At 44.2% G+C, this 272,748-nt stretch overlaps 10 protein-coding genes, 2 non-coding genes and 1 pseudogene across 29 annotated transcripts in view; 5 read left to right on the top strand and 8 right to left on the bottom strand.

The window, feature by feature from the left end:
• Window positions 1-7,030: 7,030 nt before the first annotated feature.
• Window positions 7,031-31,540, bottom strand: Arcn1 (archain 1 coat protein complex I subunit delta). Its single transcript, XM_075966132.1, has 10 exons — window positions 31,377-31,540; window positions 22,384-22,647; window positions 20,842-21,021; window positions 20,508-20,713; window positions 19,803-19,967; window positions 13,450-13,615; window positions 12,651-12,798; window positions 12,125-12,233; window positions 9,909-10,113; window positions 7,031-8,864 (listed from the first exon to the last, which is right to left on the bottom strand). Exons 1-10 carry the CDS (start codon window positions 31,377-31,379, stop codon window positions 8,775-8,777), a joined length of 1,536 nt encoding a protein of 511 aa, XP_075822247.1. The 5' UTR covers window positions 31,380-31,540; the 3' UTR covers window positions 7,031-8,774.
• Window positions 31,541-38,409: 6,869 nt separating this feature from the next.
• Ift46 (intraflagellar transport 46) lies at window positions 38,410-57,288 on the top strand. The gene is made up of 12 exons (XM_075966131.1): window positions 38,410-38,655; window positions 39,290-39,386; window positions 41,849-41,928; window positions 44,955-45,088; window positions 48,377-48,451; window positions 48,557-48,650; window positions 49,232-49,360; window positions 51,129-51,250; window positions 51,818-51,884; window positions 55,939-55,999; window positions 56,266-56,351; window positions 56,850-57,288. Exons 3-12 carry the CDS (start codon window positions 41,884-41,886, stop codon window positions 56,943-56,945), a joined length of 909 nt encoding a protein of 302 aa, XP_075822246.1. The 5' UTR covers window positions 38,410-38,655; window positions 39,290-39,386; window positions 41,849-41,883; the 3' UTR covers window positions 56,946-57,288.
• Window positions 57,289-59,544: 2,256 nt separating this feature from the next.
• Window positions 59,545-59,647, top strand: LOC142847420 (U6 spliceosomal RNA). The gene has a single exon (XR_012910177.1). It is a non-coding gene; the product is annotated as a U6 spliceosomal RNA (small nuclear RNA).
• Window positions 59,648-60,046: 399 nt separating this feature from the next.
• On the bottom strand, window positions 60,047-65,107 carry Tmem25 (transmembrane protein 25). 12 transcript variants are annotated; one of them, XR_012910039.1, is made up of 9 exons: window positions 65,031-65,107; window positions 64,495-64,588; window positions 63,931-64,242; window positions 62,776-63,066; window positions 62,447-62,578; window positions 62,094-62,124; window positions 61,825-61,925; window positions 61,432-61,714; window positions 60,047-61,286 (listed from the first exon to the last, which is right to left on the bottom strand). XR_012910039.1 is itself a non-coding variant. In XM_075966125.1 (9 exons), exons 2-9 carry the CDS (start codon window positions 64,562-64,564, stop codon window positions 61,229-61,231), a joined length of 1,119 nt encoding a protein of 372 aa, XP_075822240.1. In that variant the 5' UTR covers window positions 64,565-64,588; window positions 65,031-65,107; the 3' UTR covers window positions 60,047-61,228. The 12 variants fall into 12 exon arrangements, 7 of the variants coding, with proteins under 7 accessions (XP_075822240.1, XP_075822242.1, XP_075822239.1 ...); XR_012910036.1 differs by having other exon boundaries at window positions 64,934-65,093; XR_012910038.1 differs by having other exon boundaries at window positions 64,495-64,640; window positions 65,031-65,093.
• Window positions 65,108-65,228: 121 nt separating this feature from the next.
• Window positions 65,229-68,981, bottom strand: Ttc36 (tetratricopeptide repeat domain 36). Its single transcript, XM_075966130.1, has 3 exons — window positions 68,708-68,981; window positions 67,554-67,742; window positions 65,229-65,561 (listed from the first exon to the last, which is right to left on the bottom strand). The coding sequence occupies exons 1-3, from the start codon at window positions 68,817-68,819 to the stop codon at window positions 65,299-65,301; spliced, it is 564 nt and encodes a 187-aa protein (XP_075822245.1). The 5' UTR covers window positions 68,820-68,981; the 3' UTR covers window positions 65,229-65,298.
• A 1,655-nt stretch (window positions 68,982-70,636) lies between these two features.
• Kmt2a (lysine methyltransferase 2A) lies at window positions 70,637-156,528 on the bottom strand. 6 transcript variants are annotated; one of them, XM_075966117.1, is made up of 37 exons: window positions 156,048-156,509; window positions 124,390-124,459; window positions 118,926-121,573; window positions 118,378-118,555; window positions 116,745-116,979; window positions 113,761-113,825; window positions 112,925-113,311; window positions 112,542-112,615; window positions 111,816-111,947; window positions 111,268-111,381; window positions 109,105-109,251; window positions 108,693-108,788; window positions 108,151-108,271; window positions 106,304-106,426; window positions 105,208-105,392; window positions 103,417-103,590; window positions 102,599-102,709; window positions 102,059-102,132; window positions 99,945-100,138; window positions 99,618-99,724; window positions 97,803-97,940; window positions 95,854-96,012; window positions 94,868-94,985; window positions 94,681-94,759; window positions 93,417-93,577; window positions 92,884-93,066; window positions 90,122-92,715; window positions 88,467-89,323; window positions 87,891-87,971; window positions 84,972-85,033; window positions 81,325-81,495; window positions 79,293-79,367; window positions 77,231-77,409; window positions 76,757-76,860; window positions 75,663-75,746; window positions 74,922-75,051; window positions 70,637-74,175 (listed from the first exon to the last, which is right to left on the bottom strand). In XM_075966117.1, exons 1-37 carry the CDS (start codon window positions 156,468-156,470, stop codon window positions 73,900-73,902), a joined length of 11,109 nt encoding a protein of 3,702 aa, XP_075822232.1. In that variant the 5' UTR covers window positions 156,471-156,509; the 3' UTR covers window positions 70,637-73,899. The 6 variants fall into 6 exon arrangements, with proteins under 6 accessions (XP_075822232.1, XP_075822230.1, XP_075822228.1 ...); XM_075966115.1 differs by having other exon boundaries at window positions 88,467-92,715; window positions 156,048-156,528; XM_075966113.1 differs by having other exon boundaries at window positions 88,467-92,715; window positions 106,313-106,426; window positions 156,048-156,508.
• Window positions 156,529-173,487: 16,959 nt separating this feature from the next.
• LOC142847457 (U6atac minor spliceosomal RNA) lies at window positions 173,488-173,613 on the top strand. The gene has a single exon (XR_012910209.1). It is a non-coding gene; the product is annotated as a U6atac minor spliceosomal RNA (small nuclear RNA).
• A 16,162-nt stretch (window positions 173,614-189,775) lies between these two features.
• Window positions 189,776-196,058, bottom strand: Atp5mg (ATP synthase membrane subunit g). The gene is made up of 3 exons (XM_075966129.1): window positions 195,900-196,058; window positions 191,199-191,359; window positions 189,776-189,972 (listed from the first exon to the last, which is right to left on the bottom strand). The coding sequence occupies exons 1-3, from the start codon at window positions 195,949-195,951 to the stop codon at window positions 189,874-189,876; spliced, it is 312 nt and encodes a 103-aa protein (XP_075822244.1). The 5' UTR covers window positions 195,952-196,058; the 3' UTR covers window positions 189,776-189,873.
• Window positions 195,387-231,971, top strand: LOC142846147 (phosphatidylinositol N-acetylglucosaminyltransferase subunit A pseudogene; annotated as a pseudogene).
• Ube4a (ubiquitination factor E4A) lies at window positions 198,385-240,505 on the bottom strand. 2 transcript variants are annotated; one of them, XM_075966119.1, is made up of 20 exons: window positions 240,406-240,505; window positions 233,764-233,925; window positions 226,458-226,631; window positions 225,524-225,636; window positions 223,776-223,928; window positions 222,673-222,832; window positions 221,920-222,122; window positions 220,832-221,023; window positions 219,041-219,374; window positions 217,878-217,998; window positions 215,570-215,874; window positions 214,234-214,366; window positions 212,964-213,151; window positions 212,043-212,143; window positions 211,832-211,945; window positions 209,430-209,604; window positions 207,186-207,366; window positions 206,133-206,280; window positions 204,242-204,399; window positions 198,385-201,236 (listed from the first exon to the last, which is right to left on the bottom strand). In XM_075966119.1, the coding sequence occupies exons 2-20, from the start codon at window positions 233,882-233,884 to the stop codon at window positions 201,110-201,112; spliced, it is 3,201 nt and encodes a 1,066-aa protein (XP_075822234.1). In that variant the 5' UTR covers window positions 233,885-233,925; window positions 240,406-240,505; the 3' UTR covers window positions 198,385-201,109. The 2 variants fall into 2 exon arrangements, with proteins under 2 accessions (XP_075822234.1, XP_075822235.1); XM_075966120.1 differs by having other exon boundaries at window positions 240,394-240,496.
• An 8,440-nt stretch (window positions 240,506-248,945) lies between these two features.
• On the bottom strand, window positions 248,946-259,178 carry Cd3g (CD3 gamma subunit of T-cell receptor complex). The gene is made up of 7 exons (XM_075966111.1): window positions 259,074-259,178; window positions 254,478-254,501; window positions 253,587-253,814; window positions 252,908-253,039; window positions 250,621-250,664; window positions 250,163-250,245; window positions 248,946-249,302 (listed from the first exon to the last, which is right to left on the bottom strand). The coding sequence occupies exons 1-6, from the start codon at window positions 259,126-259,128 to the stop codon at window positions 250,180-250,182; spliced, it is 549 nt and encodes a 182-aa protein (XP_075822226.1). The 5' UTR covers window positions 259,129-259,178; the 3' UTR covers window positions 248,946-249,302; window positions 250,163-250,179.
• Window positions 259,179-260,529: 1,351 nt separating this feature from the next.
• Cd3d (CD3 delta subunit of T-cell receptor complex) lies at window positions 260,530-265,517 on the top strand. The gene is given in 6 exon segments (XM_075966110.1): window positions 260,530-260,698; window positions 263,931-264,131; window positions 264,543-264,674; window positions 265,132-265,175; window positions 265,360-265,375; window positions 265,378-265,517. Coding segments are annotated over 6 exon segments (495 nt in total). The 5' UTR covers window positions 260,530-260,643; the 3' UTR covers window positions 265,425-265,517.
• Window positions 265,518-268,908: 3,391 nt separating this feature from the next.
• The window catches only part of Cd3e (CD3 epsilon subunit of T-cell receptor complex), a 13,546-nt gene continuing 9,706 nt past the window's right edge, over window positions 268,909-272,748 (bottom strand). The window contains exons 6-9 of the mRNA XM_075966109.1: window positions 272,147-272,359; window positions 271,005-271,172; window positions 270,424-270,470; window positions 268,909-269,543 (exon numbers count right to left, since the gene is read on the bottom strand). Of these exons, the coding sequence (XP_075822224.1) occupies window positions 269,487-269,543; window positions 270,424-270,470; window positions 271,005-271,172; window positions 272,147-272,359 (485 nt within the window). The 3' untranslated portion in view covers window positions 268,909-269,486. The remainder of the gene's footprint in view (window positions 269,544-270,423; window positions 270,471-271,004; window positions 271,173-272,146; window positions 272,360-272,748) is intronic.

Here is a 272,748-nt window from a genome sequence, read left to right as displayed (position 1 = left end):
GCTTGAATCTTCCACTGACTCCCAGTGAGCCCTATCATGCATAGTCCTGCCACATTCTCAACGTTTCTCTCGGAACATCTACCGAGGGCACCAGGTCTTTCCCCTGTCAGTCCCTCCCTCTCCTTTCCTATTCCAAGCCCCATCATATAGAGCTGTAGACAGAATAATTGCACAGCAGGCCTCAGAAATTATCAGGAAGGCACGTTAAAGTGTGGTGCCAACTACAGGACCCCGGAAAGCGGAATGGAGTCGTCCTCTTTGTCCGCTTAGAGTCACCTCCATAACAGACCTGTTGGGTTACAGACCGACAGAGCTGGAGGCAGGGTAGAAAGTCACTAGATTGGCTGAGGAGTGAGAGTTAGTGAGGAAGAAAAGAGGGGAGCAGTCTATAAACCGCTGGTGAAGTCATTCGCCAATTCAACCCCCACCCCGAAATCCAAGCTGACAGTGGAGCCTACCTTGCAAAGCCTGCTCTCGCCTCAGGAGACCGCTGGGAGGCCCTGCGGGAGCTGAATTCAACTAGACTGGGCCTCTTTAACCCGCACTGAAGGATTGGCACTCTTCCTCAGTGAAGGAAGAAGCAGGAAGCCCCCAAGGCTGGCCTAAATTCCAGACGGGATGGGTTAGAGAACAGTTTTGGAAATGGACAAGCCCTGCTCTGATCCAGTGGCTTTCATCTTCTGCCCTCTCTCCCTTACTCAGGAATGGCAGGAGGCTGAACCACAGGAATCTGGTCACTCATTGACAGGATTAGCATTAGTGTGTGTGTATGTTTGGGGAGCGGGGAATCAGCCAAGCAGTGGACAAGAGAGAGGACAGAATCCCACCTGCTACCTACTTCAGCTAACGAGGTGAGACATACATGCTGGGGACCAGGAAGCCCCAAGATTTGTGCAGTAAGCTTCTTTCTACCTCTCTGTGTTATGTGAAGCTCATGGAACAAAATTTCAACCATAGCCAACCTTCCGGTTGATTTTAGTGTTTTTGAGCAAAAGGAGAAAATAAAATTCTCTTGTTCCATATGTGAAGACCTAGCATTTGGAGAAGGGGCTCAGACTGGGGTATCTTGAACTCTTCATTCTTCTTCTTAATCTCCGGTTGCTGTTTATTGGCATGATGAGGACTGTCAAACAATGATTAAACCTGCTGGAGGCAGATGGTGCTGAGGCAGGGGTTTTAAAAAAAACCTCCCTTTTCTCAGTGTCCTTGCAGTGCAAGCACCAGCTGATCCCATGATCAAGGCTCTGTGAAATTCGTCCTATCTCCTGCTATGTCCGGCCTCTATGTTCCCACACTTCCAGCACTCAAGGGACTCAAGACCTCCCTCCCCCACCCCTCCACGCTCATCCCACTTCACATCTGGAGCCCATCAGCAAGCTCAGTGCTCTCTCTCTCTCAGTTATGCAAGAGGTCGAGCAGCTGGGAGTGCAGAAAAGGGGGAGGAAGAGAAGAAAGTAGAAAGCAGCTTTCCAAGCGTGCTTCAGACTTTCCGAAATGGAAGCAGGGGGAGAGGGCAAAGGCTGGGCGTGGAAGGAAGGGTGAGTTCTTCAAAGCCTTCTGTACTTGCCTGTGACTGTCCGGAGTGGATTTCCACACCCCTCCTGTCTCTCCCTTGGCACATTTCCCATTTTGTCCTTCTCAATTTGTGCACCCTCTGGCTCCATAAAAGGGTGACTGTCACCCATTTGGCCAATGGCCTTCCTAGTCCACTCCCTTTTCCGAAAAGCTTTCCCTCTTGTTTAACAGTTTCCTCAAGACTGAAACATTCTTCCCTGCAGGGAAGTTTTTTAAGCAGGAAGGTAAACAACTCAAGATAGTTTCAGGAAGTACCTGAAACTGACCAGATTCTGTAGGCCCCTCCCTGCCAGAGTAAGCAATAGAAGCCAAGAGTCCCTCTCTAGCAAGCTGAGCTGCAGAAGACTCTGGGGACCAGAACAGCTGCCGTGGCAGAGGCAGAGACCAACTGAATCACCTGAAAAGAACTCCGACTCTTTCCAACCTGTCAAGTGGCTTGCACGCTGTGTAGTGTGCTCCAGGTTCCCAGCTTTTGTGAACTGTCACTGTGCTGGGATGGCCTTGTGACGCAGCTGCTTTGAATCATTTTTGCTCCTGTAAGTAACCCCAGTAAAACTCATTAGTTCACCAAGTTGGACTTTGGTGGTATTTGTACTGTGGTCTGTCATGGGCTCCTTACCTGGGGTGGGTAGACACATGTTGTGTCTTCCCAGGAAAAGCTTTGTCATACAACATCTTGGTGACAACCCCTTTGGGTCCTGAACATTATCAATATAGGTGTGGCAGCACTAATGACACCAGATACTTCCTCACTGCATCCGACTTGGTGGAAAGCATGCCCAAACTTTACCCTAACGTGGCAAAGCAGCTCTTTTATCAGTTGGTTTTAGAAAATGTTCACAATCCACACTTGCACACAAATGCAGTCAAACTGTGTGAGAAATGTGGCCAGGACTGAGCTGGTCTTGTCTTCCTCTGTGGCTCAAGACCTGCCTGTGAGCGGAAGAGGACAAACACTCAGGACTGGCGGTGCGGCACTGGCGCAGAGTGCATGCTGTTTGGTATGCGAGTCTTGAATGCAATCCCCAGCACCCAATGCACATTTATTTGGGAAGTCAAATCAGTTCTGTTTCTCTCGTTGCCTGGAATTTGCAGGACCACTCATTCAAACAGTTCCTGTTCTGGTTTGTTGATCAACCTTATCAAATGGAGGACACCCAAGTGTTTCCCAAAATTGGATTAGGACATTTTGGGGCTGTGAGGTGTTTCAACTATAATCACATTGTAACCAATTTGTCATCTATAAAGGTCACACTCAAGATCCGTGTAATTGAGTTAAAGGGAGTATATGGGGGCCCTGGAGAGATGTCTCAGCTGTAGAGAGCACTGGCTGCTCTTCTAAAAGACCTGGGTTTGATTCCCAGCACCCAAATCAAGTGACTTACAAACCCCTGTAACCGACACGAGGAAAATCTGCCACCTCTGGCCTCTGCCAGCACCTACACTCATGTGCACTTACCCACACACAGGCACACACATACACATTATTGAAACTATTGAAATAAAAATTAAATTCCCCAAAAAACAGCAAAACCATTCATACTTTGAATAAGTTTATGGTTTTGTTGGGTCAAATAGCTATCCTCAGTCATAATCAGTCCCTGCCCAGTGAGTAGCAAAGTAAAAAACTTTCACTTTTGGCCTGGGGACAGACAAAAGAAGTTGCAGAAGACACACAGACAGAATATTGTATATATAATAAATAAATATTTTTTAAAAAAAAGGTTTATTATATATACAACATTCTGCCTGCATGTATGCCCACATGCCAGAAGAGGGCGCCAGATCTCATTACAGATAGTTGTGAGCCACCATGTGGTTGCTGGGAATTGAACTCAGGACCTTTGGAAGAGCAGGCAATGCTCTTAACCACTGAGCCTTCTCTCCAGCCCCTCTCTGGCTTCTTTAAAGGCCTGCTTTGTGTCAACCACAAACTCTGCGGTACAAAATGAGACATATGTTAGAGATGCTCCCCATCCTTAGACATCAACAATGCACCCATGTGGATTTTTACACATTGTCTTGAAGAGGCCCTAGAGATGCAAGTGTTTACAAAAAGGTGCAGGGAAAGGGATGGAGGGCATAGTTGGGAGGAAACACATGTGTGGCGAGGGAGTTACTCCTGAGGCTTTGCTTCTGAGAAGCCAAGGCAAGAAACTCCACTGTAGTGAGCATGGAAACAGAGTTTTCATTACACTCCACCCACCTTTCCCTTCCTTCCTTCATCCTTTTCTCTCTTTCCTTCTGGCCTGGAACTCACAGAAATCTACCTGCCTCTGCCTCCCAAGTACTGAGATAAAAGGTGTATATTGTGAATGTTCCTGGTGCTCACTGTGGCCAGAAGAGGGCACTAGATCCCCTAGAACTGGAATTGTGGTTGTGAGCTGTTGTGGAATATTATTTTAGCTGTGTAAAGATGTTACATTTGTTTATACTATATTTGTTTAAGTATGTAAAGATATGTTGCATTTGTTTCTCCTTGCCTGCCTAAGGCACTTGATTGGTCTAATAAAAAGCTGAATGGCCAATAGCTAGGCAGGAGAGGGATAGGTAGGGCTGGAGGGCAGAGAGAATAAATAGAAATCCTAGGAATGAGAGAGAAGGAAAGGGACATGCCTGGGTCCACCAACCAGACACAAGAAGCAGTGAAGGTTAAGATATACAGGAAGAAAAATAAAAAACCCCAAGGCGAAAGATAAAAATAGGTTAAGTTAAAAGAGCCAGTGTGTGTGTGTGGGGGGGGGGGGAGCTGGAGAGATGGCTCAGCGGTTAAGAGCATTGCCTGCTCTTCCAAAGGTCCTGAGTTCAATTCCCAGCAACCACATGGTGGCTAACAACCATTCTGGCCTGCAGGCATACATGCAGACAGAATATTGTATACATAATAAATATTAAAAAAAAAAAGAGCCAGTCAGTAACATGCCTAAGCTAGACTGAACATTTAAAACTACTACTAAGTCTCTGTACCATGCTTTGGGAGCTGGTTGATGGCCCAAAAGAAAGTGCTAGGTACAATGATCCACAATATGGGTTTTGGGAGCCAAACCTGGATCCTCTGTCCGGCAGTGCTCTCAACCATCAAGCTGTCATTCCAGCCCCTATATGTAAAATTTAATAAGCAACTATTTAGCTGGACTTAGTGGTGCACACCTAATTCCAGCACTCAGAAAGCAGAAGGCAGGCGGATCTCCGTGAGTTCTAGGCCAGCCTGGTCTTGGTCTATAAAACAATTGCCAGGACAGTGCTCAGGGCTCTGGTATACAGAGAAACCCTTTCTTGGCACCACCCCCTGCCCCCCACAAAGCTATTTAGGGCTGGGCAAGTTGGTACACTGGGAGGTACAGGCAGAAGGATCAGGAGCTCCAGGTTAGCCTTGGCTACAGTGTGAGAGATAGCTCAGTGGACAAAGGTGTCTGCCACTAAGGTTGGGGACCTGAGTTTAACCCCTGAAACTGACTTTTGAAGTTGTCTTCTGGCCTCCACACATGTACTGTGGTATAAATGTCCCTCATTCCCCCCTAAGTAAAATACAATAAAGATTTTAAACTGAAATTAAAAAGGAGTGGTGACTGCAGAGATAGCTCAGTTGGCAAAGTGCTTGCCACCGGGCTACAGCAGCCTACATTTGTAATCCCAGCCCCAGGGTAGTGGAAGGTTAGGCAGATTCTTACAAGGGGCTTACAAGATGGACGGCTCATGAACAGCACTCTGGCTTCTACATGCGTACACACTGCATCTACCCACGCATGTTACCTATTTTATATTAATCCTAAGAATCTCTCAGTTCCTACCAATTGCATATTAATTGGAGGGTAGTTTCCTCTGCTAAAGCTGCCTGGATTGATAGAGTTGAGCTTTCAGCTACTGTTCCAGAGGTATAGTCTGTGCTTCCTCTATTTGGGATTAACTAATCTACAGTAGGAGCTATAGGTCTCCTACATTTTTTTTAATATTTATTATGTATACAGTATTTTGTCTACATGTATTCCTGCAGGCCAGAAGAGGGCACCAGACCTTATTATAAATGGTTGTAAGCCACCATGTGGTTGCTGGGAATTGAACTCAGGACCTTTGGAAGAGCAGGCAATGCTCTTAACCGCTGAGCCATCTCTCCAGCCCCTACATTTTTTATGTGCATTGGTGTTTTACCATAGGAGTTAGAACTGGGGCTACAGTTGTGAGCTGCCATGTGGGTGCTGGGAATTAAACCAGCGTCCTCTGGAAGAACACTTAAACACTGAGCCATCTCTTCAGCCCCAGGTCACTGTACATTAACCAGAATGTTTGGACAGATCTAGTTATTGTTGCTAACCTCCCTCAGAAGAGGCCAACAAAATCCACTTGATGCCACAGGTTTACTGGCCAGTCAGGGCATGTGACAGGAATTGGGTGTTCATTTCACCAGGGAGGTAAGCAAAATTTTAGCACTATTAGATCCGGTACAATTTCATTAAAGAAAAAAATACAACACAAAAATCTTGTCATCCCTGTCACTTAACTATTTATTAGGGAGAAAAATCTGCCTTCCAAATGATTTTTTTCACACTCAATAGATTTTTGCAAATAAAAGAGTAAAGAAGCCTTATTTATTTGAGGAAAGGTCTCACTATGTTGTCTTGGCTGGCCTCAAACTCATATAGAGTTCCTCCTGCCTGTCTCCCAAGTACTAAGATTAAAGGGGTGTGCCACCATGTCTAGTTATTCCCTTTTGAGGAAATAACCAATTTCTAAAGCATCCCCCATATCGTTCTGGTTCATTTACTCACCACTGTTTGACAAGGAGAAGACTCTGGGGTACTGCAGAATGTTTAAGAACTCTTTGACTAGCTAGGTGTGGTGGTCCACACCGTTAATCCCAGAACTTGGGAGGCAGAGGTAAGCACAGAGATCTCTGAGTTCGAGGCCAACCTGGTCTATAGAGCAAGTTCCAGGAGAACCAGGACTACATAGAGACGCTGTGGAGAAAAGCTAATGAACAAAAAAAGCTGGGCACGCCTTTAGTCCCATCACTCAGGAAGCAGAGAGGCAAGTGGATCTCTGTGAGTTCAAGGCCAGCCTGGTCTACAGAACTAGTTCTAGATACACCACAGGCTACATAGAGAAATCCTGTCTTAAAAAAAAAAAACAGAGAGAGAGAGAGAGAGAGAATGTGTGTCATTTCTCTGACTCTAAACTGCTCTTGACAAAGTGAAGACTCTGGACCCAGTGAAAGCTCTAAGAAGCTTTATTTAATCCTACTCAGCTTTATTTAATCCTACTCTGTCAAGAGTGAGTGTGTGTGCTCAAATACACACAATTAGAGAGGCACACTACCTGGAAAGAGACAAGGAAATGAATACACTTGGATAGGTTATTTTCTTTTAAAAAAAAGTATCATTAATCTTTAATCTTAGATCCTATTACAGTATCATGAATCAGCAAGCAGACATCAAAGTTAAAGAGTCCAGTAAACATCTCATTTTATAATACTCTTTTATTTGATTAAAGAATTTGCCTTCGTTGTGTACATTGGAATGTTATATTCCCTACGTATTTTACAGGGTTACAAAATGTCTCTCATTTTAAATATTACCCCAAAAGTAATTTCAGAAAAAAGTCTTTGTGAAATTAAACTTGCCTTTAAAAATCATAGGGTCAAACAACTCTGAAATACAACTGGATTAATAAGATTTCTTGTCTACTTAACTACATGACAGACTTCTTATCCCAGTCCCCTTCCTCAGAAAACCTTACATGGAAACCAAGCTGGAGATAAGGATTCTTCCCTGATGCAGTTTAGGGGGAAGGGAAGGCCAGAACTTTCTTTGGCAAGCCTCCACAGCCATCTTGCTTCATGGATAGTAAACTCCTGCCGTGGAGGGCCAGCTGTCCAGAATGAGAGCCCTGCTCTCCAGCACCTCAGAATGTGCAGTCATCTACTGTCATTTTCTGCTTCCCATTGCTAGTGCCTGCAGCCTGCAGCCACTGATCATCCAACCTGCCCAGTGCAGTGCTTGAGGACCGGGTGATTCAGCCTCCATTAAAAAGGCAATGGATCAAGTGCAGCTGAGAAACAATTACTACATGATGACATAAAAGAGGCTGAGAAGAGAAAAGGATTTTAGGAACAGGGACAAACAGGCAGGTGGAACATGTCTGGTCAGATGGAAGTTGAAATGGGAGATATCTGAGCAACTCCTCTCTCCTCATCAGGATAATCACTTGCCTCACTCAAATGGTGAAGATGGGGGTCTCCTTGATAGTTTAGGGCTAAAGGGAAACGGCACAGACTCACTAACCTCATTTCTGCTGGGAAGACTGACAAGGGAACAACTGAAGAGGGAGGACGTGAGAAATCAAAGTGGACTGACACTGAGTGACTGCAGTAACTTAGTACTGCCCCACATGTGGTGAACCGGAAGCTGGGGAGCACCAGCAGCAGACATGATTCCATGTGGCAATGGATGTAGTCATCTTGAAAAGGTGTATACACCTGAAAGCTGTTTTTCAGCTACCTTTAATATTGACACGAGTGGGACTCACAGTACTGCTTACCACTGGAAAGGCAGGTCCTACAAGGGAACAACCTGGCAAGAAAATAGAACAATGGATGGACGCAGGAGAGGAAATAAGACAACCATGTATTTCAAACTTCTAGACTCTACATCCCTTAAGCAGCTCACTGGTATTGTCTGAAGTCAAGAATGGGTTAGATAACCTTGTTCTAGGAGTGCCGAACACAATACCTACAAAGAGATGATCTCAGTGCATGACTGAGTGTACTGGAGAAAAAAAAAATCAAATCTATAGAGAAAACTGAGTGTACTGAAAAATCAAATCTATAGAGAAAAACTTTTTAAAACGAAGTATGAAATATAACTCTATTTAGGGATTAAAATAAATGGGAAACTTATATGAAGGCAGAAGAGGTGTTTACGGGATTCCCTGGAGAGCTTGCTTTCCTGCTGGCCAGTAAAATCTGTCAAAGAAATCAGCAGCCTTTCCCTTTATGTTAGTGTCTTTTCTTTGTTAAAGAATGTCTCTGTGACACCAGAACGCTGGGGTGAGTTGAGGGTCCTTGCGCGCAGAGGATGTACACTGTATCAGGAAAAAAAGGGGGTCTCCAATGGCTTGTAAATTTGGAAAAACTCTTCAGCCACTTTTGGCTTCTTCTTTATTAATCTGAAATCCTTCCTTTTCGGTTTTCCTCCTTCTTGGTATTACAGGATTTCATATTTGTCCACTAAGAAAGTGGTCTCTGTGGAAAATCTGACAGGGCTGTTTCCATCTACCTGGGTCACTTTGGTAACCTACGAAAGCAAAAAGTGTGGTAAGGAAAAAGGATGGTGAGTCTACAAAATATTGATTACATTTTCATTATAGATTACATCAAATTCTCTAAGAGCAGCACTAAAAGTAGCCTAGTAATACTAAAAACCACTCACTCACACTTGCAGCTTTTGGCATTATCCAATCTGCTCTTGGCTGCAGTAAAACAGAACAGCTGCCACAAGTAAAAGCTCAGAATAAGCAGAGTGGTGGCGCAGGCCTTTAATCCCAGCACTTGCGAGGCAGAGGCAGGCGGATCTCTGTGAGTTCGAGGCCAGCCTGGTCTACAAGAGCGAGTTCCAGAACAGGCTCTAAAGCTACAGAGAAACAATGTCTTGAAAAACCAAAAAACCCAACCATGTTTGTGCTGGGAGCCAAGCCAGATCTTCTACAGCATATCTTTAACTGCTGAGCTATCTTTCTGCCCCCTCCCTATAAAAATGTAAATGCTAAAACAAACAAACAAAAAACCACATAGGCCAGGAGTGGTAGTACGTGCCCACAATTCAATTCCAGCACTCAGAAAACAGACCTTGCCGGGTGGTGGTGGCACACACCTTTAATCCCAGTACTCAAGAGGCAGAGGCATGTGGATCTTTGTGAGTTTGAGGCCAACCTGGTCTACAAGAGCTAGTTCCAGGACAGACTCCAAAGCTACAGAGAAACCCAGTCTTGAAAAACAAACAAACAACAACAACAAAAAAACTGGAGGGACACCTGGTCTACACAGCAAGTCATCCAAGGCTACATAATCAGACCCTGCTGTAAAAGGAAAAGGAAAGAGAAAGAAAGAAAGAAAGAAAGAAAGAAAGAAAGAAAGAAAGAAAGAAAGAGAAAGAAAGAAAGAAAGAAAGAAAGAAAGAAAGAAAGAAAGAAAGAAAGAAAGAAAGAAGGAAGAAAGAAAGAAATGTGACGAGCAAGTCAGAAATGGAGTCTGCAGAACACCTCAGCTTTGACCTTTCCCTTGACATGGAACTGTACCACCTATCAGACACTTGTTTCTGCCGTCTGTCAGAACAGATTACCTGTATGTTGCAGTAATTTTTTTTGGAGATGAAGGAAACTTGAACAGGGAAGAAGTCATTGGGCTGCCCAGGAATGCTGAACTCCAAGCTGCCACTCTTATTTTTGGCATCAATCACTGGCAGGCACCACTCCAAGGTATTTCGCCGACTGTCATGTCGATATTCACCGTCAATCTCACCAATCACTGGCGCACCAACACCCGATCTGTCAGGAGAAACATCTGGTCATTGTAGTTATCTAGAACTCAGAGAACTCCAACAAGGAAAGGAAAGCCAACCCCAATTTGACCACAGCTGGGTAGTGGGGCACATGTCTTTAATCCCTGCACTTGGGAGGCAGAGGAAGGTAGATCTCTGTGACTTCAAGGCCAGCTTCGTCTACAAAGTCAGTTCCAGGACAGCTAAAGCCAGACACCCCCCCCCCCAAAAAAAAACAAAAAACTACACATCTCAAATTTTGCCTCAATTTTTTTAAAGACTGTGCTACTCACTAACTTTGAGGATCAAATCCTAGCACCATTGCTAAGGATATCACTTGACTTCCTTTGTAGAAAAAGACATTAGAACAATAGGCATTTAAGACAGCTCTGGGTGCTAACTAGGCCTCGGAGCTAACAGGGAACTGAGATTGCAACTGTCTAAAACTGTTTCTACTGTAAAAATCACTTTATGGATTGTTAGCCTGCTAAGGAATTTTTTTAAACAATGTATGTCTTTAATAAATAACAATAAAAAAACAAAACAGGTTGGTAGTAGGGAGAAACTTTACATACCAAAAAATAGAGGTGAAAATTGGATCTTTGAGATTTGTTCTCAAAAGAGTTCAGAATATTTAAAACTTTACTGAAGCCAATGCTAGTAAATTTATCTGATTTATAATCTAGTGAATTTATTTGGTAAGTGAACAGTGAAAGCATGACAACAAAGTCTGGCCAAAATAGAAATAGACTGGAAAAAGAGACACCCAGCTGTTTTTGGTCACAGAAGAATCAGGGCTAGTTAGGATGTACTCTGCACTCCCACAAATGGCTGACAGGCAATGTCACCTACTCCTACACATTCTAAATTTACCCTCTTTTAATTTACCAGTGACACTCAGTGCTTACATTAGGGGCAGGGTATGTAAGAAAAACAAAGACTACTTTAAGGGTTGCAAAAGACTTTAACTCTTTCCCATCAATTCTACAGTGCTTGGTCCTTCTCTGCTCCAATTCCAATTATGACTTCTAATCTGATCAGCTCTAGACACTGGGGTAAAACGTTCTCGAAAGATCTCTTCTCCAGGCCATTGCAAAACTGAACAAAGACACAGGAAACCACCACAGCCACAATTACAGAGCAGAGAGAGGCCTCAAAACTATGGCATCCTAAAATAGTCTAGTAAAATAAATCTCAACAAACAGAGACAACCTGTCAGTAGTGCCCAATCCTACCACTCTCCAAGGTTCTAGATGATCCTAGAGAATATAGCTATTGAAATATACAAGACATACTGGAACCAGAAATTTGAGTTTTATGTGTGTGTGACAGGAATTGTTTGCAACAGCATCTCATTCTGTAGCCCAGGTCGACTTGAAAGTCAAACTAGAAAGGATCCTCCTGCTCTGGGCTCCCTAGTGCTAGGATTAGTGTTTAAGCCACCACAACCAGCTAGACATACACGTCTATCTTCCCTGTGCTGACAGTTTTCCATGTGTATACGTGTCAAACTTAACTGCACTGCTTATCACGCCCCTGCTGCCCTGCCCCCACCACACACACAGGGTTTCTCTATGTAACCCTGGCTGTCCTGGAACTCACTCTGTAGACCATGCTGCCATCTAACTCAGAGATCCATCTGTCTCTGCCTCCTGAGTGTTGGATTAAAGGCTTGCACCACCACTGCCTGGCCAAACACAACTATTTTTTTTTAAAGAAGCAAGTATCAGCCATGTCTAGTGCCTTATGCCTGTAATCCTACCTACTCATGAGACTAAGGCAGGAGAATCACAAATTCAACGCCAGTCTGGGCAATTTAGTGAAGCCCTGTCTCAAAACAGGTAAAAAGGACTGAGAATGTAGCCCAGTAGTAGAGCTCTTGCTATGTTTAAGCCTCTACATTTAATCGGTATTACCACAACAGGGAAGAAAATAAACATTTCAAAGTGGTTATTCGGTGAAGTACTGCCTCTATAAACCCACGAAGGGAAGAGGATTATTAGGAGAATTTCACTTACGGGAGTGGGATGGTGATGACCACATCATTGAGCTCTAAATTATCTTCCTGCAGTTCATATTCTATGTTCACATCACAACCATTTCCACTTTCAGAGGGCCAGCAATTAACTGAGAAAAAAAAAAACAAGGCCATAATACCTCAGCTTTAGAAAAAGAGAACTGTTTCTTGGCCTTGGGGCCAAGATCAAGAGTATGGAGGAGTGGGAAATGTTAAGATGGCAAATACATCCCGACTGCCAACTGCAGGTCTGTAGCACTTTAATGTAAAACATACATTGATGGCTCAAAACTGGCTGTAAGTCCAGCTCCAGGTGATCTGATGACCTTTTCTGGCCATCACAGGCACCTATTCACAGGTGCATATATTTCACAGAGACACAAGATAAATAAAACCTTTAAAAAATTAAAATGATTAATTAAAATATACCAATTACAGCAGCGATTGCATTTTGAAGACAGTCATTTTGCCAAAAAGAACTTGCTATGTCAATGAAGATAAGCACATACCCATGAAGAGGCACCTACTTGTCAAGGGAATAAAAGATTCCTCTGTTGTCTGTAGTCTCCACTTAAGTACCCCTACATCACTGTTGACTGGAAATGACTTCTCTGGGTTTTTCAAGCCAATGAGAGACTCTGCAGTGAAAAGCTTTTTATCCACATTTGGATGGGTCTGGAATGAGAAGAGAAGGACATCTGAAGTTCAGAGTGACAAGTGAACCGGGCCAGCAAGATGGCTCAGCGGGTACTTGCTGCTAAGTCCAATGACCTGAGTTGAGTCCCTGGCAGCCACAGAGAAGGAGAAAACCAACACTTTTGGAAGTTATCCTCTGACCTCTAGACACAGAGACATATATACAAGCATAAATAAATAAGAGGAGCTTGAAAATGTAGCCCAGTTGGCAAAGTACTTGCCTAACATGCATGGGACTCCGGGTTCAATTGCCTGTAATCCTAGCACTCTGCAGTTGGAGGCAGGATTACAAGATTAGAAATTCAAGATCTCACTCTGTTACATAGACCCCTCTAGGCTTATATGGCCCCTAAATAGGATTCCTAATAAATTACAATTCTTTTTAATTTTGTGGAAAGATGTGCCTTCTATAAAGGCTTAATATTTTAGACCAAAGCTATATAAAAATACCCCATTTCTAACAAACAAATAAAACTGAAAGAAGGCTAAGGTTATATAGTTGAGTATAAAGTCAGCTCAAGCAAGAGTCTGTATTCCATTTCTAAGTCCTGCAAAACCAAATAAACCCAGAAAAAAAGACTGTGCTAGGTAAATAATGTCTAAATACTCAATATAAAAGCCTTTACACACCTGGAGCTGCACCCCTTTTTTATCTTCATTTTCTACATGGAGACGAATCCGGCCAAATTTTTCATCTGAGATTCTAAGCATGATCATGCCATGCAACTCCATATTCTGTAATCCCCCATCTCTCCCACAGGTCAGTGTGATCTTTTCTTCAATCTTCATATGCACACTATAAAGCAAAAGGTTTGTCAGAGAAATAAAAACCAGACTGGAGATGTGATTAAGTTGGTAGTGTTTGTCTAGCATACAAGAAGCACTGGGTTTGATCCCCAGCTCCATATAAAACCAGGTGTGATGGTACTGCTTTGGTACACTTGGAAGGTAAGATTAGGAGAATGTTCAGGCCACCCTTGGCTCATAATGAGTTCAAGGCCAATATGAACTACAAGAGACTGGGGTCTTAAAAAGAAAGAGAAGGGGGTTACAAAGATGGCTTAATTGTTAAAAACACACACAGAAAACCCAAGTTTGGTTCCCAGCACCCCAAATAAGGCAGCTTACAATCACCTGTAACTCCACCTTCAGGAGATCCAATGCCCTCTTCTGGAGTCCTTATGTATCTGCACTCATGTGCATCCTCCCCAAATACAAATTTATACGTAATTTTAAAAGATTAATAAAGCCAGGTGGTGATGGTACACACCTTTGATCCCAGCACTTGTGAGGCAGAGTCAGATAGATCTCTGTGAGTTAGAGGCCAGCCTAGTCTATAAAGTGAGTTTGAGGCCAGCCTGGTTTATAGAGTGAGTTCCAAAAAGAAGACTTACAGAGAAACCCTGTCTCAAAAACAACAACAACAACAAAAAAACCAAACAAATAATTTATAGAAATTCATTACTTTGCAAGCAAATTTTTAAAAAGTAAAGCTAGGTGTGGTAGTATACCCTTTTAATATCAGCATGTGGGAGATATAGGTGGATCTCTGTGAGTTCGAGGCCAGCCTGGTCTACATGGCAGGTTCCTGGCTGGCCCTGCCCCAAAAATGAACAACAAAAACCATCTTTTTTAAAAAAATAAATTTGAACATTGGTATTCTGTAAAGGTGAATGATGCTTTCCCTAGAACATATAGGCTATTTAGTAAAAATCCTAGTGCCAGGCATGGAATACAAAGCCTCCAAAACATCAGAGCCTATTCCTCCCATTGCTCTTGTTTCTTCAACTAGAATAGACAACTCACTTCAGATGCAGGACATAGAGAAATTGGTGGAACTGAGTTGAAAACTTCCTCCCTGGTAGCTAGCTTTCAGTGCTGGAGGTATTATGCAGACCACTGGAGAGAAAAGATAAATGGCCTTACTCAGTACTGAACCCTGAGCACTCTAATACTGTTCTGCCAAGCAAGCTATGCCCAGTGGTGCAACAGTGGCATGTAGGTTATGGGGATACCAACTGCTTCCTGGATTGATCCGAGGCCTTCTCTTCACAAGAAGGAATTCAAGCCTGATACTGTAAACCTGGTCAAAGTCCATGGTTTGGTAGGTCACAGGCCCTAGTGGAAAACCTACTACTGCTGTTTTGCTAAATGGATACTGCTTCCTAAATATTGATGTTTATCTACAGATTGATAATGTTCCTAATCTTGGCCACAGAAGCCTCTTTCTTCGGTTAGCAATAAGGCAGAGATTTCTAACTCTTCAAGGTGTTAAAAATAATTCTTGAGCGCTCAGTCCTAAATAGGACCTCTTTATTTTACTATCTTCCTCCCCAGGATTAGGGAACATCAAAAGAAGAGCCAAGAGATGGGAAAGAGTACCACGAAGTGCTGTCTTCTGGACATGACGTGACTGCCACACTCATGAGCTCACTGTAGCCACAGTTATATGTGGAGGAGATCAAGCCAACAGGATTAGTAAACATTTTAGTAAGCACAAGTAATTGGATCCAGCAATTTACAAAAGAAAAAAATAAATAAAAAGGACAGGTCATGAATGTGGAAGGAGGACCTAGTAAAGAATGTCCAAGGGAAGGAAGTGAGGAGAACCTAGTGGTGGGCATAATCAAGATTCTGTATATACATTATATATCAAATTGTCAAAGAATAAATAAAAGATATTCTAAAACATAATAAAACTTAAACAAAAGTTATCTTTTTTTTTAAACAAAAAAAAATCTTCGCCAAGATTTACCTATTGTTAATATATTCCATTTGGTTCATCATCTGTATACTAATACTCTTTATACTAGTACTCTTTTGGGGGGAATTTTTTTGTAATTTTTTTTTTGAGACAGGGTTTCTCTGTAGTTTTGGAGCCTGTCCTGGATCTATCTTTTATAGACCAGGCTGGCCTCGAACTCACAAAGACCTTCCTACCTCTGCCTCCTGAGTGCTGGGATTAAAGGTGTGTGCCACCACCGCCCAGCCACTCATACTCTCTTTAAATAAATCTTACACACACATCCCCCATAAACTATTAAGACGCTGGTTATGAACACTGTGGTAGTTTGAATGTTAACTGGCCCCCATATCCTCATAAGGAGTGGCACTATTAGGAGATGTGTCTTTGTTGGAGTGCATATGGCCTTGCTGGAGGAAATATGTTACTGCAGGGGTGGGCTTTGAGGTTTCCTATGCTCAGGATACCACCCAGTGTCTCAGTTCATTTCCTGTTGCCTGCAAGATATAGTATTCTCCGCTATTACTACAGCACTATGTCTGCCTGCCCACTGCCATACTCCATGCCATGATGATAATGGACTGAACCTCTGAAATTGTAAGTCACCCCAATTAAATGTTTTACTTTATAAGCGTTGTTGAGGTCACGGCGTCTCTTCACAGCAACAAAAACCCTAAGACAAATGCTATAGTCCTTTTCCCTTTAAACATTATATTCTTACTTTACAAGAACAAGGACATTCTTGTACTAGGTATAATCTAATATCAAAGTGCTTGCCTAGCATGCACAAGGATATTCTCTTATATAACTGTATTAATGCTATCATTAACTCCATATATTTATACTGAATTAATACTTCCATTCAACCTACTAACAACATGTCAATTATCTTATTATCACAAAATACAGTACAGGATCCTATCCAGGGTAAAGCACTGCATTTAGATGTCATTTAACTATGACTTCATGTAAGTAAATTGTTATGTCTTCTTCTTTTATACCCTAGGAACTGAACCCAGGGCCTTGCAAATGAACCAGGGCAAGAATTACTGAACCCAGGGCAAGAACTATTGAACAATATCCCTAGTCCTTAAATACGTAATTCATTATCTGTAATTTAACAGGGGAAATGCAACTAGAAACTCTATCTTGTGGTGGCTTGAATGAAATAGACAGACAGAAAGAGGAAAATGCTTAAATTCTCTTTACTATGTGATGGTAGGTAGGTGGGTAGGTAGGTAGGTAGGTAGGTAGGTAGGTAGGTAGACAGACAGACAAACAGACATCTAGATGGATGCTCAAATTCTCTTTACTATGTTAAGTGTGAAACCTTAAAAGTGGTTAAAAACATATTCTGTTCTCTCAAACCTAAGATCTGCTCCTAGCATCCGCTCACAGCAGCTTTTATTTAACTGCAGTTCAAGGGGAAATCCATTGCCCTCTTCTGGTTTCAGTGGGCACCTGCACCCCCAAATGCACAGGCCATACTCACATAACTTAAGTGTTCTTTTTGTTTTGTTTCTTTTTGAGACAGGGTTTCTCTGTGTAGCCCTGGCTATCCTGGAACTTGATCTGTTGACCAGGTTGGCCTTGAACTCACAGAGATCCGCCTGCCTCTGCCTCTTGAGTGCTGGGATTAAAGGCATATGCTACCACCTTTTAGCCACATTATTTTTAAAAAAACAAAAACATACAAAAATAAGGGACTAAAGAGATGGCTCAATGATTAAGATCACTCACTGATCTTCCAGAGGACCCAGGTTCAATTCCCAAGACCCACATGGCAGCTCACAACTGTCTGTAACTTCAGTTCCAGGGAATCTGACACCTTCACACCAATGCTCATAAAATAAGTTAAAAATAAATAAATAAAAATAAATTAAAAAAAAATAAAGGCATAAAGCCTCAGCCTTTCCCTAAACAACCAGAATAGCACCAGTACACCAGTAAGTGAAGAGATCAGTCTAGAGGTAACAGTTCATTTCTAACAGAAGAGAACACAAAAGAGCAAACAGTCCCTTTTATGCACGCACACCTGATAGAGGTATCCTCCCAGAATCATCTTTCAGTTGACCTCAAAACTATCAGTTAACAGTAAGTCTGGGATAAGGACAAAAAAATTGTGTCGTGGTCAAATGAACTCGATTAACCTATCACTTAAAAATGTCACCAACCTCAAGTCCAAATGGATCAAAGACCTCATAAAGCCAGCCACACTGAACCTTACAGAAGAGAAAGTAGGAAGTACACTTGAACGCATTGGCACAGGGAACCACTTCCTAAAAAGAACCCCAGCAGCACAGATACTGAGAGAAACAATTAATATATGGGACCTCCTGAAACTGAAAAGCTTCTGTAAAGCAAAGGACACAGTCAACAAGACAAAATGACAGCCTAAAGGATGGGAAAAGATCTTCACTAACCCCACATCAGACAGAGGTCTGATCTCTAAAATATACAAAGAACTCAAGAAATTGGACACCAAAAGATCACATAATCCAATAAAAAAATGGAGTACAGACCTAAACAGAGAACTCTCAACAGAGGAGTCTAAAATGGCTGAAAGACACTTAAGGAAATGTTTAACATCCTTAGTCTTCAGAGAAATGCAAATTGAAACAACTCTGAGACTCCATCTTACGTCTGTAAGAATGGCCAAGATCAAAAACACTGATGACAACTTATGCCGGAGAGGTTGTGGGGAAAGGGAACACTTCTGCATTGCTGGTGGGAATGCAAGCTGGTACAACTCCTTTGGATGTCAGTGTGGCAATTTCTCTGAAAATTAGGAAACAACCTTCCTCAAGACCCAGGAATACCACTTTTGGTTATATATCCAAAGGATGCTCAATCATGCCACAAGTACATGTGCTCAACTATGTTCATAGCAGCTTTGTTTGTCATAGCCATAACCTGGAAACAACCTAAATGCCTCTCGACCGAAGAATGGATAAGGAAAATGTGGTATTTTTACACAATCGAGTACTACACAGCAGAAAAAAAATGACATCTTGAATTTTGCAGGAAAACAGATGGAGCTAGAAAACATTGTTTTGAGTGAGGTAACCCAGACACAGAAAGACAATTATCACAAGTACTCACTCATAGGTAGTTTTTAAACATAAAGCAAAGAAAGCCAGCCTACAAACCACAATCCCAGAGAACTTAGACAACAATGCGGACACTAAGAGAGACTTACATAGATCTAATCTACATGGGAAGTATAAAGTATAAAAAGACAAGATCTCCTGAGTAAATTGAGAGCATGGGGACCTTAGGGGAAGACTGAAGGGGGGAGGGGAGTAGCAAGGAGGGGAGGAGAGAAAAATAAAGAGCTCAATAAATATCAGTAAAAAAAAAGTCACCAACCATTGTTTCAGCACTAAGAGAAAAATCCAATTATACTGCATTCAAATACTTAAAATACAGCACATTCACATTAATTTCCTTTAAAGACTTAAAGACGTACTCTCCTTTATAGTTTTAATTAGAAAAAAATATAGGGTTAATGTAGCTCTCTCTGTAATTCAAGTTCTTTTTTTCTTTTTGACCTAGGATCTCACGTAGCTGAGGCTGGCCTTGAACTCCAGGTTTTCCAACCTCCACCTCCCCAACAGTGGGATTACAGGCCTGTACCGTCATGCCATGCTCAAGACAAGTTACAGAGTAGGCATAAAGTTACCTTTCCTAAATTATCCAATTCAAGTTCTAAACTTCATAGAAAACAAATAGCTGAGAGTTTTCATGTTTAAAGTGGGGGGAAAAATATACCTTAAGTTAATACCTGGAACATATACTCTATCTAAATAAAATTTTAAATTGAGGGACGGAGAGATGGCTCAACGGTTAAGAGCACTGGCTGCTCTTCCAGAGGACCCGGGTTCAATTCCCAGCCCCACATGGCTGCTCACAACTGTCTGTAACTTTATTTCCTTTGGGTCTGACACCTTCACACCAATGCACATAGAATAAAGTTAATAAATTATTTTTTTTTTAAAAAGTTCTAAATTTTTTTTAAATCAATAAGTTAAAAGGCACAAAAATATGCAACTAGCACATATGTAGCCCAGTGGCAAAACAAATCACATACACATACACACACACACACACACACACACACACACACACACGCCTGCCTCTGACTCCTGGGTGCTGGGATTAAAGGCATGCACCACCACCACCTGCTAAAAAGACAATTTTTAAAAATTATATTGTTTATTCTTGAAGAAGTCATTATTACCTTTCCATATTAATGGGCAGAGCATGCACTTTGGTTGCTTCCGAGGTACGTTTCCCCATATTAGAAGACATAATAGTTTCACCTTCAGACTTCAATTTGTCCACAAAGTTATCTACTTCCTTTCCTTTGGCTCCAAGTTTCAAAGCCTTGCTAGGACCTGAAGGTCTAAGAGGAAGAATAAAAAACAAGTAAATAGATGATAAAAAATACAAAAAGCCCCAAACATTAGTTAATGGCCTTCTACCAACAAGATTCCTCTGAAGGAATATGAAGATCACAAGGAGAAAGCCTGCTTCCTAGTGTTGGTGGACAACTAGACCACTGATGGTATAATACGAACCTGCACAAATGGACAACCATTATTAATATGTAAGCATTAAGTACCTAAATACCAAAGGTATAATTTTATAATCATGAGTGATCTGGTGAAAACTTAACATCTTCCAATCAGATAAATGTGACTATGCATAAGTCTTTGCATGTAATTTCAGAACTCTCTTTTAAACAAAAGGAAAAATAACACAGATGTTTGCTTTATAACTATTGTTTATATATCTAAATTTAGTATCAAAGCTTACTTCATTAAGTCTCTTATTATTTACAGTCAGCTTAGGAACCAAGTATTAGTCCCATGAGACACACACACACACACACATACAGCCTTCCTCTGTATCCTAGGGTTGTTGGTAATACGCTAGACTATACCTGGCTGGTGCAGGTGCCACTTTTGGTTTATCAGTTTCAATGATAGTTTCTGTGATCATGGCTGCTGTGCTGCCTCCAGACACCGCAGAACTACCAAATCCACCAAATCCTGGTGCTTTTTTGCCCTGTCTCTCTGCATCTCTTCGGGCCTGTTGTAATTCCTTTGCTTTCCGCCGCATCTCAGCCTTAGCTTCACGTTCCTGAGTCTATGGAAAGAGACATACTTGTATGTAGTTTTCAGTACATCTACATTAGCAAGTAAAACCAGGAAGATCAGATTAGTGAAGGCTAAGAAAAAGACACTCAAACTGGCAGTCTCAGAGGCCTCACTTACCTCTCTGACTGCTCTGAACACTTTCTCCTCATGAGAATCCATTTCTGTGAAGGTTCTGATCTGGGCCAAGTTAACATTCTCCCGGTATCCCAGAGCAACAATTTCATCAAAAGCAAAAATCAAATCAAAACAGTGTTCAGATATTTCATTTTCTTCTAAGGCGCGACAATATTCAGGAATCTAATCATGGATAGTAACAGAAAACAAAGATTACGAATTTCATAGCAGTTATGTTTCTAAGTTTCAAAATTTCAAAAACAATCTTAGCACTTGGGAGGTGGAAGGAGGATCCTGAGTTCAAGGTTATCTTCAGTAATGTAGCAAGTTAAGGCCATCCTAAGACTACATGAAAACTGTCTCAAAAATCAATCCATCAATACAATAAAATAAAAAACAAAACAAACAAAAAAAACCAACTAACAAAATAAAACAATGAGTTGAAGAGATGGCTCAACAGTTAAGAGCTGGCTTCGAACTCACAGAGATCTACCTGCCTCTTGAGTGCTGTCAACACTGCCTGGGTGTATCAGTAGTCTTTTTTTGGTTTCTCTGTAGCTTTGGAGCCAGTCCTGGAACTCGCCCTGTAGACCAGGCTGGCCTTGGAACTCACAGAGATCCACCTGCCTCTGCCCAAGACTGACACCACCACAGCTGGCTGTATCAACACTCTTAATCTAAAAACATTTCCAAATCTGAGCATAGTGGCGCATGCCTTTAATCCCTGCACACAGGAGGCAGGCAGATCTCTATAACCTGGTCTACCACAGAGAGTTTCAGGCCAGCCAGAGCTACATAGTGGACCCTACACACCTATAAACAGACATACACACTCACAGACAGACACATGGGTGGGGGTTCAAGCAAGTTTCAGAAACATGGACATATTAGTTAAGAACTGGAATATGAGGGGCTGGAGAGATGGCCCAGCAATTAAAAGCACTGGCTGCTCTTCCAGAGGACCACAGTTCAATTCCCAGCACCCACATGGCAACTCCACTGTCTGTGGCTCCAGTTCTAGGGGATCTGATACCTTCACACCAATGCACATAAAAGAATGATTTTGCATTCTCTATTAGACAGCCTAGGAAGGTACCCAACAAGTGGCTGCTGAATGAATAAAGAGCTATATGGGAATGGGGTATAGCTCAACGACAAGAGCCCTTGCCTAGAATGCATAAGGCTTTAGCACTGCAAAATAAATAAATAAATAAAGCTTTTGCTTGTTTGTTTGTTTTTCAAGATAGGATTTCTTTATAGCTTTGGAGCCTGTCCTGGAAACTTGCTCTATAGACCAGGCTGGCATCGAACTCACAGAGATCTGCCTGTCTGTGCCTCCCGAGTGCTGGGATTAAAGGCGTGCGCCACCACTGTACAGCCAATTTTTTTTTTTTTTTTTAAGGAATTGCATTGGTAAGTTGTTGAGAGGTGGTTAGGGGTACAGAGTTCACAAAATGTTAACATCAGCTATTTTAAAGTCAAAACTCCTTTCAACAAAAAAAGTAAAACACCACAAAGTAGAATCCAGTATTATAGGCCTCTTACCACTCTTGAGAAGAGCCTTAAAGTCTCCAAATCTTCTAAAATATTGCTGTTTTTGGTAGTGATCAATACCATGTACAGTTTCTCCATAGGTTGGTAGACATATCTTACACTCTCTGTTTCAACAAAAGTGTGTTGTTTTCCAGTGTTCATGAGTTTTGGAAAAGCTGCTAATAAACCTTCAATCCGAGTGCGGGTCATCTCCACAAACTGTCGAGAAACAATGGCCTTTCCAGCTTTCGTGCAGACTGCTGCTGCCAACAGCACCTGCCGAGAACACACACAGAAATAAGCACCCTTCACGTATTTTCACATTTCTTTTCTCAGCACCTCAGGGGAGCTTCCATACAATAAGTGACATGACTACTGACAGCTGTCTTCAAACTGTACTCCGTTGTTTCTTCATTACAGCATGAGATTTATAAGGCAAAGTTAAGGTAGAAGAAAATGAAGCAATTGTTCCATAATATACATAAATTTTAAAGACAAAATAGTTAAAAAATAACTTTTGGGGCTGGAGAAATGGCTCAGGTTAAGAGCACTGGCCGCTCTTCCAGAGGTCCTGAGTTCAATTCCCAGCAACTACAAGATGGCTCATGACCATATATATGTAATGAGGTTTGGTGCCCTTTTCTGGCTTGCAGGCATACATGCAGGCAGAACACTGTATACATAATAAACAAATAAATATAAATAAAAAAAGCAAAAAGACCCAACAACCTTCTGATATCATCCATTTAACAAAACAAATGCAAAAGAAATCAAATGCCAATGAGGAGAGGAGAAAAGATACACTGTGTTCTAATGGCCTCTTTGGTATAGGAATCCAGGAGTTCATACAAGCAACAACAAAAGATTGACACATCTGGAAAGACTCGCTGTTAGAATATAATCTCTTAAACAACAAACCCTGGTTTAATGCCCATTACAGATGAGCAATTTGAAAAACAAACATCAGTCAGTTTAAGTAAATATTCTTTTTTAAAAAATATTTATTTATTCATTATGTATACAATATTCTGTCTGTGTGTATGATTACAGGCCAGAAGAGAACACCAGACCCCATTACAGATGGTTGTGAGCCACCATGTGGTTGCTGGGAATTGAATTCAGGACCTTTGGAAGAGCAAGCAATGCTCTTAACCTCTGAGCCATCTCTCCAGCCCTTAAATAAATATTCTTACAGTGGCAATGCTCACGGCTTTCAGAACTGGGCCTTCTAGCATAATAGGCAAGCATGTTATTATCCACAGCATTTTGTCTATTTTAAAGTTTTGTTTTATTTTATTACAGGGTCTTTCTAAATTTCCTGGCTGCCTTCAAACTTATGCTCTTTTTGCCTCAGTCTCCAAAGCAGCTGGGATTATGGATGTGCATCCATCCATTCAGTTTCAATGTATTAATAATTGCTATGTACTCAGTATATAAGGACACAGTATCCAGAGAGGATACGCGACCCCAGCACCAGGGAGGTAGAGGCAGGAGAATTAGAAGCTCAAGGTCATGAGGAGGAGGAGACAGAGAGATAGGGAGACAGGAAGGAAGAGGTAAAAGTCAGCTAGTTAAGGCATCTCGTATCGTGCTTGTTTTTAAGCTGCAGAATAAAATAATTCATACTGACCCAGGTATGATTGTGCACACTTTTAGTTCCAGCACTTAGGAGACAGAGGCAAGTAGATAGATCTCTCTGAGATCAAGACCAATCTAGTCTATATATCAGGACAGCCAGGGATACATAGAGATCCTGTTTCAAACAAAACAAAATAACCCCCTCTAAATCCAAAAGACAATCTGTTGTGATATTTTCATCTCATTCTAACAATAAAGTTTGCTTAGAGTTAGAGGGCGGAGCTAGCCACTAGCTGACCAAGATTAATCATAGAGGTTTTGGAGGATTGAGGACAGATAGGAGACAGGAAGTAGCAATGAAGGAACAGAATAGGTCATTGGTGGCTTCTCTGCCGCTTCTCTGATCATTCAGGTTCTTACCCTGAATATCTGACTCCTAATTTTTATTTATAAATAATAATTAGATAAACGTATCAATAATTCATATTTTAAAGTATTTCATCTATATCCTGCACAAATAAGATCCCCCAGCAAACAGATCTGTATTTTTACTGATTTATTCTAACACTGCATTTTTCTCATGTGCAATCTCAAGAGCTGATACTATCATCTGCTCCACTTCCCAAATAAGAAACAACGTTTAGAAAAAGCTAGATTTAAGGAATTAACACATTAATTCTCCTGCATCTCTGATTCTATCAACTCTATACTGAATTTACCTTATCTTGGCTTGGTGGCATACTGGGCTGTGTACATGCTAAGTAAGTGTTTTACCACTACATCTCCAGCCTTTTGTTTTGTTGTTCTGCTTTGCTTTGTTTGAAAGAAGATCTTGTATAGCTGAGACTGGCCTGTAACTTTCCATCCTCCTGCCTCTGTTCCCTGAATGCTGAGATAACCTGTACATGCCACAATGTCAAAGCTACATGATTTATTGAATACCTGTTATTACATTAGATATCTCAGCGGTTAAGAGCGGTAACTATTCTTTCAGAGGACCCATGTTCAATTCCCAGCTCTCTGTAACTCTATTTCTAAGGTATCTGATAACTCTCTTCTGGCCTTCACAGGGACCAGCCATGCACATGGTGCAGACATACAAGCAGCCAAAACACCCATACACATAAAATAGTATAAAAGGAAGGCCCTGTCCCAAAACAAACAACAAAAATCAGTAGGGAGCACATCTTTAATCCTAGCAGTAGGGAGGCAGAGGTAGGTGGATCTCTGTGAGTTTGAGGCTATCCTGGTCTACAGATCAAGTTCCAGGGCTACACAGAGAAACCCTGTCTCAAAAGCAAACAAATAATCAGTAGGGTAAAAATAATATCTCAAGCAGGAAAACCTTGAGATTATTTGAGACATTTCATTAACCAGATATAAGCAAATAAGATTCCTGAAGAAGGATCAAAGTCCCCTATACTAAATGTAGATAAACCTCAAAACATCTAGAACACAAAACACAGGGTCTATGCAGGTGACATGGTCTCCAATCACTAATATAGCTAGAAAGGTCATCTCTGAACAAGATAAATTTATTCTCTGCAACATTAACACATCTTCTTAAATTCCTCAACATAGTAGTGCTTCTCTTCACATACATATTTACTGAAGTTTAGCAACTACTGAACTAGAACATTTATTAAAAGGTAAATTCTCCTACCACGATTTTCATTAGGGTCTCACTATGGCTGGCCTGAAACTCACTATGTAGATCAGAGGAACACATAGAGATCTGCCGACTGGATTTTTTTTTTTTTTCGAGACAGGGTTTCTCTGTGGCTTTGGAGCCTGTCCTGGAACTAGCTCTTGTAGACCAGGCTGGTCTCGAACTCACAGAGATCCGCCTGCCTCTGCCTCCCGAGTGCTGGGATTAAAGGCGTGCACCTCCACTGCCCGGCTTGCCAACTGGAATTAAAGGCATGCTACCATGCCTTTCAGCAGTTAGGGGAACTTACTGTTCTTGCAGAGAACCTGGGTTCTATTCCTAGCACTCACACAGCAATGCACAACCATCTCTAACTGCAGTTTCAGGGGACCAGATATCCTTTTCTGCCATCCTCCAGACACCAGGCATGAATGTGAGACAAACAAAACACCTTGGTGGTGGTGGTGGTGCACGCCTTTAATCCCAGTACTCTGGGAGGCAGAGACAAGTGGATTTCTATGAGTTCAGGTCAGCCTGGTCTACAAAGCAAGTTCCAGAACTGGCTCCATAGCTACTGGGAGGCCCTGGCTCAACCCCCCGCCAAAAAAAAAAAAGTTATTTAAAAAAATGAATAATTATGATTCTCAAAAGCTTTTTGAGTTGAGTGGTGGTGGCACAGCCCTTTAATTCCAATCCTCAGGAGGCAGAGGCAGGGGGATCTCTGTGATTTTGAGGACAGCCAAGGCTACCAAAGAAACTGCCTCAACAAAATAAAACAAAAACAAAAGCCAAGAGTTCAAGACCAGCCTTATCTACTTTAGAGTTTGAGGTCAGCCTGACCTACATGAGAAGTTGTCTCAATCAAAAGAAAGAGCAAGATCCTCTGCTCTCACATTTACACACCCATCCCAAAAAGAAAATAACTGTTTGGCAAACCAAACCATTTATTTTAAGGGTTTTATTGTGTAGCACTAGCTGGCCTGGAATTCACCATTTAGGTCTGCCTCTGCAAAGTTAGAATTAAAGGTGTGCATCACCATACACGGCTCAAACAACTTAGATGTTTACATGGTTTCACTATACTGTTTGTATAAGTTTAATATATGGATCAGGGTGCTAGAGAGGTGGCTCAGTGATTAAAAGTGCCAACTGCTCTCTCAGAGGACTTGAGTTTAGTTCCCGAGTACCTACATTAGGAAGCTCAAAACCACCTTAAGTTCCAGGGGATCCAATGCCCTGGATTCTAGCTTATAAAGATGGTACTTGTACACATATGGTATACATATACACACATTTAATGTATTTTAAATATATGTTTACGTACGGATCAGAAATGGCGTTAGCTGTGTGGTAGTGACATGCCTTTAATCCCAGCACTCGGGAGGCAGAGACAGGTGGATCTTCATGAGTTTGAGGCCAGTCTGATCTACCAAGTGAGTTCCAGGACAAGCTCCAAAACTACAGAGAAACTCTGCCTCAAAACCACACACACACACACACACACACACAAAGAAAAAGAAATGTCTTGAATTAGGAAATTTGAAGAATTAGGCTTTTGTTCTACCTTCCACTAACTGTGCAATCCAAGATCGGTCACTTGATTGCTTACAGAAATAACCCTAAAATATTAACTTATATGAAATCAAAGTGTTATTGTGGTTTTGTTTAATTTGGTTTTGTTTTTTTGGTACCAGGAATTGAATCAATGACCTATCACAGCCATACATTCTATCCAAACACTCACTCTACCTAGTACTGAGCTATTCTCCCATCCTTACCTGTTTTTTTCTTTTTTTTTTTATTGTGTGAATGTATGTATGAGTTATGTAGATATCAGCTGACAACTTTCCTGAATTGAAATGGTTCTTTTATCCTACCATGTGGGATTTGGTGATGAAACTCAGGTTTTCTACAAGTGCTTAAAAAAAAAAAAAAGCTAGGGGGCTGAAGAGATGGTTCGGCAATTAAGAACACTTAATGCTCTTGTACAAGACAGGGGTTCATACCCTAACACACACATGGCAGCTCACAACAATTTGCAACTACAGTTCAAAGGATCCAATACTCTCTTCTGGCTTCTGCAAGCACCAGGCACACATGTGGTACATATATAAGCATGCAGGCTAAACACTCACACACAAATAAAATAAATCTTGGGGGCTGGAGTGATGGCTCAGAGGTTAAGAGCACTGACTGCTCTTCCAGAGGTCCTGAGTTCAATTCCCAGCAACCACATGGTGGCTCATAGCCATCTATAATGAGACCTGGCACCCCCTTCTGCCTTGCGGGCACACATGGAAGGAATGCTGTACACATAATAAATAAATAAATAAATAAATAAATAAAATCTTTAAAAAAAAAAGGCCTGGGAAGTGGGAAAATGCTAAAGAGAGTTTGCTTTATTCTACTAAACAAACAAATGAGGCAGGCTGGGAAGATGACTCAGTATCTAAGAGTGCTTCAAAGCTCTGTAACCATGAGAACCTGAATCTGAATCCCATCACCTACATAAAAAGCCAGCTATGGCTGCAAGCCTGTAACCCCAGCATTGCAGGTCAGAGACAGGCAGATCCTGAGAGCTGACTGGTCCACCAATATAGCTGAAAAAGCAAACTTCTGGTTCAATAAGGCAGAGAGCAATAGAGGATGCTCAGCATCCTGCATCTCACAAACACACAATCTCTAAGTTTAACTAAGTGTCCTGTAAGTCTATAGACTCTATAAATTTAAGCTTTTGGAAACTTCACAGTAAGGCTCAATAAGTAAAGGTACTTGCCATTATAGTAAGTCTATTTACTATCTTCTTAATAATTAAGAACTCTAATTCTTAATTATATTAATTTATATATTTAATTATAATTAAACAATGGTCTATTCTAGAAATGGGTGCTATCAGAGAACTTACTATCAAGTTTATTCAAATGTAAGTTTAAACAAATTATTATAATGATATTTGGCAAATCCTAAGAAAACTAAGAAAAAAAGACAAATCAGAAGATGCATTTCAGCTAATGTAACCAAGTATGTCAGGAAACTGAAAGAAGAAGAGGGTGAGTTTCAGGCCAGGCTGAACTCCATCTGATTAAAGAAAAAAAAATTACAAAGTATTTCCTTTTGTAATTCATGTTATGAGCCACTTTTGCACTTTGCATATCTACAGTGACTGCAGTCTACAACAGTTTGCATTGATACTCAGTAACTAAAGTCTATGAAAATTTATTTTTCAAAAACAATGTTTATGTACATATTAACTTAATCTGAAATGTTTTAATATTAACTTAATCTAAAATACATTTTAATGATGCATGATTAGGTGTGTGATAAAATAATTACAGTGAAATGCTAAAAGAAACTAGTTGGGGGCTGGAGAGATGGCTCAGTGGTTAAGAGCATTGCCTGCTTTTCCAAAGGTCCTGAGTTCAATTCCCAGCAACCACATGGTGGCTCACAGCCATCTGTAATGAGGTCTGGTGCCCTCTTCTGGCCTGCAGACATACACACAGACAGAATATTGTATACATAATAAATAAAGAAATGTTTAAAAAAAAAAAAAAAGAAAGAAACTAGTTGGTAGTTACATGACTGGTCCGTGTAAGATTCCTTCAAAATTTCCAAATGTTTGGAAGTCTTATAAAAAATGTTAAGGAAAGACTACTTCTAGAAATTTTGGTGCAACTTTGAGATCAAAATTTCACCCCACTTGGGCAATTCTATGATATAAGGATCTTTTTGTAATTAAGTAGGGCCCAGAAACATTAACAGAATACCAAGTCTTTGACTTGACAGAGCAGATTGTACTGAGATAAACTACTCTCCACAACACACAAGTCTGGATATCTGGATCATGCTAAGTCTCTAATTCAGAAAGACAGGACACAGCTATATTATGTATACACATCAAAAGGACAAGCAAAAAAATACATATATACACATATAAATACACACACATATATGTATCTAAGCACACACATATCACTTAACACCTAGAGCTCTACTGTTCCTCAATTATCTTTGTTTGTCTGTCTGCTTTTTGGTTTTTGAGACAGAGTCTCAATATGTAGCCTTGGCTGCCCTGGAACTCTCTGTTAACCAGGCTGGCATCGAATTCAGAGATTCACCTGCCTCTATCTCCGAGTGCTGGTATTAAAGGTGTGAGCCACTATCGTCTGGTCTGTTCCTTCAATTATCAGTGAATTTAAAATCTTAAAGTTCTAAGAACATTTTAATAAACAAGATTTGATAAAGATCTGTATTTGGTTTCCTAAGGCTCTAGTTTCAACACTGAAACAACATACTCTAACATACACTATGATATTCCCCAAAACGTAAAAGAAATCACTATCCATGCCAGTAGTGGTGGTGCACACCTTAATTCCAGTGCTGGGAAGGCAGAGAGGTCAGTCTGGTTAGCATAGTGAGTTTCAGAACAGCCAGAGGACATAGTGAGAAACACTCTCTCTAAAGAACGGAGGCTGGAGAGGTGGCTCAGCAGTTAAGAGCACTTGTTCTTGAAGAGGACTTGGGTTAGCTCCCCTGCACCCACAGGGAGATTGGCAAGTGTCCATCCAGTTCCAAGGAATCCACCACCCCCTTCAGGTGGTGCACAAGACATACATACAAATGAGCAAATCACTTCATACACATAAAATAAAAACATCTTAAAAATAGAAGAAAAACCATATGAACAAACAAAAACAAAGAAAGTAACCTTGTGGAATTGGGACTTGGGGTGGGTATATGAGATTTTGGAAATATATGTCTAAAACCAAAATTGGGGAGGCAAACCTACTTAATGTAATTCATACACCTGAGGCTGGAAAAGGAACTTCCAACGGTTTAAAGACCAAACACGAATCTCTCCTCTAACCAAGTTCTTATTGAAAGAGTTGTCAGTAGAACTCAGTACGTATGACAAGTACCAAAATACTCTGTTGGATCTTAGGTATGCTTTCAAGTAACTCAAAAAAAAAATTCAAAAGATAAAAATTACTAGCTCCTTGGAAGCCATAGAATCCTTCTAGTTCCCGAATATCCAGATTTAGCTGATACAGCGGGGTCTGGCGGAGTCAATTCTGCTTTCCCCCATCCTCACCCACAGTCATTCTCCGATCTCCGTAACAGATGAGGACGGAAAGACCAAGCCTGCGGAGGTCCCCAAGTACAGCCCACCCCTTCTCCTCCAGCCGAGAACCCCGATTACAACATGCCACACGCATGTCACTCCACCCGAACACTAGTAGGTTCCCCGAAGACAGAAACCCCGTGTCTGTCACCCCATTTCTCAATGTTCTATACACTGTCCACTCGGCCTCGCTGCCAAAGTCACACGTACGCGCTACCCCGGGACAGACGCTCCGGGGACACCTGGGTCCTACACACGAGCGTCCGAACTTACTCCTTCCCGTGCTACCTCCACTTCCCCCTTTCGAGTAAAACTAAACAAAAAGAAGCTGAAATGGACGAGGTGGTGACAGGGGGACGAGGAGCTGCCGACAGGCCCGGCCTCGCCGAGCCGGAGCTCGCAGGGAACCGGCGGGAAGGACGGGAGGGCGGAAGGCCCAGGCGACAGCCACCCGCCCGGCTGGGTCGCGGTGTCGGGCGGGCGGGCGGGCGGACGCGGCGGTGTGGCCGGCGGAGGCCCGGTGGGCGCGGCAGCTCGCTCCAGTTTCCCCCGGAGGCCGCGCCAAGCCCGGGCCACCAGCGGGGCTGCGGGCGCGGCTCCTGCCATCCGGGCCCGGCCGGCGGGGACAGGGCGAGAGGACCCGGCCTCGGCGCTTACCATGGTGAGGCCGCAGGTGGGGCGCACCACGCTCTGGCTCCGCTGCGGCTCGGGCTGCAGCCCAGGGAAGCGGAGCTCGGGCCGCTCCGGACCTGCTGCCCCTGACAGGAGCCTCCGCCGCTTCGCCTCTGGCCAAGATGGCGGACCCAAGCCACGTCTCCAACCGGAAACGGCGTGGGTCAAAGGGCGAGGGGCGGGGCCGACTGGCAACTCCTGGGTACCAGGGTGCCTAATCCTCCCTTAGCCCAGGGCTTGCAGGGGGTTTGTTTAGAGTGTGGAGTATCAATCTTGTGTCCTTTGTTTGTGTTCACCTGCGTTTCCTTGATCTCTCTTCTTACAGTCCATAAACCGATCCCATGGAATATGTAAAATAATCCGTGTGCCTGAGGAACTAGTATCCAGAATACATAAAGAGTGATTAGGGCTCTATTATAATGGGCCCCTCACCTGTAATCCCAGGACTCAGGAGTCTGAGGAGGAAGATCAAAAGTTAGAGTCCAACCTAAGCGCCAGTATCAAGTTAAAGATCAATCTGGTGTCCATTGAAGACACCCCCCCCCCAAAAAAAAAGATCAAAATAAAGCCATCTAGGTGCAGCAAGAGAACTCAATCGTTAGTCCTAACAACCTGAGGTTTATCTCTGAGACCTACGCGCAGATGTGTACGGGTGTGCCTGCACTTGCATCCTCTCTCACACACATCGTGCACGCACATATAAACAATAATAGTAAAAGTTGGGCTGGAGAGATGGCTCAGTGGTTAAGAGCATTGCCTGCTCTTCCAAAGGTCCTGAGTACATGGTGGCTCACAACCACCTGTAATGAGGTCTGGTGCCCTCTTCTGGCCTGCAGACATACACACGGACAGAATACTGTATACATAATAAATAAAAATTTAAAAAATATAATAGTAAAAGTTGGTTTTTGTTTTAGTTTTTGTTTTTTGGGGACAGTTTCTCTTTGTGGCCCTGGGTGACCTAGAACTCACTCTGTAGACCAGGCTGGCCTCTAACTCAGAGACTCACCTGCCTCTGCCTTCCCAGTGCTGGGATTAAAGATGTGCACCACCGCCGCCTACCTAGCAGTAACTTATTTTTTTAAATATTTATTTATTATGTGTACATTATTCTGTCTGTATGTAGGCCAGAAGAGGGCACCAGACCTCACCACAGATGGCTGTGAGCCACCATGTGGTTGCTGGGAATTGAACTCAGGACCTTTGGAAGAGCAGGCAATGCTCTTAACCACTGAGCCATCTCTCCAGCCCTAGCAGTAACTTTTTTAAAGGAAAAAAGGAATAAAATACTGACATTTGCTACAACGTTATTAACCTTGAAAACGGGTAGGAAAGCCAGGAGCGAAGGCCACAGCATGTAGTGTCCACCTGCCAATCCATAAACAGAGAAAGCATCTAAGCAGTTTCATGGAGTTCCAGAAGACTAGGAAGTGACTGCTAGTGCATGAGAAGCTTATAGTTGGAGTGTAAGTGTTCTGGAATTAGACAGAAACAAATATCCTAAAGGCCACTGCATACTTTATTTTAAAATTAAGAAAATAAAAAAATTGTATGCTTTCTTTTAAAAATATAATTATTTAACTTATTTATTTGTGTGTGTGTGTGTGTGCGTGTGTGTGCGTGTGTGTGTGTTTAGGACAGGGTTTCTCTGTGTAGCAGACTTTGCTGTCCTGGAACTAGCTTTGTAGACCAGGCTGGCCTTGAGTTTACATAGATAAACCTGCCTCTGCCTCCTAAGTGCTGGGATTAAAGGTGTGCATCACCCAAGAGTTATGGACTAATGTAAGTTATAAGAATTAGTACATAAGAAGCCTAAGCTAATGGGTCAATCCGTTTATAACAACAACAAAAAAAGAAGGTATGTGTCACCACCACCCAACTTCATTTTGATTTTAAATCATGCATATGCGTGTCTCTATACTGGTATGTGCTTATGAATACAGGAGCTGCCTGATGCCGGTGCTGGGAATCCAACCAGGGTCCTCTGGAAGAGCAACATGCTTATAACGGCTGAGCCATCTCTCCAGTTCTGAGCTGTACACTTCAGAAGGGAGAGTTTGTGTTTTGTGTTAGCCTCCTGACAGATGGCTTAGCAGTTAACATCCTGCTTTGCTCTTGCAGAAGATCAATTTCGCAGATTTGGTTGCCCTATCCACCAACCCTCAAAAACGAAAGAAAAGAAAATGTATGAGCCTGGCTTGGTGGCGCACGCCTTTAAGCCCAGCCTCCAGGAGGCAGAGGTGGGTGGATCTCAGTGAGTTCAAACCCAGCCTGGTCTACAAAGCAAGTTCCAGGAAAGCCACCGTTGTTATACAAAGAAACCCTGTCTCGAAAAAAAAAAAAAGAAAGAAAGAAAGAAAGAAAAGAAAAGAAAAGAAAATGTATGTTCACAAGGATCCTTGGCAAGGAGAGCCTTAGAGGCCCTATAACATAATGAGCTAAAGCAGAACAGGAATCAGATTGACCTGTGTTTGACCCCTTTGCAGTACTTACTGAGTGATTATTTTTTTTCTTTTCCTTTCTTTTCTTGCTTTTCCTTCTGAGTGATTAGTTAAGTTACTATACCTCTATAAGTATCAGTTATTACTCTTTAAATTGGTGGTAATACTTATTTCATAAATTCATTAAATTAGGTAATATAAAATAAATTAGTCTTGCATATCTTTAACTAAATCTGGTGCACATCTTTAATCCCAGCACTCGGGAGGCAGAGGCAGGTGAATCTCTGTGAGTACGAGGCCAGCCTGGGCTACAAGAGCTAGTTCCAGGATGGGCTTCAAAGCTACACCGAGAAACCATGTCTCAAGAAACAATAAATAAATAAATAAATAAAATAAAAAATAGCTAAATCTGCCATAGTATTTTTTTAGATTTTTTAATTTATTTATCATGTATACAGTATTTTACCTGCATGTCTGCCTGCAGGCCAGAAGAGGGCACCAGATATCATTATGGATGATTGTGAGCTCCCCCGTTCACAATTCCCATGGTTGCTGGGAATTGAACTCAGGACCTCTGGAAAATCAGCCAGTGCTCTTAACCGCCGAACCATCTCTCCAGCCCAGTAATTTTCAACAATATGCACTTATTGGGCTGGAGAGTTGGCTCGGCGGTTAAGAGCACAGGCTGCTCTCCCAGAGGTCCTCAGTTCAATTCCCAGCAACCATAATAGGGTGGTTCACAACCATTCATAATGAGATCTGGTGCCCTCTTGTGGCCTGCAGGCAGACATACAGGCAGAACACTGTAAACAAAGAAAGAAAGAAAGAAAGAAAGAAAGAAAGAAAGAAAGAAAGAAGTCTAAAAAAAATGGGGCTGGAGGGATGTCTCAGAGGTTGGGAGCACTGCCTGTTCTTCCAGAGGTCCTGAGTTCAATTCCCAGTAACCACACGGTGGCTCACAACCATCTGTGATGAGCTCTGAGGCCAACACTACATACATAATAAAGAAATAAGTAAATCATTAAAAAATATGTACTTATTAATATGGACACTAACATGTCATAAAAACAAAACAAAAACATCACAATTCCACCAAAAACAGTTTTTTGGAGGCAGTTTTACTTCATATACCTGGCTACAACTCATTGTGTAGATGAGGCTGGCCTTGAGCTCACAGAAATCTATTGCCTGCCTTCACATACTAAGTGTTAAGATTACAGGGAATCCCGTGTTTAACTTCAAGCAGCAAAAGAGGTGTGTGCTAGTTAGTAGCTAAAAAATAGAATCAACCTGTGTCCATTAACTGAATGAAAAGAAAAATATATAATATGTACACACACAGACACACAGACACACACACACAAACACACATACAGACACACACACAGACACACACACAGGCACAGACACACACACACACACAGACACAGACACAGAGACACACAGGAGACAAGTCATCTGCCACAAACAAAATGAATGGAGCTAGAGAACATTCTGTGAAAAAAAATTTTTTTTTCTGAGACGGGGTTTCTCTGTGTAGCCTTGGCTGTCCTGGAAACCTTTCTTTAAACCAGGCTGGCCCTGAACTCAGAGATCTGCCTGCCTCTGCCTACTGAGTACTGGGAATAAAGGTGTGCACCACCACTCCCGGAACATTCTGTAAAATTTAAAAAAAAAAATCAAACAAAAAGCCAGACATGATGACACACACTTGTGATCTCAGCGCTTGGGAGGTGGAGGCAGGAGAATAAAGAGTTTAAAGTCCAACTGGAGAGATGGCTCATCAGTTTAAGAGGACCAGTTGCTTTTCCAGAGGTCTGGGATTCAATTCCCAATACCCACAGGGCAGTTCACAGCCATCCATAATTCCAGTTCCAAGAGAACTGATGCCCTTTTCTTGACCCTGAGGGTACCAGACATGCAGGTGGTACATAAACATACATTCATACCCATACACATAAAAGTAAATAAATGCTTTTTTTAAATTAGAAAACCACTTCATAAATAAAAGATAAAAGTAAAAAAAGAAAAGGAAATATGATTCGCTGTTCTGTTGTACAGAAAAGTTGACCATAAAAACACAATAGAGTTTAGTATATATTTATGAAAAGGTTAGCAGAAAGGACCATGATATATATATAGAGAGAGATAGATATAGATAAATAGATATAGATTTTTTTTTAATCACAAAGAAATGAGAACTGGAACTGGTTTGGAGGCACTGGCAGGTAGATCTCTGACTTCCAGACTAGCCTGGTCTACAGAGTCAGTCTCAGGACAATCAGGGCTACAAGGAGAAACCCTGTCTTCAAAAACAAAACAAGGGGGCTGGAGAGATGGCTCAGTGGTTAACAGCGCTGACTGCTCTTCCAGAGGACTTGGGTTCAATTTCCAGCACCCACATGGCAGCTCACACCTGTCTGTAATTCCAGTTCCAGGGAATCTGACACCTTCACACCAATGCACATAAAATTTGAAAGACCCTACAGACCCCCTCCTCAAAACCCGTAGCTAGCATGCTCCCGGGGGAACGTCCTGTTTGCTTTTAAAAAAATTCTCCGAATCAGCAGCCAGCCTGCTCCCGTAAGAACATCCCATGTGCTTGAGAGAGCAGGATATCTATGAGATAGAGATAGGAAGACTGCAAGGCAAGATGTCAATAAGATAGGACATCAACAAAGCAGGTTAGCTATAAGATAGGAACAGGATGATTGTTGCCAGGCATCCATGCTGAGAGAGGAAACCATTCATGCCCCCGGCCGCATTCCGATAACCACGCTTTTGCTTCTGTAAACTTGCTTTTTGCTCTTCCCTATAAAAAGCCCGCCCTCCAGTTGGCAGGTGCGCAAATCTTCCGAGAGATCTTGCTGCCCACAGGTACCTGTGTCTACTCAATAAACCTCTTGCGATTTGCATCCGTGCAGTCTCGGCCTGTTCCTTGGCGTTGGGGAGGTCTCCTCCCGAAAAGAGGTCCTCCTCGTTGAGGGTCTTTCAAATTAAGTTTAAAACAAAACAAAACAAAACAACAAAAATGGGCTGGAAAGATGGCTCAGTGGTTAAGAGTACCAGCAGCTCTTCCAAAGGACCCAGGTTCAATCCCCAGCACCCCCACATGGAAGCTCACAACTGTACCCTCACACAAACTTACATGCAAGCAAAACACCAATGCACATAAAATTATATAAAAACAAACTAAAGGAAAGAAGAAAGGAAGAAATGAGGACTGTTGGTGGCACAAACTGGAGAAGTGGAAGGGGGACTATGGGTCTGAGGCCAGCCTACTCTATATAGTTAGCTCTGAGCCAGCCAGAGTTGCATCGTGAACCCTTGTCTCAAACAGGAAAGACAATGGTGGAAGAACTAGAAATGCTATGAATTAAATATTATTCAGTGTATTTGTGTATGGAAACAACACACAATGTCTCATAAATCTGTGCAATTCTTGGGCTGGAGAGATGGCTCAGTGGTTAAGAGCATTGGCTGCTCTTCCAAAGGTCCTGAGTTCAATTCCCAGCAACCACATGGTGGCTCACAACCATCTGTAATGAGGTCTGGTGCCCTCTTCTGGCCTGCAGACATATACACAGACAGAATATTGTATGTATAATAAATAAATAAATGATTTAAAAAAAAATCTGTGCAATTCTTAAGTAGCGATCTTATTTTAAAGAAGTGTGTCTTTTTTCTCACCCCCACCCCCAGTTTTCTTTTTATTTATTTAGACAAAGTTTCCCTGTGTGGCCCAGGCTAACCCTAACAAGGAGGTCCTCCTGTTTCAATCTCCTGAATTGGGATTACAGGTATGGGCAGTTCTGAAGATAGTTTTTCTTTCTTTCTCCTCCTGATCCCCCCCTTTTTTGTTGTTGTTGTTGGGTTTTTGTTGTTTTGTTTTGCTTTTTGAGACTTCCGAGGGAGGCTTTCTCTGTGTGCAACCGTGGTTATTCTGGAACTCGTTTTGTAGATCAGGCTAGCCTTGAACTCAGAAATTCACCTGCCTCTGCCTCTGCCTTCCCAGTGCTGGGATTACACCACTGCTCAGCAAAATGAAGTGTTTTTATTTTTATTTTTTAATCACAGTATTTTATTGTTTTGAGACAAGACCACAGTATCCCAGACTGGCTTCAAACTCACCAAGTTTGAAGCTGATCTGGAACTTCTACTCCTCCTGCCTCCCCCTCCCAAGTGCTGGGGTTACCAGTACTTTGCCTGGCTCGTAGTTTTGTTCAGCAAATAGAAGCAGAGGAAACAGTTAAATCCTAATCTCAGCTAAAGGAAGAATAAAGAATGCCCATGTGACATAGGACACCGTGAGGGGAAAGGCTAGCATATCATAGAATTGCTATAAAAGGACTTTTAAACATGCTTGGACTTTTCTAACTATATTCTGATTAGGCTTATCTGGGAGAAACTGCATGACAAATGAGCCTTGTCTTTGAGATGACAAATTCTAGTTGGAAGAAAATCCAACAGCCTGTCCTACCACCTTTGGCCACTAGATGTCACAATCGACTCAGTTGTGGAAACCATAGACAAGTCGACTGCTTGGCCCCTAGAGCGGCGGGCCGCTCTATCCCAGTGCCGCGTCCCGTCACCGGCGAAGGGGTGGGGTGGGGTGGGGGTGGATGGGCGGTGCAAAAGGTCTCGCGATTTTTCTTTCTCGGTCTCGCTCTGTGTTATTTTATTTATTTATCTTTTTGCCTAGAGACTGACGATAGGGCTTGCTGCACTTAGGGATCCCTGAAGTGGCCTGGCCGGAGAGTGAGACCCCAGTCCTAGGCTGGGGTTCTTTCCAAATAGAGGAAACGGATCCAGAGGGGCTACAGGTAATTGGTGCTTTCGCCAGGAGACCCCGTTACCACCGTTTTTTCCGCACTCCGCGCCCAACCAACTACCCTGGATCCTTGTCTCTTGGACAAACAAATGAGATCCTGTCTTCAAAACGGATGGAAGTGATAGAGGCGATGCTTTGGGGATTAGTAGATGGGGCCGAGACTGCAGTCCGCCTTTTCTCAGGACCATCCTTCCCTTCTCGGCCCAGAGGTGACCCAAAGTCTGAACCCTGTCTGGACTCTAGCACCCCTATAGTCCAGTCCCGTTTTTATCACCCCCCCCTCCCCGGCCAGGAGCCTTAATAGCTGTGGGAAAACTGACCAAACCTGAGACGATCTCAGTCTACCTATGCATGCTGTGCTTCCCTTGAGTGTATCTTATATGCAGCTTTTGGTTCGCTCCTGGAAAAGATTGGATGTCTTTTTTCTTCCGCAGTTCTCTCGGCTCAAGCCAGTGCTAGCTAAATAAGGGTTGGAGCTGGTTAGCTGCTTGCTCTGGAGTCAGGAAGTTTTCCTTTGGGGAAAGTTTGGGGGTGTGTGTGTGGGGGGTGAACGCATCTCTTCGCGGAGCCCTGAATGTACATCTCAGGGTAGGAGCTATCTATGTAACATACCTCCTTTTGCTTAGACCAAAATTGTTGAGAACCAGACTTACGATGAGCGTCTAGAGATTAACGACTCGGAAGAGGTCGCCAGTAGTAGCACTCCAACACCCGGACATCAAGGTAAGAAAAGAAGAAAAGAGAGACAAGAAGGGAGGTGGTTTTCAAAACGCTAGCACAGATTGCGTTCATGTTTGTATTCGGTAAGCTTCTAGATCGTATCGTAAGCGTTAACTCTGAGAGTCAAGCACTTGCTGCTGATTTCGTTTCCTCACTAGTTGAGGGAAAATACCAGTTCACCGGATTGCAGCATTTTCCAGTGCAAGCTCTATCCTCCATCACTGTCCGCTCCATGTCACCACTCTGTAGATTCTACCCCAGGTTCACTGTGTTTCGTTTTGCTTTAATTATTATTTAAAAAATTCTATGTGTATGAGTGGGTTTTTTTTTCTCTTTGTTTTGTTTTTTTGCCTGCATGCTTGTCTGTGTACCACCTGCGTGCCTGGTGCTCTCAGAGGCTAGAAGAGGGCATTGGATCCCCTTGAACTGGGGTTACAAATGATTCTGAGCTGCCGTGTGGGTGCTGGGAATTGAACTCTGGTCCTTGTGGAAGATCACCCAGTGCTCTTAACTACTGAGTCTTCTCTCCAGCCTGTTCACTGCTGTGTTTTGTTTTTAACTCTTTAAGATGTGCGGTAGCCTTCCCTTAATCTGCCACCCCAGCCGTAATTGCATCAGTTTTATCAGAGGTCTTGACACCATTCATTTATTCACCTACCTCCAACTCAGATCTGCCTGCCTCTGCCTCCCCACTGCTGAGAAAAAAAGGCATGTGCCACCACCACACCCAGCTCGCCTGACATTTTTGAATGCTTGCTATGTGCCATGTTCGCGCTGGGTAATACAATGGCGAACAAAAGACACGTCTCTGCCATCCTGCTGCTTGTAATTTTAGAAGACGGATGACCAGTGAGTTAGCAGTCATTATTACAGATACCGTGTACGCACTGATGTAGGCAGAGTGTTTGCTGCTATGGAATGGTGATGGGTGAGAGTGATTTGTGGCCAGGGAAGGCTCACAAGGAAAGAGCAGGGGAGGGGGTATGTATGGTCTGATCAGGAAGGAGGCGTCACAAGCAGAAAGCAGAGTTTCAGAGGCTGGGTTGCTGTTCCGTGTAGAGTTTATTGGAGCGTTCAGAGACGGAAACAAGGCAGTGAGGGAGGCACCGTGGTAGCGGCTGAGTTGAGGTGCTGACGGTTTGGACTGTGGCGTGAATAGAGACCTGGCGCCACTGCAAGATAGACTGCCATTCAGGAATCACTAGGCTTGCTCAGGTTTGAGTCCAGAGTTGGGGATCACACCCATGTATATTTTACCACAATAAACCAAACCAGTGTGATCCCCAGCTCAGTGCTTATTGTGATAAAGTGTACATGGTATAGAATACTATTTTGGCCACTTTATTTGTAAAGTTACATGGCTTTATGTAATAACTGTCACCACTGTCTTAGTTACTTTTCTGTTGCTGTAATAAGACAACGTGGCAGAAACAACTTATGGAAGAGTTTATTTGAGGCTTACAGTTTCAGGGGACTGGAGTTCATGATAATTGGCAGTAGGAGAAGCTGAGAGCTTATACCCTTTTTTTTGTTGTTGTGTTGTTGTTGTTTTTGGCTTTTTAAGACAGGGTTTCTCTGTGTAACAGCCCTGGCTGTCCTGGAACTCGCTTTGCAGACCAGGCTGGTCTTGACCTCAGACATCTGCTGCCTTTGATTCCTGAGTGCTGGGATTGAAGGCGTGCGCCACCATGCCCGGCTAAATTTTAGTATATGTGCTGCAGAAGTGAGCATGTTGAGTATTACTTAGTCACTAGGTTTTTTTTTTCTCCATCATGTTTGGATTTTATGTGTTTATTTCAAATTAGGGTTTTATTCAGTGGAGCCTAGGCTAACCCCGTACTCATTATGTAGCTCAAGCTGGCCTTGGATTTGAGATACCCTTCTGTCTTAGTCTCCTGAGTACTGTACACTACCATGCCCAGTGACTTGAACAAATGGAGCTCTTGCCAGCTGTGGACTCGTTTTCAGCTGGGTAATTTAATAAGTCAAAAAGTGTTAATCTGCATGTATTTGACTTAGAATTCATCTAATATGTTTTCATGCTGGTTATGTTTAAATCTGATTATACTTTTTTTCCCTTTGTTTAAGATTTATTTATTCTGTATACAGGTTCTACCTGCATGTATTCCTGCAGGCCAGAAGAGGGCACCAGATCTCATTACAGATAGCTGTGAGCCACTACGTGGTTGCTGGAAATTGAATTCAGGACCTCTGGAAGAGCAGATTGTGTTTTTAACCTCTGCGCCACTTCTCCTGCCCCCATGGCTCATGTCTTTAATCCCAGCACTTGGGAGGCAGAGACAGGTGGATCTCTGAGTTTCAGGACAGCCTGATCTACAAAGTGAGTTCTAGGACAGCTAGGGCTACACCGAGAAATCCTCTCTTGAAAAAAGAAACAAAGAAAAAAGCAAAAAGAGAAAGAAGAAACAGTCATTTAAGCACTAATGAAAAACTCTTCCCCTAAGGTCCCCCGGTTTCTGCGGGTCTTCCTAAGGAGACGATGGCTGACAACAGCAGCGATGAGTACGAAGAGGAAAACGACAAGGTGCAGTATAGCCGACAGTGTCTTCAGGGTTTGGGCTCGGTGCAGTTGATGTGAGATGACACCGAGTCAGCAGGAAACGTTCCCCGAGCATTGACCTCATGGCTTCACGTTTACTGCTGAGCCCTTTCCTCACACAGACTACAGCTAGCTGTTTATGTATGTCTCTATGATGATGTCAGAAACCCTGGAACTGGAGTCACAGACAGCCATGAGCTGCCATGTGGGTGCTGGGAATTGAACCCGGGTCCTCTGGAAGAGCAGCCAGTGTTCTTAACTGCTGGCTGAGCCATCTCTCCAGCCCCTACAGCTGGCTCGTAGTGGGCAGCTTCATCTAAAATGGGACCGTGTTTCAGAGCTTATTGATTATAAAAATCAACCAGGATACTTGCTCTTAAAAATACAGATTCCAGCCAGGCGGCAGTAGCGCACACCTTTAATCCCAGCACTGGGGGGCTGATGCAGGCAGATCTCTGAGTTTGAGGCCAGCCTGGTCTAGAGAGAGTTCCAGGACAGCCAGGGCTACATAGAGAAATTCTCTCAAAACAAAACAAGAATGTGTGTGTGTGTGTGTTCATTTCTTGTCTAGAGAAATGTAAATGTCCCAGCAGTTAAGAGCACTGGTTGCTCTTAGAGAAAGAGTCCCAGCCCCCAGATGGCAGCTCATAACCTTCTGTAACTCCAGTTCCAGGGAATCTATGCTCTCTCTGGCCACTCTGGGCAACAGACATGAAGGTTGTACATTGACATACCTACAGGCAAACACCCATACATATGTAATAAAATAGTGAAACATAAAAATACAGATTCCTAATTCACTTCCAGAATCTCAGCGGTACTACCTCAGAACTTGTGTGTTTGTGTGTGTGTGTATGTGTATAATTTTTTTTTATTTGTTTGTTTTTTGGAGACAGGATTTCTCTGTGTAGCCCTGGCTGTTTGGAACTCACTCTATAACCTTAAAAGTTACTTTTACCATTTGTTTATTCATTTTTATTTTATTCATATAGGTGTTTTGCCTTCATATATTGTTTTTTTTTTTGTTTTTTTTTTGTTTGTTTTTTTTTGTTTTTTTTTTTGTTTTTCAAGGCAGGGTTTCTTTGTGTAGCCTTCACTGTTCTGGAACTCACTCTGTAGACCAGGCTTGCCTCGAACTCACAGAGATCTGCCTGGCTGTGTCTCTGGAGTACAGGATTAAAGGCATGCGTCACTGCCCACCTTGCCTGCATATGTTTCTATGCACCATATGTGTACCTTGTGCCCATGGAGGCTAGAAGAAGACATTGCATCCCCTGAAACTGGAATTATAGATGGTTGTGAGCTGCCATGTGGGTGCTAGGAATTGAACCCAGATCCTTATTTGTTTATTATGTATATAGTATTCTACCTGCATGCATACCTGCATGCCAGAAGAGGGCACCAGATCTCATTATAGATGGTTGTGAGCCACTGTGTGGTTGCTGGGAATTGAACTCAGGACCTCTGGAAGAACAGGAAGTTCTCTTAACTTCTGAGCCATCTCTCCAGCCCCTTAACTACACTCTTAATCGCTGAGCCATCTCCCAGACCCTAAGAAGCTACTTTAAAAGGAGGCTAGTCGGTCACCTGTCAGGTCCTAAGGGAGGGCATGCTACAGGCTACAGGCCACAGAGACAAAGATATGAACCTGTCTCAACTGTCTCTGCAAGTGAAGACACCACCAGACCCTTTCTTACAGACCTGAGAGTGTAGGATGGAACATAGCCAGCCAGAAACTCAAAAATGTAGGCTGTTGGCAGGTGGGCCCGTGTCTTTAATCCCAGCAGGTGGATCTCTTGAGTTCAAGGCCAACGTAATCTACAGAGCAAGGTCCAGGACAGCCAGCCAGGGCTACACAGTGAAACCCTGTCTCATAAACCAAAAGCCAAAGCAAAACAAAAAACCCAGCAACAATAATGATAAAAAAAGAAGAAACCACAGAAACTTAGGCTATAATGCCGAGAACACAGGAGCCGCTCATGCTGAACTAGAATGTGTAGTCAGTACACTTGCTCACAGGGGAAGGGTCCTGTGGACAAACTAGATACACCATGAAGGAGGTTTCACTGAACAAAAATGGGAAGCCCCTACTCTCCAGAGCTGCTTATGAGAATCCAGGCTCGGGGTTGAGCATCTATCTACTTTATTCATGTGATATTTTCCAGCCCTTACTCCGAGCATTCTTACAAATTAGATGCTAGGTTTCTCTGTGATCTTTATGAAGACTGTGAGCCTGTAAAGTTTGTCTCCTCCACTTCATCTTTTCCTACTCCCTAACTAATCTGAAGTTGTTACCCTTTTCCTGTATTTTTGTTATCTTTTTAAGTATGTTTGTGTGTTTGTGCACATGAGTACGGGTACCCATGCAGGTCAGAAGAGCTCAGATCCTTGAGCTGCCATGATGGCAGGGGAGGTTGTGAGCTGCCTTTTGTAGGTGTTGGGAGCTAAAGTCTGGCTCACTGCGAGAGCAGTTTGTGCTCTTTGTCACTGAGCTTCCCCCCATGATTTCTTTTACCCTGAATTATGTATAAATATGAGTGTGCGGTGTGTGTGTCTGTGCGAGGGGGAGTGGGTATGTGTGAGTGTGCGGGGGACTGTGGGCATGTGAATGTGAGTGCAGGTGCCCTCAGATTCCAAAAGGATCCCCTGTCATGGATTCTGGGAATGGAATATGGGTTTTCCTTTTCCTGAGCCCTCTCTCCAGCCCCACCCCCTTTTCCTAAATTTGGGGAGTGAGGCTTCTGGGTTATTTTATGTATTGCTTCCAAGATCAAGTAATAGGCTCCTGGCTATAAGCTGAGTAGACTTTGTACCCTGTTTCTAGTAGAGAATTATGGTTGAAGACTGTGGGGCTCTACGTAGCAGAAGGTTCTCGGGCCTCTGGGGATGGTGCCGCCTCTTTTTCTAGTGACCAGGTGGCAGAGGTCTGCGGGCATTATGAGAACAGTGCTGAGTCAGGCACAGGAATTAAATTCCTCTTTACATAAATGTTTCCCACCTGCCCTGCCCAGGAGAAGAAGAAGCCCTCCCAGCTGACCCCTCAGCGGGCCTTCAGTGAAAACGATGATGATGATGAGGACGATTCATCCGAGACCGATTCTGACGATGACGACGATGACGACGAGCATGGAGCACCTCTGGAAGGGTAGGACGGAACCTGTGCCAAGGGGGATTTCGCTCAAGATGGCAGTTGGAAGGACTTATCTGGGAGTAGATTGTAGCATCTTTTGAAATCCTCTACTTAGGGCTTTCTCATATCTCAGGAGCCCGGCACTGTGAGTCTTCATTTCTTTCTGGCTGCACTGCCCCGACTGCTCCTGTGATGTCCTTAAACTACCTGAAACATTGTGGGCTCAGCACGTATGCCGGGTTAACCTAAAGCATGGCCTCTGCTCCCAGGAGCTCCCCCTTGGGAAAGAAGTGCACTGTGCATGTGCCCAAGCATTTCGGTCTAGTGGGGTCCACTACATGCACATAAGCGTTTCCGTCTTAGGCTGAGGTCCTTCCTGGACAGCAGGGAAGAGTATCAGGGGCCTCACACTGAGGCCAGGTCCTTGGGTGACGCTAAGTAAACAGCAACAACAACCATTTTACGCTGAAGCAATCCAGTCACAGTGCATCGTGAGCCACTCCTGTAAGCTGTAATCAACATGCATTCGGAACGCCATCCATTCACGCTGGGGATATAGCTCAGTGGGCATGTGTTTGCCTGTGTATGTGAGGCCCTGGGTTCCGTCCCCATAACTGCAAAACAAACATATAAAATACAGTTACTAACCAAGTGTAATGGCATGAATCCGAAATCTCAGCTACCTGGAAGGCTGAGGCAAGATCTCTTCAATTCAGGAGTTTAAGGCCAACCTGGGCAACATAGCAAAGCTTCATCTTAAAATAAAGTTAAGTTTAACAAAAAATTAATTAAAAACTTAAGTATATAAAATGACCAGTGAACTAAATGATGAAATAACCATTTTTTTTTTAACTTGTTGAAAGTATAGTTGCAGACAAGTGTGGTGGCGCACGCCTTTAATCCTGGCACTCAGGAGGCAGAAGCAGGCTATGAGTCTCTGTGAGTTGAAGGCCAGGCTGGTCTACATAGTGAGTTCCAGGAGAGCCAGGGATTTGTAGAGAGATCTTGTCTGTGTCAAAAATTAAGGGAAGTGTATGATGTGGAGGGGGGCAAGGACAACAGAGATGGCTCAGAGGTTAAGAGCACTTGCTGCTCTTGCAGAGGCCCTGGATTCACTTCTCAGCACCCACATGGTGGCCCACAGTCATCTGTCTCCAGTTCCAGGTGATCCGATGACCTCTTCTGATGCCTGAATGTGATGTATTTGTAGGCAAATCTCTCATATACAGAATTTTTTTTTATTATTTATTATGTATATAACATTCTGCTTCCATGTATACCCACACACCAGAAAAGGGCACCAGATCTCATTACAGATGGTTGTGAGCCATCATGTGGTTGCTGGGAATTGAACTCAAGACCTCTGGAAGAGCAGTCAGTGCTCTTAACCACTGAGCCATCTCTCCAGCCTCGAAAATAATTTTTTTAAGTATATAGTGCTATCTGCATTAGTAAAGGCTAGTTTCTGAACCAGGCAGAGCGGTTTAGGCCTATAATCCCAACATTTAGAAGATGGAGGCAGGATTGATGCAAATTTGAGACTAACATAGTGAGACCCTGACATTTGCAGAGCTTCTGCCATGTAGCATGAAACCTGCCCATTGTCTGAACTCTATCCCAAAAGTGTAGTTTTTCTTTTACTTCCTTCCTGTGTCTCTGGTCTACTGGCTTGCTTGTGCTGGGCTTTCTCACTTTCTCACCTAGTGTCTAAAGACACCTCCATCACTACCCTCACACTCCCCGATCCCTACCCCACACTCCCCTCATCGCTACCCCCACACTCCCCCATCCCTAACCCACACTCCCCCATCCCTACCCCCACACACTCCCATCCCTACCCCACACTCCCACATCCCTACCCCACACTCCCACATCCCTACCCCACACTCCCACATCCTTACCCCACCCTCCCACATCCCTACCCCACACTCCCCCCATCCCTACCCCCACACACCCCCATCCCTACCCCCACACACTCCCATCCCTACCCCACACTCCCACATCCTTACCCCACCCTCCCACATCCCTACCCCACACTCCCCCCATCCCGACCCCACACTCCCACATCCCTAACCCCACACTCCACATCCCTAACCCCACACTCCCACATCCCTAACCCCACACCCTCACATCCCTACCCTCCTACCTCCATACCCTTACCCCCACCCCGCTGCAGCCTCTTGCTGACCTTCATTTTGATTATGTCTGCTTTCTTGGGCCCTAACTCAAAAGGCATGACCTTCTCTTTCCCTCTTCTTTTCCCTCCTTCTGGCAGCTGCCAGGATTTCTCTCTCCAATTCTAAGAAAATGGGCTTTCAAAAAAAAAAAGTCTTTAAGAAAGGCGTTTGTGCTGGGCGGTGGTGGCGCACACCTTTAATCCCAGCACTCGGGAGGCAGAGGCAGGCGGATCTCTGTGAGTTCGAGACCAGCCTGGTCTACAAAGCTAGTTCCAGGACAGGCTCCAAAGCCACAGAGAAACCCTGTCTCGAAAAAACCAAAAAAAAGGCGTTTGTTTTCTTTCTTTGTTTGTTTTGGTTTTTGGAGACAGAATTTCTCTGTAGCCCTGGCTGTCTGCTTTGTAGACCAGGCTGGCCTCGAACTCATAGAGATCCACCTGCCAAGTGCTGGGATTAAAGGCGTGTGCCACCACCGCCCAGCTCATTCAGAGACTTTTAAAAGTCATGTTATGGGCCTAGAGATGGCTCAGTGGTTAAGAGCACTGGCTGCTCTTACAGAGGACCTGGGTTAGATTCCCAGAATTCACATGGCACCTCACAAAAGTCTGTAACGTCAATCCAAGGGGATCTGACGTAATCTGATCTCCTGTATACAAGGTATAAACGTGATGTCCAGACATACTTGACAAAACACCCACACACACTAAAAAAAAATAATAACTAGAGCTAGAGAGATGGCTCAGAGGTTAAGAGCACTGGCTGCTCTCCTAGAGGTCCTGAGTTCAATCCCCAGCAGCCACATGGAGGACAACTATCTATAATGAGATCTGGTATTCTCTTCTGCCATGCAGACATACATGCAGGCAGACAACTTCTACCCATAAAAAGTACATAAATAAATAAAATTAAAAAGAAAAATCACATGGATTTTCTGTGGCTTTTTCCTTTAGTTAGAGGTAATTATAATCAATGTCAAAGTTTCTTTGTAAGCTCCCAGGAAAATAGGCAGGGGCAGAAGGAAGGTTTGGGGTCACATCTCTATGGTGCAAATCACACGGGCTGGCCAGGGCCCTGCCATCTGTGCTCCTCGAGGGCCACTTTGACCTGCCTGTATCTCCTTCCCCAGGGCCTATGATCCTGCAGACTATGAGCATCTGCCAGTGTCAGCTGAGATCAAGGAGCTCTTTGAGTACATCAGCCGGTAAGACCTTACAGAAGGGGTCTGCCTTGCCCGAGCCATTGCACTCTAGCCCAGTCAAGTGACATTTTCTAACTGCTTCCACCTTCCCTCAACCGTCTCTCGTAGGTACACACCTCAGCTGATTGATCTGGACCACAAACTGAAACCTTTCATTCCTGATTTTATCCCAGCTGTTGGGGATATTGATGCATTTTTAAAGGTAGAGATGGTGCATCCTAAAAATGATTCCCCTGGGGTTTCTTCCAGCTCCCTACTTCTAGTTCCTCTCATTTCTCTGGTGAGAGGTGACTGCCATAATAGTCTTCATTGCATTGGAGTTCTTTTTGTTGTTGTTGTTTTAGTTTTTTTTCAAGACAGGGTTTCTTTGCATAGCCTTGGCTGTCCTAGAATTAGGCTGGTTTCAAACTCTCAGAGATCCACCTGTCTCTGCTTCCCAAGAGCTGGGATTAAAGGCGTGCGCCACCAGCGCCTGGCAATACATTAGCAGTCTTAACTGTGGTGTCTCAGATCCCACTCGCTGGGTTATGTGACGCAGTGTTATGTGTCTGACCCTAAATGACCATGAAATTAGCCCCATATTTATGCTCCATACATCATGTGGGCTCATTCTAGATAGGACTCCGTCTGGTTTAATAGAAGGGCATGCTTCTTACTGCTGACACCCGACTGGAAATTCGCTATGGAAGTAGTCATTTCCAGCAGCTTAAGGAAAACAGGAGCCATGGCTCTGCTGTGGGTCTCCCGTTTCCTCTCAGGGCTCCTAACTTCTCTCTGAACCAGGTGCCGCGTCCTGACGGAAAGCCTGACCACCTTGGCCTCTTGGTGTTAGATGAACCATCTACAAAGCAGTCGGACCCTACTGTTCTCTCACTGTGGTTAACAGAGAATTCCAAACAGCACAATATCACGGTGAGCTGCTGGTCTAGAGCTGCTGGCCCAGCACTGACCATTGTCTATTAAAAGGGGGTGTGGCTTCAGGCCAGCCTGGGTTTTTAGTGATGGCTTTATTGAGATAGTTTACATAAGAGTCACACACACTTTTTTTAATTTGAAGGTTATGCATATGGGTTTTGCTTGCATTTATATCTGTGCATCTCATGGATACAGTACCCATGGGGGCCAAAAGAGAGCATTGGATCCCCTGGAGTTGGAGCTAGAAATGGTTGTGAACTGCCATATGGGTGCTGGAAATTGAACCTGGGTCCTCTCTAAGAGCAACTCCTAACCCCTGAATCATCTCCCTAACTCCAAGAGTCACCCTTTCAAATTTGACAGTTCGCTGGCTTTCAGTGCATTCATGGAGTTGTCTGCTTATCATTGCTGTACAATATACAGTGCTTCTCTATGCTAGCCAGGGCACTGAGCCCCTCCTCGCTAAGTTACAAAGTTTCATCCTTCAGAAAGAAGCCCTATAGCTGTTCTCTCTCCCTAAACGCTAGTGATCACTTCATTCCTCTTATGACCGAGTAATATTCTTTTTATGTTTACGCCACATTTTATTAGATTCCTCTGTTGTTACCACTTATGTTAATAATGGAGCTAGAATATTCAAGTATAAGTCTTTGTATGGCATATATGTAATTTCTTGAATGTATGTGGAGGAGGAGGGTTGCATTGCCATTTACTTACACCGGTCAACGTTTTGAAGAACTGCCAGATGTTTTCTGAACCAGTAGCAGTCTTACCAGCAATGAATGAGAATTGAAATTTCTCCGAATCTTAACTTAGGCTTGTGAGGGCCTTTTTAATTCCAGCCATCCTAGCAGTTGTGAAACGGCACTTCACTGTGGTCAGCTCTCCCTTTTACTGTGCATCCTTCCCGTGGTTCCATCGTTCTTTTGTTTGTTTGTTAGTTTGTTTTTCTGTTTGAAACAAGATCTCAGGTAGTCCAGACTAGCCTCAAACTCCTGATCTTCCTGCCTCTACTTCCCAAGTTCTGGGATTGTAGTTGGCAGGAGTACATCACTATGCTCAGCTAACAGTACTTTTTCTTCTCTTTTGGCTTTTTGAGATAGGGTCTGTCTATATAGCCCTGGCTGGCCTGGAACTCACTATAGAGCAGGATGGCCTCAGGTCTACCTATCTCTACTTCCCAAGTGCTGGGATTGAATTTATGTGCTATCAGACCCAGCAAACAGCACTTTTTCAATGAGCTGTTTTAAATTACTGTCCTAATATACTTTCTGCTGCTATGAGAAACACCATGACCAAAAACAACTTGGGGAAAGGTTAATTGGGAAGGGACTAATAATAAGGAAAGGGTTAATTTGACTTACATGTCCCATGTCACAGCCCATTCACTGAGGGAAGGCAAGGCCGGAACCTGGAAGCAGGAACTGAAGCAGAACTATGGAAGAGTGCTGCTTGCTGGCCTGTTCTTCCTGTCTTGCTCAGCCTGCTTTCTTATATACCCAAGCCCACCTGCGTAGGGACTGGTTCCTCCCACATCAGTCATCAACCAAGAAAATTCCCACACACTTCCCTACAGGCCAGATTAGTGGGGGCAGTTCCTCAACTGCGCTCCCTCTTCTCAGATAACTTCTGCTTGTGTCTAGTTGACATAAAACAACACCACACACACACACACACACACACTCAAATAACCAACACAGCTACCATACAAAATAATGGGTTTCATTATAATGTATCTATATCATTGTTCTTCTTATTTTTCTAGCAACATATGAAAGTAAAGAGCCTGGAAGATGCAGAAAAGAATCCCAAGGCCATTGACACCTGGATTGAGAGCATCTCTGAGTTACACCGTTCTAAGCCCCCTGCGACTGTGCACTACACCAGGTAATGATAGCTACAGGTCCCTGTGTGGTCTTAGCTGGCCCTCAACTCAGTCTTCCTGCTTCTGCCTCCTGCACGACAGCACATGGCAGAGATATGACTTCACCACTGTAGTTCAGAGTAACTGTCACTATCTGTGACCCCTTGCTTCTAAGAAAACCTGGGGGTAAACTGGATCAATCTGAGGTCCTTAAAAAAATGTACACTTTCAGGGCTGGAGAGATGGCTCAGCCATTGAAGTCTAGGCTCACAACCAAAAACATAAGAGTTCCCAGCACCCATGGCTGTCTCTCCAGCCACTTAAAAAAACAAAAACAAAAACAAAACAAAGACAAAAAACATACACTTCCGCTGTGCTTTATTTGATTAGAAATAAGAAAGATGGCGGCTGTTGGCACAGATTGCGGATGCAAAGATGAGCGTTCTCAGTGTCGTTACCAACTGGCTGGTACATTTGGTTTTCCAGTCTAGGTTCTCCTGAAACCCCGGTGTGCCCAGTTGAGGACTGGTTTAGAGGTAGCTGATGTCATGGTCAATGATTCGTCTTCATATTTACTTCTCCACTTTTAGGCCCATGCCTGACATTGACACGCTGATGCAGGAGTGGTCCCCAGAGTTTGAAGACCTCTTGGGAAAGGTGAGTGGGAAGGATAGGAGTAAGTGTGGCATCTACCAGGGCCCAGTGTTTTCTCTCCTGTGTTATCACTCTGGCTTCTAAATGGAACCGGAACGCATGATAGAAATATATTTATGAACCTAGGATCTCATGCATGGTAGGCAAGTGCTCTACCACTGAGCTAGGCGTATCATCATCCCTCTAAACATACTGTTATGCCCTCTTCTTCCCTGCATGATGGGAGATTCATGCACGCTGTTCTATATCTTGTTTATCCATTTTTACAAATGAGTTGTATACTGTCCTCTAATTTGTGGTGATGGGCATTTGGAAAGTTTCCAGGTTCCATGTATTGCACTAATGCTACTGGGACATTCTGTCGAGCAGGCAGCTCTGGGAAACACGTGCTACCTGCTTTATTATTTCAGGTCCCTTTCTCTAGTGGTGTTGTTTATGTTAGTGTAAGAAGCCGATATCTCATTTACAATTGCCAAGATGTTTATATCTTATCAGTCCATCCATCCATCCTTCCATCGATTGTCTGCCTGCCTGTCTGTCTACTAATCATCTATTCCTGGGGATTGAACCAAGGGCTTCCTGCATGTTAGCCAGGTGCTTTGTGAAGAAGTGAGCTAAATCTGTGCCCCGTACTCTGTAATTTTTGTAGCAAGAGAAAAAACAATTTAGGAAACTTTTATTTTGTTTGGTTTGTTTTTGATTTTTTTTGTTTGTTTGTTTCAGAGACAGGGTCTCACTGTGAATCCTAAATTGGAACTAACTATGTAGCCAAGGTTGACCTCCAACCCGTGGTACTCCTGCTTCAGCCTCCTGAGTGCTGGGATTACAGGCATAAGCCACCACACCCAAGCAGAACCAAATTTTTCTTCATTTTTCATTTTTCTCACTAGCATACAAACTGGCAGCTTGCACTGTGGCATCTGCATACATCCTTACCTGTAGTTGATCCTTTCCCCACGTCTTCTCTCCCAGTGAACTCCTTTCCACTTGCATAGCGTTTGTGTTCTGTGACCCTTCCACTGTCCCTTAAACCCCTACTTTTCTCTTCTCAACTGCCGTACCTCGTTTCCTAGCCTCTTCCAACGCTTACTCCCACATAAATACATGCATACAAAAATTAAAAGCGAGAGGCCGCGTAGGAGAGAACATGTGTTATTTGTCTTTCCATTTTCCTGTAAATTTCATTTCATCTTTCTTTATGGGTAAATGGAATTCTATTGTGTATAGGTACCACATTTTCATTATCCATTCATCAGTTGATGGATATCTAGACTGAACCATTTCCTTGTTATTATGAATGAGAAAGCAGCAATAAGCATTGATTAGTGAATGTCTCTGAGGTAGGCATCCTTTGGGCATGTGCCCTGGAGTGGTAGAGCTGAGTCTTATATATGGACACTATGTTTTTAGTGTTTCTTTGTTTGTTTTTCGAGACATTGTTTCTCTTTGTAGCCCTGGCTATCCTGGAACTCACTCTGTAGACCAGGCTGGCCTCGAACTCACAGAGATCCACCTGCCTTGGACTCCTGAGTGCTGGGATTAAAGGTGTGGGACACTACCACCCGGCACCATTTTAAGTGTTTTGAGAAACCTCCATACTGATATCTAAAGTGCCTGTGCAAGTGTACATTCCCATAATCAGTGCACCAGGTCCATCTCTCCCCACAGTGTGCATTCCCGTAATCAGTGCACCAGGTCCATCTCTCCCCACAGTATGCATTTCCGTAATCAGTGTATCAGGTCCATCTCTCCCCACAGTGTGCATTCCCATAATCAGTGTATCAGGTCCATCTCTCCCCACAGTGTGCATTCCCATAATCAGTGTATCAGGTCCATCTCTCTCCACAGTGTGCATTCCCATAATCAGTGCACCAGGTCCATCACTCCCCACAGTGTGCATTCCCATAATCAGTGCACCAGGTCCATCTCTCCCCACAGTGTGCATTCCCATAATCAGTGTATCAGGTCCATCTCTCCCCACAGTGTGCATTCCCATAATCAGTGCACCAGGTCCATCTCTCCCCACAGTGTGCATTCCCATAATCAGTGTATCAGGTCCATCTCTCCCCACAGTATGCATTCCCATAATCAGTGTACCAGGTCCATCTCTCCCCACAGTGTACATTCCCGTAATCAGTGCACCAGGTCCATCTCTCCCCACAGTGTGCATTCCCATAATCAGTGTATCAGGTCCATCTCTCCCCACAGTGTGCATTCCCATAATCAGTGCACCAGGTCCATCTCTCCCCACAGTGTGCATTCCCGTAATCAGTGTATCAGGTCCATCTCTCCCCACAGTGTGCATTCCCATAATCAGTGCACCAGGTCCATCTCTCCCCACAGTGTGCATTCCCGTAATCAGTGCACCAGGTCCATCTCTCCCCACAGTGTGCATTCCCATAATCAGTGTATCAGGTCCATCTCTCCCCACAGTGTGCATTCCCGTAATCAGTGTATCAGGTCCATCTCTCCCCACAGTGTGCATTCCCATAATCAGTGCACCAGGTCCATCTCTCCCCACAGTGTGCATTCCCGTAATCAGTGCACCAGGTCCATCTCTCCCCACAGTGTGCATTCCCATAATCAGTGCACCAGGTCCATCTCTCCCCACAGTGTGCATTCCCATAATCAATGTATCAGGTCCATCTCTCCCCACAGTGTGCATTCCCATAATCAGTGCACCAGGTCCATCTCTCCCCACAGTGTGCATTCCCATAATCAATGTATCAGGTCCATCTCTCCCCACAGTGTGCATTCCCATAATCAGTGCACCCACCAGGTCCATCACTCACCACAGTGTGCATTCCCATAATCAATGTATCAGGTCCATCACTCACCACAGTGTGCATTCCCATAATCAGTGTATCAGGTCCATCTCTCCCCACAGTGTGCATTCCCATAATCAGTGCACCAGGTCCATCTCTCCCCACAGTGTGCATTCCCATAATCAGTGCACCAGGTCCATCTCTCCCCACAGTGTGCATTCCCATAATCAGTGCACCAGGTCCATCTCTCCCCACAGTGTGCATTCCCATCAGCAGTCATATCTTGGCTTGTGTTTGTTATCTGATGTGAGTTAGAATCAAATACATTTTACTTCCAAGAAAATGAATTTGGGTTGATTTTTGTGCAGGGTGAGAAATATGGATCTACTCTGTCTCTTGCAGTGTGCATTTCTTACAGCTTTGTCAGAAATTAGGTGTACATAGCTGTGTTTGTAGGTCCTCTCATGCTCCATTGGTCTACACTGTCTTGTTTTATGGCGGTACCGTGCTTCTATGTCACTATGGCCCTGTAGTAGAATTTGAGATAAGGTGATGTGATACCTCTGGCTGTGTTCTTTTTATTTAGGTTACTTTGACTACTTTGACTGTCTGTGGTCTTTGTGTTTCCGTATGAATTTTAGAAATGTCTTCTCTGGGTCTGTGAAGAATGTCACTGGGATTTTGATGGGGATTGCATTGGATCTGTAGACTGCCCACTAGTGTAGCTATTTTCACAGTATTAATTATAATTGTGAGGGGAGTGCAAACATGCTGCTGTACACGTGGAGGTCAAAGGAACCTTTATGGGGTGGTCTCTCTCTTTTTACCTCTGAGGGTGGAACTCAGGGTATGGGGTTTGCAAGGCCAATGTTTTTTACCCACTTGTTGGGTCCTTTGTAAGAGCAATATATGTTCTTAATGGTTAAGCCATCTTTCTAGTCCCTTTTTTATTTTTTGGTTTTCCGAGACGGGGTTTCTCTGTGTAGCCCTGGCTATCCCGGAACTCACTTTGTTGACCAGGCTGGTTTCAGACACACAGAGGTCCATCTGTCTCCCAAGTGCTGGGACTAAAGATGTATGTCACCACTGCCCGGCTTCCAGCCCCTTTTTTGGTTTGTTTGTTTGCTTGCTTTTGACAGTCTCACAATGTAGCTACAGATAGCCTAAAACTTACCATGTAGACCAGGCTATCCTGAAACTCTTAGAGAATTTTCTGTGAGTTGTCTTCCAGGTGTTGGGCTTACAGGCCCTATTGAGCCTTTTGACTGTGGTTCATCCTTTGTTGCTTCCAGGTGAGTCTTCCCACAGTTGAGCTCGATTGCAGCCTGGCCGAGTACATTGACATGATCTGTGGTAAGCTCCTCCCCGTCCTTCCTAGCCCTATCTCTGTGTTGTAGGCCTTTGGAAGGGCTTGCTGATCCCTGCACAGTAGTGCCTTGGTTTACAGTCATCACTGGCAGCCAGATTTGCTGTTGGCAGCCCTCTAGGGTGGTGTTGGAGCTGAATATGGAACCTCAAAGTAACATGTCCCATTTGGGAGGGGAGTGGCATCCTAAACAGAAGGGCTCCCAGTTCCAGAGTGTGTTTCTCCTGTCCCTGTGAGCTCTTCTCTGTTACAGCCATCCTGGACATTCCTTTCTACAAGAGCCGGATTCAGTCCCTGCACCTGCTCTTTTCCCTCTACTCAGAATTCAAGAACTCCCAGGTGAGACAGGCAGCCGGGTCACCAAAGCTGTCCTGTCCAGGGCCCTGCTGTGATTGTATTCTCATTTAGGGTCACAGTGCCTTTCCCATGACTAAGTGAGCAACTGAGAAGACTGGGGGGGAAGTAAAAGAGGATGGGCGTTAGATGGAGCTTCGTGAGGAGCCACGGACAGAAGCCAGCAGCCGCATGAATGCAAGCAGGAAGGAAAGAGAGCAAGGGTTGTTTTGAAGGCAGTGGGTACATTGCTGTCTCTTTCAAAAATAAACCCAATGTATCAGTTTGGAAGTAGACTAAGGACATGTTTTGGGACATTTCTCACTATAGCCAAGGCTGACCTGGAAATCTTAGTATAACTTTGAACTCACAGTGCTCTTCCTGCCTTAGCCTCCCAACCTGTGCCATCTTGATCAATTCAGCCTAAAGGGGTTTTACAGTGGTCATCCTTGTGAAAATATAGCAGCTAGCATATTCCAAACTGTTCTCTCCCCTTTTTTGCAGCATTTTAAAGCTCTCGCTGAAGGCAAGAAAGCATTCACTCCTCCATCCAACTCTGCCTCCCAGGCTGGGGATGCAGAGACACTGACCTTCATCTGAGCCTCCTGGGGCTGTGCTTCAAAGTCAGATGAAGACATGGTCTTTGTTGGCAGCTTAACAGCTGCCTGCTCCACCGCTGGGCCTGGCCAGCACGAGACCTGCCACCTGTCTGCAAGAGCAGGCGCACATTTGCCACTGGGTTTCTTCCACCTGCCTGATTACCTTCCCCAAGGAAGGATGGATCCATACTGCTGTGGGCGTTTGAGTTGGAAAACTGGATTTCTGAGAGCCACGGGACACAGGTTGGGGGTGGAGCTTCCAAAAACACCCTTTAGTTAGCTGGAAGTGATTTTACACCCAAAATATTCTGTTAGGTTGTGATAGAATACATATTTGGTTTTCACCTGTGGCTCCTGACTCCTTACTCCCCCTTACCCTGGTGATTTCCAGCGTGACCAGGATAAGGCCGGCCTCTCTGTTTCTGACTTCTGCCCCCTTTCACCTGCTCGCTTTTCTCCCCAAGCAGTCCACAAAAATGGAATCTCTTCCTCAAGACAAGTCTGGATATTTGCTCTTACAGTCTTACAGTCTTCTGCTTTCCTTATGTTGGGGGTATGAGACAGGGTCTCATGTACCCCAGCCTGGTTTTGAGCTGGCTGGGCAGACTGGTCTTGAAGACCTGATCTTCCCGCTGCTACCTCCACCTCCCAGCCAAGCCCAGCTTATTCTCAAATCCTTTGACCTACTTGGCTGATGATAATAGATCAAGATCCTTATTTAGATGGGGTCTTGCCTTCTTAGCAAGGAAGCAATACTGAGGGATTCCCAGACCCTGCTGGGTACCCCCTGCCCCGCCCCCAAATCCACGGCATTAGACGAGACCATTTTGATCATCCAGCGTAGCAGTGCACGTTTCAGCTGTGCCTTTGTGTGCCGTCTCCATGAAAACTTCAAAGGTCAGGGCCTGGAGAACTTCAGTCAGGCAGAGAGGTTCGGAGGAGGTGGCATGCATCTTACATGTCTTTAAATTTTAAAATAATCTTACTAATGTATTTGAGAGTGGTCTGTAGTGCACCATGTAGCTCAGGCTAGCACGGACTCATTATCCTCTCCCTTTGCCTCCCAGGCATGAGGACTACAGGCCTGGGCCACCATGCCTCCTGTTCACCTCTTCGCCTGTGTCCTTTGAATGTCCTTTATGAGAAACTGGGAAAGGTCTTTCTGAGTTGTGCAAGCTGTTGAAACCTCAGGAGCAGGTTGTGGGGACTCCTAACTTGTTAAGAAGCACAGGCAAGAGCATGTGGCCGCAGGGTGCCTGGCTGTGGCAGTGTTAGGAGACGAGCTGCTTAAGTAGCGGGGAGTAAAGCATTGATTCAGGAACTATTTTCGACTGGTATTGGCCACTGTCCAGTCAGGAAACCTGAAACCATTCTAGTTGTTTTTTTTTTTAATTTATTTTTACTTCTTATTTATTTATTATATATACAGTGTTCTGCAAGCATGTATACCTACATGCCAGAAAAGGGCACCAGATCTCATTATAGATGGTTGTTAGCCACCATGTGATTGCTGGGAATTGGACTCAGAACCTCTGAAAGAGCAGCCAGTGCTCTTAATCTCTAAGCCATCTCTCTACCCCCCCCCCCCCATTCTAGTTGTTTTTAACAAAGGACATTTAACACAACACATTGGTTACAAAAGTATGTGCAAGATGGCACAGCAGGTGAAGGTGCTTGCCTGCAAAGCCTGACAGCCTAGTTCAGGCCTTGCGACTCGCTTGGCAAGGGAGAACTACCAGAACTTGTCTTCTGGCAGCTACACGCACGTCCATGAATACACATGCAATACACTCACACCTAATTTTTTGTTTTTTGTTTTCCAAGACAGGGTTTCTCTGTAGGTTTGGAGCCTGTCCTGGAACTCGCTCTTGTAGACCAGGCTGACCTCAAACTCACAGAGATCCGCCTGCCTCTGCCTCCTGAGTGCTGGGATTAAAGGCGTGCGCCACCAGCGCTTGGCTACACATCTGTTTTTTTAAAGTTTAGTGTGGGAAACAGAAGGGAGGATGGAGACTGACGAAAGTACGTGGAAGCTATTGCTGCCTGGACAGGAGCTGGCTGTGGCTCTGTGCTAGCTGCAAGGAAGCCTGCAGAGCCTCACCCACCACTGTAGGGACTTGGAGCAAAGCTGCTGCTTCCTCTCCCACCTCCCTTTCTCCCAAGACAGACATGAATGCAGGCCAGAAATCAGAATTCAGAAGCATGAGCATGAAGAATTATTCTTTGTCTATTCGGAAGCTCTGAGCCCTGTCTTTTGAAAATTTTATAGGGTCCTCATTGCACAGGTTTGCATGACTCCAGGACAAATATGTGGAAATAAGACTAGCCCCAAAGAGTGTGATCTATCGCTAAGATGCTGGAGAAGGAACCCTAGCAAGGCCCTCTGCTCCTTCAGTACTCCTCTCGAGAGACGTGCCAGTAGAGGCAGAGCCAGCAGAGCCTGGTGATAGACTGGACATGGGGCTGGAGAGAAAGCAGCTTGGGCTTAACAACTCAATGGGTAATGAAGCCAAATACCGATGGGAGGAGAGCCTGACAGACCAACACATGGACAGTTCACGTTTCCACAGACTCACAGCAGCCGTGACCATGGGGGGTACTCAGCTGCCTGCTGTGTGATTGAAAACTCATTTAATACGGAGCACATTGGCCTGGTCCTTGCACAAGGGTGACACGGGAATTTGTGAAGTGCTCCATATTTTTCCTCTGGATCTATTGTGTTTTGTATAAGACATTATCCTCTGTGCTCTTTTGTGGATATAAAACTGTTTGGAATGAGAGAGAGAGAAGGCTGTTTATGTGTTATCAGTGTAGACTTAGTTAGTAGTCAAGCACTTTTGTGGCATGTGCCAAGCCCCAGCTTCCATCACCAGCACAACAAAAAGAAAAAGAGGGTGGGACTCGTTCTAAAACATACTTGGAAAACCAGGGTGGTGGTCCATGTCTAATCTCAGCCCTTGAGAGGTAGAGGAAGGCAGATCTGATGTTCAAGGTCATCCATCTTTCTCTGCCCAATAGTGAATTCAAAGCTAGCCTAGACTACAGGAGTCCCTGTCTCAAAAAACAAACACAAACAAATTGTTGAGGAAATGAACAACGACATACTTATTCAATCACGGTAGTTTACTGTGTGTGCAGCACGAGCCAGTAACATGAGAAAAATTACAAAACGAGATATCAAGGAGGGAAAGTAGACTGTGCTCTACTGCTCTCCAGTCATTTCCATGTTGCTGTTTAAAAGATTCTTAGCTCTTTGGGGTTACGCAGTTCCCGCTTTCTCTGTGTCCCCCTAAATCTTGTGGCACTGTTGGCTTACATGCCCACTGTGACCATCCCCTAAACAGAACGGGGCAGCCAGGGACTGGTCAAGGATATTGCTACAGTGGGGAGAGACATGCAGAGAGGGAAACCGTCAATCCCGAGTGCTCAGAACAGTCACAGTGAATCGCTGAAGGCCAAACATGGGGGACCTAAGAAGGCCCTGGTTCCTCCTTTCCCTAGGGAATGTGCTTAAAGGGGGAACACTTGTACAAAATAATGCATAGCTACATGCCATCCTGGGGATCAGCAGACTTCTTCCGGCTCATCTTGTGCTAATACCAGAGGCTGACACCGGGGGGCCCCAGCCAGTGAGGTCTAATGCCCAGTGGAGAAGGTCTAGTGTATACCCAAGAGGAGGTGGGGACAAAAAGGCAGAGATATGCAGCAAAAGGGACTAATTTGTGCTTGGCCAGGTCCCTGGGCAAGGGGCTGGTTCCTGAGCAAAGGGCAATTTGGTTCTGTTCAGCTAGCAGGGTCCTGTTTTCCCTGGAGGGAGAAAGCTGCATAGCATAGGAAGGACGTCTGAGTTGTGCAGGGACCCTCCTGTCCCCCACATGGGCATCCCTCTGCCTACTGTATGAGATGCAGAGGATACTAGTATTGAACATGTAGTAGGCCCATCTCTTACATGTGGGTGACACCTGAACACACTAGGCCAGAGTTTCATCTGCTTGGGCCCAGTTACCACATGCAAGGCCCCAAACTGAGTGAGTGCAAGGAGCCTATTTCTGACCAATGGTCCTGCCAAGGCTAGACTACGCCTTGCAGGTTAGAGTGCAGTGAAGTACATCATGCATGACCCACAGGGTACCCCTGCCAGGAGGGCCAGGTGGCAGTGACATGGCTTCTTCACGGTCACAACGTGGCCCAGCGGAGGAAGGCTTGAAGGAGACATTGGGGTGGGGTGCTCTGGGGAGCCACCTGGGCCTCATGCCTCACCCTCAAGCTCAGAGCCAGATCTCATCACTGCTTACACTGGACACACGGTAGATGTAGCTCAGCATTGGAAGCCGGATGAAACCTGTGGGTCAGAGATGCCAGGGACTTTGTAATCCTAGTCTTTGGAGCTTGGGGAAGCCCTTTCTGCTTCCAGCACCCAGAAGTATTGGCTTTAAGCACAAGGATGAAGAGAGGAGGTAAGGAGAAGGCAGGACTCTGCCCAGTACCTCGGCTGGTGAGGAGGCCACCAGGCTCGGCTTCCAGAAGCTCTGGACGGCTGCTGTGCTGAGCCATGGGCCGCTCTGTTGCTTTCCCTGTTGGGGGACAAATGGGATGGTGCCCAGGACAGGGCTGTGCTTCAAAACCAGGGCCTCAGCCGGACGGTGGTGGCGCATGCCTTTAATCCCAACACTCGGAGGCAGAAGCAGGCGGATCTTTGTGAGTTTGAGGCCAGCCTAGTCTACAAGAGCAAGTTCCAGGACAGGCTCCAAAGCTACAGAGAAACCTTGTCTAGAAAAACAAAAAAACCAAACCAAACAAACAAACAAAAAACCTCAGGGTCTCTCTTTCTTAGAAGTTCTAAAGATTAAGCACAGGGGGAGAACTGGTCCCAGACATACCTCTGAGATCTGGAGTTAGGTCGTTGAGCTGAAGGTTGGATGGGAGGGACATGTTCTCCCGTGGCAGGCGTACGTTATTCACTTTCAGGTTGTTGGAGTCACTACAGGATAGACAAAGGCTAAGACAGACCCTGGTACCAGCAGGTGCAGTCCGCTTTGAGGCTTGATCCAGACCTCCCAGAAGCCCCCGGTTACCACCCATCCTATAGTTTAAAATCCATGCCTTGCATTTTAGTTTAGCCCATCTGCCCAGCCCCAGGGAGCATTACCTAGATATCAGAGATGGGCGCCGGGAGGGGCCTGAGGACAAAGAAACCATGCCACAGAATCAGTGTGCCCTCCCATGCTGGGCTCTGCCCCCTGCCTATTCTGACTCGACCCTTGAGCCAAGAGTCTCTCAGATGCCCAGGCCTGGCCCTGGGACCAGAGACAGCTCCAGTACCTGTCCCTGCTGCCTACAGTGCAGGCAGTCTCACCCCAGCCCTGCCCTGCCCTGCAAGTAAGTGCCCTGCCACATGTCAGAGATACCCGGCTCTATCTGGCTCTGCCCGGCTCTGCCCGCTGCCCTTGCTGCTGCTCACCCCTCACCACCACCCTCGGCCTCCACTGCCTCTGGCCCTACCTTTAGTTTTCTTCTCTTTCCTGCAGACCAGACAGGCCACCAAGGTACTGAACCCCACTAGAGTGCCCAAGGCAAGCCCTCCAGCCACAACGATGCCCAGCAGTGGTACTTCTACTCGGGTGGCCAGGAGCCCTGCAGATTGTCCACTGGTTAGTTTGCAAGAGGGCAGTACCCCCAACCCTGACATGCCATGGCTCCATCTACTCTGTCCTTGCCCAAGGTGGCTGGGGACAACTCATCCACAAGGCCACCCACAGGGCAACACGTCCTCCCTTTCCATTCCAGGACCTTTGTGCCCGATTGACCAGTTTGGCAGGCACATTGCTTACCTGGTTCTGGAAGCGAGGCACTGGTGACACCCACATCGTTGGTGGCCACCACTGAGAGGTTGTGCGCCAGGCTGCGGAGTTGCAGCTGCACAGTGTGGTTCGTGAGCCAGGGATAGTTCTGAGCATCCAGCACCAGGAAGTCAGAGGCATTGACAGTCACCGGTCCATCCTGGTCAATCCAGGTGACATTGGCAGGTGGGTTGGCCCGTACCAGGGCAAACAGGACTACCAGAAGGCCTGGACCCTGAGCTTCCTGATACTTGGCCCCAACCTGGGCAATCTCTGGTTTAACTAAAGCAGAGCAGAGAATAATAATATGTTTTTATTACAGCCCCTCACTCTGGCCCTGTCTTCTCAAATGTGGATGGGAGCAAGGGCCTAGGAATCTCCTCAGAAAGAACATTAAGGAACAGGTAGCTGGGCCTGCCAGCACAGCATTAATTCACAGTGACTAAGATAGAAAGGCAGGGGCTTGGGGGTGTGGCTCAGTCAGAAGGGTGTTTGCCTACAAAGTCCTGGGTTTGATACCTCGCAAAGCATAAAGCCATGTGGTTGTCATGCCTGCAATCTCAGCGTTCTGGAAACAGAGATGCGGAGAGTACCAGTGAGGCCCCTTTTGGATACATAGCAAGACTCAGGCTTAAAATTTTTAAAATCTGGGCTAAGGTTGCAGCCCAGTCGGTAGAGTGTTTTGCCTACCATGTGCGCAAAGTCCTGGGTTCAGTCTTTATACCAGGCATGGTGGTACCTGCCTAGATCTTAGCACTAGGGAGGAAGAAGCAAGAAGATCAGAAGTTCACAGTCATCCTTGGCTACATACTAGGTTTGAAGAAAGTTTCAAAGTATAAAAATAAAAAAGAATATAAAGCCAGACAAAAGATCCATAGATTTGAATCCTGGCCCTGCTTCTTAAGGTCTGTTTGACCTTGGGCAGACTGTTTAACATGTTTGTGCCTCAATTTCTCATTTGCAAAATAGAGACAAAAAAAAAGAAACCCCCTTTTAAGATCAATGAGGATAAAACAAGCTACATTTGCAAAGTGTTTAATGTTTGTGAATGTCCTGTTAAAGCTGAATGTGTCATGCATACCAGGAATCTCAGCACTAGCTGGGGGTGCAGGAACGTCTCCTCTTGCCCACTTCAGGAATACTTACATTGCACATTGAGAATGACAGAGGCGTTGGCTGGCCGGCCACTCCCTGGGTCCTGCAGGGAGCAGTTAAGCTCATGCTGGGCACGCTGGGCAGTGACAGTGAACGTGCTGGTGCCTCCAGAGAAGGCCTCCCCACCCACGCTCAGTAGTCTTGAGGTGGTGGCCTCCTGTAGCTGACCATCCAAGTACCAGGCTAATCGGGGAGTGGCAGATCCCCCTGCCACCCGACAGGTGAAGGCATGGCGCTCATTCTCCCGAAGTGCTCTCTCAGCCCAGGTCTGACCGTCGATTTGTGGTGCTAGCTCCCCCTGTCCTGAAACACAGCAGGTAGCCTCTGGGAGGGGCTCAGACAGGCCCGGGTGAAGTCCTGTTACCGAGGGGCAGCAGGCCAAGGGACAGGCAAGCTGGTTTCTCTCACCAGGGGCTTATTTTACTTATGGTAGAGAAGTGGGGATAGGAGAACCCAGCTTTAGCCTGGAGTGGGTATCTTGAGAGGAGATACAGGTGAACAGGGCAAAGAGGAGGCTCTGGCCTCTTAAATGTTTGGTCAAAGGATGAACAGTACCTGAACTTAGGAGGGCTGGCAGGAGCAGTAGTGTGTGCCGAAGGGTAGCTTGGCTCAGAGGCAACTCCATGGCGGTCAGGGATAGGCCTCCAGGCTGCCGAGAAAAGGGTATAGCCTCGGTCCCAGCCAGGTAGACCTAGCAATTCCTGCAAGAATTTGCCATGCACTGGTGTAGACTGGCCCACAGTGGCCAACACGCGGGCACAAACAGGAACACAGTCAACAAGACCCAAAGGAAGAGCCACTCTGCGGGCACAGACAGTAGTTGACCACAGACAGTCACACAAAGATACACACAGACAGACAGACAGACACACACACATAAACACACACACAGGGTCGGTCCACATACGCCCTTCCCGTTTGCCCCAGGGGATCGTCCTTCTCCTGACCCGGTCCCCTTCAGGACTGGCTCTCCCTCCCATCTTTCGCCATGCACCCCTTTCCCAATCTCGGCGCTCAGGTGGACTTGGGCCGAGAGCATCTCAGAGCCGGGGGTCGCCGGAGCATCCCTGGCTTCGGAGCGAAGGGCTCACCAAGCTCCCTCCCGGAGCAGCGCCCCAGCAATTGCTTAAGTCTGGGGAGCGCCGCAGTCCGCTGCAAGGGCGGAGCCCACGCCAGGCAGGACCAATCGCTGCCCGAGCACGCGCAGGTGGCCACTCCAGTCCCGCCCACGCCGCGGTCCCCACCCTGAGGCTGGTTGGTGAGTGGGCGGACGCAAAGCAGACGCAGTCGGCAGTCCAGGAAGTTTTATTGGGTCTTGGTTGGGTCTGGGTTCCCTTCTCCATCATCCCGCGGCCACGCTCAGCGCCCATTGCTGGGCGCGCGCAGCTGCCCTATCATGTCGGCCAGCATGCGGTTGCACAGCGCGGCGTACGGGTTGAGCAGTACCAGCTGGCGCCGCGCGAACTGGCTGCCCAATCGCGCGGCCTGCTCGAAGTCCCTGCGGGCGTCGTCGTCCCGGCCCTGCAAACGAGCCAAGAGCCCGCGCTGCACGAAGCTCTGGCGGGCGGCGCGACCCCGACCGCCGCTCAGCGTCACTGCACGCTCCAAATCATCCAGGGCACCTGCGGGTCGACGGGGAGATGGCGCGGGTCAGCGAAGTGCGGCATCCGAGCCCCAGCCAACCCGCCGAACAGCCCAACCCCGCCATTCACAACTCGCCTTCGTGTGGCAGACTTTTGAGCCAAGAGAGATTGTTATTCCTAATACGGAGATGAAAGGTTGATAAAACTGTTTTGGGGGACTACCCAAATGCAAAGCTGAGATTAAAGTCCAAGGCTCGCCCCGGCCTTGTTCCTAGTATGTTCTACCACTGATGGATCCAAACGTGAAAGTTGCTGGGAGGATTTGGTCATTGTATTAGGGAATCTGCCAACTGTCAAATGGCTATAGCTCACACCACAGTGGCTAAGCATCTACTGTGTTTATGGTGACCCACTCTGAATCCTAGAGTTCAAAAATTAGATCATTGCCTATACAACTATTTCCTGCTGTAACGCCAGTCTCTTTTTTTCACCTTTCCCCGTCTTTTCTAGTGCAGACTATGAAAGCAGCCCTCTTCTCATTTCCTCCTGCATGTTCTTCATTGCCCTGTATCTGATTTCACTAGAAGGAGGTCGTGGAGCCAGAGCTGGCTGCCCTGTTTTATTTTTGTGATTCTCAGAGGAACATACTTGGGTTGAGTGTCAGAACTCAGAACCCCAGGCAGCCAGCTTAGGGCTTTTGTAAAGTCCACCAGCTGTTTTCTTTGGACCCTGCTTCAATCCATATTTTCTAGTCTCCTAAAGCGGCTACTAGGACCCTGGTGTTGCTCAGCACCATCATGGAGAAAGGTTGAGCTTCCACCGTCAGGGGCTCTGGTTCCGGTTCTGGTTCCCTACCCCATCCAAACTGCAAACTGAGCAGCTCTGGGCCCAGACATTGCTCAGTTTCCTCTCGGCTGCCAGTATCCAAGTCTCTACAGGTGGGGTCACCTACCTCCCTGCTTTCCACCTGCAGGCTGTCACCAACAACCTATGGCAGACAAGCCTGCAAAAGGAGCTCTGTGGGTATCTCCTACAGCCATTAGAGTGGAGTCCAAATTCTCTAGTTTAAGCTCGGGGAACACCCCCGCCAACTAGTCCTCTATATGAGCTGGTTCTCTACCAGGTCTCTGGCGTACACTTTCACTCCCATCTGGCCCAGTCCCTGGTACTATTCCTCTCTGTCCCATGGTCCCCATTCTAGTCACAGTGACCCGAATACACCGGGTTTCACCCAGTTGCTTTCTCTGTCCACACGTCCACACGACATCCTTGAGCGACAATCACCTTCTCAGTCTGACACTGGTAGCTTGTCACCGTTGGGTCTCTGCACACCTCAGCAATGCTTGGCTTTCCATCCTTCCATGGGGCCCGCTCCAGCCAGTCTGGAGTTCTGAGGCCCTAGGACCTAGGCATGCTTTCTAGGCTCCTAGAGACTGTATCAACTAATTCCTCATCTTTCAGGATTTACCCTTCGAGAAGAGGTCCCATGCTGCTTTCTCTCTGATTTGCCTGCTGGTAACCTAGTTATGAGCTCCCTAGGGAGCAATACCACGGGATTTAGAGCCCCACCACCTCTTTGATATCCAAGGCCAGCCACTCCTCAGCTGGAGGAGGGTGGGGAAGCCATCTATCTATATCTCTGCAAGCTTCCCTTTCTTTGTCTCTGCAGTGGAATAACAACACACACCTTTTAGGGTGGTCATGAGGACGACTACAGGCCAGCTGACTGCATCCTGCCTGGTCCGCAGTAACTGCTAAACAAACGGTTTCTACCTGTGCCCTCCTCTTGCCTACCCACTGCCCACAAGGCTCTTATTAATGTTCCTTAAATCCACGAACAGAATGCAGCCTCTTGGTTTTCATAAGTCTCATGAAGTTAGCCGACTCCATGCCGTCTTGGATTTTATAAGAACATGGGCGTCAGGGAATTTAGCATCTGTGTTACTAAACCCAGCCCACAGCCAACTCATCTCTGGCCTTCACGGAAGGGGTTCTTTCTGTGGAGGATCTCTGGTGTCTTCCCCTCCTCACCTGCTACATCCCCCTGGAGTCGCCGGGCTTGAGCCCGGTTGTTGTAGGCAGAGGCTCTCTCAGGGAGCAGGCAGATAGCTTGGCCAAACTTCTCCAGGGCTGTGTGGAGGTCCCCAGCCTCTGCTGCCCTGACTCCCTGCAACTCCAGGGCCTTGGACTGCTCCAACTGTGCTTGAGGGAAAACAGCATCTGTACCAGGTAAGAAACAAGGTGGGGACGTGCACGGTAGGGAAGAAAATTAAAAAAAAAAAAGCCACTGTGGGCTTCGACATTATGAGACAGACGCCTGAACCAGAGCTGACTGTGTGTGTGTGGATCACAGCAGAGGTGACTTGCAGAGTCAGGGATAGGAGTAGCTGAGGTCACAAAAACTGGGAACTAGCACTGGCTAAGAGACCTGAAAGAAATACTGGATGGCTCATCTTGGTGGAGAGAGGCTCAACAACTCGTTCATTGGTGGCGTGTTCTAGAGTGGACCACAGTCCCAGGTTGTGGAGCTTAGATTTGAACCCTTGTCTTTGGCTCGTCCTCATTTTGCTTTACACACTGCCTCTGACACAGACTACTGTAACAATCCCAGGTTGTGAAAATCACTCCAGATCTGTCCTTCAGGTTTTCAGTCTGAAGCTTCAGTAAGGCTCAGGCTTCACTTGGGCAGAAGCAAAGCTCCAAACATCTTTCTTATTAGGCAATGGATCATGCTGTTCCCTTGGGGGCAGCAGCTACCTAGCGCAGGGCCTGGCTTGTAATAGTGGTTAACAAAGGAAGCTCTGATGTCATGTCAGGGTGTCAACTGAGCCACCATCCCGTCCTGTTTGTCTTCCATCCCTGTTGTGGGGGGAGGGCGTGTAACATCCCCTATGTCAAAGACTTGAGAGCTTGACTTCAGCCAGCACAGTTAAACCTGGATCATGGGAAGATTAGTGGTAGGTTTAGTGGTGAGGCTGAATGATGAGAGATGAACTCTGGCCTTCTCTTGACAGTCATTTCTGCAACCCTACGCACTGAAGTTCAGAGGACCTCCCTGGTTCCAACCCCTACCATAACCTGCGAGGGGGGATTGAAGGGTCCTGCCTCATCACACTCTTAGGGAACTTCAGGGGCCAGCTAGTCAGCCTACAGGGAGGCAGACGATGCCAAGGCCAAAGGTTTACCTTCATCGTCTTCTTTCTTTGCTTCTTCCAGGTCCAAGTCAATGACGTCTCCAAATGGGGTGTCGGGGTTGAAGATGGCCTGCAGCACCGCCTGGTCATTTGGAGTCCCCATGGTGCTCAGCTCCAAGGTCTCCAAAGGTAACTCAGGATACAGGGGAGGATGGTGGGAACAGGGTAGGGCTTGTAGGGGCAGTTGTGAATGGAGGAGGCTCTGCTCTGGCACAGCTACCAAATCAGAAGGGGTGTCTTCCAGCCCTTGGTTCAGCCTCCATGGCTAGGGTTAGTGACCTGGTCTGGTGGTTTTACAGTATTTCCCAACTGAACCTTAACACAGAATAAACAAACCCTGTTTCAGCCTTAAGGTGGAGTGGAGCACAGACCGGACCAAATGCTTTTATTTTATTATAGTTGGGTTTAGAAACCACTAGCCTCCCATTAGAGGATATAGGTAGACAGAAACGAAGCCCTTTCATCCAGAACCTGTGAGGTCACAGATACACATCACCACTCAGTGAAGGACACCCCAGGTAAGGGAACCATCTTAAAGAAGGGAGGTCTGGGCACTCAGTAACCCAGTCACATGCCCCTCTCTTCCCCACCTCCCACCAAGGCCAAAAGGAAGCTAAGCTGAGTGCAGCAATAAACTTGACATGTTTATTAATTAAACTATCACTTAAATAAAAAAAAGTGCATAGAAAATAAACATGTTTAAAAACTCCTTTTTTGTTTTTACAACTATGTACACTTTTTACTTTTACATTCAGTCTTTCGTAGAGAGCTTTCAGCATTATTATTTTTTGAACTATTAAAGTATTTTCCTTCGTCCCTGTCTCAGGGAGTTAACACTGATGGACTTTAGACACATTTTCCTCCCCCACCCCCGCTTTTTCTCTAACCAGAAGCTTGGAAGAACACAAGGAAAAAAAGGAAAAAACAAAACAAAACAACCCCAAAAGATCCATTGTACATGATACAGCTGTTGAGAAATGTCTTAGTCTAGAAACAAAGCTTGTCATTGTTCAGCTCTTGAAACAATTATTCAACCGCCTGTATTTGCTAAGGAGACTGTAAGGTCAAGAAAAGAACACCACAAATCTATTTTCTTGGTTGAAAGACAGAACTAGTGTACCTCAGAACAAGATACCAGAAAGCACAGAACACAATTTTCCCCTAAATGCAGGTGGAAACCCCAACATTCATAACCAAAAGTAGAGAAACGAGGAGTACAGGTACCAACTGGCAACATTCACAGGCAGGAAGAGCCCAGGTGACACCACTCTGCATTGCACTCTGATCTTGGGGACGGGTGCCTGTCATCCTTTGTGGTTCGGGGTTCCTGCATAGGAATCAGAGGCCCCAGGAGCCTGATGTTTTCCTGCCTTGACTAGTAACTGCAACACAATTCTTATCTATAGTGTTAAGAGAAGTAAAAGCCATGGACTGAACTAGGCTGTTACAATGGTGCATTCCTATATTAGTTCCTATATATATATATATATTTATATTTATTTGAAAACCAAAACAAACGAACAAACAAAAAGGTTGCAAGTTTTCAGAGTGAGAGACTTGACTGGTGTTCATGATTTTTCATGATTCGGCACAAAACTATCTGCTCAATAACTTTGTATTGCTTTAAAACGAAGGAAAGGAAACGTAAAATTACACCCAGCCCTTTGCAATGACCCGCTTTTCCTTAAAAACAAACAAACAAAAAAACAACAACTTGGTTTTTATGAAAAGGAATCCCAAATCCAAAAACAGTGAACATCTGATGAGGCTCTGACCTTTAGTATTTTCAGGTATTTGATTGAGCGTCAGTCCTTTAGAAAGATACATTCATTAAAATATTTTTTATATGTGTTTTGTCTTTTTTTAATTTTTAGCTTTTTTTAAGTTTTTTCTTTTTTTTTTCTTTTTTTCTTTTTTTTTAAATGTCAAGGTTGCTGCATGGTGCTCATTGGATTGGCCGGGGGATTGACAGAGGTGAGCTGGGTCCTGGCAAAGGAGTTTGGGTTGAAACCTAAGAGGTACCAGGGCTTCCCCCTTAATTGTGATTGGTCTAAAAACAAGGAAGGGGTTGTGCTGGACATGGTGGTTAACAATGAAGGAGCCCAGGGACCAAGTTCCGGCCAAAGGGTCAGCGCCATGCAGCTATTCTGGTTACACAGTTGTCACTGGCCACCAGGAAATGCAGCCACAACAGGTTCTAGCAGCAAAGCCGTCCGAGAGCTGGCTCTGAGAACCCACGAGGTTTGCAGCTGTCACTCCTAGGGGTGTGGACCGCCCCTTAGGGGATTCTTGGGAATGACCCACCACGCAAGTCCTCAAACTGCACTTTTGTGCGGAGGTTTGCTTGGTCACTTTCAAAATGAAGTCAGACATATTTTGGAGACAGCTGTGCCTTTTGTTTGGTTACCCTCTTTCCCTCTTGTGGGGGCGCTCTGGCTTATCCCCCAAGTTGCTGGCAGGTATGCTGAATTTTGGCAATGGACTCAAGGCTGAGCTGAAAGAGGGATTTCTGTGGTTGACAGTGGGTGGGAAGCAAGGCAAACCATCTGCAGCTGGCAGAGGAGGGAAGGTGGGTTCCTCCCGTCCTCAGGGATTAGGGTTGTAGAAAGAGGATGAGGAGGGGGCTCACAGTACAGCATGGCCTAGCAGGGCAGTAACTAGGTCTGTTAGCTGAGTTTCCCCCACCCTCTGACTGGCCTTTGGGTCTCTCTCAAGGTGAATGCATGACCCATCAGTGCATTAATCGTTTCAGTAACAAATGCAGCTTCAATTTTTCTCATTAAAAAAAATAGGAATACAAGGATTTACAAAAAAACCTCACACAGTGCAATAAGAAAGGAAACCAGACACTAGTGGAACCCCTCGGGCCACTGCATCTTGTTCAAGGGCAAAGGAGGGTGGGAGGTGAGGTCTGGGTAGAGAGCTTTTCCCCAGTCCCCTGCTGGCACTTCTCCACGATGACAAGGAAGTCTCTGCCATCCTGGCCACAGTGCTGGGCTTCCCACATGACAGTGGAAACAGTGACAATGTTCCAGCAAAGCCACCAGACAAAGTTCTTAAGGTCATGGAAGAAAAGGGAGCCCAGGATGGAAGGCACAGCAGAGCCATGAGTCCTGGGCAGAGAGCTGGGCTGCATCATATTGCTTTGCTGACTTCCATAGGAGAAGAGGACGCCCCACCCTCTACTTGGACTACACTACCCTGAAACCTTGTGTCAGGTGCAGAGATCTGCTTGATCGCGAGTGGTCAGACTGTGCTTCAGTTTCAACAGGCTGCCCCCAAAGAGGGCACGAGGTGGTCAGTGGGTTCTTTGTAGGAACAAGGACTTGGCAGACAGACAAGAAGGAAAGGAGATGATCTATGAGGCAGACAGTGATGGCAAAGGTCAGGTTGCCAACTTGATGGCTGCTAACTCTGAAAGAGAAAGGTGCAGGAAGTGGAATGCGCTGCTCGGCCCTCTGGAGCTGATCTAGAGGGAGGGGGCAGTGCAGGAGAGACTGCTGTGCCTCTAGGAGCTTCCTCGGCAACGGAGGGCAGTGCCTAATGGAGCGGTGACTTTCTTTCTCCATTACCGGAAAGAGCAGACCCAGGGAACATTTATGTCAATGGGCACAAACAAGCTATACATGGAACAACAAAAAATACACCTTCCAGGGGGAAGCTGGGCAGGAAAACCAGACTTTGTGTGGACAGCTGAATATTTTCTCTAACTTCATCCTATGAAAATAAAAAAATCATTAAAAACCGATCTTCTTTTAAATTAGGATAATACCACGGTTTAAAAAATAGCCTTGTCATAAGTGCTTCTCCCTATGAAGTGCTTCGCATAGAAAAATATACAAAATATATTTACATTTATAAAACCTTAAATAGTAAACTGTAAACAGAACAGAGTAAAATCCAATGACTTAATTTAACAGGTTCAAGACACTATCTTGGGGGAAGAAAGAAACATTTGTTGCTGTTTGTCCACATCCTAAGAAGTAACCAGGCAGTAGTGTCATTATGTTTGCTCAGCCAGCAGGACTGCAGGCAGCTGGCAGAGGCCCCCCAGCACATGTGGTCTAGCCCCGAGTCTGGGGCCTTGAAATCTGATTAGTGTTCTTTCAGCTGGACACTGACCGTTTAGAAACTCATCTTCCTACGTCTTTTAAGAAAGGGAAAAGAAAGCAAGCATGTCCTAGAAAGGGCTGGGGCTTATCCTGGTTATTATACCCTGGCTGTTGCGGGACTCAAATCCTACTGAAATCATCTTTAGCTTGTTGTAAAAAATCTTGCTACATATATCTCTTTAAAACTCTCAGTGGAGCTTTATGAGATCTCCGAATTCTGTCTGGTTATGGCCAATGGCTCCTGTCCACTTCCCCACCTGGAGTGCTTACAGGCTCAGGGGACTTTCTGTAGGCACTTCCTATACCCAATAGGGAGTGTCCTTGAGCAGGGAGACAAGCCCTGCCACCCAGAAAGAAGAATGGGAAAGCAGCAGATGAAGGATGGAGGAGGGGGAAGGCGTGAAGAGAAGGGATAGAGAGGGAGCCGCTCTATTGTCAAGAAAGGTCACTGGCTGCGGTAAGGCTCACAGGGTAACACTCCCACTTACAGCCACAGGCTCAATGTTTGGTAATTAATTGGCACAACCCCAAGACAGCCTTTTGACACCAGAGGTGCTAGGAAACCTGTCTCCCAACCAAAGCAAACTCTTAAGTAGGGAAAACCACCAGACCTTCTGTTTGTTGAACAGATGGCCACGGGCCAGGCCTGACTGGCACACTGCCAGGCATCCCACCAGCCCTGGATCTGGGTTCTTGTCTGACCCATCGCTTATAGGGCTTGGGAGAGGGCTGAGGTGAAAACGACAAACCGCTCTGACATGCTCAGATCCCATCTCCACTGGGAGTCACCCTCTAGATGCTCCTCCAGGGAAATCTCCCAGGAGCCCGTTACCCATGTTTCCAACAAACAATCAGAAAGGCCCCACGAGAAAGCCAACCATGGTTTTTTTCCTTGAGACCTCTCTTTCCAAGACTATGATCACATGATGTGAATGTGGGACTTTAGGGTGCTCAGCCAGAGGACCCTCAACTGCCCGCTCAATCCTGGAGCTCCTGGCTGCTGAGAAATCCTTCAGCATGGCTTTGGGTGGCCCTGGGTCCTGGTACTCCATCACAGGAAGGTGAGCAGCTTTAGTTCAGGAATTTCCGGCATTTCTTGGCGCCACAGTTGCAAGGTAGCTTGTTGCTGGCATCCTCAATGGGGAACTTATAGTCATAGGTAAGCTCCTCCCCTCGGTAGATCTTGCGCATGGCGAAGATGACAATGTGCTTCTGCCCATCAATATTGATGACCCGGGAGTAGCAGTTAGGCTCACATGAGTGATTGATGAAGCGGGCAGCATTTCCATGCATGGTGGCATCCACTACTTCTGAGTCATCAATTCGGAACATGTAGCAACCAATGCCCTACACATGTAGGAAAAAGAACTATTTATTATTAATTTATTGAACCAAACCGAAAGTCTTGCACATGCTAAGTAGTAAAGCACTCTACTACTTCACATTTCCAGCCCTGAACTTACTCTTTCTTTCAAGCACTATGGGACATGGGTGGCTGTCAGAGGACAACTTTCAGCAGACAGGTCTTCCCTCTACCACAGAATTTAGGGCATCACGTCTGAAACACCTTGATTTTGAGATAGGACTTCTCTATGTAGCCCAGGCTGGCCTTGAACCTGAGGCGAGAGGTTTCCCACGTAGCTCAAGTGCTGGGATGGTAGGTATGGCATGCTCACTCTGGTTGAACTTGCCGCTGCTCAGGCTGAAGATCATTTCCTATTCTGCTCCTGGTGTTTCCACAGAGGAGCCAGTTTCTTTTAAAATTCTACATTTTTCTCCTAGTTTCTATTTTTTTTTAAAATGCTTGGAGGAGGAATTTCTAGATTATAGGCACTAGACTAGAGGAAGACTGTTCCTATCATATAGTAAGATCCTAAAACTTATGTGGCCATGGACTTTAAATCCTGGAATCCACAGAGCACCTTTATCTACTAATCCACAAAGGGGTTTAGAACACTTATGGGTTCATCACAAAGTATGGAGATGTAAGTGAAATCATGTTATTATTTCTATTGGGATCCAAGGATCATGCTAAGAGTTGACAGCCTCTTTCTACAGCAAAGGAGAACCTAGGGAGCGAGCCCGGCACTCACCTTGCTGTCATAGTATTTCTCGCGCTTGTCAGTTTGGATGGAGCGGATGACATTGCCAGCGTACTCAATCACCATCTCACCTGCATCGATGTTTCTCTTACAGAAAAGACCCCGGCCGTGGATGGGAGACCTAGGCCATGGACACAAAAAAACCAGACACAAATTTCCTCTTTCAAGTTTTTTACATTTATTGATTTTATGTGTATGAGTATCTTGCTTGTATGTACATATGTGTACCATGTCATGCCTGCTGCCTATGGTAGTCAGAAGAAGGCACTGGACTTTCTAGAACTGTAGTTACGAATGGTTGTGAATCAGTCTGTGGATGCTGGGAACCAAACATAGGTCCTCTGCAAGAGTAGCTAGTGTTCTTAATGGTTGAGCCATCTCTCCAGACATCAAGATGCAAAATTTCAAATTAATTAATTGTGTGAATAGGTGAAAAAAGCCTGCTAGTTCCCAGTAGAGACAGTCACTTGGGCGGGAGGTCTGGCCCCACTTCATTTGTGTGTATTATACTGCACTGGTAAATTACCAAGCATTAATGATTTCTCCATGCTGTAGCTCACAAGAGGCAGAAGTCTAAAGTTAAATTCCTATCAACACCAACAGCTACAGCTCGCCAGACTCAATAAATCTACTAAAAACTTCAATGACTGAAGGAGAGAGGCCACTCGGTATTTTGGTCCACTGTATTTGGGAAAACACTAGTTTTCTGAAATTCTAAAATCGCAACCCTACCTGTAGACACCAACCGCCTCCTTAGAAGTCTTTTTTAAGTGCCGGAAACGCATGGGCATCGGGAGATCCATGCTTGTTGCCCTCCTAGAAGAGAAGAATGCTGTTAGGAATGCAGTGTTCTGAGGGTGGACTCAACTCCTACAGAGCCAGGCACTTGCTCGGTGTCAGCCAGGAGAGCCTTAGGCTCTTCTGCCTCTGCCTCCCAAAAGTCACCACACCTGAGTTCATTTTGGGTTTTCTTGAGACAAGGTCCTTGTGGCCCAGGCTAGCCTCAAACTTGAGGCAACACTCCTGCCTCAGCCTCCTGAGTACTGGAACCATATGCCTGTGCCCATGATGACTGGCTACAATGTAATATATACATAGCTCTTGGGGGTTAACGGTGACTAGTATCACATGAATAGTTATTGGGATAGATTATTATTAAAAATACATCCTATAATTATTCAAATTTCATATTCACATTTTTTTTAAAAAAATATTTTTATGTGCATTGGTGTTGGCCTGCATGTCTGTATAAGGGAGTCAGAACCACTGGAACTGGAGCTGCAGACAGTTGTGAGCTGCCATGTGGGTGCTGGGAATTAAACCCGAGTCCTCTGGAAGAGCAGTCAGTGCTCCCAACCACTGAGCCATCTCTTCAGCTCCTTCATATTATTTTCGTTACCAGTCAGCTAATGCTACTTCAGTGTAAACTATATATCAGTGTCACCCAAGAAACTGCCATCCCATCAGAAAGTACTCCGGGTGAAAACCAGAAGTTTCTTTTGTGTTTTTTATTTGTTTTGTTTTTTGGAACAGGGTCTGATGTAGGCCAGGCTGGTTTTCAACTCAAGTCTGAATGTAGCTGGGAATGATCTTAAACCTGAGATGCTTTTGCTTAACCCCTGAGTGCTGGGATTACAGGTGTGCAGCACTGTGCCCAGCTGAAGAGAGGAGTTGTAATGACTATTAACACATTTCTAGGCATTAGTGGTCTCTTTCCCTCTAGAGCCACAAGAAGAAGCAGTAGTCTCATGTATAGTACATCAAAAACTCCTATTCAACTAAGAGCGGCAGGAGTCAGGGTGTCAAGTCAGGCCATGATGACTCACCGAGCAGACTTGAGTTGTACCTCCTCCTCTTCCTCGTCGTTAGGGTTGTACTCAGGAGGCTGTCGATGTTTAGAAGCCAGGAAGTTAAACATGTCAAATGCCGACTTCCTGGAGCCAAAAGATTAAGGTTTGTTTTTAGAGAAAGGCTCTAGTAAAGGAGTGAGGACGGCACCACTGATACTGAAGACCTTAACGGCAGTGGGACAGAACTGTCATTAGATAACAAAGCCAAGACTGCAAATGCTCATAAAACAAAATGGGCCCAGTAGTGGTGGACACATGCCTTTAATCCCAGCACTTGAGAGGCAGAGGCAGAGGCAGACCAATCTCTATGAGTTTGAGGTCAGCCTGGTCTACAGAGCAAGTTCCAGGACAGCTAGGACTACACTCAAAAAATCTGTCTCGAAAAACCAAAAAAGAGAAGAAAAAAGAAATAAAGAGAATATCAAAAACCCAAACCAAACAAAATGGAACTTGCCTCAAGTGGACCTCAGCCCTGGCTGAGCCGTGAGGGTTCAAGGGGGGTTCATTGGCCTCTTCTGGTTTGTGGAAACGGAATTTGTAATTCCGACAGTGCTTGGCACCAGACAGCTGCTCAATCAAGAACACAACCGCATCATGGAGAATCCCGAGCATCCTCAAACCGTTCACACCTAAAGAATGAAAGGCACCTGGGTGATGAGTGTGTAGCCACAGGAAGCTGAGTGACATTAACAAAAGGCTGCATTGGAGAGCAACAGCCAAAGGCTAATACTCTGGTAGGTGACATTGTAACTATTTAGAAATTGGCATGAGAATGCTACTGAAATAATGCCTGATAAATTTAGAATGTTTACCATAAATTGTTCTCACCAAACTCTGGCCTGTTTTCTATGTGTTGCATGTATAGAGGGCTATGTGCCATTTTATTTCATGCTCATAATGGCCACCCAATGTAGGAATCACCAGTCATTGTTGGGGCAGGGTAAGCGAAAGGACCAGGATCAGTTCAAGATCCTTAAGACCAAGTTCTCTGCACAAATGAGATTTATTTTCCCCAAAGGGACAAAGAGCAGGGAATAAGACAAGAGATAGCAGACAAGGGAGAAGAGGTAAAAGAACAAGGGGCGGGGAAGGTATTCGTTATGGGGGGCAGCAACAAAGACCTGCGTCTGGAGCTGGAGGAGACAGATGTGGCCCACAGACAAATGGCAGTTTATAAAGGCGAAGGGGAAACCTGTGTTAGGATGAGGTGTTTAATCTTAATTGGGCACGCTAATTAGGGCAGCCAAAATGGGGCTCTGATTGCTGGACTCCAATACTTGGATAACTGAACCTTGATAGTCAGTCTCAGAAGGAGGAAGTGACCAAATAAGGGAAAAAGAGACCTTAGTACTAGCTTTAAGAATATAATTTCATGCTGGGCGGTGGTGGCGCATGCCTTTAATCCCAGCACTCGGGAGGCAGAGGCAGGCAGATCTCTGTGAGTTCGAGACCAGCCTGGTCTGCAAGAGCTAGTTACAGGACAGGCTCCAAAACCACAGAGAAACCCTGTCTCGAAAAAAAAAAAAAAGAATATAATTTCATGGTTTTTACCAAGGCAGAGAGAGAGCAGGGAATAAGACAGGAGATAGCGGACAAGGGAGCAGGGCAAGGCCTACCAGGTCCATGTTTGCCATGCCCGGGTCGGCTAGAGTTCTTTCACTAAGTTTGATATATAACTAGGCAAGCACCCTGTCACTTGAGTGACACCCCAGCCCTTTAAAAGCTTCACGTTAAAGAGAGAAAACTAACTTAGCGTCATAGACTTTAACACAGCCCAGGTCACACAGCTGGTGTGCTGGGATTTGAACTTTGTACTCTATAACTCCAAATCCGATCTCCTTTTTGTTTACAGGTAATAGAGCACCTGGTTCTGAGCTCATATGCACCAAATTCGAAAGGAGCGTCATTATTTTAGACACAGAGCCCTCCTGGGCTTACAGTGACTGTGGGAGCTGTACACTTCACGGCTGCTTTGTTTTCCTCAGATTCATGATGTAGAAGCATTCACATTTTCTCTTTATTTTATGAAAACGTTTCTATAAATCTGCTGGCATGGATGGCTGGAAGTATCTTTACAGAAAAGAAACAAGTCACTTAAACAATGTCATGTTTCTTCCTGACAGTAGCAATCAGCTAATGTTCTACACATTATTATTAGGTATGTTATTTCAACTAAGGGCCTGTGAATATGGCTGTGTGGAGTACTTGCCTACGTATGTGTGATGTCCTAGGTTCAATTCCTAGTACTGTAAAAAACTCTGGTATTACCATTAGATATAGAATAAAGTGTTTATTATGGATAAGAGCTCCATTTCAGGAGTGTGCTTATACTAGGATCACATACAATTCCAAACACAAAGTTAGTATTTACACCCTAAAGCTGGGAATTATTTTATCTTTTATTTAAACACTTTTTATTGATTTTTTTTTTTAAGATTCAACTGTGTGGCTTATACTAACAAGTTGCCAGAACATTTGGAGTCTGTAGCAAAGCAACAGCACCACCCGTTACCTGCAAATGAGAGCTGCTTCAGACGGGCATTGGATCGGGCTTCCTGGACTTTATCTGTCAGTGACTTCCAGGCATCTGAAAGGAAATAAAAGAAAACCATAGGCAGGAAAGAATTTGTGCTGACATGTCTTACTGCCAAACAGTGTGCATGGCCACTGGTCTAGAGAATCACACTGCACCTGACGTCAGCACTGCTGTTTTTCTCCACGTCTCAATTCAGTACCTGAGAAGCAGCCAGGAACACACTGTTCGCAGCAATTCCCTTTACCAGGGGCCTGAGGATACGCATACCTTTTGACTCCCGGTATCCTTATCCCTGATGCATTGCCATACTTGACCTTAAAATTAATTTTAAAAAAAGTAAACAGGGATGGATGTGGTGGCAGCTGGGTGTGGTGGTGTCTGCTTTTAATTTCACCTCTCTGGAGTTGGTGGATCTCTGTGAATCTGAGATCAGCCTGGTCTACAAAGTGAGATCCAGGCTAGTGAATAGTGAGACCTTGCCTCAACAACAAAAGTTAATATACAAAAGAACGGGATTCGTTACGATTCCATTTTCTTTTCTTTTTAATAGAGACAGTTTTGTACTGTAGGCTAGTTTGGAATTCACTGGGTTGCCCAAACTAGCCTTGAATGTGTGCAATCTTCAAGGCTCAGCTTCCAGAGCGCTGGGACTATAGGTATGCCCCACCAGGCCAGCTCACTCTCAGCCTTGTTACATTTTCATACACAGACATGTTCATTACTGTACTTTTAGAACTCATACTTTCAAATTTGTTCTTCTCCCAGCATTGCCTAGGCTGGTTCTGACGGAACTCCTGGGTTCCACTCATCTCCACCCCAGGCTCCACAGCAGGTGTGAGGAGAGTGCACTGCCACATCCGGGTCTGAGGATCTCTGATTCTTCTCTCTACCCTCATATCGAAGGAGTCACCAAGTCTGTCCACCGTTCCGTCCTTTCTTTTCCAATGTGGATTTTATTACCTGGCATTTCTACTACAGCAATACACCTAATAAATAATAATTTCATGCCTCCCAGTGTCTCTAGCTCAATGTTGTTCTCCGCCTTGAGGTGTTGGGGATCAAACCGAAGAAGGCTCTGCACACGCTAGATAAGCATTTAGCATACTGATCTGTACCCCAGCCCTTTCTTATTTGTTCATTTTATTCTGAAAAACTCCCTGGTAAGTTGCACCAGACCCAGTTTAAGCTAGCCTTGTAAAGAGCTGCTACACTGAGCTTTATGAATTTCTGCTTTTATTCTATTAAAAAAATTCAAAGATCTCATGGTTTGTCACTATGGGCTCTCTCTCAAACTTGTGTCCAATTCACCTTCCAATTTTCCTTTCACTGTTCAAAGGCATTTTCCCATTCACAATTACTCAAAACCGCAGTTTTTCTAACGTCATTACATTCTCTCTGGGGAAAGCTCCCTGCATTCCTCTTTGGCTAATCCAAATTCCACTTCCCCTTAACTGCTGCTCTAGTCATCTTTCAGGGTTTTGGCCCTAACTCACCCCAGTGATCTTTCATTTCTTTCAATGTTCCTAGTACTTACAGCCTAGGAGGCCTCACTAGTTCTCTAGCAACTAATGAACACCTAACAAACTAAGAGTGAACAAGACAGTAAAATTCCAGCCTTCACTGAAGAGCTCAGAGCTAAATGAGTGAGACAGGACCATAGCATTTGCATGCAGGGCTTTCTGCTGCAGCGACAGAAAAAGCAGAGCTGGCAGTAACCAGGGGAGATGGGAAGGGACACTGTGGGAGCACACCGGGAAGAGGAGGGGCAGCACTGCAGGGGGGCAAGCTGGAGAGAACAAGGAACACCGTGGGAGCACGTGTGGGAGCGCGCAGCTGGGGAAGGGCAGCAGTGCTGGGGAGAAGCTCTGCTCAGTATGTGAGTGCATGTAACGGCAGCCCTGAACTCTCAAGAGTGACAGCTGCCTCATCAACAAGAGAAATGCCTCTTGCGCAGAGAAGCAACCATAACAAGGGCCTGATTGAAGCAGACTTAACTCAAGCCACTCACCTTCAATGCTTTCCGCACAGATCTGAAAGCCATCGTCACTTGAAATTTCAAAAACAAGTCCTTTCTTGGGCTTTTTTTCAGTGATGTTTTCCTTCCTCTTTTGTTCCTGCTGGAGCCAAAGCATCAGTGGTGAGCTGAAACCGCTCTCTTCTTCTTCCACTGCTTTCGGCTCTAAGAAGGGAAAACAAGGGCCGTAGTATTTGCTTAAGCCAATGGGCATTGAGTGCTATGTGCAGAAAGCTCTACTCCAGTGGTTCTCAACCTGCAGGTCATGACCCCTTTGGGGGTCAAACCACCCTTCCACCGGGGTAGCCTAAGACCATCAGAAAACACAGATATTTATATTATGACTCAATAGTGACAAAATTAGAGTTATGAAGTAGCAACAAAAACATTTTTTTTATGTTGGGGGTCACCACAAGATGAGAACTGTACTAAAGGATTACAGCGTTAGGAAGGTTGAGAACCCTTGCTCTACATGCATCACCCCATTTCTGAGGACATACTGTTTCTCCTCACCAGTAAGAGCACTGAGGTGCAAGGAACTTGCCCTGGGACACAGCTACCAAGTACTAAAATGATGAGGGTGTGTGTGCTATTCAATAGGTGGTTTTTTGTTGTTGTTTTTTTTTTTTTTTTGTAGCAGAGCTTGTGGTATAACAATGTAATCTTTTTTTTTCTTCATACACAACTGCTCTCAATAGGATCAAGGCCAAGTCAAACCAAAGCAAACAAAAGTTCCCTTTACTACATCTCAACCACTGGTTATGTCTCAGATACTCTTCTAGGAACTTCACCCAGATTACCTCCTGCAGTCCTCACAATCACCACTGAGACAGGTGTTATTATTAACCGCCCCCACATTTTTGAGATAAGGTTTTACTGTGTAGCCCTGCCTGATCTGAGCTTGCTATGGAGACCATGATGGCCTCAAACTCACAGAGATCAGTCTGCTTTTGCTTCCCAAGTGCTATGCTTAGAGGTATGCTATCATAAGCCATCTTGATTCCTTTTAAAGGTTAGAAAACTGAGCTGGGTGTGGTGGTGCATGCCCATGACCGTACTGTTGTGGGGAGGAGGAAGGATGACCAATGCTAACCTGCGCTACCTAGAAAGTAAAGAGGCTAGCCAGGACAACACAGTGAGACATCATTCAACATAATGCAATGAAAGAACGAATACATGAATAAATACGGGGAAGATGAGGCAGGCCAAGTAAAAGTCAGATTCATACAGCTAACACAAACATGGGCTCTGAAGCTGCCTGGTTCTGGAGATTGAACTCAGTCACCACGCCTGCCTGGAATCAGTACTCAGGCTTGACTCAGGCTTGGTAACAGTCCAAATCAAGGCTAAGCCGTTCTCTTCTGGAAAGTCACTTTTTTTTTTTTTTTTTTTCGAGACAGGGTTTCTCCGTAGCTTTTGGTTCCTGTCCTGGAACTAGCTCTTGTAGACCAGGCTGGCCTTGAACTCACAGAGATCCACCTGCCTCTACTTCCCGAGTGCTGGGATTAAAGGTGTGCGCCACCACTGCCCAGCTGGAAAGTCACTTTTTTATTATTGTTTAGTTACTTAATCTGTTTTTCTAAGACAAGAACTCACCTCTGAGGTCCAGGCTTAGCCTGGGCCTCAGTATGTAGCCCAGATTGTTTTCAAACTCATGACAACCTTCCTGCCTCTGCTTCTGGTGTCAAGTGCTTGGGTTCTCTGTGCGTATCATGCTAACTGTAAAGTGATCAAATGGCACTAAGCCAGAAGTACTGTGAGGTGCACATGGTTTTAGGATCAAATACCAACTACCTAAGGGAGATGGTTCCAGTTTCTGGAAGGGAGTTTATCCTAAATTACCATCCAGATATGAGAAACAACCGAAGAGATAACCAAAGGTTATTGCAGCTACTAAAAATGTCACTGTCCTTAGAGCCAGTTTAACAAGAGGATCCACCTACGGTAGGTGATGACAGACCACGATCAAGGAAGCTGGGAGAAAGGGCTGAGTTTTACATCACCACTTAACTTCTTGGGACTCGGGTTGGTGTCTCTCCATCTAGAATATCAGGAGATAATGCAAACGATTCTTCCGTTTTTAGGCTGGGACTTATGATGTAGTACAGGCTGCCCTCAAGCCCACTCTGCAGCTCAGGCTTGCCTTGAACTCAATTCTATCTCAGCTTTTCAAGTGTTGGAGTTACAAGTGTGCGCCACCATGTGTGGCTAACACACGTGAACTTTTTTTATTAAGAAAAGGAAAAAAAAGTTTCAGCCTCCTCCCAGCCTCCCATTTCCCTCCCCCTCCTCCCACCCTTCTTCCCCTCCCCCTACTCCTTTCTCCCTCCCTCTCCAGTCCAAAGAGCAGTCAGGGTTCCCTGCCCTGTGGAAAGTCCAAGGTCCTCCCCCCTCCGTCCATGTCTAGGAAGGTGAACATCCAAACTGGCTAGGCTCCCACAAAGCCAGAAGATGAAGTAGGATCAAAACCCCATGCCATTGTCCTTGGCTTCTCATCAGCCCTCATTGCTCGCCATGTTCAGACCCATATCTATCACCATGCACAAAACTCAAGTCCAAATGGACTAAAGATCTCAATATCAGTCCGAACACACCGAACCTGATAGAAGAGAAAGTGGGAAGTACCCTACAACAGATGGGCACAGGAGATCGCTTCCTAGGTATAACCCCAGCAGCACAGACATTAAGGGCAACATTGAATAAATGGGACCTACTAAAACTGAGAAGCTTCTGTAAAGCAAAGGACACTGTCACTAAGACAAAAAGGCAACCTACTGACTGGGAGAAGGTCTTCACCAACCCCGCAACAGACAAAGGTCTGATCTCCAAAATATATAGAGAACTCAAGAAACTAGACTTTAAAATGCTAATTAACCCAATTAAAAAATGGGGCACTGAACTGAACAGAGAATTCTCAACAGAAGAAGTTCAAATGGCCAAAAGACACTTAAGGTCATGCTCAACCTCCTTAGCAATCAGGGAAATGCAAATCAAAACAACTTTGAGATATCATCTTACACCTGTCAGAATGGCTAAAATCAAAAACACCAATGATAGCCTTTGCTGGAGAGGCTGTGGAGGAAGGGGAACCCTCATCCATTGCTGGTGGGAATGCAATCTTGTGCAACCACTTTGGAAATCAGTGTTTTGGTTTCTCAGGAAATTCGGGATCAACCTACCCCAAGACCCAGCAATACCACTCTTGGGAATATACCCAAGAGATGCCCTATCATATGACAAAAACATTTGTTCAACTATGTTCATAGCAGTATTATTTGTAATAGCCAGAACCTGGAAACAACCTAGATGTCCTTCAATGGAAGAATGGATGAAGAAAGTGTGGAATATATACACATTAGAGTACTACGCTGCGGTAAAAAACAATGACTTCTCGAATTTTGCATGCAAATGGATGGAAATAGAAAACACTATCCTGAGTGAGGTAACCCAGACCCAAAAAGATGAACAGGGGATGTACTCACTCATAATTGGTTTCTAGCAATAAATAAGGGTCACGGAGTCTACAATTGGTGAACCTAAAGAAGCTAAATAAGAAGGTTAACCCAAGGAAAAACATATAGTTATCCTCTTGGCTATGGGAAGTAGACAAAACACACGTGAATTTTAACCAACCAACATACCTGCATTTTCTTGCTCACTTGCTGGATTGATTGCCTGAATTTCTGGAAGAGCAGCCACTGGTCTGAAAGAAAAATAAAACCAGACATGAGAGGCGAGGCCAGCTGGTTTTCAACTCAAAGATAAAACTGTTCACGATCTGCCATGTACTCTGTCAGCTATTTAAACAGTGGCTAAGAAAATGAGCATAAAGTGCTGGAAAATTCGTTTATCGGTGCTTGAGGGTGGGGGAAGTATGTATGCCTGGATGTTGAAAAGCTCCTTCCCCTGTGGGATCCAGAGATCAAACTTAGGTCAAATTTTAAAATTTTTCTTTGTGTATAGTGTGTGTGCCATGACTATATGGGTGCCCACAGAAGCTGGAGAGGCACTGGATGCAAACGAGGATGCTCTGTAAGAACAGAAAGTGCTTCGTCATCTCTCCAGCCCTAAAACCATGCTCAGAAGACTTCTTCCCAAATATTGGCAGTAAGCATCTGATTCTGAGATTGTTATAATAATAAAAATGGGAAGACGCTCGTCAGGACAGTGTTACTTACTCAAGTAAGTCAGCTGGCTTAACTAAAACCATGAGTAGGCTGCAGGAGCCAGTACACCACCTATTTTCAGCTTTTCAAATGTAATAACTCCTGAAATAGCCCAAGTGCATACTAATATGCATGAAGTTAGCTAGTTAAGTTAATACTGTAGAGCACACACAGCACTGGACGCGGCAGAGAAACAACTGGAACACAGCATGGATACATGTCAAAAACAATTAAGTGAAAAAACAAGAACAGTAAGTATAGCAGCATCCATTTAATATAAAAGTATGTACACATGCTTACGTAAGAGTAAACACACACACACATATCTGCAGAATAAAACCAAACCATTAGGCTGGAGACATGGCTCATTGGTTAATATATATCACTGGCTGCTTTTCCAAAAGATCCAAGTTCAATTCCCAGCAACCACATGGCAGCTCACAACTGTGTGTAACTCCAATTCCAGGGGATCTAACACCCTCATACAAACATACATATAGTCAAAATACCAATGTACATAAAACAAAAATAAATAAATCATAAAAACCCAAACTCCAAACCATTACCAAATGGACTTCCAGGGAAGAGACTGAGGAATGGGCAGGACATACAGGAGCCATCAGAAATCATTTAAATAACTTTAGCTTAGAGAAAGGCAAAAAAGGGTAGTGGTAGATGGGCCAGCAAGATGGCTCAGAGAGTAAAATGACCTGCTGTGCAAGCCTGATCGCCTGAGTTTGATCTTTAGAGTCTGTGTAAAGGCAGGAGGAGTGAAATGGTTGCGTCAAGTTGTCCTCTGACCTCTACACATGTGCTACACTAGTGCATGTACACCATACAGATAACTACAACTACACTAGTGCATGTAAACACATACAGATAATAACTACAACTACACTAGTGCATGTAAACACATACAGATAATAACTACAACTACACTAGTACATGCACACACATACAGATAATAACTACAACTACACTAGTGCATGTAAACACATACAGATAATAACTACAACTACACTAGTGCATGTACACCATACAGATAACTACAACTACACTAGTGCATGTACACACATACAGATAATAACTACAACTACACTAGTGCATGTACACCATACAGATAATAACTACAACTACACTAGTGCATGTACACACATACAGATAACTACAACTACACTAGTGCATGTAAACACATACAGATAATAACTACAACTACACTAGTGCATGTAAACACATACAGATAATAACTACAACTACACTAGTACATGCACACACATACAGATAATAACTACAACTACACTAGTGCATGTAAACACATACAGATAATAACTACAACTACACTAGTGCATGTACACACATACAGATAATAACTACAACTACACTAGTGCATGTACACACATACAGATAACTACAACTACACTAGTGCATGTACACCATACAGATAATAACTACAACTACACTAGTGCATGTACACACATACAGATAACTACAACTACACTAGTGCATGTACACCATACAGATAATAACTACAACTACACTAGTGCATGTACACACATACAGATAACTACAACTACACTAGTGCATGTACACCATACAGATAATAACTACAACCGCACTAGTGCATGTACACACATACAGATAATAACTACAACCGCACTAGTGCATGTACACACATACAGATAATAACTACAACCGCACTAGTGCATGTACACACATACAGATAATAACTTCAACTACACTAGTACATGCACACACATACAGATAACTACAACTACACTAGTACATGTACACACATACAGATAATAACTACAACTACACTAGTGCATGCACACACATACAGATAACTACAACTACACTAGTGCATGCACACACATACAGATAACTAAAACTACACTAGTACATGTACACACATACAGATAATAACTACAACTACACTAGTGCATGTACACACATACAGATAATAACTACAACTACACTAGTGCATGTACACACATACAGATAATAACTACAACTACACTAGTGCATGTACACCATACAGATAATAACTACAACTACACTAGTGCATGTAAACACATACAGATAATAACTGCAAATCTAAGAAGATAAAAAAATAGTCTACTTCATTTTTGTTTTACAAGCCTGTCTGCATTTAGTTTTATTAAAACAAAATAGGATCCTCTTTTTGGGGAGGGGGGTGGAAGTCTTACTATGAGGCCTTGACTGGCTTCAAACTCATAGAGGTCTGCCTGCCTCAGCCTCCCAGCACTGGGATTACAGACACCCATACCATGTGATGCCTGTCAAGAACTCTTCTGTCAACAAAACCAAACCCAGTGCAAATCAGGAGGAAGCTTGTTTTACACGTAGTGGACACAAGAGAGATCTGCAGCTCACCCCACAGGCTTCCCACACTCCTTCTGTGAAGGCTGTTCCACACCAACTGCATCCTGCTGCTCCCTGTCGGTTCTAGGCGTCCTATAACAGAATCGGTGTATCTTTTCAAGAAACCATCAGCAAATATGCATTGGACAGATAAAGTTCACAAGCCGGCAACAGGAACTAAGGTCACAAAGCTAGGAAGAGGGCACAAGGACCGTCTAGGGACAGGGAAGTCTCCTCCATACTTTATATGTTATACTTCCAACAATGAGTTTTTTAAGAAAGAGAGGGCTTCAGGAGACTGTGCAGCAGGAGTCCTTGCCCATCAGAGAAGACTATCATTCTCCTGCATCCCCAGACCTCAGGGAAACAGAAACAGGAACAAATAGCAGCACTGACTAGGATCAAAGCAAAAAACAATCAAAGCCGTGGCTCTCAGTCAAACCATTCACAGAGGAGCTGGTTTCTGCTCCACCCATCACTACCAAAGGCCCAGATGAAGAAAGGAACTCCCCAGGACCAAGTGAGCAGTGTCACACCCAGAGCACAGAACCCCACAGCTGCAGCAGAATTAGCCTGCCTATCACTCACCGTGTGGCTGAGGGCTGGGGCACCGGCTTGGCTTCTTGGTCTGGAATGTGTGCTTCAGAAGAACTGGACCGCAAATGGGAGACTTTGTGCTTCTTGCCATTCCCTTTGTCTAGGGGCAGCTGAATCCTTTTGACTTTTGGTTTTGGTTTAGTGGGACCTGGCACTGAGGAACTTGCTGACTGCTGTCCAGAGGATGGGGAGCTCCCCGGAGAGGTGGAGCTGGCTTGCTTGGCTGAGGGTAAAGCCTTGTTCTGCTCTAGCTTCACACCATTAGGAGTGTCTGCTGTCTGGGTGAAGTTGGATGGCTGGGTCCCTGAAGCAGAGTCAGGATCCCGCTCCCGCTGTGAAGAGAGGATGCTGGTTTTGCCAGCTAGGAGCTGGTTCACTTGCTGCAGCTTATAGTGTTCTTCGGCCTCCCCAGAAGGGGATGCAGCTGTCATGCCCGTAGTCTGAGGAGAGGGGAGCACACAGATGCTAGATGCTGCTGTCATTGCAACAGCAGAAGGAGTCTGTGATGTTCCCAGTTGTGGGAACATTCCTGAACTTGGTGGTAAAGTCAGAGGTTGGTCCTGAATGCCCAGGCTCTGCTGGCTGGCTTTGATTAGAAGATTGCTTATTGAGCCAATGTCTGGGGTCCCAAGCAACCTCTGGTTGGTTAGGGTGACATGTCCTGGAACTGATGTACTACTTGTAGGGGTTGTTGTAGTTTGCATGGATACCACATTCAAGACGGAGGAACCAGATGCCAAGGCAGACACGGGCCCAGATGTGAGGTGGCTAGTATCCTGGCTTATCGTTGATGTGCCTGCCACTGTGGCAGCGGTTCCGCCCACACTCTGTGGTGGTAACAGGGGTGCCTGTTCAAAATACATGATGCCAGATTTAGATCTTTTTATGATGTTGGGGACAGTTCGGTGAGATGAAGTATTAAGTGACCCCAAATCTAACAGATTGGGGTGGTTTGAAATCTGGGAGGGGGTGAAGTTAATCAGTGTCATGTTAGAAACCACATCAGGAGGGGCAATGTTTGAAGGGGCACTAGAGGGAGCAAGCTTTTTATTCTTTCGAGTGTGTAGACGAGATATGGGTCTTTTCTTGAGTCCAGAGGATGGAGTGGCTACTGTGGTAGTGAGGTCTGTCCTCTGGTTGGCTTCTGAACCCAAGAGTTGGGGATCTGGAGGAGGCTGAACCCCAATAAGCAGGCCTGAAGGAGGACTGCTGATGTTGGGTGGGAAACTACTCTGAGCAGCCGCAGGGAAGGAATGTAAGTGCTGGTGATGAGGCATGGAGAGCAGTCCTTTGCTAGCAGGAGGGAACAGAGACTGAGAAGGTGGCAAGCTTGGATTTAGTCCTGCGGTTAGGGTGAGCCCACTTCCCATGGGCCCCAATACCGAAGTATTTGTCTCCATCACACTGGGTGCAGAACTAACAGGAGAGGTCAATTGGATTTTTTGGGTTACTCCATTTGGAAGAGTTTGGAGAACATAAAGTGGCTGCATGTTCTGGTTAACGACAATGAGTTTCTCAGTGGCTGGTTTCAGGTGGGGTGGAGTGGTCTGGACAGCTGCATTAGAGATCTGAGATGGGCCGGGGCTATCAGTAGAATTGGGCACATACTTCTGGTTCTGAATGGGAACAGTAGGGGAAACAGGTACCTGAAGGCCAGGGGTGCTACTGTTTCTAGTTAAATCCTGATTGTTGCCATGACCTTGTTCCACTGAACCACAGGGAGGGCTGGAGATGTGATCTGCATCCATGTGTCCTTGGATGAAATGATCAGGAGTCATGTGGCCTTCAGGAGCAGGGTCTACTCCTGGACTCAGCAATGCTGGGTCACCCTCGGTGGAGGATACAGACTTTTCTGTCATAGTCACTCGCTTCTCCCCTGAATCTGAGATGACAGCCAATCTACTGGGATTCTGGCTGGGGACGGTAGGACTGCGGGTGGTCAGGACAGAGAGATCAGACGGCAGCTCAAGAGGCAGCTCAAACTGCTCCTCTGCTGAGATGGAAGAGGAGACACTACTGTCCACAGGCTCTGTCGCCGGCAGCTGCTGAGAAAACACTTCAAAAAGACCCATGTCCTTTTCCCGATTACTGTCAAGCCCCAGCCCTTCACCAAGAGTCAAGAGTTCAGAAGACGATGACTCTGGGCTCTCACCCAGAGCCTGCATGGACGGAGTGTTCTTTAGTACAAAGTCCATGATGTCTGAAGGCAGGATGTTCCCACAGTCATCACTGTTGTTATTGTCAGAGTCAGACTTGAGGAGCTCAGTGTTGTAGGTGTCCAGTAAGTTTTTGTCTGAGGGGGTGCTCGTGTGGACTCTGCGGCTTGATTCCAAGGAGGTGAACTGAGCTTCCAGGGAGTCCTGGCCCTGGGCTTTCACTCTGGCTCCGGAGTGGCAGTTATCCAGCTTTGGCTCATTTTTATGGCCAACAGCACTCTTAATGACATGCTCTTTGTCGCCAGCATCTTCAGGTCGATCAATCTTTAAGTTTTCTGTTCCATTTTCTTTACCGTTTCTTTTTGGAATCTGGCTGCTTTTCCTGGCTGTGGCAGTGACACTGGTATCACTCTCTGTCCCATCATCAACACCGTCCAACTGTGAAATTTTTGGCAGATCACATTGTTCCTCCTCTCGAAATAAATTATGGGATGACAGCCGCTCCTCTCCACCAGAAGAAATCACCGTTCTTGTGAAGTTGTAATAGTATAAGTCGTCTTCATCAGAAGTGCTCAAGTCATCGGCCCCATCCACCTGTCCTTCCGCTGACCGCTTTCCTCGCTTTTTCCCAGTAGAAGTGCTGTAGAATGGAATGTCTTCTTCACCGTAAGACCTTACTCCATAGAGTGGGGTGAGCCCAAAGAACATATTAGACCTTGCACGGGCACTGCGGCGGGGGTACCGCCTCTTAAAAGAGCCATCCTCCTGAGGTTTGGGGCCATCTGGAATCATGAGGTTTCTGTCCTGTTCTGGAAGATTCTGATAGTTGTTACTTTGAGGGTCTTGGGATGAGGTATTGTTGGGGCTCGGCTGAACACCTGGGCCAGCTCCTGGACTTCTGGAAGTGGAAACTGGCTCTGCTGGACATGCTGGTTCTATTTGTGCAGGGGAGCCAGGGCCACCTTCTTTTGGGGTATTTTTAGATTGATTCTCACTCTCCATCTTCAGAGGTGTCACTTTGACTGAGCACTTCCGGGGTGCCTGTAACTCCTTGGAAGACCCTTCTACTTGTGTGGATTGACCTTTAGGGACTCCTGAAACAGGAAGAACTTTATCCCCAATCTTATCAGATGAAACATTATTACATGGCCGTTGCCCCAGAAACCCAGGAGTCAAGACCTCATCAACAAACCCTGGCTTCAGGTTTCCTTCCTCACCAGTCGTAATCTGACCAGGTTCCAAAGATGATTTACTGGAATGCTTCTCTTTGCAAGTCTCTTTAGAAGACTTTTTCCCTTTCTGTCTCCTGTCTCTAGAACTGGACCCTACATGTTCATGAAGAATGGATGGCCTGTGGCCCACACCAGAAAGCTTCAAGGTTTTGATTTCACCGTCTTCATTTGGAGAAGGCTTTGCTGACTGGGAAGAATCTGTGTGCTGGTCTCGATCATTCCTTTGTCCCCTCACGTGGAGTTGTGGATAGGAGAGAGTCTCTTTAGAAGAAAACGGCACTGAAGAGGGTTCAGCAAAAGTGCCAATTTTACTAATGCTTAATTCTCCTGCAGTGGTATTATGGACCTGTGGAACCAGTTTAGGAATTCCAGAGTAACCTGTGTTATGTGCAGATCCATCTGAGCTCTTGGAACTCAGAGTTCTGGTTTTTTCTCCCTTTAATGAGGAGCCCTTGGGTGTCAAATCTGAAGTACTAGAACGCTTTACTTCTGAGGATGAAGATCCATCTAAATGACTAGTTTTGGAGCCTCCAGGTACCATTGTCCTTTGTGATCCTGAAGAGGTGGGAGTGCTGTGCCCAAGATTAGAACTTGAATTCAATGGCCCTACGCCGCGATCAGTTGCTTTGGCACTTGACTCGGGATCTGTAGCAGTACCAAGGGTGGAGACTGAGGAAACACTATTCCTGGAGTACACACTCCCAGTTCTCATCGGAGACATTATCCGGAGCTTGGACCGCAGGGGTGACAAGGAAGAAGTACTATGCCGCCTGGAGCCAATGCTCCGAAGACCAGAGGAGAGTAAAGGATCGCCTACTGTGACGATTTCGTGAGTGGTTGGGGTGGGATTTCCTGAACAAGAGAGAAAAAAGTAAGAAAGTGGATCAAGGACAGAACAACTACATCGTCACTAGTTTCAACCATGTGGACACACCTGTTTATAGGCAACCTTTGGTTGGTGAAAGTCCCAAAGGTAAATTACCTAGGAGAATGGTCAATTGGGTCAGGGACATCCTTTACCTGCAGAAGGCAATGGCCGGCAGCCAGGAGACCTCTGTGTAGGGGAGTAGCTGGGTGTTCGAATCCTAGGGACCTTTGAGATGACATGATAATAGCAGGAGCTCGAGGTCTGCGAATGAGGTCGGTCTGGCGACGGAGGACTTAGAATTGCAGCTGTACTTTGACTGTCCTTACATGAAGTTTCTGTGACAGGAAATAAAAACTTGCAACTGAAAGAGGGCAGTTCAAGTTCCCAACAGGTGAACTAATATCAAACCCCTAACTATGAGGGCGGCAAGCTGCAATGGGTGAGTGCTCAAGCTCGATGATCTGAGTCCAGTCCCTGGAACCCACAGCGGAGGGAGGGAGACTTCACAAGCTGTCTTCCAACCCCTCGAACATCCCATGGCACATCCCATACACAGGCACACACAGACTGGCACACACACAGTGCTATTACGTAAGAAAAACAAGTGGTGTTCTGAATTAAATTTTCCCATCACAGTGCATAGTCAAAAAACTTGAATTCAAGTCCCACTTGGACTAAAACCAACCTATAAACGAGGATGGGCTATGGGCAATGGTCCTATTGTCGTCATGTTCCACCGTGCTATTGATGTCTGGCTCTACAACAGGTGGACGGCACTCCACAATCTTGCATGTGTACACACAGCGCTTGCGAGCATCTGTGGTGCTCCAGTACACCCGAGAACACCTGGCAAACACAAGGGGAAAACACAAGTGGAGGACATTCCCAAATTCCTCCCCACCGTGGATTCTCTGGTCACAATGCAGAGAACATAGCTTCATTTCTTAGGTTCTCTTCCTCTTTTTTTTTTTTTTTTTAAAAAAAGATTTATTTATTAGTATACAGTGTTCTGCTGTCTGCATGTATGCCTGCAGGCCAGAAGAGGGCACCAAATCTCATTGCAGATGGTTGTGAGCCACAACATGATTACTGGGAATTGAACAGCCTTCTCTCCAGTCCCATTTCTTAGGTTCTTAATAGAGATTATTATTCCAGTATGGTGGTGTTAAACTTTGAGAAGTCCTTAATGTGTCTTAGGTTCTCAGGAAGTTGTATGACTTTTTTTTTTTTAATTACCAGAAATAGTAAAATATTCTCAGGTACTGAAAAAGAAAAACATTAATGCCTTCCATTGCACATAACTTAAGACCCTAAAAAAATGTTAAACCTGAGGCATCTCCTTTGTCAGTAAGTTCAACAAAACAAAGGAAATACAACTGCTTCGACTCTGGGGACTGCTAATGGAGTCTTGTCTATGCAAACATCTACCAGATAAACACAAGCACAGGCTGTGTTAAGAGAGCTGGAATGCAGAATTAGAAAATGTGTTGTAAAATCAGGTTCTGAAGAGGGAAGTGGACGTAGAAGAGATTCCTTCCTTCCTTTCTTTTTTTTGAGATAGGATCTCCCCATGACCCTAACTGGCCTGGAACTCACAGAGATCCACCTGCCTCAGCTTCTCTTCCAAGTGCCTGTGTTAAAGGTGTACACAACACCGACTGGCTCTAGGAAGGGTATCTTGATCATTTACTGTCAGCTTGTCAAATAATTTAATCAACGCAAAAGATTATAAGTTGCTTGCTTTGAGACAGGGTTTCAGTATGCAGCCTAGGCTAAATTCATGATCTTTCAGCTGAGCAGGGTAATGCATGAAGAAAGATCATGAGTTTTAAGAGAGCCTGTGAGAACTGGTGGGTGGTGGGTTTAGCGAAAGGCAGCTACCAAGTACACCTCCACATTTAATGACCCCACGCTTTCTGGGAGCCATGCTACTGGGCTACTGGACTTACTGGTATCCAATAGGAAAGAGCTTATCTTCACAGTCAGAGAGATCATTCAAAATCCCCAAACAGTCGATCGTCATCGAGCCTAACCAAGGAAAAAAGAAACCACGAAGAGAATTATTTTGTAACCAAGGACCACAAAACGCACAAATGATAAACCAGTCTTCCCCATTAACGAAGGCCTGGGTCATACCAATCATCATGTGAATGTTTTCTGGTTCCAAGCCATTGAGGAACTTCCTCCGCAAGCTGATTCCTTCAAAATCCACAAACACTCTTCTAAAAACTTCAAATCCGTTCTCAGGAACCACCTTAAATGAAACCCAATGTGGTTGTTAATGGACTGTCCCTTTATGTGTTATATTCAGAGTCCCAATTCCTGGAAGCAAAGCAGAGAACCTATCTCCAAATCACCCTTCTTTTTACTACCGCCCTCTGCATTTCTCATAAGAGATGATTTCCTTGGGATAGCCAAGAAAGGCAAAACTGAGTTGATCACCTTGTTGTTTTTCACTATTTCCCTCTTAAATGTATAGAGAATTCAGAAGGTGAGGAAGAATCTTCAACACTTATTGTTGAGCAAAAGTCAGAGCAGAAATGCTACAAACTACACGGTACCAAACATTAGGACTCTGCCAGTGGAAACTACACGGTACCAACCATAAGGACTCTGCCGGTGGAAACTGCACGGTACCAACCATAAGGACTCTGCCGGTGGAAACTACACGGTACCAACCATAAGGACTCTGCCGGTGGAAACTGCCATGGATGGTAAGTTAAAACAACTAGTCAGCAAATTGGATATTAGTAAAAGATCAGTGTTTTTTAGGGGGAAAAGTCAGAAAAACAGGCAGAATATACCGGATTTGTAGGAAAATTAAAATATGCAAACTACAATGGTGAATACACATTATAAGATATTTGTACAAACCCATACGGTGTACAACATCAAGAATGAACCCTAACATAAATGATAACTGTGTGAAATGTGTACTGATATAGACCCATCCAACTGTAACAAATAGACCACTCTGGTGGGAGAGGCTATGGGAGTGTGAGGCGGGGCCAGGAAATCTCTTCCCTTTGCTAATTTTATGTGAATGTTTAAGTCTGCTCTGAGATAATAAAGCCTGTTATTAACAGCTACAACAGAAGCAACCAAACAGCTGAGCTTCTCACCTCGCCTTTGATCAAGTCCCGATGCCGTTGACAATACACTTTTTTATCATCCAGAAAGACACAGTTCTTGGCTCGGGAACACATGAAATGGTAGTTGCTGGTGCAGGATGTGAGACAGCAACCCACGGTGGCTCCTGGCTTTTGGCAGAATTCACATCTCTACAAGTCCAGAAAGAACAGTCCTATTTAGACAGGCAGGCATTTTAAGACGTTTGCCCCTTCTGAGCATCCCATGTACACTTTCTTGTTAGTCTGCTAAGCTACAGGGGAAACAATATGAACCACAAAGTAGTAACAAGGAAATTTAAACACTTAAATTGTATTTACACTTTGAACTGAAATAAGTTATTCCGAGAATACATAGTGGGTTTATTAGACTTGAAACTACAAAGATCAATGTCAAAAAACATACACTTGCAAGAAAGTTGTTACATCTCAAAGCAACTCAGTGTTTACTAAAATTTTACTAGTAAAAAACTAGTTGCCTTAGGCCCTCATGACCAAAAACAGCTTGGGGAAGAAAGGGTTTATTTCAGTCACAGTGCCATGTAACAGTTCATCATCAAAAGCAGTGAGGGAAGGAGCTCAAACAGGGCAGGAACTGATACCAAGGCAATGGAGGGGTACTGCTTACTAGCTTACTCATCCTGCTTTTTCCTCCCTCCCTCCCTCCCTCCCTCCCTTCCTCCTGTTGTTGTTATTATTATTTTTGAGACAGGCTTTCTCTGTGTAACCATTGCTGTCCTGGGAGTTCTCTGTAAATCAGACTGGCCTCAAACTCAAGATATTTATCTGCCTCTACCTCCCAAGTGCTTGGATTAAAGGTGTGTACCACCACTGCCTAGGCCTCAGCTCGGCTTTCTTTTTTTTTTTTTAAATATTTTATTTATTTATTATGTATACAGTGTTCTGTCTGTGTGTATGCCTGCAGGCCAGAAGAGGGCACCAGACCCCATTACGGATGATTGTGAGCCACCATGTGGTTGCTGGGAATTGAACTCAGGACCTTTGGAAGAGCAGGCAATGCTCTTAACCACTGAGCCATCTCTCCAGCCCCCTCGGCTTTCTTACAGAACCCTGGATCACAGTCCAGGGATGACACCATCTGCAATGGGCTGGACCCTCCTCATCAATCACTAATTAGTGATTAACCTCAATAGATTTCCGTTTCTGATAACTCTAGCTGTGTCAAGCCGACATAAAGCTAGCTAGCATAGTTCTGCAGTATTACATGACACTGCTAAACTACCTTATTCTATGATTCAAACACTCCATTCTCTAAGCCCTCATCACTTTTACTCTATTAGACAGTCTGTGTCCTTTTGTCTGTTCTTCCCACAACCCACACATTCTCCTTTCACGTGTTATTTGTCTATTGGCTACGATCCTTCTGGTAACCTTTCATGATCAAACTCTAGCTTCTAAACGTGACTGCTCCCAGCTGCTTTGACAAGTTCCCATCTTCCTTTGTCCTCACGCACATACATGGGTTTATCTTGTGGAACTTCAGAACGCTGACTTAACTGGGCTTCTGAAATTGATGTTCCTCGTATATTTGAAGGATGCTCAAGTCAGATGATGCTTTGTTTTTCTATTTCTTTTTAAAAGCTTTTGTTTTTGATGACTTATTTATTTTTATTTCATGTGCATTTGTGTTCTGCCTGCATATATGTCTGTGCGAGGGTGTCAGATGCCCTGGAACTGAAGCCACAGACAGTTGTGAGCTGCCATGTGGGTGCTGAGAATTGAACCTGGATCCCCTGGAAGAGCAGTCAGTGTATCTCTGGGTCCTGTTTTTGTGTTTCTTTTGTTTCCTTTTTCAAAGGATCAGACCTGCAACACACACCAGCACTTACTGCCAAGCTACTGACAACACTGTCAATGAGGGAGGCTGTATTCGTGCCCAGAACACTGAGTCCACTTTATAAATGTACATACTAAGTTCTTACCAGCTGCTTGCCCCTGATCACAGCCATATGCACATTCTTTAGTGATCCATCATCATCTTCAAACACTTCTGCTGACCACAAAGCACAGTTCACATGTGTCCACTCATTTTGGCCGATGTAGAGCAGGCGGCCAGCATCCTAAAGAACATAATACCAAAGAAGTTCATATTAACTTTATCTCAGACAAGACACCTCAAGAAAGCAACTATAATTCTTTAGAGATTGAATCATAATCCAGTTTTCAATGTTTCTTCTATATTCTAATTCTTTTTTCATAAAATGAAAATATTTTGTAATTCCATTGAAAGCAAAAGATCAGTATATGAAAGCTTTATATAAGTGTGCAAACTACTTAAAAAACATATTTTAAATTCAATTCTCAGCTGGGTAGTTGTAGTGCATGCCTTTAGTCCCAGCACTCAGGAGTCAGAGATAGGTGGATCTCTGTAAGTCCGAGGCCAGCCTACTCTACAGAGTGAGTTCTAGGACAGGCTCCAAAGCTACAGATTAGGAAAAAAAAATCCAGTTCTCTCAGACTGCACAAAAACTTTTCTCCCGAAGTGCTTGTGGACTGAAGATTGAAGTAGGGCTTCACACATGCAGACATTCTACTACTGACCCACATTCCCCCAAATGATGCACTTTAAGTTCTCAATGGAAAGGCATTAAATAAAGATTTTACATGCATTATTCCATTTAATCCTTACAACCATGCTAGGTTAAGAATTATTTTCTTGGGGACTGGAAAGATGGTCCAACAGTTAAGAGCATTTTCTATTCTTACAGAGAATCCTGGTTTGACTCTAGTACCTACATGGCTGCTCACACACATCTGTAACTCTAGTTCCAGATGATCTGATGCCCTTTCTCAGGCACTGCATGCACAGACATGCATGAAGAAAAGACATACATCTGTGTCCATACACATAAAATAAAAGTAAGAATTAAAAAAGACATGATCATCTTCATTTTAAGGATGTAACTGAGGGTCATTGAGGTTAAGCTCTTGCCAAAGTTAGTAGGCAGGAAGGCACAGAATGAATTCAGGCAGTCTGTCAGAATTGGGGCTCTTGACCATTCAGTTATATTACATTAACCCAGGCTATATAATGTTCAACTTTAGTTTGATTAAGACTTCATGAAATATTTTGAGGATTAGTTATCAATAAGTTCATTTAGGGTAAATCACCTTTTGAAGAAACTCAGCAGTTATTTAAAACTCTCTACCGCCAGGACTGAAGTTGGTTGAGAGAAGAGCAGTTGTTGCGTTGCAAAGAACCTAGGTTCAGTTCCCAGCACCCACACAACGACTCTCAAGTATCTATAACTCTAGTTCCAAAGGATCCCACACCCTCTTCTAAACTCCACATGTGGTGTGCATACATACATGCTGGTAAGACTTTCATACACATCTAAAAACTATCTAAAATATAAAGACAAGTTATCTCTAAAGCTAAGCACAGTATTACTTGTCTATAATCCTAGCTACTAAGGAGTCTGAGGCAAGAGGATCAGAAATTCTTAACCAGCCTGGACAACATGGTAAGACCCTGTCTCAAAATGGAAACAGAAACAAAAACAACTCTAGTTGCCATAAACTCACAAGTAAATACAGTTATCAAGTACTAAGGACAAAAGGTTTAGCTAGGAATAGTGGTGCACACCTTTCACCCTAGCACTTGGGAGACAGAGGCAGATGGATCTCTGTGAGATTGAGGTCAGCCTGGTCTACTGTTACACAGAGGAAGCCTGTCTCGAAACACACACACACACGGTTCACGTTAGGTTTTATTAACCAGGATCCCATGTACTTACATTAGCACTGTCATCACCATACATCAGACACAGTGCACACTGCCTGTTGTCATCTATGCCCGGGGGTGGATTCAGCTCTGGACTGTCTTCTCGACTTCTATCAGTACCTTAGAACCCCAAAGATATATCGTTAAAATTAGTAATACTATGTTTTTTTACAGGAGACTTCAGCTTAAGTTGTCTATAAAATAAACGTTTTTATAAGGTGTTTATAGTTGTGTTATCTGAAATTCCTTTCTGATATTCAGTACATTAAATTTAGATTCACGAAGCCAATCACTTGCATCTAGAAAGAGAAGGTAACGTCTACTCATTTTAATGACTTACTCAAGATTGGTGGTGTAGGAGGATGCAGAGGCGTGGGTGAGTCTGGTTCTCCAGGGCCTTTGGGTTTGGGAGCTGGAATGATTTTCTTCATTAGAGGAGGCTGCTCAGTGTGGCTGTTCTCCTCTCGCTCCTGCCACTGAGCATAATTATGGTCAAGTGAAGGTGGAAGCACTGCGTTGGGTAACATCCCACTGCTGGAAACAATCGATCGACAAGTATTTACTAAGGGCCTACGGCATGCCCAGCGCCATACAAAACAATCAACTCTTGGTATCAGCAGGTCTTGGACCATGTATAAGCCCTGCACACAATTTAAGAACAATTCAGAGTTTGAAAACCACCTAACTATACTCAACACTTTAAAAATTTAATTTTGTTTGGAACAGGGTCTCACAATCTAATCCAGGCTGGCCTTGAATTCCTAATCCTCCTGCTTTAGTCTTCCAACTGCAGGGAATGCGAGTAAATATGACCACACCCGTCTTAAATAACTATTTTTCGTGTGACTTGTATGGCTGGGGATTGACCTCAGTGGTAGACTAGTATATATGAGGTTCACTACCTAGTATTGCAGTAGGGGAAAGACTGCATGCATAATTTTTTTTTTCTTTTTTTTCATGCATAACTTTTGGTTAAATATCCAGAAACAATGATAATGCTACATTAAACAAATAAACAAATAAATACATAGGTTGTTGGAATAAAAATTGAAGTTTACATATTAAGAATCAAAAGCAAGGAAAGGCAGTTTGAACTAAGTAAACAGATTTTACACTAAGATCAATAACATGGTTCCAGCACATACTGTCCACATGCAATGTCACACTACGTCTTCTATAAGATAGATGCAAATGTGAGGGAAAAAGCACCAGTCCACAACCAACACAAACATTTGTCATTTCCAAACCAGCACAGAAGACATCTCAGAAACCCCCAGTCTGCAAACATGAGACACCTGGTTCTTGTCAGCCTCAGTCTACACACGCTACGTCTGATCTGTCGTCAGCCTCAGTCTACACGCGCTACGTCTGATCTGTCGTCAGCCTCAGTCTACACGCACGACGTCTGATCTGTCGTCAGCCTCAGTCTACACGCGTGACGTCTCATCTGTCGTCAGCCTCAGTCTACACGCGCGACGTCTGATCTGTCGTCAGCCTCAGTCTACACGCACGACGTCTGATCTGTCGTCAGCCTCAGTCTACACGCACGACGTCTGATCTGTCGTCAGCCTCAGTCTACACGCGCGACGTCTGATCTGTCGTCAGCCTCAGTCTACACGCACGACGTCTGATCTGTCGTCAGTCTCAGTCTACACGCACGACGTCTGATCTGTCATCAGTCTCAGTCTACACGCGTGACGTCTGATCTACAAGCCGTCAGCCTCAGTCTACACGCGTGACGTCTGATCTGTTGTCAGTCTCAGTCTACACGCGCGACGTCTGATCTGTCGTCAGCCTCAGTCTACACGCGCGACGTCTGATCTGTCGTCAGTCTCAGTCTACACGCGAGACGTCTCATCTGTCGTCAGCCTCAGTTTACACGCATGACGTCTGATCTGTCGTCAGCCTCAGTCTACACGCGCGACGTCTGATCTGTCGTCAGCCTCAGTCTACACGCGCAACGTCTGATCTGTCGTCAGCCTCAGTCTACACGCGTGACGTCTCATCTGTCGTCAGCCTCAGTCTACACGCACGACGTCTGATCTGTCGTCAGCCTCAGTCTACACGCGTGACGTCTGATCTGTCGTCAGTCTCAGTCTACACGCGTGACGTGACGTCTGATCTGTCGTCAGTCTCAGTCTACACGCGCGACGTCTGATCTGTCGTCAGTCTCAGTCTACACGCACGACGTCTGATCTGTCGTCAGTCTCAGTCTACACGCGTGACGTCTGATCTACAAGTCGTCAGCCTCAGTCTACACGTGCGGCGTCTGATCTACAAGTCGTCAGCCTCAGTCTACACGCGCGACGTCTGATCTGTCGTCAGCCTCAGTCTACACGTGAGACGACTGATCTGTCGTCAGCCTCAGTCTACACGCGTGACGTCTGATCTACAAGTCGTCAGCCTCAGTCTACACGCGTGACGTCTGATCTGTCGTCAGGTACTGTTACTCACTTGTTTGATACTTTATTTGGCTCCCAAAATCTGGACTTTTTGACACTGAACCATGGAAAAACCCGCTCCATTTGCTAAAAGAAAACAAACAGAATTCAAATGAGAAGATCCATGTAGAAACCAAATAAAAACAAACCCCAGACCAGTGTCTCAGTCTATCTGAGGATAATTTCAGGCCAAGGCAAAGATCATCCATGTTAGTAACCTTACCAGCTTCCCAATCTCCTTCCAAAGAATTAGAGAAAAAAAACTAAACCCACCACATCGTAAAACAAATAACAGAAAAGAAAGAAGTATTCATAGAGCCATTACAGATAGTGACCATTAAAAATATCAACTAATGGTCAGGCGCTGGTGGTGAATGCCTTTAATATCAGTAATCAGGAGGCAGAGGCAGACAGATCTCTGTGAGTTTGAGGCCAGCCTGGTCTATAGAGCTAGTTCTAGGACAGCCAGGGCTACACAGAGAAATCCTGCCAAAGCCAAACCAAACCCAAAACAAACAAAAACAACCCCCCATGAACTATTAATCTCATTCACCCGGATAAAGAAAGACTTGACCATGCTGTTGGCTTTTTTAATTTCTGGCTGTCCTCCATCTGAATTAATGGCTGCTTGAATGATCTTCACAATATCATCACTGAACTCCAACTGCATACAAAAATAAAACATTAATTATTCACGAAACAGTACTGTGCTCTCAAAACCACTTCCTCCTCCCTCCACTGTCACCCAGCTCAGGAGCTCAACAGAAACCCCACAACACATTTTACTACAGTGTAATTACTCTCTGAGGCCTTTAGGATTCAGTTCACAATTAACTTGAGACAATCAAGAGATGTCAGGCTAATAAGGCAGGAATGCAAACAAATTGGCTCTGTCATGTAAGTGACCAAAACAGGCTCCGGTTTTCTATATTTGTATGCAAATGGATAAGCAACTCAATAGCAAGTAAGAATGACACAGTGAATGAGTTTACTCTATAAATTCTTAAAACATTAAGTTTATGGTTCCGCTCTATAAAGAATAAAGAAGGCCCAACATTCAGATCTAAGCTTACAAAGGGAGACACATTAACGTCACATTAGCATTTTCCTTAAGCAGTTTGGTGCTTCCTTGTAACATAAAAATAATTTAACTCAGGAGAGTCAACTCAAATAATGATTTTAGGTACTACCACATCAGCACCCTTCTGAAACACACAGTTGAAATAACTCATATTCTAGAAACCTGAAGCTGCATAAAACCTATATAACAACACAAATTATTCTGAAATTTACTTATACCCAGCTGTACTCCCAAAGAGTCAAGGAGACTGAAAGAAACACTTGAAACTTGGTCACATGCTTGAGACATACCACAGACACATAGTTGCCCTGGTCCATTTTCCTCTTGACTCCTTCCAGGTCTAGGGGCTGCTGCTCGTCCTGCTTGCTGACCTCAGTGAGAACGGGAGGATCCGGCCCTTCTGGGGAGCTTCGGGAAGGTATGCTCTCCTCTGTTTCAGGGTTTAAGTCTGGAGGCTTGGCAGCCTGTGGCAGTAAAGAGGTTTCTGTTATCATCTGTGCACATTCTATTAAAGTTAGGAAGATGGCACTAGAAACACAGAACACGAAAATAACCAGGGATTTCTTAACTAGAGTAATTAAAAGTGGTCCTATTTTCTAATGGTTTGTTTGGAAAACAGTAAGCACTGTGCTCAATAATCTATAAAAAGGCCAAAACTGTCCAGTCCTTGAAGTACACTAGATAACCATTAATTTCCCTTCTCCAAAAATGGGACTTTAGGGGCTAGAGATGCTCAGAGGGTAACGGTGTGCCACCGGCCTGACAACGTAAATTTAATCTCCAAGACCCAAAATGTAGAAAGAGAATTGAAAGCCGGGCGGTGGTGGCACACGCCTTTAATCCCAGCACTCGGGAGGCAGAGGCAGGCGGATCTCTGTGAGTTCGAGGCCAGCCTGGTCTATAAGAGCTAGTTCCAGGACAGGAACCAAAAAGCTACGGAGAAACCCTGTCTCGAAAATCAAAGAGAGAGAGAGAGAGAGAGAGAGAGAGAGAGAGAGAGAGAGAGAGAGAGAGAGAGAGAGAATTGAATTCTGCATACCACAGCATATGATTCAAAAGCTGGGACTTTGCCGGGCGGTGGTGGCGCACGCCTTTAATCCCAGCACTCGGGAGGCAGAGGCAGGCGGATCTCTGTGAGTTCGAGACCAGCCTGGTCTACAAGAGCTAGTTCCAGGACAGGCTCCAAAGCCACAGAGAAACCCCGTCTCGAAAAACCAAAAAAAAAAAAAAAAAAAAGCTGGGACTTTATACTGAAAGATTAAGCAGCACCTAGCTCTGCACTCGGGTGATGCGTTCGCTCTCCCAGGGGGACTGCTTATGTTCTCAAAGACCACTTTGTAAATGAGAAATCCACAATGGGTTCTTCCGCTGCTTGCCAAAACTGCCTTCAGACTCAGGTCTCCTTAGCCCGGACTCTTCAGTCAGAATTAGCTTTTTCCAAGAAGCAGCTCAGATTAGGCTGCTCTCTTGTAGTCCTTTACTGAATCTCCATCAGTAATAGCAGATGAAGCCCAAAGTGCCTTCATTTTTGTCTTTTGAAATGGGGAATTACTTATTCAGTCCTGCCTCTGTCCCCCAAGTGCTGGAGTTACAAACATAACCTACCACACAGGACCAGACAACTTAGAAGCGAGGCCTCTGAAGATGCACCCACTTCCTCTTTCCTCTCCACCAAATGTCCTACTTTGGTTTTTTGTTTTGTTTTTAGATTTATTTATTTTATTTTATGAGTCCTTTGCCTACATGTATTATGTGAACTACATGTGTGTTTGGTGCCCAGGAAGGTTGGGAGAAGACAGTAGATTCCCTGGAACTGTTGTGAGCCACAGTGTGAGCACTGGGAATCAAACCTGGGTCCCCTGCAAGAGCAGGATACATTCTTAACTGCTGAGCCATCCCTCCAACCACAAGGTCCTATTCTTAGTTCTAAAATCCCTAATGTTATGACCAAGAGAAGAAACTCTATAAAAAGTAAATGAAGAATGAAGCACAACTAAGCAGAAAACAGAAACAGCCTTACTTCATTACTAGTTAAACCACCCAAGATCAAGTTCTCAGAACAGAAAGGCCTTCTGACCCACCTGGCGGTAGCGAAGCAAGTGACTGGTAGTCCGAGAATTCAACAAGGCCGTGAGAACCTGCTTCAGGGACGCCTGCAGCTCCTTCTCCAGCGCCAGTCGCCACTCTGCAGGGTGCCGCTCAGTGCAGTTCACACAAGTGTAGGCCACGCTTTCTGGCAGATTAGATAGAATCTCATACATCTCATCTAGGGAAACAAAACCGAACAATGAGGGGCCTTGAAGGGCGGGAGAGGGAGAAAAGCTAACTATTCCTCTGACCCACAGAGCAGCACGTTAGGATCTGAGCTAGGCTGGTTCATCTCTTAGAGCCGTGGTTCTCAACCTTCCTAATGCTGTGACCCTTTAATACAGTTCTCATGGTGTAGTGACCCCCAATTATAAAGTTGTTTCGCTGCTACTTCATAACTGTAGTTTTGCTGCTGTTATGAATCGTAATATAAATATCTGTGGTTTCTGATGATCTAAGGTGAACCCTGTGAAAGGGTCATTTGACTCCCAAAGGGGTTGAGACCCACAGGTTGAGAACCATTTTATCTTATAGTATATCCACATTCTGACCCCAAAAGAGGGTATTATTAATTAACACAAATCAAACCAAGAGGTTTGGGGAACCAATAGGGTTTGGTGCCCAGAAATGTAAGTGCTTAAGAGAAATGCACAAATGAAACAACACTGCTGTGACAGTTCATCTTCACGACCAACGTGATGGGATTCTGTGTGTTTGGGAGAGGTTCCTAAAGAAGTTTAACTGCGGGGGACCCACCCTCAATTAGGTGGCATGTAATTCTATGGGCTAGGGTTTCTAACGGAATATAAGAGGAAAAGGCGAAAGCCAGCTGAGCACTAGCATTGCCCTTTCTCTGCTTTCTGGCTAGTGTCACAGTGCCTTCCCACCACAATGGACTGCAGCCCTCTAAACCATGAGCCAGAACGAAGCCTGCCTCCCGGTAACTAGTCACAGCAACGAGAAGCCAGTATAGCTGCTTATTCTGGAGACTAAACACTAAACTACAAAGAACCCAAATGATACCCCACAGTCTTAGTACTGTACATGCAGCACTAGAGAGAACTGAAAACAACAACAAAAGACTCCAACCTGCTGTACCTGAGAGATTCTCACACTTGGAGTGGACCCATCGATCGCACTTCCCACACTGCATCATCTTGCTCTCGTAGTCGTCGTCATCATAGCACTTGTCACACAGAGGGCAGAAGTTTCCTGAAAGCCAAGGTTACACAAGGCTTTGGCCCACACCAACGTTCTCAAAGCCTTTGGATTACATGTGTTACCCTAGTCTAAACCCCAGTCCTCTGGAGTCACTAATGAATACCAGCAGAGTGCTTAGACTGGACGGCCACACATCTGTGGTATCAAGACAGCCTGAGCTCCTAGAGCATTCACAGAAAGCTTCGAACACACCACTCAGTCTCTTGAGACATCTCTTAAATGCATTGAGGTAGACTGTAATGAGAACATAACAAAAAAACTGTAGGCTGGGTGTGGTGGTGTACAACTGTAACTCGAAGGCAGAGGCAGGAGGATTAAAGGTGAGTGTGTGGGGAGGGAATCAGAAAAGACAGCATCTCCTTTAAACATAATGTTTGGGTTCTTAAAGAGGCAGTAACACAGGAGTAAGAAATAATTTATTTAAATTTTTTCCTTGTCAGGTCTCAAAGAAAGCCAGGACAAGGCTCACTCACTACCTATGCCCCCTCCCAACCTTCTACCTTAAACCTCTCTAGCACAGGGGCTGGGTTTCATTTCTCTTCCCCCAGCTTCTTATTTCTATATAAACCTGCCAATTCACCCATGTGCTCTCTCGGTCCTCAGCTCTTGGCCTCTTTGCCCTCTTGGTTCTTCGTCTCTCTTCTCTCGCCCCACCCCCAGTTCAGTCTGGATTCTTCCAGATGTCTCTGGCTGTACTCTCTCCCTCACATCTACAATGCTCCTTGGCGTGGTCAGGTCCTCATTTTCACTCACTCCTTATTCTTCTGGCGGCTTTTATATTCAGAGTTCAGACCAGCACTTTTAAAGACTCATTTCTAAGTATAACCTTTATAAATCTGACTGACCAATGTATCCCTTGTACTTTTTTTTTTACTATTTAATAAATATCTTTAAGTATATCTGTTTACTTTATCTAAAGTATCCTATGCTGGGGGTGGAGGAAACTTGCAATTCCAACACCAAGAAGGAACAGTGAGACAGTGACTCAAGACAAAGAGAAAAGGAATGATAGTCACTTGTTATCATCTTTATTACAAGTCATAAGACTGTGGGGTGAGTGCATTAGCTGGAGTCTTAGCAGTTATTTTCTGCCAAGCTAAGGACTGTACCCAAGGCCTTGCAATCTCTAGGTAAAAACTCTACTGGCGACCCCCCAGCTCTCCCCTGCCCCTTTACTTTTTATTTCAAGATAGGTTCTTGCTGAGTTCCCAGGGCTGGTCTTGAACTCCTGTGTCATCAGGCCTGACTTCCAGGGTAATTACTGAAATGAACTGCTGAGAGACACCACCTGAACGCCTTTCCGAAGTCAATGTATGTTTACCACAATTTGGCACCACTGTTTCGGAACAGCTGTTTCTAGTGAGCATAATAGAACCCCCCACAGCTCTTCCTATAATGTTAGAAAGAAGCTCCAAGCTGGCTGTCTATGCAAATAAAGAAGCAAGAAGTAGGGGGTGGTGGCCACACCCTTAATCCCCGAAGTAGGGGAGCTGAGGCTCGAGGATCTCTGTGAGTTAAAGGTGACTCTGGTCTACATAGAGAATTCCAGGACAGCCAAAACTACACAGAGACCCTGTCTCAAGACAAAACAACAAAACAAACTAGACATAAAAAGAGCAAGAGCAGAACACCTGTCTAAATCCCATCTGTGACACGGTGAGCAGGGCTTTCCATTTCCTTCCACTTAGTCCCCCACAAACATTATCACAAGGTACCTTTAGCAAAGAGTTTGGCACAATCATGGCACAGTGAAAAATCATGAGACCACTGTGCATCCCACCCTTTGCCTGGAGTTGTGGATCCGCAGCTCTTGCAGCGCACACACTTGGTGCAGATCTGGAAAACAGAAGGCATTCATTCAGTAGGACTTTCTTTTTTTTTTTAATATTTATTTATTATGTTTACAATATTCTTTCTACGCGTATGCGTGCAGGACAGAAGAAGGCACCAGACTTCATTATAGATGGTTGTGAGCCACCATGTGGTTGCCGGGGATTGAACTCAGGACCATTAGAAGAGCAGGCAACGCTCTTAACCACTGAGCCATCTCTCCAGCCCCTCAGTAGGACTTTCTTAGGCTAGTGCTGTTTGTTATTTAGAAAGACTCATGCAGCTATTCCTAGATTAGACTTCTTTGCTGGAATTACTGTTAAACACTCGCTCCACAGGGCACTAAAGCAGGGGATACTGTTGCGAGCCACCAGCCTCACGCGGCCACCACAATACTCGTGGAGTTAGCACAGTGTGTTGTACCCACCCACACTTTCTTTTTCTTCGTGGGTTTGGTGGGGTAGTTTGGTCCCAGGCACTCAGGGTGATAGCTGTTTCGGCACTTGTTACACTCCAGGAGCTGCTGTAGGGAAAGACAACAGCAAGAGAACACAAATCACCTTCATTAGATCCTGTTCAGCTTCCGACTAAGACACTGTAGATTTTGTCATGCATTGCTTACTCCCCAAGAAAGAGGCTTATCCTCTCAAAAGCCACTCCGTAATAAGTAAATTTATCAGATAGATTTTACTTATTTTTGGATTTTATTTCCTAAAGTCATTTTCTGCTATTTCCCAGAAATTAAAAGAAAAATCAACAAGTTATCTTCAGACAGACAGAGAAACTGTCAGCGGAGATAGTAATAACAACACGAAATTCTGGTGCAGAAGGCGGTCTACCTTTGTAGCCTGATGCTGCCTTCCACAAACATGGCAGAATTTGCAGCGGCGACAACACCAATTTTCCAGCTGGTCCTCCAGAGGGCGCTCATTTTCCTCTAAGCAAAACTTGTGGAAGGGTTCACAACACACTTGGCAATACACAAACTGCAGCAAGATCAGAAAAAGGGGTGTAACCAAGGTGCAGAAAGAAATAATAGCTACATACTGTAGGTCCTAGATCCACAGGTGAAAATACCATTTCCCAATGCACCAAAGTGTGAATCCTGCAGTCAACAGGATGTACATGAAGAAACCTGCACACCCAACCTCCCTTGTGCAATGTACACAAATTTTGTCTCATAGCCAAAACTATTAAAAATAAGCTTAAGCCGGGTGTAGTGGCGCATGTCTTTAATACCAGCACTCAAATGTACATACCGCAACACAGACACACATACACATTATTATTAAAAATAATGAAAGCTGCCAAACAGTAGTGGCACACGCCTTTAATCCCAGCACTCAGGAGGCAGAGGCAGGTGAATTTCTGTGAGTTCAAGGATACCCTGGTCTACAACAGCTAGTTCCAGGGCAGGCTACAAAGCTACAAAGAGAAACCCTGTTTCGGAGAAAAAAGAAAGAAAAATAATGAAAATAATATTAAAAAAAATACAACCCCCAAAATAAAAACAAAACTGTTTATTACAGGGACAAGTGGTCAAGCCTGCAATTAGGGGCCAGTGATGCACCAGGAAATACAGTCATAGAAGCACAACGGCTTTTGTTTAAAGCTTGCTCACAGTTTTTAGGAAATGGATTATATGTGTATGGGTGTGTATACATTTCATTCTTTATTTTACACTTGATCTGAGCTGAAAGACTGGGAGTCATTTTGTATTTTGGAAAAATACATACATATAAGCAAAAGCAGAAAAAGGAACTCTATTCACATTTGGAGAATCTAGGCGGAGGAGGTCGTGTGTTGTGCCCCCCCCCCCAACGGCCTGAAATGTGTTACCATGAAAGAATTTAAGTGGAAAAAATTCCTCAAGCAATGATCATAATTTGCAACAGTGCAGGTCACTCTAATTTTTTTTAAAAGACTTATTTCTTTGTTTATGTGTATTGTGTTGGTATGAGTGGATGCCACCTGGGTGTGGGAAGCCAGCAGAGAATTAGACACTGGATCCCCTGAAGCTGGAGTTGTAATGAGCCACCCAATGTGGGGGCTGGAACTGAACCCTGTGTCCTCTGAAGAGCAGTAAGCCTCTTAACCACTGAGCCACCTTTCCAGCCTCTGTTCGTCAGGGTTTTACACCGTGGCTCTGGCTGGTCTGAAATTCACAGGACCCATCTGCCCCTGCCTCCTGAGTGTGGAGTGAAGCTTATGCGCTACACGCTGGCTCTCGAAGTCTTCTTTATTTCATTTTATTTTATCTTATTTTTTGGTTTTTCAAGACAGGGTTTCTTTGTGTAACAGCCCTGGCTATTCTGGAAGTTGCTCTGTAGAGTGGCTTTGTAGGCTGGCTTCAAACTCACAGAGATCCACCTACATCTGCCTCCCGAGTGCTGGGAGTAAAGGTGTCCGCCACCTCCCAATTCTTTTTAAAATAAGGAATTCTAAGATTACTATGCAAAGGTAAACACAATTTAAATTGAACAGTTATGGCCTGCAAAAGAAAAACGGCTTCACTGCAGAAGTCAATGACTGATGTACAAAAGGAAACATTTTCTGTGGGTGGGGCGGGTTTGGACGCAAAGCCCTTGGTTATGAAGGAAGAGGCACGGAGTAGTCACCAGCACCTGCAGACTGAACAGTCTCCATCTCTGCTATGTCTGAAGCAACCCCAGCACTTAAAAAACAATCATATGAACAATGTTTTTGTCATCTTATGAATTATCTTTATCTTTTGTCCATTTTCTGCAGTGTATTTTTCCATTTCTTAATAACTGCTAAGAGCTTTTTATATTCACAGATATTTAATATAAAAACCAAAGTACTATATTAAAGAGATGAAAATATTTACCACTAGATTCTTTCTTAAAATTAAAAAAAATTCAGTAGCTGATTTAAGTAAGGGGACAGTACCTGCTAACTATTAACAAAATGAATAGCCATTTCTCTGTGCACAGCACAGTGACCCACCATCACACAGGAGACAGACAAGCAGGATGCCTTACCTCTACGTGCCCACTACTAGCACAGAGAAAGCAAACTACTCTCGGTGTTATGGGGACAGAAGTCAAGATCCCTAAGCCTCCCATCTCCCACACATTTTCTGCTTCACAATCTTCCTGTGGAAAAAGAGAGAAAGATCACTTAGAAAAGCTTTACAATGGCAAAACAAGGACAAAAAGCATAAAAACAGAATGACACCAGAATGCCAAGAGTATTTATTTCACTTCCGTTAGTCCAAAAAGAATGGCTGTTTGAAAAAACTGTTAACTTGGCCAGACAGTGGTGGCATACACCTTTAATCCCAGAGCTTGGGAGGCAAAGACGGGCAGATCACTGTGAGTCTGAGGCCAGCCTGGTCTATAGGAGTGAGTCCAGGACAGTCAGAGCTACACAGAGAAACTCTTGTCTCAGAAAACCAACTAGGCTCCCGTACTTGAAACCATCTGTTAAATATAGTTCTTATTCATACCTCTAGTGGGTGCTGTTTCTCTTTCAACACACACCCTTTAGGTCATACTGCTGAAAAGGCATGATCACTAAACACTTTTACCTTAAAGTCCACTCTGATCCTGTGAACTCCATCTGCTGGGATTTTCTGCTTAGAACTGATGCCATTCGCAAGAGGGTTGAGGATGCTCAAAGTGCCTGCATTCTCTTGCTTATTTACTGGAGGTGGCTTCTCCTAAGACATAAAATAGATGTAGGAAAAAAGTCACTATCCTCATATTTGCAACAGATGAGAACACAAATGCCAATTCTTAGCTATGGAAAACATGTCTCAGAATAAGCATTCTATAGAAGAAGAGAGGGAGCTAGGTGTGGTGGCTCATTTTAGATGCTGAAACAGGAGATTGCTGAGAGTTCAAGGCCAGTTTAAGAGTTACATAGTGAGTCCCTATCTCAAGACAAAGAAAGGATAATCTTCAGAAAATTCTGAAATTCTCTCCATCCACAATAAAAGAAACAGTGGGCCGAGGTAGGGATTACTTTTATAAACAAATGTTCTTTAAGTACTCAGAGGCTGTTAGAATAAACTGCTGCCCAGACTACAACATGCAAGGCCACCAAGAGGAAGGCAAAAGAGACCAGAGAAACAAAACACCAACCAAACCAAAAGGGCTAAAGCCTACACCTTAATTCTGTGAGATGCCAGAGCCACCTACAAAGAAGCAGAAGACCGTTTCATTCAGTCCGGAGAATGTCACGGTCAAGGCTGTTCCCTACAGAACGGAACAAATATATCCCCAAGGAATCGCAGAATCAGATCTCTTCTTACCTTGTCTTTTGGTTTTTGTTTTACAGGGATACTTGGGCGGGGGGCCACTTTTTTCTGCTTGCTTTGCTCTGGACCTAAAGGATTCAAAAGAGATTCTGGTCTGATGCCAGCAATGACTGCTTTCAGACCAAATGGCCTGTGGAGAGAGGGGCAGGCAAATACTCTCTAGACCTCAAAGAGGAAAACATGGCAACACGGCTAATCTAACTTTCCGCTTTGCATCAGGTTTTACTGTAACATAACAGTAAAGAATCCACTTCCTTTAACAAACAGGTGCAAACAACGACAAGGATACAAGCATTCAGGCCCCGACAGCCTGTGTGAGGCACTGGGCTTCTTGGCTGGCCTGCTACTCCACCACTCTTCCTGCCTTCAGCACTCACCTGGCTCTGGTGGTGAAGGCTGCTTTTTCTTGGGCTCACTTGGAGTGGTCTTGGGAACTTCTTTTCTCTGCGGTGCTGCTGTGCTGGGAGGCTGAGGGGGGATGACTGGCGCTGGCTGGGAGACCTGCTTGCTGGATTTCCGGGAAGCTGGAGTGGTGACCTGTTTGGGTTCAGGTGCAGGCGCAGACACAGGGGCACTCCCTTCCTCACTCTTTTCTTCCACGGGCTTGCGGGGCGGAGGCTCGCTGCTGCTCTTCTTTGGGGCAGGCTCCTCCCGTGCTGGTAGGGTAGTCTTCTGACCAGAGTCCACGGAGCTCTTTACAACAGTGCTTTCTTTGTTTTCTTTCTTTTCAGTGGTCTTAGACTTCTTCTCTTTCTTCTTCACAGCTAGGAGAACAAACAAGATCATCTATCCATAAGTGAGAAAAGTTTCAGGGAAAAGAGAAACACAGAGAGATCTCTAATAGTCTCGTTCTCAGTCTCCTGCAGCCAAAGCTGGCGCCCAAAGTCTCCACAAAGTTGAGGCTATGCTGAGCAGGTGATGCAGAGAGATTTTATTGCTCTAGGAAATGAGCAGAGGTATATTTTTTTACATGAATTTTAAACAAGTTTCTTAATTATGGAAAATTTCAAGCATACCCCCATATAAAAAGAAGAGTCAAATGAACCCCCATGTACCTATCATCCAGCTTCAACAACCACCAACTCCCCGGGAGAGAGCAGTACTTTAAAAGAAAAACAAAAACAAAAACAAACACCTAGTATTCTCTTTACACTGAATGTGCACAGCTGTATGACATTAAAGTACAGATGCGGGAGGCCTTTCTCACCACTACCTTTAGCTTGCTTCTGTAGGTAGGCTTTGGACGGCATCCACTGGAGGTTCTGACATTTTCTCATCCTAGGATAACAAAGGATACCGTATAAAACATATTGCATTTAAAAGAGAAAAAAATGAAATACATGCTCACTTCTCTGCAGAAAACTGTGAGTCGCTATTCAGGGTCACTTGGCAGAACATGGATTACTTATTCCTCAGGTTAATCTGAACCTTTAAAATCTTTGGGTCAGCAGGTTTACCTACCTTTAGGATCTGAAAGGAGCAAATGTCATATTATCTTTGAAACGGGACTAACATTTCTTGTAATTCAATATTTCTTGTAATTCAACTTGTACCCCACACAGGCTATCACTGATTCCCTCCTGCCTGCCTTCTGTCCTTCCTGTTTTGTTCTGAGACAGGGTCCGTATAGCCCACGGTACACTGTATAGCAGAGGATGATCCTGAAGTCTTGGTCCCCCTGCCGTGCTCCTCAGGTGCTGGCATCAGTGTGCACCTGCCATGACGATCAGTATTTCTTAGTCACGTGATTACTGCTCTCTCATGGGACTCACTGTTCATGTTCACAAGCAGCAACTACAAATCGCCGAGTCCTTTGCTACTACAAAACTACAGCTGCATCTCACAGCTTTGATATATTTTACCCTAGTTTAGATCTAATGAAATTTAAACCTAACTTGAATACTCCACCTGCACTGAATTCATCCTCAGCTCAATATCCTCCTGGCCCCAAACAAAGGTTCTATTTTTGGAACTGGGGGGTGACTATCAGGTCTCATATGTGTAAGGCAAGCAGTCTGCCATGAGCTACATGCCTTGCTCACATCAAATCCAGCCACCTGAAAATGGAGTCTGTGCACCTTTTTACATAAGTAAATTACATTACTTCTTGCCTCTAAAGTATCTCAAGACAAGATTCTTGCTAAAGTTCAGAAACCAAAACATGAAATTTTTTTTTGAGATATTCTCACTGTATGATCCAAACTAATCTTGAACTCATTGCAACCTTCCTGCCTCTACCTCCCAAGTGCTGGGATTCGAGGCATGAGCCTCCACAGCCAGCTTAGAATTACTTCTTGTCTCCTAGAAACTATATTCCCAGAGTAAACAACAAAAAATGTCAACTATATTTTATGTTAATAGCTTTAATGTCATTCATTTGGTAAATATCTCTTGTGCCAGGCACTGTGTAGGAGGCCCACTTGCCAGAATTTCTGTTTATACAAGTATCCTAATACATTAAAAAAAAAATCATTCCAGATGGCAGAAAGTATGCCCACAAACTGACTGGAAAATTAGAAAACTTTAAAAGTCTGTATCAAAACCTCTGTGTGTTGGACTGAGAGTATAGCTCCATGCAAGCACTGGACTGGCACATCTGCAGGCAATGTTCAAGCCCCAGACTGACCGCCCTACCCACAAAAACTCCCATATGAATGAAAACATTTTGAAAGAGTAAGAAAGTCAAATGCAGTGTTACAGATCTACAATTGTGGTACTGGGAAGCAGAGGCAGAAAGATAACAAGTTTGAAGCAGGCCTGGAATGCATATGGAGACCTCAAGTCTCAAAAGTCAAAATTAAAATAAAAATTAAATTAAAAAAAAAGTTCAGAGATTTAGGCAAAAAATGTCTCCAGTTTCCTGAATGCTATAAAACTAAAAGTGACTACAAGAGCTGGGAAACAGATCCGTGGGAGGAGAAAAAAAGAAAAGGCTATGCAAACATGAGGACCTGAGTTCAAACCCTTAGCATTTATGTTAAAAATCTAAATGTGAAGCCAGGTGCGGTGGCGCACGCATTTACTCCCAGCACTTGGAAGGCAGAGGCAGGCAGATCTCTGTGAGTTCAAAGCCAGTCTGGTCTACATCAGGACAGTCGGAGCTGTTACACAGAGAAACCCTGTCTCAGAAAATAAAAAAGAATGAATGTGGACCTATAAGGTTGTAGTCCCGGTGTCAGGGTGGCTCTGGAGCTTCTTAGCCATAGGCTAAGTTCAGGACGAAACCAAGAAAATAAAGCAGAAGAGTGCTAGAGTAGGACCCAACCACAGACACACCTCCTCCGCAGCCATATGTGCAGGGAAGGATGTACACACCCCAGTGATAATAATTAATAGTAATTTCAGTCAGTCAAAAATATCCTATGCCTAAATTTGTCACGTTTTTAAAGTATTATTTTATTCTGTTTCATATTTAAAATTTTTATTTTATTATTTTATATGTATGGGTGCTTTGCCTATATGTATGTATGTATGTATGTATGTATGTATGTATGTATGTATGTGTAACAAGTACATGTCTGGTTCCTATAGAGACCAAAAGAGGGTTTCAGATCTCCTGGAACTAGTGTTATAGAATGTTGTAAGCTGTCATATGGGTGCTGGGAACTGAACCCATGTCCTCTGAAAGAGCAGCCCATGCTCTTAACTGCTGACCCATCGCTCTGGTCCCTGATTTGTCAAGTTTTAGAAACTGTTCAAAGCTACCCTGGCTGATACAGTAGACACTAGTTACATGCAGATATTTAAAATAAAATAATTAAAATTAATTTTTTCTTTTGTTTTCTCTCTGTAACAATCCTAGAACTTGCATTGTAGACCAGTCTGTCCTTGAACTCACAGAGATCCACCTGTCTCCAAGAGCTGGGGTTAAAGGTATGCGCCACCACCACCACCAGCTTTTAAAATGTAGCTCTTTAGTCACACTAACCACATGCCAAGTACTCAACGGCCCCATGTAGCGACTGACTGCCATACTAAACTGAGCACAAAAAGACCATTTTCACTGTTGAGAATGCTCTACTAGATGATACTGCCACAAATACTTAGTTTAAACCTCATCACATCACAAAAGTAATCTGGAAACCTGAGCAGATTGGTGCGACCACCAGGTTTTCTGAAGCATCTTTGTGACAAAGCAGGGGTAAAGAGAAATCTCTGTGACCATGAGGTCACTGCCTCCGAGTAAGACTCACTCACTTGCAGCATTGCTTCTTTATATTGCGGCCACCGAATTTGGGCTTGTCCAAGCAGTTAGTGCAAACACCACAGTCCTCAGGTACCTGGCAGCCAGGGCACTGCCCACATCGCCTCGATCGCCGCCCTTTCTTTACTGGAGGCTCCTGGGGAGCCTTGTTTCTGGTGACAGGTTTAATAGGTTTGATGGGTGGAGCAAGTGGTTCTGCATCTTCTGAGCCAGCAATTGATGACTTATCTGTTAAAGAAATGTGTCTTTAGTTTCCAGGGAATGTCTAATTCCTTCTTGAAAACTCCCAAAGTCCCTTTGTATCACTGGATCCACTAAATCTTATTTGAATTGCTAGTCAAAATGGAAAAATTTATAATATACCCATACAAAGAACTCACTTAAAATAATTAGCTAAATGTTTCCAAATGCCTACTCCTTATAGCTTGGTGAAAGCAAAAATCCAAATACTGAAAACAAAACAATCTAACTGGGCTGGAGAAATGGCTCAGAGGTTAAGAGCATTGCCTGTTCTTCCAAAGGTCCTGAGTTCAATTCCCAGCAACCACATGGTGGCTCACAACCATCTGTAATGATATCTGGTGCCCTCTTCTGGCCTGCAGGCATTTACACAGACCAGAATATTGTATACATAATAAATAAATAAATATTTTTTTAAAAACAAAAACAAAGCAATCTAACTGAAAATCAAAAATAAGCTCCATGTGTCTCAGAATTCTATCTAGATGACTAACTCTGTTAAGAGAAAGCACCCAGCATTTTGGAACTGCACAGCAATCATGACAATTTGCCTGTCCTGGTGGTTATTTTTGTTTTTGTCAACTTGACACAAGCTAGACTTCTCTGGAAGAGGAATTGCAATTGAGATTATGCCTCCTCCACCAGACTGCCTATAGTCAAGTCTGGGGCATTTTCTTGATGAGCAGCTGAAGAGTGGGGGCCCAGGCCATTATGGGTGATGCCACCCCTGGGCACAGTCCCGAGCTGTCTAAGAAAACAAGCTAACAAGTCATGAGGGCAAGCCAGGAAACAGCACTCCTCCACAGCCTCCACTTTAGCTCCTGCCTTCCCTCAGCATGGAGTGTGACCTGGGTGTTATAAGAGGAAACAAACCCTTTCCTCCCCAGTTGCTTTGGACCCTGGTATTTATTACAGCAGCAGTTGAAACCCTAATTAATACAGTGCCTCAGAGACCTCTAATTCTAGGAAGTATCCAAGGGATCCAGCTGCTACGTTCTGAAAACCATTGGTACAAAGGACCTGCTCCCTGGCAGGTTCTCAGTGTGGCTGAAGCACTAACATTTTTGGATATGAGATGCCTCTGACAGCCTTGCCAAACCTTTCTTCTACTGCATGGCAGTCTAGGCAGGGTCTTCTTACTTGACTTCTCCCCTTTCAGGAGTTATATTTGCAACACCAGTCTTCTGGAGCACCTCACATTTTCCTTTTGAGGCATTCCCTCTAACAAAATCTTCCAATACTGAATCCCCTCCAACTATCTGGCTTTGTTTGTTTTTCTGTTTTTTAAATCCAGTCTAATGAACTATGAAGAGTTTATTGGCATCTAGGAATGAAAGCAAATAAATAGGTCTGCTCACAATTCCAAGGTTGATTTCCTTGACTTACCATCATTTCCCATGGAAGACAAAATTTTTTCCCGTTCTTCCCATGGTAAGGCACTCAAGGTGGGCATGTCATCAGGAAACACAGCTCGTTTTCGGCCAAGGGCAACAGCAGCTCTTCTGCAGACATGTTTAATCCGGGGTCCTCGCACAGAGGTTTCTGATGAATCACTTTCTTGACCCTGAATATGAGATAAGCAACAAACACTACTGTGCATGTTGTAAATGCAATTAAATGAAGCCAAAGTATATCTAACCAACTTATGATCTGCCATCAACGTATACAGCTCTAGCTAGCTAGTCCTAGCTGGTAAGCCAATATACAGAAACCAACTACTGCTGCACCCTAAGACTAGCCGCCATCTGTACCTACTGTCCCCTCTATGTTACATTAGAACACAATCTTTTACTTCTCGAAAAATGCTACTGGTCCTTGAAAAACCACTGCACACACCACCACCTTATCTCCTAGCAGCTCAAACATTTGCCTAGCTAAGACTTGCTCCAAGAAGGGCTCAGTAAACTTGGTTTTAACAGCAAAGCGAGAAGTACCTGTGCTTTGGGCTGGTCAGTTTGCTTGAGACTCTTACTCTTCTCAATCTTGCAGAGCTGGGCTTTGGCCTTTTTTAGGAGGCTGGCAACCCTCTTGTCAGTCATTGGAAGCTTGTCTGCCTGAGCCAACATGGAGCCTATGGAGGAAGTGGAATGTTTAACAGTGCTAGATGAAGGAGTGGAAAGGCAGAGGGTTTTCTCCTTCTCCAGGGATGGGGCAGGTGGGCCGAGGTCCAAGTTGTTTTTTTCCAGATTTCCTCTCCCTTTCTTTATAAGTATTTTGGTTTTGACAGCTGTTGTATCCCCAAGAGTCACAGAAGCAATATCGGTCCCAGAATCAAGTGATGAAGACTTCTTCCGCCCCGCTGCTTTTTTGGCAGAAGATGAAGTGCCAACATCTTCTCCAGCAACCTTCTCTTTGGAAACCCGACCCACAGGATACAAAGCAGAGCTACTCTGAATTTCTGAGCCCTTTTTCCTTTTCTCTTTCCTTGACTCCCGCTTATTCTCCTTCTCTCTCTCCCGGTCTCGCTCTCTACTCTTATCCTTCTCCATGCTCTTGTCAGCACCGCGGTCTTTGGACAGCTCCTCGGGGGCCTTGTCTCTGTTTCTCCCCTTCTCAGGCTGAGCGCCTGGGGTGAACCACGGGAAGAGAGTAGGACTGTCCGATGAAAACGGCTCTGCTGAAGCACTGCTCTGCTTCCTTGGTCTCTGACTTTTCTCTGTAGATTCCCCGGACTGAGTGAGGGAATGAGAAGGAAAAGTAAAAGTTGGGTTTAAGGCACTAGCGGCAAGAGGGCTAACAGGAATGCTTAGTGAGGAGGAGACAGAAGACGGGGGAGTGAGAGGTGGCAGCTCAGAAGTACTAAGCCTTCCGCTTCTTGTCCTCATGGAGTGAGAGGGTGACCTTGGTTCAGACCGAATCGGACTAAACACTTTCCTTTTCCTTTTCCTATTAGATAATCCCGAAGAGGATGCTCCAACAGAAGTTCGATTACTAGGCAATGTCACAGACTCGTATATTCTAGAGTGTGCCTCACTTGGAGTAAATCTTGGAGCTCTCAGGATTGGGCTCCTTTTGTGGATATCAAACCTTGTTCCAGAATGGAGTGGTGAAAACAATCGGGCTGAAGCGGCAGTACCAGATGCAGAAAAACCAGAGGCGAAGCCAACATCCTCGGGAGTTAGTGGAGGGGGTCGGAAATTATCAAATATTGGTTTGCGAATCAGACCTTCTTTGGCATACTTGGCTGAGGAAAAGTACTGTGGCTCTGACCTTGAATGTTTTAAAGAAGTCCACCTAAATGTTGGCTCTCGCAAAATAGATTTCCGCTTCCCTTGCATGGGAGCAGCAGGAGGCAAAAACGGCGATGCTAAGGGGATAGTTGGAGGCATAAGCCAAGGTGTGTGGTCAGATATACTGGAGGGTGGCTGGAGTGGAGGGGGAGGGGTAAGGAGAGGTGGAGGCGGAGAGGGGGAGGTCTGCTGCTGTGGGGCACTTTGCAGAGTTGGTAATTTTTTAGTTGTTCTTGATCCAAAGCCTCTCTCTGACATTGAATACCGTCTGCTCCTCCTGTCATTGCTCTCATTTTCTGGGGACTGGGAAATGGGCAGTGGAGTATGAACTTCGGGGGTGTTGCTCCGCTCTTCAGGAAGTGCCTGGATCTCCTCAGAGGCCTGAGAATCTGAGGTGGTATCGATGCTGGGACTGCTAGATCGGGAGGAGTCCGAAGACATCTGAGAGGAGTGCTGGGAAGCTGCACTAGACTTCTCAGAAGATCCACAGGAGGTGGCGCTGAACCGACTGTTTGGTGTGGATTCGAGTCGCGCAATTTTAATGGGAGGGTCATAATCCTCATCCTCGATGAACCGTCGGGGAGTTTTGATGATTCTCGAGGAGATGGCGCTGACCACAGGCATGATGAACTGCCGGATATTTTTGACCTGTGTCTTCACCTTCCTCCCTTGCAGCTGTGCTGCTTCTTTCTCGATTTTCTTCTGGGCCCCCTTCTTTGCCCGCTGCAGGAGCTGCTTAGCGATTGTCGCATCAGTCCTTTTAGAGGAAGGAATAATCCTGACCGGTTTAATCCTTCGAGGGCTCTGTCTGACTGCTGCCTTGTCTTCTTTTGTGAGTGGGGGTGTTCCTTCCTTATCTTTCCGGACCTTCTGGGGCTTTTCCAGTTCAGAGTTGATGAGGAGATCTGGAGGGGTCTTTATCCGTTCTGTGGATGGAGGCCTTCCTCGCCGTCTTACAATCTGTACCCCCTTCCTTCCTATCTGGAGCTTCCCTGTCTTAAACTTAGACTTGAGAGGAGAGAGTTTACCTGCTCTTAATTTTTTAATCTTTGTGGCTTGCTGGAACATAGCAGAAGGGGTCCGTTTAATTTTTTTCAGACTATCTTCTTTGCTTCCTTTTGTTAACTCTGAAATGTCCTTTCCATGTGTGATTTTGATTTTCACCCCAGGGAAGGTAGGAGGTCTTCCTCTCTTCTTCTCTATACTCTTAGAATCTTTCTTCTTGACTTTGTCTGCAGACTTGGTCTCTGATTTACTTAGAGGGGAGAACACAGGTGGGTCTGGGAGGCTAGTTGCATTTCGGTCAGAGCCACTTCTAGGTCTCCCGCGAGGTTTTCGAGGACTAGTTTTAACTGTGTATAGAAATTAAACAATGAAGAGCACATATTTAGCTGTGTAGTTCAGGTCTTAACTAGGCTGAATATCATTTAGCACAGGCCATTTTGTACTGAATTCATTGGGACTACCAAGTCAATACTATATCTTAATTATGCTTAATTTTTCATTGAATATTTACCTCAAAGAAATCAAGTCAGTAACATTACACCTGAAAAAAAGTATTCAACTTTTTGGGGTACAAAAATCAAAGTAAGGTTTTTAATTGAACAAGTGACCTAGAAAACAAATTGCCATTCCTCACACAAGCAGGGTTTTTTTCCTTTTCTAAAATTGAAGAAAAACTGTTTTTAAAAAATCTGTCCTATATTATCCAGCTCACCAAAAGTGTCATTTAAGAGCGTGTTTCTTCCCAAAGTTAAGAGCAGCAGCACTCAGGAGGCTGACAAATCAGACATCAGCCTGGGGTATATGTGATTCCAGATCAGTCTTGGACTACACAGAGACCCTGTCTTAAAAAAAATATATCAAAACAAAAACCAACTTCAACCCAACCAAGATGATGACAACAGTAAAAATTCCAACTTTTCAATGTATAATTATGGCCTTGAATAAATTTAAGTAACATTATCAACTTTCATGGGCAAAGCCACCTTTCTGAGGAGCTTGGCATCCTGTATTTTTTTAATCTGTTCTAGCAAAACAGACTAAGAAGTTTTTCTCTGAAGGAAATGCTCCTGAGAGCTCATCGGTGGCCTGTGTTATGAGCTTGCTCTTTTCTAGGGTTTCTTTAACTAGTTAGCCACAAGTTATACAAAGATTTAACCTTAACTGATTCAAGGTTAAATCAACAATTTATTAAGACTGATCTTTGCTATTCTAAATAAGAGGAAATGGGTAGATGGGATGGCGTACACCTGTAACCCCTACACTAGGGAGGCAGGCAGGAAACTACCCATAAGTTAAAGGTCAACCTCATCTGGCTGTGGGGTTCCAGGCAGGGCCACACATTGAGCTCTTGCTGCAAAGAGGAATTTCCCAAGCTATAAAGATGTTCAACTTGCTACTATCAAGACAGTCAAGGAGCAAAACTGTCTCTAACACCTAACAAAATTTGTATTTAAAATGCAGTAAGAACTGACTATGGCAGCCAGGCATGATGGCTCACACTTGTAATGCCAGCACTTGGGAAACTAAGAAAAGATGATCACCTCATGTTCAAGGTTAGCTGGGGCTACACAGTGAGCTTCATCTCAACCTGGGTTACAAAGACAAAGCTAAGACCCTGCCTCAAAAAAGCCTATGGTATTCTCTTATTCTCAGGGCTATATAGTACAACACTCTTCTGAGACCAAAACCTCCCTCACCAAGCACCAAAGGAGACTGCAGTCTCTATGAATATCTGTGCTATGGAGCTGCTTTCCAACACAACAGAAATCAACAAAGTCTTATGGTTGAACTTTGTAACATAAACACAAACACAAATGCATTCCTCACCACGTAACTTAGGAGACTCCCCTTAATAGAATAAGAGTTTACAAATCAATTATCAATATACTAATGATAACAAAAGTAATGGACTGTAAGCAGATAACAATTCACTTAAGTAAAACATATCCAGATGCTTTAAAACAACTTTCATTGTAAACTGAAAGCCAAGAAAAACCTCACGGGGAAACCACTGTGCAAGAGCTGTGAGGTTAAGAGTGGACTTGAGCCCTCAAGCACTGTGGGCCATTGACAGGGCTGCCCAGAGGACTCCAGCAACTCTGGAAACCTCTTCCGTATTACTTTTTAAAAGAAGCTTTATAGACAAGTGGAGAAGAGAAGGGCCCTAACTTAGCTGCTAACTTCTTACACTCAAGGCCGCACACCAGCTCCATCTAACTGCTTATGTCATTTTGTGTCCTCATTTTTATCAACTGTTAATGAAGAGTCAGAGCAGAAGATCCCTAACGTTCCTTTCCTATATAAAAATTTACCATTTCATCACCTCTTAAAGAAACCACTGCCACTGTCTAAGTCACTGGTGCCAGTCACAAGATAGAAATACCATCTTTGGGGAAACAAAAGTGATCAGCTTGGGTATCTAATTAAATGACTATGTAACATATAATGACTCTTAAGTGATACCCAAATGGCAGCAACCATCATAAACAGAGTAAAAACATCTAACAACAGAATATTTAACTAGTCTGTTTATCCACATAAACAAAACCATACAAGTTGGAAGGTGGCAAGACGAGGAACGTGTTTCCCACTGAAAGATTCTCAGCCTCTCCTCCAGAGAACTGAACTATCCAAGCTGGTAAAGTTGAAGTCCACTTACATCTGAGAAAACTGCTTAGAGATCTAGAACTTTGTTGAAAACATCGATAAACAATGCTAATAAATGGAAACACCCACATAATTTCCAGTTTCTTTATTTTAGTACAACCTTTTAAGGGTTAGGTAAAATGATGTTATATATCACCATGTTGTTTTGGGACCTTTTACAACAGTACACTAAATTTCATCTCTACAAAAAAAAAAAATAAGGGCCAATCCCTGCCCCCCCCCATATACACAAGCATAAATACTATCATAGAATAGAAAATGATAAATGATTTCCCAAAACTAGTCTGTGGAAGCCTACCTCCCATGCCCAAGTATGACCCAGAAACACACGGTGAAAGATTAGCAAGCACAGACAGCAGAACCCATCCCATGCAGTCTAGTTTCTGAGTCACTTCCCAGCCCATGAGGGCAGATCATCTGTTACTTGCAAAAAGGCAGAAGAAGCCACATTCTACAAAGAGAATGTAGACTATAGCACATGCTTCATTGGCCATACCTGAAGGAGACCTTGTGGGGCTTCGAACTCTGACTTCTTCATCTGAGCCAAAACCTAAGAACTGCTCATCCTACAACAAAGGAAAGTCATTTTAAAATCAGAAGCAAAAACATAAATGTGAATAAATCCCGAAGAAATGCCCAGATGAAAAAAATGCATTGGAAAATTAGCCTCTACATATGAATCATCATTATCCAAATAGTTTCTGTAAAATAACTAAGATTCAAATCACGGACCCAGTCATATAGTTCCATTACATATAATAGTTGTGCAATGACTGAACAATGCATGATGCAAGTTCACCTTTGGTGAACAGCAGATAAGGGATAGTTTAAGTTTCAAACTACAGACATAACCCCAAACTATTAAAGGATAACTTTAATACAAATAAGCAAATCAGGATACTGCTAAACATGCACAGCCACAAATACAAGTACTTAAATTTACAAACATATAAGGAATAACATAAGCCATATAATGATGTCTTGCCTACTAAATATAGAGACTGTGAGTTCCATAACTGCCAGTTCCTTAACTCAGGAGCTGTTATTTAGATTTCTGCACACTTGTGAATCTGCGGTTTCTGTACACATATCTGAGATCAGGGCCTCCACATGCACTTTATGGCATCACCTTTGAATGCCCTGGGACAAGAGACTTAATGGTGGGCAGCAGTGCTGGCGACAGGGGCCATAAACTGACCACACACAGAGACTCCCTTCATCAGTGACGGAAACATCTTATTTCCTATTCTGCTTGGGAAAGAAAAAAAAAACAAAAACTCTCCTTACCTCTAACTTTTAACCTGTCCTTAAAAATTACTAAGACTCGCTTAGCCTACTTTGGACAAGTTTCCAAGAAAGTCTACTGAAACAAACTGATGAGTGCAAATTTACTGATTCAGAGAACTTCTTTCTAGAAAGATGAGAGAGACGGAGAGGGAGAATTTCAGATTCCAGAAACAGAATCCACACAAACACCACCACTATGGAATGAAGTGCAGACTGGCTAGAGTCTGAAGATCCAGAACCATGCCCCAGCAGTGACAGTCCCCAGACTTTCCTCCTGTGGACAGTGCCCATGGACGACACTGGGACCTCCCACTGAAGAGCTCTTTGCTCAGTTTAAAACTGGAGCCAGGTGTTAATAAGGTTCTTAACCACTTACCACCCAGGAATGATGTGGGAGTGTCATATATCAATCTGTTGATTTCATTGGTTAAGTAATAAACAAACTGCTTGGGCTCATAGCTTAGAACATACGTGAGTGGAGTAAACAGAACAGAATGCTGGGAGGAAGAGGAAGTGAGCTCAGAGACGCCATCCTCTCCTCTCCTGGGCAGACAGACGCAATTCAGCTACAACCCAGGATGGACGTAGGCTAGAATCTTCCCGGTAAGCGCACCTTGGGGTGCTACAACACATGATTGGAAATGGGCTAGTCCAGGTGCGAGAGTTAGCCGAGAAGAGGCTAGATATAATGGGCCAAGCAGTGTTTAAAAGAATACAGTGTCCGTGTAATTATTTCGGGGTATAAGCTAGCCAGGCAGCCAGGGTGCTGGGGACGCAGCCCCTCCGCTCCTATCACTACACAGGAAAATAGCAACAAGTGAATGAAGCCTTTTAGACAAATTAGCAGTTCAACTCTTGAACTCGAAGGCTTTTGACAGCATCTATCTATCTATCATCTATCTATCTATCCATCTATTATCTATCATCTATCTATTATCTATCTATCTATCATCTATCTATCTATTTATCCATCTATTATCTATCCATCTATTATCTATCATCTATCTATCATCTATCTATCTATCTATCTATCTATCTATCTATCTATCTATCTATCTATCTATCTATCTATCTATTGCTCCAAGACTAAGAGTAAAAGAGAGAGCCACCCCAGCTGTTTAAGAGTTTGACTGCTAACACCCACATGGGACTCAGATCTAGAGGATCTGATGATGCCCTCTTCTGGCCTCTGAAAGCATCAGGCAGTTGCATAGCACACAAATGTACACAAGTGCAGGCAAAAAATAAATAAAATAAATAAGTAAATAAATAAATGAAATCCCTTCTTAGGAACACATACTAGGGTCCTTTTTAAAAAAAATTGTTTCTTTTATCATTAGGTTAAAAGCATTTTTTAAAAATTCTCTCAGTTTACAATAAACTTTTGCTGGTGGTGGTGCATGCCTTTATTTTCAGCACTTGGGAGGCAGAGACAAGTGGATCTCTGTGAGTTCAAGGCCAGTCTGGTCTACAGAGTAAGTTCCAGGATAGGCTCCAAAACCACAAAGAAACTGTCTCAAAAAAAAAAAAAGAATAGATAAATAATTAAATAAATCTTTACTAGGAACATTATTTGTAAGAAAAACCATGCCTTTATCTTAAAAATAAAACAAGTCAAACAGGGCTGGAGTGATGGCTCAGTAGTTAAGAGCACTTTTGTTCTTGCAGTGGACTGGGGTTTGGGTTCAAGTCCTAGCATCCACACGCTGATTCACAATCACCCCCAACTCCAGTTCCAGGAGATTCAATGCCCTCTTCGGGTCTCCGGTGCATGTATACATGTAGAGTACAGCCGTCATGTATGCATGTAGAGTACAGCCGTCATGTATGCATGAAGAGTACAGCTGTGCATGTATGCATGTAGAGTACAGCGTCATGTATACATGTAGAGTACAGCCGTCATGTATGCATGTAGAGTACAGCTGTGCATGTATGCATGAAGAGTACAGCTGTGCATGTATACATGTAGAGTATAATCGTCATGTATGCATGTAGAGTACAGCTGTGCATGTATGCATGTAGAGTACAGCCGTCATGTATGCATGTAGAGTACAACTGTGCATTATGCATGTAGAGTACAGCCGTCATGTATGCATGAAGAGTACAGCTGTGCATGTATGCATGTAGAGTACAGCGTCATGTATGCATGTAGAGTACAGCTGTGCATGTATGCATGTAGAGTACAGCTGTGCATGTATGCATGTAGAGTACAGCTGTGCATGTATGCATGTAGAGTACAGCTGTGCATGTATGCATGTAGAGTACAGCCGTCATGTATGCATGAAGAGTACAGCTGTGCATGTATGCATGTAGAGTACAGCTGTGCATGTATGCATGTAGAGTACAATCGTCATGTATGCATGTAGAGTACAGTCGTCATGTATGCATGTAGAGTACAGCTGTGCATGTATGCATGTAGAGTACAACTGTGCATGTATGCATGTAGAGTACAGCCGTCATGTATGCATGAAGAGTACAGCTGTGCATGTATGCATGTAGAGTACAGCGTCATGTATGCATGTAGAGTACAGCTGTGCATGTATGCATGTAGAGTACAGCTGTGCATGTATGCATGTAGAGTACAGCGTCATGTATACATGTAGAGTACAGCTGTGCATGTATGCATGTAGAGTACAACTGTGCATGTATGCATGTAGAGTACAGCCGTCATGTATACATGTAGAGTACAGTCATCATGTATGCATGTAGAGTACAGTCATCATGTATGCATGTAGAGTACAGTCATCATGTATGCATGTAGAGTACAGCTGTGCATGTATGCATGTAGAGTACAGCTGTGCATGTATGCATGTAGAGTACAGCCGTCATGTATGCATGAAGAGTACAGCGTCATGTATGCATGTAGAGTACAGCGTCATGTATACATGTAGAGTACAGCCGTCATGTATGCATGTAGAGTACAACTGTGCATGTATGCATGTAGAGTACAGCTGTGCATGTATGCATGTAGAGTACAGCTGTGCATGTATGCATGTAGAGTACAGCCGTCATGTATGCATGTAGAGTACAGTCATGTATGCATGTAGAGTACAGCCGTCATGTATGCATGTAGAGTACAACTGTGCATGTATGCATGTAGAGTACAGCCGTCATGTATGCATGAAGAGTACAGCCGTCATGTATGCATGTAGAGTACAGCGTCATGTATACATGTAGAGTACAGCCGTCATGTATGCATGTAGAGTACAACTGTGCATGTATGCATGTAGAGTACAGCTGTGCATGTATGCATGTAGAGTACAGCTGTGCATGTATGCATGTAGAGTACAGCCGTCATGTATGCATGTAGAGTACAGTCATGTATGCATGTAGAGTACAGCCGTCATGTATGCATGTAGAGTACAACTGTGCATGTATGCATGTAGAGTACAGCCGTCATGTATGCATGAAGAGTACAGCCGTCATGTATGCATGTAGAGTACAGCGTCATGTATACATGTAGAGTACAGCCGTCATGTATGCATGTAGAGTACAGTCATCATGTATGCATGTAGAGTACAGCTGTGCATGTATGCATGTAGAGTACAGCTGTGCATGTATGCATGTAGAGTACAGCCATCATGTATGCATGTAGAGTACAGTCGTCATGTATGCATGTAGAGTACAGCCGTCATGTATGCATGTAGAGTACAGTCGTCATGTATGCATTTGAGTACAGCTGTGCATGTATGCATGTAGAGTACAGCTGTGCATGTATGCATGTAGAGTACAGCCGTCATGTATGCATGTAGAGTACAGCCGTCATGTATGCATGTAGAGTACAGCGTCATGTATACATGTAGAGTACAGCCAAACATGCAAGTTAAACAGCCACACCAAGTAACTAAAGTTTTTAAAACGCCAAACAAATTTCTTTAGTGATCTTCAGACTTTATGGCTCAATATCTAAAAAAGTTATCAAAAATCACAAAGCCCCAATCGACCCAGAATGTTATTTTAGTGGGAAGGGACGTCAGAGTCTCAGTATCACTGCCCAGGCTGGTCTCAAAGGTGATTTTCCTCTGGATCCCCACTGCTCCCCTAACTACATGGGATTATAAGCATGTGCCAGCAAACACAGTTTACTTAATCCTTCCCCCACCCCCGATTTTCAAAACAGTTTTTCTCTGTGTAGCTTTGACTGTCCTGGAACTCACTCTGTAGACCAAGCTGGCCTTGAACTCAAAGATTCACCTGCCTCTGCCTCTGCCTCTGCCTCCCAAGTGCTGGGAATATAGTCATGTACCACCACTGCCCGGCTTAATCCAAATTTTTTAATGAGAAGCTCGTATTGCTCCACTTTCAATACATGCTTTGGGAAGATTTAGTTATTTTAAAGTTTGGTACTGGAGATTGAATCCAGAACCTTAGACAAGAACTCCATCCCTTAGCTACTTTCCCCATCCAGAAGTAAGAGAATAAATAGTAGTTTAGGAGAAAAAAACAAAAAACCAAACAAGTAAGATAATCAAAGGTAAATTATTTCAAACAAATGGAGAACTTTAAAAAAAAATCACAAAATCTTAGACATGTTAGAGGAGGCCAGACCATATTTCTTGGGCTGGGACACTAGAAGGGCTGGCTTTGGGACTCGGTTCCTCTATTCTTAGGCTATGTGATCTTAGGAAGTCACTTTCTCCCTCTAATTCTCTCGACTGGAGCACTGTAAAGACAGAAGGAAACCACTTACGTAAGACCACTCAGATAAAAACTACAAAGCAGCATGCACATTCCTGTTACTTTTATTAGTGCTGTAGTTGAAGGAGCAAAGTCTGAGAGGCCTGATGACGTACCCAAGACCACATACACATAACACGAAACAACAGCCTCTATGCTTTAAGCGTGTCTAGTTATTACTGGTTGTAATCACTTTCATACCGTAACACTTACAACTGAACCTATAAATAACTGAAGGAGTCAAATAAATCATCTACAGCACAAATCTTTCTATTCTACAACTAGAGCACGGAATGGCCATTTTCGGATCTGTCAAGCTCCTGGGCAGTTTGCTCTTCTCTACATCCTCCCCATCAAACCACCTGCTGATCCATGTATCTCACAGTACCTGGATACCATCAAATACATTGCAGGAGGCTACACCGCTAACTGCATGAGTCTCAGGCTCCAAGTACAGTGAGAACAAACAGTGCAAGCAACTACACGTAAAGTATTAGGTGGCATATTTATAAGTTTAAAAGAAACAAGATAAAAACCATTTTGTTCATGACCAGCAACTCACGTATCCACCTGTATTGCAAATGTTCACAAAACCTAACTATACAACCCCAATTGTTAAGTCCTGTAAAACAGTAAGGTGCTGCTGAGTTGTCAAGTCAAGCAGCCATTCAATATTTAGAATTTTCTGAGTATTTCCTAAAATGATAGAAAACATTTATTCTCCTTGTGGTCTCAGAATAAGATTAGAACAAGAAAGGAGGAGAATGTGGAGTCAAAAAGGGCTCTACCACCAGGCATGGTGGCACATGCTTTACTCTCTGTACTTGGGAGGCTGAGGCAGGGACTGAGGCCCTCTGTGGACTAGGTTCCAGGCTAGCCAGTGCTACATAGGAAGGCCCCTTTCCAATAAAGGCTGTTTTCAACACTAGAACCTTTCTCTTTGCATTTGAAATACAGACTGATTTCTTGACTACGCTTTAAAGTAAGAGCTCACTCTTCAAAGAGTCAAACAACCTGGCTAAACAAAAGCTGTCATTGTTAGGTCAAAGAGCTCTAGTCTCCTGACTCTGAACTTCCAACTCTATGCTAAGATTCCTAAACAAATACATTAAACTAAACAAACTCTCCCCCAACTGGCTTCCCATCTGGCTCCACTGTTCACTTTACTCAGGTACCACCTCGATGTCAAGAGACAACAGTCCTAGCTTACAATAGGTTCAGACTTGCTTAAAGACCAAAAGATCAAGGCACTTTGCACACGCGCGCACACACGCACACCCATAAGCCCAGCAGAAGAGAGAGGGTGCAGGAAACATTATGTTACACATAGTCAAGGAGTCCTAGGCCTACTTAATAAACATACTTTCCTTTTTATGTTTCTTTTCTTTATGTTTTGTTTTGAAACAGGATCTCACTATGTAGACCAGACTAGTCTGAAACTCAGGGAGCTCTGGGTCTAAAGGTGTGTGCCATCATGCCTGGCCCAACACACATGCTTTCCCAACATCACAGCCTTTTCTGAGGAGCACAGCATTCCCAGACAAAGTATAGGCACGAGTTATTGTGGTCAATGATGTTCTTGGAGACTGTGTTGCTAAGATTTCAACATTTTTCTTAACTCCAAGACAGAAAACCACCTTAGCCAAGCTGAACTCTATAAATACTGTTAAATCATATTTAGTGTCTCTGGTAATTTATGGTAAATTAAGCTATCCGATGTCACCCCCTAAGTGAACTATAATTATAAAAATAATTAATGTAGAATTTACTGCTCCTTAACATAACTCTAGGGTAGCTAGCTAGGAACTTCCACGCACACTTTTACTACTAAACTCCCTGACTCACTCATAAATATCTTAGCATTTAAGATTTTTATTTGGGGGGCTGGAGAGATGGCCCAGTGGTTAAGAGCATTGCCTGCTCTTCCAAAGGTCCTGAGTTCAATTCCCAGCAACCACATGGTGGCTCACAACCATCTGTAATAAGGTCTGGTGCCCTCTTCTGGCCTTCGGCATACACACAGATAGACTACTGTATACATAATAAATAAATATTTTAAAAAATTTAAAAAAAAGATTTTTATTTGCTGGGCATGATGGCAAATGTCTTTAATTCCAGTACCCAAGATGGAGAGGTAAGTGGATTTCTCTGAGTTTGAGGCCAGCCTGATCTACATAGGGAGTATTTCAGGCCAGCCAGGGCTACATACTGAAGTCCCGTATTAAGACAGACAGGAAGAAAGGAAGGAAGAAAGGAAGGAGGGAGGGAGAGAGGGAGGAAGGGAACAAGGAAGGAAGAAATCTACATACTGAGACCTCATTTTAAAAAATTAAATAAGAATAATCTTCTCAGTAAGGTTTGGTGGCGCACAACTTTAATCCCAGTGTTTAAGAGGCAGAAGCAGGAGGATAAAGACCAGCCTGGTCTACAAAGCAAGTTGCAGGGCAGCCAGTACAAACAGAGAAACCCTGTCTAGGGGGAGAGAAAAAAAAAATAGTCTTCTCACAAGAGACCCTGAGCCCGAAATAGTATTACAGATAATAATGTTACATGCAAAACTTAGTAAAGGTATTTTAGAAAAATATATGAAAATCTGTGTTTCTAGGAAAGACTAGGAAAATGTTTCAAACAAAGCAGCATTTCCTTTCCTGGCTCTTTTAATGCTGTGCACACACATCCCAGCCAGAGCTGTGCTGCTTCTAGGAAGTGCCTAAGGCACAGACAGGCGGGCAGCACTTTCACTCTCCGTCTAAAAATCAAAGCTTAGCTAAAATGTTACTGAGGACAAAATATGGCTTAACTCATAGCCCAGAATAAAAAATAGGCTTATGTATAGCTCATTCTACCTCTTACATTAGTATTTGGTGGGTAAGAAACATTCAACAGATTTCAAAATTCTCCAAAGCATTTCCACCCCCTCATCTAACACGGCACCTCAATAGGGCTGGAAACTGGATCCTCTTCAGCCATCAGGCATGACACAATTTCTAGTGTAGAAACAGCCTTATAAAATGCCATTATTCACGGACAATATTCCCCCCCCCCATAGCCAACTAAAATAATTAGCTTTCTGTGTCTTTTTTTTAAATTTATTTTTATTTTATGTTTTGCAGAGGTGTTGGAACTCCCTTGGAACTGGAAATACAGACAGCTGTGAGCCACCATGTGGGTACCCCTCTGTGTCTTTCTTAATGCTTCCCAATGTCTCACAGTCCGAGGAAGAAAAATCACCTACTTAGAATCTTAACTTCTCGAGCTAAAGTGGACCGCCACCAAAGCTGCACTAAAAACACCTCTACTGGGATAGGGATGGCGCTCCATTGCTAGGATAACTACTGCCAAGCAAGCATGAGCCCAGCATCACATAAAACCAGATGTGATTACATACTCCTGTATCTTATCCTAGCACTTAGGAAGTGGGTGCAGGAGGGTCAAAGTTCAAGGTCATCCTCCTCTACTCTACATAGCCTCTCAGTCTCAAACCAACCAATGAGCCTACTGAACAAGCAGGTCACCTATAGCACTACTTATAATATCTAAAATAGAATCAACCTAGGGGCATCACCACCACCACCATAATACATCTCTATTAAACAAGCTGCATCAGCCCTGGCCTGAGATGGACAAGGTCTACCATGAACCACTGTTCCTGTTCTTTCCTGACCACCCCTCTTTAACTAAGTGCTATGCAACTCACACATGCCCTTCAGCAACCTTCCTTCTGCCTCTAAAATGTCTGAAAATTCAATTCCTACAATTACAAAGTTAACTTCACGGATTCAATGAGAAAAACATCAATGAACATAATATCAAAATCATTTTTTGGAGCTGGAAAAAAGGCTTGGAATGTAATGCTCTTCCGGAGAACCTGAGTTCATTTCCCAGGACCCACATCAAGGCAGTTCACACCTGTCTGTTACTTCAGCCTTGGGGTGATCAATGTCAGTAGCATCTGTGGGCCTGCACACACAAGCACACCCCTGCCCCACTTGCACATAATTAAAATAAAACAAGTACAAATCACTTCTGAAGGTCTGGAGAGATGGCTCAGAGGTTAAGAGTACTTGCTGCTCTTCCAGATGACCTGAGTTCAGTTCCTAGCACACATAGCAGCTCACAACCATCTGTAACTCACTCTAACTCCAGGGACCCAAAGCCCCTTTCTAGCTCCTGAGGATACACACACACATAGCAAAAAGAAAATCTCTAGGGTCTGGAGAAATGGCTCAGTGGTTAAGAGCAATGACAGCTCTTCTAGAGAACTGGGGTTAAAGTACCAGCACCCACATGATAGCTCACAACTGTAGTGATATTTTATTTGTAAACTGTCTGCAATTGTAGTTCCAGGGGACCTGACACCCACGGCAAAATATCAATGCACATAAAATTTAAAAAAAATTAATTTAAAAAAACCCTGAAATTTAAAGATAAATAAATATGATCTTTTAAAAATACACTCATTTCTGTGAAATATTTTTTCAGGCTTCTAAGTTTGCATCATTATACATGGTCCAATCTGATGAGGGGGCCACAAGAGAACTAAGACACTAAAATACCCAGGAGGCAAGCTGAACATAATCTTGGCAGCTAGTCTTTTTAAAGAGTAACACCTCCCCTGTGGGAATTGATTCCAGTTAGCTATCACTTCTGTTGGCACAATTCCCTATGAGTCTCCTGCTACTTGCTCTAAAATATCAAGGTTTTATGTTGTATTTTAAAGACTCACACTCATAATTACTAGTATCTAATTAGATGGGGCCTTTGCTATGTAACCCACATTGGCCTCAAACTCACAATCCTTCTGCTTCAGCCTCCAGAGTGCCAGGATTACAGGTGTGTGCCACCATGCCTGCTTAGCGGAAGGTTTTTTTTTTTCTTTTAATCTGAGATGATGGCTTAGCAGGTAAGGGTGTTTACTGCTAAGCTTGGTGGCCTCAGTTTGATCCTCAGGATTCACATGGTAAAATGAGGAACTGACCCCTGAAAGCTCTCCCAATCTATCATCCATCCATCTATCTATCTATCTATCTATCTATCTATCTATCTATCTATCTACACACACTCTATCTATCTATCTATCTATCTATCTATCTATCTATCCATCCATCCACATTCTATCTACACACACTCTATCTATCTATTATCTATCTATCATCTATCTATCTATCTATCTATCTATCTATCTATCTATCTATCTATCTATCCACACTCTATCTACACACACACTATCTATCATCCATCTATCTATCTATCTATCTATCTATCTATCTATCTATCTATGCATGCATGCGCACGTGCACACACACACACGCTATCACATACATATACACAATAAATGTTAAAAAAAATCCTAAGGGACCAGGGGCTGAAGACTGTACAACTCAGTGGTATAGCATATACTTAGCATACACCAGGCTCTGGGTTTAATTCCCAACATAAACAAACAAATAAAATAGTATCACATGGGATGCACAGGAACTAAATTAGGCCATAATGAGCTATAAATTTACAGGTGTTAGAGCTAGTATTGAGGACAAATGACAGCAAATGTTGGTGAGGATGAAAGAAAGGAGAACCTTTGTACAGTCAGTGGAGTGTAAACTAAAACAGCTAGTTTAAAAAAACATAGTACAACTGTTCTTCATAAAACTAAAATCTAGCCATATAATCCTATTATCCTAGCTATGAGTATGTAGCAAAGGAACTGAGTTGGAAAGCTGAAGAAGTGTGTACACTTCGGGTCCATGTCAGCTCTAGTCACATTAATGAATGGAAAAATGGGGCACATATCCATGATGGGATACTATTCTGCCTTTAAAACGTAGGAAATCTGGCCGTTCTTAATGACATCACATGGAGCAGCCAGACACAGAAACTTAAGTACTCTGAGGGCTCACGTACATGTAGCATCTAAAGGAGAGCAGAAAAGTGATCAGAATCTCGGAGGAGGAAAGGGAAGAGGCTGACCAAGACACACACAAGATTTCAGCTGTAATGGAAGAATGAATTTTGGGGATCTACCATGCTGAAAGGTACCCAGGGTGATAATGGATGATGTATTTAAAAATTGCCAAAAAGGGGCCAAAGGAGGCTGGAGAGATGGTGCAGTGGTTAAGAGCACTGGCTGCTCTTCAAAAGGAGACACAGCCATTCAGAAACGAGGCAGAAGATACTGAAGGGGATGGGTAGGAGGCAGACCATGGAAAAGTCTCATGGGCCTTGAGTGCTTAAAATCTATCTTCTAGCACCATGGACCTCATTCTAAAGTGATTCTCTAGGCAGGGTGGCACACACCTGAAATCCCAGCAATGCAGCAAGGACTCAGAGTTTATGCTACGCAGGGAGAGACCCTTTGTCTCAACACACCAACCAAATCACTGTGAGTGGAAAAGTGAGATTGCTTCCTCCTTCCTGTGTATGTCTGTAACTTTATATTAAAACACTGATGAAGGATTCCTTGTCAACACCTCAGATTTTAAACAAACCAATAGGAAAGGACTCTATCGCTTAAACTACTTCGTTCTACCTAAGCCTATGAGTGACATTTGGACTGTATGTGTATTTGTAAAACACACCATCTTTGACTACATTAAACTGCACAGAAATCCTTTCTGGACATAATTACACTCTTAGAGACTGTGGTAGTCTGAATAAGAATGGGTTCATGTACTTGAACACTTAGTCATCAGGAAGTGATACTATTTGAGAAGGTCTGGGGGGGTGTGGCCTTGTTTGAGAAAGTGTGTCACTGAGGGGTGGGCTTTGAGATTTCAAAAGTCCATGCCAGGCTCAGTCTCTCTTGAATGCAGATCAGGATGCAGCTCTCAGCTACTGCTCCAGCACCATGAATGTTGACATGTTCCCAAACCCTCTGAAACTCTAAGCAAGTCCCAATAAAATGTTTTCTTTTGTAAGAGCTGCCCTGCCATGATGTCTCTTTTCAGCAATAGAACACAGAATAGACAGAGACAAAGTAGTAAATAAGCTGCCCACCTCTGATACAGAAAGACAGAGACCAAGAGGAAGTCCCTCCATCTGGCCATTCTATCTTATATTAATTATTTATCTTGATTTTTTTTTAACTTCATGTAGCCTGTAAGTTCTAGGTTGGCCTGGAACTCAGGCTCTTCCACCTCCACAATGCTAGGACTATGGGCGTACAAAACCACACATGGATTCTGAGGTTGTTTTTAAAAAGCCAGGGAAAGTGGCTACAATGGCAAAGGAGGTTGAGCAAAGAGGACAGATTCTGCAAACATATTTTAGTATTTATTTTTATTTTACTTTAAAATTTCTACGTATGTGTCTAAGGGGTGCCCACAGAGGCCAGAAGAGGGCATCAGACTCTAGCGCTGGAGTTACAGGTGGTTGTGAGCCATCGGACATGGGTGCTGGCAATGGAACTCTTGAGTATAATCACTGAGTCTCTCCAGCCCTAACATGCGGTTATGATCCGGAGGTTGCTAGGGAGGAGAAAGGACAGCAGGTGCCTACCTGAGGTTGGCTGGTTGTGGGGGTATTAACTAAGATTGGGAATACAGAACAAAGGCTTTCAGATACGTGAGTTAGAAATGCCTTTCTGTGTTGTCTCCTGGAAACAATGACCTGGAAAAAATACACCTGCCTTGATGAATATGGAAGTACCTAAACTGTACTGGATCAACCTGCTAGGGAGAGAACACAAAGGAAAGGAGGAAGGTTGGTAAACAAAGTTTCGAGGAATGTGTGCCCCAAGTTTTGCATGGGAGAAATGGAAAGCAAGATCAGACATTTAGGGAAAGACACTTATCAAGGAGAGGTCACATTGGACAAGACCCATCTTGTACAGTGGAATATCAAAACTAGAAGTCACCTGTGCTGTTACCAAAGCTGATGCCCCTGCAGTGCTATAAGGAGGAGGAGGTAAGAAGTAGGAACGGGGCTGGAGGCTGCATCTGATCCCTGGCAACAGACATACACACATGTACCTTGGGAAAACGGAAATGATGATTACTTTTGAAAAACTCAGCTATGTGAGGAAAGAGAGATAAGGAACAGAGTAGGGAAGGGACATCTTGGGGGCACAATTTTTGAGGTTAATTGTGTCTGCTCACTACTATGGAACATAATAATAGGGAAGAAGAAACTGAAAATCCTGAAAAGCAAGGAGTAGTAAGTGGAAAAGAGATGGGGTACAGGTGGGACAGCAGCGGGAGGCAATGGACACAGGCATGGGAATGGATGGGAATTCTCTTGAAAGGGAAAGCATGAATTTAGTTGCAAAAAGGTTTACAGGCAAGGCCAGGGTTAGAAATTCCTCTGAAACACAGGCAAATCATATGTGTATGCATAACTGTACCATGAGAAACAGGTTTCTTCAGATTCTCATAACCACTATGTTTTTAAATACTGGTTCTGACAAAGCACAATGGCACAAGCCTGAAAGAAGCATCCTTGACTATGTACCAAGTTCAAGAACATCCAGGGCTAAAAGAGCAAGCTACAGCTCTGGAGAAAACAAATTATGAAAATGTTATTAGGCCACAGCTTATTCAGAATAATAGAGAGAAAAGAGAAAACCAGATGCAAAAATTAATAGGACTGGTTAGGCTGACAAGAGCAGCCCCAGCAGGACAGACATGAAAGACAAAGACCCATACACATAAGACAGTTAAAAAACAAAGGCAAAAGCCTGACACAGTAAAGAGCGGGGCACTACCACTAGCTTACTAATGTCTGGCAATAATACTACATAATGAACCAGAATAGGAGAGAGACTAGAAAAAAAGGAGAGAAGTCAGCAGCCATAACTCAACTGCGACCAGCATTCACCCACTCGGTAAGTGGTTACTGAGAACTGCCTGGCATTGTTTGACCCTGAAAATCCAGATTCCAGTTCAATTCTCTTTGCTCCGATAAAACACTAACCAAAAACAACTCGAGGACGAAGAGTTCATTTGGCTTACACGTTACAGCTCTCCATCGAGAGAAGCTCAGGCAGGAACTGAAGCAGAGACCAGGGAGGTGTGCTCCTCACTGGCTCATTGACTTCTGGCCTCCACACATGTACATGCAAGCATACATGTACACACAAGTGAACACACATATACATCATACAAATTCACAAAGAAAAAAGTTACAGTAAATATTTTGAGGTTTGTTTTTTGAGTCAAATCCTTCTGCCTCCTCTGACTGCTTTGTTTTGTTAAGTCTCACTCTGCAGCCCCAGGCTGACCCGGAACAAGTAACCTAGGCTGGTCAAACTCACAATAATCTTCCTGCTTCAGCCTCCCAGAGTGCTAAGATTACAGGTATGAACCATCAATAAATAAACTTTTATGGGTGCCAGCATCTCATCTGGTGACGTACTGTTTGCCGTCCCTATACTACGACAGAGAGCATCTGGCATCTGTAGAGACAAACTTGCTGAATGGACCTAAATGAGGAAAAGCCAAACATAAAGGCATGGATGAGAGAGCAACAAACATAGCAAGTCTGGCAGCTAGAAGGCACCAGCATGGCTCTGCATCAGAATGACTGAGAAGAGGTCAAGAAGACCATCAGGCTGGGCCAGAGGCCATCTCACCTCAGGCCTTAACTGAAGAATTTTGGTTTATTCTAGCAGTGGAGGTAGACACTGCCAGACTTAATGTAAATAATAAAGTATCAGATCCTGGAATTCATAGATGCTGTGTGAAGAACAACCTCTAGTGAGGACGAGTACAAGTAAAGAGATGAGAGTGGTCCAGGCAGGAGACGGTAAGGGGCAGAGCTGCTGAGGGAAGTGGTCCAGGCAGGAGACGGTAAGGGGCAGAGCTGCTGAGGGAAGTGGTCCAGGCAGGAGACGGTAAGGGGCAGAGCTGCTGAGGGAAGCTGGGAGTTGGGGTACGTTCTAGTTAAAGTATAAAAAAATTACAGAGTTTAGATTTGGGATAAGAATGAAGAGAAATCGGGGCTGGAGAGATGGCTCAGAGATTAAAGACATTGCCTGCTCTTCCAAAGATTCTGAGTTCAATTCCTGGCAACCACATGGTGGCTCACAATCATCTGTGTAATGGGGTCTGGTGCCCTCTTCTGGCCTGCGGGCAAACACACAGACAGACTATTGTATACATAATAAATAAATATTAAAAAAAAAAGAATGAAGAGAAATCAAGCACACCTCCTAGGGAGTTTTAGGCCTGAGCAACTGAGTATTTGGTACACTCAACCCAAAACAGACTGGAAATGGCAATGGCTTAGGGATCGGGAGATGATTGGGAGATAGTTGGTGTGAAATAGGCATTATGCCTATTTCCTTGTCTGTGGCACCTCACCGAGAGGGGGTCATGAAGATTAGGTAAGAAAATATGTGACAAGGACCACAATACAGTCTGGCCCACAATAAGCACGCAGTAAATATTAGCCAAGTTATTATTACTATTATCAAACAGAAATGTCAAATATGCAGTTGTTAAAAGTCTGAAAGTACACAAAGTAGCCAGTATTAAAGACTAAGTTTTAGGCAGCAGTTCTCAGTATACAGATGAAGCCTGGGAAAGACCTCCTGGAGTGAGAAGGCAGCAGAAGGCGGACTCCCCCTCCACACCCAGGCAGGCTCAGTGAAGAAAAAGGCCAGGATGAACACTGAAAATTAGTAACTGGTGAGTACAGAGTGACGGGTCCAAGGAAAAACGGAAGGAAGTGTTTAGCTGGTTCAAATGCTGAAAAAGGGTTTAGCAGGGTAAGGACTTATCTAGTCAATCTATTCAATCTGGTTAGACAGACAGCCTGCCCCCCATCACCTTGGTAAGAGTTATCTTAGCTGAGTCTTTGGGAGAAAGCCCAACTACATAAGCTGAGGGCCTGGGGGGTGAGAAAGTGGAGACAGCATTTAGACACTTTCAAGACGGTCTGTTGTAAAAGGGGCAAGATTCAGGAATAACTGGAGGACATAGACCAAGGTCTTTTTTTTAAAGGACTGTATTCAGACAGTTTTATACTATTGTGCTGGACTGAGAAACTGCCTGTGCAAGAGACGAGTTGTTGGCAGGTCCAACACTGAGTAGCCAAGAAGAGCTGGAATCCAGTGCCCAGGGAGAGGACAGCATTAGAGGGGAGGGGGCACTTCCCTTACATTGAAAAGGAAGCACTATCAAATATTTGAGAATAGTTTAATAAATTTCTCTATTTTTATGCCCAGTGTAACACAACCAACTGTCAAACACTGTTGCAATCCCAGTAACTTGGGAGGCTGCAGCAGGAGGATAGGAAAGCCTGGGCAATTTATCAAGATTCTGTCTCAAAGCAGGCATAGAGTACATGCTGCTAACCATAGTATTAGGAAAAGTTCATTCAGTCTCCTAGTGTGGTGGCGCACACCTTCAATGCCAACACTCAGGAAGCAGAAGCAGGCAGAGCTCTGAGTTCGAGGCCAGACTGGTCTACATAGAGAGTTCCATGCCAGTCTGAGCTACATGAGACCCTGTCTTAAAAAATAAAATTCTTCAAAATAAAAAAATATAATAGTAGTTCAGTGGTAGACTGTTTATCCAATATATACCAAGTCCAATATATACCAAGGATCCCCAAGTTCCCAAGAGTAAGTGAACAAGAACTGGGGTTTTAGAATTTGACAAGCTCCTCCTCCCTTGGAGCTTATTATCTAATTTCTTTTTTAAAGTGCAGCTTAAAATATAATATGAATATAAGTACTAAAATAATTATAGCACTTAGCAAGATACTTTGGGAATTGAAAATTTGAAGGCTGAAGCTCTTAAAGCTAGTGTTAACAGAATTGTCTCTGGGAATAATTCAGTTACCAGTCTTCAGAGTGCATCTTGCTTTAAAGAATAAAAATAATGTATATAGTTATTGAACCGACATCAGTGTCTTGAGGACTGGTCAGCAGGGGCAAGGGCCAATTTTCTCTGACGGCTGGTGTACCGAAGGGACAGTTGGTTGTCTGAACGCACCACAGGGAGGAAGAGACTTAAGCTCTTTTAAATATCATCTCTGACTGCTAGTGAAAAAATGTTGAGGAAAATTCACCCAGGATTAAAGGATGCAAAGACTGTAACATACTCTTCTCCAATAACAACAGGAGGTCACATATTCAACATACAAAAATGAACTACAGTTTTTTGAGCTTTTAACTCAGTTCTAGCTAGCAACTGTCACCTAAGAACTACAAATGCTATATATTTTACAACAAGAGGAGACAGTGCCCCTCAAACCCACTCCATGTCAGCAAGAATATGAAACAAAGATGCTCAAGCGAGCTAAGCAAATGAGCCAGGTGAATTCTGCCCAGGCTGCTTCAGACAGAGAGGAAGTCACAAAACGGTCATCAGTCTTTAAAAACAGAACAGTGGACTGCAAGCACCAGCTCAGACAAGATGCTATTCAGACTCTTGGCAATGATTCAAATTATTTTACAGAATCATTAAAAGCAAATAATCAAGGCATGGTGGCACAGGCATATATTTTCAGCACTTGGGAGGTAGCAGCAAGGGAGTCAAAGAGTTCCAGACCATCCTCAGTTACACAGCAAGTTCAGTTCAAGGCTACATGAGACCCTATCTCAACAAAACAAGAAGGAAATCAAGTACAGTTCTAGCCTTCCCACTTTCCAAGTCTGAACCGGCTTATCTGTTTGCCAAAAGAAAAAGAAATGAGCCCACCTAACTGGCATATTGTAGAAAATTGTAGAAAATTCAGTTAAGGATCACAAGCTCAGGGCTAAGTCTTTCCTAACAGGGAGGTATCTCAAACGACCAGTTCTACAGACTGGAATGTTAAACACTAACCTCATTTTAGGCGACGGTTCTTTTCACTGTAAGACGATTTGGTCCTTTATACACCACCTTGAAGCAGTTAACTTCACTTTGAGCTACATCTTAATTGAAACAGTTATTTTCTCTCTCCTCTCCTGAGATAAAGTTCTTGGGACACAGTCCTGAGTGGCCTATGACTCACATAGTAGCAATTCCCTTGGCTCACCGTCCTGAGTGCTGCGACTTCAGACATGAGCTACCATGCCTGGCTCTCAACTACATGTTTTCACTATAAAATTTCAGTTCTCTCCTCGTTTGTTGTTCTCATCAAAATGCAAAGTCAAGTTTCATCTTTCCTTTTAGGACCACAGGCTAATGAATGACCAAAAGCAACTTGGGTATCACTGAGAAAGCCACAACTTCCTTCCCTCTAAAGTAAACAAGGCCATCTCTCTACAGAGAGCAACATGAAGAATAACACAAACATTCCATTTAGGAAAGCAACTGGGCTATCAGGTTCTCCACCAGACTCACTGTTTTTTAGGACTTAATGTCCAAATGTTAAAGTCGGGGAACTCATGTTCCTGACAGCTACATCACACTTGGAAATTTGCTATCAAGTTCTGAGAAGTCTACAATAGGTGGCATTAACTATATTTTTTTTTAAAAAAAAGTCCCTGGTATTTTTTTAAATTGCTGATACTAGAGGCTCTCAAGAAGAAAGAAAACAAAGACCAATGTGGTGGTAGCACAGACTTTTGATCCCAGTACTTGGGAAACAAAGGTATGTAGATCTCTGAGTTCAAGGCCTGCCTGGTATACATAAAGAGACCCTTGTCTCAAAACAAAAACAAGAAGAAAGTATAAGGGGATTATGTGCTTCTCTTCTCTCTGTGAACGTGGACCAGTATGGTTAGCAACTAAAAACTACAAATCTGAGTCTGCTCTTCCCCTAGTGCTCCAGTTTCTGCACACAGCAACCGCACAATCAGGGAGGCAAATGGCCCTTCAATTTGGTGTCACTTGCAGTATTCCTGCAGTGAACCAGTTTCTATGAATTGTAGTCATTCTATGAGAGTAACCGGTTAAAAGTGGCCATGATGAAACTTAGAGAATAAACTCGGGAGTTTACTCTTCTATCACTTATAAGAAGGCATCCGTACATGATTCTAGTGCTAAACTAAAAAATTCAAGCAGTTCAACAACCCCAATCAAGGTCCCGGCGGTGGGAAAGCTGTCTGCGGTGTTAATATTAACTCAGCCCAGAGTTTTAGTAATCTAGATGAATAATCCCAATTCACAGTTCTCGGTCTGACTGTACAGGAAATGCTTTCTGCAACCCAACATATCTAAAACGGTTTCATTCTGAGTGATGCAAACCCTTCACACAGACTCAAAAGCCAAGGGTCAGAGGTCTATATAAGGCTCATTCACATGAAGCACGTTGATGTCAGACTGGAAACAACTTGCAAGCCTCTGACAGAACCATCCATCAGCAATGAACCTTAAGGAAGGGTGTTCTGGAGCCTTCCTCTTCAACACACAGCTGGAAAGGGGCATGAAACCTAATTTCTTATTTCCTTTATGAGGATCACATCTTATTATTCCTGGGTCCTTTTGATGTTTAAGATTTGCCTTTTAGTTCCACTTTAAAAAGCTTTTATCCTCCTATAAAACCACTACAAAAACCATTATTTCATTTCTCTGGAAGACATCTCTCTGGAAGCTTACTACAAAAATTAATTATTGTCATAAATTGACAACTCAAATCAAATAGTTCTTGAGGAGCCAGTGAGACCCTAGGATCCCTTGAGAAATATTAAAAGACATAAAACACGATCCATGTCCTCAAGGAGCTGAGTAAGACTGTGCTTATTGATTCATAGGAAGGGAAGACAGAGTGAGGTCACTTTATACATATGTAGAAAGAACTGTATTTTTAAAATTTATCTCCACAGGGCATGACTTTGGTAACCTTTTCCCATCACTATGACAACTATCATTATCAACAAGTTTTTTTTTTCAGCTGCCCCCATTCAGTTTAAAGCTATTTTCTCTTATCAGTGGAGCTAAAGAACAAATGGTTACCATCCCTAATAATGAATCCATTCATGGTTTTTGAAGAATTGTTATCTCTTAACCTTTCATTCTCTCAAACTTTCCTGACTGACTTCCAATCATATTATCATCTCCTGAGTCTCCTCACAATCATCTCCAAGGTCTCCTCATTCCTTTTAAGCTGAGGAACTTATAAATGGAAACAACATTCAGGAAGGGGCTAAATATTAATCTACATAAATTATAATGCCATCTAATCAGAATGCCCTGACCTCACCTCCAAACCCACAGTTGGGAGCACCTTTAAACTAAGTCCTATAAGGGAGATGGATCCCTGAGTTTGAGGTCAACCTGGTCTACATAGGGAGTTCCAGACCAGCCAGGGATACACAGCAAGATCTTGCCTCTAAAAGTAATTAACAATTACTAATCAAAAGGCCTGTGATAGGCTTTTTATTATACATCCCTCTGCCATATTTGTATGATGTGCATATGTGTAGAGTGTCCATGCTAGAACACAGGCCAGGGGATGATGTCACTCTCTGCCTTCAGGTCTCTCACTGCCCACCCAGAGCTAAACATTTTTGACAAGGCTGGCTGGCCAGTGAGTTCCAAGGATCTACCGGTCTGCACTGATCTTAGTACTGGAGTTCCAGACACAGCATCATGCCTGGCTTTTACATGGGTGATGAGCATCCCACCTGGGTCCTCATGCCTGGGCAGCAAGAGCTCTTACCAACTGAGCCATCTCCCCAGTCTGCTTATTATTTTCTTTAAAAACAAGTCAAAATTACCTAGGTGTGCACAAGTTCTCCTAATTTATTATAATAAATCTTTGTGAAGTGTTCCTAAAACTTCAATAGTCACTGATCCACTTTACACAAAAAGTTCCCACTATAAAACAAGCAATGACTTAGGAAATAGACTCTTAGAGGGAGTCAGAAGCTATTGGGGGCAAAGACAGACGAATTTACAGAGGAATCCACAATGCAAAGAAGCCTGGACTAAGTAAGCACTTTGAGGATTGGGTACAAACTTTTAAAAAAGGAGAAACTGAATTTCAGCTCCCAGCAGTATCTGTGACTGTTTCATGGGAGAGCTGCAATACGGAGATCTGAGCTGAAGGCAGAGCTGAACAATCCAGGGGCAGCTAAAGAAGTAAAGACTCAACCAAAGAGGCTCTGCAAATTGTACATAAAGACCAAAGCGAGCACACGGTGGGTTCCCTGTCCAGTGTAGATGTAGCAAAGGGAAATAAAGTTCAAATGCACATAAACGCTAGAGAGAGCACACCAATGGTTTCCCTTCCAGTGTAGATGTAGCAAAGAAGGGAGATAAAGTTCAAATGTAGATATGCAAGCCAAGTAAGCTATGAAGGGCTGAGAAATCATCTATTTGTGAGAAGTCAAAAGAGCTTTAGGGAAATAGTAACAATCCTATCTCTATTTAAGGAAAGCACTAGGCACAGTGGGCCGTGGAAAGGGGGTGGCTAGTGAGGAGTGCACCATAATGATCCTCAGTCACGGACATAAGCAAGGCTGTCAGAACTGAAGAGACGCTACCATAGCATAACGAACAGGACTCAAGAACAGGGGATGGGGTGGGAAGAGAAGGACTGCAACACATGCAGGGACCAAGGGTGAACTCTGACACAGGCACATTAGGGTTTGAATCATAGCTCTGCCGCCTCCTAGGCACATGGCTCAAGGAAAACTACTGCCTAGACATGCAAAAGATGGCATGTAGTGGTTCAATGAGCATTTCTTAAAAAAAAAAAACCTTGGTTATGTTTATGTTTATTTTGTATGTGTGTATAAGCACAGGTGTGTGTATGCCAAAGTATATGTGTGGAGGTGAGGAGACAACTTCCAGAAGCTGGTTCTCTCCTTCCACCATGTAGGTTACAAGGATCAAACTCGGGTCATCAAGTTCTTTTATTCACTGAACCACCTCACTAGCCCCAAACGTGTCCTTATTTAAGTGAGGTACTACCAGGCTGGAAAGATCAAAGATGGTTCAGTGGTTAAGAGCACTAGCTGCTCTTGCAGAGGACCTGCGTTCTCTTCCCAGGACTCACATGGTGGCTCACAACCACTTCTAACTCCAGTTCCAGGGCATCCAACTCCCTCTTGTGGCAGGTACTGCATGCACACGGTGCACATACATATATACATACATGTAGACAAAACATTTCATATAGATAAGAATACCTTTTAGATTTATTTTTATGTATGTTTTCCCTGAATGAATGAGTGTATGTATGTATTGCATGTATGTACGTACATACGGACATACACACACCATATGCATGTCTGGTGTCTGAGGAAGTCAGAAGAGAGCTTCAGATCCCATAGGATTGTAGTTATAAATGGTTGTAAAGCATCACGTAGATGCCTGGACTCTAACTCATGCCTTCTGCAAGAGCAACAAGTGTTCTTAAATGCTGAGCCATCTCTCCAGCCCCCCAAATAAGAACATTTTTAAAAAGGTATTACAGAATTGTATGCTTCATTTTTTTCTTAATGAGGCAGAAACATTTAATTTTTTCCACTTTTAAAAAATTTTATGTGTATGGATGTTTTTCCTACATGTATGTCTGTGTACCAATAATGAAATCACTGCTTGGCTTATTGGCTTTAGTTTCTTATTGGCTAGCTCTTACATCTTAAATTAACCCATTTCTATTAATCTGTGCATCTCCATAAAGCTGTGGCTTACCAGCAAGGTTTCAGCACAAGTCTGTCTCCTCTGGCAGCTTCATGGCATCTCTCTGACTCCACCCACTCTCTCGTTCAGCCTGGCTTTACTTTGTCAAGCCACTGGCCAAAAGCAGCTTCTTTATTAACCAATGGCAATAAAACATATTCACAGCATACATCACCTCCCACAGCACAACCCCACAAGTTGAGAAATGCTGCTATTGATCAACATTGATTCTGCCCAAATGAAACTTGAGGACAAGCATCAAATAGTAACCCGAAAGGAAAAAAACACTAATAAAAAGACTAAGAATATTAGTCATAAAGACCAAGGTAGCAACCCCTATGCAGTTTCCTGAGCCTGATCAGTCCACAACTCAAGAGCCAACCTTTCCTACTTTCTCCCCTCTGGGTCCTTGGCTACCAATGACACCTTCTGTTACCAAGATGGTTAGTTGTCCTTCAGTTCGGGTCCACTTAGCTTACAGGTAACTTGAAACCCTGGGAAAATCAGTAATATTCTGAAGTCAGGACACATAGAGCATCTGTTGTGTCATGGCTGGGGTCAACCATAGCACTCAAATAGATTTACCCGCGCACACACACACACACACACACACACCTCAAAGTAATAAAACAATCCAGTTATGATAAAAAAGGTTATAGCTCTCATGTCCTTTCAATTTCTCATTCTAATAATAACTAGGGCTCCCTATGTGCTAAGTAAAGTGCTAAGTGCTTTGCATGCATGGTCTCAATTAAGCCTCACAATACTCTTTTGAAGCATGATTACCTCCAATTTGCAAATGAAGAAACACTCAGCTAATACATGGTTAAACTGAGATTTGAACCCAGGTAGTCTAAATCCAGAGCCCGGTCTTGGCAACCCCTAATCACTACGCTATATTATCTCACACTATTCCAGATTAGACTATGAGATTCACCATCCCCTTTGTAAAGGCATTTATATACGCACAAATAAAAACTGCCAGTCAGAGAGATTACAAGAGGATTTCCTCATTAACCAAGCTTAAAGAGATGTTATCCACAAGATTTTACTACTTATAATTAAGGCAATAATCTAGGGACGGTATTGTGTTTGATCTAAAAATTAGTCTGTTCTGATGAATGACAAAAGCTAAATTTCAGGCGCCTATCAAAATTCACTGCTCAAGATATTTATTATGAATATGTGATCAACTTTTCCCTAGTTTTTAGAACCAAGTTTAAAAGCGAGCCCAATGAAAACACTCCTCACAACTCCCATTACTCTCTCATCTCAGGACAAGGGGAGCCAGGCACAATTACTTTGATGCAGTGAATTGAGAAGACAATGCTATTTCAGCAGTGCACGGGCAATGCGGGTCAGAGTTCTCAGGCAGTAGAGATGTTAGGAAGGGTCACGCTGCTCAAAGTCATCAACCCATCTACAAACACTGCAACAAAACACAAGCCAGAAATGCACAGAACCAGGTAAAACAGACAGAAGAAACTCCAGCGCTGAAATAAACACCAGGGAAATAGACCCCACCCACTGAAACCTCACACAGTCTTGCTGCAGCCAGGATGAGAGGTAACACATCTGGGGAAACCCCTCCAACCTATTTGTCAAGTAGAAAAACAACCACTCATTTCAAGGAAGGGGGAATTTTCATGAGCTGTGCAGAAACTGCCAACTAACTCTCACGTTAATACCTTTGTCAAACTAAACCTATTAGGGCGGTATATTCTGAATCTAAAAAGTTAAACCAAGCCTGGCCTCCAGGAAGCTTTGTGCTAACCCAAGGGAACTACAAGTCAGGTCTTTAAAAGCAAACCTTAGGTAACAGCTTCAGCCTCATGGTTGGCTTCCCATGAGGTGTGTAACCTGACAAGGTAAAAAACTCATTGAAATATTTAACAGTGGTGGTATGGATTTCTTTGGATAGGTCAAGAAAAGCAACCCATCCCTTTTAAAAACATAAAGGACCATTTTATGGGAAGTCATTCTCTCAGTTCTAGTGTCTGAGCATTTCCTCAGGGCTTTCTCAGAGACCTTATTGAAGGAGAAAATGAAAGGCTAACAAAAGGGCCCCTCTTCTCCCCCTATTCCCAGCATAATCTACCTCAGCCACAGGGCCAGTAGCATCCACACTGTCATAAATGCCAGCAATTAGAGAATGAGGCCATAAAACCACCCACTCAGGTATAAGAGCACAGGCCTGCAGCTTATTTAATGCGTGCCATAAAAGATCCTGTACTTCCTTCTTCCAGGCCTTCACCACCAAGAAATGAGAATAACAACAACAAAACAGCCCTTTGTCTGCCTACTTCATAGTGATGTGATCAATGAAACCATCAGGGCCCAGGTGAAGAATTTAAGATCCTTCTTCTTCATAAAGACTCTCCATTTCCTCTGGCATGCTACACTGCAGACCAATGAAAGGGTGGGCTACATTTTCAGCACCAGTACAGTGGAAACCAAAGCTGAGTTACCTTTAACAGAAATTATTCTAGCTTATTTTGAAACTATTCTAAAAGCTCAGCTAGCCAGTTCCTGACCTCAAGAAATACTGGCACCTACAATTAGCAAGGCAATTTTAGTTTTAAAAAAAAGTTAATTCAGGGGCTCACAGGATAGCTGAGCAGGTAAAGGCATTTGCTGGAGAACCTGACAACCTCAATTTAATCCCCAGGTCCCACATGGCGGAAGGAGAGACCAACTCCCACAAGCTGTCTTCTGATTTCCATACACGTTCATTCATACAGGCTCTTGCATACACACTCTCGCATATGCGTGCACAATAAATGTCATTTTAAAAAAGCTAATTCCAATCCCAATCTCAAAGCTATTTTATTCACGCTGTTCCAAAATCTGGTACAACCTGGGGTCAAATAATAATTTCATTTTATCATTTATCCTCACAACCTGGAAGCCCACAAAAATCACAGGTCTGTGATTTAATCCATGATAAAACTTAACTCCTCCAATTTCATAAGCCAATCTTGATGAGCCTGGAGCAAGGACTTTCTAACAGTGAACTCTTTAGCGACTGTTTCCTACCCATGCCTACAGGGTTAGGAATCTGGTTCAAATGTAGGTGCATCATGCCAGACTCATTAGTAACTTCATCTTTCTTAATCCCAGAAAATGACATTCAAAGAAAGGGTCCACTGAAGCCATCCCCAAGAAGGTTTCTACTAGTGCAGGGACAGTCACAAAACTCCCCTTCCTCAAAACCCAGGCCACCAGGCTCTCTACCCTGGCAGAGGAATGGAGACAAGATATTCACAAAAGGCCCGATTGAAGGCGTTCAGTTAAGTGCTAGAAAGGAGCTGAAGTTCTGTGCCAACACTAGAGGAATGTGGGCAGGCACAAAGAGATCTTAATTAGGAGACCTACAATTAAAACACAGTGAGTCTCCAAAAGAGAGAGAGGCGTTGCAGTCTGTTCCGCCTCCGAGCAGGCAAAAGTGCGGCTGCCACCCCCTCCAGCCACCGAGTAAGGGAGGCAACTGGCGGGCTCAGGCTGCACAGCTGTTCCCTGGAAGGACAGCTCCAAGGTGAGCAGAGATGAGAAATGAAACCCAAACGGGAGCATTTTCTCTTGCTTCTAATCAGAAGGGAACTCACTATTTTGTGAACCATGTCCTCCAGAAGCATGAGCCTTGAGATGCTTAACTGGGAGGGAAATGCGGGGACATGGGACGTGCTTTCGGAGAAGAGAAAAAAATCCTTCAGATTGCATTCCTAATATTCAGCACTTCATTTCAAAACTTACTAACAGCTCCTTCACTCAAAGGAGGTTCTACTGCTCTGGATTCATGCTTTCATTTAAAAGCTCATACACCTAAGAAATACATCATCCAGACTGGAAATAGCTTCCTTTTAGGTAAGGAAATTACAACAATGAAAACTAATCTAGCCAAACAACAGGATAACGCTCAGGTACACGGCATTTTATTTCAAACTTGATCTTCAAGACAGGCACACTGGTGTATGTCTATAGTCCCAGCAACTTAGGAGACTGAGGCAGAACTGCTGGAGCCTAGAAGTTCAAGGTCAGCATGAATAACACAGCAAGAAACCAAAGCAAAAGTATTTCCATTATTGTTGTCAACTTCAGCAGAACCCTTATGCTTTTTTCCTTCCAATGAAAACTTCTCCCACCAAGGTGAAATTTCTCCTAACGATAATGATAGTTAAACAGGCAAATGTACAATCTGATATTAAAAAGCACTACAGTCTCACTAAATAAACAAACAAACAAACTCAGAATAAGAAATTCTAGTCTAGGCGTGGTACTGCATGTCTGTAATCCCAACACTTGGAAGACACCAAGGTAGAACTGAGAAATCCAAAGGTAGCCTTCTCTACATAGGGAGTTCCAGAACAACCAGGACTACATGGCAAGACTGTCTTGATGATGATGAAGAAATAAGGAATAAGAATAATTGAACAGAAAGGTTTATGAGCTATTTAGTGCAACTTCACTTATATATCAGAAATTGAAGGTTAAAAGTGAATTGCCCAATTGGGCATTGGGGCACATACCTTTGATCCCAGCACTCAGGAAATATTGGATTAACAGATCTCCACAAACTTAAGGCCAGAATGGTCTACATAATAAGACCCTGTCTCAAAAACAAACAAACCAAAGACATGAATTGCTCAGTGTGTCCTAAGGGGCAGTGACAGAGGGATGAGTAAGACTGAGCTCATACCCACTGATGTCCACTCCATGTGCTCTCTCAGCTTCATTCACCTTCTGCCAAGCTCAGGATCAGCCGCGAAGGCAACGAAAGACCAACAACTCTTTGGGTACATACACTTGGTTAACATTAAAATTTTTTTTTTAATTAAAGGGGAAAAAAAATCGCAGACACTCTCCAGCAGTCTTCCAGTTAGAGAACTACCCTCTTTTCTAAGCCCAAACTAAAAGCCTGCCTCAAGCCACAGGGACTTCACTCAACTTTAGATGAAAACAAATATGCACCAATGCTATAATTCAGTTTTAATATCACATATAATTAAAGTGTGCGGTGTTAAGATCAAGAGAAAACTGCTTTTAACGTGTTGAGTGGTGATAGGAGAGGCATATGAACTCAATGAAGACTGCTGGATGCTAAAATATTTCTGAAATAAATGTTAAACTACTACAAGTTCTAGTCAACGGAAGATGCTGCTTTGCTGTGCTTATTTAGAATGCAAACATAGTCACTTGAGCACCACCTGAGACAGCGGCTGACGCTATGAAGAGCATGGAAAAGCAGCACAAAACATGGACCTCAGTGGTGCTTCCTAATTCACACAGACTGCCCAAGCGTCTATGTATTTTGAAAAATCACCTCATTATAACAGAATGTAATCCCAAGGAACTCCTATGTAGCTGTTACCAGAGAGATCGATCCAAGGAGAGCAAAGAACCAATGGCAACGAAGAACGGGTCTCCTGTGGGTAACAGCATGGTTCCTATAGGAGGATCCGGAGTTCTGTCACCAGAAGAACTCAGTTTTGATTATGTGCAACTCCAAGTCATTATTCCCTTAAAGTGAACCACAATTTAAAGAGGTTAGAATCGCTCTGGGTCACGTAACAACTCCAAGAGTCCAGACGAGACCTCCTAAGAAGCACGGATAACTTCTAAGAAGCAACCTTAAGGATAATGTAAGTAGGCCAGCCTGGATTAAGACCTGTGGAACTCTATCACTGATGTGTAAGACTGTGTCACCAAATGCTTGGTTTCTATGCTGAAAGTCACCATGCCGGAAGAGGCTGCCATTCTTGTTTACCATGTACAACACATACCATCAGCTCGTGCTACATGGCCCCCAACGACCAGACAGAAAGCTTACCAACAGCTCATTCAAGTCCAGTTTAGAAAAAAAACTAACACTGGATTTAAGGCAAGGGGTCACCTGCCCTTTTCACAATGGAAGAGTGACTACCATTCATAGGCACAAGTCCTAAAGAGGAAAAACTCCTCCTCATCATACTTGATCTTATTCATAGGAACTGAAATTCCCTGACAAGTTTTATACAACAAATTACCCAGTAAGGCAAAATAAAGAGCTAGCTCACAACCAGAATATTGACAGGTAAGAAACCGTCAGCACCTGATTAAAACCTCAAAGGTAGTTTTTGTCAAAGACCAACAGATAAAATATTCTGATGCCCAGATATTAAATCCCTGGATCTAGGTCTCTCTCTCTCTAACCAGTCTCTTAAAAAGTTATGATTGGAAGCTGTTGACATAAAACTTTGCTTTTGAATGTGTGATAAGAACATTGAGACCTTGGACACACAGTCCTTCAATACAAAATGCATAAGCATGCCAACAACGAAATGCTGCTGCTTTGGGCATCTCCATAAAGCAGACCAACTTCTCCTAATAGAGACTTCCTTATAACACTCAAATATACACAAAAATAAAATTCAACATATAACCAGTCTAGTCTCAATTTTGATAACACGTAGGTAAATAAGTCAATGTAAGACTTTTTTTTTTTTTTTGCTGCTGTATCTTTTAAAAAAGCAGAATCAACTCACATTTAAGCACCAACTCCATGCAAGTAACCTGATCGGTTCAGTCTTTTTGTCATGTATGAGGCCTTTGGTTCTCCAACTACATGGGATCTGTGTTGTTAGCTTAAAAAATACAGAATTGGCCTTTCAAAAAAATAATAATCTACAGCAACCAATAAAACACTCTCAAACAACCCTGCTTACCGCAGCAGCCTTATGAAGGCTGGGAAAAGGAGGTGGAGACAGAGCTGAGAGATGAGAGAGGCAGGCAAAGAGGATGCTGCAGCTAGCTAGCTACACAGCAAGGAACACGCCCCCATCATGTCCTCCTGGCTCTGTCAGAAGGCGGGTTGTTGTCAGTCTCCTGAGCCAGCTGCCTTAGAAACAATTTTTAAAAGGAGGCTGGGAGACTAACAACTGGGGGAAAGAAAAAAGGACAGCTCCTTAGGATCTCCTCTCTCCCGGTCTTCCCAAGGCGTTTGCTAAATCTAAAGGGGTGCAGGGCATAAGGGGCCACAAGGGGTTTGCCCCAACGGCAGAGCACGCAGGAAACTGCTGGTTGCTATCTTTCCCTTTCTGTTTCAATCAACAGCACTACAGAGCAGCAAACCCCTACCCCCCTTCACTTCAGCCCCTGGCAGCTGCTCTTCCTCCCCCTAGCATCCCCCATCCCATTCTCCGCCCCCCCTCCTGCGACTCAAACTGCCCTTTCTGCATCCAATGGAAAACAAATGCGCAACGCCACTGACTGAACCTGAACTCAACTTCCCTTCCCTGGGCAACTTTCCTTTCTGCTGAAAAAGGCTGAAGACCGCCTATCAAAGCATCCCGGTTCTCAACCGATTACTCAATGGGAAGGGGCAAAGCGCTGACCCTCCACCCACCTTGAGTCTCCCAATAGGAATCGCAAATAATCTTACCTCCCAAAGACTAACTTTGCTCCATGATCCTCCTCTTTTTCCCAACCCAAAGCAACCACCATTGCCACCACTCTAAACGTCAAACTGTCCCTTATCTACTCTTACCCCAGCCGGGCTCTCCTCCACCCCTACCAAGCCCCAGGATTGGCCTAGGAAAAGGTGGATCAATAATAAAATGACGAGGGGAAAAAAGAGAAAGAGAGAGAGAAGGGCGGGAGGGAGCCAGGGCCAGAGGCTGCAAGCTCTCAGGCGCAGTGGGTGGGGTAAGAGAGCAGCTGCTTCCCTTGGGAGGATGCTGTTCTAGTCCCCCCACAAACATCACCCCTCACTGGGGGCCCCCTTTCTCTAGAGCTGGAGGGAAAGTCTGCTCCCTCTCAAGGAGAATACTGGAAAGTAGCTCTGCTCCAAGCTTAGGGGGACACTGGGCCATTTTCCCTCTAACACACCGTTGGTCCTTCATCTAAAGGAGGGAAAGGGGTGGAGTTGGAGGTAAATCCCTGACACCAGCAGCCTAGGAACCGCAGCCCTGGAAGATGGGGAAAGGGACTAAGGCAGGGAAAAGCACTGTTATCTTCGCAGGAGAGATGAGGACAGGCAAGGTAGAGGGGAAAGGTTTCCTGTGGGGTGGGGCGGGACGAGGAGGCCCGGTGTGCTGGAGGTGGGAGTGGGCTGGGAGTACAGGTGAGAGAAGGGGGAGTGGCTGGCAAGGTGAAGACCTGGCTGGAGATGGAGAGAGGGTTGGTCAGGTTTTTCCGAAAGCAAGGTGCAGCAAGGCACCTGGATTTCCCATGGGCCAGGAGAAGAACATGGCCCTGGATGAAGCCACCACCCGAGAGATGTCCAAGGGGAAGACTGCCCTAGGAGTAACACATCTGCCCAGGAAAGGAGGCGGAGATGTGGCGGGATCAGGTCTCTGGCAGAGGGAGGGAGGAATCTGGCTCGGATGAGGTAATCTGTGAAAGGGAGGAGGGGTTCAGTCCCGGGATGGGAAACCCCCGCAAGGGGGTCTGTGCCAAGGGATTTGGGGAAGGGTCCAGGGAAAGAAGGCGGTGTAGGGGGTAAACGCCCTTAGCCAGAAGGGGTTGAACCCCCGGGGAAGGCGCCTGGGGGTCTGCAGTCCATAAGGGGGGGTTCCAAAATGGGAGGGCCATTTGCTCCGGGTTAGGGACCCCAGGATGTTTCCAGGATTGGGATGCTCCTCAAACCTGGATGGGGGAGGGGAGGGGTTCCGCAGAGGGTCGAGACCCCGGACCCGGGGGTTCCTCGCCCCCTTACCTCTCCGCTGCCGCCTCCCCCGCCGCTCTCCCCAAACACTGCCCGGAACCGGCGCAGGTTGGTGCCGATGGCGGCCGAGACCTGCAGCGCCGCGTCGAAGCCCGGGCCCACCCGGAGCAGGGCCGGCCCTGAGGAGGCTGAGGACGATGACGAAGACGAAGACGAGGCAGACGACGAAGAGGCTGCTGAGGCGGCGGCCGCTCCCCCTGGAACCCCAGCCCCGCTGCTTCCCGCCGCCGCCGCCACCGCTGGGGGGGAGGGGGGCGCCCCGGGGCCGCCACCGCCGGCCGGGGGCCCGGGGGGAAGCAGCAAGGCCGGGACGCGTTGCCGCGGGGCGCCCCCTAGGCCCCGGCGCCCCCCGCCGCCACCGCCCCCGGTGGTCCCGGGTCGGGCGGGGAAGCGCCACCGACAGCTGTGCGCCATGTTCGCCCCGTAAGTGAAGCAGCGAGAGGGAGAGGCGACAACACAGGGGGGCGGGGAGGCGGAGGGGGGGGGAGCGGCGGGCCCCGGAACCTGCCTAACCCGCCTGGCGCCGCCCGACCGCTCGCACCCCGCGGCCCTCTATGCCGAGCGCCGGGTGGCGCTTGCTTGCCCTGCAATCTGCATATGGGCCTCTGGCCTCCGCCTCCGCCGCCCGGCGGCCGCTGCTCTATGCTGAGCCCGGGGCCCGGCTCCTCCCGCCCCGCAACCTGGATAAGTGCATGCCCCGCCCTCCGGGAGCGGCAGCGCCAGGGAAGATGGGGGGGGGGGGGGGGGAGGAAGCCCTGGAGCCCGGAGCGGAGGCGGGTTCCGGGGAGAGGGGGAGGGGGCGAGGGCGGCGGGAGGATGGAGGCGGAGGGAGCGGGTGGCCCTCTGCCGGGAGAGCCGAGGGGCCGATTACACACGTTCCCGGGACGCGCAGAGACTCGAGCTGCCCCGGAGAGCCGCTTCCAGTGCGGCGCGGCTGCTGGGTCCCGGGAGGAGCGAGCCTTCTCCGCCTTGGAGAGCGGCGGGCTTAGCCCTCATGGAAGGCTTCTAGAATCCAGAAAGCCCCATTGTACTCCATGCAAAACCGAAGCGTCGCCCAGTTGAGTCTATGCAAAATGGCAAGGGCCTCTGTGAACGCGCTTTAAAAAATAAAATCCAATAAAAGAGGAGCCCCTCCCATCTTCATGCTTGGAGCGCTCTCTAAAATGCACACGACCGAGTGGCGGGCTTCCGCCACCTCCTCGCCCCACTGTGCGCTGGAGGGAGGCAAGGAGCTTCTGGCTTTCGTGCCCTTCTGCCGAGTTGGGGTGTGTTTTCCCAGCCCGGACGTTGGAGCCCACGGCGTGCGCTGCGCGAACGACCTGGCGTTACAACGGAGCTGAAACTGGGTGGCTAACGGACGGGGCCCAAAGGGAAGAGGCGGGCAAAGGCGCCCCGCCCCTTCTTCCACCGCTACCAGCTTGCCGCTGCATGCAAAGCGGACCCTAATGTATGCACGCGAAGGGAGGGGGCTCGCCAGCACATTTCTCATGATGGGGGGGGTCGTTGGGCATTATGATACACTGGGTGGAAGGGGCCCGCCGCCGGCAAGCTCTGGGCACAGGGTTAGCAAGCCTAGAGGGAGGGAGAGGGAAGAGGGATAGGGCAGCGGCGGGAGGGGTTAGTGTGAATATCCACGGGGTTTACTTTATTGCGGGGAATAGGAGAGGGCGCCTCTAGCAAGGCGTTAGAAGCCTGCGGGGATGGAAAAATCAAGGAGGGAGGGAGGAGGGATTGTTGCCCGAAGAATACGCGTTGGCTGAGGCTGGGGGGGGGGGATCGATACACTGCCTGCAGACCCGGAGCAGACTCCATCTCCCCCCACCCTCCAGCCGAGGTGGAGTTCGCTGGAAGGTCACGCAGCCTTCCAGGTCTCCCGCACCCGTAGCGGGCACTACTGCGACTAGGATCGCCTAGGACAGCCTATTTAGGAAGGGCAGTAAGGGTCGTAGTAAGGCAGGTAGAAACCAGCTCTAACCCACTGGAGGTTGTATTGCACGCCTCCAGAGGTCCACGGCCTCCTGGTGCTGAAAAACCTACGTCCTTCCTACGGAAAGACGTCTGTGCCTGCGAACGAATGGGGTTGTGGGGAGGAAGGGAACAGAGAAAGGGAGGAGACACAGTCAAACCCCAACTCCCCAAACTCGTCCGGGATCGATCATCGTTCCAACCGCGCAGGATGGGGCCCAGATGGTTTGCAAAACGCACATTCACACAACGCACGCACAGCCAGATTCCGTTGTTGCTTCTCATGGATTACTAGGTACAGAGAGAGTGGGAGCAGCGAGAGGATATTCTACAGCAGCCCCATAACTCTGCTTAGGACATAACACACCCCATTGTGGATGATTTCTCTATTGCAATATATTTAGCGTTAGACTCTGGGGTTTTTGCTTCGGTATAGCTGCTCTGATCAGTTACAGATTGGCGACCACGTGGATTCTCTCAAGCATCCTGATTTGTTGCCTCTCTCTCTCTCGCTTATTTTTCTTTTGTATTTGCCGCCCCCCTTCTTTAATATGCATAACGGCCTATGGAGGTAGTAGGCAGGGGACTGAGTGACAGGCTTTATATAACTGTGTTAACAGAATTTCTTCCCGCCCTCCGCCTTTGAGAAAACAAACCCGCTGGATTTTGAGTAACCCCTCCCTACAAGCACACTTCATTTAGCACAGGTGGGAGGTCTACAGGGTGTGTGGCAGCAACAAGAATGGAGAATGTCTTTGAAGGTTGTGAAGTGGGGGAGAACCCCTTGAGAGTTGGTCTTTCAGGCTAATGCAGAGAGAGAGCTAGGATGGATCAGATTTGGTTTATGACCGAATGTTTTAGAGGAGAAATAGAGATTATAACTTGCTTTTGTCTAGTACGTTCTATGAGGCCAAATGCTTTATGTGTATTCAGTTCTTACTAATCATGTAAGATAATTCTTTTTTTTTACAAGTAGGGAAACTGAGTAATGTCCTAGACTACATACATAGTAATAGGTCTGCAGCTTGGTGGGGTCTAACACCAGTATCCAGAAACTGGACTGTGGACAGCAGAAAGACATTCAGCGGAAGAGCAGCTGCCTAGCATTTGGAAAGCCCTGGGTTTGATCCTGAGCACCAGCACACACACAAGGGGTTGAGGACACACATAGAGACTATTCTATGCTCTTCTCATGTTACCTGAAACTGCGTGTGCTTTATTTTTGGTATTAAATTTTGACTCATTTCTCTTGCATACCTAATATAGCCATGTGGTTAATGTTTTTTTTAATATTTATTTTTGAGACATGGCCTCATCTATTTGAGACTAATCTTGAACTTTCCGTGTAGCCAAGGATGACGCTGAACGTTCTACCTTGAGAGTATCTGGAATACAGGTGTGCCCCACCGTACCTGTTTTAGTGTGGGGTTTGGGATCAGACCCAGGACTTTGTGAGTGCAGCAAACACTCCATCTACACCCCCATTGCCTATTTTTTAAACGCTAGTTTGTTTGTTTGTTTATGTGTCTGCTTGTTTGTATGCACAGGAAGAATTACCCACAGAGGTCAAGAGAAGATCAGAACTCGTGGGACTTAAGTGACAGACAGTGGTGAGCCACCTGTTATAGGTGGGGAACAAATCTCAGTCCTCTGAAAGAGCCGCTTGAACTCTTAACTGCTGAGGCTCTCTCCAGGCCCCTAACCCCCATCTCTTAATTTTTTTTTTGAGATGATCTAACTAACCTAGACCCCAGCCAGCTATATAAACCAACCTAGTCTCAAACTTAGAAAGATCCCCCTGCTTCTACCTCTGAGTACTGGAATTACATGCGCCGCCTTGTCTAGCTTTGTGTGGATAAAATGTTAGTGAAATTTAAAATTCCACCGCACTGGTTCTGAGCTACTGCATTGCTGCCCTCAGTCCTGTCTTACTCTTAGTGGCAGCAAAAGTCATCGTTGGTGCATATACTTCAAAGATACCTACACCTAAACAAGCAAATCCATAGGGACCTTTTTCCATAAATGCAAAGATATCAAGTCCATTCCTGGCATCACAACAGTTTCACTTAATAAAGCTAGGAAATTGTTTTTTATCACTCTTGGGGATGTCTGGAAAATGCACAGTTTAATTTAACTAGATGTCTGTTAGTAGATGCTTACATTACTTTCTAGCTACTAAATGCCCTCCTCCTCCTCTTCCTTCTCTCTCTTATTTTTACTTTATGTATATGGCTGTTTCTCCTGTGTGTATGTCTAGGCACCATCTGCATGCAGTGCCTGTGGAGGCCAGGAGAAGGGTTGGGAATCCCCTTAAACTGCAGTTAAAGATGGTTTTGAGCCACTATGTGGGTGCTAGGAATCGAACTTGGGTCCTCTGTAGGAGCAGCCAGTGCTCTCAACAACTAAGCCATCTCATTTAAAAATAAAACAAACACAGGGTTTCACTGTGTAGCCCATGCTCCCCTGGAACCCAGTCTGTAGCCCAGACTGACCTCAAACTTGAGGTAATCCTCTTGCCTCGGTTGAATGCTGTGATTATAGGTATGAGCCACCATGCCCAGCCACTCAATTCCACACAATAACACAGTGCACGACTCTGAACACACACCAGTTTGCCACTGTGTAATACTTCTTTAGTATAGAGTCCTAGAAGTGTAGTTGCTGAACCCAAAGTATGTGCATTTATGATTTTGATAGATATTACCAAATTGTCCCCAGCCAATAAAGGTTGTTCAAGTATTTCATATTCCCATCAACAATACTGAAGAGGGCTTCTTTCTCCATAACCTTTCTGAAAGTTTTTCTTAGCCTTCTTGATCTTTGCAATCCTAATCAAAATGCACATATTTTACATTTTTTTCAAATGAGAGAAGGAACCCTTCAGGAAGGAAACCCCAAACTTTGCCCATTTCTGAGAACTCATAAATTACTCTGGCTTTAAAGAGACCTCTAGAGGCTGGAGAGGATGGCTCAGCAGTTAAGAGCACTTGTTGCTTTTGCAGAGGCCTGGACTCAATTATCAGTATTCATATGATGGATCACAACCATCCTAACTCCAGTTCCAGGGGATCCAATGTCCTCTTCTGACCTCCATGGACAGCAGATATACACATGGTATATATATGTAAGCAAACACTCACATATAAAATGAATAAACCTATTTTTTTTTATCAAAGGGACTCCTAGCTGTTAGCTCTCTTTCTTTCTACCCTGCGGACTCCTCACTGCAAAATGAGCATCATGGTGGAACTAACATGGGCTCGGAGTCACAACTATAGGCTTGATTTGCAGGTCCAATACCTTTAGGTATACACCTTGAGCCAGGTACCTGGCCATATGCCTATCTCATCATTTGCAAAAATTAGAATCTTAATAGCAGCTTCACAAGATTGCTATGAAGATTAAATTATATATTCTAAGTATCTTCTTTCTTATTCAGATAGAAACAACACACACGGTTCGCTTGTTGGTTTGTTTGTTAATGCTAAGAATAGAACCTACCTAGATTTTTTTTTTCTGTTTTGAGACAGGGTTTCAAATAACCCAGGCTGACCTCAAACTTGCTATATAGCTTAGCATGACCTAACTCCCGATCCTTCTGCTTCAACCTTCCAAGTACTTCACCCAGATTTTCTTTACCATTGGTGAAGACAGTTCTCTCAATTTCCTTCCTCCAAATGGACACAGTGCATCATCAGTACAGAAGACCCAAAAGTCTTTGAACTGAGACAAGAAGCTGGCTGGGTCATTTAAATTCCCCCACAGGATCATCACAGAACATGGAACTGGTCAGAATTTTTGGGTATTGCTTTCTTCTGAAAAGAAAAGGGCAAATCTATAACTCTTTAATAAAGGCCCCCTTATATTATGGAGGTGATGGTGCAGCCTGGGCATGTAGTGTACACCTGTAATCTTGGCACTAGGGAGGTAGAACAGTGGACGGAGAATGTAAAGCCAGTCTGGACTGCACACTGAGTTCAAGGCTAGACTCCTGGGCTAAAAGACAAACTAACAAAGTAAAATAGAAAGCAATAGTTGCAGGATGGAAAGATGGCTCAGCAGTTAAGGGCACTGACTGCTCTTCTGGAGGATCCAAGTTCAATTCCCAGCACCCACATGGCAGCTAACAATTGTCTATAACTCCAAGATCTGACACCCTCACACATGCAGGCAAAACACCAATGCACATAAAATAAAAATAAAACATTATTTTTTTAAAACAGTAATTGTTGTCCCTGTGTCTACTAGTTTTCATTTCTGAACTTGAGAAGAATTTGGCATAGTTCTATTTATGACTCAAAGGGTTTTACTGAATATAGGATAGACAGCAGCTGGCTTTCTGCCAAAGACAAGGTCTAGCTAATTTGGGGGACAAAGCTTTGTGAAGACAGGAGCCATGGATTACTCATGCTTGTATCTGCTGTATATAGACAGTCTATATAAGCCCAATTCATGCTTTCTAAATAAATGGTTCTTCCCAGCTTTATAGTTAATTTGGGGATTCGCTCTAGAGGGCTTTAAATTTTTTGTTGATTTATTTGGGTATTTTTAAACATTTACTTATTTTGTATGTATGTATGTGTATGGGTTGGTTCATGCCATCCCATGTGTGTGGAAATTCGAGGACAACTTACAGGGGTCACTTTCCTCCTTCTGCTACATGGGTTCCAGGGACTGAACTCAAGTAGCCAGGCTTGGAAGCAAGTGCCTTTATCACCAAACTGTCTTGTCAGTCCAAGGAATGGTGTTGTTAGAGGAGTCTGGCAATTGAATGTGCTAGCTGGCTTTATTTTTGTTGCTATTGTTGTAATTTTACATTTACTCTGAAATCAGTTAAACTATCTCCATTTGAAATTATACCAGTGATCATAATTCATTTATATGTGTGTATATATGCATATATACACACACATATATGTTGGTATATATACACTATATATACACATATATATGTATATAGGTGTTTCGACACAGGGTTTCTCTGTGTAGCCTTGGCTGTCCTGGAACTCTCTTTGTAGATCAGGTTGACCTCAAACTCACAGATATCCCCCTGCCTCTGCCTCCGAGTACTGGGATTAAGAGCATGAGCCACCACTGCCCTGCCAAAATTCATATTTTTCAAGGAAAGAAAAGTGATGAGTAGCTATCATCTGCTTATGGCTATTTTACCTTGTAAAAGCTCCATGGGAATTCTGTATTTGGGAATTTCTTTCTCCTGCTTTCCAGATGTCTTTGAATCGTGGCCCTAGTGACTTCTGAATTGGCACAGGTTAGGTCTGTTGCATAAGCTAACCCAAACTACCCAGTCACAGGAGACAGAGAACGAAATGGCCCAGTGAAGTATAGTAAGGCTAGAGGAAGGTGCAAGAAAAGATGTAGGAGGAACTGAGAGCAACTCTCAAGGTGGCAGGAGGTCAAGAGATGGGGGGTGGCTAGAGCAAGTGAGGTGGCTGGGCAGGTAAAAGTGCTTGCTGCCTAGCCTGATTCCCTGCATCCAATGCCCAAGACCCACATAGTTGAACAGAATCAGTTCCCCCAAGCTATCCTGTGACCTCCACACCTGTGCATGCGCACACGCACACAAATTTAAACGGTAGTAGTAAGAGGCTGAAGAAACGGCTCAGAGATTAAGAGCATGTGTTGCTCTCGCAGAGGACTCTCTTTAGGATTTCCAGTCCACATGATAGCTCACAAAGGTTTCTCAGTCTCGGGAATTGGACACCTTCTGACCGCCTCAGGTACCAGGCCCACACATGGTACACACACATTCAGGAAAAGCAGCCTGACACATAAAATAAAAATAGATATTTTTGATGTAATAAGGGAGAAGCAGAGGCTTACTGTGGAGTCCGACCCTCAGCCATTGCATCAGGATGCCAGTTATGAGAAACCACTGCACTCTGGAGCAGACATAGGTGATATCTGTAGATGACACATCCAAGCCCAAGACAGACTGCTGGTTCAGAAGGCAGGAAGAGGCAAGGGGAGCCATCTTTTTCAGGAGGCACACCTGTAAAAGGAAAGAAAGGGACCTTAGCTGGAGCCCCTAACACATGGTTAAGAGGCTGCTACAATTGTTTTTGAGGCAGGGAGGGTCTCGTACGTACAGCCCAAGCTGGCTTTAAACACTCCATGTAACTGAGGTCGACACTAAACTCCTGATCATCCTGCTTCCACCTCCCCAGTGCTGGGATTATAAACATAGACTACCATGCCTGGTGTACGAACCCAGGGCCTCCTGTGGGGCAGCAAACACTCTGCCATTTCCAACCCTAGGAGTTTATTCTATCTGTCTGTCTGTCTGTCTATCTACTTATTTATTTTGGTTGTTCAAGACAGGGTTTCTCTGTGTAACATTCCTGCCTGTCCTGGAACTCAATTTGTAGATCGGGTTGTAGATTAGGCTGGCCGCAAAGTCACTGAGATCTGCCTTCCCTGCCTCCTGAGTGCTGGGATTAAAGGTGTGCACTACCTCTATCCAGTGTTTCTTATTTTTTCTTATCACATGTATATGTATAGGGCATGTGAGAGACTGCAGTCACATACTGCCACACCGCATATATGAGTGTCAGCAGATGACTTCTGGGAATCAGTTCTTGCTTCTTTCCACCATGGGGAACTCTGGGAATGAGATTCAGGTTGTCAGTCTTGTTTAGCAAGTGGTGTTTACTCAACCATTTTGCTGGCCTTCAAGAGTTTATTTAAGTTTTTATTTTAATTTTTAGTGTTTATGTGTGTGACTGTTTTGACTGCATATATGCAATGCATCACATGAGTGCCTGTTGTCTGAGAAATTCAGAAGAGGGATTTGGATCTCTAGGAACTGGAGTTATAGGCAGTTGTGAGCCACCATGTGGGTGCTAGGAATTGAACCCAGGTCCTCTGCGAGAACAAGAAGTGCTCTTAACCACAGAGCCAACTCTCCAACACAAGACTTTATTTTTAAACTAATTTTTAATTGCTGTAAAAGTGAGATATGCAAAAATTTTTGCTTGTTTTTCTTGAGAGAGGGTTTTTCTGTGTAGCCCTGACTGTACTAGAACTCACTTTGTAGATCAGGCTATCCTCAAACTCAGAGATCTACCTACCTCTGTGTCCCAAGTGCTGGGATTAAAGGTGTGAACCACCACCAGCTACAAGGTAAAAATTTAAAGTATCATTAAACAGCATAAAATTAGAAGGTCTATATAATACTGCTGTCCCTCTAACATTATATGTGCACATGTAAATATGCAAGTATATATGTTATATGTACATAGATATGAATATATACTTAAAAAAAGTTTTCTTGAGATACTCTCAATATAGACCAGACTGGCTTCTAACTCACAGAGATCTGCCTGCCTTTGCCTCTGAAGTGCTGGACATACATATCTTTTCAACTGATGTGAATATAGTCCACACATTTCTTCACTTGGTCCCTAACCTCATGAAAGTCCCAGAAACCCTTAACTCCCTGACCTCACTCTATCTTTGGTTGCTACTGCTTTGACTTTTCTTATAGTTCCTGGAAGCTAGGCACACTTAGCTTAAGGCTTTTGCATTTGCCCTTCTGTCTGCCTGGAGTGTTCTTCCACTACGCATCCTCTTGGCTGACCCTCATGCTTCCTTCACTTCTCTGTTCCTGCCCCCTCCTCAGATGCAACCATTGGCACTCACGATACTGTGTACTACTTCTTCCCCTCCCCCTTCCTGTTACAGTGCTAGAGACTGATCAGGCCTCTTGTTCTAGACAAGCTCTACCATTGAACTACATCCCCTGCTTTACTGCATTTTTCCTCCCTCCCTCTGTCTAAGAGAAATTGCTATGTATATAGGTGTTTTGCCTGCATGTATGTCTATTTCCAAGTGTTTGCCTGGTGCCCACTGAGGCCAGAAGAGGTCAATGTAACCCCTGGAGCTGGAGTTACAGGTGATTGTAAGCCGGCATGTGAATGCTGGGAACCAAACCCAGGCCCTCTGGAAGATCAAGCAGCCAGGGTTCTTAACTGCTTATCTGTCTCTCCAGGCACCCTACCCTCCTCTTTGTGATTAAGGCTCATATAGCCCAGGCTAGTCTTTGACTCACTACGTTTTGGAGGATGACCTTGAACTTCCTGATCCTTCTGCCTCCCCCACCCCCAAGTGCTCAAGTCAAGCTGTCTTCTTTCTAGAAGGCAGGCCCTCTCCCTCTCCATCTTCTTCAAGGTCTCTCCTGCCCACCACAAAGTTTGGGATATCTTTCTCCTGAGTGTCTCCCATCTATCTCTTCCTTACAGTGGATCGTACCATCCGTTTTTACCCAGTGCTGGGGGCTCCAACTCAGGGCCTCATGCATGCAACACAGCACTCTACCAACACACAGATGCCTGGGCTGGAGAGGTGGCTCAGTGGTTAAAACCTCTTCCAGAGGTCCTGAGTTCAATTCCCAGCAATGACACAGTGACTCGCAACCATCCATAATGAGATCTGGTGCCCTCTTCTGGTCTGGCCTGCAAACAGAACACTGTATACAGAAGTTAATAAATCAAAACAAAAACAAACAAAACAAAACAAAAAATCCCCAGCTATATCCCCAGACCCTTCTACTGCACTTACTGGATTTGCTTACTTTAAACCTTTTTTATTACATTTTAAAATTTATGCATTTATTGGGAGCACTTGTATGCCACAGCACTTTTGTGGAGGTCAGAGGACAACTTGCAGAAGTCAATTTTCTCCTTCCATCATGAAGGTCCCAGGGCTCAAATTCAGGTTGTCAGGCTTAGCAGCAAGCTTCTTCACTTACTGAGTCATCTCACCTGTCCAGGTTTCCTTACCTTACTGTTGGTGTCCTGCACAAGGATGAGCTCTAAGACTGGAGGGTCTGTGCTTCCAGTTGCTGTACCAAGATGCTAAAGAGCTATGGTTCAGTTCCCAGCACCCACCTTGGGAGACTTTCAACTGCTTTGTAACTCCAGCTCTGGGTGAGTGCAATGCCTCTGCCCGCCAAGGGCACCTGCATGCACTCAGACACGCCCACACACAGACATGCACACATACACATCATTTAAAAACAATAATAATAATAAAGAAAAACCTTAAGCGAAAAAGGGTAGAAGCTCAAATCGCTTGAGTTCAAACCTGTTTGGTTTTACTTTTTCCCTTTGAGTCAGGGTCTCACTATTTAGCCCAGTCTGCCTTAAAGCTCAAGATCCTTCTGTCTCAGCCTCCAAGTGCTAGGATTATAGATGCCATCATGGCTGGCGGGGACATCTTTATTTCTTAGCGAGTGCGTACACTTGGGAAGGTGAATCAGTTTCCTTCACTAAACCAGATCATCCTTGTATCTAATCCTAGGTTCTTATTAGGATTAATGTATGGATGTTATAACATGTTCACAGTAGTAACTATCAATAGAGAATGTTAGGATTCTTTGATCTATATTTTTATTTTGCTAGAGTTTCGGGTTTTGTTGGGTTTGGGTTGTTTGTTTGGAAGTGCCTGGGCCTTGTGCACACTAGGCAATAGCTGCAGTGCTGATCTTTCCCCGGCACTGTTGGTAGGTTTTATAAAGGCTATTCAGCTAAGCATGATGGTAGATGCCTACAATCCCAGTGTTAGCACTGGCCTGCCCTTAGGAGCCTGACAGGATACATCCAGCTGTAGCCACTAAGAGCATCTCCTGTGCACACTGGCAACATTCCCTTTTAAAAGGTAGGCCTGCCCACCTCCCATCACTTTTTCTTTTTCTCTCCCCCCTTTCTCTTCCACCATTCTTGTCCCTAGGGACCAGTCCCTGCCCCCCACCCTGTCCTTTCTCTGCCCTCCTCTCTCAACTCTTCCAATAAACCTCCCATGTGAGCCCTGTTGCATGGTGTGACTTCTCTTCATGGAGTTTTGTAAAATTACAACACCTAGCACTCAGGATGCTAAGGCAGGAGGATCAAAAGTTTGAGGACAGCAGAGGAAACATAAAGTTCTAGGCCAGCCTTGGTGGGCTCCCAGACCCAGTCTCAAAACAAAGAAAATACCAGTTTCCAAAAGGTAATCGAGTAGCATGGTCATGGGTGGCCCTGCCCAGCTGGTTCTTCTCCATCTTCTAGGTGGTTCTTTCCAGACCCGTTTCGCTGTCTTTCACTCTTAGACACCAGTGTCTCTGTCACTTCTCACATTCTTGTCTGGTGATCTCATGGTTTTAAGTACTACCCAGGCTGCAGAGATCAGTAACTGCCACCCCCAAACAGCCCCCTAGCGCCTCAGCCTCTGGTGTCCAAATGCTTTAAAAGCACTTCCATTCTAATTACTTGTTGGGTTGCATGACTCACCGGAGTGTGGGTTCCTCAAGGGCAGGAATAGCATCTCGGTTATCTTTATCTCTGGTACCCCAGGCAAGGTGTTCTTGGTAGTCTGCTGCCTTCTATGCTCAGTCTATGGGAAGGAAGCAAACAGTAAATACGTAGACAGGTCCGCTGTGAGACCTGTTAGTTACCTCACCATGTCAGTGAGACAAAGCCACGAGAGAGCTGGGAGAAGCTACGGCACACAGTTGTCGGCAAGGATGGCCAGGCTGTGGGCAAAGGCTGAGTGAGCCAGAGACGAGAACTCCAAGGATAACCCAGCACACACGCAAGCCCTGAGGGGCAGCATGTTTCAGGGAGTAGTTGGGCGACAACAGAGAGACCCTGCGACTGGACATAGGGACATAGTAAGATGAAGGACAGGAGAAGTGATAAGAAGTGGGGCTGGAGAGATGGCTCAGTAGTTAAGAGCATTGCCTGCTCTTCCAAAGGTCCTAAGTTCAATTCCCAGCAACCACATGGTGGCTCACAACCATCTGTAATGAGATCTGGTGCCCTCTTCTGACCTTCAGGCATATACACAGACAGAACATTGTATACATAATAAATAAATATTAAAAAAAAGAAGTGGGGTGGGGTGAGAAAGAGGTGGTGGTGGTTTTAGATTTTGCAGAGGCATAAAATTAAGTGAGAAGCCGTTGGAGGGTTCTGAGGAGATGGCTGATAAGATATGCCTCGACATTGGAAGGATCATTCTGTCTGCTGTCAGGAACAGACAAAAGGGCTAGAGAGGCTTGTGGCTTTAATCCACGGGAGTCCGGTAAAGGTTCTCAAGACTCTGTTTGGGTATAAAATAGGGGTAAACACTCACCGACACAGAACCAATCAGATGCCGCCGCTGATCCAGCTGCGTTTGTCCACTCATTCTGTCCAGAGTGATGAGTGCCAACAGCATGCCGCCTGCTCTGCTCCGACCACCCAGGAGAGCGTGAGAGCAAGAGAGAGGGGCCCTTTCCCTCAGTTTATAAATTGTCACCTCCACAGACAAGAATGCACCCTAAAGTTTGTAATCCCCCAAAAGACATTGGCTCAATAGACTGAAATCCCACCACAGAGACTGCTTCCCTGGCGTGCTGGAAACCCTGGATTCAATCCCTTGCATTGAGATAAACTGGGCATGGTGGCACATGCCTGTGATCTCAGAACTTACTAAGTAGAGGTGAGAGGATGGCCCTAATTTGGAAGCCAGCCTGGCTGTTGGGTGGCAAACCTTTTCCTGAGGAGACGCAACACACATGTCTACTCTCACCCTAGGTAGGAATCCTGCAACAGATCTAAGTACAAATATCACCAAAGCCCAACTTGGTGAAGCAATGATTTTTATTAGGGTTACTTACAGGAGCCGAAATGCAAAGCCCACTGCAGCACGGGTGACAGCTCACAAAGTCTGGGAACCTGGAACACACCGCGCAGGCTGCAGACAGCTCAGCAGGCTGGAGAGGTCCTTTCCAGGTGCCTTAGTGAGTCTAAACTTCCTCCAAGTAGCTCATCTGATCTTTGCTTCTTCTAAGCGGCTGATCTGATCGAATCTCAGAGTCTTCTTTGTAGTCTGAGGCAGACTCTCAGCTTTTATTGCTTACTCTGGTGGGAACCGGGCTAATGAATCTGGTCAGTTTCAGGGACTTCCTGAAGCTATTTTGAGTTGTTTACCCTGTTTAAAGATCTTGCCCAGAATGTTTCAACCTCAAAGAAAACTGTTGCATAACACTGGTCTATACGCTGAGTTTCAGGCCAGGGTCGGTTATGTAATAAATCCCCCCATCCAAGGACACTCTGAAAAAGGGGGTGCAGGGGAAGTAGTTGGTAAAGGGCTTTTGTCACACAAGCTCGAGGACCTGAGCTCCATCTCTAGGCTGCCTGCTTGTGATCCTAGCACTGGGGAGCGAGGAGAAGCAGGTTCCTAGCATTCGCAGGCTCACCAGTCTAATCTAATTGTCAGCTTCTAGGGGAGTGAAAAACCTATGGTCGGAGAAGTAGAAAGGGCACCTGACTGTCTTCTCTGGACTCCACACGCATGTACAGACATGTACATATGTCTATCCACACACTAATAAGCACACATATACGCACAAAATCTAAAACCAATAAAAAGATTCATCAAAGAGAGGGGTGGTGGATACAACTCAGTAAAGCATTTCCCTAACGTGTCAGACCATGGATTTGACTCCCAGCTTCTTCAAGAACACGAAAGAACACATAAAACCATGAAGCAAAACCAAAAATATCTCTTCATCCCTATTTTTGTTTTACATTTATTTGTTTATTTATTTATATGTGTATATTCATTCCACCATGGGAATGGGGAGGTGAGAGGATAACTCTGAGGACTCAGTTCTATCCTTCCTACCACATGGGTCCCAGGGTTTGAATTCAGGTCGTCAGGCATAGTAGTAAGGACCTTTTCGTGCAGAGCTATCTCAGCTGGCCTCAGATGCAGAAGATCCTTGAACCTAGAATAAGTCTTATTGGAGTATTAAATGTAGGGAGTGAGAAGCCCGGTGATGGTGGCGCACACCTTTAGTTCCAGTGCTTGAGAGGCAGAGGCAGGCGGATCTCTGTGAGTTGGAGGCCAGTTTCTACAGAGCTACTTCTAGGACAGCCAGGGCTACCAAAGAAATCCTGTCTTGAAAAACAAACAAAAAATGAGCTGGTGGTAGTGGCAGGTGGCACATACCTTTAATCCCAGCACTCGGAGAGCAGAAGCAGGCAGATCTTTGTAGTTTGAGGACAGCCTGGTCTACAGAGAGAGTTCCAGCACAGCCAGGGCTACACAGAGACACCCTGGCAAAACAACACTAAGACAAACAAAAAGAAATGAGTTCGTGTGAGTTGGAGAGATGGATCAGCAGTTAAGAGCACTTGCTCTTCAGTTCCCAGCAAAGCTTCTCATGACAGCCTGTAACTCCAGCTTCAGGGCATCTGATGCCCTCTTCTGGTCTCCATGGGCACCAGGCACCCAGCTGGTGTACATACAAACATGCAGGCATAACCCTCCTATACATAAAATAAAGTAAATTCCAAGGTTCAAGTATCTAAGAAAAACTGAATAAATGAAGTGTGTGTGTGTGTGTGTGTGTGTGAGAGAGAGAGAGAGAGAGAGAGAGAGAGAGAGAGAGAGAGAGAAAGAGAGAGAGAGAGAGAGAGAAAGAGTTATTACTAGGCTGCCTATATCAGAAAACAGGTAAAAGGAAAATATTAAGAGAACCAACAGAAGACAGAGGATTGATGATATCTTTATACACTTCCATTTACTAGCAAAGAGGAAAGAAAGATAATTAGTATGAGAATAAAAGAACATATTTTGATTTTTTTTTAAAGAAATTTAAAGACAGGAAGAATTGAGTCTATCAACTTAAGGAGGACTGAAGAAAAGGGAAAGACCAGATGTAGAACACATCTGTAATCTCAACCCTAGAGAGACAGAGACAGGAGGATCAGGAGTTCGAGACAAATCTAGGTTACATGAGTTCAAAGTTAGCTTGGGCTACAGAGCAAGAACCTGTCTCGAAACAAAAGGAGACAAACAAACAAATAAACAAAAAAATTGGAAAGAAAAATGGCTTGGTGTACATAAGGTTAAGTTCTGAAGTTCTTATTAAGAACTGAAGTTCACATTCTCCATTCCCTCACACCCTTCCAAATACTCCCCAAGCCACTATTATCTGACTGCCACCTGTGCTGAAATCATGGCCACCAGAGACCCGGGATTTTCTTTCCTGTCGTGTTATGTATTTACTTTGGTCTTTAGAGACAGGGCCTCAGAGCCTAGGCTGACCTTGTACTTGCTATGTGGCCCAGAATAGCCTCAGATTAATGATCCTTTTGTCTCAGTTTCCCAAGTACTGGGATTATAGATGTAAACTACCATGGCAAGCTCAGACAATGATGACTTTCCTTTCTTTATATTCAATTGTGTGTGTGTGTGTGTGTGTGCGCGCGCACGCACGCTCACATGCCTAAGTGTATGTGTATTGGTCAGAGGACAGCTTCTGGGAATTGACTCTCTCTTTCCACCAGATTGGCCATGGGATCAGTCTCAGTTCTCATTTCCCTGACCTTTCTGTCTGAGATCCTTGTCTCTCTCTGTTGCATAAATTCTCATTGGTCTTAATAATAAAAACCCAGAGCCAGATATTGGTGTACATGCTGAAAGATCAGAGAGAAAAAGGAGCAAGTCACAGCCAACTCTTAACCTTGCTAACACCTCAGCCAAAAAAAGGACTGAGCTCCTCCTGTCTCCTCGCGCCTTATAATCCTTTCTCTACCCAGCCATATCACTTCCTGTCTGTCTGTCAGTACAGAACTCAAGACCTCTATTGTTAACTCGTGTCTAGCTCCGCCCTCTGATCTTCAGACAAGCTTTATTTGTTAGAGCACAAAGTATCATCACATCTCTCTATCTACAAATGGCGGTTTCTCAGAGCCATATTCTTAGACTGCCTTTATTTTCATTAGTTTATGTGTTAATTCACATCCCAAAGTTCTGCTGCCTGGAAGGCTGTAGGTGCCGAGGATATAGGTAAACATCCATGTGCTCACTTGACGTGGGATTCCTTCCTAAGCAGCCTGCCTACTCCCCAAACTGCGCATCTAGCACTAAACACCATTCTGGATTTCAGACACACTTACCTAATGCTTTGTTGAGTATCTTCTCTAGTACGTCCTGTGCTGAATGCCTCTTTGCTCTGGTTTGCCTCTCGTGTTCCCTTTCCTAAGCACCCTGCCATGTACTGCTGTTCTCCACAGCATTTCTCAGTACTGTGCTCTGATGCTGAACTTCTCAAGATGGAAATCTGATTGTGGTCCTTTAAAATACTTCAGTAAACTTAGCCTTTTCAAGATCCTCCGCTGACTCTACCCTTTGCCTCCTGTGGCCCTGCCTTGCTGAATTCATCCTCTGTAGCTGCTCAGAGCTGTCTGATCCTGCTTTGGTGCCCATCATCTTCCCTTTCCCATCCCCTTGGCGGGCTTCTAGTCCAGTATCACTCTCTACACCCCAGCCTTGCTCAGCTTCTCCTGGGGGGTCCCTCACATGCAGTCTAGACAGATGCTTGCTGCTGATCTCACCGCATCTTGAGCTTGTATGGCTTGTGATTACTTATTTTGTTAGCCCTTCCACTGGACTCTTAGAGGTAGGAAATGGAGCCGTGTCGTACGTATGAGGGAGAGAAGTTCCGCCCTCCTGGTAAAGACAGAAGAAGCCCTTAGGTCTAATAACACATGGACAGTGATGGTATTGCCAACTGCTTTGTGGCATCTAACCACTGTTGTGCCTCCACCGCCGTGTGATACACGCCTGGACTCAAAAGATGCGCAGAGCACAGTTTTAGACAGCTTTCAGCTCTCACTGGGGATGTAGCTCTGTAATAGAGTACTTGGCAGGCAAGCGTGAGGTCCTAGGTTCAATCCCTGGCAGAGGGAAAACAATCTATAAACGTGCTTTTTTATTATTATTAATTATTTTGGTTCTTTGACACAGAATCTCACATTGTAGGTTTTGCTGGCTGGCTTAGAACTCACTCTGTAGCTCAGACTGACCTTGAATTCATATCAATCAGTCTCCCAAGTACTAAGATTATAAGCACACACCTTATATCTTGCTAGGAAGTATGTCTTATAAAACTTCAGATGCCTGTCAAGGCATCTCAGTGGTAAAGGCACTGGCCATGCAACCCTAAATGAACTAGAATCTCATCCCAGAACACGCAAGAGAAGTTGAGAATCAACTTCTGATCTCTGCCTCTGTTTCTCTGGCTGGCAGCAGGCGAGATATTTCTTTTTCTTCTTTCAGACCAGGCAAGATGGCTCATACCTGTAACCCTAGCACTTAGATGTGGGAGCAAGGTAGGGAGTTTGAGGTCAGCCTTGACTGCATAGTAAGTTCTAGGCCAGTCTAGAATGAAACCCTGTTTCAATAACTAAATAAATAGGGGCTGAAGAAAAGGCTCAGGGTTGAGAGTGCTAACAGCTGTCTGTAACTCCAGTTCTAGGGAATCCAAGCCTTCTGGCCTTTGTAGGCTCCAGGCACATGTGTGGTACACAAAGATATATGCAGGCAAAATGTCCATATGCATCAAATAATAAATAAATTTCCTCATTATATTCTTTAATCTGGCAACTTCATCTCCTGCACTGTGAGGCCTGAGGCTGGAGAGAAGACTCTGCAGTTAAGAGTATATATTGCCCTTGCAGAGGACCTGGGCTCAGTTCCCAGCACTCGTGCAGGGCAGCTCACAGCTGCCTGTAACTCACAACTACCTGCAGCTCCAGGGGCATCTGATGCTTCTGTCCTCTCTGGCCACCCACTCTCATGTTCACACACAGACATACAGACATACAATTAAATAAATATTTTTTAAAAGGCAATGGTGGTGCATACCTTTAAATCCAACACTTGTAAAGCAGAAACAGGCAAATCTCTGTGAGGTCAAGGTCGGTCCAGTCTAAAAAGCTAGTTCTAGGACAGCCAGAGCTACACAAAGAAACCCTTTCTCAAAAAATCAAATAAATAAAGTTGTGAAGGTCACATAGGATAGGACTTTGAGTGGGCTCATTAATCATCATATAAATCTGACTTTAAATCATCCAGCCGGAAACTGCTCATTTCCAGAGCCACACCCATTTTTATCATCCCTGCTCATTCTTCCTTTATATTGTCATTGCTATGGTTCCAGGAAATGGAAACATTCTGTTTGCTCTAAATTACCTTGAAAAAGTTTGTTTGATCTATCCTTACCAAGTAATGTTTGCTTTGTTTTTAATACAAGTTAAAAAAAAACAAAACTGGGACGGGGGAATAAAACTGACAGTATTATCCCTAAACGAGATGTCTGTCTGTTTATAAAAGTCATGCTTCAATCTAAATGTGTGGTTTAAGATTACCTGCAGTGATCCAGCCAATTCTCTAAGGCTAACAGGACCACAGCTCAGTAGATCTAATTCAGAACAAAATTTTATCCATAGATGGGATGGAAAATCTAGGTGAGGATTAAGGTCATGGCCAAGGTACAAGAGGAGGAGGAAGTCTGAGTTAATTATAACCTTGGTTTTGCCTTCTTAATTCCAGGAAGCTGTCCCTTAGCTAGGTGGACAATGTGTTGATTGAGGCACATTCTTAGAGGCATTAGAAGCTACCAGTTCTTGAGTTCTGAGATGTATTTCATAAGGGACAATGTCAGTATTGAGCAACTAGATATCTGTCATTTAAGAAGACCTTTGAGCAAGGATTTGGTTATTTTCTTTCTGGCAATGATAACTGGCCTGAAAGATTTCCAAAGCCATCACTCTCAAAACCAGTTGAGTAAAGGTAATTTGGCATGTTTTTGTTGTTTAAAGTGCTGGGAATTAGCATGGAGGGCCTGGATATATGAGGCCAAGACTATATTCCCACATGCTATCCAGAGCTAAATTTCCAGCCCCTTGACATGTTTTTGAATAATATCATAATGGATATTTTAAAAACATTTTTACATTACGTGTGTGTATATGTGTGTGCAAGGGTGTCATAACTTGTGTGCATGTGGAGGCTGAAGGACAATTTCTGAGCGTTAACTCTCTTTTTCCTTTGTGTGGGTACAAGCTTGGGGCTAGCTCCTTTACCTGATGAACCGCATCACCGGCTGGCATTACATTTATTTGCTAATTTTTAAGACTTTAGAAATTATTGCCAGCTAGCCAATGGTGGCGCAGGCCTTTAATCCCAGTACTCGGGAGGCAGAGGCAGGCAGATCTCTGTGAATTCAAGGCCAGCCTTGTCTACACAGTGAGCTCTGGGACAGCCGGGGCTACACAGAAAAACCCTGTCTTGAAAAACAAACAAACAAACAATCTATTCTGGATTGAGAGTGGGCTCAATGGTAAAGAGCGCGTGTTGTTTCCCAAAGGACTGGGGTTCAATTCAAAGCACCCACATGGCAGCTCACAACCATCTGTAATAGCAGCTCCAGGAGATTCACTGCCCTTTTCTGGCATCCACAGGCACCAAGCATGCATATGATGTATAGACATACATGCAGGCAAAGTGCCCATACATTATAGAATAAAAATAAAATTAAAACTGCTATCTCAGCACAATGTATACATGTATTTAACCATCACATGGCACTCCGTAAGTACCTATAGTTTTGTTGTTATTTTGTCTATTTTTTTGAGATGGGTTTCTCTACTGCCTGCCTCTGCCTTCAGAGTGCTGGGATTAAAGGCATATACAATATCACCACCTGGGAAAATTTTTATGTTTTTATGTATCTATTCAAAATAATTTAATTTACAAATACAGCAGTGGACAATTGTATAAAGCATAATTATAGTAGGATATAATAGGGCACACCTTTAATCCCAGCACTCAGGAGGCAGAGGCAGGTGATCTTTGTAAGTTCGAGACCAGCCTGGTCTACAAATCAAGTTCCAGGACAGCCAGGACTACACAGAGAAACCTTGTCTCATAAAACCAAGCAACTACAACAAAACAAAAAATCATACTCTGGGGGCTGGAGAGACAGCTCAGCGGTTAAGAGCACTGACCGCTCTTTCAGAGGATTTAGGTTCAATTTTCAGCACCCACATAGCAGCTAGCAACAACTTTCTGTAACTCCAAGGTCTGACACCCTCACACAGACATACATGCAGGCAAAACACCATGCAAATAAAAACAATACACTGGGTGGTAGTGGCATATGCTTTGAATCCCAGCACTTGGGAGGCAGAGGCAGGTGGATCTCTGTGAGTTCGATGCCAGTCTAGTCTACAATAACTAGTTCCAGGATAGCTAAGGCTGTTACACAAAGAACTCCTATCTAGAAAAAAAAATTAAATAAACAAATAATTAAAAATCATGCTCACCGCTTACCGTTTGTGAGGCGACAAAAAACAGAAAAACAAAACAATGAGAAATGGCCACCATTACACAAACCAAAGACTTCACGCTCTGTGTGTACACATGTATGTAGATACATATGGAAGTCAGATGTCAACCTTGGGGTTTATTTCCTATGGGTGGTCCACTTTTTATTTGTGACAGAATCTCTCACTGCTCTTTTTTTTTTTAAAGATGTATTTATTTATTATGTACACAGTGTTCTGTCAGAAGAGGGCACCAGACCTCATTTAGCCACCATGTGGTTGCTGGGAAGAACAGACAGTGCTCTTAACGTCTGTACCATCCATCCTCCAGCCCCTCTCTCTGGTTTTGGCCTAACCAAGTAGGCTAGGCTGGCTGGCCAGAAAGCCACAGGGATCTGTCTGATTCTGTCATCCTAGTGCTGGGGTTACTGTTGTTGTTGTTATTATTATTGTTGTTGTTTTTCAAGACAGAGTTTCTTTGTGTAGCCTTGATTCTCCTAGAACTAGCTCTATAGACCAAGGCTGGCCCTGAACTCACATAGATCTGCCTGATTCTGCCTCCTGACTGATGGGATTAAAGGTGAATATCACCACAGCCTTGCCCAGTGATGGGATTAGAAATGCATGTCAGTATGTTGTATTTTTTTTGTTATTATTGTTTGTTTGTTTTCTTTTTTTAAAATATTTATTTATTTATTATGTATACAATATTCTGTCTGTGTATGTCTGCAGGACAGAAGAGGGCATCAGACGTCATTACAGATGGTTGTGAGCCACCATGTGGTTGCCGGGAATTGAACTCAGGACCTTTGGAAGAGCAGGCAATGCTCTTAACCACTGAGCCATCTCTCCAGCCCATGTTTGTTTGTTTTCTGAGACGAGGTCTATGTTGCACTAGCTGGCCTGAAATCCTGTGTAGATCAGACTAGCCTGGAATGCACAGAGATCTGCCTGCCTCAGTTTCTCCAGTCTTGACGTTAAAACTGTGTGCCACACTCCTCCTGGCACACTTGGTTTTTGAATATGGGTGCTAGGATTGAACTCATCACTTCGCTGACAGAGCTATCTCCCTATCTCTAAGACTTTGCACTCTAACACAAAAATCTAAGCCTAAACCAGGTATGGTGACTTACTCCTGTAAAGTCGGAGGAGTCTGAGGCAGAAGGATTGATGTAAGGCCAGCCTGGGATACATACACATTGGGACCCCATCTCTATAAACCAAACCAAACAAATAATGATGTGCTGGCTTATGTGTGTCTTATGTCAATTTGACAAAGCTAAAGTTATCTAAAAGGAGGGACCCTCAATTGAGAAAATCCCCCCCATAGGATCCATATATAGAACATTTTCTTAGTGATTGACGAATGAGGGTCCAGCCCATTGTGGGTGGTGCTGTCCCTGAACTGGTGGTCCTGGGTGCTATAAGAAAGTAGGCTGAGCAAGCATGTTAAACAAGCCAGTACTAGCAGCCCCCTCCACAGCCTCTGCATCAGCTCCTGCCTCCAGGTTTCTGCCATGCTTGAGTTCCTGTCCTGACTTCCTCCAGTGATGGACTATGATCTGGAAGGGTAAGCCAGATAAACTCTTCCCTTTCCCGAGTTGCTTTTGATCATGGTGTTTCATCACAGCAATAGAAACTCTAAGAAAAATGACAATAAAAAGCTGAGTGTGGACAGCCCAGGCTTTCTAAAGACATCCACAGGCCGAGCTGGGTTCTCCTGGCCCGGGCTATTTGAAGAATCCACAGGCCCATTATTGTGAGCAAATATATGGTGTAGAAATGGGAGAGAAAGAGATGTGAACCAGTTCATGTGCTGTGGAAAGAAGCAGAATTGAAGCAACAAAGGCAGTGAGGAACAGGCTGATGTGGGTGGCCTGCTAGCCAGGGGCTATGGTGGTATCTGGGCCCCAGCTGTTGATAAGGGTCATGTCTGGGTCTGTGGTCCTACCCTCGACAGGGTCTGTGTTGACATCGTGGCTCATGTTGCCACCTAAGACCATATGATGCCTGGGGTCTGAGCTGCCACCTGTGGCCATGTTGGTGTCTAAGGATGGTGCCACCACAGGGGCTATGCCGATCTGAGTGGCCTGCTCTGCCACCTGGTGCCATGGGGACATCTGGGCCCCAACTGCCACTGAGGGCCATGTCTGGGTCCATGGCTTTATTGCAGCAAGGGTTTGTGTTTCTGTCCATTGCTCCTGTTACCACTGAAGGATGCCCAGGGTCTGACCTGCCATCTGAGGCCATGTTGGTATCTGAGGGCCATGTTACTGCCAGGACATACTGATCTGGGTGGCCTGTGTTGCCACCCAGGACCATGTCTGGGCTCATGGCCCTGCCAAAGCCCATTTGATAGTCTGTGGTTCCTGTTACCACCAAAGGCCACGTAGCTACCTGGGGCCTGGGCCACATCTGGGGCTATGTTGTCTCCCAGGGCCATGCTGCCACTGGGGCCATGCTGTCTGAGTGAACTGTGCTGCTACCTGGGGTCATGGTGACATCCGGGCTCAGACTAATGCTGAGGACCATGTCTGAGTCTGTGGTCCTACTACAGCTGGAGTCTATGTCAATGACCGTGGCCTGTGTTGCCACCAAAGACCATACGGATGTCTGAGGTCTAGACTGCCATGTGTGGCCATGTTGAAGTCTGAGGGCCATGCCACCACAGGGCCCACGCAGATCTAAGTGGTCTGAGCTGCCACTTGGGGCCGTGGTGAACATCCAGGCTCAAGCTCTGCCAAGGCCCATGTCTGGGTCCATGGTTCTGTGGCAGCTGGGATTTGTGTTGATCTCTGCTGTGACCCATGTTACCACAGAGGGCCACAGGAACTGTGTGTGTTGAAATCCAAGGGGCATGCTGAGCTAGCACTGCCCTTTGCTGGCCCTGGGAGAGCTGACCTTCCCCTTCCCTGGCGGCTACAGCAGAGGAGCTGGCCCCACACTCAGGATGGGCAAGACGGGAGGCCCCAGTGGCCCAAATCAGCTGCCGCGGGATAGTCGAGAGGCGTTTCACTGAGGGTACAGTGATGATGGTGTATCAGAAATCGGAGCCCTTCAACCAGGCAGCAACTCATCGCCGTGTGTATTTGCGAGTAAAGCTGAGTGGACAGAAGGGTAGAGCAGGACACACGGAGCTTCAGTGCCACTAAGAGGAATGGAGAGATGTTGGAGCGGAGGGAAAGATGGATCATCAAAATGTTTTGTTTGTAGGCCGGGCGGTGGTGGCGCACGGCTTTAATCCCAGCACTCAGGAGGCAGAGGAAGGCGGATCTCTGGGAGTTCGAGGCCAGCCTGGTCTACAAGAGCTAGTTCCGGGATGGGCACCAAAGCTACAGAGAAACCTTGTCTTGAAAAACCAAAAAAAAGTTTTGTTTGTTTTGTTTTTAATTAATATATTTAGAATTTGGGGGAGATATTATGGGGATAAAGGTGGATATGCAGGGCCTGGGAAATGAGCAGGATTGGGGTGCATGATGTGAAAGTCCCAAGAATCAATAAAAAATTATGTTTTGAAAAAAGCTGTGTGGGGGATGTGGGGGAGGGGGAAAGGGGGAAATGGGGTTGAAATGTAAAATGAAAAAAAAATTTAACTAAAAAAATAACAACTGAGTGTGAGCTGGCAGTGGCAGAAGACACCACACCTTTAATCCCAGCATTTGAGAGGCAAAGGCAGGCAGATCTCTCTGAGTTCAAGGCCAGCCTGGTCTACAGAGTGAGTTCCAGGACAGCCAGGGCTACACAGAGAAACCCTGTCTTTAAAAACAATGCTAGGGGGGCTGGAGAGATGGCTCAGTGATTAAGAGCGTTGCCTGCTCTTCCAAAGGTCTTGAGTTCAATTCCCAGCAACCACATGGTGGCTCATAACCATCTGTAATGAGGTCTGGTGCCCTCTTCTGGCCTGCAGGCATACACACAGATAGACTATTGTATACATAATAAATAATAAATAAATATTTAAAATAAATAAATAAAAACAATGCTAGGCATGGTGGCACATGGCTTTAATTCCAGTATCACTTGGGAGGCAGAGCCAGGCAGATCTCTGTGGGTTCGAGGCCAGCCTGGTCTACGAAATGAGTTCCAGGACAGCCAAAGATACACAGATGTAAAGATACCTGTTTCAAAACCTGCTACCCCTCCCCCAAAACAAAACAAAACAAAACACAAACAAACAAAAAGCTGAGCTTGTGCGGTGGCATGTCCTTGTAAACTCAGCATGCACAAAGCAGAGGCAGGAGAATCACTGTAAGTTGGAGGCCAGCTTGATCTACATAGAGAGATATAGCTTGTGACAGAGTGAAACCCTGTCTCAAAAATCTGAAATAAATATTTTCTTAAAAAAGTAAATCTAAATTGAAAGGGTTGTGGAGCTAGTCCAGCGGGTAACTATGTAAGCATGAGACCCCCAGTTAAATCCCCCAGAATCCCATGTAAAAAGCTGGGCATGTTCTCATACACCTGTAACCTCAACTCTGGGAGAAGAGGGCATAGAAGAAGAGTCAGAGACGGGGGGGGGGGATTGCTAGAGCCTGCTGGCTGCCAGGCTGGCTCCAGGTACAAGGAGAGACCTGTCTGAAGAGAATAAAGTGGAGAATGACAGCGCTCTAATGTTCTGGGTTCTTCAAATGACCACAGGTGCACACCCCCACATATGTGCATTTTCACATACACATATACCACGTTCAAACACATTACTACATACATGATAATAATAAATAGATGTAAAAAAGTTAAAGCGGCTGGATGCACCCTTTAACCCCAGCACTCGGGAGGCAGAGGCAGGCGGATCTCTGTTAGTTCGAAGCCAGCCTGGTCTGCAAGAGCTAGTTCCAGGACAGGCTCCAAAGCTACAGAGAACCCTGTCTCAAAAAAACAACAAAAAAAAAGTTAAAGCAAAAAGGTTTTACAAGTAAAAAATTAAGCCAGGCAGTGGTGACACACACCATTTTAATCCCAGCACTTTGGAGGCAGGAGGATCTCTGTAAATTCAAGGCCAGCTTGGTTGAACATAGTGAGTTCCAGGACAGCCAGGGCTATACAGAGAAATCCTGTCTTGAAAAAGGAAACAAACAAAAAAACAGGGATAAAATAGTTTGCCATTGTAGGCTGTGGTAGTCACTTGGATATCATATAATAAACCGACGTATACAAGGTAGACAAAACTGCAATAAGGCGCAAGTGAACCCCCATTGTTAGTGTTTACTTGATTCCTGGTCTTTCATTTTCCCCACCAGTCCTGCATTACCTGACTTTGCTCCATGACTCCGAGTGTCACTAGACTTGGTAGTCACTCTCCCACGGTGGTGTTCTCATTGATGGTGTATTAGAACACTTACCAGTTTGCTTTTGTTTGAAGCAGGATCTACTTGGCAGTTCTGTTAGCCTAGAACTCCCCTGTTGATGGCTGGAATTGAACGTAGAGCCATCCTTTTGTCTCTGCTTTAAGAGTGCTGGCATTAGAGGTGCTGCTACCATATTTGGGTTCATTAACTTGCTTTATTGAGTCCCCTACCCTCTTGAGACCCAGAGTGGGATGACATCAGGGTAAAAGTGCGGGCTGTCCTTAGGGGAAATGGTAGATAGTTTAACATGTAAGCTATAATTCCAAACCACACAACAGTGTTTTAATTGCTTTGAATTTGACAACACGGGCACTGGAGTTTCTGAAGACAACCTTTCTTGCTTCTCACAAGAAGAACAAGGTATAATTCTCATCCATGCCCATCCGTAGGGTGCATGTTGAAAATCCTATAAAGAAAAGCATGTTACTCATGGTGTTCTCTCAGCGGCACCGAGGATGTACCCTGAAGTGCAGGCTTGGCAAAGAAAGAGTTCAGATGGTCGGTTTCGGAGGCATTCCAGGGATTTTTCAGGAGTCTATTGTGTAAGTCCTCTGTCAAGGCTCTTCAGCTGCCCACCTCCTGGCTCCTCCTTCCTAGGCCGCAGGCAGAGGCATCCCTGCATGAACAGCCAGGCAAGCAACACCGTGAACCAGCATCCAAATCGGTTTGAACACAGGAGGTTGAGATTCGGGAGTGACTCAGCTGGCACCGGCTCTGGAGCAGGCTCAGCCTGCAGGCCTTCAGGAAGTGAGTCCCCCGGGGCCTGCATCTCCCCCTGTGGCAGGCTGCCATCAAACCCTGCTGTTATCAGCCCAGGACCAAACACAGCAAGTGGAGTCTGCTTTTCTCGTCGCTTGAAACCCTACTGTATACAGGCCAGATAATGTGATAGGCTAGGATTGCAAAGAGACTTGGATACCATGTCTTCCTTAAGAAGCATAGCGAGGGACGTAAAGGTAAACACAGCACTACAGTGCAATGATGTGAGCTGTACAAGGCCTCCTTGGGCAGGCAAGGGGGGCAGTTTGGGAAAATCTGAAGAGACTTCTCAAAAGAGGTGATGAACTGAAGAAGGGAGACCTGTGATGTGCCAGGTAGAAGGGGCAGGTCCTGGGGTGGAGGGGGAGTGTTTGTAAAACATGGATCCTGGAGGGGTACATTTATTCTGTCCATCGCAATGTGTATGGATGAGTTCTGTGTGCTTGGAGCTTGCAATCTGCAGCACCTAGTTCAGGCCAAAGTGTCCCACTTGCTGTGTTTGGTCCTGGGCTGATAAACAGCAGGGTTTGGTGGCAGCCTGCCACAGGGGGAGATGCAGGCCCCCGGGGACTCACTTCCTGAAGGCCTGCAGGCTGAGCCTGCTCCAGAGCCGGTGCCAGCTGACTCACTCCTGCATCTATATTTATATGGGTGCAAACAGTGGTAGGTGTGGAGATAATGTCTCGGAAGTGGAAGCTCTCCAACTGCTTACATTTTCTTAGTCAAGTGGGAAGCAAGATCATCTGTCGATGGAAATAATCATGGCCTAAGGAAGAAAAATACAACATGATTGGCAGGCCTTATGAAGTGCTGTCTTGAGGGTCTGACTGTGGGTATGAAATGGAACCAGTCATCTCAATTGTTTTCTCCAGCTTCACTTAGCTTCATGGGTGAAGAAGCGTAGAGTAGTTAAGGCAGTTGGATTAAACCGAGGATGTGGTTTTGGCAGATGAGTTCCATGGTGAGAGGCAAGGAAATTGAGGGTGTGTTCTAAAGAATGATAACCACAGACTATAGACCATAAATAAATTTGGAAAATGAGGGAAAAGTCAGGGTTCTGAGGATGAGTTTGCTCATGGTCAAAGTGTATTCAGATAAATGCAGTTGAGCATTTGCAGGAATGAGCTGGCGGGTGGTCAGACAGGGATGCTACGTTTTAAGGCTATGGGAAGAAGTGCTAGCGGAAGGTGAAAGGATAATGTTGGGGAGTTTGGAGAGGAGCTGAGAGCTCGGGCTGTTGGATCATTTGTGTGGATTTTTCTCAAAGTTAAGCATGCTTTAGAATTACATGGAAAGCCAACAAAACGCAGACTGCAAGTTTCTACTTCCAGGTTTTCTGGGATAGAACCTGGGAACTTTCATTTCTAAGCTCCTTGGTGAGGGCTGGCAAGATGGCTCAGCATGTAAGGGCACTTGCCTCCAATCTGAAGACCTGAGACTGATCCCTGGACACCACATTTTGGGAGAGAATTAGCTCCTACATGTTATCCTCTCTTCACCACAAGTGTTCCACAAACATATAAAATAAATAATTTTTAAAAAGTATTCTTGGTAAAAGTGATGCTACTGTGGTCCAGGGACCATTGTTTGGAAACCAGTGCCCCACATCTATGTTGAAATTGCCAAGTAGTATAGCAGTGGTTCTCAACCTGTGGGTCGTGACCCCTCATGGGAGGTGTGTCACATATCAGACATCCTACACATCCGATACTTACACTGCGATTCGTGACAGTAGTAAAATTACAGTTATGAAATAGCAACCAAGTAATTTTCTGGCTGAAGGCACCATGACATGAAGAACTGTATTGAAGGATCGCAGTGTTAGGAGGCTCAGAGCCACTGTTATAAGAGTGATAATGAACCAAGAGACAAAATGGGCAAGAGAAAAAGGGGATGATCTGGTGATCCGGAGGCAACCATAGGCAGTAGTAGACAATCACATGACTTAATATTTAAAGTGGTGTTTTTATGAGAACTGATTAGAAACCATGTGACCAAACAATATTTGGAAGCTGAAAATGGGATTAAGGCAAAGTCAAAGATAGATTGTCAAGGGCCATGTGTGCAGTGTGCTAATTAGTATGGGGGCTTCTGTGTGTGTACAGGAAAGTGCACTGCTATGGCGTGTCCCTGGTGCACTGTGCTGGAACTCATCACCAGAGGGCACAGTCAGGGCAATTCGTGTCCTTGTAGAAATGAAAATCAAGCTAATTAAGGGATAAGAAATACCACAAAGCTATATGGTATTTAGGGTTAGGAAGATTGCTGCCTAAGAGGCAATAAATCTTGGCATAGCTTGAAAGTGGCTCAAAACAGAGTTGAGGCAGCAGGAAAGCAGGATGATCTATGGAAATACACCTCGGGGGCATCGGTCTAGCGGGGATCGTGAGCGTAGCTGGGACAGACTGCAGCAGAGCACTGCTGCGTGGACCCCATTCGTGCTTCCTTCCTTACTACCCACAAGTCCTAGCCAGTCCTCACTGTTGCCCCTGCTCAGAGCTCGACCTTTGATTTGTTAGGAGGGTAAATTCTAAATGTAATGCGTCTTAAAGAAAGTGGGAGGTTAAATGAGAGTCAGTACAAGTGTTTTAAAAATATAAACAGCTAGTTGGGTGGTGGTGGCACACAACTTTAAACCCAGCACTCGGGAGGCAGAGGCTGAGGCAGGAGGATCTCTGAGAGTTCCACATCAGCTCATCTACCATAGTGAGCTCAATGCCAGTCGAGGCTACCAGGTCTCCCTCTCTCCCTCCCTCTCTCTCTCTCTCTCTCTCTCTCTCTCTCTCTCTCTCTCTCTCTCTCTCTCTCCTCTCCTGTCTCTGTTGGCAGCACTGGTGATCAAACCCAGGGCCTTGTTCATACGAGGCAGGTGCTCTACCCCTAGGGGTTGCTTTCCCAGGGGTCTCTGTTTTGTAGCCCTAGCTGGCCTCTGCTTCTGAAGTGTTGGGATTCCGTGTGTGCAGCATTGTTTGCCTTCACATTACTCTTAAAATAATGAAGAGTCTGAGGCTGGAGAGATGACAAGCAGTTAAGAGCACTTGGTTCCTGGCACCAGTATGGTGGCTCCAACCATTTGTAACCCCAGTTGCAGGAGATCCAACACTCTCTTTTAGACCTCCTTGAGCACCAGGCACACATTTGGTGCACATAAGTACTTGAAGGCAAAACATTCCCACACATAAAAAGTCTGCAAAAAAGCAAAGCAAGACTCAACAAAAAGTCTTTGCTGTTTACTGACATTATGTGTTTGTTTTGTTTTTGAGACAGAATTTCTCTGTAGCTTTGGAGTCTGCCCTGGAACTGGCTCTCTAGACCAGTCTGCCTTCAAATTCAGAGATCTTCCCTCAACTTCTCAAGTGCTGGGATTATAGGCCACGTGTCACAGGCCTGGTTTATGCAATGCTGAGTATTGAGCCCAAGGCCTTGTGTGTGCCAGGCAAGACATCTGCCAACTGAGCTGCACATCTCCAGTCCTGATCAAATCCTTTTCCTAAAAAGAAATTGTATTGGCAGACGAGTACGGCTGGGCACATGTGAAGGTCAGTGGACACCTCGCAGGAGCTGCTTCTCTCCTTAACCATGTGTGTTCCAGGGACTTGAATTTAAGTATCAGGTTTGGTGGCAAGTAGCTTTACCCACTGAGTCATCTTTCTGGCTCCATGGAATAGCCAGGCTGGCCCCAGGACCCTTCTGCTTAAGAATCTCAGCATATCCAGCTGCTGGATACAACCAGGCAGAGCAATTCTCAATATGGCATAAAAGGTGTTTCATGTTCTCAACATTCTGGCTTTACCCCTTACTCCTGTCCCGTCCACTACTTCAGACATACTATTGTTCCAGAGTGCCCACTGTGCCAGAAATTTCAGCTGTGCTGCCTTTTCTGTTCTTCTCTGAGGGTTTCTGTGTGTAACAGCTCTGGCTGTCTTGGAACTCACTCGGTAGACTAGGCTGGCTTCAAACTCAAGAGATCCACCTGCCAGGCTGGTCTACAAAGTGAGCTCCAGGATGGCCAGGGCTGTTACACAGAAAAAGCCCGTATCAAAGAACAAATCTGTCTATCTATGTATCTAAAATTTTTTTGTGTATGGTGTTTCACCTACATTGCATGTGTGTCTGCTCACTTTGTGTATGCCTGGTGCCCAGAGGCCAGAAGTGGGCACTGGATTCCCTGGACCTGGAGTTAAGAGATGGTTGTTAGCTGCCACGAGGGTGCTGGGATTTGAACCTGGGTTTTCTTGGAAGAGAGCAGCCGGTGCTCCAGATGAGCCTTCAGGCTTGACCTTTGATTGTTCTGTTCCATTTTCCCTGTTGGCATTACAGGTGCACACCTATTTTTCGCCACAGACTAGCTTTGTGGTTGTCCCATACCTTACTCCCTTCTTATATTCTCCTGGTTTGGCAGGGGCTCTAAGTAGCCTAGTCTAGCCTTGTACTCTTGAATCTCTTGCCTCAGTCTTGAGTGGTGTAATTGAGAGCAAGTGTGCCTCCTCGGTTTATTTTAGGTTATCTCCAGACCTCTCTTGACCCAACTTCTCAAAGTAATCTGCGTTAGCCTCTTTCAAATGCATCTTCCTCTGTTCTCATCTAAAGACCAGACTGGGCTCCCAGAAGAGGGAAGTCTTGAACAGGTTTCTATGTCTAGGAAGTACTTGGAACTTAGGCGATACACATGAACAACTGAACTACAACAACAAAAAGCACTCAGCATTCACAACTTTCACGAAACCCATACAGTTCTCTGCTAGGAGGTAAGGTATGTGGAGGCACTGAAGGCAAGCAGCCTGGTGAAATCCAGCAGCCCACTGCTATTCTAATCTAAGGGACTCTAGATACACATTGTTAGTCAGAAAGAGGTGTGCTGTAGGGTAAAGGAGGAAGTAGTGAAGTAGAAACTGAGGGCCTTCTGGTGTGACTGTTGCTTAAAAAAGGAGCATTACGTAGCACGAACTTTTGTGAGCTACAGCAGGCACTGATTGACTTTGTTGTCTGTTTCGCCTGGTTAATTTTACTAGTCATGTACTACATGGAAGAGAAATTCCCCTAAACCACCACAGAAGTCCTTGGCAGTCCTTCACTTTGATGCAACCTATACGACGGATACTTCTGGAAACAGGGTGGTTTCAGTTTTGATTATTTGTGTTCCTGCACAAGTTGCTGAACACCACTTCATATTTTGGAAGAGTAGCAGTCTCCACAGTGAGCTTGTTATCTCTAGAAAAGCCGTGCTGTTTCTTCATTAGGGTATAGGAGCACTGTTCCAAATGCAGGCTACAAATGTGGGATTAAGAGGACAAAAGCTGAACACTGTTGTACTGTAGACCATATGCTTTTACAGAAATGTACAGCAACCTTGCTTATCAGCAGCTGTAACAATTAGGAATGGGTTAGAAACACCCCTCAGCCAAGCAGAGGCTGTCAGGCTACAGCAGAAGGCAGTGCTGATCAGTACCCCCTCTTCCATCCACAGACAAACTGATGCTAATCACTGCTTACTTCTGGCTATAAGCCACCACTTACTCTTGGAGGACACTGTCCTAATTGTTATCTACTGCATCTTGCAAAGCTACCAAAGTCATAAAGCCAGATGAATACGATAAGTCCCAGTTAGACTTTTTTTTTAAAGGGAGAGATGGGGCCTATCTACATAATCCTGGCTGTTCTAGCACTAGGTACGCAGACCAGCAAAGCTTTGAACTCAAAGATCTGCCTGCTTCTGCCTCATAAGAGTTGGAATAAGAGGAGTATGCCACCACACCAGACCATCCCATTACATAGCTCTTCCACCTTGCTTTACTGTCAAAGTTATTATAAACATATGTCTAAGAATACTACCCCTTACTATTCTTGCTTGAGGCAAATATTCAAATTGACAAGTACCCCCAACACTTTTACAGAATAATTAAGACAAATAATCCAATTTTCTTTTTTGTAATTATTATTTTTGAGATGAGGTCTCATATAGCCCAAGTTGACCTTTAACTCTTGTCTCTTCCCCATATCTCCTTTTGAGACAAGGTCTCATTATATTATATGATCAGGCTGGTCTTGAACTCCTTGATTCAAGTGATCTTATTTCAGTCTTTTCAGTTGTTAGTGTATGCCACTACATCTGCTTAAATTTTTGGTGTCTCTCTTTTTAAAGATAAGAGTTTCATTGTATAACTATGGCTGCCTGGAACTATGTGGACAAACTTGTCTTCGAATCTCCCAACTCTACCTCCCAATGGCTAAGCCTACAGACGTGGGCCATTATGCTTGCAGAATATGTTTTAAACCTGAATTAAAACTGTATCATCATGTATTATGTACCACACACACACACACACACACACACACACACACACACACACACACAATCTTTTCTAATTGCAAGTTAAACAGACACACACTCAAATCTGTACCAATGTAACAAGGCCAAAGACAACACAACTTACTATCAGAAAAGGAAAAACTGTGACCATCTGTACAGTACTGGACAGAGAAACACTGCTATTTGACAGTTGGTATTTTATTCAGATAGCAGTCTCATTACATGTGATCCAAGAATATTGAAAGAACTCAAATAAAATCAGATGTGAAGGTCAGTCTTCACACATCATAGCCAACGATGCCACGTTTGCCTATGATCTCTCCGACATAAAACCACATCCACACCTCAGTGGCCACCAAACCATTCAGCACAGCTTCCTGGAAAAGAGAAGGCACAAATTTTAAGATACTTTAAAAAAATAAACAAACAAATAAAAAACCCAACACATATTTGAAACTATTTTCTCAGATTGACAGAGAACATAAGGATACTATTCAAAACTACAGAAGAGTTTTAGCCAAAGTTAAGAATTACTGATGTTCAATGTTCAACTTCTGAGAACCTTGAACTTTCAATTTTGTAAGCCAAATGGGCCCGAGCTTATAAATTCTTTCAAAGGAATTTTTAAAGACCTGAACTGACTTAACCCTTTCATTATTACTTTACGAGACATTTTATGGGCCCTAAAACAACCCACATCCTGGAAGTGGCTCAAACATCAGACAGGGCACACTCATAGGAAGGCTTGTTTCTGAACAGACACTTCTGTCCATCAAAGATGAAGAACCCTGTTTTCTCTTTTACACCTCATTTTCTTCATTTTTATTTACTACTATTTGGTTTAATTCTTTCCAAGTATTCAATATTCATTTTATGTTCTAAGTCCTTGAAGAGAGAGGAAAAAAACCACCACATATGGTTCTAGAAAGCACTGTTTTATTCAAACACAAACTAGGATCTAGAAACTCTTACTTGGAAAAAAAACTACTTAGATGCCTTTACTACTATCAATAGGGGCATTTCTGGAGGTCATTTCCCCTTCGGTTATGCCAGAGGCCACCAGAAGCCTCCTGTCACCCACTCCCCAGGTGAGGGCTCTAGCCCCAGCAGTTATTAAAACTGAAACTTAAAAGTCAAGTTCCAATTCTTGTGGCCTTTAACATACATGCAATTTGAAAACCGAGATTTTAGTATTTTTGTTCTGTGTAATAATTAATTCTAGAGGGTTTTTTTTTTTTTTTAGCTGAAATGGGGATAATTCTAGGACAAAACCAAACCAAACTAACAAAAACAAAAAACAAAAAACCCCCAGCAAAGGCAGCCATCAGATTATACTATACTAATATTAGGAAGGAAATGCAGGCTGCCAGTTATTCAAGATGCTCACCTTTATGCTCTAAGACCAAAACTAGACCAAGACAAAGAATTAGCTGAATTATTTCTATCCAGATTACAAAACTTCTTAGCAGCCAAAAAAGATTATCTCTCATTATGTTGGATTCTACTTTATTGGGAAATAGATATATTAACCAAAAGAATTGGAAAAATTCCCCAATAAAGACATTTTCTATCACAAACATATTTTTTCACAGCCCATAGTTACCTTAACTGTAAGATGTTTGAAGCTACCAGTTTTAGCACTTTGAATTATTTTTTTCGCACTCTGAATAGCTGCAGGGAGTTCAGCAGGGGTTGGGGGAACCAGCTCAACCTTGGCGTATTGCCAAAATGTGGCCAATCGAGGCTTCGAGTAAGTCACAGCAGCTGGAAAACAAAACATAACAAAACAAAAAACCCAGGATGAACTCACTAGAGATCGAAAGAAGCAGATGTGTGGGCTGGACACAAATATTTATTCATGTATCACATCCACTCACTGCTTGGACCGAATGTGCAGTGGGTGTGAAAAGTCAGAGCTGCTGCTCCCTGGTAACAAGAAGCTTTTAAAGATGCAGAACATCTGTGCCACTGGGCCACTCAACCGACAGAAGCTCTAAGCAGTCAATTCATAGTGGCCAGCTAGTATTTACTCACCTCTGAATGGCAAATCTAATTAACTGTAAAGTTACTGGTCCCTAATTTGAAAACAAAGACAAAGCAATTTATTCATTTTTCTTAGTAGAAACACCGTATTTGAAAAGAAGGAGTCCAGAAGGGTAAGAAGCTACATAGAACAACATCCTTTAATAGTAAGATTGAGGCTCATCACGATATTGGCCACAAGTCCAGATGGAATTATATCAATTAGTATCCATTTTTGATACCCTTAGCAATATGTGCTGGATTAAATCTCTTTCACCAGAGCACAGTTGCACCCCCTTTCAAAACTGCACTCATAATACAAAAACATTTACATGTATTGGTAACAGCAATTGAAACTAGACTATACTGGGTGGTGGTGGAGCACACCTTTGATCTCAGCACTCGGGAAGCAGAGGCAGGCGGATCTCTGTGAGTTCAATGCCAGCCTGGTCTACAAAGTGAGTTCCAGGACAGCCACGGCTAAACAGAGAAACCCTGTCTTGAAAGACCAAAACCAATCAATCAACCAAACCCCTAAATCTGCTAGAAATTCCCTAGAATCATAAGCCAAAATTCCTTGATGTGTTCACTATTTCACATCAATGGATTCAGTAGGAGAAGTAATGATGAAATCAGCAGAGTGTGGAGATGTAGCTCAGTGGGAGAGCATATGCAAATTTCTGGACTAAAGTTGTGGCACAGAGAGACAAGACACACAAACTGAGGAGAGAAACATATAGGAACTGTAAAGGCAGCTGGGCGGTGGTGGCACATGCCTTTCACAGCACTTTGGAGTCAGAGATAAATCTCTGAGTTCGAGGCCAGTCTGGACTACATAGTGAGTTCCAGGATAGCCAGAGTTACACAGAGAAACCCTGTCTGGAAAAACAAAAAACAGGATGGAGAGATGGCTCAGAGGTTAAGAAAAGCACTGGCTGCTCTTCCAGAGGTCTTGAGTTCAATTCCCAGCACCTACATGGTGGCTCATAACCATCTGTAATGAGATATGGTGCCCTCTTCTGGCCTGCATAGATAAATGCAGACAGAACACTGTATACATAATAAAATAAAGAAAAACAAACAAAAAGCAAACTGCAAGAGCAAGAAGTGCTCTTAGCTACCGAGCCATCTCTATCATCATTTATTTATCTACAGACTAACATGCAAATATAAGTATATGTCTGAATATCTGTTGTGTTGGCTAATTTTGTGTCAACTTGACACAAGCTAGAGTCATTTGGTAAGAAGGAACCTCAATTAAGAAAATGCCCCTATTAGTTTGGCTGGTGGGGCATTTTCTTGATTGGTGATTGATGTGAGAGGGTCCAGCTCACCCAGGATGGTGCCACCCCTGGGCTGGAGGTCTAAAAAGGCAGTCTGAGTAGGGTGGTGGTGGCAAACACCTTTAATTCCAGCACTTGGGAGGCAGAGTGAGTTCGAGGCCAGCCTGGTTGACAGAGTGAGTTCCAGGACAGCCAGAGCAACACAGAGGAAACCCTGTTTCAGAAACAAACAACCAAAAAACAAATCAAAAATCAAACCCAAAACAAGTAGGTTGAACAAGCCACGGGGAGCAAGCAACACTCCTCCTTGGTCTCTGCCTCAGAAGCTGGCTCTAGGTTCCTGCCCCGATTTCCCTGGATGATGGATTTCACACTGTAAAGACGAAACACACCCTTTCCTCCCCAACTGTTTTTGGCTATGGTGTTTACCAAAGCAAATGAAATTGTCAACTTTAAAAATGGACTCTAGCAGCAAGAAAAAAGCCCAGTACCTAAATGGTAATTTGTAATTCCATTGTTTGATAAAAGGAACTAGGGCTTCTTGGAGAAATGGCCAATTCTAAGGCTGGGCCGAGAAATAGAGTCATCATCATGTAGAACCAAAAAGATGAGGCATGTTAAGGGGCAGAGGTGCCAACTTAAAAGATCTACAGATGGCCACGGCTGGCACAATCTCAGCAATAAATGACACATAATTAGATATGAGAAGCATGGAATAAATTTAAATGAGCCAGTGCAATGTACAACTGAAAAAAATAAATGGGAAAAAAAAGAAGAAAGAAATGGAGACAGATCTTTCTCACAGAATTCCACTTGATCTATGTAGATGATGGATCCATCCACCACTCTAACAGAAAACCCGCCTGCTCTGGTTACTGGCTTCTAAAGAATGGGTATAGACACAAAAGAAGACATAAGACTGGTCACCACCATCATTGTAAAATAACATTCTTTTTTCTGGAGGGGGGGGTGAATGTAGGAGGTGGACTTGCTGAGAAGAGGTCTAGGAGAGGGAGGGGGAATGGTTTGCATATGAAAAGGACTAAAATTCATTATATAAATGTTGAAACTGTCAAAAACAACTGGTTAGCAGTGGGAGATCTTATTAGATCAGGAGATGGGTATGGCCTAGGCAGTTGTGTTTCATGTCTTTAATTCCAGCACTTGGGAAGCAGAGGCAGGAGGATGGATCTAAGTTCAAGGTTAGCCTGGTCTACAGAGCCAGTTCCAGGATAGCCAACTTACACAGGGAAACCCTGTCTTGAAAAACCAAAAAAGAGATGGGTCTGAGTATCATGAGCCTCCTGATATGTGATCAGGGCAATTCATCTCTGCTGTTCTTCTCAAAATCCCTATGTCCAGACTAATCAGCAGAGAAACTCAAGATCACCAGTTTGGGCAACATTCTTCAGGATATCTAGACAGATACCTCAAAGTTGCTGAATCTCGAAAGATCAGACCTAAAAAGGGGGAGACTGGATAGACCGACAACTAATCGTAAGATAATACCCTGGACTGGGACCTAGAAGTGAAAGACATTAATGGAAAAACTGGTGAAACCCAAATAAGATCCCCAGCTTAGTGAAGGGGAGAGAAACCAGATGCTGACCTTTCTGGGGAGATCCGATGATAAAGCTATATAGCCTGGGGAACGGGAGATTAGTCACATTTAATACAGCAGCCTATACTGTAGAGCGAAATCCACCTGATATTCCCGCCCCGTCAGAGCCCCTGTCAGTACGTCTGGAGAACAAATTACCTTTCAACTACTCACAATAGTAGAAAGAGGTATGTGTTGTATGACAAAAGATAACGTTGGTAATGGGTTTTATTTTTGATTTTATCAACAAAGCCAGTTTTAAATTCCTAAATACAAGCTACCTAAATGATGCAAAAATCATACTGTTAGGAAAAGAAATTCCCTATGAAATATTAAAAATCGCACCTCAAACCACCAAAGTCCAAGCGTCAAGCCTTCTGGGTGTATTGATGTAAAAATCCTAACGGTTTGCAACAGATAGCGTGACGATCTTAGTAAAGGGAAAGCTAAAACAAGAAATGCTTTGGGAATGTGGAAGACGGCTTACTAGCCCACTAGTTAGTGTTCTGTAGGAGGGAGGCCTGTATTTAGAGTCTGGCACTCTGCGGTCCTCAACAGCTCAATATTGTTTGGCTGCTGATGAAGGGGAGGAGGGAATGAATTACTAAGCGTCCAAACATAGCAAAATAAGCTCAGAAGCACGTTTTAAAAATACGCTTTCTATTCATATTTTATCTGAACATTTAGAAACTTAACTATTTGAAAATCTGATCTTCAACCACGTGTAGTACACATACAGAAAAGAAAAAAAAAGTAAATTTCACCTCCCGTTTCAGAAATAGAACGAATAATCATTTGCTGCTCAGAAGAGAACGGTACTGACAGAATATATTACTCAGGCGTGTGACTATTCAGTGTTCATCTGTGATACGGCGGTCTACCAGGCGTTCCAAACACAGCAAGCCCTCGGAAGCCAAGCCACCACGACAAAGACGACTGCCGACAGGCACCGCTACCTATGCGGACTGGGGCAGGGACATTGATCCCTACGTTCCAACTTCCCTTCGCCGGACGCAGGCTTCTCTAGGATCCGACCAAGACGGTAAGCAAACACAACTTTCAAAGGTCTTACCGGTCTTGAAAAATTTTGATGACTTCCAGATGCTTCGCCAGACCACCTAAGGAGGCCTGACGCGCGACTTTCCCCAGTTTCCGCCGTTCCCTTCCCAGGTCTCCAGGGCACGGTAAGGGGGCCTCATGGCGTTCGCAGCGGAGGGAAGCCGGGCTTCTTCACACGACCCTCTTTCCGGGCGCGGTTAGGGCCCGAAGAAGCCGGGAGCAGGCCGGGAGAGGCTGCAGCCTCACGGGGGCCTCCGGACGGCCCTGCCGACGCCCGAGGGCCCCTGGGTGCCCACTCCCCCCCCCCAGCCCCCGCGAGCCTCCCCCCGGCCGCGCTCACCGGATACTAGCCCCGGGGCTTTCTCCGCGAAGTTACGGACAAACTTGGCCATGGTCTAGGGTGGAAGGTCCGTCTCCTCGAACCGCCGGCTGAATGTCACCCTCGGAAGGACCCGTGGCAGGCCCCCTGCCCCACTTCCAAGGTCAGGCTGCCCCTCTCTGTGCCTGTTCAAAATATATAGGCATCCCTCCTGTGTTTGTGGAATCTAATTAGCCAGTTAATTTTGTTCAGCGCAAATAAAATGTAGATATGAATAGGTGAGGCAAGAGAACATGTAGCGAATAATGACTTTTCTCGGGAAACAGGCATTGCTTGGGGCAGCCATTCATGGCGGCCCCGGAAGACAGTTGAGGTGAGGAAATGCGCCTGCGTTGTTGATTTTCTTAGCTTCATCTCCTCCACTTTGCTTGCGGCAGTTTCGTAGTTTTTCAGAGAACTTGGAAATTGAGGCTGGAGGGTGTCGTGAGATGCTTGTGGGCTGATATGTTTGTTTTAAAGACATAGCAGGTCTAAGGCTGAAAAGGAGCTTTAAGAGGCCGTGTAGGCGTCACCTAACCCAAGTCACCAGACTCACCCAACCAATGAACCACTTCTTTAATTGGCCTCTCCCACCCCTCTGTGTAGCTTTGTGCCTGTCCTGGAACTAGCTCTGTAGACCAGGCTGGCCTCCAACTCCCAGAGATCCTCCTGCCTCCCGAGGGCTGGGATTAAAGTCGTGTGTCACCACCGCCCGGCTAATTGATCTTTTATAGTCCCATTTTCCTCCGCAGCCAGTATCAAAATTGGAATCCAACCCCGGTTTTTCAAACAAGCCACATGGAGCTATGAGGACAGGAGGAAGACGGTCATAAGTACTGAGGTGCACAGTATGCCATGCATTTTGTAATTCAGTAAACGCTTTGGGTATTGTTCCCTTAAAGAGAGAGATTTCTAAATGGTCATATAAGGCGTCTCAGAGTTGTAAGATAAGCACAGAGAGAACATAAGATTTTGTAGGCGTGGTGCTGATCTTGAAGACCTAGAGAGCCTTGATGTGTAAAAAAACATACACATCCTAAAGGGCTGGAACTTTGATATGACAGAAAAAAAAGGTGTAGGAAAGTGAGATTTTATTAGAACAAGTAAAGTTCTGGAGAAGCCTAAATGTTAGAAGTAAAACGGATGAGAGCGTTAGGTAGAAAGATCAGAAGTGAGATTAAGGAGTCAAGAGCATGTTAATGAGAGAGGGACAAACTGTCTTAGATGCTGATGTCAAATTATGGCAGGAAAGATAATTTTATTCCAGCATACAGGAGCCTGGAGGATTGGGAGTTTCAGGCCAGTCTGGACTACTGGGTAAGACTATGTATTTTTGGGAAAGAAAAGGCAAGCTAATTATCAGTATGAATATTTGTGACATTAACTAGAATGAATTCCAAAATCTCAGAAACCAGATTGCATCGACAAAGAAATATGGAAGAGAATAGAAGTTAGACAACTCAAGGGGAATGTGGAACTCATGATAAACTGAAGTTTGAGAAGGGGAATTGTCAAGAACTTCAAGACAGCAAAGAAGAGAGAGGAAATAGTTTGAGAGTGGTGGAACTTTTCCTTGAATGGGGTGATGGGAGAAAAGTGAGGAATTTGAGGGATGCCATCTGAGTGTAAAAGGCAAATGGGAGGAGAGAGAATTCTAGGTGAGGGGCTAAGCTTTAGATAGAATACCTTAAAGACACTGAAGAGTTACTGGGTAGTAGCAGAACCCACAGGTTTGTGGTTGCAGCAATCTAAACATCCAACAGTTGCCTGTACTTCAGATATTGGAGCAGAGGATAATGTTAAATGAAACCAGGCTGAGATCCTACATGTCACAGGTATAGAAACAGGGGATGAGGACATGGTAGCAAATTATTAAAGGATCTGGTGTTTAGGCTAGAGAAAGTAAAGCCATAAGGTGCAATTTAGAAAAGAAAAAAAAAAAGATTCCTTGAGACTCTTCTCCTGAGAACAGTCCCAGGGTTCCTCTAGAGGTCTATGTGAGGCAGATTAGGCCAGCCAGGTTACACATATTTGCTAGTACCTTGCTTAGAGAGAGTGGCAAAATCCTCTAGGTTTTCAGAGGGACTTTTGAAATGTCACTAGCTTTTTCTTTCTGTGGTGGTGGTACTGGGCTTGAATTTAGCAATGTGTATGTCAGGCAAGCTCTCTACCATTGAGCTACATCCCTTTTAAATATTAATTTGAGCCAGGAAGTGGTGGAGCACCCCAGGAAGTGAGTTTGAGGCCAGCCTGGTCTATAGAGCAAGTTCCAGGGTCGCCAGGGATACATAGAAAACCCTAAACCCTATCCTGAAAAGCCAAAATAATAAAACAATTAAGTTGGGCTGGCCTTGAACTTACTAGGTAGCCCTAGCAGGCTTTGTCCTCCATACCTCCTATCAGTTAGTAGCTGGGATCATAGGCATACACTATCACACTAGGCTGTAATAAAGGGATAGCAAAGGTAGTAAGTCAGGTGCTCATTTATTAAATACAAGTTTTGAACAAACACCCCCAGGCAAGTTTGACAAGAAGTAACCTTCCCGGAATGTTTCAAATATAGTCATATTGATTGAATTTGATTTCAGTCAACTTTTTTGCCGTTTTGTTCTCCATTTTTGTCTGTAAGTTCTCTTCCAGTTTAGCAATTAGATCCTGCGTACTATTTCCTCACTGGCATGGTACAGCATCAGCCTGGCTTGTAAAGGTACCCAGCAGTCTTAGGCTTTGCCCAATGGCAGCTCAGCAACCACAATCAAAAAAAAAAAAAAGTAATGAAACTTGTGTAGAGTGTGGTAGTAACAGCAACTGGCACCATTAGACTACTTGTCAGGTTTCCTTCAATTTTCACATACCCACAGAAAGCCATATTAAACAAACAAACAAATAAACAAACAACTGCTTGAACCCTAAATAATTTTCCAAGTTTAGTATTAGCTTCTTGGTGAGTTAGGAGCAATGCCAGAGCTGACTGAAGTCTTCACTTTCTTTTTGTACTCCAGCAAAGTCATCACGTAAAACTCGGTATGTCAGGAAGTCTTAACAGGTTTACAGCTGCTGCTGAGTTCCAGACAAGACACCCCTTTACCTCTGCAAGTGCGTGTATGCGTCCTGTTAGACAGGACGGTAGTCTCCAGAATTCCTTTTTCTGGATGTCTTTAAATGAGTTCACAGAAAGGAAGAAGGCACAGAGGACACTTGGTTTCCTCACCAATAGTGGCCTGAAGCTACACACGTGCTTTTGTGATCAAAGGATTCAGCAGCATCAGTGGTGCACAGCCATTCTTAGAAAAGTATCAGAAGAGCTCAGAAACAAAACAGAACACAACTCACCAAAAAAGGCTTACAATCTGAAGGTTCAGTTCAGAAGTAGAATACAGAAGTAGAATACAGATAGACATAGAGGCAGCATAGAGGTGATCAGCTGGGAAGCTGCTGGAACAGCTGTCTTCTGAGGTCTTGTATCCATTTCCATCCAGTTTTCACCTGCAGAACTCCGGCCTCTCCTCTTTTCAAACAAAAACATCCTCCCACATTATCTTTGGAAAAATAAATGCAGTAGGTAGAAGCTTATTTCAAATGCAGGTCATTCCCAGAGAGGGAAAGGAGAATAATACACACAGAAAATGAAGTCTGATTAAAGAAAAGCAATGCTGTCAACTGGGAGCATGGAGTCTTAACAATCTGGCATTTTCGAATGTGTCCTAGGCTTCCCTGTTCAGACAAGCACGGCAACAGCTAACATTTACTTCTCAGCAGAGTGAGAGGGCCTCTCTGATCAGAGGTTTGCCAGTTGACACCACCAGAAAATACACAAAGGACTGCTTATAGCTACTTGTGTTTGAATCCTGAAACACTGCTTCTGTATATAAAAGGCTGTGGCTAATAGTAATGTTCTTTAAAGGAAGCCACAATCCCATTTCCTTGTCCTTTACACCTCTGGGCTGAGATTGATACTGATATAAAAACATCCCATACAGGACTGAGCCTCTCATGGCATGTTAAGCAAAATGGTTAAAGAAGTGGGATCAAACCACTTATTAACTACCCAGAGCTACGTGGATATTTAAAATGACTTGTGGACAAGACTTTGCTCCAATCTCTATTTTGTTAATTGGTAAACTAAGGCTAGATTAGAAGCAGTTCTTAGGAGCCATGTCATAGCCCAAACATTAGCTATATACATTTTATAGTCTTACAATATTACTTGACTAGAATGAATATATGAGAAGACATTGCCACATACCACATATATTTTATCATGGAGGACACAATATAATGTGGTACTCAATTCATATGAGACCAATAAAAAGACAGTATCTGTGTGTATAACACATACACACCGAGATATACTGCATTAGCATATACTGCAATAGATACACTATTTATTGCCTATTTTACCCAGGCCTAGTTCTTGGGCACAAAATAAAAAAGGGCACCAACAGCTTTTTACTTCTTCCCTTACTGGATACTTCACCCACTACTGTCACTCTTTAAGACTGTGCAGTTAAGTTTTTGGTGGTGACAATCTCATGGGAGTGCCTGTGATGGTATCTTTAAGTTACAAGCTAATACAAAATTAAGAGATACCAACAGAAGCTGTATAAGGTCCCCCATCTTATCCATCAGCCAAAAGTCTATGCACACTAAGGTATTTGTACTTATCTGGAAAGCTGCTCTGTGCTCTGCGATATTGCAGAACTGTGACAGGGACAGGAGCTAGTAGATACACAGAATAACGGGTTTGGATACTATCCGCTGTCACCGAAGCAGCTGACATCATAGACTTAAACGTAGTTCTCACCAAAAAATGTCTAAACAGTTCTTGGGAAGGTAAAAAATAAAGTGGTAGGACATTTTTGTAGTTGGATCTACTACAATTTAGGATAGAAAACGAAATGAGGAATAGGAAAATCAAGGCTGAAGATTAGTGATGATTTATGAAGATGCTGTGAGATTTCATGAAAGCCAGGGAGACAAGGTCTTAAGAATCTTAATTATCATAATTTGCACAAGAACAATTTTCTAATTTAGTAAAGGAAAAGCAACAAAGAATAAAATAAACCAAAACCAAAAGAACAAAACAAAACTAAAGAAAGAAAGAAAAAGGAAAGGATCAGAGCCAGAAAGGGAGACCCCCCCAACAACTCTTTACGCCCTGGCGCTAGTTTGGGTTGTCTACTTCACAGTATTTATTCAAGCTGCTCCTTTTGTTGTTTCCTCTCTGCGAGCCACCGCTGGATTTTTTCTTTGAGTTCTGTGTTTGGCCGGATCTGGTCCATGGTAAGAGGACTACGGTTAAAAGGATCTGTTTGGTCACTAGGACAAGAAAAGAATGGAAATGAGTTACTCTGGAAAGTTCTAATACAGAATATCTAAGCATCTCCCTGCCTTGCGTCTCGAGCCATGGTGCACTGTGACACTGTGTCAGATGCTGACTCGGGTCAGAAAGAAGGAAATGAGAAAAGGGTGACTCTCAAATCTTCAGCCACCCCATTGCTCTGCCTCAGGACCTGGATTCAATTTCCAGTACCTATATGGAGTTTTATGACCATTTGTAATGCCAGTTTCGAGGGAGTCAATGCCTTTTTCTGACCTCTGTGGGCACCAGGCACACACATGATACACCTACATACATATAAGTAAAATACTCATACACATAAGTAGAATAAATACATTTAAAAGATCTTTAAATGCTGTCTTTGTCATAAGCCTTTCGATGTCAAGTCAGAGACCTTAGACTCTGGTGTCATCATAAAGCAGCACTTGTAGGTTTTTGTTGTTCTTGTTTTTCCAGATGAATTTCTCTGTGTGTAGCACTGGCTGTCCTAGAACTCACTCTGTAGACCAGGCTGGCCTCACACTCACAGAAATCTTCCTGCCTCTATCTCCCAAGTGCTGGGTTAATAAAGGCATGAGCCATCACCACCTGGCTTTTTTCTTTTCTTTTCTTTTTGAAATGGGGTTTTGCTATGTTGCCCGAGTTGACTTCAAATTCCTGGGCACCAGTAACCTCCCTGTCTAAATCTCCCAGGTAGTTGGGACAACAGATGCACATCGCTAAGCCAGGTTCACTACCTGTGATTTTACTGACAGATTCTTGGAACAGTACAAACTGTTAAGGGATAAGACCCTTGTAATTGACATTTGATTAAATTAGCTGACTGCTATGCAAGTAAATGCAGATTATGGTTCAGTGCTGAGAGTATAGATCGGTGGCAGAATGCTAGCTTAGCATGCACAAGATTCTAGGTTTGATTCTGTGCACTTCAAAAAACAAAGCTGGGACCAGCAATATGGCTCACTGTGTAATAATACTTGTTGCCAAGGCTGACGATCCAAGTTTGATCCCCAGGACCCACACGGTGGAAGAAGAGAACTCCTGCAAATTGTCTTCTTACCTTCACACTTGCTAACACACACACACACACACACACACACACACACACACACACACACCAAACAAACAAACAAACAAACAAACAAATAAATATAATTTTAAAAGTACAGCAAAACAAAGTGAGCCCCAAGAGTGGCTGGTGCTGTAGCTCAGCTAGGAGAGTGGTTTCCAGTGTGCACACAGCCCTGAGCTGGATCTTCAGTACCATGTAAGCTGTGCATGGTGGTACACACCGTGAATTCACATTTAAAAGGGGATACAGGATGATCAAAGGCTGAGTCATCCTCACCTACACAGCAAGTTCAAGCCTGGGCTACATGAATCCTTGATTCCAAAACAAAACGAGATTCACAATATTTTCATTGGTATCACTTAGTGTATCATCATATAGCAAAAAGTATAAGAATACCAAATGAAACAGAAAATTCACTTTTAATATCCTATTCCTTAAATCTGAGTCACCTTAACTTACATAACAGCATTTTAAACAGGCTTCATGGTCTCTCAGTACCTCTTCCTATCTAACATTGCACTTAGAAAAGGTAAGGACCAAGCCAAGCAATGGTGGCACTTGCCTATAATCCTAGCACTTGACATGCAGGAGGATCATGATTTCAACGTCATTTCAGCTACAAAGTAATTTTGAGGACAGCCTGGGCTACAGGACATGCTATCTTAAAGGGGGAAGGGGAAGCGAGGTGGATACAGTGACGTTTACCTTTGGTTCTAGTTATTCAGGAAGCTGAGGCAAGGAGACTGCTTAAGCTTAGGAGTTTGAGGCTAGCCTGGACAACATAGATAAATAAATAAAAGAGCTGGGGACTATAGAGTTAGGTCAGCAGCTGGGAATACATGCTGCTCTTACAAGGAACCCGGGTTCGGTTCCCAACTCACATGGTGACTCACAACCATCCATAACTCCAGTTGCAGGGGATCCAACACCTTCTGATTTCTGTAGACACTAAACATACATGTGCTACACATATATACATGTAGGCAAGACACTCAAACATAAACACATAAAAGACAAAACAAGACAGCTGTAGGGAGTCACAGCATAAACTCCAGTTACTAGCCTCCCTCCCTGAACTGTAGTGTACTCTCCTAAAGAGGCACTGGCTCTTCAGAAGAGTAAAGGGATGTGTGGTACTGACTGCCTTCAATTTATTTTTGCCTTCCTGTCTTTCCTATGGACATCTGCAGGGTGACTGTCCAAACAGCACTCAGCCTGGTGAAGTTTATGCTACCACAAGCTACCACACCCAAGTACAAATATAGCAACCGAAGGGAGTATAAATCATGAGTTAAAAACAATCCCACCTTTTTTGGACATTTTTACAATTTAAGTAAAATTAAAACATTTTCAGGCAATAATATATTTCATGTTGACATCTTTCATAATGTGGATAAAGTTATTTTCTTTTGTATTTTGAGATAGGGTTTCACTATGTAGCTCTGGCTGGCCTATATAAATTGCTAGGTAGACCATACTTCAAAGTTATGGCAAATAGTCAGGCAGTGGTGGTGCACACCTATAATCCCAGCACTCAGGAGGCAGAGACAGGTGGATCTCTGTGAGTCCAGGGCCAGCCTGGTCTACAGAGCTAGTTCCAGTACAGGTTCCAAAGCTACAGAGAAACCCTATCTCGAAAAACAGAAGAAAAAAAAACACACCCAAAAACAAAGTTATGGCAATCCTCCTGCTTCTGTCTCCAAGTGCTGGAATTCCAGGCTCCTGCCACAACTGGCTAAGTTTACTTACAGGAGAGAAGAGGTAAAGTAAGAGACGTTACCTCTAAACAGGTATCTTATAAATCTTTAAAATCTTATCAGGTGATATCAAAGTACCATGTGACGACTGGGTGCACACACACAGGAAGCTAACGCAGCCGCATCCCTGAGGCAATGCTGTGGATAGGCATACCTGAGTAAATGCCTGGCAATGGTGGACCTGTCCACAGTGACTCTGGAAGAGGGAAGCACCACCGGGTCAGACATCAGTGTGCTCATGATGGGGTCCAGGAACTCGTCACAGGCATCTGCATATGTCTCCTCTTCCTGTTGCTGGAGGTCTGCGAGAGACTGAAGCAACAACATCCGGTTTCTATAGTAAACTCACAGTGTAGCTTCCGGACTGCTGAGTAACTACACCTTATGTTGGACACAACAAGCCTTCACAGACACGACAGATCTCTACTTTGTTTTTTTCAAGAACAAGCCCAAGGCACATGTTTTAGAAGCAGAGGTAGTTCTGCTGCAGGTTGGTTCAGCTGCTGGGAGTCATGGCTGGAAGTGGACGCAAGTGTCAGCAGGAGAAAGAACACATCTTTCTGGCAGCATTCTGCTGTGAATGCTGGGATGGGAAAGGGGGAAGGCTGTTAGCTTCATAATTACCGAGTCACTCACACAGCCTGTGTTTGAAGAGTAGTTTCTGATATAAGCAGGCACAGAAATTTAAGAATGCCTGTCCAACATTTGATCCTGTAACTCACTTCCTTAGGGCTGTGTGTCTGGCTGAGCTCTAGGCCAACATCAAGCCCAGCTCAAATAAATAAACAAAAAAGAAAGAAACTCACTGAGGAAAGACAGACACCAGTAAAGAATCTTTTCTTTCTTTTTTCCTTTTTGGTCTTTGGAGACAGGGTTTCTCTGAAGCCCTGGCTGTCTTAGAACTGTATCTGTAGATCAGGCTGTCCTCAAACTCAAGAGATCTGCCTGCCTCTGCCTCCCAAGAGCGGGGATTAAAGGTGTGCACCACCAATGCACACCCTGGAAGATTCTCTATTAGATTTCTGTGTCATATTTATTTCCTTTCTCCCATTTTTAATGGAGCTCTACTACTGTCCAGCTGGAAGGGTTAGCTGAGCATAACAGAGTATTTTAATCTCCAAAATGCATTTCAGTATAAACCAGCTACCAGTAGGAATGTAGAGAACAGAGAAAAGCAATATAAACCAGTGTCTGTGAACTACTCATCTTTGCTCAGTTTTGATTTATTTTGAGTTAGGATCTCTTTATATTGCTCAAACTAGCCTTGAATTTGCAACCTTCCTGTTTCAGTTCAGCTGCGGGAGTGCAGGTTATAGCCATGTCTCAGCAACCCTTGCCCTTCTTCCTGAACTTTATTCCAAAAAGTCCTTTTGCATTAGCACTAGGTTTTCAAATCTTTTCTAACACTGGCACATAAAAGTTAGTCTAAAAAAGGACTTAACCGCGGGGCGGTGGTGGCGCACGCCTTTAATCCCAGCACTCGGGAGGCAGAGGCAGGCGGATCTCTGGGAGTTCGAGGCTAGCTGGTCTACAAGAGCTAGTTCTGGGACAGGCACCAAAGCTACAGAAAAACCCTGTCTTGAAAAACCAAAAAAAAAAAAAAAACAAAAAAAACAAAAGGACTTAACCAATACACTTTCTTTTCACCTGGTAGACACATCTTCAATTCTGTTCGTACTCTCCCTTGGAAGGAGTACAAGTTAGTAAAATAGCTGTTTCCAGTTATTATTTTTTTAAAGATTTATTCATTTATTATGTATACAGTGTTCTGCCTACATGTGTCTGCACTCGATCTTATTACTGATGGTTTGAGGCACCATGTGGTTGCTGGGAATTGAACTCAAGACATCTGGAAGAACAGTCAGTGCTATTAACCTCTGAGCCTGCTCTCCAGTCCTGTTCCCAGTTACTGACTGACCAGGAGGAAATACCTGTTTCCAATGCCTCTAGGCAGTACCCCTTTTCTCCCTGAAATAGGGCGAAAGTGGCAGAGTTGAGGTGAGTGTGGCATTTCTTATGAGAAAACATAATGTCCTTGTCCTTACCTTGATTCTCTCTGCCAAGTTACTGAAAGCCACGATCATATTCCCAGGCTTATTGATTTTCTTCAGAACTCGGACTGTCTGTGCAAAGAGAGTAGGAGAATAGGAACGTCCATCCTTGGGCACAGTAGCACAGAAATTCTCCTCATCCCTAAAAGTGAGCGTTAGAAAGGAACAGAGAGTCAGAGCATAGGTCAATGTGGAGACAGCAGATGGGCTACAGAACAATCATCCAACCCTTCTAAGCCCAAGTGCTCTTCTGAACTAAAAAGACATTCTATTTATGCTGTGTGCATGTGTATCTCTGTATGTGGTGTATGTGTAAGCATGTGCATGTATAAGCGTGTCTGTATGTGTACAGAGGCCAGAGGTCAATGTTGGGTGTCTTCCTCAATTACTCTCCAGCCTCCAAACTATATTCTTTGAGACATGGCTTCTTGTTAATCCTAGAATTCATCAGTTTGCCCAGGCTAGATGGCCTGTGAGCTCCAGGGAACCTCCTGTTTTCACTTTCCGATTATTGGAATTACAGGTGCATGCTACCACATGCAGCTTTCTAGCTGGGTGCTGGAGACCTGAACTCAGTTGCTCATGTTTGTGTGGCAAACATTTTGCTTTTTTTTTTTTGAGACAGGGTTTCTCTGTGTAGGGCTCGCTGTCCTGGAACTTGTTCTATAGATCTGACTAGATCAAACTCAGAGATCCACTTGCCTCTGTCTCCCGAGTGCTAGGATTAAAGGTGTGCACCACCACATCTAATTTTCTACAAGGATATCTCTACAAAGTGTTCTATGGCCCTAAAAAAATGCTTTAACAAACAGTAGTATAACTGGTAAAGTTTATCTTTGTATAGATCAAGGCAGAATGTTGGTGATCCTGAGCAATGTCCATGGATCAGATAAAACTCTCTCTAAAGCTATGGAGGATTCCCTTATCTAACAGCTAGGAATGAGCCTTCCTTCCCCGACTATATTTCCACACACTAGCTAGCCAGACTTTCTGTTACCACAACATTACCCCCCTCCCCCCCGCTCACTCGATGCCAGTCTCAGATACCCAAGATTTAAGTAGATAGTGCAGATGTCTGAGACAAGCTGCTGAGGCTTGAAGTCAAATTCACTGAAGTCCTTGACTTTGAGAGCACCCATCTTGGGGCCAACCAGGTGCTGCAGGAAGTAGTTCAGCATGGAGATAATGCGCTCAGCCAGGAAGGGGTGCACAAACAGTGACTTGATCTCTGGAAAAAAGCCAAAGTTTCAAAACTCAACCCATCAGTAATTTTTTTCCCCTTATATCTAATACATTTTCAGTGGAGAAAATATAGACAAACAGAACCAAAATCAAACAAACAAAAAGGAAACAAAACCTACTACCCACACATGAACACTGTTAAAACATTTTAAGAATACATTTTCTGTGTGCACCTGAATGTGTTACAGCGAGTGTGTGCAAGTCAGGACAGCTGTGGGAATTAGTGCTCTCCTGCCACCATGTGGGACCCAGGGTCCATCTCAGGCTGTCAGGTGTGGCGGCAGATGCCCATCCAGGAACACCACATTTACTTGTATTTCAGACTTCCTAAATTCAGCATTCATTTTCTCATCCTTCCTCTTCTAATCTCCATCTCATTTTCTTTCTGCTCCATTTTAATTTCTTGAGTTTATTGTTTTTAACCCTTTCATTGAATAGTTAAAATTTATTTATTTATTTTAATGTATGTTGGTGTTTTGCCTACATGTATGCCTGTGTCAGAGTGTCAGAAGCCCTGGAATTGGAGTTACAGACAGTCGTGAGCTACTATGTGGGTCCTCTGGAAGAGCAGCCAGTGCTCTTAACCACTGAGCCATCTCTCCAGTCCCTTAAACTTTTAAAGCCACATTTTCAATATTCAAAATCTTTTCCCTGTCCTTTGGAACTTTTGTTCTTGGTTTTTGGCTGCCTTATCTTCTTTGATTTCCCTGACCTGATAAAAGTTTTTTTTAATTTTTTTTTTATTTTTCGAGACAGGATTTCTCCATAGCTTTTTGGTTGCTGTCCTGGAACTAGCTCTTGTAGACCAGGCTGGCCTTGAACTCACAGAGATCCGCCTGCCTCTGCCTGAGTTCTGGGATTAAAGGCGTGCGCCACCACCACCGGCCTGATAAAAGTTTTTAAAAGAAGCTTTAAAAAGATTTAAAATTGTAGTCAGGTGTGGTGGCAAATGCCTTAATCTCAGTACTTGGGAGGCAGAGGCAGGTGGATCTGTGAGTCTGAGACCAACCCGGTCTGTAGAGTGAGTTCCAGGACATCTGGAACTACACAGAGAAACTCCATCTTGAAAAAAATAAAACCAAACAACAAAGTCTTTAAAACCTGTATCTGTGTCTCTCATTAGAGTTTCCTTTCACTCCTGCTCACCGGCTGTCATATCACACTAAATTTTATCACTGAATGAAAACTATTTATTCTCCTCCCTCCCTCAATGGTTATTTGGCATAGGCTGTCACTAATAGCTCAGTCTGGCCTGGGACTCAAGAGTCCTGTCTCCATCTCCCAAGAGGATGCCACACCATACGTAATTTATATGTACTTATATACAAAATCTTATAGTACGCATTTTACAGATATAGCACACTTTAATTTTGACTACCCATATTGTAAATGTTTAATAGCTACGTGTGGCAGGTGGTTACTGAACAGGGCACCGTTGCTCTAACGAGAGTGGAAATAGTGTCTTTTTGAAATTTACTTCATTAACCAGGATGGACATACTTTCCAGAATAAATGTACACATACATGAACACATATAATGTACAGTGTATATGGCTCATGCATGTATGAACGTAGAGATTGAACTTGGGGCTTTGCGCTGACTAAGCATGCACTCTATCACTAAGCTCCACTTGCAGCTCCGTCAAGGCAACACCAGTGTTACCACCTTATATTTTCCGGCATGTCAGTAATGGACCCCATCATTCTTTCTGAAGTTTCTCTGATTTGTTTTACTCTCAGATGTGGAAGTTACAGTCACCAGAGTCCAGCTTTCTTTTGGACAGGGTCTCGTGTATCCCAAAGTGTCCTGGAACTTACTACGTAGATGAGGGTGACCTTGAATTTCTGATCCTCCTGCCTCAACATCCAAAGTGCTGGGATTACAGGTATGTGAGCTTCATGCAGGCTAGGCAAGCAGTCTTTTATCTGAGCTGCATCCCCAGTCCCAGAGCCTAACTCCTTTAACTTTTAGTTGGGCTGATCCCGTAAGTGAAACTGACCTTGATTCCTACATTTTTTGGGGGGGAAAGCAGACTGTCATGTTCTTACCTGATGTCAGGAAGGAAAGGGTACCAATTGTTTCATTGGACATGATGTTATGGAAACGTGCCAGCTGTCCAAACATCTGCAGGCCAGCCTCTTTCTCTCGGCGGGCTTCTGGTGTCAGACTCTCCCATTCTCCTCGGTCTTTCTCGATCTGCTGAATCTTTATCTTGCTCAAATACTATGGAAACCAGAAATGTGATACATCTGATAAGAGAAATGCAATTGAAGGATCATGACATTTAAGAGGGCTTAATTAAAATCCAGTCAACTGGGTTTAGAGAGGTGGCTCAATGGTTACAAACTCTTGCTGCTCTTAGAGGATCAGGATTTGATTCCCAGCACTAACACTGTGGCTCATAACCACCTGCAACTCTAGTTCCAGGGGATTTGATGCCTTCTTCTGGCTTTCATGGGCACTGTATGCATTTGCATACATTCAAGCAAAACACTAGTACACTTAAAAAAAAAATCCAGAGCGGGAGAAGTGGCTCAAAGGTTAAGAACACTTAGCACTTATTCTTGCACATGGCAGCCACATTTACCTGTAACTTAGCTCCAGGAGATGCAATGGTTTCTTCTAGCCTCCCCAGGCACCTGCATGCATATGGTGCACTTACATACATGTGAACAAAATACTCATACACATAAATCTTAGGACAAAATAAAACCAGTCAACTAAGCTGGGAAAATCATATAAAGGTCCTGAGTCTTTGTCAATATAGGGCTAGAGCTTAAGAGCTTCAGCAGGCGTCAGTGGGTTCCGGCACTTGTTACCAAGGATGGCTGATGACCCGAGTTTGAACCCCAGAACCCTCTTGGTGAAAGGAGAAAACAGCCTCCCACAAGATGTCCTTTGACCACTATGTGTGCACTATAGCAAGTGTATACACATGTATATATACACACACACATATGTAAAATTAAATCTTAAAGAACTTTTGGAAAGAAAAAATATATAGATTTGTCTCGGTTTGAGTAAACTGGTAGGCAACTGCCTGGGACCAGGATACTATCAGGAGAGCAAGGAGGACCAGTAAAGCACATATAGAGTCCAGGCAAAAACACCAGGCTCCCAAGAAAAAGGAATCCTTTCTAAAACGAAAACTAAAAAAGAAAACAACACAAAATCTTCAAAACTTGCTCACCAAAAAACAAAGTTCTATAAACATGCCTGGTGTCTAAAATTTCTTAGAATGTCATAATTATTAAAGTCCTCATCTCACATCATCCTACTACAGCAGCAAACAAGGTGTTACCTGATTTCATGAGGATGCCATCTGTTCACTCCCTGAATCACACTGTCCCTACGTATGATCTGTTTATCACAGGAACTGCTCTCATTTCCGCAGAGAACCTACCTTAAGTCTCAGAGTGAAGGATGATGAAAAGAGCAGGTCCGGTCCCTCTCACAAACCAAGTGGATTATCAATGAGTGCTCCTGACTGTCCAGTATGCTACCCAAAAACTAAAGCTGTATCCTCTTCCTGGAGGTCACTGCCTGGTCATCCTGATGCTCCTGCTTCCACCAGGAGATCCTGCTTAGCTGCAGACTCAACAGAGAGCACACAGCTAAGCCTAGACTAAAACCTCCAAAACTATGAGCAAAAGCAATCCTTCCTTCTTTAGGTTGTTCCTCTCAGGTACTTTGTCATGGCTGAAAATCTGACAGTGACTAACCAAAATTAAGATCCTATGATTTCTTTTAACATTACCGGCCTGCTGGTGGTACACCTTAGTTTGACTTTACCACACTTTAAAAAACAATTTCGGTGTATGTATGTGCACCACAGGCATGCAGAAGTCTGTGGAGGTCAGAAGATGGATCCCCTGGAACTGGAGTTACGAATAGCTGTGAGCTGCCATGTGGGTGATGGGAATTTAACCCAGGTCCTCTGGAAGAGTAGCCAGTGCTCTTAACCATTGAGCCATTTCTCAGGCCCCAATACTACCTTTTAAATTATCAACCAAAGAACCACCCAAGCCCATGAAGCTTCAACAAAGATCCTTGATCTTGTCTCTAATGAAATGATAAACCGAGAAAGCTGTACAATGACAAGCATGGGGCATACTATTACTATTACACATACACTTTTGGTGTGTGCAAATGTTCTAGAGCGAGGATTACTCTATTATAATTAAACGAGCAAAAGAATATATACTCTCTGCCAGGTGTACTGGTTCATATCTGCAATCCCAAAACTCTGGGAAGCTAAGGTGGAAGGATTCCTGTGGGTTTGAGGTCAACTTAGGATAAAGAGAGAAAGAAAACTAAATAAACACACACACACACACCCCAAATCAAAACTACCACCACCACCCCACTGCCACTAATGTTGATGATTTGAAGCCTTTCTCACTGACACCACCACAGATGGTATAGGAACACATACATTTCTTTCTTTTACCTGTATAGCTTCATCCAAAAGGAAGATAGCATCATTCATTAATAGGTTAAGAAATCGGAGGAACAGTGGGGGATTCATAGCTTCTAAATTCTTAGAGGCATAGTCAGCCAAATCCTGTGAGACCCAGCCCAAGAAGAAGATATTTTAGTACCAAATCACAATTTTACTGAGGCTGACCTGAAGCAACTGGTTTCACAAAAACCTCTCTTACCTTAATGCTCTCCCGATAGCTCTCTGTCGCCCACATGTACCTTAGGATGGGATACATAGGGCGGCGGTAATTAAACTTCTGTTCAAACTGATGGGGGTCCCCTGGAGTAAGGCAAGAATGAGAAATTGGCAAGGGTGGTCTATTAGAGAATGAGCAAGAGCTTATGCACGTGCATTTTATCTACTGAATGTCAAGGCTGCTGCCAGAATCTTCCCTGAGGGTCCCCCAGCCCATACCCTCTGTGGTGCCGGGGATAAAACATAAGCTGTAGCTACAATTACCTGCAGAAGATCACATCAACAAGACTAGTCAACATTCCAACAGGCAGCACTAATTGGCTTAGTGGGTTGTGACTAAGAAGAGGTGAAAGGGGAAAGGGAAGATATAGGAGAACCAGGAGGAAGTGGGAGGGGGAGTAGATACAACCAAACATCTTTTACATATATGAAATTGTTAAAGGATAAATAAAGATATCGTATTAAAACACACACAACACACAAAACATAGGCCTTGCACATATTAGGTAAGTGTGCTACCACTAAGCGACATCCCTAGACCTGGGTTCTAAGGCTCCATCTCAGGTCCTCATGTTTGCTGTGCTTGCCAACTGTATGTAGGTGGTACATTTTCCCCGTTTTTGTTGCTTTTTTTCTGAGCTAGAGGTGGTTCTACCTCTTTTAGTTGTATGATACAGACAAATAACTAAAACTTTTTGAGCTTCTATCCTCTCACATATAAAATGAGAACAATGTAGATAAACTTCCAGATAGACAAGTTATTGATATAGGAAAAATAAAGCACTCTGTTTCAATACACAGTAGGTATTCAAGAAATGCTGGTTGACATTTCTGTGACATTCGAAAGTGATCAAGCTATGAAACTTAATTCTTAGCTCTAGAGTTGGTCCCATGACTTCTTTACCTGTAAATTCGATGTCCACAAAAACCTTGATTAGGGCTTCTGAAAGTTGGGGAGCATATGGAAAGTTGCAAAACACACGTTTCCGGTGAAACACACTGGACACCAAGGGATTTGGGGTCTGATCCAAGTGAGGCATCACTGCTTCCAAGACCTCTGCTAGTTTGGCCCTTAGGTGGGGATTCTTCATTCTGCAGAGAGCAAAAAGCAAGATGAGCAGGAGAACTTAATTTACCCAATGTGATTCTATTCTACACAAGGAGCCAGGATGTCCTATATCACTATTAGATATATAAAAATGTTTCCACTCAGCTGATGCAGGGTATGCCATTTAAAATGTTGTTTTGAGATGGTTTTACTATGTATGTTATGTAATCTGGCTGTTCTGGAACTCCCTATACAGATTAGGCTGGCCTTGAACTTGTGGCAATCTTCCTGTCTTTGTCTCCTGAGTGCTGGGATTACAGAAGTGTACTATTGTGCCTGCCCATTTGATTCTTGAGGTGACAGCTTACCACGTACGAGGGAGCACTTCAGTTTCCATGTAAAGCATAGACATTCAATTTTCTTCTCTATATCAATGTACTATCTACTATGTACTCTTCTTTGACAGGTTCATTTTAAACAAATTTGCTGTCCCAAGCTTTTTGGGCAAAGGTTAGGTTATAATCATCTGATAGCTGCCTGCCTGTGTGTCTGTCTAATCAATGTTTGTTGGCTTCTCCCTTCCCTTTGGGTCTGCTTAGCTCAGCGAAAGCGTCTATATATTTTTCTGCATATGGCTTATATATATACATATATATATATATTTATGGCTTCTATATATTTTTCATTGATGTGCTTTACAGAATTGTGGGCTTTTCTTTTTATTTTGCAGCAAATGTGCCCTTTTGTACATAAAAATTGTTCCCTTTGGCTTACATATATACCCCCCCCAAAATCAGGAAAACAATTGTAAAACCCATAGTACCTGTTTCAGAGAGAAGGCTAGAAGTAACATGAACCTACATTTACCACCTATCCAACTCAAGGTGCAGGAGCAAGCTTTGTTCACATAATTAGTAAAAGAATTTAGCTCTTGGATGCCATCGGTACAGCCTCTGGTATTCTCGTTAACTATTTTAACCAGGGACTAGCAGTGGAATTCCCGCTAGGCACTTTATATTCAGGTTCAAATTCTCTGTGGGCAGAGTCCTCTGCGTATTAAGTCTCACACAGCGGACGGGATGTTTTGTAGCTCTAACAGGGATGAGGCGAGCTTCCAGCACATCACCTCTCTATGCTCCCAGTGAAGATGGTGATAAAGTTAAGGACATGCTCCAGGGAATCTGCTGACGTCTCCAAGATGTCCTCAGCAAAGCGCCGGAGGAAAACGAGGAAATCACCCAGGTTATCTGCAAAAAATTCTGAAAAAGATTTGCTGGAATTAGCCAAATATGTGTTCACTGGTCCCAAATGACATCCCAGTCCCTCCCTTCACATTAATAACAAAGGTTAAAAAAAATCCAAGTCTTTTGTACCAAAATTTTATCACCATCTGAGTACCAGAGATGGTGATGAGTTACTAACGGGGATCTCTTACGTGTGTATCAAGCTTTATTTTTATCTGAGTAGATAAATGAATAGAAGTGACACACATTATTGCTAACACTAGCATGCTGTGCCCCCAAAGCTCAGTCACAATTTAAGACATGCTTTAGGTGTGGCTAGTTCCAGGAGGTGACTGCAGCAAGGAGCTCCAGGATGGTCCTCCAAGCATCCTTCCTTTTTGGCACTCATACCTTGGCAAAGTCCTTTCTGCATTGTTCTAGGCTAGGTGATACCCTGATGTGTACAGTAGAGTACATCATTTTCAAGGCTAGTCATCAAAGTCTGCGGCTTTCATTCTGATCACTTGTGCTGCCACACCATAAGTGGTACCAAGAGATGTGTGGGGCTGCTGGCAAGCAGCTGAGGCCTGCTCACAACCACGTGACTGGGCTGTAAGTGGATCCTTCAGCTCTTGTTGAGTCCTCAGAATCCTGTGGCTCTGACTGACAGCTGGCCACAAGTGGTCCTGGATTTCTGATGCAGAGAGCTATGTGTGATAACGTTTGTTGTTTTAAACTGCTATGTTTGGGGGCTAAATTGTTACATAGCCATATGAGACCAGTACAGTATTCAAGAACATATAATTTGATTAGTGAACAACATCTACTGACCCCTCACTGACACACACACACACACACACATACGAAATTTCCCTTCTGAGTTAACACACAAGAGGTACTTTGTTTTTTTCTAAAAAAGCCCAGGGAGAGTCAGACAGACCAATTATAAGTTGAAAGACAAACAATATTAATGACAGAAACTGAGAGCTGTGAAACCCTGACTACAGCTTCTCTTCTGAAGGCTGTTTCTACCGTCATGGCAGTGGAGACACAGACCAGAAGCAACCACTAGTGCCCCATGCTTTGGCCAGGAGATGATATTTTTAAGTTTGAGTGCTTCCTCTAACAACAATGGAATGATAACTAAGGATGGGTACTTTGAGGATTAAGCTTCCAAGGTGACCCAGTTAAAACTTAGGTGGCTATTAATAGGATGTTCCCAAGGGACAGGCTGCTTACCTGGCACATAAGCCAAAGAGCTGTAGCCATCTGGCAAAGGAAAACTTAGCTCTATTGGCTGTGAGCCCTCATTGCCTACAGCCAGTTGAACCAGCAGAACAGCCATGGACACCTGCAAATTCAGGCAGTTTTGCAGCATCTGTGGCTCAGTCATAGCAGTCTTGGTAGAAAGATAGATGGTCATCAGGCGTTCGAACTGCTCACGGAGATTGTCAGCAGCAGGGCTAGAACTCTGCTGAGCATCCCGCCAGGCAACCTGCAGCCGATGCAGATTTTGGTTGATTTTTACCATCTGATCATGCAACCTGCCCCCAAGAAAGCAGAAGAGACCAGGTCAGGGAGGCTCGTGTGGGGCAGTGTAGTACAGACTACACTGGAAAGCAAATTCTCGTCTGGTTATTCTATATTCTAAGGTTGTAGAAAGTTGTAGGGACAATGACACAGAGGCACTCACAAAAGTCACTGACTGGACGAAGCAAGGTGCAGTGCTCTGGGAAAACACTGCCATGTACTCAACAAGTGTGAAGCTAATTAGGAAGAGTTAGTTAGCAGCCTCTGAATGAACAGGGTGCAGGGTGAGTGGTTATTACTGAAGACAGTCACTTTAAAGAGAAGAGTATGAACAGCCCAGCACAAGCTTTAAGGACACAGGTGGGGCCAGCAGATGATCTTTGCACAGTCAGAAAACTGAGCAGACGAAAAAAGAAAAAAAGGCTTGATTACAACGACCATACATAAAGCACCCATCACATGAAAGGAAGACTAGAACTAAAACTCCTGCTAACTCTTTCTACATCTACAATCCTAAATCACTCCCTTGGTTCTTTTGTAGCTGTTTATTTAATTTTGATTTTTCAAGGCAAGATTTTTTCTGTGTATCTCTGGCTATTTTGGAACTCACTCTGTAGACCAGGCTGGTCTCAAATTTAGAGATCTGGCTGCTTCTGTCTCCAAAGTGCTGGTATTAAAGGTATGTGCCCCCGCCCAACTTTGTTTTTGTGTACAGTGACTAGGGTTACTGACGGGGAATCTGGATGCCAGGCATCTAGTCTGAATCTGGATGGTAGAGCAGATCAAGCACATGCTGAACTTCTGTCACCACATTTAAAATGTCAATAACAGATTAACAAAACTGTCAATTTTTCACTTTTTTCCCAGTAATTTGCTGCTGGAGTTTTAAAAAAAAAAAGGCTTACATTAAGTATCCTGAGAAGGCATTTTAAAAAATTGGTATTCCAGGCCAGGCATGTGATGTAGGCCTTTAATCCCAGCACCTGGAAGGCAGAGGCAAGTGGATCTCTGAATTTGAGGCCAGCCTGATCTACAGAGTGAGTTCTAGAATGGCCAGGGCTACATAGAGAAACTCTGTCATGAAAATCAAACATACATACAAACAAAAATCAGTATTACTGAGATCTAGAGATCAGTAGGTAAAGGGCTTGTACTGCAAGCAGGAGGACCTGAGCTTAGATCCCCAGGACCCATGCACACGCTGGGTCAGGTGGTGTCCTCCTGCAGTCCTAATGCTGGGGACACAGAGACAGGAGGATCCCTGAAGTCTTGCTGAATCAGGGAGCTCCAGGGCCAGTGAAAGATTGCTTTTCAAAAGAGATGGTGGGGAGCGACTGAGACAGTCACCTGACACCGACCTCGGCTTCTACACCACATATGAGCATGTGTATCCTGTCCCCCCACAAGTAAAAACAAAAGCAGTATTCATAATACTCTTTCTATAGATCAAAAATATGAGTGAGTTATTAGCCTTCCCCCTTATACTGGCAATCATTCTCAGCTAAATAAGAAGGGAAAGACATGTAGCTGGCTTGCTAGAAATGGACCCTTTTGGAACTTGTACGCACAGGTTCAAACCTTCCCATTTTTTAGGATCTTTCTCTTAGGCTCACAGCTCTCTTGTGGATATTGGTCTTACTGGAACCCCTTCTCATCATTCTCAAGTTTTTTCAGTTTTGTCTATTGGTCTTTTGGCATCAGAGGTAATGAGAATTCAAGAGTAGAGAGTGAAATGTAAAATGAAAATAATTTGATTTTCCTAGATACTATCAAAAAGATAGGGATCGAAAATTTGGCAAGATGTGGAGGAAAATATTAGCATGTTGTTGATTTTAAAAATAGATAAAAACTTAAGTAATCTGTACAAAGTAGCCTCACGTAAATGTAAACAATGCACGAGTTCTTTCCTTATGATATCCTAACGTGAGCTTTAGACTCACTTTCAACCTTTGAGCCGTCAACACAACTAACTAGTTCTTCACAAACTGTTCTTTCCCAATGCCATCAAAGGAGTTACCTGTGAAATCCCAAGTACAAGGTATACTCTGTCAGGGCCAGGTTCTCCGTCACAAGGTTATAGCTCTGGGGGAACACGGGTTCCTGCACAGCTGGGATCAAACAGGTCTCTTTGTCCAAACCTTGAAGAAGTGAAATGAATGGTGATGGCTTGACACACACCTGCCTTGGTCTTCAGGCTCCCTTTACTCTTGCTCAGCCTCCATACTGCTACAACACTATCTTCCTTACAACGCATCCCCAACTATTTCCCTGTCTGAAAATACTTTCTGGCTTCTTGCTGTCAACAGAAATCGTTAATCTCTGTTGAACCAATGAAATCAGCAAAAACTGAAATGAGAGATAATATTGTAATTTTTTCCCAATTGATAGGCAATGGACCATTTTCAATTAATCTGTTTTCTGTGTTCAAGCAGAGTTACTTTTGTGCAGATATTGGTTTTATAATTGTAAGAGGATTTAAAAAAAACTAGAAGGAAATCCATCAAAAATGAGGAGAGATTTGTTCTGATAGAATCAGGGCTGAGTCATTGTCTTTTTCACTTCTCTGTATTATATAAGTTCTTTCAACCTGATGTCAACTTTCTTCCTTCCCATCTCTTACTCTTCACCCCCTTGCTCTAACTACATGGGACTTCATACTATTCCTCAATAAAGACCTTCCAGCTTTTTTTTTCCAGACAGCCTCAAATTCAGAGATCCAACTGCCTCTGCTTCTCAAGGGCTCAGTGCTATCATGCCCCACTGCTCCTTCCACAGACACTCCTGCTCCTTTGCTTGGTAAACCCTACTTGTCTTTCAAGACTCAGCCATGAAGAAGACCCCAGCTTCTGTAAAGCTGGTCCCTCACTCCTTCCTGCACTGCTGCCACTATGTCAACCTGTCTGCCCTTTTCTGCCCTGAGTTAAAAAACGACGGCAGCAGAGCTCTACTGGACTTCTATAAAAGATGAGGGTGAATATCCAAGGTTGTCAAACCAGACAGGTCTCACCAAGGCCTAACATTTAAAAGATGATGGTTGTTTTTGAAAATCCACATTTCAAATCATTCTCCATTGTGCCTCGTCTGTTTTGATCAAGAGGCACTTTCTCAAAGGCTAAGGGAGCAAATGCTTTAGAGGTGACACACACATTCACTGTTTTGAAAGCCCGGTTCCCCGCCTACCTCTCATGTGTACATTTTTAATTTTTCGTTCTTCATCATTCAACTCCTTCAGGACACAGTATGAGGGATTAAAAGTGAGGAGCCGAGAGGATCTGGGTTTGCAGAATGGCTGGCACAGCTTCAGAAGAGCAGCACCCAGATTCAGAAAGAAGGCATCTGAGGCATACATTTGGAAGAAGATTTCGGGCATCTGATTGGCCCAGATCTTGGTGCGGCCTGCATTTGCATGCAAACAGTTTCCAAGCCAGAACAAGATACAGTGCTTGGTTTCTGGAGAGAGCTGGAGCAAGTTCTTCAGCATCTGGTAGATCTTTTCATGGAACTGAGCCATGAACTGTTTAACCAGAAAACACAACCACAGAACATTCCAATTTCACAATCCTGGTATTTTCTTTTTTTTCTTTTTTTTTTTAACTCCTAAACCCTGGCAAATACAAGTTTTTAAAAATATGCTAATCTTAATCTCTCCCTTTACTTTTTTTGCACCTTATTCCCTGATTCTGATTATTAAAAATACATGTATTTCTGGGTACTTATGAGACATTTTCTGGTCAGCTGCCAAATTGTAGAGAGTTTAATAGGTTTTACAGTCAGGATTTTTCTGTAAGTGTTAAGGGTAAATTCTCTGGCTCTGTTTGTCATAGTTCTCATAGTGGCTACTCAACTCTACCACTGCAAAATGAAACTGAGCCATAAACAATACAAATAGACATGGGTGCAGTCAATAAATACTATTGAATTTTTACATGTATTTAGTGTTAATGTATTAGTATGTGGGAGGGACAAGCTATAGAGCATCATGTGTGAGGTATTTGGGAACAGGTTCTCTGTTTCTACTATGTGGGTCCTGGGGACCATACTCAAATCATCAGGCTGGATGACAAGCATTTTTACCTACTGAACCATTTCATTGGCCCCAGTGAATCGTTCTTTATAAAAAACAAAAACAAAAAAATCATGGCAGTAGGATTTGGCTACTGCTGGAGTCTGCTAACACTGTTTGACAGCACTGTGATGATTAAGTAGTAAATGGGACACTTAAACTGTGCCTTTGTTAGTCACCTAATGCCCCACAGTCGGGTTTTATGTTTTATGTTAAGGGGCCTATACATTAAGAGAAGGATAAGGGACAAAGAGATTATAAGATGGCATTTAGTCAGAAGGTTTCATGAGCTAAGTGACAATAAGTATCTTGGCAAGAAGGGCAAGGACTGAGGTGGATGTGACAGTATTGTCACACAGAGCAGGTTCTATATAATCTACAAGTTTATTCTCACCCAACACCAAAGTCCATCCTCTCCTCATAGTGAAGGATATGAAGAAGGTGATTTCTTTTTTTGCTTTTGTTTTTTGTGACATGGTTTCTCTATGTAACAGCTCTGACTATCCTAGAACTCAATTCTGTAGACCAGGCTGGTTTTAAACTCACAGAGGCCTAACTGCCTCTGCCTCCCAAGTGCTTGGATTAAAGGCATGCACCAGGGGCAATTTCTTTGCTTCCTTTATTTTGAGATAGGCTCTCCTATAGTGCAGGTTTGTCTGGTACTGGCTATTTAGTGCAGGATGGTCCTGAACTCCTAGTCCCGACTCTATTTCATAAGTGCTAGGATTACACGCCACCCCATCCTTCCCAATAAGAGGGCAATTTCTTTGTGTTATTATAACAAAAGCCAATCAGACCACTTTGCTGATTTTTCAACCAAAGAGGTTGAAGCAGCTTTTCCCTACATGGTTCCTGAGGAAATGCTCATCTCAAATCAGGGGGCTGTGACACCCTGGAAAAAGTTCCACCTGATGAATGTTGGCCTCCTGAACTTTGATCTCCTGAGGACTGGAACGAGATGGATTCAGAAAGTAGCCATGATTTTCTACCACACCAGGCGTCTTTAGCAAGCATGAGATATTTAGAATTACTCCCAGCAGGGTCTTCTGATACATCTGCCCATTGCTAGGGTCCTTGGGCTGAATGTATTCTAAAAAAACCTGTAGAAAAGAATAAAAACGACTTATCCATCTGTATGGTGAAATAAAGAGGTTGAGATGCAACACAACCAACCCACATATATACAATAGAACACACACACCTCTCTCTTTAAAGATTTGTCTTTTATGTATATGAGTATCCTATGTGCATGCATGCATGAGTGACAGAAGAGACCATCAGATCCCATTGTCAATGACTGTGAGACTTGTGGTTGCTGGGAATTGAACTCAGGACCTCTGGAAGAGCAACCTGTGCACTTAACTGCAGAGCCATCTCTCCAGTCCCTCTTTTTTCTTCCGGTTTTGTTTTTTTTCAGGTTAGGGTTTCTCTGTATAGCCTTAGTTGCCCAGGAAACTGATCTATAGACCAGGCTGGCCTCAAACTTGGAGATCCACCTGCTTCTGTCTCCTGAGTGCTGGGATTAAAGGATGTGCCAACACCATCTGGCTTTCTTTTTCCTTTTCCTTTTTCTTTTTAAAAGCCAGGTTTTATAAAATCCAGGCCAGCGTCAAATTATAAGAACACAATTTAAACATTTATTTATCTGTGTGTCTATGTGTGCATCCCATGGACACAGTGTGGAGGTGAGAGGAAAACTTGTGTGTTGGGTTAGTTCTCTCCTATTCTTCTTCTACTATGTGGGTTCTGGGAATCAAATTTAGGTCTTTAGGCTTTGTAGCAAGCCCCTTTACCCACTGAGCCATTTCACCAGGCCTATCCTCAGAGCCCCAAGTTCACAGAGTAGCTGAGGATAACGTTGATCCTCCCGCCTCCACTTTCCAAGTGCTAGGATTGTAGACACATGACACCATACCTGGCTTTCTACAGGCAATGTTATAGTGTCATCAAGTACTAAGTAGTCAGGACATGAGCATATGGTGTCTTTGAGACCTACCTTGGCCATGTCCTTTTGCCTAGTGAAATAGAGAAGAACATCCAGATGCGCATACAGTAGGGTCTGGCAGAGCTCCAGATCTTTTATTCGGCCTAGTAAAATATCAAACACTGGAATCATGACTTCAGGAAACGTTCGAACTTCCTCATCCAACAGCAAGGCTTCAATGACTTCTTCTAAAAACTCAGTTACATCTTCAAAATCTAACAGGAGACAGATGAGAAAGGAAGGAGACCGTGTCAATTTTTATGTCTTCACACGTTTCATGTTCTCTCTGTCAGTCTATCTCTGTTGTGGTGTAGGAACTAAACCAAAGACCTGGTGAATGCTGGACAGCTGTTCCACCAGTGCGTGACCAATGAGCTCTATGCCCACTTCAAGCACTGGCTCTTTATGAGTTATTTACTTTCATTTACATGTGTGGGTGTTTTGCTTGCATGTATGCCTGTGTACCAAGTGCATGCAGTGCTCATGGAGGCCAGAAGAGGACTGTGGATCTGCCTGGAACTGGAGCTAACATATAACTGTGAGCTACCATGTGGGTGCTGGGAATTGAAGCAGGGTCCTCTGGAAAAGCAGCTAGAAGTGCTCTTAACTTCTGAGCCTTCTCTCCAGAATTCTGCTGGTAATGAGGCCTAAAGACCAAGATATAAGCTATCTTTCTTAATTTCTGTCAGAACCATAATGGCTGAAATTAACACCACTAGAGGAGTTTCAAATGTAGATGGTTAAAGACCTTGCTTCTATACTCACGGGCTCCCTGAATGGCTTCTAACATCAAATCTACCAGTTGCTCATAGATGTTTTGGTCAACATAGATCTCTGGAGTGAGGAGAACTGTTCGTGTGTTGGACACAGTGAGGTTCCTGCACTGCACTGCAAAGGGGAGCAGGTTTTCTGGAACTTTGGTAATCTACAACAAAGAGAGAAAAGCACAGTTTTACAACATGCAGCAAGGGTGGGTATAGTAAATAGGGTGCAAAAACATATCACATCCCCAAAAGAAACCAGTATTGGTTTCTTTTCCCTTCCTTCCTTCCTTCCTTCCTTCCTTCCTTCCTTCCTTCCTTCCTTCCTTCCTTCCTTCCTTCCTTCCCTCCCTCCCTCCCTCCCTCCCTCCCTCCCTCCTTCTCTTCCCTTCTCCCTTCTCTGTCTCTCTCTGTCTCTCTCTCTCTGTCTCTCTCTCTCTGTCTCTCTCTCTCTCTCTCTTTTGTATAGGGTTTCTCTGTGTAGCCCCGGCTGTCCCGGAACTCACTCTGTAGTCAGGAGAACTGCCTGACTCTGCCTGCCTGGGATTAAAGGCACGCACCACTACTGCCTGGCAGTATTGGTTTCTTGAGGACTGAAAATTCATGATTCATGACAGACTTTGTTCTTTGGGTTAAAAGGTCACTTGCTAAAATTCTAATCCTGAAGATGTCAAGTTCAGCCCAATTCAGTATTTTCATCTCACTAGAAATGCTGTTAACAGATTTGGGTTTTGCTTGATTTACGTCGTTTTATTTTGGTCTCACTATGTAGTGTAGGCTGGCCTTTTGAATTTGCAGCAATCTTTGTGCTGTGCTGAGGCTCATGAGTGCTGGAATGGTGTTTAGTCTTTCCTAACTGTGTGATTTCTAAAGAGGTAGATATAGAGAAGAAGGGATTGGCTTAACCGGGAAGAGAGATGGACCTCAAGTCACAGAGATGAGACTAAGGTTTTATGGCAATCTCATAGTGCTACAAACACTAAGCTGCAGACACACCATGAGACATACATATATACCATGACATGAAAGACACCGACCCAACTCCCACTTACATGCCAAAGCTACTCAAGAGGATGATCTAAAACTCCATGGGACTTATTCCTTTACCTCTTCCTTGGCTCTTTGGAAACAGGAGTAAAGGTAACAAAAGATGTGCCTCTCCCCAGCATCTCTATCAGCAGAGAGATTTAACGTCGAAGAAGAAGTCATGCTGATCAAGTGGTTTCCTGGATCTTGAAGCAATAACCGAGCAAAGATGGCCTATTAACAAAAATAAACAAAAATACTAATCTACTGCAATGTAAATCCAGAACACTAAGATATAAAAAGTTTGATACATGCTTTGGCAAGAATCAGATGTAGTTCAGAATAAGGGGGAGGGTAGGTTTCAATATCTAATTACCCTAAAAATGTTAGGACCTAACTATATATATAGTTATTATAAAGTAGGACTCAAGTGTCTGGGATAGTCACAGCCAAAGGTCACTTGTTGAATGGTGTTAAGAATCAGTGTCGAGGGGCTGGAGACATGGCTCAGTGGTTAAGAACACTCACTGTTCTTCCAGAGGACCAATGTTCAGCACGTACATACATGGGAGCTCACAACTGACTCTACAGTTCCAGAAGACCTGACTGATACCCTTACACAGGTCAGACACCAATGCACATAAAAATAATTAAATTTTAAAAACTAATCACTGACGAAACATGAAATCTACTTTTCTGTGTGATTGTTGGGCTTAGAGACACTTTAAATGTGAAAGTTAAGTGCCAAGTTTTCAGTCTTTCCTCTCAATTTTTTTTTCGAGACAGGGTTTCTCGGTGTAGCCTGAGAACTGACTTGCTCTACAGACCACTCAATTTTTAAATTTTTTAAAAAATTATGTGTATGTGTTGTGTCTGTATGGGTATGTGCACATGCCTATAGGTGCTCATGGTAGCCAGAGGCATTGGTTCCCCCGGAACTGGAGTTACAGGCGGCTATGAGCCATATGACATGGGTGCCAGGAATTGAACTTCGGTTCTCTATAGCAGGATATGCTCTTAATAGCTGAGCCCTCTCTCTAGGCTCTTTATTTTGTTTTTCAAAACAGGGTTTCTCAAGTAACCCTGGCTGTTCTGGAACTCATTATGTAGACCAGGCTGGTTGTGAATTCACAGAGCACTGCTTGCCTCTGACTCCCAGTGCTGGTATTAAAAGTATCTGCCACAATGCCCAGCTGGTAATCAGGTTTTCAAAGGTACAGTACACTTATTAGGGCTCTGGCGCCCTGGGAAACAGTTAGCTTTCTGTCCCTGATCTCCTGAGGGCACTGGCTGTCCTGCTCTGTCACTCTCCACCTTACTCCTCCGAGCTCACCACTCTTCAGCTCGCTGGAAGGTCAGCCAGTTCCCAGGCCTTCTTCGCTCTGCTCCCTCTCATTTGTTGTCCCATATGGACACAGCTAACTTCATGTGGGGCTGGGAAACCAAACTTGCTGGTGAGCCATCTCCCCAGCCTGATTTTCATTTTTTTTGAAAGTGTGTGAGAAAGAGATGGGCTTATTTTAGGAACTTAAGAGTCTAATGGGAGTGATAGGGGAGGTTCAATAACAAGCCATTAGGGACAGTGACAGTTCCCATAAGAAGTATAAGAAGTGGATAAGGAACTCAGAGGAGGGAATGAACAACTCTTTTCTGGCAACTTTGACGGCATTTTAACTGGTCCTTAAAGAGTGGGTGGATTTGGATGTGTGGGCAGAGAGGAATACCACACACAATAGGAAGAGGTGGAAGCAAGCCAAGGTGTCTGGAGAATGAACAGGATCTAGCAGCATGGCTGCGGTTTGCTGAGGGCACACAATCAGAAATGGTACCTGCTCGACATTGCTCATATCAAGCCAGTCTTGATCTTCCAGCTCTACTGCCATTTCTTCCAAATACACACAACGGCTGGGGATGCCATTCCCGCTTTTCAAGTTTGGGTCACCTGTGAAACAGTTTTAATCTGATGGGTTAAAGGTAGTGTTCCTGTCCTCATGACACGGTTTTGTTTTGTTTTCCCTCTTTGACACAGGGTCTTGCTATGTTGCCTAGGCTGGTCCTTAACTTTTAGGCTCAAGTAGTCCCTCCTGCCTCAGCCTCCCCAGCAGTGGAGACTAAAGGCATGTACAGCTGTGCTCAGCTTCCAGCAACTGACCTTGATAACAAGTCCTGAATTCACTACAGTGATCGATACACAAAGAAGCTACACAGCATACTGTTATGGACCCTCAGTATGACATTTAGGAAGAAAATTCCAGATACTAGCATTAACTTTAGGGTTGAATTACAGACAGGGCACAGAGGTAAAACACATCTGGACTTCTCAGCATCCATGGAAGAAGAAATCGGGGTTAGCTACTCTTTCTACTTCCTTTTAAAGGTAGTAGAGGCATGTAGTTACACAGCCCAGTAAGCACCAAAACGGCAACAGAAGTTAGATCTGTAGAAATACTGTTTGTTTTTTTGAGACAGGTCTTCTTTGTGTAGCCCTGGCTGTCCTGGAACTCACGCTGTAGACCAGGCTGGACTTGAACTCAGATTCACCTGCCTCTGCCCTGCAAGTGTTGAGATGAAAGGTTGTACCACTACCTCTTGGCTGTTTTTTTTTAAAAAAAAAACTTACTAAACTAAACCCTGTGCTCCAGGGAGGACAGGGGTGGTTTTAACCATTAGAAACAGCAATTTTCTAAGAGCCAAAGTAGTCCCTGGACCAAGCCAAGAGGGAAGAAGAGACAATCAATTGGTGGGTGTAAGTCCGCAACTCACTGTTGTCCAGGGTAATGAGGAAGATCCTTTGGATCATGTGATTGATGTTGAGTTGCTCACATATTTCTTGCTGTGACCGGAAGGAGCGGCTAATCTCAGACACAGAGTAGTCAAATTCATCCAGGCTCTCCGACACACTATTATCCGAATCATCTGGGCTTGCTGGGAGCTCATCTGCCAGTACACGTAAGCTGTTACACAGTATGCTCCTCCCTTAGGACAAACACACTACCTAGAACGAATGTAGCCGCCAGAACAACTGCAGGTGTGAAACATTCATCTCACTAGGGAGCAACTCAAGCCAGGCAAGTGAGTGTAGGCTTCTGAAATTGCCTTCTATACAGTAAGCTTTATTTCTTCCACCCATAATTGTACCCCACCCTGCCAAAATTAGCAACATTATCCAACATTTTTACAGAAAAAATAATTATCAAATAGATCAAATGACAGTAATTATTTTAAATGTATGGCCTTTCCTCGGAGAATACATTTGTTCTGGAAATTTTACACTCAGGAATATATCCTGTAGAAGGGCTTGTCCAATTGGTACCTTACAGATAGCTGCTTAATTCTGCAGTGCTCCAGACTCTTGTGCTAGCGTTCATTACTACTGTTTTTTATTTAAAGAATAGTTATGCTTTTCAGCTGCCTTTCCTTGTCTCTTTGACATTTATTTTGTGTGTGGGAATGTGTCAGTGTGCACCTGGAGGTCAGAGGCAGTCTGTAGCAACCAGTTTTCTCCTCTTGTATGGGTCGTGGGGACTGAACTCGGGTCATCAGACAAGGTGGCAGGACCTTATCTGCTGAGCCATCTCATTGGGATCATTTTTTAATGACGATTTTAATGAGTATGTATGCACTGTGCGGAAATACACATGCTCAGCCATCTCTCCATGTCTTTTTGTTATTGTTACTGACAGATTTGTACCATACTTTAGAACATTTTTTTAACCATTTCCTTATTTTTGTATGTGTGTGTATGTTTATGTGCCATGACATGCATTTGGAGATCTCAGAACAACTTAGGGGAATTCTTTTTCTCCTTCCACTATGTAGTTTCCAAGGATCAAACTCAGGTCATCAGGACTGGAAAGCAAGTGCCTTTGCCCACTGAGTAATCTTGCCAGCCCCTCAGCCGGCTTTAAAGATTATATATATATATACATACACACATTTGCATGCATATATGTATGTGCATGTTGTCTATAAGTATGCTTGCACACCAGAAGAGGGCAACAGATCCCATGGTACTAGTTATAGATGGTTATGAGCTGCCATGTGGGTGCTAGGAATTGAATCCAGGATCTCTGGAAGAGCAGCCCTTAACCACTGGGTCATCTCTCTAGCTTCTCAACTGGCTTTAAAAAATTATTTTTTTTTTGGTATAGGTGTTTTGTCTGGATGTATGTATATGCAATGCATGTGTGTGCCTTATGGCTGAAGAAGTCACAGATGGCATTGAAGCCCCAGAACTGGAGTTGCCGATGGTTACAAGCCACCATGTGGGTGTTGGGACCCAAACCCAGGACATTTGCAAGAGCATCACATGCTCTTTAACTGCTAAGCCATCTCTCCAGCCCTGCATAGGCCTTCCTGTGAGTCATTCAGAGGCCTTCTTCATTCCACTTACTGTGTTTGTGTTTTCTGAAACAGGGTTTCCTGTTGTCCACACACTCCCTATAAGGATGATCTTGAACTTGTAATCCCCTTTTCTCCACTACACACACCTGCTTTCATGTTGCACCTGGGATTAAGCCCAGATTTTGTGCTTGATTGGCAAGCACTTTACCAACTGAACTATGTCCCCAGCCCTGTTTTTCGTCTTTGATATAGTGTCTTATGCTGCCTAGACCAGCCTTAAACTATGTCGGGGAGGATGGCCTGACCTTCCGATCCTCCTGCCTTAGCCTCCTGATTAGCTGAGATTATAGGCCAGCACTAGCTGGCCCAGCCCATCTCATTTAACAATTGGGTAGTAATGTACTTTTTGCCTTTACTATGACTTATGTAGTCACTTAAACTCCATGTTTATTTATCAGATGAACATGAGACCTGTTCCAGGGTTTCATGATCTTAAGAGAAACAGCACTGAGTGTAATCTGATTGTTTTTGTTCATGTGGGTGAGTATTTTTGTAAGACAAAAATCTGGGAAGTAGAATTATTGGCTCAAAGAGCTTGAGAACCACAGAGTGGGTGAGATTGCTCAGCAGATAGAGGCACTCGCTGCCAAGCCTGGTGCCATGCATTCAATCCTTGGAGCCCACATGGTGGAAGGAGAGAACTGAACACTGCGAGTTATTCTCTGTCCTACACATATACACACATACACACTAAATGAACACAATACAAAAACTTTTAAAGAGCTTAAGCATTTTAAAAGTTAACACAATTTATTCTCGAAGAGACTGATTTTATCTACACAACTAGCTAGGAGTTTGAGAAAACGTCTAATTTTAATAAAATGTGATCTAGTTACAGAGACAGCATGAAAACAGAGGAATCTACACTGAAACAAGGTACGCGTGGAGGAAAGGTCTACAGAACAAGAGAGGTCAAGAAAAACGTAAAGGGAACTGAGCACTGCTGCCCTTCAATACGGAGAAAAATGATCACAGTATAAGCTTCAGGTGGCAGAAGACACATTTCTTAACCAGCTTTTATTGAGAACTGATTCCTGAACCAACTCAGCATGGCCTATAGAGGAGGAGGTGAGCATGGCCAGCCCCCCTCAGTGACCCCTTCCCAGTTTAGCCCTCGAAGTCTTTCCACCAACAGCACCCCAACACATAATATATGCATGGTGTCTGACTTTTTCTACCCAAACATGGGAGGTGTGGAAAGCCACATTTACCAGCTCTCTCAGTGCCTCATCGAGAGGGGGCACAAGGTCATAATCGTCACCCATGCATACGGAAATCGAAAGGGCATCCGTTACCTCACCAATGGCCTCAAAGTTTATTACCTGCCTCTCAGAGTCATGTACAACCAATCCACAGCCACGACTCTCTTTCACAGTCTGCCATTGCTCAGGTACATATTTGTTCGGGAGAGAGTTACCATAATCCATTCCCACAGTTCCTTTTCTGCCATGGCTCATGATGCCCTCTTCCACGCCAAGACAATGGGGCTTCAGACAGTCTTCACAGACCATTCCCTTTTTGGATTTGCTGATGTCAGCTCGGTGCTCACAAACAAGCTTCTAACTGTGTCGCTTTGTGACACAAACCACGTCATTTGTGTCTCTTATACAAGTAAGGAAAACACTGTCCTACGAGCAGCACTGAATCCTGAAAGAGTGTCTGTCATTCCTAATGCTGTGGATCCTACTGACTTCACCCCAGGGCCACTTGGGAGGCATGACAACGGGATAACTATTGTTGTGGTGAGCAGACTTGTTTACAGAAAAGGGATCGACCTGCTCAGTGGGATTATACCTGAACTCTGTCAGAAATATCCCGAGTTAAATTTCCTAATTGGAGGAGAGGGACCAAAGAGTATAGTTTTGGAAGAAGTACGGGAAAGATACCAACTACATGACAGGGTGCATCTTTTGGGAGCTTTAGAACACAAGGATGTCAGAAATGTCTTAATTCAAGGCCATATTTTTCTTAATACCTCCCTGACCGAAGCCTTCTGCATGGCAATCCTGGAAGCCGCCAGCTGTGGTCTACAGGTCGTCAGCACCAAGGTTGGTGGGATTCCCGAAGTCCTTCCAGAGAATCTTATTATTTTATGCGAACCTTCAGTAAGATCTTTGTGTAAAGGGCTGGAAAAAGCTATTTTCCAAGTGAAGTCAGGGATGTTACCGGATGCAGAAAATATCCACAATGCAGTAAAGGCTCTCTACACCTGGCGGAATGTGGCGGAGAGAACAGAGAAGGTGTACGAGAGGGCGGGGAAGGAAGCCGTGCTGCCGATGCATAAGAGGCTGAACAGGCTCGTCTCTCACTGTGGCCCACTTACAGGCCACAGCTTTGCTTTGCTGGCTGTGTTCAGCTATCTTTTCCTCATGTTCCTGAGATGGATGACTCCCGATTCGGTCATTGATGTGGCAATAGATGCCACTGGGCCAAGAGGAGCGTGGGCTCATGAGTGTCCTCATGATACAAAAGGAGACGAGACTGACAAGGTATCCAAAGGCAGGTGGAAGCGAGTCTGAATTGTAAACTTTGGCAGTTCTATTAACACAGTTGAAAATAACCTTGTTCTTTTGTTTTTGGGCTTTGATGTTGACTTGACAAACCATGCTATCTCTGTAGCATTTACTGTTTCATTTGAAGAAAGCGAAACACTCACACGATTCCTGATCTTAGAAACTCTTTGCACTTCTTTAACTTTAGGGAGACTGGTTTGGCCAGTCAGGTATGAAAGTTTTAGATTACTGAAATCCCTTCAGTGGAGATGTTTTAACATGACATGTTGGGAGTCTTGGGTGCTGGGTTAATTCTGGCCAGTTTTTAACATCATGCCATCAATTCAACATCTACCAGACACATACAAGCTTTCTTTAGGGAGATATAAATATGTGAACTATTTTAAGTCAAGCTGTTGTTTCTTTATTGGGTCCTGAGAGCATACTCTTGCACATGGGTCCACTTTTTTTTTAAACTATGTATACAATATTAGAAGAGGCCATGAGATCTCATTATAGATGGTTGTGAGCCACCATGTAGTTGCTGGGAACTGAACTCAGGACCTCTGGAAGAGCAGCCAATGCTCTTAACCTGAGCCATTTCTCCAGTCCAGCCAACATGTTTTAAGCACCTGCTCTGTATGAAATGAGGGACTAGACAGTACCTGCCACTAAGGACTAGTTAATGTGGAGTGGCAACAGTTACCATGCCCCGAATGCTCTGCTACTTAATGTGAGGACAGTGCCACCATCACAAACCTACTCAGTGCCTCTCTAACCCTGCTGTATGCATTCTCCTAATTCTCCCAGGTGGACACCTCATATCATGTGTGGATGAAGAGCCTCTGCTTGTTAAGTCCCAGGAGCCAGTACTAGTACTACTACTACTGTACTAGTAGTACTAATACTACTCTAGCTGATACTAGTGTAGGCTTAAAAAATTACTTATTATTGTTGTGTGTGTAAGACATGTATGTAGGTTAAAACAATGTTTCTATATACAGACCCTGATTATAACTGTCAGTGTATGTGGAAACACATCGTTCCACCCAGCTACTTACAATGATTTAAAGTGAAGTAAACATTAGTGAACATTGAGGAATTTTCTAATAAGAGTGCATTTTTTTTTTTTGAGACAAGGTTTCTCTGGGTAACAGTTCTGGCTGTCCTGGAACTCACTTTGTAGACCAGGCTGGCCTCAAACTCAGAGATCCGCCTGTCTCTACCTTCCAAGTGCTGGGATTAAAGGCATGCACCACCATCACCCGGCTGTATTGCTTTTTTTAAAATTGCAATGCTTTTGATGTTACAGTTATACACATATAAACTAAGGCTGTTAAAATATGTTCATGACCAAAAATAAAGATGAGAATGACATTTTAAACAAACAAACAAAAATGTAATTGTTTAAGCTTTTATTACATTTCTTTAGCAGGTGTATGTTGGTTGCATGCTTGCTACAGAGCACATGCATGGTCAGAGGACACCTTGCTGTAGTCTTCTTTTTTTCCACCAAGAGGGTTCCAGGGACCGAACTCAGGACATCAGGCTTGGAAACAGGTGCCTCTAGTCACTGAGCCATCTCGACAGCCCCTAACTGTAGTTTCAATGGGCATTTTCCTATAGATTAGTAAGACTGGAATTTTTATCATTTGATATTTAAATTACTGTCACATCTTGTCTTCTAGTTTTTTCCTACCTTTTTTTTTTCTTATCAACTGACATCCTTTAATGTTTTATGTTTTATAGGTGGACAACTTTTTTGTTTTTGTTTTTGTTTTTTTTAAAGACAGGGTTTCTCTGCATAGCCTTGGCTGTCCCGGAACTTGCTCTGTACACCAGGCTGCCTTCAAAGTCAGAGATCTGCCTGCCTCCGCCTCCTGAGTGCTGGGATTAAAGGTGTATGCCTCCAGTACCCAGCTGACTTCTTTTCTTTCTTGACAAAGTGCTATTCTGAAAGTCTGGACCAAACTCTGAGAAGTAAGATGTTTCCCTGTATAAGTTTGGCAGATTTGAAGATCAGCATAGGAGGCCAAAGGTTCTGGCAGAATACTAACTGCTGGTGGCAAACAGGTTGGACCAGGTGGCACGAGGAACCCAGTGTAAACAAACTGAGGTGAGGAGGTCCCAAGCCAGGAAGAACGGCATGTTCTTGCCTTATTCCTACAGCTTGCCACTCACAGTGCTCTCGGCTCCAGCCTGATCCCCAGCCAGCGAAAAAGCCTTGTGCTTACTTCTCTAGGCTCATCCACCAGCTCTTCTGCCTCTGCCTGCTGCTTGTCCCTCCTGTCTATTTGATCCTAATCGCAAAGCAAGGCCGAACTCAGCAGTGGACCCGAACTATACACTTTTTAAATAAACGAAGGGAAAATGTAAACTATTTCTCCCTTTTATCAAAGGAAAAAAACCCCACTATTTTTGGGGAAGGGAGGGTCATTTCTAGTTTGAATCAATGTGACTCTCCCAGTAGACAATGTGTTTCAGAAATATATTCTAACCCCTCTGGTCTGTCTCCAGATAGAAAGAAGCTGTACTGGATCTTAAATTCAGTTCCAAATGAGGAAAGCCATTTTTTTTTGGCTATTGAGAGATTATTCTGAGTTTTGTTTTTCTTTTTTCATATTAAAACTAAGGATTAGATTCTTAGCAGTCTGTCCTAACAACAGTGAGTTACAAGGGGGGCCACTCAGTAGAGCCAAAGATACACTTCACCCAAGAGTTCTTACGAAGTGCTGGGTTAAGAACAGTCCTTTTTTTTTTTTTGTTAAAATATCAGAAACCATTTATGATTCTCTTATATATGGTTTCTACAACTGCATGCAGCTGGCTCACCACACCGCCTTGGTTTCCTGTTAAAAAGCTACTCCTAGACAATTCCTTTCTCCTTTAATGAAACAACTTGCCAGTTTGGGATCACAGCTGCCATCTGCCCTGTGGAACCACCTGTCAGCCAAGCTTTTTTTATGTGAGTGAGTGGACAGCACGGGGAAGTCCCTTGAACAAAACAAGCCATGAAAACCAACAACAAACCAAGACAGACAGACAGAAAATAAAGCAAAACAACTTCTGCCCCAAACTTAAGTTCTAATTGCGGTTAATTTTCTAAAGAATCCCTCCTCTGGAAGACCCGGTTCTAGGTCATGACATCTGCTGCTATTGGCGCCTCTACTTACCAGATTGCTGCTTCAGCTGCTCTTTTTGGATTGCTGCAAACTGCTTGGCATCAGCCAGGGAGCCAAAAAGAGCAGCAAAGGGGTTACTTGAGATGTTGTTGTTATTCTCCTGGTCTGTCATTTCACTTTAAGGTATCCTCCATCCAGCCCTAGGGAGAGGGGCTATGCAAAGGACAGGAGTTAGATTCAGAAGGGCAGACAACACAATCACTGTAGTACCCATCATTGTTCTTTTCCCATTTCTTGAGCACTATGCTTTTGAAATGCTTTGAAGTTAAGACATGCCAATTCCTGTTCCCAAACTCAAGACATATTTGGTAAGATGGTTACAAACCTACCAACTGGACACAGCTAAAACTCAAAAGGCTTAAACAGTCAGTGATTGCAATTCTCCATTAACTGTAACCATAGGCCTGAGACATACCACAAGAATTATGGATTTCCCATAAATTTTTAAGCCAGCAGACTAGTCTTCATTCACATGCAGAGAACAAGGTGGTACCTGCCAAGACCGCTACAAAGCGCTGAAGCTGGGAATTCCTTAGCTACACAGGAACCCAGGGCAAACCCTTTTCTAAAAGGCAGGCTTTCATATTACATGGGGCGGTGACACACACTCAGCTCACTATGTAGTGAGGAGAACCTTGAACTCCTAATCTTGCAAACACTTAAATGCTAGGATTACAAGCATGAAACACCATGCCTGTCTTGACACTCAGATTTGGAATGCTGAATTAAGGCCAGAATAGGGATTAGCTGTGTGTTTGCAGGTCCCTCATGTATATTAAGTAACCTAATTCTACTGATAGGTTAAAACTACAGATCTGGAGCTAGGGAGATGGCTCATTGATTCGGAGTACCAGCTGCTCTTCTAGAAGACAGGTTCAATTCCCAGCACCCACATGGCAGCTTACTACTGTCTGTAACTCTAATCCCAGCGTATCTGATGCCCTCTTTTGGCCTCCACACTCACCAGACATGCACATGGAATACAGAGATAAGACCAGGCAAACACCCCGCACACATAAAATAAATATAAAATTAATAAAAAACAAAAACAAAATTATAGAACCTGCCTCAGCCTTCAGAGTGCTGGGATTACTAGCATTCATCATGCTTGACTAGTTTTTTTGATCCTATACTAATTTTTACTGCTTATCTATTTTTTATATTTAAAAAACAAATTCAACTGTCAGGTAGACTGTCTAACATAAAATAGATATAACGCCTCAAAGATGAGGGGACAGGATAGGGAGGAGGAAGAAGATTCGATCTACTTTTAGTTAATTAGTCTGTATTTTTAAGACAGGCCTCATTATAAAGCCAAAGCTTTCCTGGAACTTGATGGCTAGCTTCAAACTCATGCTCCTCCTGTCTCTGCCTCCTGAGTGCTAGAATTACAGGAGTGTGTCACCATTACATGGTCTTTCCAAGGCTGGCCTGAATTTGTGATCCTCTTGTTTCAGCCTCCCCAGTGCTGAGATTATAGGAACAAAACACCATGCTTAGCTTACCTTCAGTTCATGGAAGTAAGGTCCCTTACAAACTCACATTAACAAAAGCTAGTACAAATTGGAAAAGTTACCCTTAATTACTGGAGAGAGAGAGCTTATATCTTGGCGTTTCTTTTTTTTTTTTGGTTTTTCGAGACAGGGTTTCTCTGTGGCTTTGGAGCCTGTCCTGGAACTAGCTCTGTAGACCAGGCTGGTCTCACAGAGATCCTCCTGCCTCTGCCTCCCGAGTGCTGGGATTAAAGGCGTGCGCCACCATCGCCCGGCAGATCTTGGCATTTCTATGAGTTGCTTCATGGCCTCTGTTAAATTTCCTGATCCAGAGTTAAAAGCTAATTAACCAGTGACAGCTAGCCAGTCTGACCTCCTCTTAGGATGGTCCTGGGCTTTCCTACCACTCTAAGGAAATGAACTCTTAGATGCTGCTTTCCTTTCCTTTTTTTTTGCCATGTATATTTAGTTGAGCTTAATAGAAAATATCATATTTTATGTTGGAATGAATGGTCCTTGAGAGGACCACTATGTTGCCACTGGTTAAGCTTAGCTCATCTCTAGTTCATGTGGTGCCATCCTAAACTGTCTCATTGTTGGCCCCACCAAGGTATCCCGAACTCTAAAAGACGGCAAAAACTATAGTGAACTCTTGATATCTTGTCTCTGGAATAGTACCATCTTTTTCCTCAACATGACACCCTTGGTTTTTCCTCTGAGTATCAATTCCACTCAAGACATATGTCCAGGTGATCTGGACATATGTGTTGATCTCATCCACCAGCTCCAGGAAAGGGCATAGAGGACAAAGTGACTGATCCATGAATGGGCAAAAGATCCTACCAAGGGTTATAGGAATCAGTGAACATTGTCTTTGGACTTCTGGCTAAATCTATCGAGAAGGGAACTCTTCCTTCTTGTGTTGCTAGGCTAGTAAAACACAAGCCCAGAGCTGTCACCTTTACACCATCTAAAAAATGGCTACCCCCAAATTAAGCTACTATACAGGAAAACAGAACTCTTCAGACGTCTCAGTTATAGAAGCCAACCAATTGCATATGCCCGTTTGAAGTGTGTGTGTATGTACAGGTGTGTGGCATATATGTACACAGGTATAGAGATGGAAGACGCTGGGGTCTCTGTTTGATCAGTCTCCTTATTCACTTGAGACAGGATCTCTTACTGAAGCTGGAGCTGAGATGAAGGCCAGCGAGCACCACCAATTCTCCCATCTCTGCTCCCCATAGTGCCAGGGTTACAGGGGTACATGTGGACACATCTAGTCTTTAAATCGAGGATTTAAACTCAGGTCCTCAAGCTTGAATATCAATAGCTCTTACCCACTAAGTCATCTATCTCCAGGCTTTTGCTGTTGTTAACTGAAGCAGGGTCTCACTGTGTTACTCAGGCTGGCCTTGAACTTAGAGTGATTCTTCTGCCTTAGTCTACAAGTGCTAAGATTAGAGGCACAGATAACTATGTCTGGCTTGAGTAAATTTTTTTAAAAATATAATTGAAAAGTCAGGTGTTGTGGCACATGCCTTTAATCCTGGCATTTGGAAGGCAAAGGCAGGCAGATCTCTGTGAGTCTGAGGCCAGCCTGGTCTATACAGAGAGTTCCTGAGCCAGACCAGGGAGCTTATGCCTTTAATCCTAGCACTCTGGAGGCAGAGGCGGGTGAATCTCTGTGAGTTCAAGGCCAGTCTGGTCTACAAGAGCTAGTTCCAGGACAGGCTCCAAAGCTACAGAGAAACCTTGTCTAGAAAAGAAAAGAAAGAAAGAAAGGAAAAAAAAGGTCACACACACAAATTTGAAGGGTCCAGATCATTAGACACAAGACAACAACCTGCATCACATATGTAAAAAGGAAGCTGAAAGTCAAGAATACAGAAAGCCAAGGACACCGGTTATCAAGACTATCAAGAGAGGGAATTTAGTTCCACAAATGCAGTAGTTCCTTAATTCTATACTCTTCCATTACACAAAGAAGCTAACCTTCTATTACATCCTATCCTTGTTTATACTGGGATTTAAAAACTTCTACATTGCATTCCTACACAGCCCTGTTTTGAGTAGAAGTTCATATTGGATTTTCTTCTGTGGCTGAAGTCTACTTATCTGCAGAAGTACTACATTATCCTTGAAAACCACAAAGTCTAAGCAAACATTCACTAGATGGCCCAATCTTCAGTTACTCCCGAGCCCTGCACAATCACAGCACTACTTGAAATCTGTATCAAGGTACGGACTTCTCTACTTGTCTTGAGATGCAGCAGTAGGTTAAGTTACCAGGCCAGACACTGTGGCTCTTTAGCACTCAAGCATGAGTAGAACCGAGAATGCAAATAAGCCTGCTGTCACCTCGAATGAATGTTGTCCTCCTTCGTTTTAGTTGTACTTGCTATAGCCTAGAGACATCTGAGAGGAAGGCCTTGATCGGGAGCATGCCCAGATCAGAAAGGCTCAGGGACATTTCTCTGGGGGGACTGTCTTGATTGCTAATGGATACAGGAGCACTCAGCCCCATGTGAAGGGCACCTTTTCTTAGGCAGATAGTCCTAGATGCATAAGAAAGCTAGCTAAGCCAGGTGGTGGTGGTACAAGTCTTTAATCCCAGCACTCCAGAGGCAGACAGATCTCTGTGAGTTCGAGGCCAGCCTGGTCTTCAGAGCAAGTTTCAGGACTGACTCCATTGTTACTGGGAAACCCTGTCTGGAAAGAAAAAAAGCAAAACAAAACAAAAAAAGAAAACCAGCTAAGCAGCAGCTAGCAAACAGCATTTCCCCATTATTTCTGCCTCAAGGCCTTACTTGAATTCTTGCCCGACTTCCCCCAATGATGAACTGTGACTAGAAGTGTGCAAATTATCCTCTTCTTCCTTTCGGTTGCTTTCGATCAGAGTGTATTATACCAACAACAGAAAGAAGACTAGAACAAACGCTAACAACAACAGGGTTTTGCCTACCCTACTAAACTCATCTTTTTCATATTTGCTTAAAATTGGTACAGAGACTTCTTTCTCTAGAAACAAGGCTATAGGGAGGAGGGTTGATCACCTGATTGATAATCTCTGTGGAGATTCAATTTAGATTTAGTCACTGAGCTTACACACGTAAATAAAAGTACCTAGAAAGGAAGAACTGTCTCATAAGATGGAGCCTGGGTATTCTGTTTGCTTTCATACTCACTTTGCCTATTTTAAATTTCTGTTTGAGTGTAGTAGTACACACCTGTAATCCTTGACTTGGGAAGGGGACGCAAGAGGATCTTGACACACAGTGAGACCTTGACTCAGAAATAAATAAGGAATTGAAGAGATGGTTCATTCAGGAGAGCTTCCTGCTCTATCAGATGATCAGGGGCTGGATCCCAGTACCCATAACAGGACAGTTCACAGATGCCTGCAACTCCAACTCCAAGGGGTCTAACAATGCCTTCTGCTCTCTGTAGGTATCCACACACTCTTACAGATACACAGCCATACACATAAATAAAAATAAAAAAAAAAGTCTTTCCGAGAAAGAAAGAAAGAAAGAAAGAAAGAAAGAAAGAAAGAAAAAGCCTGGAGAAAAGGCTTTAGCAGCTAAGAGCACTTGAGTTCCCAGCACCCATGCTGGGTAGCTCTTAAGTTCCTGTACCTCCAGCTCTTGGGGATCCAATGCCTTCTACTTCTGGGGGGCATCTGCACACATATGGCATACACATATACAGAAGCACACATGTACATATAAGTAAAAGCAAAATATCCTTTTAAAAAAGAAACAGTAGCAGTAATAAAAATAACAAACCTTTTGTTTTCAACAGCCATATAGAAACACACCCATCCATTGTTAGGCTTTGGGATGGTACAACCACCAGTCTTTCAAAGCCTTTGGTTTTGATTCATTTTTAACAAGTCTTCCTTGATAACAAATTTCACTCTGTATACCTACTGCAGAAGTCTATATTTGTAAGAAATGTCTATCATTGGTTCCATAAAATTCTTCCATCCTCTCCTGATTTAAACTTACTTAGAGTACTGCTAATCCTTTAAGGCCACTATTGGATCTTGTGAGCAGTTTTTACAGTGGAACTACCAGCAACACTGAAAAACCGAGACTGTTGAAACCAAGCTCTGTGCGTAGGGTTGGGTGAGATGGGGTATAGGTCAGAGCTAAAGCATACAAACACCAGCGCTTGCGTTCCAATCCCAGCATTCCCTTTCTCCTGCCCAAATTAAGTTGTATTAAATCATACTCCACAAAGTCTCTATTTTGGAATTAAAAATGTTTCCAGAGTAACATGTTCTACCTGGAAATGCCTTCAGTGCTATACATGGTATCACAACAAAAATCCTTGTAACACATTTATCTGCAAGCTAGAAGGACCTCATCAACGGAAACACATGCACTCCCCAATCAAAAACAAAACAGCAAAACAAAACAAACCAAACAAATCAAAAAAACAAAACCCCATCAAACCCTAGCATCCTGTCTTGGGTCCCATTTTATAGTCTTTTCTCTGGAATCAAAAGAGTGAGTGAGAGTGAGAAAAAACCCATTCTTACTCTTGAAGACAGAAACGCATCCTAAAGGGAACACCATTAAATACAACGCTTATGGGTTGTGGCCACATAATCTGAGAAATGATTTCTCAATCCAAGAAACACTCGAGCGGAATCCCAGAAGAGTTACAGCTACTAGCCCATCACTCGCCTTAAACGTCAACATCTTGCTACATGCATCCAACTGGTTTAATTACTCTGACTCGAGTTTCATTTCTTCCCGTTAGCATCTGGTTTTCTGTCATCTACTCCATATATTTATCTCGGGGGTTTGACAAGAGATTCGTGGGGAGGAGGGAGACCCGGGGACCCACCCACCCTGCGCAGGTCCTAGATAAAAGAAGCCAAAAGACAATCACAGCCAAGACTCAGGCCTTTTCTAGCGGGGGTTTGGTAAAGAAGAAAAACACGTGCAGAGACACCCGACGTTGGAGCACCGTAAGGGTTTCCAGATCAGACAGGGTCGAAGTTCAAGAAGAGGAACCCAGGTCAGGCAAGCACTGGAGAACAGCAAGTGTGCAGAAGCCTGGACAGGCAGCTGCTTGGCTGAAAACCCCGGTCGCAGTCCTCCTCCCCTGAAGATACCTTCTGTCTTACCAGAGCCTGAAAGGGCAGCAACGACGACACCTCACAGCCACAGCGACCAAAAGGTTCCCACTTCCGACTCAGCAAGGCAACCGGAGCTGACATCATCACTGAGCGCCGCGCCTGTCTACCCCGCGCCGGAAGTAGGGCGTTGTCCGTTCTCGCTGTCTAATGGCAGGCAAAACACCGGCAAGGCGCACGCGCATGCAAGCTGACGGCTGGCAGGGGGGCGGGCCGGAAGTGGCCTTGGGATTGGGCTAGGCGGAGGGGCGGGGCGGGGCGGGACTGGCCATGGTGCGTGGTTTGGAGTCTAGCGGGAAGTTGCACCGTGGAAACCCATTTCTTGAGGGCAGATACAATATTGTTATCTCCGGCTTGCTCACAGACTGGCTTTCTGCTTTTTTTATGCTCCCACCTGTCCTATGGCGTTTTGGAGCCGTTCCACTTACTCTTCGTAGCTTAAAAGAAGTAACAATACCAACAAAGACAATGTCTAAGAAGTTTTGAGCAGGTGTTAGGTGCTAAACAGTGTGCTATTTTGGGTTGAACTTAGTTTAATTTATACAAACAGTATACACCCCACTAGTCTGTTTTGAGGTACACAAAAGTATTGAAAGTAGCAAGAACTAAAAGCACAGTTCACAAAATGAGAAAATGAGATTTTTTTTTGCGTGTCATAATCAAGGATTAATATTAGGATATATAAATTTTATATATGCGTGTGTGTGCGTGTCTGTGTGTGTGTGTGTGTGTGTGTGTGTGTGTATGACTATATAAAGAACTACAGCTCACTGATGTGGTAGTCCATACCTGAAAATCCATGCCCTCGGGAGGGAGGTTAGACAGGAAGATGAATTCAGACCAGCATGGGCTACATCAGTGGTTCTCAATCTTCCTAATACTTTGACCCTTTAAGACAGTTCAGAGAATGCTTCTAACCGTGGGTTTCTCCTTCCCTGCTTTGTTACATTTGAGCTCCTGGGCTATTGGATGGTCTATCCAGGGTAAGTGATACATCAAGAAGGGTACTTTAATAAGCATCAGGATCGCTAAAATGGTAAATTTAGTCAGGCATGTGCAATATGCCTATAATCCTATCACTTGGGAGATTGAATCAGGATTCTGAATGAGTTAAAGACTAGCCTGGGTCACATAGCCAGACCTTATACCTAAAACGCAAACATAAACCAAAACAAAATAACAAAAGTCTATAAAACACCAAATTATGTACCATGCAGATTTTATCACATACATAAAAGCACTGTGCAATATTTGAGTATCAACTGCTGTTCTATCTCCTAAAGACATCTTATAGGAAAAAATTCGGGTGTGTGTATGTGTGTGCATTTGTGATATGTGCATGTGAGCACAGGTGTGTAAATGTGTGGAGATTAAAGACAACCCTTGAAAGTTGAAATTTAGTTTTAAAAAATTTGCCGGGAGGTGGTGGTGAACACTTTTAATCCCAGCACTTGAGAGGCAGAGACAGGCAGATCTCTGTGAGTTCGAGGCCAGCCTGGTCTACAAGAGCAAGTTCCAGAACACCTAGGGCTGTTATGTAGAGAAACCTTGTCTCGAAAACCCAAAATCAAAAAAGGAAGAAATAATAATGATTCAGGGCAGGGGAGATGACTCAGCAGTTAAAGGCACTTGCTGCACAAGGCAGGTGCCTAGAGTTCAGTTCTTGGAATCCATGTAAAGGTAGGAGGAGAGATCTATCCACAAAGCTGTCTTCTGACTGCCACGTGTGCCATGTCACACGCATGCACACATTTACTTCATGCATACATACAATTGCAAAGTTGGTGTTAGAAACTGGGCATAGTGGTGCACACCTTTAATTCCAGTGGTCAGGAGGCCGAGGCAGAGGCGGATCTCTGAGTTCAAGGCCTGTGTGGTTTATAGAGCGAGTTCCAGGACAGCTAGAGCTACACAGAGAAACCCTATCTTGAAAAAACCTTAAAAAAAATTGATGTTGGGCTTGAGAGATGGCTCAAAGGTTGAGAGCACTGCTTGCTCTTCCAAAGGTCCTGAGTTCAATTCCCAGCAACCACATGGTGGCTCACAACCATCTATAACGAGATCTGGTTCCCTCTTCCGGCCCACAGGGAGGCAAACCACTGTATAGTCAATAAATAAATAAATCTTTAAAAAATGATGTTAGAGATTATGAATTATGAATTGGTGGCTAGCTGAACATCACAGGAAAATTCAAGGGCAGTCTGAGTTGTACAGCAACACGCTGCCTCAACAAAAATTTTAATGGGGGACTGGAGAGATGGCTCAGAGGTTAAGAGCACTGACTGCTCTTCCAGAGGCCCTGAGTTCAATTCCTAGTATCCACATACCATCTGTAATGAGATCTGGTGCCCTCCTCTGGCCTGCAGGCATACATTCAGGCAGAACATTATTCATAATAAATAAATAGATCTTAAAAAAATTTAATGGTTAGAAATTTTAAATATAAATCTTGCTGAATGTGGTGGCACGTGTCATTTATATCAACACTCGAGAGGCAGAGACAGGTAGATCTCTGTAATTTCAAGGCTAGCCTGGTCTATAAATTGAGTTCCAGGTCAGTCAAGGTCACACAGTGAGACCTTATCTCAAAAAATATATATATATCTTAATATTTACAAAAGAAAAATAAGTCTTGAAATTCACAAAAGACAAATGAAATCTATTATAGGTATCTGAAAATTACATAAAACATAAGGAAAATTTAAAAACATTTGCAAACATCATAAAATATCACAAAACATCACAAAAAATAAGATAATATAAAATAAGATAGTTTTCCTAGGTATGTATAGGGCTGATACAAGTCAATAAGGAAAAAGACTCTAAAAATGTGTGAGCCTTGTATTGAATATCAAAGAAAAACAAAGAGCCGATTCTTAGTTTTAGTAAGGAAATTGAAAATCGAAGTTACACTGAGCGGGGGCATGGTGGAGAATGCTGTAATTCAAGTGCTTGGGACGTGGAGGCATTCAGGGTCATCCTCTGCTATACAGTGAGTTTGAGGCTAACCTAGGCTAACAAACAGAAAATCCATGCTATACTGAGATACCCTGTTGAAATATTTTGTTAGGGCCTTAACAAATAAAGTTAGCCTGAAGATCTGAGCATGGAGTGAGCCACTAGTTAACTAAAGAGGCCAGGCAGTGGTGGCACACACCTTTAATTCCAGCACTCAGGAGGCAGATGCAGATGGATCTCTGCGAGTTCAAGACCACCCTGGACTCCACTAGACTGACCCAGTCTCAAAGAGAAACAGAGCCAGGCAGTGGTGGCTCACTTCTTTAATCCCAGTACTTGAGAGTCACATGCTTTTAATCCCAACACTAGGGAGGTGGAGACAGGAAGGGATGGCTGGCTGAGAGAGGAATATAAGGTGGAAGGAGATAGGAGCTCAGGGCATTCAGTTTGAGGACTTGTACAGACAGAATCACCCATTTGGTCTGAGAATTTCATAGAGGTAAGAACTAATGGATGGCTGCCCTGCTTCTCTGATCTTTCAGCTTTCACCCTAATATCTGACTCTGGGTTTTTATTATTAAGGCTAAATTTGTGCTACATCACTCCCTGAAAAATTATATTGGCTGTTGTGGAATATTAGTTTAATGTTATATTCAATGTGTTATATTCAATGTGCTATATTTATTTATGTGGTGGAATATTTGTTTAATGATTCAAAGATGTGCTGCCTTCTTTTATGTTGCATTTGTTTAACTTTGTAAATCTGTGTTACTTTGCCTGTCTAAAACATCTGATTGGTCTAATAAAGAGTGGGATGACCAATAGCTAGTCAGCAGAGGGATTGGTGGGGTAGCCAGGCAGAGAGAATAAATAGGAGAAATCAAGTGAAGAGCGAGGAGCGAGAAAAGGAGGAGAAGAGGATGACAGGAGCCCCCAGTCACCCAGCCAGCCACAGAGTAAGAAGGACAAAAAAGATATACAGGATAGAGAAAGGTAAAAAGCTGAGAGGCAAAGCACAGAAAAAGAGAAACAGGATAATTTAAGTTAGAAAAGCTGGCTAGAAACAAATTAAGCTGAGGTCGGGCATTCATAAGTAAGAATAAGTCTCCATGTATTTATTTGAAAGCTGGATGGTGGGCCCCCAAAGAGTAAAAACAAGACACAAAAACACTACAATTGGCACAGCTCAAACCTCAGCAATACATTGGTAACACACATGCATAGGAATAGCAGGCACTTTCTGTAGCTGAGAGTATATAACTACTATGATGTAACTGCTACTATTGATATAACTACTATGATGTAACTACTACTACCGACATAACCACTATGATGTAACTACTACTACCGACATAACTACTATGATGTAACTACTACTATTGATATAACCACTATGATGTAACTACTACTATTGACATGACTGCTATGATGTAACTACTACCATTGATATAACTACTATGAAGTAACTACTACTATTGACATGACTACTGTGATGTAACTACTACTATTGACATGACTACTATGATGTAACTACTACTATTGACATGACTGCTATGATGTAACTACTACTATTGACATGACTACTATGATGTAACTACTACTACCGATGTAACTACTATGATGTAACTGCTACTATTGACATGACTACTATGAAGTAACTACTACTACCGCCATAACCACTATGATGTAACTACTACTACCGACATAACTACTATGATGTAACTACTACTACCGACATAACTACTATGATGTAACTGCTACTATTGACATGACTGCTATGATGTAACTACTACCATTGATATAACTACTATGAAGTAACTACTACTACTGACATGACTACTATGATGTAACTACTACTATTGACATGACTGCTATGATGTAACTACTACTATTGACATGACTACTATGATGTAACTACTACTATTGACATGACTGCTATGATGTAACTACTACTATTGACATGACTGCTATGATGTAACTACTACTACCGACGTAACTACTATGTTGTAACTGCTACTATTGACATGACTGCTATGATGTAACTACTACTATTGACATAACTACTATGATGTAACTACTACTATTGATATAACTACTATGATGTAACTGCTACTATTGACATGACTGCTATGATGTAACTACTACTATTGACATGACTACTATGATGTAACTACTACTATTGACATGACTGCTATGATGTAACTACTACTATTGATATAACCACTATGATGTAACTGCTACTATTGACATGACTGCTATGATGTAACTACTACTATTGATATAACCACTATGATGTAACTGCTACTATTGACATGACTGCTATGATGTAACTACTACCATTGATATAACTACTATGAAGTAACTACTACTATTGACATGACTACTATGATGTAACTACTACTATTGACATGACTACTATGATGTAACTACTACTACTGACGTAACTACTATGATGTAACTGCTACTATTGACATGACTACTATGAAGTAACTACTACTATTGACATAACTACTATGATGTAACTACTACTACCGACATAACCACTATGATGTAACTACTACTACCGACATAACTACTATGATGTTACTACTACTACCGACGTAACTACTATGATGTAACTGCTACTATTGACATGACTGCTATGATGTAACTACTACCATTGATATAACTACTATGAAGTAACTACTACTACTGACATGACTACTATGATGTAACTACTACTATTGACATGACTACTATGATGTAACTACTACTATTGATATAACTACTATGATGTAACTACTACCATTGATATAACTACTATGATGTAACTACTACTATTGACATGACTACTATGAAGTAACTACTACCATTGACATGACTACTATGATGTAACTACTACTATTGACATGACTGCTATGATGTAACTACTACTATTGATGTAACTACTATGATGTAACTGCTATTGATATAACTACTATGAAGTAACTACTACTATTGATATAACTACTATGAAGTAACTACTACTACTGACGTAACTACTATGATGTAACTGCTACTATTGATATAACTACTATGAAGTAACTACTACTATTGACATAACTACTATGATGTAACTACTACTATTGATATAACTACTATGAAGTAACTACTACTATTGACGTAACTACTATGATGTAACTACTACTATTGATATAACCACTATGAAGTGAACTTCAGTAAAATTACAGATGCAGAGATTTTCCAACTATACCTTTTATTCCTATTTGTTGTTAATTCTTTACACAAGTTCAAAATGATATTTATACTGTTAAAGCTAAAACAACAAAGCCCTCAAAAATACAATAAACAAGGCATAGGCGACAGTCTCATGATTGTATTTTACTACAGTGACTCTCGTTTGTACTTTTAGCCTTAATATTTTTGATAACTTTTCTGCATTTTTGTACTATTCCTGACAAATTATTATCAAAAAAGAATTTCTCATTTAACGTATATACCTTAACTTTTTTCTTTTTAGTGGCAATCAAGTCTAACATTCTAGGATTTGGGAGAGTTGTTGCTGTCCATGAATCTATTTTATTCTGAAGAGCGACTGTATTTTCCTGAACGATATTTAAGTGTTTCTTGGTCTGAGTAGAGAGCTGGCTATGTTGAACTTGTTGACTGCCTATTGTCGAGGCACCAGTGGTCGCGAACCCTGCCAGGGCCATTTTTAGCAGGACTAGTACAGGAGTTCTCTTATTTCTTGTTGGACCTCACTTCCTGGAGCACATTTAGTCAGGGCCAAAAGTATCAGTCTGAAACTGTCTTCCGGCAACAGGTGTAAGCACCCTTGGGATTTCCCTTAGTTGACACATTGGAATGAGCTCCTCCCTGGAACACAGTGGTCCAGAGTCTGGCAGAGCTGCTGCCAGATGAGGTTGGTGAGCATTGCATCAGGGCAGATGCCACTGCAGGGGCAGGTTGAGGAGGCCTTGCCTCGGAACTGGTAAGTAGGCAGTAACATGAGCAAAATTTCATTCTCTGGGGAAGCTAATGGGGTTGCTTTCTTCATTCTTCAGGCTTCAACGTTTTTGTAAGACTGTGGGGTCTCACAGAGAGACTGTGCAAACCCCATGATGAGAAGAATTCTCTAACCAGGGGCTGGGGGAGTTTATATGTGCCTAGCCCTAGCTGTGAGACAATTTAAGGTCTTACCTAGGGGCATCATGGATATCCCTGTCACCTCTTGTTACTCGAGGTGAGTGCCCATTCGGGTTAAACCGCAAGTTAGGGCTCAGTCAGACCCAGTATCCACACAGCTGTAGAACCATTACAAGCATTCACCACTCATTCAGAAATTATACATTTTCATTTTAGATTCTCAGTCTGTCCATTTCCCTGCAGACCAATCTAACTTTTCCTTAGAGACTAGTGCCACCTCAGTATTCCATCAAGGCTATGGATGAAAATCTGTGGGGTGATGAACCCCATGTCAGCTTTCCTGCCTATCTCCCTGGGTTCTGAATGACCTGCCTAATCTCACCTTCTTCCAATTGGAGACTCCGGTCCTGGGTCTCACAGTCCCCTTGACCAGTAGAACAGGACCCTGGAATCCCACAGGCTTCCCAGTGCCAGAGACCTGGGAGACCCAAGAGTGGCAACTTTCTGGACCAACTAGGGTCAAGATGAAGGAGATCTCATGGGCCGGGGGCTCCGGAAAGGTTGCTGATATCTTTCCGGAATAGGCACCCTAACCGCAATGAGAGTAGAGTAGAAAAGAGGAGATGTCACCAGCGGAATGAAGCCAAGGACAACTCCTTGGCTTTGTTCCTGGGTCCCGTCTGTATTCTCATTTTACACTTTAGAACCACAAGGAGGGGTGGGCAAGCAAGCAAACTTTACTGGAAGCTTATGTAGCAGCCAGTAGGCTGTTGAGGGCAACGACTCATGCTTTAGCTATTTCTCCACGTCGGTCTGTTCCCGGAGCAAGTGAAATCATGCTTGGCAAATAGGAAGTACATGTAGTACGTGTAGTGCTGTCAGTGAGTCCCTAAATAAATCAATAGCCAGTAACCGATCTTTCTACCATTCTGCGTCATAATCTCCAGGTTGGCTTAGGAGAAAATGCAAGATGTATTGTGTTATATCATTGTATGAAGAATAGGGGAAGAATAAAGTGAACTTAAGAACTGTTCTTCCATGCTTAAAATACGTTCAAGAACATATGTATGAAACTTATTTGCCTGTGGGGAAGGTTACTCTGGTTAGGGATCCAGGTAGAAGGATACCTTTCACTACCTACTGCATATATAATCCATTGATGTTATTATTATGTATTTATGTATTTATTTATTATTATTATAGTGTTGTTATATGTATGTATAGGGTCTGTATATGCTTAGCATGTGTGTGGAGGTCTGAGAACAGCATGGTGGAGTAGGTTTTTTGTTTTTTTTTTGACTTTTTGGAGATTGAGCTCAGGTCTTCAGGCTTGTGTGGCAAAGACTTTTGTCTGATGAGCCACCCCACTGCCATATTGGTCCACTGAATTAGAAACAGCATAATACCCTAGTGAATGTTAAACAAAGAAAAGTCTGTTTGGACAGAGGTAGGTTATACCCGATCTTTTAATTTTGTCGTTTACAATTTTCCCCAATAGGTGGCGCCCTGCAAGCACCACGCTGTACTTTTTCCCCTTCACTGTTTTTTTGTGAGGGTCTGGGGGTAGGGTGCGGTGACTTTAACACAGCGCCTCAAGCAAGCTTGACAAGTGCTCTACTACTGAGTTACACCGCCACCTTCCCCAAGCTTGGACTTTTATTTTATTTTGAGAAAACCCCAGAATTTCTCTGACAGTTCTTCCTCTCTGCTTGCCACCTCTGCAGATTAACAGTAGGGATGAAGATCTCTCTACTGGGCTCTCTCTAAAATACATTGCTTTGATCCTGGGATGGAAAGGGCAATACCTGGAATGAGAAAGAAAATTTGTAATTGGTCAGAAAACCAACTGATGTTTTCAAATCTGTGTTCCTGATTGACACTGGTGAAGGGCTGATTGGATCAGAACTTCTGATTCGTTGTTAGGCTGATTTTAGAAGTTAATAAGGTGGTTTTTTTCCCCGCTAGATCAAGATAGCTAGGAACTCACAGGGAACTACCTCTGCTTTCAGAGTTCTGGAGATTAAAGGAATGCTTCACCATACCCAGTTTTGAGGGTTTTTATTTTTTTTATTTTTTGGTTTTATTTATTTATTTATTTATTTATTTGGTTTTTGAGACAGGGTTTCTCTGTGGTTTTGGAGCCTGTCCTGGACCTAGCTCTTGTAGACCAGGCTGGTCTCGAACTCACAGAGATCTGCCTGCCTCTGCCTCCCGAGTGCTGGGATTAAAGGCGTGCGCCACCACCGCCCGGCCTATTTTTTGGTTTTTTGAGACAGGGTTTCTCTGTGGCTTTGGAGCCTGTCCTGGAATTAGCTCTTGTAGACCAGGCTGGCCTCGAACTCACAGAGCCCCGCCTGCCTCTGCCTCCTGTGTGCTGGGATTAAAGGCATGCACCACACTGCCCGGTCTGAGACTTTAATGGGGTTAAGATTAATGTTCAGCATCTCTGTGGCTCAGGGCTCTTCTCTCAGAGGATTTACAGTTGCTTACGGCTCCCAAGTATTCATTGAGTCGTGGTACCAGTGACTTTAGAAGAAAGACTCCACACTCCTCTACCCACACCCTACTTCTCATCCTTATTGCAAAGAGATTTGGCAGCTGCTGGGAAGCATGCTGATCATGCAGAGGCAGAGCCCCGCCCCGAGATGAGCGGTGAAGTACTTACTTCGAGTACTGTTGAGCTCACTTCCTCCTTGGATGACTTCCTTGGAGATGGCTATATTGCTCATCGTCCCGATCCCTGAGGGGCTGAAGAGGACAGCATAACCATCCACTCATGTTTTATCCTTTATTAATTAATGTAAAGCATATCCATCAAATATTTTTATGAACAAAACTTCAGGTGATTCACAGCTCTAGGAGCCAAAAGAATGAGGAGAGGAAGGGTCCCCGTGAAATTTCCTCATGTGTCTTTCTCAATCAGTGTGCTCTTCAGCTTTTTCTCACCAGCTCCTTACCTCGGTCTTTATGTTTCCCATGCTATTCAACACAGCAACCGTCTATTAAGTAGCATGTCATAAGCGGATCTTTATCTCTACAGTAGCTTCCAGAGAACTTGCCCACAATTCTTAAGGTCCACCCCAAAGAACTGTAGCACCGTTTTTCTCTTCCCTGGTTCTTTACCTGGTAGAGCTGTTCATTTGGCAACAGAGTCTGCTTGTCCGAAGCTGCACAAGAAATAGACAAAATATACATTTAAAGACAGAACGATAATTGAGTTATTCGCATGATGGAATTCTAAGTAGTGTGAGAGTCAGCTGCACACAAGAATATGGATCATTCTCAAAAGCACATTGTTGAGCAAAAGGAGCTATGCACAAGACTACGTGTTGCACAAGTCCATTTCCACAGAACTAGAACCAAACAGAACACCTCTGTAGTCAGAGGTCAGGATAGCGCTCATGCTCAGGGGCAGGTAGCGGCTGGGAGTGACTGTCAGTGGGACTTCCATATGGTGTTGGTAACGCTCAGTTTCTTAAACTGGGTGTCGGATGCACAAGTATGTTTGTTTTGTCCACTTTATTTTAGCTGTATTCTTGTGATTCACTTTTCCATATGTAGGTTCTACTTCAATGAAAAGCTTCCTCCTCGGGGATCAGGGATTCAGATCAGTTGGTTGGGTGCTTAGTATGTGTGAGGTCATGAGTTTGATCTGTAACACAACTTATACAGGGCGCGTTGCAGCATATGCTTGTGATCCCAACACTTGGGAGGTAGAAGCAGGCGAATCGGAAGTGCAAGGTACAGTTACATAAGACTTATTTTATTTTTTTAAAGAATGTTTTCTTTCGCTTTTTTAAAAAAAATATTTATTTATTATGCATACAGTGTTCTGTCTGTATGTCTGCCTGCAGGCCAGAAGAGGGCGCCAGATGAGTGGTTGTGAGCCACCATATGGTTCCTGGAAATTGAACTCAGGACCTCTGGAAGAGCATCCACTGCTCTTAACCACTGAGCCATCTCTCCAGCCCCTTCCTTTTTTCTTTCTTTGGGACAGGATCTCACAATGTAGCTGGCTGGCCTGGAACTTTGTATGTAGACCAGGCTAGCCTCAAACTTAAGGTGACCCTCTTGTCTCAGCTTCCTTAGTGCTAGGATTGTAAATGTGAGCCACTACATTTGGTTTTCATAAATAATTCTGTTTTTGAGGTTGGGTCTCACTATGTAACCCTTAGCTGGTCTGAAACTTGGTATATAGACCCTAGCCTTGAACTCCCAGAAATCTGTCTGTCTCTGTCTCTGGAGTGCAGGGATTAAAGGCGTGCACTGTTATGCCTGTTCTCAATAAAGTATTAAAACACAGAGAGAGATCAAGCATGGTAACTCATGCCTATAATCTCACTCCTCGTGAAGAACTGCAGGGATCTGAGTCAGCCTGAGCTACATAATGAGTTCCAGCCAGGGCTACCTTACAAGACCCTGTCTCAACAACAACAACAACAGAAAAGAAAAAAGAAAAAAGAAATTTAAGAAAAAAAAGGCAAATCCCAAATATGTTAGGATAATAAGAAATGTCTTTCCTTCTTGCCCTACAGAGACATAGGATCATCAATTATGAATTAGCAATATGCACCAACAGTTTCCCTGCTGGGTCTATCTTGATAAGAAGGAAGCCAAGGGTCTTAGTTGGTCCCATCTCTCAACTCAGGATATTCTTTTTCTTCCAGGACTGGGAATGATCTCAGAGCTTCACAATGCCACCTAAGTGTTTTATACTGAGCTACATTATATAACTATAATATATATTTATATTATATATAATATATTTATATTATATATAAATAACCTCAATTATTTATGTGTATTTTTTTTAAAGATAGGATCTCGTGTAGCTTAGACTGGCCTTGAACTCACTCCATAGCTTTGTATGACCTTGACCTTCAGATTTCCCTTTCTCTACCTCCCAAACACTTGGACTACAGGCTCGTGTCACCATACCCAGTTTTATTCAGTGCTAGGGACTGAATCAATTCCGAGCTTGAAGTAGGTGAAACAGGGCTCTAGTACCTGTGACACATCTCCAGCTGCCCCTCTTCATTTCGAGACAGGGTCTTATGTAGATCAGGTTGGCCTCAAACTCTCTATGTGGCCAAAAATGATCTTGAATGTCGGATTCTCCAGTCTCCATCTCTTGAGTGTTGGGATTATAGGCATGTGCTACCACATCTGGTTTGAGCGTTCTGGGGCTTGAACCTTAGGCCTTGTGCAAACTAGATAAGTGGTCTACTAATTGAGCCCCTACCCCTTTACAAATTTAATTTAAAGACAGGGTATTAAAATATACCTATATTATATTATATTATATTATATTTAAGGTTGCCTTGGCAGCCTTGAACTCAGGGCCCTCCGGCCTGAGCCTCCTAAGTACCAAGGATTACAAGCATGTAGCACCACATTTAGCTTGTTTTACCTCGTGACTGCCGAACTCCATCCTGCCCAGCAATGAAGTATACACCGACAGCAAGGAAGAAGATGCTGATGATTTCAGCGAAGATAAAACCCGATATGGTACCCGAACTGAGCTCAATGCAGTTCTCACACACTGTGGGGAACAAGACACAGGGAGGGCTAGCCCTCTCTTGGAATGTAAGGTGTTATTGCATCTTTCCTTTCTTCTGCCCACCACCATCAGAGCCTCTGCCCTGGGCAGCAGGAGCTGCCCTCTCTGTGTGGTATAACGATAGAGGATCCTTGCCCCAAGAACTGTTGCTTGCCAGTGTTCCTCTCTGAGAAATTCCAGGGACGCCTAAACAGTTCCATCATCGGGAACTCAGTGAAGGAGAAGGAAGACCTGATCTCCAGTCTCGACAACCCCGCTCTCCTCTCCACTGCACAGTCCCCTAATCCTAACTGATTTATTTGTTGAGCTGCTCTAATCCATGTGGTCCACCTAAAAGTTAAACAGGTCGTACAGGGCTGTGCTTTCTCAAGACACTGTGGGAAGTGTCAATTTAAAGAGTAATAATCCTAGACAAAGAGAACCAGCTATTATTATTACCACAAATCACTGCTTAGCATCTGTCCCCACCTTGTCCCAGACTGGTAAGCCCACCAGAACAGTAAGTTCTGCTGAATTAGGGGTTACATACTTCTGTAATACACTTGGAGTGGCTTTGACTTGTCCTTTGCTCCTTGACACCAGTACATGCCGCGAGGGTCTTTGGTATTGCTTCCTAGATTCCACTTGTGTTTAGTTGTATTCGGAGGACTTATTCTGTTCCCGTCTTTAAGCCACGTGACGGCCTTGTCTTTCAAGTTACATATCAGAAGTACAGGCCCATCTCCTTGATTGTCATCCACTTTTACCAAACGGTTTTCTGGAAAGGGGTAGGTCATGGTTCTGTTAAGGGGCTTTGTGATCGTACCAGAAGACTAGTAGAACACTGTTTCTCCATTGTTACGGCGCATGCAAATCACACGGGGACCATGGTAGAATTTCAGCTCTTATTTAGAAGTTCTGGGGAGGTGAGGTCTGTTACTAACATGCTAATGCTGCTGGTTCAGTCATGTTTTAAGGCATGCTTAGTTACTAAGATCCTGTTTCTACTGCAAGAACCAGACAATTCATTGCTTAGGTCTAGGAAAACTGCCCAGAATGGGTCACAGCAGGACACTGATTTGGTTGATAATGGAAATGTCAGCTCTCCAACTCTTACCACCTTATCTTATCAAACTTGTTCCTTTTCTAAATTACGAGACTATTGTTTTTTTTAAATGAATGTGTGTATGTGTGCATGTCATGTATGTACAGGTACCCACAGAGGCCAGAAGAGGGTGTTGGGTGTCCTAGAGCTGGAGTTACAGACAGTTGTGAGTCATCTCCTATGGGTGCTAGAAACTGAACTTAGGTGCTCTGGAAGAATAAGAAGTGTTCTTGACTATTGAGTCATCTTCTCAGCCCCTGAGACTACTGTTGTAGGAAGCCGTACATCAATGGAGTTCTTCATAATTTGAGAATAGAGAGGAACCATTTCTCTTACCTTGTTTTTCCTGGGCCACAGTACCTGGAAAGATAGAAGAAATATAAAGAATCAGTTTGGCATGGGCTTGTTCTGATGGGCCAAGGTATTCACATGGTCACATGAGGTCAAGATCAAGAGAGATACTAGTCCATGGCAATGGCTCCATCTGTGTTCCTCTCCTGGATGGAACCCAAATCACCAAACTCAATTACACATTGCTGTATTTGGTCTTTGCGCTACCTTTCTGGGTGGGATTTTTCTTTCTTCCTTTCTTTAATATTTATCTTATTATTAGTTGTGTGTATCTGTGTATGAACATCAGAGCAAGTTCATTGTGCATGAGAATTCAGTTGCCTGTGGAGACAAGAGGCATCAGCTCCCTGGATCTGGAGTTATAGACAGTTGTGAGCTGCCTGTCCCGGATGCTGGGAACCAAACTCAGGTCTTTTGCAAGAACAGTAAATCCTTAACCACTTAGCCATCTCTCCAGCCCTGCTGCGTGTGAGTTTCTAAATCTTTGGGATTTCTTGAGTGATGAGTGTGCCTTTGCTGTTCATGGTAGACCCTTGGCTACCCTGACTTTATGCTAAGGAGATGATTTGAGAAGGAGCTGGTAAAGTTTTACCACCTAGGGAATGAAGATTTTGAAGCTGCTATTAATGCCAGTGCTTATACAAATGTGTATGAACGATAATAGAAGACTTCATGATGCAGCTTTTAAAAGTTTCTATCCACAATGGGGTGGGGATTTATAGGGATGCAGCTGTTTTGAGGCTACCCACAATCCTGCAATAAACCCCCCACCCTTTCTTTGTAAATAAGCCGACTAAACTGATTCTCTAAGCTGGACTTTGGTGGAATTATTATTTTGATTTGCACCAGTGTCCTACCTGAAGTGAACAGATCATTCATGTCTCTCCAGGAACAAAATAGCATAACAAATTGGTGCTCAAACATGGGCGTGGTAGTACCAAAGCACTTGGGAGGCTACAAGAGCCTTTCATGGCTCTTGCTTTGGGTAGTAAATTATGCAACCGAGGCTGAGCATCTGAAGGTCGAACATCATGAGAGCAGTTCCAATATGACGGTCCCTTCCCCCATGTGGAATATAGTTGTGGACGTTTTTGCTATGATAGATGCATGGGCCTCACTATAGGTAAGGCTGGACCATCAGAAAGTAAACTGTCCATGGGGGATATCCTGGGGTGGCTGTTTTAAGGATTTAGTAAATCTCAGCCAGGTGGTGGTGGCTCACATCTCTAATCTTGGCACTTTGGAGGCAGAGGCAAGTGGATCTCTGTGAGTTTGAAGCCAGTCTGGTCTACAAGAGCAAGTTCCAGAACAGCAAAGATTACACAGAAAATTCCTGTCTCAATAGACAAAAAAATTAATAAAACTTATAAAAAATATGAGAAAGAGAGGTGTGGATGAACACCTTTAACCCCAACACTTGGGAGACAAGGTGCGGAGATATCTGAAAGTCTACATATTGAGTTCCAGGATAGCCAGGATACATAGTGATACCCTGCCTCAAAGAGACAGGGCGGGGGGGAGAGGAAAAGAGAAATAATTGATTCATCGATTCTGCTCAAGAAAAAAAGTTTAGTAGAGAAAATGACATTTGGCTTACATTGAAGAACAAGTAAAAACTTACCAGATAGCGAAAGGCATTTTGGGTGGGAAAAAATAGCTAATTAAATATGCAGATTTGGAAGAGGTGAAGGAAGTGGTAGGGCTCGATGTGGAGTTGGTGATGGGGGAGCTAGTCATGAGTCCAAGTCTAACAGAAGTAGTTGGAAGCATCAACTGTCCTACAACTTCTGCAGGCTCATGCTGTTTATGAATGACACCAGCATACTGCCTAGAACATGGGAGGAGCCCCATCTGCCAGGTGAATGGTTATGGGAATGAATCATGTAGGTGGACACAACAGTTAAATATATTATTATTCTAAAGATATATTTTATATGTATGAGTGTTTGCTTGATGTGTATATGTGCACCGTGAGAGTGCCTGGTCTGGTGGAAGCCAGAGGAGAACGTCCCAATTTCCTGGAACTGGAGTTACAGACAGTTGTGAGCCACCTTGTGGGTTCTAGGACTCAAACCCCAGGCTTCTACAAGCACAGTAAGCATGCTCTTAAGTGCTGAGCCATCTCTATGGCCCCAAACATGTTTTCACTAGTCCTTGTCTCTAATTATTTGGCTATTGTAAGAGAGCAAGGAGATTCTTCGTCCTGCTTAGAGTCAGTAGGAGCGGAGATGGTAGTGACCGCTGACATTGTTGACATTTGCATATCTGAGTGTGGTCTCTTCAGACTCAGGAACCCACATCGCCAAATATCCAATAGATTGGTACGAGAATTGAGTTCAGAGGGCAGTGGTGTTTAATTGTTCACAACTTACTGGTCGCCAAGCTAGATCAGGACTTGGCTTTTCTGTTGCTCAACCTGGTATTCTTTCCAGAGCCCTCTGTCTGACTTTCAGTATTGCCCTTTAGCCTGTGCTGTCTGCAGCTTTCTCTGCTTTCTCTCAGCAAGGCTGCTCCCCTCTCTCCATCTTCTCCACGTCTCCCACTCTGCTGTCCTACATGAAATGTCACCATAGTACCACTGCCTCCCTCCCTGCTTTGAGAGAAGTGGTGCTGTTGTGGTCCCATCCTGCTTCCTGTCTGATGACAAACCCGCCTCCCGAGAGCCCCTGCACCTGCTTTCTGTTGCCCTCACCCACACTCTTGCCTTCCTGTGTGTGCCCTTGACTCCGCCCTCCGTCTTTCCGAATCTACTCTAGACTTTTATTTTGCGTGTCGCCATCTCCTTTAGCTAAAAAATGTACTCACCCATTTTTTAATTTATTTTTTTTTCAAGACAGTCTCTGTGTAGTCCTGGCTGTCCTGGAGCTCTCTCTGTAGACCAGGATGGCCTTGAACTTATGAAGATCTGCCTGTCTCTGCCTAGAGTGCTGGGGTTAAAGGCGTGTGCCATCACTGCCTGGTCATTGTTTATTTCGTGTGCTCCTTTTCTCTTTTACGCCATCTCTTCCGTCTTTCACTCGCATCCTCTCCAGCAGTTCCTACCCTGCCACATTTTATCACCCACCCTCCACTTTTTTTTTATTTTTTTTAGCCAGTCTGGCATCTCCTCACACCACTCTACTGAAACCGTGCTAATCAGTCATGATCTTCATTTCACCAAATTCCACAAATTTAAAATTTAATTGTATCCTTATATTAGTAGATTATGTTAGACATTTTCTACCCGGTTTGTTGTTGTTGTTTTAGGACAGGGTTTTCCACTGTCTGGGCTGACCTAGAATTTGCTATATAGCCCAGGTTGCCCTGGAACTATTGACTTTCCTGCCTCTACCTCCTGAGTACTGAGTTTAGATGCTGCTACATCTAATAAATATTTCCTTCTCTTGGCTCCTCACAGCTCCATCCTCAGTTCTTTGTTCTTGACATGTCACAGAAGGGTTTTGTAGTTTCAAGAACTTTCGGGCCTTTAGTAAGGTGTGGTGACTTATGTCTCTATCACCAGCACTCAGGAGGCTGAGGCCAGAGGATTGCCTATGAGTTGGAGGCCAGCCTGGGCTACATAGTAAGACCCTGTTAAAAAGGAAGGGAGTGGGAACATTGTGATGTGGCAGGTAAAAGGATTTGTTTTGTATTCTAGGCCCCACATAGTGGAGAAAGAGACCAGTTCCTTTAGGTTGTCCTCTGATTTCCATGTATGTATTACGGCATGCACATAACGAACAAGCAAACAAATACATAAGATAATTTTCATGACTTTAGCTTCCCCCAGGGCACCCAGGTTCAGTCTAGTTCACCTACTTCCTGGTGGTGAACTAGTATGTCTGTATGCACACACAGGTATGCCTATGCTACATCTTGTGCTCAGTGTGTCAGCAGTGAAACCCCTCTCTCCAATGACACCTGAGCTCTTGCGAACAGAAGGTTTTGGTTCATCCTTTTCTTCTTTGGAGTCTCACATATCTGGATCTGGGCACGCTTGTGGACCAGTTAAACAGCTTTGTGGGCAAATGTTTCGTAGATCCACTGACTGTATCCCTTTCTCCCAATTTTCTCACCTGGGCCGTGTCACCACGTGTGACATGTGTGTGTGTGTGTGTGTGCGCGCGCGCGCGCGCGCGCCTGATTGGGCTGAAGGTGGTGATGTGTCAAGGCTGGCTGGCCTGCTAGAAAGCCTTGGGACCCATCAGTCCCTGCCTTCCCAGCACTGTGATGACAAGAGTCAGCCACCACACCCTCATTTTAAGTGGGTTCCAGGGATCGAATTCAGATTCCCTTGCTTGCCTGCTAAGTAATCACTTTCTGACTGAGTCATTACCCCAGCTGCATGGCCCTTCTGAAGTACATTCAAGCCTAAGATGGCGGCAGTACCATCCTCTCTCTAGCCAGTTTAGCCCTCAGGTCCCTGTGCTTCTTTCCGGAAGAGAACAGCTGGAGGCTTCCTTTTTGCCTCTCCTTTGAATTCTAAGATGACAGATGAAGATGGCTCAAGGTTAGTTAGGATTCCAATAACCTTGCCTCCCCGGTCATGGCCTTGTCTCCTGAACCTTTCCCAGGCTGTCAGACCCTCGAGTAAACTCTTACCTTGAAGAAGAAAGATCACCAGGATGAGGCCAGTCAGACCCTTCCCCTGCTCCATGTTGATCTCTTTCCTTCTCTAGTTAAAGTGTGGAGGTTCCTCAGCAGCCAGCCAACCAGCCTGTGTAGCCGCTAGCCTGGCTCCTCCCACCCAGCATCCTTTGAGCTGGGGCTCTGAGGAGAGGCAAAACCCAAAAGTGTGGGCACAGGGGCCCCAGCGGGGATGGTGTTGCAAAGCATATCTCTTGTCTTTGTTTGTTTGTTTGTTGTTGTTAAGACTTATGCGGTGTCTGTCAGGTAGCAGGGAGGAAGAGCGACGGTTCTGAATTCCCGCTTGGAAACCTCCTTATCCTTAGAATCTCTTTGCATAAAACAGATTGAGGACCTATTTGTAGTTGTTTCTGGGACTAGACTTGTTGGTCACTTGATCCCAGAATTCATGGTTTGGGGTAAGGATTTTAGGTGTGTAGGACTGGAGTTCAGAATGGAAAAAAATATCTTACTTAGTGTAGACCTTCATTGAGCAATCTTGTCATTTTTTGGGGGGGGGCATCAAAATGGAACCTACCTGAAAATAGGTAGGCCCATCCCAACAGGACAGCTAGCATATCTCTTGGTTCACAGCCCTGGGAGATTCCCAGGGTCTCAGGCCATTGTCTCAGTCAGTCAGTCAATGGGTAAGAGAAACTCACAGAACTCCTATGTGAGTGACACCAGGCACAAACATAGTTCTGTCCCCAAGCAGATGACCTTCTGACCATGGCAGAGTGGAAAGTTTCAGATCCCCACAGCCTGTTGTAAAAAAAAAAAGTTTACTGTCTGCTTAGGAGGCTGTTTTACAAGTGAGTGGATTATATCGTTTTGAAGAATCTCATACTGAGAAGGCTTGAGGTGGCAGGCACCGTGGAAACACCCTCCCGAAATCCTTGTGGTGACACCGAGTGAGACCAGATCTGAAATACTCCATGTTTGGTGCCATGGGCACTACATGCTTGATCTAGGATTCAGATATCTGGCCGAGGGGTTCTGAAGTCCATCTGGCCAGCAGTAGATTGATGTGGTGGCCCAGATTGCCCCATGAAGGGTCCCCAGACTGGCCAGAAATGAATGGGAGGAACCGCTAGTGTGGCTTGTATTGGGCTCATAGCTTTTCTCAGTGGATTTGAAGAGGTGGCACTTCCTTGTTTGTAAGTAAATGTAGTGGTGTTGTCAACAGGAAGCCTGACATTTTTTGCATTTGTTACCAGTGGCCAAGGAGAGGCTAATTCCCAATCTCCTTTCCCCTCCTATAAGTCAGAATGAACTTCCCTTATAGTCTCTCCTTGGCCTTCTGCCTTTTCTCCCAAACTCTTCTCCAGAAAGAGAAATGTGCACCTGCTTCCTTCCTACCCCACCCCTGGCCTAGTCTTGCCTTGACAGCCTCCTATCATCAAAGGCAGAGAGTTAGATTTCTTCTAGCTCCTCCCCCACTCTTCCTTTTTCTGAGTACCCATGAGTCTGCAGGTGGAGGGTAGTGTTCACCGTGGCTGATCGTTCCGTGGCTTGCCTCTATTTGTTGGATGAATTCCTCTGGAAAATGGATCATAGCGGGATTCTGGCTGGCCTGATACTGGCTGCTTTTCTCCCTCAAGGTAAGTGAAGCATCTTCATCAGTGCGGAAGAAGGGACGCCAGAAGGGATGGTGTCACTGGAAGAAGTTCACTGGAAAGGGCATCTCAATGCTGACTTCTGTTTACCAGGAGGGGAGGGTCAGAAGGGCGGGTTGGGGAATAGGAAACAAGCATTCGGTTTTGACCAACTCCAGTCAAGGCTCACAGTGGTCTTAACGGTATCTCCAATGACCTTGGACCAGATGTCTGTAGAAAACGGTTTCCCATTGCATGTGCCTGGGCCTAAGGCTGGTAATGGAAAAAGTTACACCCATTGCATCTTCTAAGGCAAATGGCCTCCTGGAACAGGCTCTTGGTCATTGATCATCATTATGTGTTTGTTTGTTTATTGAGGCGGGTTTCTCTAGCTTTGGAGGCTGTCCTGGAATTTGCTCTGTAGACCAGGTTGGCCTCAAACTCACAGAGATCTGCCAGTCTTTGCCTCCCGAGTGCTGGGATTAAAAGCATGCACCACCACTGCCTGGCTGGCCATCATTATATGACCACCAGAGCCACAGTTCAGAATTCAGGAGCAATCTTAGAGAAACGTTAACTTTAGCTGAGTGGGAAGGACAGACAGGATAGATGTGATATAAGTCAGCAGATGCCAAGTCTTTCAGTTTGTTCACTTTTAAAACAGAAAATCGGGCTGGGTAGATAGCTTAGGGGTAGATCTCAAAAAGTGCAAGAATACAAACCAAACTAGCCCCAAGATAACCCTGGAAAGCTCACATCTCAGAGACTCAGCAGGGCCTGGGAAAATGGGTCAAATGGTCACTCTAAAAGCTGTCCTGGCCACCAGCTATTTCTACTGGAAATAACTCCAAAGAAGATAGGTAGGACTGTAAGAGGGGAGGGGTTGTACGCACCTGTGTCTTCCCTCGTACAAGCTCCTGCTTTGGAGCAGGAGGAGCAGCCATTTTGGAGGTTTCTGGAGGCCGCTCTTGCGTTCATATTGGTGACTAAATATGAAGCTAGAGATATCTTTGCTGCTGCTGGTGGTAGACACAGCAGTGCCCTGTGGACTGTGAGATGATCTTGGGGTTTCTAGGAGGGCCTGCTGTGCTTATCTCTGGCTCCTACACCCCTCACAAGACTTGACATATAGGGAGCCTCAGAAATAGATTTGATATGCTTTTTATTTTTGTGGCCCTTTCTCCTTAAGCAAGTGTGGCACCAAGGTAAGCTAGAAAGACAGGAGAAATTGTAGGGACACAAAAGGGAAAGGAACCTATCACTCCAGACACTAGTTAGAGCCTCTCGCTAGCTGAGGCTTGAGAATTTCAGTACTATTAGCATTTGCCGTGAAAGTTGGCCCCGTACTATTCTTTTCCTATACAGGCATTTTGTGTTAAAATAGCAACCAGACAGGCTTACTGCCCGAGTGTATGTGACCTTGGGGAAGGGCCTCATTCCTCTCCAGAACATTTTCTAGATCTTCTGTCTTCTGGCATCTCCAAATCTAGACTTTTACTTAATCAATTGTAATTCTGTCAGATGCCCATATCAACCACCCTGTGAACTCATTTAGGTTTCTTAGCAACTCTATGGGTAAGAACTTCAAAACCCACCAGAATAGTGTCTATGGCTGTTTGTAAAGACAATGGCGCACCTCTCTGGGAAACTTCGGAGGTGCCTCTTTCATTAACATTCCTGCTTAAAATCTATATTAAAATGCCCTTATATTAATATAATGTAAGTAAGTTATATTAAGATAAGCCTCAATTTGCTTCATTACCGGCTCATCTTAAAATTTTCTGTTGAAGTAGAAGATCTGGATCTTACTCGAGTTAAGTTTCCTCAGAGATGAAAGGATCTCCTCAGGCTGCTGCAGGGGACAGTGCCTGTGTCTCTGTCCCAGCTGCCGCTGACAGAACGACTTTTTTTTTTTTGGATGGGATCTCCCTTACTCTGTAGCCCAGGCTGGCCTTGCTGTCTCAAGCCTTCTGTGTCAGTTTTCCAAGTGCTGAGCTCATCTATGCAAATCACTGTCTCCAGTACTGGAGATCGAGTCTGGGGCACTGTCCATGCCGCTACCTTTGAGCTGTGTTCCTAGCGAATCTTCTTACATGGACTTTGCCCTGGGAAATCTGGATCACTGGGCTGGTAGTTCATACAGCTCCTCTCTGACCCAGAGGTTAATGGCCCTGGAAAAGGCTTTCATAGTGAGCCTCTCTTTACTCTGGCTGATACTTGCGTGGATAAAACAGAGGAGGAAGAGGATGAGAAGTTGAAGTGAGAGTTACTGGCTGGGAAGAGAAACTAGAAGTCTTTAGTATAAAAGGCACAATCGGCCGGGCAGTGGTGGCACACGACTTTAATCCCGAGTGCAGGCGGATCTCTGTGAGTTCGAGGCCAGCCTGGTCTACAAGAGCTAGTTCCAGGACAGGCACCAAAGCTACAGAGAAACCCTGTCTCAAAAAACCAAAAATAAATAAATAAATAAATAGAAATAAAAGGCACAATCTCTAGGCTAAGAACATCCTTCTGTCTTCTCAAGTCTCTTGGAGGACCCAGTGGTTTAATTGGTGATCTGAATTTATTTTTAAGGAAGGTTCTTGAACCAACCCAGTGGCTTGGTTTTCTCGTTTGCCCCCAAGTCACTCAGGATCTATGTCCTAGTTTGAATTTTGTCATAATAAAATACTTCGACAAAAAGCAACTTAAGTGAGGAAGGAATTTATTTGGCTTCCAACTTCAGGTCAGTCTATCTTTAAGGGAAGTCAGGGCAGAAACTCAAGCAGGAGCTCAAAGTAGAGGCCATGGAAGAATGCTCTTCCTGGTTCCCTTGCTGGCTTACGCTTGTACAGCTAGCTTTCCTATACAGCCCAGACCCACCTTCCTAGGGAATGGTGCCACCCATAGTGATCTGGACTCTTCTGCATGGATAAGGCAATTAAGACAATCCTTTATACTAGACATGTTCACAGGGCCAATCTGATGCAAGCAATCCCTCTTCTCAGGTGACTCTAGGCTGAGTTAAAGCTGACAAAGCTAATTGGGATGATCTGTCTTCTGCTTGGACTACAGCCCCATGTCCTTCCTAGCCCTACAGTTTCTGGAGACCATCCTGAAGTCTTCCTCTGGTCGCTTCTGTCCTTTCACTAGGAATCATGAAGTTTAGCACACAACTGATCCATAAGTATTCATTTCAGCAGAGTGATGGGACACCTACACACCAGAGAGCTGCCTCTGATTATGTTTTTCCTCTTAGGAAGCTTCTTCAAGATAGAAGTGACTGAACATGAGGACCAAGTATTTGTGAATTGCAATACCAGCATTGACTATGTAGAAGGAAAGGTGGAAGCATGGTTTGCAAAAAATAAAACACTGAACTTGGGAAAAGGCATCCTGGACCCACGAGGGATGTATAAGTGCAATGGGACAGACTCTACTATACAAATATATTACCGAAGTATGTGCCTCCTGGACCCACTGGGATGAAATCATGGGCCCCCTGGATGTGAGAACATTTCTGGCTAAAAGCAGACTGCGGTGAACCCATTTATTCTCTAAACAAACCAAGGGCACTCATGGCGGTATGAACCAGATTTGTCAGGGAGTGCTTCAGAATGGGAGAGAGTTTGACTAAGGCAGGCAGGGGGCAGGGACTGGCTTGGAGTGGGGCTTGGTCCATTCCTCAGTTAAAGTCCCATGAATGTCATGTTTCTCTCCAGCAATTCCTTGAGATGAGGGTGGAGATGGAAGTAGCAAGGTCTTTACCATCTCACTGAAGTGTGGGTCTTGGAATGGGGAACCTAGAGTCTTTCTAGGAGCAGAAACAGTTCCCTTACCTTGAAAACTTTCTTCCTCTCCTCCCCCATAGTGTGCCAGAACTGTGTGGAGCTGGACTCAGCTACTGTGGCTGGCGTCATCATCACCGACCTCATTGCCACTCTGCTCCTGGCTTTGGGAGTCTACTGCTTTGCAGGACATGAGACTGGAAGGCTCTCTGGGGGTTAGTGGAAGTTCTCTCTCTCTCTCTCTCTCTCTCTCTCTCTCTCTCTCTCTCTCTCTCTCTCTCTTCTCTCTCCTCTCTCCTCTCTCTCTCTCTCTCTTCTCTCTGTTCTCTCTCCTCTCTCTCTCTCTCTCTCTCTCTCTCTCTCTCTCTCTCTTCTCTCTCCTCTCTCTCTCTCTCTCTCTCTCTCTCTCTCTCTCTCTCTCTCTCTCTCTGTTCTCTCTCTCTCTCTCTCTCTCTCTCTCTCTCTCTCTCTCTCTCTTCTCTGTTCTCTCTCCTCTCTCTCTCTCTCTCTCTCTCTCTCTCTCTCTCTCTCTCTCTCTCTCTCTCTTTCTCTCTCTTCAGTCTTCTGAGGGTGAGGGAGGGTGTGACTGGCTTCAGAGTCCCCCTACAGTGTTCACAGGTCTCATTGTCCCATCTTCCCCAGCTCCCAATGACTCTCTTTCCTTGCTTCTAGCTTCTAACATTCAAGCCCTGTTGAAGAATGAGCAGCTGTATCAGGTAAGCCCTGAGGGAGGAGTCAAGAATGGGAGAAGGGAGTGAGGACTAAGGGACCTGGCAGGGCGGGTCTGAGATATGTGGAGAATCCTGGGGGCAGTGGCTCATCCTTGGATGTTGGGAGAAGTCAGGTGTGGGTACCAAGAAGAGTTCAGATGCTGACTAGGTGTTGTGTTTCTCGTCTCAGCCTCTCCGAAATCGTGATATACCCAGTACAGCAGTCTTGGAGGGAACTGGCCCCGGAACAAATGATCCTGAGACTGGGAGACTGGGGCTTCTCAGAGTGTCATTATCAAGTGTACCTTCCCTCTGTGCTCAGCCAATAAAGCTGTGTTCTTTCAGTCAGCAGGCACCTGTGTTTTACAAGGCATGGGTGGGGGGTTGTCCTAGCTTGGCTAGGATCTTGCCCACCTGTGGTCTCCCTTCAGCGCTTTCTTTCCTCAGTCCTATACAGGCAGTATGATGGACAGCTTCCTGTCCATCTCGGCCTGTTGGTGTTTCTAACCCGGTGGGTTTTCTGTGGGGAGGGTCAGCCTAGCCACTCTCCTTCAGCTGCATGTTGGTTCCAGTCCCTATCATAACAACTCTTTGGGGTTTTGCTGCCTTACCACAGCTGGGGGTAGGCTGCTGTGTTTAGAAGCTGAGCCACAAAAGTTTCCATGACATCGTGAACGGGGTGGCAGAGCACCAAAGAGTACTGGGACTCAGAGGGTGTGCGTGCAGGCGTGTGTGTGTGTGTGTGTGTGTGTGTGTGTAAGAGAGAGAGAGAGAGAGAGAGAGAGAGAGAGAGAGAGAGAGAGGAAGAGGGAGGGGGAGGGGGAAGGGGAGGGGGAACTACTAGGCTTGTGGACCAAGCACCTTTACCTGCTGAGCCATCTTGCCCGCCCTGCTCCCCAAATTAATACAAAATAACAGAACGAATCTAAGATAATTCTCTCAGTGCTTTACTGTCTTGCACTGTGCAAATTCATTCAGCTTTGGACCTGAACACACAGCGTTTGCACCAGGCATTTGTCCACTGTCAGGCTACTCAACACCAATCAGCATTTCCTGAAACGCCTTGTTTGAGATCCTCGAACTGCACCGATCTGAATGGCACTGTTCTCACCGTACATTCAGTGTCCTGCTGTTGTAGAAACACAGTGGTTTCACATGGAAACAAACGCTTCTAATATTTTCCCATCCCTCAGCATCTAAGTATCAAGTGAGGACATATCAGTACTGTGTTAGGACGCTTGATTTTCAGATTGTTTGAGCTGCTGGGTTGAGTTTCAAAAAGAAAATTAAATGAGTTTTAGCTTGTGAGCAGGACAGAATTTCTTCTAAATTTTGAAATGACCCTAAGTATACTTTGCTATTTTATAGAACATATTTATGTAAAATGGTGTTCTCACCATGGACAATCATAACATTTTTAAAGATTGGAGATTGAGTTTCAGGTAGCCCAGGGTAGTCTCAAACATATTAGGTAGCTAAGGGTGACCTGCAGCTTTCGTTTTCAGTGTTGAGATTATAGGCACATACCACCACACCTGGTTTTGGCAATGGCAGGTGTCAAACACAAGACTTCATGTACAGTAGGCAAGCACTCTACCAACTGCGCTAAATTCCCAGCCCTAAAAATAAAAATGCTGATCAATTCTAAAAACATTGATGATGCTAATATGTTCTTGATATAAAATATTCAGCCAAGATTTTTCTTTATTCAGAAATAAATGAACATATCCATCTTTCATCTTAAAATAAAGACATCTTTTTTTGACATTTTTATCTTTAATTAAAGGTGCGTGTCTGTGTGGGTTTGTGCAGTACCAGCAGGGGCAGAGGAGGGTGTCTGATTTCCCAGACTGGAGTTACTTGAAGAGGGTACTGGGAGCCAAACTCAGTTTTTCTTAATCACTGATCCATTTCTCCAGATCCCCATCTTTCACCTTTAATAAATGGTAACACATACATATACCAAAGAATTATTTTAATTTTTGTAATTAAAGATATTTGCATGTGCCCATGCCCATGTGGAGGTCAGAGGACAGCTCTCAGGAGTTAGTTCTTTCCTTCCACATGTGAGTTTCTGGGGGAAATCTGTCTTCAGACTTGGCAGTACACCACTTTATAAACTGAGCCATCCTGCTGGCTCCCAAAACTTTTTTTAAAAATAAAAATGCTTATGATTTACTGTTGGCAAATATTTGATTTTTATACCTGTTTTATATACCTATTTACCCAGGGTTGTGTAAAAAATTCTCAAGCGAAAAGGGGTTTTGAGTAGAAAAACAATGTAAGAAGCCCTGAAATATTTTCCATATTATTCAAGGAATGTATCAGTTTAATTTAGGCTGTGGAATTTATTGACCTTAAAGTTGTCATACTGTTAAGGACTTGCATATTGGTGCCCTCTCCCAGTGATTCATTGTTTGAGACAAGCTCTCTTTATGTATTCATGGCTGGCTTGGACCCTGCTCATGGTCTAGGCTGCCTTAAACTTGCAGCAATCCTCCTGCCTCTTGTTCCCAAGTGTTGAGATTCCTGGAGTATATGACCACACCCAGCCTATCTCATCTTTGTTTTCCCCAACTCAGATTATTAGAAGATGGAACCTTTGTAAGAGATTTAGGTGCTGAGGACAGAACCCTCCCGAATGGGATTGGTGCATTCACCCAACAGGCTTCCAAGCGATTATTTGCCTCTTCTGCCATGGAGCCTCTAGCTCTTCCCCAGTGCCTTGTGCCATGAAACTGTAGCAACTATATCCAACTCTGGTGACCATAAGGCTTCCTCCAGATCCTTCCAAGTAACTGCAGTGTTTTATGTGTGTTGCTCAGTCTTCAGCTGAAGATAGGAGGAGCTCCCCCTCAGATTGTTAGACCCCTATGCTCTCCAAAAACACTACAAGTCTTGCCCTCTGTCTCTGCCTGCTTGCTTCGCAGAGATCTCTAGACTCTGCCTTGGTTCTCCCCCCCCCCCCCAGCCAGCCTGCCTATTAGCCATTGGTGATGGGCAAAATCACCAAGGCCTAGAGAGAAAAAGTGACCTGTCAGTGGAGAGCTGTCTACTACCAAGTCTGAGGCTGAGCGAGAACAGCTTGCGGAGAGCAGCACGGCTCAGAAGCCAGATGTTGTGTAAGAAGAGCCCTGAAGTTTCAGGGATGTGTCTAATGGCAGAAAGGGAGAGAAGCCAGCCTGCTGGTCTGAGCTGGCTTAGGGCAGCTTGTCTGGGCTCTGGATTCCGCTCTCCTGCAAGCAGCGTGTGTGGGAGACTGAGAACCAAACCCTCTCCCCACCGGCCTCTGCTCTCTGGCTGTCACTGCGCCTCTCTCAACTTCACTCCCAGCACAGCCCACATCCTGCTGTTTAACCACTGTCTGGGGCTTCAGGCAGCTGCCTCCAGGGCAGGAGCCAGCTGAGAGCTGAGAGCCGAGAGCTGCCTGTGTTCCCTCTGCTCCCTTCAGCAGTGTTTCCTGACAGCTGGTAGAAGAGCTCATCTCAGCTCCAACTCCCTCTGCACTCTCCCTTCTTTTCTGGTACCACCAGCGACCTTTCAGGTCCCCTCCATCTTAATCACTTTATGGACCAACCACTCCATCATCCCCCCCCCCCCTTCGATGATTTGATGCATGTGGAGGGCAGTGAGTACCCACCCCCTCCAATAGGCAAGCACTGTATTGAATCCCTGGGATTCTGAATTGCCTTAGGACACAGGCTGCTTCTTAGGACCTTCCAAAAAAAGGGACCGCAACTTTTCTAGTCAACACGCTTTATTGCTTTGCCACTAGCGGAGAGGATTCTGGTATATTCACAGAGATGCAGATGACTATCTAAATAAAGATTTAAGATAAAACCTGGAAAGGGGCTCACAGCACCTGCTAGGCTAGGACCTCTGCCAAAGATCACCCAGTCCATTCCCAGAGAAGGGTGTAAAACACAGAGTTGGAAATACAGAAAGCTATAGGGAAGGGCTGCGGAAGAGGGCCAATTTATATGCAGGAAAAGGAGGGGACTGGCGGCAAAGATAACATCTGTGCAAAAAAGAAGGAGCTGGCAGGTACTGGGGGGCTGGAATAAGCATCCCGACAACATGGCTGGCTGAGGGTCTGATCACCCATGATGCTTCAGAGGATAGCGAGGCAGCAACATCCCAGTATTGAACACTAGCAGAGGAGGCAAGAGAGGAAGCAGAGGCAAGGTTCCAGAACATGTTCACCAGATGGCTGAAGAACAATTCTGTGGGGTCCACAATTTGTCCAGAGAGCAGGGAATAGCAGGGTGCTCAGGGGGCTGGGGCTGGGTCCACGGAAGGCAGCATCTCTTCTTTCTGTCAGACTGCTCTCTGATTCAGGCCAGAATACAGGTCCCGCTGGGCTTTGCGGATGGGCTAAGGGTGGAACAGGAGCCGTGATTGATTAGGAGGACGAGAGGAAGGAGATAAGGAGGAAGAAGCACTGGGGTGTAGGCTGCCTGTAGGGTAAGACCTCTGGGCTTGGAGTTGGGGGAGTCTAGTTGTAACTGGTACAGATTTGAGCCAGCCATCTCCTTCTGGAAGCCTCCTACCCAGTAAGGGAGATTGTAAAAACTCGCCTCTAGCACTTTTGTCAAGCTTAACTGGAGGCCCTGAGGGAACACTAAATACCCCATTCCTGGTGCTCAGATTTTGTTCAATTTGTCCAGCGTGATAGAGAAAAATTTTAGCAGTTGCTAGTGCATGGTCACAAAGAAGGCAGCCCTGGCGCCAGGTATTAAGTCAGATGGTGGCCTGGTGGGGAAGAGCTATAGTGCCTGACTGTGCATGCATGTGGTGTGTGTGTGTGTGGTGTGTCCTGTGTACATGTGTATGTGGTGTGTATATGTGCATGTGTGTGTGTGTGAGTGTGCACGATGGAGGGAAACTAGGGGCTATTTGCCCATCAAGCACCACCCTATTTTAATGACCGGTTGACAGCACTGGCATCTGCCAGAACACCATTCTCATCTATCAGGTTAGCATTTGCATAGGTGTTATCCTCCACAGCCGAATCTCAGACAACCAACAAGTGAGAGAAAGAGAGATGTCTCCCTTCCTCTAGTCCCCTGCCTCTACATGGTTGTGGAAGCCAAACAGCCTTGGAGATAGTCCTGACTAACATGAAGAAGGCGGAGAAGGCACAGGGGTAGCCTGTCTGGGAGCCCTAGGTGTCTTGCAGACAAGATGGACCGTGCCAGCTGGACTCCTCTCTAAAAGGAGCCCCCTCCAACTTCCTGCCCACTGTATCCGTTACCTCATAGTCTGGGTTGGGGACAGGTGGTGGCCGCTCCTTGTTTTGCACTGCAGAAAAAGAAGAAATATATTGTTTCCATGCTGAACACCAGTCTTGCAGTGAAGATGGTAGCTAGGAGATCCAGCCCGGGGGGGGGGGGGGCGGGTCCTCTTTGTCCTTTCGTCTAATCTCCCTTTTCCATCCAGCCCTCCGTCCTCTTTTCTTTCCTTTGTCCCATCCCTGAGGCCTCCCACTCTGTTCTCATCACTTGTGATTTTGCTCCAGCTCAGGTTCTCCCATTCTCTCTCCAGGCAGAAGGAAGGGGACAAGGTGGGAACTAATCCTGAGATCTCTCTGCCCACAGTTTGGAGGTTGAATCTGCTTCCTGCAGGGCACTGCCAGGCATCTGAGGAAACCCAGTGTGTTGTTTTCAGAGGTTTTTTAGGGTGGAAGGAGAGGAATGATCTTGGACGGGAAGCCCTCTCTGTAGGGGTCTTGGTATCACAGAGAATGTGCTACAGAAGCCGTTTGGAATCTGCTGTACAGTTACTGCCCATCCCGGCCTGGGCCAAATCTCCTCTGACCCAGCTCTATGGTTTTACCTCTGGGCCTGCCACCAGCACCGGTTCCTCGGGTCACAGGCTTGGCCTTGGCCTTTCTATTCTTGCTCCAGTAATAAACCACCATCAGCAAGCCCAGAGTGATGCAGATGTCGACGACGATGATTATGGCCACTGCTGTCAGGTCCACCTCCACACAATTCTCACACACTACAGGGGCAGGGGTCGGGGGAGGGAGAGAAGTGACCCAAAAAGGAAAACACCAGGACGTGGGAGAAGAGGAAGAAACAAATGAAGACAAGTCTTCCTTCAACACCTGCATGCCTGCCAGCACTAACCAGAGCCCTGCCCTGCGATAGCAATGTGGGTGATTGTGGTCGGAGGCTCTGGAGTCAAACAGTCTCGGCTCCATCACCCATTAGTGTGGGGATTTTCAGCCCACTCTGTTTTCTCATCATCTACTTAGGAATAAAACATGTGCTTAAGCTATATGGTTGATGTGGGGATAGCAGGAAAGGACCACGTGGTATAAACCTTGAGGCTGGAGTTCAGTGTGCCCCAGGCCCTTGAATAACTGAGGCATGTGTAGGGATTACAAATACACGATTTAGCCGGGTAGTGATTGCACACGCCTTTAATCCCAGCACTTGTGAGGCAGAGGCAGGTGGATCTGAGTATAAGGCCATCCTAGTCTACAGGGTGAGTTCCAGGACCGCCAGGGCAACACAGAGAAACCCTGTCCTGGAAAAACAAAAATAAAAACAAAAACAAACAAGCAAAACAACAACAAAAACAACCTCCAAACCAAATACAGTGCTGGATAAAGGCAGCACTTCCTATTGTCGACTGTGATGCCTTGGTTAGTCTTTCAGGTAGTGGCGCTGAGTCTCTCTGCAAGTCCTCCTGATGAAATGTATCTCTGATGCTGGTCAGTCTAGATTCTGAGTATGTCACAAGGCAAGTGACCCAAGCCTGCCTCTGGGGGAACTTTTTATTTTACGCCTAGTACCAACTGAAGTGACCTAGACAATCCCAGGCCACTGTGAATCTGTTTTTCAGAAATGCTGGTACTGTGTGGTCCCAGGGAGCCAAGGACAGAGTGCAGGAGGAGCTTTGAGATGACAGGGACTGTGGCTGGCTTGGGGGATTCTCGAGAAAGCTGTTTGGGGAGGAACCTGAGTTACCTCTTGCTTTCAGGTAGAGGTATGCGTTCTTCTTTTTGTCGTCTGTGTAGCAGGCGTAGTAGCCGCTGTCCTCAACTTCCGAAAAATCACTTAGCGTGAGTTGTTTGCTATGCTCTCCAGACAGTACATTGTCATCTTTTTCCCATTTTATGTCACCACTGTCTAGAGGGCATGTCAGTTCGATCTTGGTTCCTGAGATGGAGACTTTATAATCTGAGGAAAAAGAGAAAAGGGAAGGAGTTTGGAGGGGAAATCCATAAAAATTTCACAAATGGCAAATTGGTTCTTAAGAGGCAGCCAGGTACAGGAGATTTTTCATCACTGGGGTTGAGATTTGCTTGGCAGAGGGAGGTATCCTGACTGGAAAAATTGGGAGAGGGGATGTGTGTACAGATGGAGAGGCAGAGAACCTTCTGGAAGGTGGCTTTAGAGAGTAGACAGTCACATAGGGAGTTGGAAAGGGGAAGGTGGAAGTGAAGGAAAGTCCACAAAAGTCCTCATTTGGTATCTATCTAAAGTAGATGCTGGGAATGTAACAGGGGGCTCTCAGTTCTTGGGGCTGATCTCCCCCAGTCTGTCTCTTCCCCTCCACCCATCCCCTC

Source organism: Microtus pennsylvanicus, chromosome 3, assembly GCF_037038515.1.
Source record: "Microtus pennsylvanicus isolate mMicPen1 chromosome 3, mMicPen1.hap1, whole genome shotgun sequence".
Lineage (NCBI taxonomy): Eukaryota > Metazoa > Chordata > Mammalia > Rodentia > Cricetidae > Microtus > Microtus pennsylvanicus.
The sequence above is the reverse complement of the archived record's forward strand: the minus strand, read 5'-3'. Positions and strand labels throughout refer to the sequence as shown.

Coding starts and splice junctions, on each gene's coding strand:
- Arcn1 (XM_075966132.1), bottom strand. Junction 19,968..20,507: donor GTGGCACCTGCACCAGCCAG/GTATAGTCTAGC, acceptor TCTTCCTCTTAG/ACCTTCAGGTCCTAGCAAGG. Junction 8,865..9,908: donor AAAATTACTGCAACATACAG/GTAATCTGTTCT, acceptor TTGCTTTCGTAG/GTTACCAAAGTGACCCAGGT.
- Ift46 (XM_075966131.1), top strand. CDS start 41,884: ATGGCTGACAACAGCAGCGATGAGTACGAAGAGGAAAACGACAAG. Junction 49,361..51,128: donor CCAAACAGCACAATATCACG/GTGAGCTGCTGG, acceptor TTATTTTTCTAG/CAACATATGAAAGTAAAGAG. Junction 56,000..56,265: donor GTACATTGACATGATCTGTG/GTAAGCTCCTCC, acceptor TCTCTGTTACAG/CCATCCTGGACATTCCTTTC.
- Tmem25 (XM_075966122.1), bottom strand. CDS start 64,919: ATGGGAGGGAGAGCCAGTCCTGAAGGGGACCGG. Junction 64,243..64,494: donor GCCAGCCCTCCTAAGTTCAG/GTACTGTTCATC, acceptor GCTGTGTTTCAG/GACAGGGGGAGCTAGCACCA. Junction 61,287..61,431: donor TGGCCTCCTCACCAGCCGAG/GTACTGGGCAGA, acceptor TCTGACCCACAG/GTTTCATCCGGCTTCCAATG.
- Ttc36 (XM_075966130.1), bottom strand. CDS start 68,819: ATGGGGACTCCAAATGACCAGGCGGTGCTGCAGGCCATCTTCAACCCC. Junction 67,743..68,707: donor AAAGAAAGAAGACGATGAAG/GTAAACCTTTGG, acceptor TACCTGGTACAG/ATGCTGTTTTCCCTCAAGCA. Junction 65,562..67,553: donor ACTCCAGGGGGATGTAGCAG/GTGAGGAGGGGA, acceptor GTCGACCCGCAG/GTGCCCTGGATGATTTGGAG.
- Kmt2a (XM_075966115.1), bottom strand. CDS start 156,470: ATGGCGCACAGCTGTCGGTGGCGCTTCCCCGCCCGACCCGGGACCACC. Junction 111,382..111,815: donor GGATCAGAGTGGACTTTAAG/GTAAAAGTGTTT, acceptor CTTTTTCCACAG/GAAGATTGTGAAGCAGAAAA. Junction 76,861..77,230: donor CTGAGGTCCACTTGAGGCAA/GTTCCATTTTGT, acceptor GGCTCCAGGAAG/TCGGCATTTGACATGTTTAA.
- Atp5mg (XM_075966129.1), bottom strand. CDS start 195,951: ATGGCCAAGTTTGTCCGTAACTTCGCGGAGAAAGCCCCGGGGCTAGTA. Junction 191,360..195,899: donor AGCCCCGGGGCTAGTATCCG/GTGAGCGCGGCC, acceptor TTTGTTTTCCAG/CTGCTGTGACTTACTCGAAG. Junction 189,973..191,198: donor TCAAACATCTTACAGTTAAG/GTAACTATGGGC, acceptor TCTCTTTTCCAG/GAAGCTGTGCTGAATGGTTT.
- Ube4a (XM_075966119.1), bottom strand. CDS start 233,884: ATGACAGACCAGGAGAATAACAACAACATCTCAAGTAACCCCTTTGCT. Junction 221,024..221,919: donor GGCAAAAGGACATGGCCAAG/GTAGGTCTCAAA, acceptor TCTTTTCTACAG/GTTTTTTTAGAATACATTCA. Junction 207,367..209,429: donor CCTTTCCTTCCTGACATCAG/GTAAGAACATGA, acceptor GCTTTTTTCCAG/AGATCAAGTCACTGTTTGTG.
- Cd3g (XM_075966111.1), bottom strand. CDS start 259,128: ATGGAGCAGGGGAAGGGTCTGACTGGCCTCATCCTGGTGATCTTTCTT. Junction 254,502..259,073: donor GGTGATCTTTCTTCTTCAAG/GTAAGAGTTTAC, acceptor CTATCTTTCCAG/GTACTGTGGCCCAGGAAAAA. Junction 250,246..250,620: donor CAAATGAACAGCTCTACCAG/GTAAAGAACCAG, acceptor TGTCCTCTTCAG/CCCCTCAGGGATCGGGACGA.